The sequence below is a fragment of the Sminthopsis crassicaudata genome, chromosome 4 (genome assembly GCF_048593235.1).
Source record: "Sminthopsis crassicaudata isolate SCR6 chromosome 4, ASM4859323v1, whole genome shotgun sequence".
NCBI lineage: Eukaryota > Metazoa > Chordata > Mammalia > Dasyuromorphia > Dasyuridae > Sminthopsis > Sminthopsis crassicaudata.
Genome location: NC_133620.1, coordinates 173,802,305 through 174,068,112, shown reverse-complemented (window position 1 = coordinate 174,068,112; position 265,808 = coordinate 173,802,305). Strand labels below are relative to the sequence as shown.

The window sequence follows — 265,808 nt, the reverse complement described above, 5'->3', positions numbered from 1 at the left end:
AAATTTTTTTCCCCTTCCACCAGGGTTCCTTGAAGATGACTTGCTGCTACCCTGTCCTGTCTTCTAATTGCTCCAGCTTCTTCCATCTGAATTAGAGACTAGAACTACCAGGTCATTGGCAAGAAAGAATGCAAGTTCCTTTTTTTTTTTTTTTTTTTTTTTGGTTCCCTAGCTCCTTGGAAATAGCAACACATAGCACCCTTTTCAATATTCCTAAAACTGGTGGCTACAAAACATATAGGAAAGAAAAGAAAAATGATGTCTTAAGTCTTTGTTTTCAGTACATCAATCTTCTGTTTATACATACCAAGAATTATATATAACTTTCCCTTGGCTCCCTCCTTGGATATCTGACACGGTCTTTTCTTCCTGTCCACTCTCCAGGGTTGGATAACCTATTGTCTGAACAACGTATTATTTCAGTTACTGCTGGTGTTTAGCCAACAGGTTTGGCAAAGCTCTAGATATTTCAGTCCTTCTAGAAATATCTCCCCAACCCTTAACTCTGGATTCAATGTGACAGTGGTCCTATGACAGTGAGGTCTCAAAAAATTCCTTGGAGTATCACATTTTTGTCCCCCTAATGGTTAACATGTATATCCTATATAAAGGGTCTTTGTGACCCTGGGCAAATAACTAATTCTGTTTGCCCCAGTTTTCTCAACTACAAAGTGAGCTGGAAAAGGAAATAGCAAACCACTCCATATCCTTGCAAGAAAAACCCAAAGGGTGAAAATGACAGAACAACAAAAATATGTGATTGTTGACTTGACTTTATATAGCCCTTTGAAGTTTGCAAAGTGCTTTATGAATTTTCTCTCATTTTCTGGCTTGCTACTGCCACCATTTCAGTCCTGTTATATGCATCACCATATAGAGGATATAAAAGAAAATATACTCTTTATTTTCTTCTCTCTTGCATGGTTCTCTGAAAATAAAACCTAAATTTCAAGCATGTTTTTTTTAACAGATTTATTCCCATACATTACAGGGAACTATATGGGGGGTTCATAGAAGGGTTGAAAGAATATTATTAAAAAATAAAAGGGACATTTGCAAGTTTACAACAGTTTTGTGTAATACCTGATATCTTTGCCATAGCATCTAGGAGTAAGGAAATGATCATCTCAATGTACTTTCCCCTGGTCATACTGAATAAAGAGAGTCATATTCAATTCTAGGTGCCACATTGTAGGAAGGACACTGATAAGCTATAGCTTGTCCAGAGAAGGACAGCCAAGGTGATGAAGGGCTTTGAATTCATGTTATATAAGGTTGGCTAAAAGAAATGGGCTTGATTAACTTGATGAAGAGAAAACTCAGGGAGAAAATGATAGCTAAGTGTCTTCAAATATTTGTAAGACTGTCACATGAAAGACAGATTTAACTCAATATGCTTAAGCCCCAAAGAATAGATTTTGGAGCAATGAGTAGAATTCACAGAGGTTAACTTAGATTTAATACCAAGAAATGCTTTCCACTGATGATTTAGGTAGCATCTACATTCATTCAGTAATAATTTCCAGCTATTTAAAGTTAAAAGCTTTTAAAATTCAAAGCTTTAAATTTTGCAAAGCACTTTCTATACATTAATAGGACAACAGTTGCCTTTGAGGTAGGAACCGAGGTATTAGCTGCTCCATTTTATAGACAGAAAAATAGTGGCTGAGAGATTAGTGAATTGTCTGTTGTCATGTAGCTATTCAGTATGAGAGAGAGAGAGAGAGAGAGAGAGAGAGAGAGAGAGAGAAAGAGAGAGAGAGAGAGAGAGGATATAAAGTAAATTTTCCTACATATTAAGTCCAACTTTCATATGCGGGAGGCACTATGAGAAATTTTAGATAAGAAAGTATCCCTGTCTTCATGGAATTTACACTCTAGAAAGTTCTTTATATGAGAAGTATTAGAATTAAGCTCTTCACTCTACTTACTATCCTTGGAGAGGCACTGCCTTTGAACAAAAGTGACCTTATCCTGTCAATCAACTAGTCAAATTCCTACATCAAATGAGACGTAAACCTTTGGTGGAAAATTCCCTTCAGATACTAAATGTGAGATTTTTCAGTTTCATTTAGAGAAAATGAAAGATAGTAGGCAACATCAATAGGATTTAGATTAATGGCCAAGAAAAGCTGTGAGCCAATTTATTTTTGAGACTCATTTCATTTATTTGGCAGGTTATATTTCCTCCTATTATGAGAAGGCTCAGTATCTTGCTAATCCTATTTTTGTTTAGTCTTTTTTCAGTCATATCTAACTCTTTGTGATCCTTTTGGGGGTTTTCTTGGCAAAGATATTGGGGTAGTTTGTCATTATCTTCTCCAGCTGATTTTACAGATGAGGAAACTGAAGCAAATGAGATTAGGTGACTTGCCCAATGTCACACAGCTAGTAAGTATCTGAGGCTGGATTTGATCTTCCTGACTCCAAGCCCACTAGTTCTACTTATATCTAAAGCAAGGATGTCTGCTAACTATAGCTATAGTATCTAGATTGCCTTCCCTTTGAGGAACTTATGTTGTAACTATTTGATTTTCTTCTATACATTTTCATAAAGCATTACAACTTGGGCTTAGTCTTCTACCCATAGTTCGATGTGTTGTTTCTAGGCTTTGTTACATAAAACTTCATTCCCCATCTCCTACGGATCCAGCTAAATAGTCAACTACTGTAACTTGCTTCCATCTTTGGAGTAACTTTAGCTACTTTTCAATTAACATAGTTTCTCCTAGGAGATGATATTCCAACCTTTGTTCTGGACCCTTTTCCTTCACTCCAAAAGCAAAACAGATTGTTTCTTCTCTGAGGTATAATTGGCTGAAGTTGTTCCTAAAAATCCATCATTCACCAAAATTCCACCTCAATTGCTAATCTCTGGCTCCCTGGTGTGTTCTTTAAAGAGGGTTAGAGAAACTAAAGACAGGTATTGCTAATACAGCTGGGGGATGAGACAAGAAAATCTTTCTAAGACATTATAGACAGTTCATCTAGTAACTAATATAAAATAAAATATAATAGAAAATTATGTAAATTAATGTCATGTGATATTCAAAATGTATTATGGCATATGTAAGATATATAATAATAATATTTTAAATTGCTTGTCATATCTATTTATATAAAAAAAAATTCATAACCAAACAAGGAATAGAGAGGGTCACAGAAAATGAAGTGGATATTACTATCTGTCCAATAAGGAAACAATTAATAAATATTTTGCACCAAATATCTCTGATAAAGACCTCATTTCCACACTATATAAGGAATTAATTTAAATGTCTGAGAATAACAGTTATTCTCCATTTCATGAATAGTGTAAGGATATGAATAAGCAATTCTCAAAGGAAGAAAAACAAGTGATCTATAATCATATGGGAAAAAATGCTCTAGATCATTACTAATTAGAGAAATGCAAATAAACAATTCAGATGGGCAACCAAGTGACAAAAAAGGATAATGATAAATGATAGATGTATTATGGGAAAATATGCACGTTGATGAATTGCTGCAAATATGAATGGTTACAACTTCTCTGAAAAGCAATTTGTAGTTATAAAGAAAAAGTTGCTAAACAATGTATGCCCTTTGACCTACTTATATAGTTACTGGGCCTATTTCTACCTCCTTACTTCTAGAAAAGACCAAAGAAATAGAAAAAGGTCATATATAAACAAAAGTGTTGTGGTGACAAAAAAAGATACTCATCAATTGAAAAATGCCTAAATAAATTGAAGTATATGAATGTAATGGAATATTGTACTTTAAAATGAGGAAACAGATAATTTCAAAAAGATATGGAAAAATTTAGATGAATTGATATTATAGCATCAATATTACAAAATTAAACAATTTTAGAAACTTTTATGAGTTGATATAAAATTAAATAGGCAGAACCAGAAGGGAATAAAGGTAGAAGGAAATAAACATTTATATAGTATATATATATATATATATAGCATATTTATATAGTGCCTATTTTGTGACAAGTACTTTACAATTATTATCTTATTTGATCTTCACAAGAATACTGTGGGATAGGTGCAGTTGTTACCACAATTTTACAGAAAAGAAAACTGAGGCAACCAAAGAGGCAATATCTAAATGATGTTTAGAGTCACAGGGCTATTAAGTATCTGAGATCAAATTTGAATTCAGATCTTCTTGACTCCAAGGCTTAGTATTTAATACACTATCTTAAGAGATTAATTATATAATAACAACATTGTAAAGACAAACAACTCTGTAACCATAAAAATTATGATCAATACAATGACCAACAAACTATTTACTTGCTTACTGCAATATTAGTACAGGTCTAGAAGTTTTCTTTCTGTATTGTTTAGGTACAAAATGAAACTTATTTTTGTATTAAATCAATGAGGGAATTTGTTTTGCTTGACTGAATATTTGTTAAAAGAAATTTGTTTTTCTAGGACACTGACAATTGTTGGTGGAACTGTGAATGGATCCAACCATTCTGGAGAGCAATTTGGAACTATGTTCAAAAAGTTATCAAAATGTGCATACCCTTTGATCCAGCAGTGCTACTACTAGGTTTATATCCCAAAGAGATCTTAAAGGAAGGAAAGGGACTCACATGTGCAAAAATGTTTGTGGCAGCCCTTTTTGTAGTGACTACAAACTGGAAACTGAGTGGATTCCCATCAGTTGGAGAATGGATGAATAAATTGTGGTATATGAATGCTATGGGATATTATTGTTCTGTAAGAAACAACCAGCAGGATGATTTCAGAGAGGCTTGGAGAGATCTACATGAACTCATGCTAAGTGAAATGAGCAGAACCAGGAGATCATTGTACATGGGAGCAACAATACTATAAACAATCAATTCTGATGGATGTGGATCTCTTCAATATTGAGATGATTCAAACAAATTCCATTTGTGCGGTGAGTTAGAGAGCCATCTATACCCAGAGAGACAACCCTGGGAACAACGTGTGGAACATAACATAGCATTCTCACTCTCTCTGTTGTTATTTGCTTGCATTGTGTTTTCTTTCTCAGTTTTTCTTTTTCTTCCTTCTTGATCTGACTTTTCTTGTACAACAAGATAATTGTATAAATATGTATACATATATTGGACCTAACATGTATTTCAACATATTTAACATGTATTGAATTATCTGCCAGCTAGAAGAGGGGATGGGGGAAAGGAGGGGAAAATTTGGAACAAAAGGTTATGCAAGAGTCAATGTTGGAAAAATTATGTATGCATGTGTTTTGTAAATAAAAAGCTTCAATTAAAAAAAAAAAGAAATTTGTTTTTCTTTCCAACTTTTTTTCCCCAGGGCTGGGGTGGAGGATGGGAAGGAAAGGAAATAAATTTCTTTTACTATATTTTCTTAAAATGGAAATGTGGAGGACTAAAGATGTTGGATGCTGCCTGCACTTCCAAATGAGGTATTATTCCTTTTGTTTGATTGCTTTACTTTGTTATGAAAGACCTCTAAAAATAAAGCATATAAACAAAAAAATTTAAATATACATATACATACACACACACACATATAAGAAGGACATGAATTAGATTGGGAATTCTCTGAGGGCAGGAAATTTTGTTTTCCTTTTTTTTTTTTTTTTTTTGTATTCCCATTATTTAGTCCAGAACCTAGCAAGTAAACATTTTTAACTTGACTTGAATGTGGTTTTGGTAAGTAGAGAACTCAGACCTAGCTTTTTGAATAAGCCTTTATCTATCTCAAATTCATTTACATTTAAGCCAGAGAGTGTCTTAAGTCTCTGATGAAGGAAGTAAACTTAAATAAGGGACTTATTTGTTGTAGAGAACTCCCAGGAAGCTAGAAATTTCAGTAACTGGAATGTTTTTCTACTCTTTAAGATTAATTAAGGGTGCATTTAAACTTGAAATCATGAGAAAACATAAGGTCCTGACACAATTAACAGTGAATTTAAATAAGATTGAGTCTCTAGAAACTAACATGCTTCAGAGTTAGATCATAGAAAACAAAAATCAGGGTTGGTTACAGAACAATGTTTTTTATAGTAACATTGTTTTAAGATATATAAGTAATAAGATTTCTCTCATTAAATGACAGTGATGAATTAACAGCAATCCCATCTCCTTATTTTCAACTGCTACTAACTAACCCATTTATTGTGCTGGCCACAACATTAGTAACAGAAGGCTTTGATCTGTTGACAAGGCAAAGGAATCAAAACTAGAGTTTCTCAGAAGACTAATGGTTTTCAATTGCTTCTCAAATAAAATGAAAGCTCTTAAGCCAACTTTCAAGCTGCCTCAACACTTAGCTTACCCTTACCGAAGTCCTGATTTCCTCTTACATGAAGCTCTAACAGCCTCACCCAGTTTTCCATGTTTCTGTGTGTGACACGCCCTTCTTCTTGGCACATCAAATTTCCTCTCATTTTAGCAAAGATAGATTGTGTACTATCTTTGCATGTATTTGGAAAAATAAAAACCTATTATTAAAAAGGCATATTGCTACTAAAAAAAAAAAAAAAAAAAAAAAAAAAAAAAAAAAAGATTGTATCTCTAGCCAATCTTCAAAATACTGTTAGATAATCACCTATTCTTGGAAGCATTCCCAGACTAACCCCGAGAGGAGGAAGTGGACTAGAGTGATTTCCAGACCATCAGAATTTGCTCTTATTGTACAAGTAATTTTGTTTCTCACAAGGCCCATCAGAATCAAATCCCAATGATCATTCAGAAGTTTAAGAGAACTTAGAAATTGATTTTCTAGTGCAATTCCCTGGTTTCAGAGATAAGACAAATAAAATTCAGAGAAATTGTGATGTATTCATGTTTACAAGGAAATTGAGCCACAGCTCTTCTAACTTGAAATCCCATTCTCTTTCTTTTACAGCTATTTCTTCCCTCCCATTTCAGGAACTATAAGAATTCAAATCAACTATTTAACTGAGACAAGACCCAGGAACCATTCCAAAAGTTCTCATATTCACTTTTTCAGTTCTAACCTCTCTGTTAACCTCCACTTTTGTTATTTCCAACTGCCTATTAGAGATCTTAAACTCAACATATCCAAAATTGAAGTTATTCTCTTTCCCTCAACTTTCTCCTTTTCACCATTTTCTCAGTGAAACTTAAGTATCATCCTTGTTACCTCATTTTCTTTTCTCTCACCCTGCATTTCCAATCTGTGGCCATGGTCCATCAATTTTGCCTCCTTCTTCTCTTTGACCCTGCAAACACCATGGTGCAAGCCCTCATCATTTCACCTTCTTGAGTCCACCTATTACATGTCTCTGCTCTTTCAGATCATCCTCTAGTGATCCTCAGAGTGATTTTCCTAAAGAGCAAGTCTGACCATGTTACCTCCTAACTCAATAAACTCCAATGGCTCCATATTGCTATGAGGATCAAATATAAAACCCTGTGTTTGACACTCAAAGCCTTTCATAACCTGCATCCCCTCTACCTTTCTGAAAGCAGAATTGAATTAGTTTTAAAAAATGTGAGATGCACGAAGTTAGAGAAATCACCCCAAATGTTCATAGGAACTATTTGTATCTGACCTGTGGCAGAGCATTCTGAGCTTTTATTGGTCTGATCAGCCAGTCAGACACACTGTAACTGGACTCTAACATTGGTCATTTTTTAAGAATGAAGGACAACAACCAAGCAACCAACTAGTAACCATATCATATAGATAGATCAGAGAAAGGAATTCAAAATTTAAGGCCTCTACTCATATGATACTGTAAGATCAATGGATTCAGTCAAGAGAGCCAGATTCTATTCTCAGTCTTCCAGTAATCATTATAACAGGTATTATTAGCCCATTTTACAAATATAGAAACTGGGATTCAGAAAGGTCATTCACAGAGTTGGCAAGTGTCAGAATTTAAACCCAACTTTACTTGACTTCAAGTTCAGTTTACCATCTCCTCTGACAGGATATGTAGTTCATATTTGTTTAACTATCAATTAATTATACAATAGGAAAACATGCGACCTTCAAAAAAGACTGTTTGCGCTAGGATCTTGGACAGACATTGCAGATAGAAAAACGAGTTTGGGCCAGAATTGAATAAGATGAATAAAGAGGACTGGATTGCATTTGGTAAGCTGAATAGAATTTTAAATCACTTTACCCTGATCCTGCTGCAAAATGCCATTTTATAACACCAAGATGTTACTTGATTATAAAACCATGGAACAAAAATTTCATGAGACTCAATGAATATACCACTACTTAAAGGAAAACAACACTGAAAAAATACTAGGATTCTAATCAATGAAGTCAGTAATTTTGGCATTCTTTTAATAGAATCAAGTACAGAAAACTAATGACACAAAATGCTTCCTTCTTTTTAGCTGAGCAATGGTAGATTTTTATGGCAAAATGAGACATTGTTAGATGTGATCAGTGTGTTAGTCTGTTTTACTTAACTATATATTTTTATCTTTTTATTTTTTTCTGAATTTAAGAAGTAAAACAAGCAATTCTACAACAAAAAATATTGCACATGAAACTGCAAATCCATTAAGTACAACTTGTTATTCCTTTTAAATATATATTAAAATTATCGTCTAATTTTTTTCCTTTTTTTCTTCCCTCCACCCCTCAATCCAAAAGTTGGCTACCATTAGACACAAATATCTTTATATAAATATATATGTAAAATCATTCAATACATACTTCTATTTATCAGTTCTTTCTGTGGATGCAGATAGGATTTTCCTTCATAGGTCCTTTGTAGTTAATTTGGGTATTTATAATAAATAAATAATAAATAAATCAACAAAATTACTTAGTTGCTCAAAGTTGTTCTTAAAACAATATTACTGTTATTGTATACAACATTCTCTTGGTTCTGCTCATTTTACTCTTTAATGTTTTGTGCAAGATCATCAAGCCCATCACTTTTCATAGCAGAGTAGTAGTCCAACATGATCATATATCTCAACTTATTTGGTCATTCTCCAATTGATGATAATTTCCACAATTTCCAGTTCTTTGCCACCACAAAGAAAATAGCTATAAATATTTTAGAACATATAGATTCTTTTCCTTTTTCTCTAATTATCTTTGGAAATAGCCAAGTAGTGGTATTTCTGGGTCAAAAGATATGGGCGGTTTATTAACTCTGGGCATAATTCCAGAATGCTCTCCAGAACAGTTAGGTCAGATTACAATTTCATCAACAATGAATAACCAGCTTGAAAAATATGTCTATTAGTATGACAGTAGGACTTATTAGATAGTGATAGTGATACCAAATAAAATATCAATAAAATACCACACACACACATATATACATATAATATGCCAATCAATAAAATATTCACCAATTAATAAAATATACACATATAATAAAATACATAATACATACATGTATATATATATATATATATATATATATATATATATATATATATATATGAACATAAAAACACATTTTAACATTTCACTTGACTTAAAAGTCAATGAAATATTCATGGTTGGTATAAGCAGGTTGTAGCATCTTCCCAAAAATGATTTGCATGAGAAAAGTAGATAGAATGTAAAACTAGGTCTGTAAGGGCCCTTTAAATGGGCGGTGCCACAGTGCAACAGGAGATTTGAGTGGCCCAGAAGTAATCTCTGTGGATATTAGGACTGCCCTGTGGGTGGGATCTTGGCCATATTGAGATAGCTTCGAAATGGGTGATGACTCTCTCGCTGATTGGCTGTGTATGTGACCTCACAGGCCCTTTATAAGCCCACGGCAGACAGCAGTCGCTCTCTTTAACCTGGCTCCCTAACCTGGGATAGCTGAGCCAAGCTGATGGATAGCCATGAGAGGTAAGGAGTTTGGTAGTGAACAGGTAGGTCTTCAGACCAGGTGTTCACTAGGGAACCAACAAGTCAGGGCATCAAGTCAGGGCATTATGTGAGTAGGTATAATAAAGGCTTTCAAGATTACATGTGGCTGTTCTTGAGCATGCTACCGCTTATTAAACTATAGATTCAAGAGATCGTGGCCAGAGACCTTTGAAGGCCTCAGAGGAGGCAAGCCAGGTAGAGTTGACACTGCAAAGGTCAGTGGTTAAAGGTACTCTGTTGGGCCTAGGACAGACTAGTAATTATAACTGCCAGGAGGGCATGTTACATAGGTCCATAGTAGTAATACAGAATCAAAAAATACACAATGATACCTTTATTATTTTGTTGTTGTTCAGTCTTTTTCTATCCCATTTAGGTTTTTCTTGGCAATATATTGGAGTAATTTGCCATTTTCTTCTTCAGACTATTTTACAGATGAGGAAACTTAGGCAAATGGTTAAGTGACTTGCCTAGGATCACACAGCTAATAAGTGTCTAAGGCTAGATTTGAACTGAGAAAGATGAGTCTTCCTGACTCAAGGCCTAGCACTCTATCCACTGGGTCACCTAGTTGCCCATTCCTTTATTATATTGGGTGAATATATATTCACTTCTAGGAAACCAAAGACCTAAAATGAAACTCCTGGGGCCAAGGAAATGCCAGAACTGTAAGAGAAGAGAAAACAAAACAAACAAACAAAAAAAAAAACATTAAGGGTGCCACCCAATTTCAGTCACAGGAAGAGATAGATAATTATAACCACATAGAACAACCCTCCCAGTCACCAAAAGAAGCTGTTACAACAAGGTCTCAGTCATTGAAGAGGCCAATTCTTGGTACCTGGAATATTCTAGTTTCCTGGCCACAGCAAGCAGAAAAAGAAGTGTAAGCCATACTCCTTTTCAAAGGCCATCCTTGGACTTGACTCAACTCTTTTCCAAAACTCTCCATTGTTCCTTCTTGTCATCATGAAGTTCTCTGCATTCGTGTCACTTAACAAATAGTCCAAATAACATGAGTCCTCCTCAGGTCAATCTTATATTTTCAATCTCTAATATCATAGATGGGTGTTCCCTAAGAAGTGATTTGGGAGTAAAATCGGGAAAGAGTTACGAAAGTTTCCAGAAAAGCCAGAAAAAAGGGAGATAGTAGAAAATCTGGTGAGAGTAAGTTAAGTTGATAAATACTAGTGACGAGAAAACATTATGATATACACATTTTTTGGTGACAAGCAATAATATTGATATATTTTCATTTTATGGTAACAGTAGTCATGCAAATTGACATACAATGTCTACATATACATAGCCATGTCATGCATGACTCAGAACATCTGAATTTGATCATATGTCCAAAACTGAACTCATTAAATTTCCCTTAAAACCCTCTTTCTAATTTCTTTATTACTATGAAGAACATCATCATTCTTCTAGCCACATAGACTGGAAACAACCTAGGAGTCATTTTCAATTCCTCTCCCTCATTCTTTCTTACCTTACCTTATTCAGTCAGTTACCAAGATCTTTCATTTCTACCTTCTCATCATCTCTCATATGTTATCTTTCTTTCTGATATTTCCATGATCTTGATGTAAGCCACCATAATTTCATGCCTAGTTTATTTCAATGGCCTACTGGCTAGTCCCTCTGCCACCGATCTCTCCCCACACCAATCCATTTTCCAATCATTTGTTACAGCAATCTTCTTAAAGAAAAGCTCTGATTAAATCACATACTTGGATCCCTCCCTCCAGTTCTCAATATGCTCCAATAAGTCACTAAAATCCAGAATCAAATACAAAATTCTCTATTTCACCTTTTTAGTCTTTTTACTCTATACACTCCTCCCCCCGACCATGTATATTTTTTGATCTAATCTCATTGTTGTTTCTTATTAGAGCCTGGTTTCATTGCTGTTTCTTCAACCAGATACTCCAATTCCAGAATCATGGCATTTTTACTTACCATCTCTTTTGTTCAAACATTTTTAGTCCCTCTTCATCTCCACATCTGAATTTTAAGGGCTTTCTTCAAGTATCATTCCACCTTCTGCAAGAAGTCTTTCTGTTCTCCCTTAAAGTTAGCGCCTTCCTTTTATTGATCACCTTCAATTTACCTTATTTATATCATGTTTGTATTTACTTAGTAATTTTCATTTCCCCTCCCCCATCAGACTGTGAGCTTTTTGAGAACCTGGGATGTCTTTTGCCATTCTTTGTATTCTCAGTTTGTAGCACAGTGTCTAGCATATAGTAAGTGTTTGGTGATCAAAATATGAAGCATAAGTAAACTTCCCCAACTTAAGTTCTCAATCATTTGAATTGTGGGTTTCATATAATTTACGCATAGACACACATATACATATATACACTCACACCTATCCACGCTCACACCCACATATATATATCTCACCTAGGTAAATTTAGGTGAATTCTTCTGATTCAGTGTATTTCTGGCAACTATGTAAGTCACTGCCCTGCTCTGATATCTTGCTTTGCAGATCAGATTCATTCCCATGTAGAAACAAGGGCGTACCACATTCAAAGAAGTGAAAGGCCCTTGTGGTATCAGGAAAAAGTAAACCTACTTCTGTTATAAGGATTTTTCAGTGACTCATTTTTCCCCAACATCAAACCTGAATTAAGATAGTGCTGCCTCTAACAGTTGTATTTATAATTCTGTTCTTTTTAAGAATGAATATTGCCCCAAGAAAATGTACAAAAGTTGTAGCTTTTGAAGAGCACACTTCCATGAAGGTTAGAGATACTATAATGGCTGTTATTTTAAGAAAGCATGGCCTGGCTAAACTGTGGATTCAAACCCACAATGAAAAAGAATTGACATCCTAGAATATGCCTCTGTTCCTATAGATTTCTTTTATTTGCAAACTCCTCTAGGGACCTCTATTTTAAAGTACCTGGTTTCATTCCTAATTCTCTAGATTTCATTTCTTACCTCTTCCTTTTTTCAGTTTGTGTGTGTGTGATCCTCCCCCATTAGAATGTAATCACCTTAAGAGAAGAAATAGTCTTTCTTTTTATTTGCATTTGTATTCCTAGCATCTTAGGATGTAAACAGTAGCAAGCACTTAAATGTTTAATGCCATCAAAGTGCAAAGAAAAGTGTGGTTGAAAATCAGTTCCACTAGAGCAGTAATGAATTGAACCAGCTACACCCAGTGAAAGAACTCTGGGAAATGAGTATGAATCACTATATAGAATTCCTAATTTCTCATTTTTTATTTCCTTTGCAGGTTAATTGTACACTATTTCAAAGTCTGATTCTTTTTGTGCAGCAAAATTATGGACATGTATACATATATTGTATTTAACATGTACTTTAATATATTTAACATGTATTGATCTACCTGCCATGTGGGGGAGGGGGAAGGGAGAAGGAGGGAAAAAATTGGAACAAAAGGTTTTGCAACTGTCCATGCTGAAAAATTATCCATGCATATATCTTGTAAATAAAAAGCTATAATTAAAAAAAAGATCTATCAAAAAAGAAAAAAGAAAAGTGTGGTTGAAAATAATCCTAAGAACTAAATAACTATCATTGCAATATAGCCTAATTAATCATCAGAAAGAAAGCAAAAAAACTTCAGAAGACTGACAGCTGGAAGAATTGGTACTGATTTTCCTACAATGAAGAAGTGAGTTTCTTGAAGTTAGAATATCAGCAAGAAGACCTGTAACTAACTGCTGACCATTAAAGGAAGAAAAGCTGTTTATAGTAATGTTCTGGTTAGCTTTCTGAAGATCTTGCAACCAGCCTTCCTTTCAGCAGATTAATCACCACAAGAATAGCCAGGGATAAAATCCAAAAGTCTTTATTGTCTCCTTCACAATCTGTCTCCTTGTCTGGGGCTCTGCTAGCTTTCTGGAGACCCTCCAGAATGGGTCTTAATTTCAGTGGAGGAATGCAGGAGAGCCACCACAAAGGTCTCTTTTTAGAAGGCTGTCTCTGGCTCAGTTCCTCCCCACTTTATATACTCTATTACAATTACATCATTACAGTATTCTGAGTATAAGCTGATCATTATATCACTAGGGAACCATTATTTGTTGTAAGATTAAATCAATCATACAGAACTAGAGAGCTCACTTGCTAAACTAGATAACCATTGTCTTATCAGTTCCACTGAGTTAACACCTGGTTTAAATCAATCATACTCAGCCTTAAGTATATTTTTCCAAAGTTCCTGCCCTTTACAGTTTATCTTAGGCAAGATAATCCAAAGACTGGAGCACCTAAAATTGGAAAAAAATAATTTTTTACTGAAGAAACTCACAATTTCATTCAAAAATATAGCAAAAAGCTTTGTCAGAAATCCAGGTGAGACTGTAATATCTGAACATCGTCATCAGATTGTAACACACAAATACACACACACACACACACACACACACACACACACACACAAACATACACCCCCCCCCCTACAGACACCATACCAATTTATGGAAGATTTATTTATGGCAGGTCTTTGTTCCCATTGAGAGACTAGTGAACATTACAATAATAATACATTGTAATGCATACATTAATATGTATATGTTACATATTATATATTATATATATCACTCCCATATATATATAATACAATAATATATTGATATACTATGAAGTGTTAGGATTACTAAGTGAGAACTCAGGTTGTCTGGACAGTGACAAGGTGAGAATTCAGGTTTTCTGGACAATTACAAGGTGAGAACTCAGGTTGACTTGATAGAGGGGGCAAGCTCATTGGCTGGAGTGGTTCTTCCCAGAAGCCCTTGCATTATCCCACGCTCATTCTCTGGGAGGATAAAAGAGACAGCACTGGGCCCAGAGATCAGATTGGCCTGGAGAAGGATAAGAGCTGGAGGAGATTCAGAGCCAGGATTCAAGAAGAGGGTCTCTGCATTGTATCAGGCTTGACGGGGCTCCCTGCAGGAAGGGAAGTCACTTCTCTGGACAAGAGTTAACAGCAACTTCCTGGAGACAACGGTTCGTTACAGGAAAAAGAATCTGTCTGAGAGATTTGAGTAGAAGACACAGCAGATCTCTTCCCAGAGAGTGATCCGGCAGCTTCTAGAGACGACAGCTCACTACACTCCAGCTTAGCAGATCTTAGGATGAAATGCTTGTTTTCTTCTGATCAACTACAGTGATCAACTACAGCTTCTAGAGACGACAGCTCACTACAATTGGCGCCCAACGTGGGGCAAGGACTTTTGCTTATCCTGACAAGAGGAGCTAGACCAGACCTTCGCAATGAAGCTAAATTATTCTACAATTACAGAAATTGCCAAATAGAGCTGGAACACTGTAATACAGTTTCGTAACATGGTATATTTCACAACAAGTTAAGAAATGCATTATCAGAATATCAGGAGTCTCCTGTTTTCCAGAGGTAAGGCCCAGCAAGTAATCTGTGCCGTGAGCTTGACAAAATAACAATACTTTGCTCTCACCTTCTGGATGATCTCACCCTCCACAAAATCATAATTATCATATGGTTTTAACTAGCACCTGGTGTTCTCTGAGCTTGGACAAGTTTGGGTCATGAAGTCCTGCTATGAATCAAGCTTGTCACATTGTTACTGTTAACTCTCACTGTCAGGGCTACAGCTCACAGCATAAACATTGGTGTAAGTATTGAGCTCTCCCTAAACTGCTCCAAGTCTCCCTATTAGGGGAGGCTCCCCAGCACATGTCATTGCTTGTAAGCCATTTCCCTCAATTTGAAATTAAACTTCTGTTTGATTCAACAGTTTCCTTTCTCTAACTTGATCTGTTCTGTTCTGGCCATCCACAGGTTTAGAGTCCTTGTTGATATTATCTAACAGATAGAGATAAACATGCATCAGCAGCCTTAGAACTTGCCTGATATAAAATGTCATTGAAAATATATGGGCAAAAATAAAATAAAATAAATACATGGGCCATAAATTAAGGCTTGACTTGGAAAATTGTATAATTCCTCAAAAGCACACTATCTTAATGTGATATGTTTTCATAATGAAGAATTTTAAAAATGTGTTAAAATCTTAACTTAATATCAAATTGTTTTAAACAAGTAATTGCATCAGAAGAACATATTGCACATTAAATGGTTTTTAAGTGTAAAATTGTCGGGTTTATGATATAGGTCAATAAGTGCAATTTTTTTTTTTTTTGTTACCATAAGTTCAATCAAGTCAACATGCATTTAATAAGTGCCAAGCAGGTGGTGCAGTGGAGATTCATCTAAGTTCAAATCCAACCTCAGATATTTACTCTGTTGACACTGGGTAAATCACTTAACAATGTTTTCCTCAGTTTCCTCATCTGTAAAATGATCTGGAGAAAGTAATTGTAAAGCACTACAAAATCTTTGTCTCTATCCCAAAACCAAAATGGAGTCACAGTGAACATGACTAAAAAAATGACTAAATTACAAAAATGCAGGAAGTTCTGTGCTAGGGGCTGGGGAAAAAAAGAGAGACAAAAAATAGCCATTGCATTCAAGGGGCTCGTATTCTACATGAGGCAACACACAAATAACTATGCACATATAAAATATGTAGTATAAATGGGAAATATTCTCTGAGGGAAGAAATGAAGGAAGTTCTTTGGAATTATGGATAGAATATATATGGAGTAGAGAGGGATGGGAATGAAAGCCAGATAACAAGGAAATAAATAAGAAAAGAAGTGAGAAAGTAAAGGTAATGAGTATAAGCTATTCTTTCAAGTACTTTGCTAAAGCTGTAAGTTTGAGAAGATAGTAAAATCCAGGTAAAGTTTTTAAGCACAGCCTTACTAAGGAAAAACATGTAGAATGAATTTTATTTTATTGTTTCTGACTTTTGAATATTAATGCTCCATATGCAATACCTTTGTTGACTTTCTGTTAGTTAGAATTTCATAATATTCTCTTGTTATGCTTGATAATAAGCTTACTATATGATTTTTGCAAATATATATACATATAGACAACAGTGAAAATGGAAAGAATTTATCTCTTTTTACTCCTTGGTTCTTATCTTTTCGTTTCTCATCTTTCACAAGCAATGTGTTCCTTCCCACACTCCCTAGAGTTTCCAAGGAGAGAAGGTGGAAGGGAATCAGAGTGACTTTAGTCTCCTGTAAATATGTGACAAAATAAAAGAAAACAGCTTAAGGATCTGGACACATTCTTTAGAAAAAGGCTGTTTATTGAATTATGATCTCCTTTGTATATTCTTTTTCTAAGTAGAAAAAAAATATATATCTGCTTAGGAAATGAATTCTGTTGCTTCTGAGCCTACTTCACTTTCCTAGTAGTTTGACACTAAAAAAGAAAGACACTGATTTAGCTTGAGAAGAGATAGTATTTGGTTACTTTTCCTTGAGAAAGAGTTTCTGTTAAGGAGCATAAGTTTCACTTTCATTTGGCTGTAGATGTTCTGCTCCTAACTATGAATTTCATTGACGGGAGTTAAACTATGCTTGCCCAGAAAAGACCCCTAATAGCTTAAGGTTTTGCCTCTAGGTCATTCAGAATTAAAGAAGAGACGCTAGGAATCATTCATCTAATTCCTTTCCCTACCGTTTTTGTTTTGTTTTGTTTTGTTTTGTTTTGTTTTGTTTTGTTTTGTTTTGTTTTTCAAACAGATGAGAGAATTGGATGCTCTATATTTCTCCAATGGAGAATTTATACAATTGCCTAAGGGCAGATAAAAACTAATTCAAGTCTGATTACAATCAATGACAATAGAGAAAAGGATGAATTTACCACTTGGACTTATCTTTGAGACTAGTTTTTTCCCATATAGTGAGGGTGTGGGGTGTGGAGAAAGTATTAAATAAAAATAAATAGACCAATTCTTGATTTTCATGCTCTATTTTGCAGTTACTTGTTTCTTTATGTAATCCTAGAAAAATAACTTATTATAAAGACATATCAACAATAACATTTTAGGAACAATATTCCTGTAATAAGAATAAAATGAATCATTCTTCCTTACCCTATCTCTCATAAAATATTTCTTCTTTTATTCCATCAAACACAGTGGAAAAGAATGCTGAATTTGAAGATAGAGAACTTGTATGCAGATTTCACTTTTGTCTTTATTATTCTAACAAGTCACTTAACTTTTCTGGGCCTTATTTTTCAACTTTAAAATAAGAGAATAAGAATAAATGACCTCTAAGATCCCTTCTGAACCAAATATTAATATTATGATCAACAAATGTTTATTGAATGAAACTCCAAGATGTTGTGTTATAAATTCTGGGGAATATAATCTGCTGTAAAATCAATATTACAACTAAGTGGTTTTCTTTGGAAAAGACAGAAATGGTATAGTGGGGTGTATAAACACCTAGGTTAAAGGAAGAAAAATGCTTATTAAGCACTGACAATGTGCCAATAGTTTATGTGAATTATTATTTCATTTGGCTTTTTCAAACCTGGGGAAATAGTAGTTATTTTATTCTGACTTTTCAGATGAAGACAGTGGTTGTAACTTGTTTAGGATCACAAAGATAGTAATTCTCTGAGGCAGAATTTGAACCCTAAAATTCCTGATTCTAGGTCTAGTCCTATATTTAAGGTAATGCATCAAAGAGAGAAGATGTTGCCTAATCTCTAGGAAACTGCACTCAAAATCATGAAGACTTGTATTCCACTTCCTTCTATCCATTAAATGATGTGGGAAAGTCATTTAACCTATTTCTGTCCTTGACAACTCTTAGAAACTATAATTTGCTGATCTACATTGATAAATAGAATTTCCTACATTCATGAAATCATAATCCTGATAATAAAGGAAGTGGAGCAACTTTGTGAAATTTCAATTAGACAATCTAAGATTTACTTTGATCCTTTCCTCAATGCAATTTGAGTAAGATTTATAATCCCAAAGTTTAGTACAACAAAATATGGAGGACATAAAAGGGCAGTCACTAAAACAAGATAGATGGAAATACTCTTCATAAGAAGGGGCAATCAGGAAGGATGGAAACCAAGTTCACTGCTAGTGAAATCTGTAAAATGAATAAAATTTAATGGGTTTTTTATTAGGTTTTAATTTGAGTCAAGCAGAGGCAGGCCTTAAGGAGGAGTGGGGATCCTAGTCCTGGCCACTAGAGCTGATTCATGTTGGGGAATTGGTCAGCCAATAAACATTCATTGTTGTTGTTTTTCATTTCAGTCTTGATGTGTCTGACTTGTGATATCATTTGGAGTTTTCTTGGTAAATATATTGGCAAATATATGCCATTTCCTTCTCCAGCTCATTCTATACATGAGGAAACTGAAGCAGAGTTAAGTGACTTGTCCAGTGTCATATAGCTAGTTAAGTATCTGAGGCTGGATATGAACTGAAGAGGATGAGTCTCCCTAACTCCAGGTCCAACAGTCTACCTACTGTGTCACTTGGTGGCCCAAACATTTATTAAACACCTACTATGTGTCAGGCACTATATGAAGTCCTGGGAACAGTCCCTGCCTTGGGAAAAGAGCACCCACAAAAGGATGCTTTTATAAAAGGTGATGGGTGAGAATGCCTGGGTAATAATTATTGACTAGTTGATATTCAATTAGAAAGAGGATTTCAGGTGTTCCTTTACCACCACAATTGAGATGCTAGAGATTTTAACTCCTCAAGGGTTTCTTTGTTAAATTGGTGAGGACGGAAGGGAGAGAGAGAGTCTCATAAGGTCTTTACACTTTCCATAATCTAAGGTTTTTATTTAGGAGTGATTTGAACTTAGTGTATCCAATTCCAGCCTCCAAAAAAGGGAAATTTCATACCCAGAGAGAGACCTGTGCTTACCATCTTAAAAATGAGTGATGAGTGATAAGAGGGAATAAAGTAAAGATCACAAACTTTTCTTGCCCATCCCAATCCCTTTCAGACTTGCTCCTAAAATGATTTTCACTGAATCAGATTAGTGACTAAGAATGCTGTGGAGACTAAAAGAAATCTCTTCACACTCTTACTTAGGCACTCATTCTTGCTGCCATGATGAATGTTAGAGACCCATGCTAAAAACTAGAGGATAAAGATTGAGTTTAAATAAATTTTCTGATCTGTAGAAAGAATACTAGCTTTGAAGTCAGAGGCTATGCTTTCAAATTCCAACAGCCTTCCCGTGCCCAACTTTCACCATCTGTAATGTCAAGGGGTTGGACTATGACCTTTGAGATTTTCATGATCGGAGGATTAAAAAATCTAGACTTCTACATTCTGACTGGCTAAATATTGCCCATAACTATGGCTTAAATCATAGAAGGGCTGAGATACTATGCTAAAAGGATTAAAAAATGCCTCTCTTATGAAAAATTTAAAGGTCCTGTAGAAATGGCTCAACTGAGGAGACACTAGCAGAGAGCAGTTCATCAAAGACACTAGCACTTAAATAAAAATACCAACAGAAAACAATCCTATAGAAGGGTAACTCAGCAGAGATACTATGGCTTAGCAAAGATGGAATCTCAAAGCACCAGAGTATTGAGGTAACAGAGGTATATCGCAGTGTCTTCTCTGAAAGAATTCTTTATTCAGTCTTCAACATAAGGAAAGGCATTTATTTAGGGGTAATGTGCTCAGCAGGGCCTATTCCTTAGATAGGCACCTCACTGGAGCAAATCATGAAGTTTATGTAGAGCAGAAAATGTTAACAAACATCTTGAGTCTGGTTCAAGATTGCCTGGTAATGGAAGCAAACCGGAGATATTTGTGCAGCTAGCCATAATGCATACAGAAAAGCTGATTCTGGGTGGGTATTAATTCATGATAATGGTATTAAAATAAATCCCTCCATATCAACAGTTCACTTAAAGGACAGTTTTTGGTGTTATTGCACAGCTACTGACTTAGAGAAAATTCCTTCTGTGGCTTCATGGCCAACATCCTACATGGATAATTCATTCATTGGTTAAAATATGTTTATTTAGGGCCAAGTAGATCCTTGTTGTCTAACAATTGTTGCCAACATATTGTTGCTGACACTGCTGCCCCCATCAGGAGGACAGTGTCACCTATATGGAGAAAAACATGTAAGAAGACTTGGAGTTCTAGATTTACTTTTTTTTTTTTTTAACATTTAAATTTATTATTTTTTCTTAACATTTTTTTTTAATTTTGAGTTTCAAATTTTCTTCCTCCTGCACTCATTAAAAAGATAAGCAATATATCATATCTGAAATCATGTATAACCTTTCTATATGATCTATATTTACAAAAAGCAAGAAAAATAAATAAGGAGAAAACGATATCTTATTTTACACTCAAGAGTTCATCAGTATTTTCTCTGTAGAGTTAGATAGCATTTTTTATCATGAATTTTTTGTAACTGAGAATTGAATAGAATAGCGAAGTCTTTCACAATTGATTATCATTAGATCTGCTGTTATGGTGCACAATGACCTTCCAGTTCTTCTTCTTTGTACCAGTTTATCTTGCCATGTTTTTTCTGAAACTACCTGGATCATCATTTCTTATAGTACTCTGTCACAATTGTGTAATACTGGGAGATGGTAATGTAGTAGAACATTGATGAGTAAAGGGCTACTGAGCAGAACCAGTGACTCCCTTTTGTAAAACATGCTCACCCATTGGCAAACTGCTAAATGAAGAGGGAGATTCAAGGAAACAGCAATATGCACGCAGACAAAGAAATGCAAAACAGAATTCACACAATGCTCAATACACATGGAAGCTCCTCTGGTTACACATATAACACAGTTCTTTGTAAGATTACATTTGGTATTTCCTCCTTCATTTCCTTTTTTTCTTCAGGAAAAAGTGTGTATGTACTTCTTTCCCTTGAAGAAGGTGGCATTTTAGCTGACTTTCAAAGGAACACAGGAATTCTAGGGAGGAGAGATGACAAAGGGCTTAAGTAAAGGCAGAGAGATAGTGCCTATTACTTTCCTTTTAAATTTTGTTGTCAGGAATCAGCTACAGCCAGAGAAGGAACACTGGGAAATGAGTATAAACTGTTTGCATTTTTGTTTTTCTTCCCAGGTTATTTTTACCTGCTGAATCCAATTCTCCCTGTGCAACAAGAAATTCAGTTCTGCACACATATAATGTATCTAGGATATACTATAACACATTTAACATGTATAAGACTGCTTGCTATGGTGGGGGGAGGGGAGGGAGGAGAGAGGGAAGGGAAAAGTCAGAAGTGAGTGCAATCGATAATGTTGTAAAAAATTACCCATGCAGATTTTCTGTCAAAAAGTTATAATAAAAAATAAATTTTGTTTGTGATTGTTTTGAATAAATTGTTTTTCTGTAAGTTATTTTCTTAATAAGAAAAAATACTTTCTATAGTTTGATGTTGTAAACATCATGTGTGTACTTTTTAAACTGGTAAGCCTGAGTATCCTCTGACAGAAAAGATTATTATATAGAATATATTATAAACAATTTAATGAGTACTTTATGTAATCAATTATCTGGTAAATAACCAAGGGACACATATCTAGAGCCATAAAAAAGCCATGAGAAGGTCCCAGATATTAGCTAGATTCTGGGATTTATCTGAGACTACCTTTTTACTTCTGCACTTAAAATGGGGGAAGCCTGTGCACAAGGGCACAGCTGATAGACTGAGACTACCTGAGAGGAGGCAGACTTCAGTAAGGGAAGAGAGGAAACATTGTCATATGACCAGTGTGAAAGCTTACCTGAACCACTAAGAATGGGGTATTGCTTGCACCTTTTGACAAATTGTTTGATTTCATGCTTTGAAAATTGCAAGTCTTATTAGTATTTCTGTCACACTAGCTCTCATGTATCATTGGTAAACTGACCTTAATGATATATATGCAAAATCCCACACCTATGCAAACTCATATCCACAAAGGAAAATTTATATTAATGAAATTTTTATTTTTATTATTAAGAATATAAACATTAGAATGCATCTATGTTGAACACACTTTAAGAAACTGGCTGTATCTAAATCCTCCTGACTCCAGTTGCATAAATCAGCATGCAGGCTAAAAAAAGCCTCCACTCCAATTTTTCTGAATTTGAAATAACGTAACTGAGAAGTTTGTTGCACTAAATGCCTGTGATTTAAAAAACAATTAAGGAACAGGGCAGAGACATCCCTCATCTGTGCACTGCGGCCAGGACTAGGGAAGAAAGCAGCTCCATTATTCCTAGCGACTTCATTTCTGGGGCCCTCATCTTCTCAGGACCTTAAGAACCGCGGGTGACCCGCTTTGGAGGCTGGGCGGTCCTAGCAGGGGGCGGCCCTGCTAGCTGCCCATCCCGCCCCTGCTAGATGCCGATCCCGCCCCCTGGCACAGGTAGCGCTCTCTCTGAGGCAGGCAGCCCGGCCAGAAGTGGCGCGCTCACACAGGGGGCAAAGCCACGCGCTCCCAAGGAGGTGGGGCCCGGGAAGGGGCGGGGCTGCGCAGGGGCAGGGCCGAGGCCGCCTCTGCGGCGGCCTCTTCTAGCTTCTGAGAGACGCGGGGCAGCCAGGGCAGCAGCCATGGCCGGGGAGCAGGGGCCTCCTGTCTGCGATCAGCCGCCTTCTCCACCCGCTAAAAGCGGCTCCGGCGTGGAGGAGGGAGCTGCCGCCTGTCCGGCGGGCGATGGCTACGACCCCAAGTGCGTGTTCTGTCGGATCGCTCGGCAGGAGGAGCCCGGCACCCAACTGCTTCCCTGCGAGGTCAGCTAGGGCGGGGAGGGAGGGGCCCCTGCGCCGGCTGGACCCGGGTAGGATCTCCTAGCGCTTACGTTTGTGCACGTGTGTTGTGTATGGGTGCGGGGAGTGGGGGTGGCGTAAGCTCCCAGCCAGCCCCAGAGCTTTGTGCAGAGGGCCTGATTCAGACTGGGATCCCCGGTGCTGTTTGGGAGCGCAGGTAGGACCAGCTTCTGCGTTAGCTTGCGCCTTCTCCCCCCATTGGCGGGGGAGGGGTCCTCATGGTCCAGCTGTTGGAAGGTGCTTTCTAACCGCTGGCTAGCTGTGGTCAGTCTGAGCGGGCGCTTATCGAGTCCTAGCTTACAAAAAGAAGGGTCGCTTTTCCAAAAGGCGTTTGGTGTGTTAAGGACATCGTCCGTCTGTTTACAAAGAGACGAGAATATGTTTCGTATTTAATCTGTTTCACGTGTATACTCTGGAGATGACTGATTTAAAAAAAAAAAAAAAGGCGTATGATGTTAGCAAGGAAGAAAGCTTTGTTACTTCGTAGCCGCTTCCAGTTTTTCCTCTCAAAGGACTGAAATTGCTTAAACGCCCACTAGCTTTGTGGATGGCAGAATGTGGCATATCAATGTCATAATAAAAAAAAAAAATCAATCAACAGACATTTATTAAGCACTCACAATATAAACCCTACAGATACAAAAAAGAGGCAAGAAGTAGAAACTGATTTTTAAAAATGGATCAATATCAATTTAGTAATCTTCAAATAAAATAAAAATGAAATCGTACATCCAATTACAAGTGCCAAACCTTTCAGTTTGTTTTAAATAAATATATATACATATATACGCATGCACATATATAATTTTTTAAAATTTTAAAGCTTTTTATTTTTAAAACATGCAGTTTTCAACATTCACCTTGCAAAACCTTTGTTCCAAATTTTTTTCTCCCTCCCCTAGATAGCAAGTAATCCAGTATATATTAAACAGCACATGTGTATTTTAACAAAAATGTCTCCTTTATTTTTTGTGTCCTGATAAATATTTTTTAAAAAATTGTTTTTATTGTTACTAAGAGGTTGTCTATGTATGTGTTCTAATGCAGTTTTCCTAACTGAAATTGTTTTCCATATTATTTGTTTTGGTAATTTCAAAATTACCAAAATTTTTATTGATTTGTTTTATTGAAACAAGATGAATTTATGCTGCTGTTTCCAGTAACTACCTAGAGGCTGTTTGCAGTTTTGTGAATTTTTTTTTTTTTTTAGTAACTTTCAACTCTTTACATAGTGAGGGCCTTAAAAAAAAATCATTTATCTACTATCACTGGCTAAAAGGGTACTTATCAGTGGTAACCCTTATTCTAGTTTGCCAAGTTACTTTTCATAGATTGCACCAGTTCCTAAGCTCCACCAGCAGCCTAGTAACTGCAGCTATTATGCTCACAATACTGCCAATATATTTAATAATAATTATAGTGATTAAAATAAATTTAAATTATATTTACACTTAATTTTTCAAGCATTCAACCCTCCCCCAGGTTATTTCTAACAATTTACTTCCAGTATTGCTGGTTTAAAATTTTTATTCACATATAAATATGTGGGCGAATTTCTTTTTTTTTTTTTTTTTTAATTTAGAATTTTTTTTAATAACATTATCCCTTGTATTCATTTTTCCAAATTATCCCCCCCTCCCTCCAATCCCTCCCCCCATGACAATCAACCCCATACATTTTACATGTGTTACAATATAACCTAGATACAATATATGTGTGTAAATACCATTTTCTTGTTGCACATTAAGTATTAGATTCCGAAGGTATAAGTAACCTGGGTAGATAGACAGTAGTGCTAACAATTTACATTCACTTCCCAGTGTTCCTTCTCTGGGTGTAGTTGTTTCTGTCCATCATTGATCAACTGGAAGTGAGTTGGATCTTCTTTATGTTGAAGATATCAACTTCCATCAGAATACATCTTCATACAACATTGAAGTGTACAGAGATCTTCTGGTTCTATTCATTTCACTCAGCATCACTTGATGTAAGTCTCTCCAAGCCTCTCTGTATTCCTCCTGCTGGTCATTTCTTATAGAGCAATAATATTCCATAACCTTCATATACCATAATTTACCCAACCATTCTCCAAGTGATGGACATCCATTCATCTTCCAGTTTCTAGCTACAACAAAAAGAGCTGCCACAAACATTTTGGCACATACAGGTCCCTTTCCGCTCTTTAGTATTTCTTTGGGATATAAGCCTAATAGCAGCAATGCTGGGTCAAAGGGTATGCACAGTTTGATAACTTTTTGGGCATAGTTCGTGGGTGAATTTCTTAAAGATTTTTGAAGTAATATTTTTTATCATATGTACATTTACTGCCAAGATCTTTTCTAACATATATAGGGATTTTATTTTAATGTGAAAAGTTTTATTTTTATATAATAAAATCTGTTTTGCCTCCTATTTCTTTCATTTGTCCTTTAGAAAAAAGAAATTTTTTCTTTTCACTACAATTTCAATAACTTTTGTTTTTTCCTGATGTTTTTGATGTCTTTTAGATATTTAAATAATAGATTACTTACCATTATGTTATTAGATAGTACCATAAAAATGGAGAAAATTCTCTACTTATGTACCAATTTTAAAAATTTCTCTTATTCCCTTTCCCTGTGTTTTGTAATCATGGTTTTTCAAACACTTGTTTATTGAATAGCTTTTGTCCTAATTATACACTACCTGTTCTGCTTTTTAGCTTTTTTATTGTTTTGTTAGTGTCAGCTATGATTTTATGGTATAATACAAATCCTGGTTGTGAAAGTTTGGTCTTTTTCCTTCTTCTGTATATAAATTTTGTATTATTTTATTTGCTTGCATGAAGGGGTTATATATGCTATAAAGAAATTTGGAAAGACTGATAAAAGTTTTAGGAGGGGCAGAGCTTTACTTACATACAGGTGTATGGAGACACAAAAATAGAAGGGGAAGTAAAAATGTAATAGGCTTTTTTACCTGCATTTAAAAAATTAATTGTTCGATTGTTTGTTGAAAGTTAAGTGGCAGTGTTTAAAATAAATGCTAGCTTCTCTGAAAAGATACTAGAAAGAGTGCTAGAATACAGACAGGGTTAGAGAACCTGGCTCAGTTGTAACTCCCATTGTAACCTGGGAAACTGACTCAATTCACTCATTTTTTTCCTTGGGTCTCAGTGTTCTCTCTAAGCTGAGGAGTCTCTTGCAGTAGTTCAGTTTTCCCAGATAATCAATGATCCAGCAGTGAAAGGCAGAATTTGCTCCTCTTATTTTTAATCAGGAAAGGCAAAGAAAATATAAACTCCCTTTTAATGTTGTGCAAATTTCTAGAACCAGTGCAATTTATCCTTCTTGACTTAGAATAATAAAATTCCAGAGTTGGTTGTTTACTCATATGTTATATAGTAAATATAATTTAAAACTCATTCTGTATTAATCTAGGCAAAATCACTGGTAGCTAACTTAAAGCAAACTTCGAATTGTTTCTCTTCTATTATTCATGCCATGAGATTTTCCTGTTTCTCCACTTCCTTTTTCATGAGTCTATTTCATAAGCTCTAATTGGGCCAATCAGATATTTGGAAATAGTGAAGCAAAGATCAAAGTTTCTCATATTATCAGTGCCCTGATCTGAGGACAAGGAAGAAATTCAGAAAATCCCTTCTCTTAAAAGTACACAAGATAAATTTATAAAGCATAAAATGAAACTGTGTAAACAGCAAGTTGTACCTGTGAGTAAAGAGGCTATATGGTCCTGAAAAGGCACTTAAATACCATAGTGAGTTCATTAGCCTTTTCTCCCCAATTGTACTAAATTCAACTTGGTTTTGTTGTACACATAATCTGTGCATGACCTATTCCATATACTCTTACTCTTTTGCCTTTCTTAGATTTCATTGACTCAGGAAGATAGTGTGAGGCTCACAGCTTTGTGCCATCTAGCCTCTTTTAATTCCAGTTTACACACAAGTTTAGACTAGAAAACCTTCACGTCTTGATGTTTTTGGTCTTCTTTGAAAACCAAGGAGAAACAACTGGCCTGCAATGGTATGAATTCGCCATTTAAAAGAATGATCCTTTGGGTCCTTTTATAAAGGAAATAAGTATTTTTATATAATATTTTACATTTTTGGGAGTGGTAGGGCTTGAGAGTCAAAGAACCTGCGTTCATATTCTTTCTCCTAAACTTACTACATGTGTGACTTTGAGCAAGTATTTAACTTCTCTTGTACCTTGGTTTTCCTCATCTCTATAATGAGGGGGCTGGACTACTATTAGGTAACCCACTAAATCTCTGATCTTGTTATAATTTAGAAGTCTGAAATTTCACCCATCACTTGATTAATATGAAGTATACTTGCAATTACTAAGGCTGGATGAAAGGACTCTCAGAAGTATTTAGGATAACCAGAATCTTGCAAAATTGATCAAAGATGGAGATGATAAATTTTTCACATCCTGGCTCTGACAATTGTGCCTTTTTAAACCCAGATTGGCCAACATCCCATCATGAGCCTCTCTGCATTTAAAATTATGAAGTTCCTGTATATCATGATCACACTCCATCTTTCAGCATAGATGTAAAGCTTTTTTAGGTGGGTAGAACTTGCCAGACGTTCTGCTGGCATAGTTTTTGAGGATCTAGAACCACATAATACTGTAATGATGCTTAGCAACCTATAGAGAGAAGAGATTTTTCATTGAGGAAATTTTGGATTATTTTAAATACTCTAAAAGATGAAATGCTCAGTAAAAACGAAGCATATTTTTCTACTTGACTATACCTGAATCTAGCTAGGATAGTATTACAGTGCTAAATGCATCCCGGTTATATTGCTATTATCTGCCAACTTTCTCTCAAACACAATTATGTTTGTTTACATATGACTTATTTTAGTGACTTAATTGCATTAGACTTGAAACCAGGAAAAGCATTGCTACTTGTAGGTGTAGGTAAATTACTTTAACACACTTTCTTTTGGGTATATTCACACTGGCGGGTTGGCTTGTTATTGCCTTAAGAATTCTAGGGCCAAACCCCATGAATACTAACCTCTTAATTAGCTCATGAGCCCCCATTGCTATCTATACCCTTCCCAGCCAGTAAATTCATGTCCTTACTGAAGACAATTTATTGATGGTACAGCTTGAACAGTGCTATAGCTTCAGAAGAGAGTACATTGACCCCAAATATAAAAAGAATCTTTAAGTGTAAAAGTGGCCACAAACTTAAATGAAATCTTAACAGAATTCACTGTGAAGTATGGTAATAGTGATAAAGATTTTTTCAGTTGTCCAGCTAGGCTGGGGAGAGGCACTGGCCAGATCAAACAGATCACTTTGGCAGCGGGCTCTACTGCATTGTACAATTGGTGCCATTGCTAGCCAGCTAGGTGCTAATGGGCACCTGCTGGGCTTTTCCCAGGGCATAGAATCTTCTGGGATCCTTGACTAGACTCTCTAGGCTCTCTTCTTGATAGGCAACTGTATTTTTTTCTCCAACCTCAGACGCTTTCTTGGGTGGTTGATATTAAATACTTTTTAGTTAGAGTGCTACTATGCTTTTTCACTGGGCAGTAATGTTTAGCTTAGGTTTGGTGGCCTCTTCCCTTTGATACCTTCAGAGTTTCATCTCTTAGGTTGCTTGAAAGGTCTAGCCTCTTCTGTTGACCTTCTTTTGTGATTTAAAAGCCTCTATCCTCTCTAATACACTAGACCTTATTTTGGGGTGATTTGGCCTAATTCTGTCAGTCCTACTTCTATTACAATCCAAGGCCTTCCCTTTGGGGATTTTATGCAAATTAGTGATTAGAGATTAAGGTATGAATGTGGTTTGTGTTCTTGAGTAAAGTTTTTTGTCTCCTTGGTCTTTTCATATGCAATTGATCTATTTAAGCCACTGACAATTTTAGTATAAGGAACTTTTGTTTTGCATATGAAGGCCTTCCCTTTTATGTTTCTTTGTCTCTGCCTTTCTATGTCTATGAACATTTGCTCTTCTCTGGTCAGAAGTACCCTCTGTGCCTGGTGCCTTCCCCTCTGATTGGGTGGCTCCTCCCTGAACTCAATTTGAGAGCTTTGGGTCAGCCCCATCTCATTTTTCCTCCTATTCCAGACTTTCTATGAGTTCCCTGCTCTGGGGTACCTTTTTCTCTCATTTCTTCCCGCAGCTTTACTCCTTTTTTTCTTTGAAGACAAGGGACTATCTTTCTTTGTACTGGTAATTCCAGTGCTCAGCACAATGCCACACAAAAAGTTAGTAGATTAAAAAATGCTTGTTAAAGGGTTGGTTCAATGTGTGGTAGTGATTTTTTAAGAGTGCCCTGTAAAAATCTTTATGTTGTTTAGATGATTATTAGGCTTGGCAATAGTCTTAAAAAATGTTACACCTTCACCCTATTAACTTTAAATTTTGTTTTTACCATTCTACACTAATGGTTTTCCAACTATATTCTTAGCTGAGAGCTTCCTATAAATTTTGTTAAGGTAATAGGGGAATCTGGTACATTAATTTTGTGGCTCTGTGATCTCATGGATGTATTTACTCCTTCAAATGCCACCTTTAATAGTAATTGCAGCACAGCAGTATAGTGGAAAGAACTGAATCATATTGGACTAGCTGGATTCTAAAGTCTTTTTGATCTTTGGATCTATGCTCATAATATGATCTACCCATAACTGTAACGTGCTCTCCTGGCAGTTACAATTACTAGTCTGTCCTAGACCCACCAGAGTACTTTTGACCACTGTCCTTTGCAGTGTGAACTCTACCCGGCTCTCCTCTTCTGAGGCCTTCTAAGGTCTCTGGCCACAATCTCTTGAATCTATAGCTTAATAACCGGTAGCACACTCAAGAACAGCCACTTGTAATCTTAAAAGCCTTTATTATACCTACTCACATAATGCCCTAACTGATGCCCTGACTTGTTGGTTCCCGAGTGAACACCTGGTCAGAAGACCCACGTGTTCACTACCAAAACCCTTACCTCTTTTGGCTATCCATCTTGGCTTGGCCACCCAGGCTAGGAAGCCAGGGTGAAGAACGCCAGGTTAAAGAGAGCGCCTGCTGCCTGCAGTGGGCTTATATAGGGCCTGTGAGGTCACACACACAGCCAATCAGCGAGAGAGTCACCCATTACGAAGCTATCTCAAAATGGACAGGATCCCACCCAAGGGCAGTCCTAATATCCACAGAAATTACTTCCGGACCACTCAATCTCCCGATTTGCTGTGGCACCCATTTAAAGGCCCCTTACACATAACCTTTCATATATGCTATTTCTGTCATGCTCTCTAATAAATTCTTCAGGGAGAATTACAACAGTGGAATGTCAGATCATTGGTATGTTTTGACATTTTAAGCCATTTCAGATGTAAATTACATCATTTGTATTTCAGCTAGGAAAAAAAAAAAAAGGATGAGAAGTTCTTACATAATAACCACACTTAGTGCTTTAAGATTTAAGAAATGATTTATTTGCTATCCAATGGGTAATCATAGAATTGCAAAGTGGAAGACACCTCTGAATCCATTTAATCCAAACTGGTTTTAAACAGGTCTTCTCAACAACATATCTGACAAATGGTCATTCTGTTTCAAGGGAACCCATTATCTCCCCAGGCAGCTTTTTTTTTTTTTTTTTTTTTTTTTTTTGTATAACTGTATTAGGAAGTTGTTCCCTTAAGTAAAAGCTAAATCTATCCCTTTAATCCTACTCTTTGAAACCAAATAGTACAAGTTTTATTCTTGTAAATGAAAGCTTTCATATTGTAGGTCTCCTTTTAGTCTACTTTTCAGGCTAAAAATCCTTATTCCTTATATGTCATGATGTTTTTTAGTCATCATCCTTATTTTCACTTATGAATATGTTCCATCTTGTCAGTGATTTTTATTTATTTATTTTGGCTGAGGTAACTGGGGTTGTGACTTGCTCAGGCTCACACAACTAGAAAGTATTGAGTGTCTGAGGTCAGATTTGAACTCAGGTATTCCTGATTTCAGAGCTGGTATACTATCCACTGTACCACCTAGCTGCCCCATTATCAATGCTTTTCTTTTATTATTATTATTATTATTTTATTTTAAAAATTATTTTTATAGTTTTTAGTTACCAGATATATGCATGGGTAATTTTACAGCATTGACAATTGCCAAACCTTTTGTTCTAATTTTTCCCCTTCTCCTCTGCCCCCTCAGATGGCAGGTGGACCAATACATGTTAAATATGTTAAAGTATAAATTAAATACAATATATGTATACATGTCCAAACAGTTATTTTGCTGTACAAAAAGAATTGGACTTTGAAATAGTGTACAATTGCAGGAGGACAAAAATAGAGGGATTGGGAATTCTTTGTAGTGGTTCATAGTCATCTCCCAGAGTTCTTTCGATGAGTGTAACTGGTTCAGTTCATTACTGCTCTATGGGAATTAATTTGGTTCATCTCATTGTTGAAGATGGTCACGTCCATCAGAATTGATGATCATATAGTACAGTTGTTGAAGTATATACAACAATCTCCTGGTCCTGCTCATTTCACTTGACAACAGTTCATGCAAGTCTCTCCAGGCCTTTCTGAAATCATCCTGTTGGTCATTTCTTAGAGAACAATAATATTCCATAATATTCACATACCACAATTTACTCAGCCATTCTCCAACTGATGGGCATCCACTCAGTTTCCAGTTTCTGGCCACTACAAAGAGGGCTGCCACAACCCTTTCCCTTTTTTAAGATTTCTTTGGGATATATCAATGTTTTTCTTAAAGTATCTTTGGGAGTAGGGAATGGCACTGGACCTGGGATTTCATTGATTTGAGAAATTTGTAATAAGGCAGTCCCCTTTGCTAATTTGAAAGGACAGTAACTTAAAGCCTTAGAATTACATAGAGGAACCATGAGGTTAATTGACTTTCTCAGGGTCACATAGCCAATATGTGTCAGAATCAGGACTTGAACCTAGGTTTTATAGATTTAAAGAAAAGCAACTTTATATATATATATATATATCTCATCAAAACAGCTTCTCAGCTGCAGATATTCTAAAAGAAAATGACTGCAGCCCTTAACACTCATTTTAACAGTCTTTATTTTCGTTATTTGCAGCAGTCATGAGACAGGAGGGAACATTTAATACTTGAATTTTTACTATCGTCTACTATTTCCATTTTTGTTGCTTACTGGAAGATGGAACAGCAAGACAAAGAGCCCATTCTCTGAAGCACTTTGCAGGATGGGAAGCTTTTTTGGTTTTTTTTTTTCCCCAGTCTTTTTGTGAGACTATGTGGTAACTAAGAGAGGAGTATTTGTGTGGAATATTCAAACTTGCCTCATCATAGTTTTTCCTTTTTCTTTTGTGCTTTCTAATTTTTTAAAACTCTTATTTTTTTCCTCTCATTTTATATTTTATTGAATAAATGAAAAAAAAAAAAAAACCTTTGTAACAAATATACATAGTTGAACCAAATTCCCACATAAGCCATTTCCAAAAATTTTCAATTTGCCACAAGTCCAACTATGTATAGATTGTGGGTTGTATGCATTGTCATTGTATTGGTTGGTCATTGCATTAATCATAGTTCTTATTGCTTCAGAATTGTTTGTCCTTAAAATGTTGTAATCACATAAACTTTTTCTGGCTCTCTTCTGTTTCCTCAGTATCCATTTTATACAAGTCTTTCCATGTTTCTCTGAAATCATGCTTTCATCATTTTTTATATCACAGTAGTATTCCATTAAATTTGTAAGGCATATTTTTTTTCATCCATTATCCCTTAAGGTAAAAGCCTAGTAGTAATATTTCTGGGTCAAAGGGCCCTTGCATTTATCTTGGCTTTCTCATTGAAGTCAAGTTTGCTGGCTGGTGACATTACTTTTCCTTATTCATATTCTGTTTTAAAATTAATGTGACTATGGGAAAAGAATGAAATAGTGTATGAAATAGGTGATTCTAGGAAAATGTTAATTCAGAAAAGGTTACATGCATGTATTTTCATCAGTGCTAAATTAAATTTTATAAATTATATAAAAGGGAAGAGATAAAAGAAGATGATTCCAATTCCTATACTCAGAATTCCATAAACATATTATCTATGCATTTTTTAATGAACAAAAAAACTTATTTTCGATCCCCTTTCACTCGTCAAAAAAAGGAGGAAAAAAAACCCACCCCACCTTTGTAACAAATAGCATAGTCAAAATAAATTTCACTTTGACTCATACCTCCAAAACATATAACTGTCTTTTAAAATTGTACCATGCTTGAGACAAAATAGTCTATTAATGAATGGAGGTCCAAAAACTTCCTCAGAAATGAACAAATGTCCTCTAAGAGCAAAAACATTCTGTTGGCCAGTCAAAGCTAATCTTTTGTGTCTGTGAGGTCTGTTGTGTATGTGCCATATATGTTTCAATGATGTGATTATTGTAAGTTCATTGCTTATTCTGTATCATGAATATATTTACTTTCCTTTAGGATGACCACAAGAGATCCATCCAGTGTGTTGGAGGCTTGAGGGTACATTGTCTTGTATAGTGTCTTCAGTATACATACTATCAGAGTCTGAAGGCTCTCTGTTGGTTATACTTGTATCGCATTAAGTACAAAATCTGGAGGGAGGGCTAGTTTTGATTGAGTGGTATATATTTTTCAGGCGACAAAAACATTTTATTGGCTTGAAGAATGTAAACCAGAAAAATAGTGTTTATAAACTAATCTCTGGGGGGGGTGGGAATTAAACTTTAACACTTGGATTAATAACTGCCACGTAGATTAAATGAAGAGAAAGTAACCAGAACTTTAAAATACATTTTTGAACATTGACACTGGAATCCTTAATAATGAAGTGGCAATGATCCAGCTTATGATTTTTTTTTTTTCTTTTCTTTTCTCATGATTCCTTTTGTGGATTGACTTTAAGGTCAGCCGTCTTGTTCGCTGGGATAGATGAAGGCCCCATGAAGCTGATTTTCCAGTTTTCTTTAGATATTGTCTCTCTAATTCTAAAATCTGCTTTGTATGGCACTTGTGTTATTGAACTTTAATCTAACTAAACATCACTTCCAATAGATAAAAATTTATAGTTTCTGAGTAGTGCTGAGCAGTGAAATAAAATTTTCACTGAAAGATCTCACAGATTATCTCCATGATAAAACCCAAAGCTGCAAATGCCAAGACAAAAAAGTGGTTAAATTTGACAAATTGATTCAGAAACAACTTGTTTCAAGTTTGAAACAAGTTGTTTCTGAATCAAATTGTCAAATTTATAATCTTTAGGTTGTTGCTGCATATTCTGTCTTGGAGTTTTGCATATTTGTCTATATAGTGACATATTTTCTGAGAATGTTATTTTTTTTTGCTTCTCTTCTTCCAGGTTGTTCTTCACTTTTGTGTATATGTATGCCGAGTCTTTTGTTCTTTCTTTTATTAATTTGAGGAGTCTTGCCATTGCAGATTAAATTTTTTATTTTCTGCTGTATAGGATGCAGATCTACTCTCATAATTCTCATTTAAACTATTCGGAAATAGCATGTTGTGGTTCCATGTTCTCAAATTCCACAGGGTCCTCTTGTCACATCAACTGTTGAATCATTTTCTTTTATTTTGAAGTATTTATTATACTTCATTGTCTGAATTTGTTTACAAGATATAGAGACCGTATTTCTTTCTGTTCTTACTGTTTTTCTTGTTGATTTATCAGTTAATTTTCAAAATCTTTTGAGTTATTTTCTTCCTTGAAATCTTTGGTTTGGTACTTTTAGCCTTCTCCTTTTATTTTCTTTATCACTCACTTCCTGACTTCCTCCCCTCTCATAGTGGCTTACTGGAAGACTAGATCCGGATTTAGCCTTCTCCAACACTAGGAAAGTGGTTTCATTGGCCTAGTCCCAACTTGTCCCAACTGACTTCGGGAGTAGTCAGAACTGACTCCCAACGGATGCTGTGCTCTTCCCTGAGGATTGGTAGAATGTTGTTCTCTACTACTTACAATTTAGCTTCCTAGTGATGTGTTCCACTTCTTCTGTTCTTTAGAGTTCTCTGATTCAACACAGCAGTTCAAAGCTTTGCAGTTGAGGTTTTTGCAATGCAGTTCCTAAAAGGCTTTTTCTCCTGAAGGGATATGGCCATGCTGATTCTGGAGCCCAGACTCTTGTAGCCTAGGGCCTGCTGGTCTCCATAATCCTGTAAAGAGAGAAAAGAGAGATTGGAATAGGTTTTGATGTAAGTCTTATGGTCTTTTCTTGGGTCTGCTGGTGCACCTTCATTGCTGTTAGCATTTGGGAGGTTGAGGAGCAGTGCTGAGTGAGCTCAGGGTCAATAAGTATTAGTTCCTTGATTGTGGTGTTTTTGTTTTTGTTTCTATTTGTTATTTACTTTTTAGCCTTGGATTCTGGATGGTTTAGACCATGGAAAAAACAGCTGAATTTATCTTTAGCACATAATTGCTTTTTGGGGGCTTGTGGAAATCAGAGAAAATGTCTAGTTTGCTATTTTGTTGCTCAAGTGCCTCAGAATCAGGAAATGCTTTTAAAAGATTAATTGAATAACAGATGAAACTATATCTTTTATTCCATTAGCCTGAAGACCTGGTTTGCTTCCAAGACATCAGACCTGGGGCTCCACACCATTATCTTGTGGTGCCAAAGAAGCATATTGGAAACTGCAAAACCCTAAAGAAAGAAGATATACCTTTAGGTAAGACTTTAATATGATTTATGGTGATACCAGATCAGATTAGAAATTTTGGAAAAGCAATATTTGATTTTAAAATGTCTTAGTATGACTTAACTCTTCATAATATGCCATCACAAACTGGCCTAAATGAGATAATATTTGCAAAGTACTTAGTTTAGTACTTGAAATATAGTTATGCTTAATAAATGCTCATTTCCTTTTTTCCATAATTCAGATAACTAAAAACATTGGAACTTGTGGAATTTGGGGCCTGGTGATCATCTTTTGCCACTAGTGAAAGACTAAATTTATGTTTATGATGGATTAGCTTTCTTCTTCCATTTTTTCTGCCTTTTTACACCATAACCTTTGGTCCTCAAGTTACTTGGGCTCAAAGTTTGTTGTCATTATTCTTATTTTTGGAGCTGGGATCATTTGGCTAACAATTTTAAAATACCTTGTATGATAGACAAATTGTTATAGATTATAGGAGGTACTTGCATAATTTCTTGAAGAAGTAGTGATTTTCAGAATATCATAGAATCATTGACATAGGTAAAAGGGATCTCATAGGTCACTGAATTATAGGTAAAAGGGATCTCATAGGTCACTGAATTTAGCTCTTATTTGAATAAAGATTGAGGCTGGAGGAAGTTTTAGTAACTTGCTCCAAGTCTCATGTATCAAACCCAGGGCCTATTGTTGCTAGACTAGGTGCTCAATGCCACTATGGTGCCTCCCTTAAAAATGTGCCTAAGGAGAGTAATTTGGAACTATGCCCAAAGAGCTATCAAACTGTGTATACCTATTGATCCAACATTGTCTTTATCATGTCTGTATCCCTAGGAAATTTTAAAGGAGGGAAAAGGGCCCACGTGTGCAAAAAATGTTTGTAACAGCCCTCTTTGTAGTGGCAAGGAACCGGGAACTGAGTGGATGCCCATCAGTTGGAGAATGGCTGAATAAGTTATAGTATATGAATGTTATGGAATATTATTGTTCTATAGAAATAATGAGTAGGCTGATTACAAAAAAATGTCAGCAAGACTTACATGAATCTGATGCTAAGTGAAGTGAGCAGAGCCAAGAGAACATTGTACACAGCAACAAGAAAATTATGTGATGATCAACCTTCATGGATTTGGCTCTTTTCAACAATGAGGTGATTCAAAGCAATTCCAATAGATTTGTGATGGTGAGAGTCATCTGCATTCAGAGAGAGAACTATGGAGACTTAATGTGGATGAAAACAGTATTTTTACCTTTTTTTTTTTTTTTTTTTTTGTTATTTGTTGACTTGTTTTTTTCTTTCTCATTTTGATCTGATTTTTCGTGCAAAAGCATGACAAATGTGGAAATACGTTTAGAATTGCACATGTTTAACTTGTATTGAATTACTTGGTGTCTTGGGGAGAGAGAGGGAGAGAGGAAAAAAATTTGGAACACAAGGTTTTGCAAATGTGGATGTTGAAAACTATCTTTGCATGTGTTTGGAAAAATAAAATACTATTAAAATAATAATAAAAAGTATTTAGAAATCTTAACTAGTAATTTTCTTTCCTACCAAACTCTGGACTCATTTGGACCAGATTTAATGGCTTTTTGTTGTTTACTTGTTTCAATCATGCCTGACTCTATGTGACCCCATTTTTTCTTGGCAAAGATATTGGAGTGGAATGCCCTTTCTTTCTCCAGTATTTAATGCTACAGCTTCTTTTATTTTTATTTAAGAGTTCCAGCTACATGTTTATGGTCATCATCACTAGGTTTAGGTTAGAAATCAGTTTATTGTAAAACTTCATTTGTCTGTAGTGTGGCAGAAGAACAGTAGTGAATAGAGGCATTTTATGTAATCCATTTTAACAACTATTGAAATTGATTTTGTTTTGTTATGTTCCACAAATAGGAAAGATGATCTATTTGTTTAGTCTAAATATTTTTTCTTCATAGGTCAGTTTTCATAATACTGTTTGTATGCTTGTATTGGGGAAGTATGGATTCCTGCTTAATTTAATAATGAAGATGATTACTAATCCCTGAATCATGAATAGTTAGCAACCATTTTCAAAGAGTTATGTTTCAATAAATACTTAAAACTTCATTAAATAAAGGCTAATTTTTGATTCAAAAGGCAGGTTAGGATCTTTCAGTGTATCACTATGTATATATTGCTTCAGATCAAGGTCTTATGTTATTTTATCATTAATGCCTCCTCAGAATAAATAATAGCCAGCATTTATATAGAACTTTAAAGTTTGTAAAGTGCTTTATCTGTATAATCTTATTTGGTTCTTACTGCAATTCTGATGTTGGTGCTATTATTCATATTTTACAGATGAAGAAACTAAGGCTGTGAGGTTAAATAATTTAAGTCTTGCAGCAGAATTATAATATTCTTGAGCCCCACACTTTAGCTACTTAGCCACCTCAATGCCTAAAAATATTTAGGAATAAAAAAAAAAACCCTCGATTATATTGAATCATAGTTATAAAAAAAAAATTCACAGGTCTCAGATTTTCAAAGTATAGGAGATAAGTCTGAATTTAAACTGATCCTATGGCATATCCTGAATTTTTTTTTTTTTTTTTTTTTTTTTTTGGCGCAGTCCCTAAAAGCAGATGGCTTGCTTTTCATTTTTCAATCTCTTATCAAAATAGAGAGCTAAATATGCTTCTCCCTTCCATTTCTTCCCCCCAAATCCTGGTTATTACAACTGTTTGTTTTTTTTTTTTAATTCAGAAGGATAAACATTTAGTATACTTGTATGTTTAATTTTCATTATTATTTCCTATCACTGTACTAGGATGTAATAAATATTCTGGTGAAGCCTAGATTGTCTGTTCTTTTCACCTAAAACAAACTCTATGTGATTATAATGTTGTGGAAACCAAATAAGCAGAATTTCACTTGTTAAGATGCCTTAATTTCCACTTGAAGTGTGTGCTTCATTAGTAGTTCCCCCATACCCTTTAATAGTTGCCATTAATTATTGTCCTTGTTTGGATACAGTTGGAGACTAATTTTTTATGGGATCTGGTTTTCCTTTAGTACTTTATTTTTGGTTTGAAAGCTGGGTGAATATCTCAAACAATGGGACTTTTTTGTCTGGAAGTTGCTTGTGCACTAAAAACTGGCTAGGGTCACTTTATTTTCTCTAGATTTTTTCTTAATTTTCTTAAAAACTTTTGATACAGACCAGAAGAATTAATATGTATTTTGTATGATTGATTGACATCTTAGTGTTTGCTAAGGGTAGTTTCTTTTCCTTTTGTACAGTGGAGAAAATGGTTACTGTTGGAAAAACCGTTCTTCAGCAGAAAAATGTCACTGACCTGAATGACGTGAGGTAAGAGTATACCTGCTTATGACCATATTGGGAATTATTAATTTTATAAAAGATGATTTCTTCTCCTGTAATGAAAGCATTATTTCTGAAATGGAAAATTAATTTGTCTTTTGAGAGCTGAAATTGATATTAAGAATTTGGTACTAATGTGTATACCTTATTCCACATATGGTATTACTAATTTTTCTATTGTGATTGAATTAGAATTAATTACATAATTGCTAAAGGAATGAATGAAAGAATTTATGCAAAATTCGACATTAGTCTTTTTACACAATGTTTTCACTAATCTATGTAGTTTGTTTCAATATCAAAAACATCTGATTGCAAGATATTGGCAAGAAAACCCAATTGAGATGTTTTTTGAAATTTCTGTCCAATTGAAAAAATATTTATTAATTGACCACTATGTGAACTGCACTTTGCTGCCATGGCAGTGGGTGAGGAGTGAGCAAGGAAGAGAGTCTCTGTCTCTGTCTCTTTGTCTCCCTCTCTCTATCCTCCTCTCCCTCTCCTCCCCCCTCTCTCTGTTTCTCTCTCTCACCCTGTTTCATAAGAAAGGTACAAAGAACTATATGAAACCTAATTATGGGATGCAAACTTGAACTTTTAATCATAAGGATCACAAATTTATAGTTCTAAGAGCATGTAGCTCAGTCCCTATTTTTTAATTTTTAGAAACATTATATTGAACTTAGTATTCAAGTGAACATTTTCCTGTATAAGTTATCAACAGGAAAAGAAAAGTACACATGAAATGGTGACTCTTATTATATACTTGTTTTTTTCTTTCATATATATATATATACTTTCAAAAAGCTGTCCTGCTTTATTGTGAAGGAAATTTCTGGCTTCCTTTTGTTCGTTTCTTCCATGTAACTAAGAAAAAAAAGTTAAGCAGGGGCAGCTAGTTGGTGTAGCAGATAGAGCACCAGCCCTGAAGTCAGGAGGACCTGACTTCAAATCTGGTCTCATACATTTAACACTTCTTGACTGTGTGACCCTGGGCAAGTCACTTAATCCCAATTGCCTCAGCAAAAAAAAAAAAAAAAGAAAAAGAAAAAAAAAAGAAAAAAGAAAAAAAAGTTAAGCAGAACTGAGGTATAGACTATGTTTGAAGTATGTGTAACATTTTTATATCTCTGCATCAAAAATATATTTTTCATTCTTGGAGAAACACTATGGAGCTATGGAGCTGGAAGGGACCTTAGTGATGGAATTGCCAGCCTTTATAACTTTATAATTGAGAAAAATTAGGCTTCAGAGGTTGAGAGACTGATCATTATATTAATCTTTAGTATTTTATCTTGTAGAGTCACTTAGGTAAGCTATCTTTGTGTTTCTAGATAAATCAGTTAAATCTCTCAATGTCCACAGGGATCTCCTGAGAATATTAATTACTGGTTTGTTCCTGATCTGTATTAGTGGAAGGGGTTTCCTCCCTTGGGATTCCCTATGAAATTATAGGTCTGGACCAAAAAAATAAAATAAAATAAAGAAAGAAAGAAATAATTGAGGTCATTATAAATGAATTTGATTATTCAAAATAAGCGACCAATCTCTCCTTATCCTCTGACCAAGAAATTCTACTACGGGGATATTTCTCAGAGAGGTCAGACATGTACCCAAATAATTCACAGATGTACTTTTTGTTATAACAAAAATTAAAAATCAAACTGTGAAATTGAATCGGTTTTGAGATGTAAAAGTAATGGATATATGCATCATTAGAAATAATGAATATGAAAATGTAAAAGAAGTTGGTAAGAGATTGGTCACTTATTTTGGAAAATCCAAGTTGTTTTTAAAAATAGTTTGACCAATTTCAGATTTATCAGCAATGTATCAATGCACTTCTTCCTTCCTCCCTCCCTCAGCCTCTCTAGTAGTGGCTACTGATATATAAATATTGTAGTAGTTCTGTGTACCTTGCTCTCTTGTCAATCCTGTAGCCATCGATTGTGATTTTGATCGTTATTATTTGTTGGATAGTTGAATGGTTGTTATGAATATCTATTCCTTTATTCACTATTTATACCCCTTTGAAGTTGTATATAAATAGAATTTTTGTAAACAAAGTATTTTAAACACATTGGAAAACAGTATTTAAAGGAATTCTATGATAAGCTCTTTTTTAAAGCAAAAAAAAAACTAAAACATCTTGTATTTTCCAGGTAAAACCAAATGTTTTGCGGTAGTTGATCTATAGTGTTTCCTTAAAATGTGTTGTTAACTGTCCGGTTTAATGTCTGCTGAAATTGTTCAAACTTGGGTGCTTGTCTTCAACAAAGACAAGAGTGCCCTCTGCTGATTGAATTATATCCGCTCTGGTGTTTATATTTCATTGTTTTCATAGCTCTATATTTTAGATTTAATATAGGAGTGATACTTTAGAGCAGTGTGTCTTAAATTGTACTGCTGCAAGGAATCCTGAAATACCTCAAATCTTTTTTAAAATAAATTTTGATGTAACAATTTTAGAGAATTTTACTATGAGATTCTGCCTTTTTTTTTTCTTTAAACTGAAGTATTCTTTCACTGTGAAAAGCTTGAGAACTATTAATTTGGAAGAATTCCTATATGTAAAAAGAACAAAGATCGAGTCTTTAAAGATATTGTCCCCAGCTATGAACTGCCTTCTGGGAGAATTAATTTTAAATATCAAATTCACTTTAGGACATTACTCTAGGACAATGTTTTTAAGATAGATGGATACTTTAATAGGCTTAAATGATGATCCCAAATTCGTTAGCTTCTGATTCTTTTCTTCTCTGTTTCAGAATGGGTTTTCACTGGCCTCCATTCTGTTCCATAGCTCACTTGCACCTTCATGTCTTGGCACCAGCCAGTCAGCTAGGTTTTTTATCCAGATTGGTTTATAGACTCAACTCATACTGGTTCATCACAGTAAGTATTGTTGACTTGTCAATAGTCAAGAGATAAAGGATTGAACAACCCCTTTCCTGCCCCTCACATCCTATAACTTCCTCTCTTTGGAATAGAATTATTACTCACTGATAGATTTACTCTAAACCATCACAATTGCGTGGGGGGGGGGGGGGAAGAAGGAAGAGAGGGGAGCTAGGGAAATCTTCCCAAAGATAAAAGGGGCTTTTAATAGTAAGATATGGGATAGTTTCTGTGGTTTTAAGTAGCTAGTTGAGGAGAGTCTGTAAGCATTAATGGTCATATCTGACCCAGGGTTGTGTGCTTAAACTAGCAGAGCTTTCCTGAGGCTCAAGAAAAATAAGCCTCGATGTTTTAGTCATGTGATTTTGGCCTTTGGCTTCTCAGGTAAATATAAGAAGTGACTGGAATCTTTAGAGTTACCTGACCAGGCTAAGCTTTTATGCAATCCATGAATGCATGCTTAAGTTATGATTAAGTACATGCTTGTTGTAGTAATAAAAAGTTAAATGGTGCCTAACATCTGGAAACTCATATTTTATAAATAGTGTCGGCTTTTATTTTCTAAATTGTATTCTCCAAATGATTTTATTGAGTTTATTTTAAAACAAATATTTGTAGAGTTCTAAATCACATTCTCTTAAAAACAAGTCTTTGGAGAAAGTGAGTAGAAATAAAAGGGCATTTGTTAATGTGCAGAAGAGAGATTCTGAGAGAAAATAAAGACAATAGTGAATATTCCAAAGCCTCTACCAAGAATTATAGAAGAGGGATAGCTAAATGATGCAGTGAAAGTGCGCCCTGAAGTCAGGAGGATCTGATTTCAAATATGATTTACTTAACATTTACTAGCTGTGTGACTCTGGATAAGTAATTTAATTCTAATTGCATCTCCCTTACTCCCCAAAAAAAGTACTGAAGGGTCCATGTTTTATAAAATAGTTGAGAAAAATTCTAAAAATGAAAAGAAATTTAAAATATTTTAGTTTGCTTTTTAAAAGTTTGGACTTATGCTTTTATTTGCATATATTGATTTCTTTGTGGGGCCATTTGAAAGAAAAATGACACGTTTGAAGTGCTTTAAAATTTACAAACAGCTATAATAGCTTAATGAGTACCTTAAGATGGTACTAAGATTTTGGAACAACCTGTATTATCTCATTTGAGCCTCAAATAACCTTGCAAAGTAGGAATTACAAGTATCATTTTCCATAAATTCTAGCTGAAGAAACTTAGGTACATAGAGGTTATGTGATATGCTCATGTGCCCATGGTCACATTTTTATAAGAGTGAGAAGTAGGAATTGAACCCAAGGCTTCCTGACTCCAAAGTCCAGCATTCTAGCCAATAAAAGTCTGCTTTGTGAAATTGTGAATTTGAAACAATTGATGTTATGTTTGGGATTGTGATTTGTATAGGAATGAAGCAGCATTTCTTAAAATCTTTAATACATGCAAAGCAAACCTTCAGATTACTGGGAGGGGCGGAGCAAAATAGTTTCTACTCTTATTGAACTCAAGTATTATAGGGAAAGATAACATATTTTCTTGCATGTAATTGGCCTTCACTACAGATAATTTGACAGAGCAAATAACATTTTTCTTTTTTTCTTAATGTTTGCAGGCAGATCAACTGATTGCAAGACTACAGGCTAGAAGTGCCACCAGTTGAACATTTGTCTTGATCTTGGCTCACAGTAAATTTAAAACTTTGGTGCTTAGGAATCTCTGCCATTGTATAGCTTGATGTGTTTAGGGACAGGGCATCTGAAACAGTATAGAATCTTCTGCTGTGAAAAGATATCAGAACCTAGGTTTGAATCTTAATGAGTCATGTGATCATAGTTCACATAAACACTTACTTAACTTTGGGAATGATTTAATGGAGAATGTCTACTACATAAAACATTACAGGTAAAATCACATTAAAACTTAAGGAAGAGTTCTGTATACATACACAATAAGTTATTTTTCATTTCTGAATAGATAACTTCTAACTAATGTCTATTTTTACACCCACTTTTATTATTTATTAAGTACTTATAAGTTACTTTTTGCAATAGTAGTAGTGCCTGGTCATGTGCTGTTTTATGACAGGATAGGAAAGGAAAGGAGATGTAAACCAAGTTATTTATTCCCAGTTCTGTTTTCTAATTCAGTAGTAGCTATTTCCTAACCCCTTTAACTTTCATCCCACCTAAATATTATCTTCATACACAGACAGAATATCTCCTAAGGATTCCAGTAACTTGAATTAGAAAGGGTTGCTTTGTGTGTGACACCATTTATCTTTCTACTGGATCAGAGTGCTTCTCACTTTTTAAATTTCAGCTTTTCTCCAGCTAGTTCATCTTCAGCTTCTTAAGGCTATTACCATGATTTCTAGCAATGCACTCATTAATTTTTTAATTAGATATTACATTGTTCATTATAATGTTCATTATAAGGGATGAGATTTTATGTATAATGATATGGATTCGGGAACAAATCCTTATATAAATTGATGATATGAATATATTTAAATTGGTGAACTGTTTTTAATGACAATTTTTTCTTCTACTTGAAGGAAGTTGAATCAAAATGAATAAATTTCTTCTTTCTATGCTGCTATTTCCAACTGCCCTATCATCTCCCCCTCTCTCAATATGCTTAGGATTTATAGAAATAGTAAAGCAAAACATGGGATCTTGTTTGATGCCTTTAAAATTAATGAGAAGCAAAGTGGTGTAATGGGTGGAGGACTGGTCTTAGAAATATACCTGCCTATTAATTTATGTTAGTTGCATGACTATGGATAAATGACTTAAATTCTCCCTTGAGAAGTTCCCTATGCAACTCTCTAAGATGAAATGTAAAGATATATTTCTGATTGCATTGGTAGACTTTCCACCTTAGCAGTTCCCTATACCAATGAAATCATAGGTCTGGCAAAAAATAAATAAAATTCCTATTCTTGATAGTTTATTTCATTGGATACATTGCTGAAAAAAAGAAAGTGCCATTGTCTTGATTCAAGTCAATTTTAGCACAAATCTTTCTAGTTTACATTCAAAATGGTGAGTAAGAATGAATAGTAGTATATTTTTCCAAAGAATTATAATATTATATGATGAATATAAATACATATGTTAGAATTAGGGCCTGTGTATTTAGTCTTCTCTAGATGTTCTATTTGTTACTAAAGAAACATTACTTTTAATTAATGGAATATTCATAATTTGATATTTTATGAAGATAACTTAGTGAAGGATTTAATTCATTTAAGTCATATTTTCCATTATTTTTGTTAGTTCAAGAATGAAATGAGCTTTAGTTACTGGACTTTGAAGACTTGGGAATAGACTCATGGGTTATATACTATAGATTTAGAGAATATTTGAATTTGAAGAAACTTTAGATATTATCTGATTTAACCCCCTCCTTGAAAATTGAGGATCAGGACAGTTTATTGACCTGTCAGTGTCAAATAGCAAGATGTATAATGGCAGGAGAGCTAGAACTGGATCATCCAAGTTCTTCATTCATCCATTAGCTTGAGCTAAAAGCAGCCAATATTTTGACTTGGCTTTCTGGAGACAGCTAATAGTAAATCTTTCTTTTTCCTGGATACACTGTCAGTGTCTTTCTCTTACTAAATCACCTGACAAGAAAAGAGCTTTGTACTTGTGGTTCATCTTTTTGGCACTTTGCCAAAAACATAGTGATTTAATGGATTCCAATGATCTTAACTAGATATACATATTTAACAGACAGTGATGAGGTGCTGTTTTACAGTTTTATAGATTTTTCCAAGTAGTCTAAACTCTTCTAAACAGTCCATTGATGTGTGTACAATAAACTTTCAGATAACAACTTTTTTTTCTCCTCCCAAATGGAAGCCACAAGGAAAATGAGGAAAAACATTTTAATTAAAAACCCATTATGATATTTGCTTCCAGAAGCTAATAATGTTTTTCAGCTTACTAAATTTCCACTTGGCCTTTTCAATAAAGTAGTTTCAGTAAAGAAGCTATCTTCAAGATTTGGCAAACAAAATAATAATACTTTGTAAACTTTTGCAAAAATGTTGTGATAGTATTAAAGACATTATTTATGAAGATTGTGGTACTTTGTAACTACTGAATTGTAAGATATTTAAATTATTAGTAATGAGCCACATAAAATAATGTGAGAGGAAACATAAGTAAAAATTAAAAATACTTTGTGTTGTCATGTTTTTCTAGAATAGTATTTTATTGAACAAAATACAGGCCCCACATTTGATCAGATCTAGATATGGATCAGGTTTAGAGTGAGAGTAAAATTCAATAAACTTATATTCACCATGTACATTACTTTTAGCAGAGGCTCTTTAATTTGAATATTGCAGTTGTTAGTGGTGTTGGCCATGCTGCTATCATAATCTCTGCCACTACTGTTATTATTGCATCTACTCTCCTTACTCAGCAAAGTATTATAACTTTTAGAATGAGATAACTATGTCCAAAGCCCAAGGACTAGTCCCCATGGGTCTTGCTATTTTGTTTTCATCAGGCCTATATTTGAGAGCAGAGATGGGAGAGAAAAATGATGGGATTCCTTAACCTTTGTTCCCAGAAGTGATTTTTAATTATTAAGTATCCCTTGGATCAAGTGACCACTTGTGCTATGATTTTAGATCTAATCTGTATTGCGGATCAAAATAAGATTACAAGATGCGCTGTTCAACACAATTATGCAGATTGTTTCAGCAACCTGGATGAATGTAAAAGTGGTCCTAAATCAAAGTGGCAGAGGAATCGATAGGAAGGGATATTCCTATCAATGTTTAAGGGCCCCAGTGTTTATCAGGGATAGGGATAGGGAACTATCCTTATTTTTAAAGTCAAGTCAATAAGCATTTATTAGGCTTATATGCTAGTCCTATATTAAGTTTTGGAAACACAAAAAAAGGCTGTCCCTATTCTCAAGGAACTTATGATCCAAGGGTAAATTCAGAGCCTTTTTATGGTTATAGCTTTCTCATTGATGAAAGAGTACCAAGAAACTTAGCTTTTAGTGATAGCAGGATGTGCTAATTTTCCAGTTTTTTCTGTCTGCATTATTAAACTTATTTCAGCTGTCTTGGGAATAAAGATTTAGTGATATGTAAAACAAGTGTTGAGCAAAATATGCAGTTCAGTACCATATAAGAGGAGAAGTGAAATAATAATTATAAGTTGAGCATCTGGGTTTTCTTTTTATTATTCCTCATATGAGTCCCAATGTAATGACTATACTGGTAATGTTGTTTTCATGTACAATGTCAATACTTCATCATTTTTTTAAACTGCCCTAGATTGTACTCAGATAATAATTTGCAACTACAATGTGAAGGTAAGAGTATAATTTGCAGATTAAGAGAAATAAAATGGATTCAGTAATAACCTGTCACATAAAAATTCATATAATACCAGAAGCCAAACAAACTTCATTTACAAAATATTATATTAAATTGTAGAGTTCTTGCAGAACAGAATTAAAAATCTTGCTTAGTTAATTCATTCTCCATCCTTTGGGATGTCTTTACCAGAATTTTAGATAATTTTTGAAACCCTAAGAACAGTTATCCTGAAGACCAGAGTCTGAACTGAAAATCCCTCAAATCTAAACTAATCCTGGTGATTTATGACATTTGATTAATATTCATTACTTCGTGCTATGTATGTCACACTTATGGTGGGATATAAGCAAAATTGGTCTCAAAATTTAATGATTCCATATTTACACAGCAATAAAATGTTGACTTTTAAGAAAATAGTCATATATCTTGTGACATTTTATGGCACATGTCATGAAAGTTACATTTGTTATGAAGAACTAGAAGGAAAATGGATGCTCCTTGACTGAGGAATGGCAGAACAATAGGAAAGATGAAATAGAATCATTGGTTCATGAACTTCCTGAAGTTTGCAAACTTCCCAAATGAAGACTCCCAGGATTATGACCAAATTCTAGGTCTTTTGACTTTAAAGAGAAAATATTGCAAGCAGCTTTTATAAAGAATTCATGTACTTAGGAACTCTAGTCAGGATTACACATGATTTAGCAGCTACCATGGTACAGAAGCAGAAAGTTTCGAATACAATGTTCCACAAAACAAAAGATCCAGGCTTAAAGCAAAGGATAAGTTACCCAACCAATAACATAATTGTCCTTGGTTAAAAATAGACATTTAAAATACCAAACATTCCTGATGAAAAGACCAGAGCTATAAAACTTAGAAGTTCAGATCCTGAAAAGTTAGGAGAAACATAAAAAAGGAGATACTAATGAACAGTTATAAGGAAGTAAATAAGAATAAATTACTTAATTCACATATGGGATAATGATAAATTTATCATCATCAGGGATCATGGAGTATTCTAATTAGACAAGATATGAGAATGGTTCTGTTATATGTCATGAGGGAAGAAGCTACTTTTATTATGAAGAATAAGAAGGAGAATAGGTGCAACAGGGCAAGAAGGTGGATGGGAAATTAAGGAAAATTATCTCATATAATCAGGATGTACAACTCAATATCTGTGTAAATAAGAATGAGAGTATAAAGCAGAGTAACTGACACATGAACCTCACTCTCAATGGAACCGGTCAAAATAGGAAAGAATATAAACAGACACACATTCGCACATATACACAGAAATATATTTCATTAGGAGGCAAAGGGATGAGAAATAAAGAATGGGAAAGAAGTCACCTAAAGTGAGGAATAAGTTTTGGTATATAAATGTGATGGAATTATTGTGCTGTAAAAAATAATAAAGGGTATAGTTTCAGAGAAACCTTTAAGATTTGCTGCACAATGAACTAAAAAATTTACACAATGACAATATGATAAAAACAAACAGATTTAATAGAATTAGGAATTCTGTTCAGTATAATGACCAAACCTCCATTTAGGAAGACAAATGATAAACACATTACCCTCCTCCTGATAGAGGAATGAGACACTTTTTTGTAAATTAATAATGCAGAAATTTGTTTTGCTTTGACTATGTTTATAATAGTGGTTTTGTTTTTCTTATGTTCTCAATTGGGAATGGATTTGGAATGGGAGAGAAAAGGTGGGTTTTTGCTGATTAAAATAGTATGTAATTTTAAAGAACAAAATACAGATAGACTTGAGAATCTGAGGAGTGCAGGAATTAATCAAGATTTCAGAAGATTTATGGTAAAGAATGCTCCTATTCTCTCACTAGAGAGACATATAGGTGTGGGATGAAATATGTTTTTAGACATGGCCAGTGTGTTCATTTGATTTGTTTATACTTAATACAAGAGATGCATGAATTGAGGGGGAAAGTCATTGGCTAGTAACAGTAACTTAAAAAGAGCATCAATAAATATTTAAGAAGGGAAAAAAAAAAACTTTCATTACTAAATGATAAGAGTTTTTAAGAAGAAAAATATTTGTTTCATGTATCTTTGAATGTGGATTGAGTGTGAATAAATAATTTGAAAAATAATAAACCACTAATAAATTTTATAATAAATAAAAAGCTACTGATGTCTTTGTTTTTATATTAGCTAGACTTTTAAAAGTATCATTCCTTTCTAAAAGAGAGCCTACCTTCAAAGAAGAGAAGGAGGGAAAAGGAGTTCAGCTAATGTAGTCCATACAATAAAAAAATAAATTTGACATATGCCTTAATTTTTGTATAGAAGTTTTTCAATTTCATGAAATCCAAATCTGTTTTTATCACAACAGTAATATGAGGTAGTTATAATTTCTTATATGTTTTGTTTGGATAAGCATTCATCTATAGCTATGAAAGGAACATGATCAACTTGTTTTCTAAATTTAGATCATATATATTTGAATTTATGATGGATGTGTATAATGTTCGGGCTAGTTTTCTGGAGACCCTTTGGAAGGACTTTTGGTCTCAGCAGGACACCACAAGAATGGTCAGGAATAGAGTCTAATTCTTTATCCTGGTACAATTTTCATCTTAATGCAGGAGGCAGGAGAGCCACCATGAGGCTGATCAAAGATGGAATGTCTCTCTTCTAGTCCTTGTTAGCCTTTATATACTTTACTGTAATTACATCATTACAGCATACTGATTATGTGTGAACTTAAGACAACCATTACATCAACCATGCTAAGTACTAAGTATATGTATACTAAAGAACTATCATCTCATCAATTCCACTGAGTTAACACCTTGTTTCAAGTATACTTCAAAATTCCGGCTCTCTACAAATGTGGTATAAAGTGTTGATCTAATCCTTATTTATGCCAGATAGCTTTTCACTTTTTCCTATAGGTATTATCAAATAAGGGATTCTTTTCTATTCAAATTCAAGTTTATTGAACACTGGATTTTAAAATTTCAAATATTTCTCACAATTTCTTGTCCAAATATGTTCCATATGCTTTTCCTATCTTTGGAAAACATGATTGTGCTTGTTTGTCCTGGGCAGTAGGGTATACAGCTTCAATGGACAGTCAAAGGGACTGGAAATAATGAAAGAGGAAAAAAAAAGAATGCTTTATTCTTACCTAGAGTAGAATCCCCTACCTAAATCATGTAATATTGTTGCTTTTTCCTTTTTTTTCCTACTAATTTTTTTAATTGATGGATTTCTCCTTTTCATTTAAAAAGAAAACAAAACCTTTATAATAAACTCTTGCATTGGCCATGTCCAAAAAAAAAAAAAAAAAGGCAATTTGCATAGGCCTCTATAAGTATATACAGTTCTAATTTTAAAATCTTTAAAATGCCTCAACACAAAAACTAACATTGATAATTCTTCATATGTTTGCTGAACTAGGCCCAAAAATAGGATGGAAGAATTCTCAGATGTCTCTGTGTACTATGTCTATGTGTATGTGTGTGTGTGAGAGACATTATTTGGTCTAGAAAGATGCTATTCTGAGATTTTATATTACAATAATAATTGACATTTAAATGGCTATAAGGGAACACCTTATTAGCAGAACACCTAATTAGCAGAAGTGACATCTGCTTGAGTTGATGTGGAACACTTATTTCCCTCCTCTGAGGTACTTCATCTCTTCCTGACATCAGAGCCACCTGGGGTTGAAAGATCAGTTTGATTTTTTCAGAACTTTTGTAATCAAATGTACTAGTTGCCACTCCCTCTTGTTTTCTCCAGCAGATTTTGTCCTTTTTATCAATCCCTCTTTGACGATTTCTATTCTTCAGTCACTCCTTATATACTGTGTAATGACTTTTGTCCTCCCCCACACACTCTGGAAATAGCCAATGCAACTATAGAAATTTTTCCTTAATACTTTAAAATAAAAATACTTAAAAAAAAAAAAAAAAAAAGTCTTCCCTAATTAGCTCATCTGGACTCCTCTCCCCTCTTACACCACCAATCAGTGGTGCCTCCTCCGTCCCATTCTCCCCCCTTTAGCAGATCCAATGGGGACAGGATATATACTGGGTTCCTTACCTGCTATTCAGAAACATGTCTCTGCTTCCCCCTATCCCTTTTTTTTCAGGTAAGCTTCTTGGGAAAACAGACAAAAAACCCTACCTACTCTCCTCTTCCTTTTTTTTTTTTTTTTTTGTCTGTCTCTGTCTTATATAAACTCTTTGCAGTCTGGCTTTTGACCTTATTACTCAATAGAGCTGGTTCTTATTACCAGATCTAGCGATCTTTTCTCAATCCTTATTGTTCTTGACTCTAGATACTCTGTCTCCTGGGTTTTCATGACACTCCTCTGTATAACTTTTCTCCTAACTATCTGAGTGCTCCTTCCCAGTCTCCTTTGATAGCTCTTTATTGATATTTCTACTAACGATATATCCCAAGTTTCTATTTTGGATCTCCTCATTTTCTCTCTATGTTCATGTGTTGACTTTATTAGTTCCCAGGAGTTCAATTATCATTTCTGTGTAGATGGCTTCCAGCTCTAGATCTAGATATCCAACTCTAGTCTCTCTCCTGAGTTCCATTCCCCTGTCATCAACTGCCTATTGGAATTTTGAACTCAGGTCCTCCTAATTTCACACTTAGCTGCCCCCATTGGACATTTTGAACTGGATGTGTCATAGGCAACTCAAACTCAGAATATCCAAAATAACACTTCTGCTTTGTACTCTCAACCCCGTTCTGAATATCCTTATTTCTCTTAAGGGTGCAGCCATGTGTGTAGTCATTCAGGTTCACAGTTTTGATGTAATTTGGACTTCTTACTCACTCCATATAGGCAATCATTTACCAAGTCTTTATCATTTATGAAAAAAAAAATTTTTTTTTCTTTACAACATTTCAATAAGTTCCCTTCTTGGAAGGAATTTGTGACCAAAGAAGAACTAGAGTACATTATGGGATGCAAAATAAATAATTTTGATAATATTAAGTTTTAAAGTTTTTGTACAAACAAAACCAATGCAGACATAATTAGAAGGGAAGCAATAAACTGGGAAAAAATTATATCCAAGGATTTTAATAAAGGTCTCATTTCTAAAATATGTAGAGAATTGACTCAAATTTATAAGAATACAAGCCATTCTCCATTTGATAAATGGTCAAAGGATATAGACAATTTTCAGATGAAGAAATTAAAACCATTTCTAGTCATATGAAAAAATGCTCTCACTATTGATCAGAGAAATGCAAGTTAAAACAACTCTGAGGTACCATTGCATACCTCTCAGATTGGCTAAGATGACAGGAAAAGATAATGATGAATTTTGGAGGGGATGTGAGAAAACTGGGACATAATACTTTGTTGGTAAAATTGTGAAATGATTCAACCAATAAGGTTGAGCAATAAGGAGCTATTCCCAAAGTGCTGTCAAACTGTACATACCCTTTAATTCAACAGTGTCTCTACTGGGCTTGTATTCCTAAGAAATCATGAAACAGAGAAAAAGACCCATATGTGCAAAAATGTTTATAGCAGCTCTTTTCTTAGTTTTAAGGAACTGGAAACTGAGTGGATGCCCATCAGTTGGGGGAATGGCTGAATAAGTTATGGTGTGTGAATATTATGGAATATTATTGTTCTATAACAAATGATCAGCAGGATGATTTCAGAGAGCCCTGAAGAGACTTGTATAAACTGAGGCTGAGTGAAGTGAATAGAACCAATAGAATATTATGCACAGCAACAGCAAGATTATATGATGATGAATTCTGATGAACTTAGCTCTTTTCAACAATGAGATGATTCAGGGTAGTTCCAATGGTCTTGTGATAGAAAGAGCCATCTGTACCCAGAGAGAGAACTATGAGGACTGAATGTGATTCACAATATAGCATTTTCATTTTTTTTTTTTTGTTATTATTTGCTTGCATTTCATTTTCTTTCTCATTTTTGATCTGATTTTTCTTGTGCAGCATAATTGTGGACATATTTATAGAAGAAATTCCCATTTGCCTTCTTTTACTTACTGGCACAGGAAATCTTGGGGATGGAGAAGGAGGGATTGGATTTGTTTTTCATTGCTTTATGAGCACTTAATAGCAATTTTTTGCTTGATTCTTCCTTTTATTTTTGAAGGATTATAGTGTTGGATTTAGAGTCAAGAAAAGTAGGGTTCAAATCCTGTCTCAGGTATTTTCAATATGTCCAAGGGTGAGTCATTTCTCTGAATTTCTAAATTTTTCTCATCTATAACATGAATACATTAATAGTACCACAGGGTTATTTGAGGATCAAATGTGATAATATGTAGAAAGTACTTTTCATATTGTAAATATATTGCATAAATATGAACTATTACTAAATTCTTTATTATTTGGCTGCCAATCATTTGTTTCATCCCTACATGGAGTCTTCAGTGAATATTTGTCTTTCACCTCATTGAACCTGCCTATAAAGATATCACTCCCAGGGCAGAATGGGGAAATTTTTAGTAAAGAAGTAATTAGCTAGACAATTCAAGCAAAAGAATTAGATAACAATCAAATCAAACATTTATAGTTGATTAAGAATTAACTATAATCTTGTCTAAAGTCAAGGGAATATATTCAATGGATTACTTAAGGTTCATTTGCTTCCATTTCAAGTATACTGGGGACCATCCTATGGAGCATGTTGTTATTATTCAGTCATTTTAATTGTCTGACTTTTCATACTCCCATTTTATTTTCTTGGCAAAGATACTGGAGTGTTTATCATTTCCTACTCAAGGTCATTCTACAAATACGGAAACTGAGGTAAACTGGGCACCCATCAGTGTCATTAAATACCACATCTAAAATTGGATTTGAATTCCAATCTTCCTGACTTTGTGTCTGGCACTATCTTCATTATATCATATAGCTACCTTCCTAAGTAGCACACTTGGGGTTACCTTCTTGCTACTAGTTTGTCACTTGAGAGCTTTAGGACCTTTATCCAATTCTGGGAGTCTTAACCATATTGGTATGGAGGGAGCCCTAAGTGGTTCCCTTTCCATGAAATTGGTTGGGGTATAACATGCTGCATCAATTAGAAAAAAAAAATTCAACTTTGGCTTCTTGTTTTAACTCTCCCATGTGACCAGGAAGTGCACTCTTTTCCTAGATTTCCATGAAAGGGGTGAGTGGTTGAGCTGCAATCTTGCTCTCTCCATTACTATGTCACATGAATATGAACTCAGGTAAGCTAACTTGTGTTTGGGAACATGGCTACTTTTTCAAATTTGTTTCCTGAGTAGATGATCAAACTCAGGTATCCTCAGATTATATTTACATATATCTGGAGTTAGAATCAACCTTGTGAGTTTGGGAAGTTCAAATCCCATCTAGTTGGAATTAACTACCATTCTAGTGTTTATAAAGAGGTAGATCCCATGAAAAAAGGATTACACTAAGCCTGAGACTATTTTACCAGAAGCTATGTTGTGCACAGCCAAGGTAAAATGTAAAGTTCTTAATTGGCAATCTTGCAAATAATTTTTTTTAAATGTTCTCATGAGATTTAAGTATTAGCCTCTTTGCAAATCATAATGGTAGTCATAAATTAAGTAAATAAGTCACAATAACTCTTTCTATTAATGTACCCTGTGAGACTTAACATGTTTAGCATTTGTCATGTGTAGGTACAAATTATTTGTATATTATATATATTCATATTGTACATTGAGTATTTTAGTGTTCTTTTGTTTTATTGTGAGGAAATCCTAAAACCATAACCCATGATATATGTTAAAATTCCCTCAAATCTCCAGGATGAAGATTTAATAAGCCAAAAGACTAGGAAAACAGGATACAAGGTATCAGAACTGAATGTCACAGTACCTCAGTCCCTGTGGGCTCAGTAGTGGTTTCTTATTGTTAGAGAAAGAAAAGCACATAAAAGCTTTGCTTTAAGCAACTAATATGAACTAATATTTTTCCACAAAAAGAATCATTGTTAAGTTTTGTTGATTGTTCCCTCTCTATTTTACTAAAAGAGGGAATATTTCCTCAAGGAAAAGAACTAATTATATATTCCCATTTAAATAGTTTTGGATAGAGACATTTCCTTTATCCTCCTGCTGGGGATTTATCTTATAAAGTTGTAGTATGAAACACTTCTTTTTCTTACTTCTAAGTCCAGTTTTGATAATTCACTCATTTCTATTCAATAATCATTTATGAAGAATTTCAGAGTGGGAGGAGACCTTAGAGAGTATATACTTCAATCTGTATCCAAACAAGAATTTAATTGCCAACAAAACCCCAAAATGTTCCTTTGCTTGACATTCTTGTGTGGCTGTTCATTCTAAATTGTTAGAAAGTTTTTTTCTTTATCAAACTATGACTTCCACTCATTGCTTTTAATTCTTCCTTCCAGGGCCAAACTGGAAAAACAAACAAACAAAAACCCAATCCCTTTTCCACATGATAGACCTCCAGATAATTGAAGATAGTGTTCCTGTTCTCCCTAAGCCTTTTCTTCTCTGGGTTAAACATCTTTGATTCATTATACTAACCTGTGTATGGGATCTTGAATTCCTTCAGTCTCTTGATCCCTTTCCAATTTATCAATGTCCTTCCTAAAATTCAGATTCCCAGAATTAAATATAATTCTTCAAATGTAGCTGCTTATTTCCTTCCTCCATTTCTCCCTTTCAGATCTCTTCTACTTCCACATCTCTTATCTTTCCCATTTCTGATTTTAATCTCTTCTACCTCTTGTCCTTTCAGTGATCTCAAGATGTACCTTAGCTATTCAAAGTATACCACCCCAATGAAGCCTATTCAATTATTTTAAAATTCCCTCCCTCTCTTCTCCTGATCTTGATTGCAATTCCTGTTATCTTTCTGAGTGCTACTAAGTAAGTCACTTCTTGAGTTAAGATATCTGTTAGTTTAGAAGTCTACAAAACTTAGCTTGTCTCACATCAGTTCAATCAATCCAATTCAATCCTGTTTAATTCCATCAGACTTTTCCTGTTTTATCTAGTGTCATTATATCTAATACCTATCCTTGATCTTAGGAAAGAAAGACAAAAAAGAGACAAAACCATGGAAGAATAGACATGTATATGCACCTCCATCTCCTCCTTTCCTCTTTTTATTTTTACTGTAGTAGAATTTAATATTATTGATATTTTCCTATCCATGGAAAATTATCCAATGTATATTTAGTTACATACTAATCGACACAAATTTCATCTACAGGGGTCTTTCATATGTGAAAAAAAGCCTTTTGACTGCTATATGAAAGGTTTTATGCCCTCTGTAAATATTGAGTAGAGAATATAATTTGGTTAACAAAATGAAAAATCCAGAGTAGTAAGATAAAGTTGAAGATTAATGATTGAAGATTCTTACCTCTATTAAACTCTTTAAAAAGTAAATTCGGGGGATGGCTAGGAGGAACAGTGGATAGAGCATCAGCCCTGAAGTCAGGAGGACCTGAGTTCAAATCTGGTCTCAGACACTTAACACTTCCCAACTGTGTGACCCCGAAAAAGTCATCTAACCCCAATTGCCTCAGAAAAAAAAAAACTGAAAACGTTGATTCATTTATATAATTTCTAGCAGTTACTTTTGAAATCACAACATATTTATGGTTAACACCATTGGTATATTGTTCACTATGCCTTTGGTATGGTGTTAGGTACTATGGGAGATGCAAAAGAAAGAAGAATTTCTTTGTACGATATTTTCACAATTGGCAGTAACTTCATTCATAAACGTCATTAATACACCATGTGACTGAAAGTAATGTTTCCATATTTATAAAATTGGGACAATAATATTATTTTGTAAAGCAGTTTGGTATAGTGGCTCCTTCTATTGATAAAAATCAAGGTTCAGACAAAAATATACATAGCTACTTCACCAAGTGAGGAATAAGATTAATAAATCATAAGGTGTTATATAAATGTGAATTATAATAAAATCCTTGGAGAAACATCTTTGTAATGTTTCTAATCATGTTTGGTTCCCTACTTGTTTTCAGGGAACTTCTCTGTTCTCTAAATTGTGGAGCAAGTCTGTACAATAAGAAAATGGTAGGTAAATGTGGGCTTCCAGAGAAGACAGAAAAAGAGGTAGGAAGAAAAAGAAGAAGGAAGTCTACAGATAAATACTGTATAAAATCTCCTTTTTTCCTCTCTTTTATTTTCCCTTCTTATTGTTTCCTTTTCAATTTTTCTTTTCTCTATTCCTTTTTTTAAGCTTTCACAATTGGAAATCTAGCCAGCTAGGAATAGATTTCTGATTTATTAAATTTTTATTATGGAGAGATATGTTGTTTGCATTTTTGTTAACTTTAGTTCAATTCAGCAATCATTTATAACATAGTACAAAACACCAGGTTGCATACTGTGGATATAAAGATGAAATAAGAAAATGGAAATAAAGTAGAATAATTTGTCTATCTCACTTTCTAAAGGGAGGATTTTTTTTTTTTTTAACCTATTAAAAGGGAGAGATTAGGGCAGCTAGATCGCTCAGTGGAAAAAGCACTGGTCCTGAAGCCAGGAGGATGTAAGTTCAAATCCAACCTCAGACACTTAACACTTAGTAGCTGTGTGACCCTGGGCAAGTCACATAACCCCAGTTGCTTCTCCCCTCCCCCCAAAACCATAAAAATAAATCACACAAAAAACCATCACCATCACCACCACAACAAAAACCCAAACAAACAAAGGTTTGAGAGATTAAAACCAAACAAAACTGCACAATAATACTAAAATCAAAATTAAAAAGAATAACAGAATGGAACAAAATATTTGAATCAATGAATGAAAAACTATTTATTAAGTGCCTGTTAAATGCTAGACACTGTCCTAAGTGCTAAGGGTACAAATTCAAAAGATAATACCCTTAAGGAGCTTGCCTGCTGATGTGGGATAACAACACCATAGAGCAGGTGTGGCCACTAAAGGAAATTTTTGTTTGGGAAGTCACCAGAATGGTGAAGAGTCATATGACAGTCAATCACAATTTCCTTTTCAGGTGTGATAGAAATATGATGGAAAGAATTGTTCAAAATTATATATAAAGACCCCTGTTAGTCAGCTGTGAATTAGATGGTCAAAGGAGAAGAACAATTTAAAAAGAGTAAGCACAAACTAATAATCATTGAAAAATGTTCCCTCTATCAAATAGATGCAAATTAAAACAACTTTGAGGTACCACTTCATACTCTACAAATTGACTAAAGTAATAAAAAGTAAGAAAACTCAATTCTAATAAGATTACGAAGAAATGGGTACGTTTAATGATTTCTGGTGAAACTGGAAATCAGTGGATTCTATTTGGAAAGTGACCTAGTAGTATATAGCAAAAATTAGGAAGTGAATGAGCATGAGAAATTTTAAGAACATAATGCAAGAACATCCTAGTCAGGAAAATAATTTCTCCACATTCTCTTCTTTATAACCACTAAATAAGATTTAATTATTTTTAATTTTAGAAAAAAAGGATATTTAAAAATTTCCAGATTCTTGATGGGGCATTTCATAATAGCCATTGTTCTACATTTTGTGGTACCACGATTCTCCTGTAGTTTAGTGTCTTAGCTTTAGTGATGAAAAATCTTTTGACAATTTGCAAAGGAATTTTTTTTTTACCCTGTGTTAAACAAGAAGTAAAGAGAATGATTCATAAACATAACTTATATTTGCATGAGTATTATGCAAATTTCACATATATTAGATTATTTGATTTTCAAAATAACTCAATGATAGGTGAGATAGATAGGTATCTTCTGTGACATTAAAATTAATAATCAGATGCTCACCTCTTTGATTTCATTGATATGGATATTCACTTTAGTGATGCAAATAGCAACCCATCCATACTTGTCCATTCTATGCTACTTAGGAGTTACAGGGCCTAGATTTAAATCCTGTCTTTAACCTTTACTTATATGACTTTAGACAAATCATTGACTTTTTCTGGGCTCCAATTTTCTCATCTGTAATATGACAGAATTGAAATAAGTGGCCTTTGAAGTCCCTTCCATCTCTGGAATATTATGGTAAGTTTAGCACAGGGAGTTCAGCCAAATGCTCACAACTTTCTGGACTTTCTTCTAAAATAAAGTGAACATGCATGTTTTCTACTTGCCATCCTTCATTCATCTTTAAGTGACTGGCACATCTGAGTCCATCATTGAGATTTTATTGGTTTTGGACTTTCATTGTTATAGGGAGGGAACTTCCAGTGATGAAACTCTCTTTACCAATGCAGACTGCCACTTGCTCTGTAATTTAAAATCTTTGATTTGCTGAGGACATTCAGAAACTAAGTGACTTGTTTGGGGTCACACAGAAAATATTTTTCACATGTGGGAATTGAATGCAAGTCTTCCTGATTCAGAGGCTCACAGAAGTGTGAAACTCAAGGTCCATTGGTCCTATTTGCCAGCAAAACTTTGAGCCCAAAACCAGATTAAAATGTAATTGGGAAATATTTGACAAAATAAATGGAAATACAATAAAACATAGTTTTAACTTATTGTTTCTATGTTAATATGCAGGTTTCAGGGATCTAATTCTATTTGAGTTTGATTTGAGTTTGACACTATTGAATTAAACTAAACTATCTCTTATCACCAATATTAGCTAAGCAGAATTTGATATTTTCATTATAAATTAGACCTTGGGAATTCCATGATAATTCCTAAAATATGTCCAAAAATATTTAAGAGAAATGTATGATTTCTGATTATAATACCTCCAAATTTGACAAGCTTGAACATTACATTTTCTGAATTTACAAGAGAACAAACTATTGTGAGGTAAATATTTACAAAAAACTCAAACAAAAAACCCAACTCAGACCTAAGAACCTCAGTTTCTTTTTGTATGTTTCACTTGCCAACTAAGTGTCTGTATTTCTTTCATATGTGTGTGATTGGTCCTTCGAACTTCTCAAAAGAGAAATAGCTACTGGGTCACATTAAAGAGAGGCAATCTGGACATCTGCTTGTTTTATTGCTTTGAGACCACATTCATCCCTAGGAGCATGCAGCATATTCATTCCTCCAAGGTGGGAGTTTGGAAAGGAGTTGAAGGAAATTTGTGAAGGATATGGCTGTGGGGAGAGGCTTCTCTACTTCATGTATTACAGACTGTAGACACTAAGGTTTCTCTCCTCTGTCCTGTGAGGCTGGACTTTAGTTGTTTGGTAGTCATTGAAGGCAGAAATAGTTTCAGTTCAGACCGTGGTGGCTGCAGATTCTTAAAGATTTGGTTCCTCTGGTGATATGTTGCAGTAAGGCAACATGAAGGGAAAGCATCTTCTACAGTCACCCAAGGGGCTGTCCTCTGAAGGGAGTTCCAAGCTGAGAGCAGCAGCAAAAAAGGCAGGAATCTAGGCACTGACTCGACTTGAAACCTTCTATTCTAAGGAAGATAGTTAAGTTTGGACCATTGGAGATAAGAAAAACTTTTTTTCTTTTAAAAATTCATTTTCCTGACTTTATCCTGTATTTAAAAGCAAAGTTCCTTTTTACCATGTGATAGCATGTGATTTGTAGTAGCTGATTAGGGAGGAAGTTCAAATTGAAACAAATCGAGAAGCTATGAATGTTAGAGCAGTTCTAGACACCTGAGTGTAACAAGGGGCTTGTGGTTATTGTTCAGTCTTTAAGTCAACTCTTTATAACTCTGTGGACCCTAGCACACCAATATTGTTCATTGAATTTTCTTGTCAGATTGGAGTAATCCAACATTTTCTTCTCCAGTGAATTAAGGCAAACCAAATTTAAATGATTTACGCAGAGTCACACAGCTAATATGTATCTGAGGCTGGGTTTGAAATCAGTATTTTATCCACTGAACCACTTATCTTTGTCCAACAAGAAGTTATTATTCACAATTTATTTTATCTGAGTAATGTTATAATTACATCATCATCTTGTCCTTGCCAAAGCATTTCTCCTTCAAAATGAACCATTCCATGCTTTCTGGCTCTTAGAAGAAGTCCCACAACTTTATTGGAAATGGTTGCATACCTTTCAAAGAGCTGTTTGAATGTCATTCTGCTGCTTCCATCTTCTCCTTTTTCTCCATTATTTCTCAAGATCCAGCAGAGTTCTTCCAGCTCCTTCTCTACATGGACATGGGCATCTTTTCCTCTTTGCTCCGTTTTAGAACCTTTAGGAGGTCTCCCATAAGTGGGATCTCTTTTATTGACAACAATGGCTGGGGCATCATGACTGAATGGATTAGATTTCTGATAATCAATATGATTTTCGATCCAGCCCTGCCAGTTTTTCCTGAGGTCATCCACAGCATTCGGTGAGGTTGCAGCAGAGTGGACTCCACACTCTTTGTTTTTCTCCATTTCTTGAAAGGATCCAGATGACCATATGACAACTTTTTGATGTGAAACTTGACCAAAAAAAAAAAACAAAAAAAAAAAAGTAAAACAACTGGGGGGGGGGGGGAGAAACTGTAATAAAATTCAAATAGTCTTGTGAGACAGATACCCAAACTATTAGAATCTACTTTTTAATGCCATGTTAAAAAGTGGCAGTCAACTAGTCAGAGGTAAAGGACCAAGGGAAGAGCTACTACCAGGGTAACAGAGATCCTGGGCATTAGCATGAAACTGGCATGAAATGCATTCTTGAAGGAGGCCTCTAAGAGGGGGTAGTACTCAAGTGATTAAAAAAAAACAAAAACAAAAACAAAAACACTAACTCCAGCTGAAACTTGGGAGCTTTGTATTTCAATTTATTATTCTTCCTAACTAGATGCTGATCTTTACCATTTTTAGCTGGTGAAAGATTGCAAATGCAGTCTTACTAGTGGTCTTGCCATAGCAATTAAGAAGTCTTGATCAGCCTTGAGGAAGAAGTTGAAGTAGAATCTCTCAATTCCCTCTAATTGGGCTAATTTCCCCAGTGCCTTTCACTGTAGCTGCCATGTCTGTAGCCATGCTGTTTCAGAAAATTCAATCTTCACCTTTCCAAGATAGGGGGAGGGGCAGAAACTGTTTCCCTGGCTATTTCATTGAAAATAATAATTTTCCTTTTTATGTTGTATCTACTGCTAATATATTTGTTGGATCCTAAAAGTCTTGGTTCTCTTTTTCTGTTAAAACAATAGTTGAAAGCCATCAGAAACAAAAGTTAAGTATACTTTCATTTATATATGGTCTTTCTAAGTATACTTTCATTTATATACATTCTTCTTTCTCTGGGAAATCAGGCAAGACATAAATATAAGCATTCTGATGTGCTCTTTCCTTCCTCATTCCATGCTTTTATGTTGTTCTATGCTTCCCTTCCCTTCTCCCTCCTACCTCTCCAAATTTTGCCCATCCTTTAAAGTTTTGCTCTACTCCCACCTTTTCCATGAAGCCTTCTCTGGCTATTATAATTCTCATTGATCATTGATCTCCCTTGCCTCAGTACTCTCTTTCATCTTGCCTGCTCAATTTCATCATAAGCTTCGTGAGAAAAGATAGCATGTCTTGTAATTCTAGAACACTATTCAGAACATAGCAGGTCTCAATAGATACATGTTGACTGACTGATTGTGAAGACTGAAGAACTCAAAAAGACACATTATGATATGATGGTGTGCTGAGGTTGGGAGCAGAACCAAGGTTCAGTTTTAGAAAGTTGACTCCAAAATTTGAAGTGCCCTCCCTCTGCCACATTGCAGGGAATAATAAATAGAGGGAAATAAGTACTGCATGTTTCCATTCTTTCACTGCATCTGTCCTGTCTATAGCCACTCGGTTTCAGAAAATTCAATCTTTGCTTTTTTTAGATGGGGGAGGAACAGAAAATGTCTTCATAGCTATTTCACTAAAAGTTATAATGTTCCTTTTTATGTTGTATCTATTGCTAAAATATTTGTTGTATCCTAAAAGTCTTGGCTCTCTTTTTCTGCTAGATAGTTGAAAGCCATCAGAACCAAAAGTTAAGTATACTTTCATTTATATATGTTCTTCTTTCTCTGGGGAATCAAGCAAAATATAAATATAATCATAAAAAGAAAACCTTAGAAAATATTTCTAGATCTTTTTCCCTTTAAAAAATATTTTGGATTATATAGTATATTCATTCCTTTGCACATACGTTGCATCAGCCTTTTATAATAAACAGTGAGAAAGAAAAAATTCTTTACAGTTTTAGAACTCTCTTGATAGACATTCTAGCTAACAACATTATACTAGGAAAGCCATAAATAGTGTGATAAAAGATTGTGTCTGTTACCAAGAGTTGTTTTGTTGTTTGTTTGTTTGTTTGTTTTTTTAAAATATACATTCCTTATTCCCCAACTTCTAAATAAGGTAATCATAACAAATTACACAGGAACCTATTACATTGGATGTTTTTAGAAAATCACTTACCTTGGAATATCTTCAGTTAAGCCATATTCTTTTATTTGTTCATTTCAGCAGCAGGGATTAGTCTGTAATCTTTCTTCATCCTGGCACCTCTTCTCAATGCAGTAGATCTCATTTTAGATGGACAGTGGAACTGACCAATCTCTATAGAGCAACATATCTGTGATTAAAATAAGGTGGGATTTCTATATCCTTCTGCATTTTTAAGGTGGCTGAAGTTCAACATAGTTCAGAAGACTTGAATAGAAAACATTATTTACAGAGGACACTGTTTCCTGGTGTTTGTAAGTTTAGACTGTAACAAATAGTTTAAAAGATACATGAGAGAGAAACTGTGAGAGGATAATACAGAATTTGAGAGGGGGATATAGAATTTGAGAAGGGAAGATTCATGAGCAAAAACAGCTTCTTTTACCTTGAATATTTTTGTTATATTGTAGTATCATAGGATTTCAGAGCTAGAAGGAATCTTAGAGGTCCTCTTTTAGCCTAAGCCCAGTATTTTATAGAAGAGAAACTTTGTTCTAGTAAAATTCAAGGTCATAGAGCTGATGTTGGAAATAGAACTCAGCTGGAACATCCAATCAACAAATATTTATTATTAATGGTTTTGTCATTTCTTTCCAGATGATAGCCAAAATATATACATAATATACATGCAAATGTGAATATATATATATATGTACATATACAGTTCCTATTTCTCCTCTTAGCTGAAGTTCCATATTACTAATTGCTAATTGTATACTTTTTAAAATATACTATTTAAATTTTGATATCCCAAAGACATCTTAAACTAAGCATGTCCAATGGAGAGGTCATTATTTATCTCCCCTTCACCTTTTAAAAAAATTTCTCTATTTCTATAAAAAATGTGACCTTTTCCCCCAGTGGCTCTGGTTCATAATCCCAAGGTTAGTCTTGACTCCTGACTCTCCTTCACCTTACATTCCAAGAAGATTTTAAATCTTATTATTTTTACCTCTCTAACATCTCTCACATCTAATTCTTCACATTATAGCCTAGGACTTCCTAATCTATATTATTGCAATAGCCTCCTAATTGCTTTCTGCCTCAACAGTTTCAAGCTATCCTCTATATAGCTGCCAATTTTCCTCAAGTGCCAAATTGACCATGTAATTAATTCCTCCTACTAAATAAGGTTTTGCTATAGCCTCTAAGATAACATGTAGTTCTTTATTTAGCTTGTCCCAGTCTATCTTTCCAGCCTCATTGTATCTTATTATCTCTCCTTAATTTAGGGATGCAAACAAACTGTCCAGTTTTTCTCCTCATTCTCCACTTTATCTCTTAACTTGATTACTTCTCTTTAGCCATCCCTTGTTCCTGGTATATATTTTTTTCTCTTTGTTTCACAGAATCTCAAGCACCCACTCCCTTTCTCAACTTCTGGTGTCTTCCCTCTCAAACTACCTTGAATTTAACTACTTTGTATTTACTTTTATTTATTAATCTTTATATTTATCCTACTTGCCCTTATAAATAAACTTATCTCACTTGTTAGAAATTAAATTCCTTGAGAGTAGGAATTGTTTCATTTTATTTGGATCTTCAGTTTCTGGTACAATGCCTGACACTTAATAAAGAGGAACACATATCATTACAACACTCTATCCTCCTCCACAATATTTTTAAAATAGGAAAATAGTGTGATGTTCATGCATATTACAGTAGTTATTAATATTTATTCCTAGAGCAAAATTCCAGTCTGTCAGCCTTTGTCCCAAGGCTCCTGAGAAGAGGTTTCCTGAGAGAGGTTGGAACGGGGAGTAGGAAAGGGTGACTTTCTTTCTCTCCACCCCAGCAGCTTGTCATCTGCAAGGTCAGGGCAGCTAAAGTAGAAACTTGACTGGGAGGGATAAGCTCCCGGACTATCTTTTCTGCTTGATTTCTTTCCTGAGCATTGTATCATAGCAATGATTCTCAGATGGTGTTTGCAATCTTGGAAGCATCATCATGTTTAGGAAGCTGGAACTTCTGGATTCCTCTGTTAGAACTTAATGGCTGCAGTAGGTGTTCTAATATTGTATAGGATGACCACCAATAAGAGGAGTTACAGATGAGGCCTAAATTATTAGATCACATGGACTTGGAGGGGAATTATCTGGACCATGCAGAGCCAAGATGAAATACTTAAGCAGGACAACCTCCTCCCCGCCCCCCCCCAACTGCTTCATGAGTATAGGATCTTTTCAGAATAATAGTTGTTTTTTTTTTTTTTTTTTAATGAAGGAAATGCTAATTTTCAGTTAGAGGTTAGTAAAAATAAAGATGTACAATAATTTTTGTCTCTAGCCAAATTCATGGACCCTCCAAAATCTATCCAGGTTAAGAATTACTGTCTTAGACCAATAAAGTAAATTATTAGATTTGATTTTTTTGGAGATGTATGTAACATTGGCAGGATGGGATGGGGGGATTACATTTTTGTAGACAATGAAAGTCCTTCAGGTCAAGGACTTGCATTTAATATATTATAATGTCAGTTTTTACTGATATGTATCAAAATTATAGATGTGAAATTAAGATTAACTGTACAATAAACAAATACAGAAGATGGGAGTGAATTGTTACTGTCTGGTCTTTATTAGGTTAAACTTGTTTCTTGCTCATTGATTACTCGATCAACGAATATTTATTTTTTAAAAAATTTCTAATTTCCAGATAATGAGAATACACATTTTCATCCTCATATTTCTGTTAATTAGGAAGTTCTTTATTAATTCATTTAATAATCTGGTACATATTTTGCAGACTCCTTTGTTTTTTTTCTGTACCCCTGCAAAAAAATTTAGTTCTTTGGTTACAGTTAATCACTACAGAGTAGACAGTGTCCTCTGTAAAGAGAGAGAGCAGATTCTCTATTAGGTCTTCCAGTTCTAACATTCTATAATTCTATATCTTTTCAAGGAACAAGAACTGCAAAAGCGTGAGAATATACACGGCAGATTATGTTCTGCTTGCTTGGTAAATTACAGATTGATTTTGCTTAGTTCTTTTGAATTCATTTTAAATCCCTGATTATTTTGTCTCAGTCTTGCTAGTTTACCCAAGATGCTGGAATGTCTGTAATGTTTGCAAGAAGGGGGGCCTTAGAATACGGGATACTGCACAAAAATCCAAATTCACTGGCTTAGCTTTAAAAAATATATATATATATATATTTATTCATTATTTGGGATGGCTTTTTGCGAGATGAGAGGGATCCTGGAGAAATCTAGGAGACACGAAAACAAAAGAGCACTAAAAATCTCTTAGACATAAATGTTGGTTAAAGGGCGAAGTAGTGGGTAGTGGATGCTACGGGAATATATTCTAGGATCAGACTCTCTTCTAACGTTAGCAAATCTCCCCAACATAAGGCGTGGCCTCTGATTCCCCTGACCACGCCCAGGCACCGTCCCCGCACATGCGCAAGAGGTGGCCTGAGGGGGTGGTTGTGGCGGCGGCGGCGGCGGCGGAACATGGCGCTTCCCAGCACGCTGAACCGATACTTGCTGCTTTTGGCGCAGGAGCACCTGGAGTTCCGGCTGCCGGTCAGTGCCGCGCTTCCTCCTCGGGTAGTTTGAGAGTGGGAGGTTGGAGAGGAGGGGCGGTGCGTGCAGCTTCGTCGCGCAGGGCGGGGGTGGTCGCGGGGGCGGGGCTCCTGGGGTGGGGGACGGGGGAGATGGGGAGCAAAAGGAACGCGCGTGCGCGTGCCGGGCTGAGTGTGCCCCCCCTGCTTCCTACTGCTTAATTTTAGGCTCGCGACCCTGTACCCTCGTGTCTCTTCAGCCAAACTTGAGAGGCCCTTTAATTCCTCCGCCGGGCCAGGTTCCGGGGCTTTCAGGGAAATAAATCCACACTAGGGATAGTTCCAAGTTCTACCGTTCTCCGGACTTTCGCGTCGTCCATCTAGCATTTTAGTGGGGTACGGTGCTCGGTCGGTATCGAGTCGGCGGGGCACAAGTGGAAAGAACGCTGGATTTGTAGTTCATTTCCCAGCCCTGATATTCATTTCGAATGTAGCTGACCAAGCGCTTCACCTCGTTTGCTCATTTATAAAATGTTTGCTGCCAGGTGTGCGGTACGATGTCCGTCAGGAAAAATGTGACTTCAAATCCTGACAGGCGCCCCAGCGTGTCACTTACAGTCGCATTTTAAGCACGTTTTTTCCCATGTACCTCTCTACATTGTTGAGAGGATCAAACACTTACAGCATGTAATATGTTACTACATCGAATCGGCGGTCGTGGTTTGTTTTTTTTTTTTTTTTTGGAAAGGATATAATGATTTATCTTTTCCTTCCGCTGCTCGTTTTATAAGTGAGTAAACTGAGGCTGGCAGGGTTAAGTGACTCGCCTAGGGTCACTTAGCTGTAAGCGTCCCAGTTTGGATTGGTTCCCATCTTCCTGATGTCCCTGGGGGCTAGCCAATGAGAATTGAAGGGGAGGAGATTAATGCCAGACACTTTGAAGGTAGAATCCTAAAATAGTATCTGAAGGGATGTTCAAAGCTTTGAAGGAGGAGCAGCCAGAGAACCCGAGAGAGGAGAAGCTGATCAGCTGCTGCAGGCCAGAAAGGATGAGTTAGTAAAAGACCAGTGCAATGGACAATGCAGAAGTTGCTGATAATTTTGATAAGCTTAAATGCCATTTTCTGGAGGCTTTTTCTGAGTCACTTAGCTACACTAGCTAAGGTTATCGTGTTTCTGCTATGTGTTTTGAATATACTTCTATATAAGTATCTTTTGGCAGAATTATAAGCTTAGAGCCCAGAGTGTAGGCTATTTTCAAAGAATTTAAGTGAGAAAGAAAGGATAGCTATAGTAGGACATAGCGATGGGTGAAAGAATAATCTAGTGACAGTCTTTAATGTTGGTGAATCCTTGGGCAACAGAAGGAAGCACTAGAGCAGATTAAAGGTTAGGGAGAGGGGGATGGAGGGGAGTTTACTAGAGAAGGTAAGAGGGAATGGGATCAAGGAATTATGTAAAAGAGATGCCCCTGCAGAAAAGAAGGGCTGTAATTCAAAGACTTACATAAAAGAGGGGATCATCAAAATGACCTTAAGGGCAATAGAATGGTATCTTCAGAGAGATCAAAGGAAATATTATCTTTGAGAGTTATAGATGAATTTTACTCATAGTAACTATTCATATAGTTGGTTGTTTACTTTTATATCCTTCCTTCTTTTTTCCCCCTGATAATCATTGCCCTTTACCTTAAAGACATGACAACACCATTCCTTCCTCTAAATTATCTGACATGACAACACCATTCCTTCCTCTAAATTATCTAGTTTCCAATCCCAACCAATCTGAGATTTCATTTAAAAAAGCTACAATCTGGTCTTTTTAAAGTGGTATTCTCACTTTGAGACATAGCTAGGCATAATGGAAAAAAAAAAAGTTAAATATGGACTCAGAAAACACTTAGGTTTAATCTCACCTGTTATATCTATACGTTTTTGACCATGGCAAATCTGTTTTTCTCTTCAAAGTTTCAGGCAACTTATTTAGACAGTTGCCTAAGACTATAAATTGTGGTTGGATTTTTATGTCGGTTAGTGGAGGAAATTTTCACATTTGAAGATCCTGTTTTAATGACATCATGGGTGTTTGACTTATTGATGGGTATTAATAGAAGTGACTAGTTGGTCTACTCAGTGGTCCTTAAGCTTTTTAAATAGGGGGCCAGTTCATTGTCCCCCAGACTGTTGGAGGGCCGGACTATAATAAAACAAAAACTCACACTCTGTCTCCGCCCCTCAGCCCATTTGCCATAACCCGGCAGCCGCATAAATGTCCTTTGGCCCAAGGGCTATAGTTTGAGAACCCCTGGTCTACATGGTAAATCTCTTAAGGACTGGTTGTAAATTATGTCTCAGATACATAATCCAGGAAGACAACATACCTTCTAATTATCCAAGTCAGGTCTACAAGCCTTCTGGCTTCTTGAATGGGGGGACTAGTAAATGACCACAAGGTGTAGAGAAAATGATATTGATGCTGTTTGAGTAGTCTAGATTCCTGGTGGTCTAGAGGTTAGTGGCTATAAGAGAGTTGTTGAGAGTCCCCTCTAAATTGGCCACAGGTTTTAGGAGTGAAAGAATTGACTCATTCCCGAAATAATTTGTTGCAAAATGAAAGTTTATTGTTAGATAGTGTTATGGGCCAGAACTTGAAATAAGGTGCTAATTAAGTGGAATTGAAGAGATAGTGGTTAAATCTAGTTTAGCATTGATTTAATCCTACAACAAATAATGGTTTCCTAGTGATGTAATGATTGGTGTATACTCAGTGTGGAACATATAAGGAGAGAGCTGTCAGGGCCAGAAAGAACAGGCGCACTAGAAGCTCTTGGAGGCCGAGACCTTTGTGCTGGCTGAAGGCTGAAGTACAAACCTTTGAATTCAGAGACAGTTGAGGAGATTCAGAAGCCAAAGAAGGCAGTGGAGCAGAACTAAGGAAGACAGAGAAGTGGTGGCAGGCTGTCCTGTGGAGAACACTGAAAGCAAGATCCTGAAGGCTCCAGAAAACTAGCCGAGCCCCAAGTGAAGGAGACAAGACTTTGAAGGAGACAGTAAAGGATTTGGACTTAAACTCCTGGCTGCATTTGGGGTGATTACACTGAACTGAAATGAAGGCTGCCTCTAGAAGCCCCCCCAAGAAACCTGCTCCCAGAGAACATTACATTTTAGAGAAGAATATTACAAGATAGAAATCAGTTTACCCAGAGACTGATTTCTATAGTGGAAGATCTATAGAAAATAAAGTTTTGCACTGAGAATGCAGTTCTCAGTGGACAGAAAGTCCTAGCAGCAAAGGGAGCTGCCAAGGTCCATCTGCAAAGGACTTTAGTTGATGGAAGCTATTATAGTGAGTGTCTTGGTGGGGGCTGGGACAGCCCAGATCTCCTATTGTAATTAACAACACTTCAAAGGGATGCTTTTGACCAGGATTTGTAATTGAATAGAGGCTCTGGCATCCTGGAAAAATAACTTATCTAGGGAAGATATGCCTCAGCCAGGAGGAGCTGAGAATCTGAAAGGGATCACAGATCAATAGGAAATACAGTTTCTTAAAGGGATCAAAACCTGCTTAGGTATTACTTTTGGTATTAGAGGATCTGAGTTTTAATCCCAGCTTTTTTTTTTCTTCATGGAAAAATTAACTTTCAATTGGCTTTTAATAGATGGTCAGGAATTCTGTGAGTGAGCTGGGCAGAGGGAGAGCATTCTAGGCTTAGGGAATCAAAGGTATCAAAGTATAATGTATGTATTTAGATACTCATTTTTGCAAGAATGTGTGGAAGGTTGAGGATTAGAAAGATAGGGTGAATTAGATTGTAGAAGGTCTTGAATGCCAGGCAAAAGTATTGACTGTGGGGATTGAGGGAAGTCATAGAGTCAAGGATGATCCTGAGATTTTGAATGCTGATGATTAGAATGGATGGTTCATAGGAGGGCCAGATTTGGGAGAGAAAAGTTCTTTATTTCTTGTCAGTTGTCTTCAACACAATATAAAATTTATTTCAATGAATATTTGTTTTTTTTTTTTTTTTTTTTAATATGCAAGGGTCATTTCTTTCTCTCAGTTTATAGAAGATATATATTCAGCCTTTATATCCCATAAGTTGACTGATCTTTTTTTTTTTTTTTTTTTTTACTTTTCACAATCTCATCAATTATTATTATTATTATTATATTTTTTAAAATTTTAACTAATTGAGCTAATGCCCTAATTCAATTTCTGATTATCCCTTGTCTGGATTATTATAATAGCTTTCTAATCAGTTCCTAGGCTTCTAATCTCTCTGTTCTCTAGTCAGTCTTCTACATATGTACTACAATTATCTTTTTTTTTAGATATAAATCTGATCACTTCCCATCTTAAAAAATCTTTAATGAGTCCTAGGATTGTCTCTAGGATAAAATGCAGGTCTATCACTATGGCATTTAAAGTAGGTCACATTCTGATTTTAAGAGGAAGTACATTCTCAGAAACTATTAGATGCAACTGAATTCCAACAAAAGCAAAGAGTCAATTGAAATGGATGAATATTTGCAAAAATCTGCTAAATTCCTATTTAAAAAACAAACAAAAAAGAATCCAAACAATCCAATCCCAGAAATTGAAGAAGCAACAAATGGAGTGAATTTTAATGAACACATATGTGTGTGTGTGTATATGTATATATATTTATTTACTTGATCCCTAAAATCAAGTCAATAAGCACTATTAATTAGTGAGAAGCATTGCCCTGTACAATCAGAAAGACAGTCCCTGCTCTCAGGACCTTATATTCTTAAAAAAAAAAAAAAAAAGAAGAAGACAAAGTGCTTCTTGGAGAGCCCTAGGCCTTATTAAAATAGAGATTCTATAGGAGCCAGCCATTGAGAGGGGGGAGGATATTAGAACAAAGAGTATTTCCAATGTGATATATCCAAGGATATACTGAAATTTCCAAGGTAAAGAAAGTGCTTTGTTTAGAAAATAGGGAAGAAAGATATCTTTTATTTGATTTCTTTGTAAATCCAGTATTATTCTAAAGAGAAAAAATAGAGACCAATAATACTAGTTAATATTGATACAGCATTTTCAATTAAATATTGGCAAAATGGCTATAGCATAGATAAGCATTACAGATTTTTCATTGTGACAGGGATGGAATCATACCAGAAATAAATATATGAATGAATGAAAATGTACAAATTAAGTGCTCATCATGTGGCAGCCTGCTTATTAAGAGTTGGAGAATCTAATAAAAATAGTCTGGATAGTCCATACCTTTGAGATACATTTTGAGAGAGGAAGAGGAGTGGTGTACCAGGAAGACTAGAAGAGTATTTTGGACTTAGAAATAAGTGAGAATATGATTCAGTCCTTATTGTAAATCCTGTTTTGGTTAGTAGTGTAATTTCATTCCTGTTCTTAGAGCTAGAGATGAAAGGAAGGGAAGAAGGAGCATGAGAGCAGCTCTGCTTGGGTATGACTAAAACATGGCAACATAGGTCTTGGTCTCAGTAAAGTAAGGAGAATGTTCAGTAATCACAAACCTAGAGTCCCCATGTGGGCATTTGAGTTCCCAGTTTGAAATGTAAGGATGCTTCAATTTAGGAAAGTGATTTGTATAACTAATAATAATAAAAATCACTATTTGGCTTAATCAGACTTGTCATATTACTCTCCTCCATGCAGTTTGTTCTCCAGCTAAAGTAGCCTAATTGCAATTTCATGGATAAAGCATCCAGTCTTTTACCTTGTGTGTGCCATGTTTATCATTATTCTTTTCTCACCTTTGCTGCCTATGATTCTTAGCTTTCTTCAAACCCAGCACCATTTAGTTTTCTACAGAAAATCTTGCCTGATCTCACTTCCTCCTCCCAATCCCTGTGGTTAGGAATTCTTTCTCCTTTTTCAGATTACCTTCAATCTATTTATTTGTATATATTTATATCTATCTCTATATTGTATTCTCTTGTAGGATTTAAGCCTGGGAATGTTGCCTTTTTTGTTTTGTTTGGTTTTTGTTTTTATATCCCTAATACCTGATATAATGTTTTGCACAAAATAGCTTTTTAAAAAAAATTTAAAGGTGAAAATACAATACTTTTATCCACATTCAGTCCCCATAGTTCTCACTCTGGATGTGTATGGCTTTCTCCATCAAAAGTCTATTGGAATTACCTTGAATCAACTCATTGTTGGAAAAAAAGCAAGTCCATTACAGTTGATCATCACATAATCTTGTTATTACTGTGTACAATGTTCTTTTGGTTTTGCTCGTTTTACTTAGCATCAGTTCATTTAAGTCTCTCCAGAATTTCTGAAATCAGCGTGTTCATCATTTCTTATAGAACAATAATATTCCATTATGTTCATATACCATATCTTATTCAGTTATTCCCTCAACTGATGGACATCCACTTAGTTTCTAGTTCTTTGCCACTACAAAAAGAGCTGCTACAAACATTTTTGTACATGTGGGTCCTTTTCCCTTTTTTATGACCCTTTTGGGATAAAGACCCAGTAATGACACTGCTGGATCAAAAAGCACGCACAGTTTGATAGCCCTTTGGGCATAGTTCCAAATTATTCTCCAAAATGGTAAAATTATTTCACAGTTCCACCAACAATGTATTAGTGTCTCAGTTTTCCCATATGCCCTCCAACATTTATCATTATCTTTTCCTGTCATCTTAGCCAATTTGAAAGGTGTGAAGTGTAAGAGGGCCTTCCAACATCCCCTCCCCCCCAGCCTTGGACATCCCACAAGGTACAGCTCAGGTAATCTGAGGGTAGTCTTGTAAGGGTGAACAAGATGGCGCTGGGAGGAAGGGGATCCCAACCAAAGGAGCAACATGGCAGTTCCCAGGAGAGGCGTGCGGGACCTTAGAGGACAGTACCTTGAATATATTAATTAGGAAAGGAATACACACATCATATCTACTTGTAGCTTCCTGTAGAGAATCATGTATCTACTAAAGGCTAGAATGTGATTACATATGAAGTAGTAACTAGAAATAAGCACTAAGATGATAAAAAGACCTGCAGTCTTTGTAATAAATAGAGTCTTACACCACCCTGGCTCTTGCCCCCTCATTACTCACAGTCTTTGCCATTCAGGTGGACAGGCAGTGCTGGTCACATAAGGCCTGTTCCACTCAGGAGTTGGGGCTGTGACCCCTAACAGTGACCCCTAATAGTCAAGTGGTACTTTAGAGTTGCTTCAATTTGTGTTTCTCTAATCAGTAGTGATTTAGAGCATTTTTTCATATGACTAGAAATGGCTTACATTTCTTCATCTGAAAATTGCCTTTTTATAACCTTTGCTCATTTATCAATTGGGGAATGAGGTCTTTATCAGAAATATGGTTGTAAAATCTCCCCCCTCCCATTTGTTGCTTCTCTTCTAATTTTGTCTGCATTGGTCTTGTTTGTACAAAACCTTTTTAATTTAATGTAATCAAAATTATCCATTTTGTACTTCATAATGTTCTTTAGTTCTTTGGCTATAAATCTTTTTTATTATATTAGCTCGGTCTACCCACGAGTACTTGATATTCTTTTAATAGTTCAGTTCTAACTTTATCTGTATTTTTATTTGACTTTTATATGTTTTGTAATTGTGTTCATATAATTTTTGGCTTTGTCTTGGCAGATAGACACCCAAATATTTTATATTATCACTGTTATTTTAAATGGGATTTCTTTTTCTATTTCTTGCTGCTGGATTTTGTTAGTAATATATAGAAATGCCAATGAATTATGTGGGTTTATTTTATATCCTATAACTATTTTACTAAAGTTGTTCATTGTTTCTAGTAGTTTTTTAGTTGGTTCTTTAGGATTCCCTAAGTATGCTGTTATATCATCTTCAAAAGTGATAATTTTGTTTACTCTACTTCCTTCAATTTCTTTTTCTTCTCTTATTGCTAAAGCTAACATTTCTAGTACAATATTTAGTAGTAGTGGTGATAATAGGCAATCCTGTTTCACCTCTGATCATATTGGGAATGTTTTTAATTTATCCATAATAGCTTTTTAAAAAATATATTCTGAATTTAAACACTGAATGTAATGATCATTTCCAGCACAGTAGGAAACATAGTAGAATAGGAAAAGGGGATGAATATCATATGAAATCGTGGGTTTTTATTTTGTATAGCTTTTTAGTTTTTGAAAATTTAAAATAAGTGCAATCTGTAACTTTCAAGGTTGTTCTGCTTGTCAGTGATTCCTTTTGGCCTTCTCTTCTCTTCTGGAATTCTTTTATTAAAAGATTGAATCTTCCTATCTCACCCAAAATTGGATTAGGTTGTGCTCAGGCCTGCTCCAGTCAACTGAGATATTTGTTTTAGATGTGGATGTGTTTGTTCATTCTTATTCCAACTGTTCTACCCTTTCTGCTTCTTCACTTCCCTCATGTTCTCAACATATTAATCTGAATTTGGTGTAGACTTCCATTTGACTTAACATTCATCATTGTTGGTCATATTAGAGCTTTGTAAATTTTTGTTGGGTTGAACTAAAATGATGAAGAATATACTAAATGATTTCCACTTTCCCAAAGAAATATGTCCAGTTATCTGCTGTAAAGGAGAACATTTATAATAGTTACTCTCTGGAATGAGAAGGGGAGTGGATAAGATAGAATCAAGCAAAGATCATCTGAAGTTGAGGAGCCTAAAGAGTTCTCATGGGTGTAGAGGCTGAAACTCCAAAAAGGTATGCTTGAATCAGACAACTGAGCACTTAAGGCTAATTACCTATTCGATGTGAAACAATGCTCTATATACATATTTAGATGAGATGGTGATGTGATGGGTCTCCTCACCATTGGTGCTTGTTTGGTGTTGAGACAGTCATAGGCAAGGATTGCAGGTGGAGGGAGAGAAGTGAGAGGCACTTGGCGGCAAGACAACGAGGAGAGAGGCTGGAGACTCTGGACTCCAGAATCCAGGATACATCTTTTCCAAGCTTCAGGGCAGCTTGCCTGCCTCCTTCACTTCTCCCCCTAAAAACCAAGGACTTTGATTTATCCTGACTTTGGCTAACCCTGAGACCCTCCAGGGAGCTAGCCTATACACTACAATGGATAGAGCTTTGGGTTAGAGGGGAGAAAGACCTGAGCTCTAATCTAGCCTCAGTGTGACTGGGCAAGTCATTAACTTTTGTTTGTTTTAGTTTCCTCATCTATAAAATGGGGAAATAATAGTATCTTCCTCCTAAAGTGGTTGTGAGAATCAAACGAGATAACAATTGTAAAATGCTTAGCATGCTGATAAGCAGCAAGCACTATAAAAATAATAGCTATTATTGTTCCACACACACACACACACACACACACACACACACACACACTTATGGATATATACATACATACACACATATGCACATATGTATAGGTATATAAATGTTGTAAGTGAAATCATCTTGACTGCATTTTTTTTTTCCCCTAATGACATAGCAACCCTGGAATAGGAGTGAAGAAGCTGAGTGGTGGTGATGATTACTTAGGTTAGATTCCCAAATATATTATCCTATTGACAGTTATTTTAAATGGAATTTCTCTTTGTATCTCTTGCTGTTGGATTTTATTAGTGGTGTATTTAAAATGCTGATGATTTATGTGGATTTATTTTGTATTCCACAACTTTGCTAAAGGTGTGGATTATTTCTAATAGCTTTTTAGTAGAATATCTGGGGTTCTCTAAGTATACCATCATATCATCTGCAAAGAGTGAAAATTTGATTTCCTCATTACCTATTCTAATTCCTTTCATCTCTTTCTCTTCTCTTATTGCTGAACCTAATATTTCTAATATAATATTGAGTAGCATAGGTAATAGTGGGCAACCTTGTTTTACCCCTGATCTTATTGGGAATGTTTTCAGTTTAGTCCCATTACATATAATGCTTACTGATGGTTTTAAATAGTTGCCTCTGACTATTTTCAGGAGAAGTCCATTTATTCCTATTCTTTCTAGTGTTTTGAATGGAATGGGTATTGGATTTTATCAAATGCTTCTTTCTGCATCTATTGAGATAATCATTTTTTTTATTAATTTGGTTATTGATATAGTCAATTATGCTAGTAGTTTTCCTAATATTGAACTAGCCCTGTATTCTTGGTATAAATCCTACTTGGTCATGGTATATTATCCTGGGGATAATTTTCTAGAGTCTTTTTGCTAATATTTTATTTAAGATTTTTGCATCAATATTCATTAGGGAGATTGGTCTATAATTTTCTTTCTCTGTTTTCAACCTACCTGGTTTAGGTATCAGTACTATGTCTGTGTCACAAAAGGAATTTGGTAGGAGTCCTTCATTCCCTATGATGATTACTTAGGTTAAGCAATTTGGCCAATCCTTACATTGTCTTCCATCACTTTTGTTGTCGCTCTAGATATAATTTCATTGTTCTTGGGAACTCTTGGTGTAGAAATTTCTTTTTCTAAATAATCAGCAATATATCTGCAATTTGTAATATTCATAAGCTTCCTGAGTCACTGAGAGATTAAAATCTTGTCCATGGTAATGCAGCCTGTCTGTGTTAGAGGTGGCTTTTGAATCTGGCATTCCTGACTCCATAGGGCAGTTCTATCCACATGCCACATTATCTCTCACTGTGGCAGGTGAAAGAGGAATTGACTGAGGAAACAGTTTTGAGCCTCTAAGCATATCAGTTTATTACGCAGTGTATGCCAAATGTTAACAAATTGGGACTGTCCCTTCATCAGGATGGCATTGGTCTCTGTATATAGGAGGAGACAGATTTTATGCATTTAAAAATAATAATAAGCAAGATACAAAACAAGATGTATTAATCTGATAAAAATCTGATTTCTAATTGGAAGAAATATTAGGGGCTTTTTAATTGGGGACAGGGGCAGGGGCAGATTAAATAGGTACAATTTCCTGAAATAAGAAAAAGTGGGATCCCATTCCCTCCAAGTGTTAGTTAGAGAACATGAAAACAGTAACTAATAGACTCCTCCAGAATCACTTTTCAGATGAGACATATGGATCGCTTGAGATGTGCAATTGTGAATAAAAACTCCTCACATCAATGTCTGGATCTGAATGTATTTTGGTTAGCTTAACTTTTGTCTAAGCAGCAGATAGAGACGGTCCAACTTCCCAACCACACAGAGCTAGGTCTAATAATATAATAAAGTTTTTTTTTTTTGTTTTTTTTTTTCCACAATTCTCACAATTAGGGACAGCTGGGTGGCGCAGTGGAGCACCAGCCTTGAATTCAGGAGAACCCGAGTTCAAATCTGGTCTTAGACACTTAACACTTCCTAGCTGTGTGACCCTGGGCAAGTCACTTAACCCAGTCTCAGGGGAAAAAAAAATTCTCACAATTGAATTAAGTTTTCTCATAAGACAGAAATTGAACTAGAACCATAACTGAAGAGAAAGTCAACTGACCTATATCCAGAATTGAGTGACAAGATAGAGTCAATATAGTTTGCTCAGTTCCCACAATTCCTTTATCACTCTGTTATACGATATATATGTATATGTATACGTATATACACATATACATATTTGTAGTGTCCAGGCTAGCTTTCTGGAAGATCTCTGGATGGAACTTGGTCTTTAGGTGGAGAAGTGGAGAGCCACCACAAGGCTGGCCAAAGATGGAGAGTCTTCTCTTGTGTCTGTGTCCGGGACTCTGAGTTTTTCTCTGTTTCTGAGACTCTTTGTCTGAGACTCTTGTTCCCAGTCCTCTCAGCCCTTAAATGCCTCAGTAGGATTACATTATTACAGCAACTGAGCATGTGCCAACTGTAGAAATTACATTACCGTATTACACTAAGTATATGTCAACTAGAGTGATTACATCATTATATCACCTTAAATATATGTTTGCCTAGAGAACTATTGTCTTATCAATCATTAAGTAGGTGCTTAACTATAAGCATCCTGTTGTCCTTGATTTAATTATACTTTTCCAGAGTTCTGGCCCTTTACATCTCCCAATTTCTTTTATTTTAAAACACAGCTGGTCAGGCCTTTCAGGGAGGTGAGAACCCCCAAAAGGAAGTTATCACAACCTTCCTGACTTCTCAGGAAGGGAGGTGAAAACACCAAAGGGAAATGGGGAGTCAAACCAGATCTTGTTATCAGGTTTCCTCTGGACTGAAGGATCTTACTTGAAACAGACATACATAAATCCATCAATATGGGAGGTATTACACAAGCACATAGTAATATAACATAGGCTAGTAGTGTTGTAACAAACAACATGAATCAACATGAGGAATTATGTATGTCCATATGTCCTAGAAGGAGGGTATATAAATAACCATCACACATACACATCTTTCAGCAGCCAAAGAGATAGTCCAAAACCAATCTATTGTTCATTACTTCATGTAATCATGAATCCAATGATTCCTACAGATTTTGAAGTTCTGGAACATCTTATATTTCAGGGATTCCAGTGATTCCTGAGGGTTTTGAAGTCCTGCATCAGTCTCACAATTTTTGATGTTCATGAGTTAATCTCCATAACTGCCATGTTCTTTCAGTGGTGGGCACAGTCAGTGCTGTAATTACCAGGTTTCTTGGGTTTTAACCTTTGTTTCAAGGGTCTGCTTCATCTCTCTCCAATGGATAAGGCAAATACAGCTTGTTGGCACCCATCTGACTCCTCCATTGTAGAGATACAAGCAAATCTTCTCCCCCAAGCAGTTAACCTATCTGGTCCCTTCCATTCCACTTTCTGGATCTTTCCACATCACCTGGTGATTATCTAAAGATAATGGAGCTGCTAACACTGGACACTGCCCTTCTGGCAGGTTATAAAACCTGTCTGCTGGAGCCAGTGCATTTTTATTAAAAAATTAATAGTATAAAAAGCTAAATTTAAAAGTTCTCTAGGGATACCTGTGGCTCCCCTTTTCTTTTGTTTTTGGAAGAGCTTCTTGATGTCTCTGTTTCTCCTCTCTACTATTGCCTGTCCTTGAGGATTAAAAGGTATGCTAGTGGTGTGTAAAATCTTACACTGTTCACAAAAGTATGCAAAATGTTTAAAAGTATATACAGGTCCATTATCTGTTTTTATTGCTTGTGGCACACCCATAATTGCAAATGCTTATATAAGGAATTCAGTGATCACTCGGGGCAGTCTCTTTTGCTGCTGGTATTGCAATAGTAAGTCTTGAAAAGGTATCTACCACAACATGGATAAAAGACAGACAACTGAAAGATTTATAATGGGTCACATCCATTTGCCAAATTTCATTCGGTCTCAAACTACAAGGGTTTTTCCCTGGAGGGAGTGAAAGAGCATGGAAAGGAAGGCAAACTATACAGCCTTTTATTATGCTAGCTTCCTGTGTTGTTATCCCAAATTGCAAATATAAAGCTAGAGCAGCCTGATGATATTTAGAATGAGATTCTTGAGCTGCCTGAAATAAAAGAGAATTGGCTAATATGGGTAGAAGGCTATCTGCCTTTGAATTTCCATAAAAAAATAGGACCTGGAAGTCCACTATGAGAGTGGAATGCAAGATATAAATCCTACCTGAATGAGAGCTAATATATATTAGAAGCTACAAATTTTACTTGGACTGTGGCAATTCTTTGTACCACAGTTACTGAATAGGCCAAATCAGAATAATTGCATACAATTTATTCTGCTGAGTTGTCTACTCTCTTTATAGTTAAGTCATGAGAGTATATAGCACAAATATTATATTTGGATACATCTGTAAAGATAGTTGGTTCTTTAAGATAAACTTTAGAAACCTTTTCTTCAAAAATCCATTGCCAATTATGTAATAGCTGGGTTATCTTTGATGGAGACCTGTGTGTAAAATTTGGAGCCGTGGCCAATAAAATTTGCCACTCTGGGATGGTTTCACAGCATACATTAATTTGTGCATTGGTATAAAAGATGTACTTATCAGGTCTTATCCCAGATAATTGTACTGCTCCCTCAATGGCCTTTAATAAAATTCTAGCCATAAGCACTGTATAAGGAGTAAGGCTTTGTTCTGGTTGTGCTAGAAGGTTCACACTGTCTCCTTGATGAAGGACTGCTGTGGGTGCCTCTTTTATACCAAACCTGATATTTCCAAGGATGTAACTCTTTCAGCCACATTGGATAAAGCCAGTTCAACTTCTCTCAAAGCCTCTGGAGCTTCTTTTGTGAGCTAGCGTGGTGAGTTTAAAGCAGTGTCTCCGCTTAAAATGTCATATAATGATTGTAATTGATAGGTAGTTAAGCCTAACATTGGACGCATCCATTGGATATCTCCTATTAATTTTTGAAAGTTATTTAAAGTGTTCAACTTCTCTGTTCTTAAAGTTTTTAAAGTTTTAGGATATACTTCATAACCTAAATATTGAAAAGGAGCATGCTTTTGAATTTTTTCTGAACTTATATGGAATTTGTAATTCCTTAGTGTTTCTGTGGTCTTTTGTACACAAGCTTCTAACATTTGCTCTTCAATCACAGGGTGTACGTCTATTCTCAAATCAGATGTATCCTGCCCTTCCTCTTTAGCTTAAACTAGTGCCTTTTGTAATTGTATCATAGAGGGTGGACAAAGCTGCTGCATGAGTGGTGCTGATGGTGTCACTGCCCTTTCCATTCCTCTTCCTCCCTCCATCCAGGAAGGCGAAATTGAGGGAGGTCAGTCAGGAGATGGGGAATACCCTAAGAGCTCCTACTGAGAAGCACCATACCCCTTAAGTTCATCAAACTTTCTTTAACTCCTTTCTTGTCCAATTCTCCATGCTTTTCAGCTGCTTTGTCAGTGCCATCTCCTTCCTGCTCTTTCTCCTCACACTTCCTTGTCTGGCTGTCCACCTTAAAACTTTTTTTTTTTTTTTTTAACTTGTGGGATTCTTTAAGGTCAATTGTATTATATTGTACATAAGGAATGTTTCCTCAGGAATTGAATCAGGACCCATAGTTTCATAATATTGAATTAATTGCTCTCCCACTATTGACCATATATCTGGCTCTAATTTTTCTTCCTAAGAAAGCCAAGGAGGGATGTAGCTAATATATTTAAGATCCCAGTGATCTGCCTCTGAGTTACCAACAAACCTTGCTTCTCTATTAACCTAACTGTGCATTTTACATACTCCCCTGGGGTGGGGGAGTCTCCTTTCTTGGTATTTGCCCCATTTCAGCTGAAAAAATGATAGTGACTAGTTTAGCATATATCAAAGTTTCCTGCTTGTCTATTTTTATACTCACCCTATTTCCAGGTCACAGGGACTTCTCCACTGAGCTTACGATCACATCAGTCAAACTACTGAGTGTAGATTCTTGAGTCCAGAGCCTCAAAATGTAGTGTGCTTCTTTCAGTGCCCCACATTTAGGGCACCAAAATGTCCTGTTTGGGCTAGCTCTCTGGAGGATTTCTGGATGAGCCTTTGTATTTAGGTGGAGAAGTGATGAAGGCAGGAGAGCCACCATGAGGCTGGTCAAAGATGGAGAGACTTCTCTTGTGTCTGTGTCTGGGACTCTGATTTCTTCTCTGTGTCTGTGTCTGAGACTATAGCTGAAACTCTGAGCCCTTAACTATCTCAAATCGGTTATATCACTACAGCACTTGAGCATGTGCCAACTGTAGAACATTACCTCACCATATTATACTAAGTATATGCCAACTAGAGTGATTACATCATTACATCACATTAAATATATGTTTAACTGGAGAAGTATTATCCCTTTAATCACATTGAATAGATGCTTAACTATAAGCAAGCACCCTGCTGTCCTTGATTCAAGTATACCTTTCCTGAGTTTCCTTTACACAAATTTATGTATGTGTGTACAAATATGCATGTAAACATGTATATGTTACTGAATATTTGTATATATTTTCATGTGTATTACAAAGTTTTGTTTGTATTTTTAGAGGGAAAACTCATAATCTATAGAAGTAGTAATTGAAATTGTAACAAGTTTAATGTTAATAATATGTTGAATTTTCCCTATGATTTTCACAACAGGAAATAAAGTCTTTACTTTCACTTTTGGGAGGTCGATTCAGTAACCATCAGGAAATTCATGGAAAAGTAAGTTTATAGTTTATTTTCTTCTCAAGATTATGTATAACATATGTTAATGCTAGTTTTTTTACTGGAAGAAACTATATTTTCTTAGGAACACTTTATATTTCTGAGAGTATTTTTTTAATTAAAATTTTTTAAAAAATTATTATTGCTTTTTATTTACAAACCAATATGCATGGGTAATTTCCCAACATTGACCTTTGCATAACATTTTGTTCCAAATTTTCCCCTCCTTCCCCCTACTCCCTCCCCTAGATGACAGGTAGTCTAATACATGTTAAATATGTTAAAATATATGTTAAGTCCAATATATCTATACATATTTATACATAATGCACAAGAAAAATCAGATCTAGAAAGAAAGAAAAAAAAAACCTGAAAAGGAAAACAAAAATGCAAGCAAACAATAACAGAAAGAGTGGAAATGCTGTGTTGTGGTCTACACTCATTTCCTATAGTCCTCTCTCTGGATGTAGATGACTCTCTTCATTAATGAATAATTGGAACTGGTTTGAATCATCTCTGAGCATATTTTTAAATTTTAGGTATCTTTGGATGATATAAAGCATCTTATTTTGAAATTTTGAAAACCTGAGTACAGAATAAGGATTCTTAAAAGTTTTTTATGTCCTGGACCCCTTTGGCATTCTAATGAAACCTATGGAGCCCTTCTGAGAATATTATTTTTATGTAAATTCATAAATTATATAGGATTACCAATGAAGCTAATTATACTGAAATGTTGTTATCAAAATATTATGGGGAAAAAAACTAACAACACAAGATCACGAATTCCATGTTGAGTTCTTGGTAAAGACCTGTTTTTTTTTTTTTTTTTTTTTTTGTAAATACCTTCTCTCTTAACTTTTGGATTTATTTTCACTGAATTTTCCATTTCTTATAGAAGACATTAGTCCTTACACAGTGAGATTCTATAGAAGATAATTCTATGTTCTATTGACTTACTATGATTTTAAAGAACTAGAATAAATATTAACTACTGGATTGCAAACTTCTTTTTGCAATTTATTTTTAAATTTAATTTATGCCATTATCTTAAAAAAAAAAAAAAAGGAAAGTAATACACACAATACCTATGTGTTCTTGGGCAAGTCATTTTAATCTTGTCTATCTCAGTTTCCTCATCTATAAAATGAGCTAGAGAAGGAAATAACAAATTATTTTAGTATTTCTGCCAAGAAAACCTCAAATAGGATCATGAAAAGGTGGACATAATAAATATTTAATGACTTAGAACTTTATTGCAACATTTCTTGGATTTATAATTTGTAGGGATTTCTTTACCATTGCACACATTAAATATTTTCCAAACATTTGTTACTAGTGTATGAGATGCTGTGGTAGAAGTCAGTTTCTCTGAACTTGACTAAAATAATCCTTCAGTGACAGAAATAAATTCTGTCAATAGTTTCATTCTCTAGGCTTTTTCAAGTTGCTAGATTTTGTATTCTATTGACATATTCTTTTAGAAGGGTGAGCTCCATGTCCCATTGCAGTTTGGGATGTTATTGGAGGATAAGTGCTATAAGGGAAATTAAATATAACAAAGTCTAAAATAAACTATTTAGATATTTTATTGAAAGATAGCATAGTACAATGAATGAAATGCTGCATTTGAAGTCAGGGAAACCTGTTTTTCAAATTCTGCCTCAAAATTTTGTTGAGTTACTAAAGACTTTAGTCTCTATGTGTCAGATTACTTATCTGTAAAATGGGAGTAATACCTGCTATGAGGCTTAAAGGATTTAACATTTTAAGTGCTTTGAAAAATCTTAATAATAAGGACCACTTATTTTCATTACAATTTAGAATGACTCAAGAGTTAATTGATATCCCAGTGCATGATTTACAATGTAATCTTTAAGAAACAGCTGTTTTTGTATAAAAGGTGAATGAGAATAAATCTCAATGAAATGATCTTTAACATCATTTGGGTAGGTTTTCCCATGCTGCCCTATTATATTCAGCTGGTCATCATAGAAAGGTCAAAATTGGGGCTTTTGTGTTTTACTCATAAAAGTGGCAAATAAAAATTTCTCTTCATCTTCTTAAAGTACCAAAACTTAGGGCATGTATAACCAAATTATCTTACTATTTTTATTGTTTTTGTTTCAGTCTCCATTTTGGATTCTTAGCATTCCCTCAGAAGATATTGCCAGAAATTTAATGAAACGGACAGTATGTGCAAAGTAAGAGCAACTCTGAAAAGGTGTAATTTTCTTTCATTTGTGTACCCACCTATGATATTCTCTGGGTAATTACAGGCAATCCCTGCTTTTTTTTTGCTACAGCACTTTCCTAGAAACCAATTTGAAAGCAGGAGGAAGAAATAGATATCATTTTTATTCCATAGGCTATTTGAGTAGCAGTTACTTGCTGTCATAACTAGATGGTGCTTCTGCATAAGAAAGGCAAGTTTACATGGGGATGGGAAGGGAATAGTCTCTAGAAATTGAAGAGTCAGATCTTGAAGCTGATAAATGAATGATGAAGTTGGCAAAAAAAAAAAAAAAAAAAAGGAAATACTGTTAAATAAATATATTAGAAAAGTGCAAGGCAGAAAAAAAGTGGGGACTGCCTAAACATATTTGTTCTGCCAACTTTATTTGTTAGTGAAATAATTCCTAAATGAAAGCTAATTCTTTGTTTATAGAAATTTTTAGGAGTAAAATACTCAGCAAGCCAAATTGCATTGTTTTGCTCTTAACTAACAGTATAGTGGTATAATTGCTTCTTCAACTAATCTAAATGTCATTATATTTTATTGATATAGATTATTTTTCTAAAGGAATAATTTTATTTTGAAAATGTTAACAGTGTTAATAGGCATAATTATAGTAATAACATATATAATAGAATGGATGGTTAGGTGACACAGTGGATAGAGTTCCACACCTTGAATCAGAAAGACTCATCTTCAAACCTGACTTCAGATACTTTTCTAGCTGTATGACCCTAGAAAAGGCACTTAACACTGTTTGCCACAGTCCCACATCTGTAAAATGAGCTGGAGAAGGAAATGATATCTCTGTTAAGAAAATTCCAAATGAGGTCACAAAGAGTTGGACATGACAAAAAAATGGCTGCACAACAGCAAAAATGTTTAATAAACTACATTTTCTTAAGTCAGAATATCAAATAACCTTTTGAAATTTGGACATTTTGGGATATTCTTGAGGTTTTGGGGGAGAATATTTTAGCAAATTGCTCAAAGATTTCTCTTTTGGTCTAGGAATATACTATTTAGCATTGCAGTATGAATGTCTTTACAGACTATATTTAATTTTAACTTTGATGAATTTCTGATAAATGTGACATGAGATACATTTACTTTGTGAGCCTTACATGTCATATTTATTATTTTTCTTATTGTGTGTAAATGCGATGATATTAAATACATAGTGCTGAAACTTCCAAAGCTAATTGTTTTGACATGTTTTTGTTAGAAAACTCTCTTTCCCTAACTTAGTCCTTTTCATTTAATAGGACATGTTATTATGAACATATTTCTCTGATAAACTTACTTTTGTAAGTTGTCATTTTTTAAAAAAATAAACTGGCCTAAAAAACCTATGATTTGTTAGGTATGATTTCTTTCCCCTCCTTCCTCCCCCTCCCATTTTGGAGTTGAGAATTCTTAGACATAAAAGCTCTTAATTTGTGGTGCATACTTAGAAATTGGATGAGTGAACAGTATGACAGAATGCATCTTTAGTTGCAGATTTGCTATCTAATATTTTTCTGTGGTGAATTTGGGATGAATGTACTGCTACTACCAATTACATGTTTTAGATCTGTTTTATTTTTTACATTATAACTATGTGAAGTAATACTTTGTTATTTGATAACTTTGGGGAACAAAGTGTTTTATGTAAGTGATATTTTCTTTTTTTTTTTATTTTTTTGATATTTTCTTATTTAAGATAAATGTGATGTTATCATCTAGCCCCTTCCTCAATAAGTTGAACAAAAAAGGGAAGTATTAACTGTAAAATGAATTTTTGGATATATAAGCCATTTTTCCCTTTGGTATCCAGATATTTTTATTGGAACTTTTTTTAAAACAATGGCAAGTTTTTGAAAACATGTGATATGCTTTTTTGTGTTTGTAAAGAGCTTATCTAATATAGTTTGCCCTTTGCTGATTCAGGATCATGATGATCCTTTTTGTGTTAAATGCTGTGAATTTGGGGTTATAAAACTATATAAGACTATTTTAAAAATAGTCTTACACTGAATAACCTCAAAATCTCCTCAAGTTTCTTTAATTCTTTTGTCAGCTGTTTATACTTTTTTCTCTGAAAAAAAAATGCTATTTTTGCTATCAAATATCACTTTTTCCCGTGTTGCTTTCCTATACTATATTTAGTTATTACCTCACCTTGAGTCTTTTAATTTGTGGTAGTGTTGAAAACCAGATAAGCAAACTTCTTAGAAGTATACAGAGCTTAAAATGAAAAACAAACTCTTCCTCTCTGTCTTTTGTCCCTATCTCTTTCTGTCATCTTTCCTTCCTTCCTATTTCTCTTTCTTTCTATCTTCTAAATGGTGGCTCAGAAGTTCTTCTATAAGTAGAGTAAATAAACTTTAGTTCATGGACTTAGTAATATCTGTCTTTTTTCTAATTATTTTTACATCTTAGAGGAAGACTGGACCTTAGAGATTATCTTGTCTAACCCTTTTGTTTTAAAAATGAAGAGTGAGATCTGATGGCATTGAGCACTTTGCCTAAAAACTGATAAAAGATGTTTTTTACTTACTTAATAGTTCTCAACAAAGTTCTAGATACTTGAAGTAAACATATAGGTGAGGAATTATTGTCTGTCTCCTTCTGCAATAAATTCAGTAGAAGAACAAGCACTTTTATTAAAAATGTTTCGCTGCATATATATGTAAATAGCTTTGAAAAGTTACTGAATAATAACTTTTGGCCCATGTTCAATTCTGTTTTGTAATCACTCCTAAATTTTTTTTGAATTTGGGAATCTTTTCTAGGATGTCAAAATATTTTTCAAACTTCCCATATAGTTGTACTTTTAGTATTTGCTGACCAGAAAAAAAAAAAAAAAGTGAAAAATGGTGTACACAAAGATTAGCAACTAATTGTTTTAGACTTTTTATAGAATTATTTAGACGTTCTAATTTATTCAGGAGTTAGGACCTTTTGAAACTATAGACAATGAAACACTGCCCTGAAACTGTTTTTTCTTTTTCAGAGTTAATTCAGGTTTCAGTTACTGTTCAGAAAATTGAACTCAGTAATCAAATGACAATGACAAACCTTTTAGTTGATTACCTTTTGCTTTGTGAAATTGAAATGCTTTTTTCCATCTCGAACTAGATTAATAGGTGCTTTCTGAATGACTGATCCTTTATTAATATAGTTTTAAAAATGTGATTATTAATTTTAAAATTCTATTAATTTTGTTTGTTCAAATGATTGGAAGTTCTATCTATGCCATTTAATAGATATTAAGTTAATACTCAATTATAGTAATTTTAAGGCTCATTTGTGAAAAATCACCTTGAATGAGGAAATGGCTCTTTTAGAGTAGCCTATATATTTCATGTTGTTGAATTCTTACTGATTTTGATTAGAAGGGCACGGTACAAATGTAAGAGAGAATTATTATTAAAGAAGGAGCTCAGTGTAGTAGAAAAGGGAGGGCACTTTGAGTTAAAGGACCTGAATTTGGGTCTACTTGTTGTATGACCATGGTCATGTTGGTTAACCTATTTTGGCCCTAAATTTTCTCATTTGTAAAATATTGATAGTAATACTTTATTTGCCAATTTCATAGGATTGTTGTAGAACTTACAATCAAAGATTTAAAACTATCCGGGACTTTAGAAGCCCTTATTATAGATGAGAAAGTTCTGCCCCTATAAAGGTTAAATGTCTTGCCCAAAGGCAATTTAAGAGGTGGGGTTTGAAATCAAGTCTTTTGACTCCAAAGTTACCATCTTTTTACTGTATCACATATGAAAAGATTTGGCAAACAAAGTGTTTCACAAATATTGTATTGTAAAATAGGAGTTAAATAATCCCAAAAGGACATTTGGGCTATTCAAGACAAGAAATTTTTAAAGTTGCTTTTTTTTTTTTTTTTGCATTAAAAAAAGACTATATAAAAGACTATATATATATATATATATATATATATATAGTCTTTGGGTTGAACCTGTGATTGGAATTCCTCTGCAAGTGTAGTTTGCTAGCTGCTCTGCATCTTGAGTCTTAGAGAATTGTCTGGGAAATTATGGAACTGAGTGACATGCTTAGGATCACATAGCAATTTAATTTATAGCTGAGACTTTTAGAGAAAAAACAATGAAATTCTTCATAATCTGAAGTAGTGCTAATTGAAGTTATAATAAGTTTAATATGAAGAATAAACTAAATTTACCTTATAATTTTCACAAGAAATAAAAAGATTAGATATTTGAACCTGTTTCACTGATACTAAGATTATTTACGTTGATATAAATGCCTTGATACAAATATTATTATTAATAATTAGTAACTCAGTTTTACATAATTCTTTAAGATTTGTAAAACATCTTTCTCACAACTTTCAAGATAGTTATATTGTTGTTATATTTAAATATGTACATATATATATCTATACACACATATATATGTATAGAGTTTGACTTCATAGGGTCATATAACTATAATCATAATTATAACATGATTATGTTTGTGTTAATGATATCACGATATGTGATTATAATTATATATAATTATACTAGGTGACATTCATGGGTTGTTTTTGGATTTATAAAGCACTTTACATTTTTCATCTGTATAACAACTCTGTAAGCTAAGTGCTCCTATTATCCCCATTTTAAGTAAGAAGCAGAAGGTAGAGAGTCTTGAAGGCAAGGAGACCTGGGTTTGAATACTGCTTTAGACTTATGCTGACTGCGTGATTCTGGATGAATTTCTGAATTTCTATTTACTTTTGGCAACTCTATAAGACTATATTTTGCCTAGCATTAGTTTCTTTATCTATGACTTCCCTGAATCAATAAAATTGCAGGTCTACTCCCTAAGGCTTTATAGATTAGAAAATTTTGACCCCCAAAGGCTAAGTGATATATGATGAGCCCATGGTCACATAGCTCATAAGTATTTGAGGTTAGATTTAAAAGAGGTCTTTTTGACTTTAAGTTTTGCATTCTTGCTATTCTTTATTCTTAAGATAGTGCCTTATTCTTTAGATAATGGGGAAAAAGGATAGATAAATGTATTCTGTAATATTCTTAGTATTTTGCCTATCTGTAAAAATAAAGGATAAAGAATAAAATGTTGCTACTTTGAATACCAGTTTTACAAAAAAAATTTTTTTAAAGTCCAGAAATTTTAAGAATTAAGAAATTCAGATCATTTGAATACCCTTTTTGGTTGATTGTAATTTGATTTAGATTATGTATAGATTTTTGTTGTATATCTAAATTCCACCAATTCTGAATTTTTGACAAGATTATAATTTTGAATCTAACACAAGGTATCATGTAGATTTATAAGCTTGTCATAGAAAATTTGCATTACTAAGAAGAATACTTTATATATGTATTACATACTCACACACTAATTTTTCCCATTAGCCTGTGAACCTCCTTAAGGGCAGGGATTATTTTTACTTTTTGTTTGTATCTCTAGATCTTAGTACTATGCCTGTCACACAGTAAGTGCTTAAAAAGATACTAGTGTGATTTGAGAAAAGTTTTTCCTTCCTTTTAAGTAAATATTCAAATAAATTCCCTATCTAAGCTGATTACTATTCAGTCTCCAAATCTGGATGTTGGAGAAGCAGAATTATATATAGCTTTAGGACTCTTTATTTAGGTTTCTTATTTAAATGTGCAGAATTGAAAGACAAGGAAACACTTGCTTAATTAAAATGGGCAAAATCAATGTTGTGTTTTTGGTGGAAATTTTTTCAAGCTGAAAATAACTTTGTGAAATTTTCAGATCTATATTTGAACTATGGGGTCATGGAAAATCTCCAGAAGAATTATACAATTCTCTAAAAAGTTATCCCGTGGAAAAGATGGTATGTATTATCTGATGTCTTGCATAAGAATGCATATGGTTGAAGTAAAATTGCGAGACATTAAAGAAAAATATCTCTTTTATTTTAGGCTCCATTTCTACATTCAGACACAACATATAAAATAAAGATTCACACATTTAATAAAACATTAACACAAGAAGAAAAAATTAAACGAATAGATGTAAGTGAACTTAAAAATTATATACCCATTTTAACTCAGTATAACAATTATTGAAATATGTAAATAATTTTAAAAAGTTTGCTTAGAATTTTTTTCCTTTTAGGCACTTGAATTTCTGCCATTTGAAGGAAAGGTCAATTTAAAAGATCCACAGCATATATTTTCTATTTTGGAAGATTATGGCTTGGATCCAAATCATATCCCAGAGAAACCACTTAATATTTATTTTGGTAGATGGGTAAGTAGCATTACTTTTTTATATTTGTTTTATCTTTAGGACAAAAAACTAGCAATCCAGTTTGAATCCTTCTTATTAAAAGCTTAAGGGAACTAAGCTATTACACCTAAAAAATTGAATGATGTAATATTAACTTGTCCAGTAAGGGGAGACTTAAAAGTAGTAAATAGGAGAAAATATTGTTCCCCCAAATATTTCCTTTTCCTTATTTTTTTTCTTATTACCAAGCTAGAAGTACAGCAGCTACTTTTGAGTCCCATCCCAATATTTATTGGCATGGAAGCTGGCTGATTCACTCTTCTTTAGCAGTCTTGTGGTTCTCTAGTTTCTAAGGCTTACTGAATTGATGTGGGAGTTAATACAGACAATTGATTACTTTTGCTTTTCTGTATCAGGCTCTACATCAGCCTTAACTTCCCCAGCTGCAAAGACTATAGATATGTCCTTTCACACTTTTGTTTTTAAAAAAAAAAAAAAAAAGATTATTCTGGAATGGGAACAGTGGTCTAGAGGCTCAATAATAGACCTCTTTGATAAAAGACTATCCATGGGATGAATCTGGACCCTATGAATCTGGAGCTGAAAATGAAAAAGGGAATTCTCCCTTTAACTTGGAGTGAAGTGATATCTGGAATTTAATTCAAGTTCTAAGTGATCAATCAATATGAAACACCTGTGTTGATCAGACAAGCCACCTTACTTCAGTTACTGTGGGTAAGCTCCTGAATCCAAAACCCTGAACAATGAATATTGGCTTTTCTCTAAATTGCCCTATTCCTTTGAGGCCCAAGGTGCAGAAGAGCCAAGAATTTTTACTTAAGTGAAGACAGAATTTTAATTAAGTCTAAGCCTTTGATAAAGATTCAGGTATATATAAGACAAAGTCAAGAGAAGTGCTCCATTCCATGATTTGGAAAAGAAACAGTAATCTAATGGATAGAGGGCAATTAGCTGGTATATAAATAGAATTAGAACTGGCTGATATTAGAATTTCATTGTCTGTGTTCTATTCCCAACTATACACTGTATCTCAGCAACAATTAAGACATCAAGAATAATGCTATCATACTTCATTTCTATAGAAGTGACACAAAGGAGAGTTCTTGTGTGTCATTTTAGGCAAAAATCTAAATTATGGAGATTTCTTTTACTGTTTTTTTGTAATAATGGTTTAGAGTTATAAAACACTTTATAATTTACAAAGTTTTTTCCTCATATAAAGGGTGTAAAGTAGATAGTGCAAATAGCATTGTCCCTATTTTGTAGATGAGAAACCTGAGGTCAGTAAAGGTAGAATGACTTGCTCAGGGTTGCATAGCTATTAAGCCAATTATTATTAAAGAAAGACTTATTCTAAAATCACTAATGAATGAGAAGGATTATATAGCAAGTGTTAATTGAATAACTTTATTGTTGAAGAGTATGGATATAGAAAAAAAGTAATTTTTTTCCATTGAAGATTATGTGGTTTTGGTATTAATGCTGATTCTATTCGAAACTCAAATCAAAACAAATCAAATTTGTTTGGGGAATAATAAAAGGAATGTAAAAATGTCATGCAATAAGGTAAGGAACTTGTCCATAACCACCTCTGTTATCTTTACTAAAAGGAAAGACTAAAACAGTGTGAATAGCAGAGAATCTGAGTCATGGAATCACAGAGTTAGAAGAGATCTTAGGGTACATCTTATTTAACATATACCAGAAAGGAATTTACAGGTTACCATATTTGACAGGTGGTCAGCCAGTCCAGTTAGAGACACTGGCACAGCCCACTCTATTTTTGAGCAACTTTTATTGTTTAATAGTATTTTATTTTTTCCAATTACATGTAAAGATAATTTTCAACATTTATATTTTGAAATATTTTGAGTTCCAAATTTTTCTTCCTTCTTTCCTCCTCCCTTCCCCAAGATGGCAGGCAACTCTCCTCCCCCCTCTTCAAGACAGCAATCAGTCTGATATGGGATATATTTTTACAGTCATGTAAAACATTTCCTCATTAGTTATATTGTGAAAGAAAAAATAGGACAAAAGAAAAAAAAAAGGGAAAAACTCCCCCAAATGAAAATATGCTTCACTCTGCATTTAGACCATTTAGACTCCATCAATTCTTTCTCTGGATGTGGATAACATTTTCCATCATGAGTCTTTTAGAATTGTCTTGGATCATGATATTACTGAGAAAAGCTAAGTCAATTACAATTTATCATGACACATTTGTTATTACTGTGTTCTGCTTATTTTATTCAGCATCAATTCATGTTAGTCTTTCCAGGCCTTTTTTTAAAAATCTGCCTGCACATCATTTCTTATAGCACAATAGTATTCTTTTTTTTTTTCCCCCCCCTGAGGCTGGGGTTAAGTGACTTGCCTAGGGTCACACAGCTAGGAAGTGTCAAGTGTCTGAGAGCAGATTTGAACTTGGGTCCTCCTGAATTCAAGGCTGGTGCTCTATCCACTGCGCCACCTATCTGCCCCCAGCACAATAGTATTCAATTACATTCAATACTACAACTTGTTCAATCATTTTCCAGTTGATGGGTATACCCTCAATTTCCAATTCTTTGCTATCACAGAAATAGTGAACAGCTTTTATTGTTAAGACATTCTTCCTAACATCAAACCAAAATTTGCTTCTTTACAATATCTGTCCACTGCTCCTATCTTTGGTCTCTGGGTCCATATAACAAACCTAATCACTTTTCTATAGGCCAGCCCTTCAAGTATTTGAAAATTGCCATTATATCCTACTGATTCTTTTCTTCTTGTGGCTAAACATTGCCAGTTTCTTTAATTGACCTTATATGACATGCTTCAAGGCCTCTTAACCATCCTCTCAAGCTAATACTCCAGATGTGATCTGACCAGGGCACATTACAGAAGTACTAAAACTTCTTTATTCAGGGAAGCTATTCTTCTTTTAATGTAGCCCAAGACTGTATTTTCTGTCTGCCAATTAAAATGTTAACTCATATGGAGCTAGCCATCCATTATAACCCCCAGATCTTTTTTAGTAAATGACTATTTAACTATATCTTTCCCATCTTGTATTTGGGAAATTAATTTTTTTTATTACTAGTCAAAATGTTTTTCAGAAGATTTTACCAGGGTTGTCTTATCTTAAGCAGTCCTTTACTGGTCTTCTTATTAATTAAAAATTTTTTTGACACAGATTGCAGATGGACAGAGGGAGCTTATTGAATCATATAGTGTAAAAAAGAGACATTTTATTGGAAACACAAGCATGGACGCTGGCTTATCATTCATCATGGCTAATCATGGGAAAGTGAAAGAAAATGACATTGTCTTTGATCCATTTGTTGGAACAGGTATTTTTATTATTTTAGAAAACATTATCAAAGATGTTCTTTTAGATGAGACAAAGTTAAAAATTTTTAAAAAGTTGAACTCTTACAGATTTTCATTTGCCATCTAAATGGAAACATGTGAAAAATGAAAACCACAAAAAAAATAAATTGAAATCCAATATTTAAAAATAATAATTTCTTAAAAAGGAAAGATAGACGTATGTTTTCATCTTTTTTTTAATCCATTGTAATGCTGGTTAAACCAGTAGGGGGAGCTTTTAGCTCATAAATTGTAATGCTAAAATTAAATTTGAAAGACTAGAATGAAGTGAAACATGATAATCTTCAGGACTTCAAGAACTCTATTTCAGAAAGAAAGATTTGCATGCTCTGCTCAAACACTAATTATGATTATTTCAAAAAGAGATAATCAACTGATTAGTTTAAATAATAGCTATGGTTTACTTTTTAGTTAGCAGAAAAGTAAACTATAAAGATGGAGAATACTGGAATATAATTTGAAAAAAAGACTGTGAACACAATGCCATATACCATTTATTATGGAATTGGGATCCCCTGATCATTTTCAGAATGGCTAAAAATTTCATCATCATGAGTTCTTTAACGATTGTAGTAATAAGAAAAAGATACCAGGATGCTACTAAGGAAAATTCCATATATCAATTTTTCTTTATTACAGCCCTTTCAGAGTTCTTTGAAATGAAATTTCTGGTCATTCTAATGGCGCTGCTGTCATTTAAATAGTATATGTCAGAATTACAACTTAAATCCAGGGTTCTGTACTTTTAGTAAGCTAAAGCTTTTTAGATAAGCTGCTATTTGTTATATTGAATAAAATGATATAAAGAACTAGCAATATATAATTATTTTATGTGTTTGTATTAATGAATTAACTTATTAATTCATATACTTCTCGCTCAATTAACTAACACCTCCATCTCATTTATTCCTTATACAGGTACTATATTTCTACCTAGTGCTTATACATTTTTTTCTTACCTTCATGACCCCATATCTTTCCTTCCTCATGAATATTTAGTCTCTGCCTTGGGAATTTTACGATGCTTTGTTGAGTGGGAGGAATTCTTGGAGAGCTCAGATACATAGAGTCATTATTTTTTTTCAAGTCTTCTTAGCCTAGTTTTATATTAAACCAGACATAGGGAAAAGCCTAATTCTTCCAGGTATTATTGTAAAAAGTCCTTTCTTTTGGCTCTACAGGTTAAACAGATGAACAAGAAATTAGTTTCTCTAGCAACAGAGAAATTACTTGCTCACAAACTTTTACTATTGTGGATTAGAGTTGACTTGGGTATTGAAATTATTTTGAGGGATGAAGACAGATAGAAAAAAACCTCTTGGCTATTTTATCAAGTCATTCTCCAGACTTAATAGAAGAAGGTGAGAGGAACAGTTAAACCAGTGGTTGATGCATAGATTAATTTTACATAATAGGCTAAGCTTTAGAATTTTAATTTATTTCAATTCAGTGATAATTGAGTTTGTTTCATTTTTCTGTGGAAATAATTCTTAAGCATAACCTATTTGTTACTGAGTTTATTGCCTTCTTAAAAATGGCAGTAGGGACTGGAAAAATGAAATAGTCCTGTTTCTGAAGTCACATTTTCCTCAAAGTTAGATTATAGATTTGGCATTATTCCTTCCTGCCCTCACTGCTCTACCTCCTCTAGTTGTGGCTCTTTTTTTCTTTGACATTTATTTTGTTTCCAACATCTATATTAAAAAAGCTTATTTATAGAAAAGCAGACTTGAAATGAATTTAGTTTTCTAAAGGTCTAGCATCTTGCTTTACTCATAGGCTATGTTTTTCTCAAGGTTATGTAGAGTAATAGGTTAAAAAGCATCTAGGAAACTGAAAGGGAGAGAGATTTAATCTTTTTCATTTGAATAACTTGCCTTGTTCTTTTAGACAATCTGCTACTGTTTTCTAGAATGATATTATGAGCTGTGTAGAAAAACACTTTTCCTCTGCATTTCAGTAACCATAATTTTCAGGATTTAAAAATCATTCATATTACTAAAGAATGAATTATTCTATTAACTATTATAATAACTATTAACAGGAAGTATGATTGTTCTAATATCCCAAGCATAAAACAAACTTTATTGAAAGATTAATCAGTCACTAAAGTATTTTTTAATACCTGCTATGTGCTTAGTAAGAGTAAATTTTTATACAAATATTTTCTTGATTTTTTTTTAATTGTTTGTGAATTGTTATAAGTGTAGATTTGAAAATGATTTACAGCACTTTCAGTGACTAATATCAATCATATTATTCATATTTTAATCCTTTTTATTAAATTATTAAATAGACATTAACTTAAATATAAAAACTAATTTAAGTGTAATAAAATAAATATTTATTAATTAAATCAAATAATATTTGCTTTGAGTCAATGTTAGTCAAGATCTTCTAAGTAAATAGAGTATACTTGATAAAGTGCTGAGCCTGAAGTCACAAAGACTTGAGTTCAAATTTGATCTCAGGAACTTAAATAGCTGTATGTTCCTAAGAAGTTTCCTTACATGTTAAGTGGAGATAATAATAGCACTTTTCTCACTAGGATTGTTGTGAGGAAAAAACTGAAATAATATTAATAAAGTGCTTAACAAATCTTGAGCTTTCATTATTATTATTACTGGTAATAGATGCCACATGCAATATAAGGCTATAACGAGCAAATTTATTATTCATCCAATTTCCATTGAAGTACAATTGAACATTTCTATGGTTAATTCCCAGAAGTTTGTATGGGATTGTTTAGAATTATAGTGATTCTTCCTTTACTAAAATGCAATAGAAGGTAAAGTAAAGAAATAAAGATTTCAGTTTAGAAAACCCTCAAATTCTCTATTTGCAACTAGAGTTACATTGCAGAGGTCACATGCCAAAGTTATTTTAACAGGGATCACTGTTGTAAAACCATGATAGTTTAACTGTCAGTTGTTCCTTTTTGAAAAAAATGTATTTTTTTAGGTTGGGCAATGACTGCTAAACCAGATTTTCTTGGTTCTTTCCTCTCTATTTAGGATAAGATACATAGCACGCAGAGGGGTAAAATTTTATTTTAAATTCTTGTAAACTTGACATTTTCACTTGATCTTGTCCTATTACCTAGTTGCTGTAAAATGGAATTGGAATTAAAATTCCAAGTTGGCAAAATTCCAAATTTGTTATCATTCTAACTGGCCTGCCTAGATTATAAACTCTATGAAGAAAGGATGACTTTTCACTAAAAGATTGAACAATGTTAGATATTTATTGAGGTCTAACTGGTCCAGTTGGGTAGTCCAATTTGTTATGATTGATATATCTAAATCTTCAGAAATGGAAAACTTTTATTATCAATTGTAACCAGTCTATACTTGGGTAAAGCACATTCAGTAGTGTTTTGTTAATTAAAATTCTCCATACAAGATGTTACCTTTGTCTGAAAATGTTAACTGTCAAATAATGTGAAGCTAAAACATTCCAGGCTCTGCAAGGAGAGCAAAAAGCAGATGAGTCTTGTCATGTCTTCCTGACATTGAAACCTTCAGTTCTGGAGTACCTCAATATACTGCAACCTCAGTGGCCTACTACCAGTGATTGTTCAATGACTACATCAGTAAGATTAGTTCTTTTTGTAAAGAAGTCTAAAATATAGAAAGAAACAACCAAACTGATTATTCATCTCCTTTTGGCAATATATTGTATGTCTGTAAAGTATATCTGGTCTTCTCAAAACTCCTTGTACCCAAGTGGATGAGATTGTATTTAAGGAAGCACAGGAAAGTATTTCTTTTTCCCTTGACAACATAGTTATTCTATGTCCTTGGGCAGAATTATAGTAATTCAAGTCATAATGGGAATATTGTAAGTCATTCAGCATGGCACATTTTATACTCACATTTCATAAAGATTACTATGACTGTTTTTTTATTATGACTAACTTAGGGCTTTGTCTCCTTATCTTCACTTAAATCCTTTCTGTCCCCCCCTTTAATACATATATATATATATATATATATATATATATATATATATATATATATATATATATATATATATATACATACACACATACATACATACATACATACATATATATATAAATAAACACATAATACAGGTGAAAAGTTTTTGACTCTGGAGAGTAATTGACTCTTTAAAAGTACTATCCATTTTATTTTGAGAGATCACATTTGGAAGGCTCTGGAGCTAAAGATTCATACCTTTTCTTTTCGAAGTCAGTGTATATTTTATACCTTAAATCATAAGTTATGTCTGTCAAATTGTAGATAGGTCAGGCAAATGTGTAGTTTGACAGATTGTCCTTCTTTGTTCTATGACATAAATAAGGTTGCAGATTATTTATTGTGTTTATTTTTTTAAATTTTTATGCTGATATTTAACTTTTAAAAATGGAGTTATTTTAAAATTTGAAGGAAAATGACATAATGATCTACTTGAGAAGCTATAACTTGTGCTAACATGTTTCCTTTTGTTTTGGTAGGGCCTGGCACGTGAGTGGCATAAATTCTGCCCTCTGATATTTATTTATAGTTTTGTGACTTCATTCCAAATGTCAGAAGTTAGTCCTTTTGTATGTGGAGGAAGGATGCCAACTGTGGTTGTGTAGCAAACCCTATGAGCTAATTTTTCAGAAATGAGCAGGATATGTCTGTAGGGGCCCCTTTGAATAGAATGGAAATACTAAAAAAAATGTTGAAGAAGTAATTGCATATCAGTAATACTTTTCAGTAGTGATAAGAACACACTAATTTATGCCCTATTTTCTGATGAACTTAATTTAGTAGCAAGGATGAATTAATCCAGGATACCTTTCATGCAGCTATATTTTAAGACTCTCTGGAACTTATTAAGTGAAGAGGAGGAAGGGGAGGAATAAGCAGCGTTCTTCTTAATTGGTCATGCGCTGTTATGATCTCTTTAATTTTCAGGCGGCCTCTTGATACCCTCTGCTCATTTTGGGGCCTATGTATGTGGAACAGACATAGATTACAATACAATTCATGGATTGGGTAAGTTACAGTTCCAAATAGTTTAATACACATTGCTATTACCTTAAGATTTTGCTTTTATGGATAATAAAATTTTAAAGAAATTTCTTGGTATTATTTTGTGATATTTAGATTACTGATGTCAAAGTAGGTGACAGGTACTCCAAGACAAAACAAAACAACACAGTTTTTTATTCCTCTTCCCTTCTCTTTCCCAGACTCCCAGATTTTTTCTTTCAAATACACATGAAAAGGATGACATATATGAATAAATATGATAACAATAACTCATTTTTCTTCAATGACCTTCATAGAATTCCTTTACTTAAAAAATTGGAGGTTTATTATAAATCTTGCTATGTCATATTTAGTACTAATTAGTCAAAATTGGCAGCTATAATTAAAGCATTTTGTATGGTGAAACCAAACTTGCTCTATGAAGGTACTAAGTGTAGAAGTAGCCTTAAGGAATTGTTCATTACGGTAAACTTGACAGAATGAATTGTACCACTAGTTTATCTTTTGGTTTGTTTTATATTCCCAATAATTTGTAAGGTAAAGCAAGTTATTCCATGAACTGCTTCCTAGGAAGGAGGTATTCTTTGTGATTCATTTTATTACATGAAAAAATAGGAGCATTATAGAGAATAATAGCTAGTTAGCCTAATGCATAATGTATGGTGTGAGATACTCTCATGCTACATTTTTTTTTCTTGTTAGAGCAAGCCAGAGCTAAATGTCTCTACTGGATAACTTGTCTTTTTTCTTTATTAAATAGAAGAGATTTTTGTAACATTTGCAATGAACAAATGAAGCCTCTTATGTTATTTTCAAATTTGTTTATATATATATATTTGTTTATAATGTTTATAAGTTACTTATATAAAATATTTAATCATAAGAAAAATTTAGGATTAAGTATCACTGAATATAAACTTGGTTAAAGACAGTATATCTATTGTCTGAAGATCAATCTTATTAAGTTTAGAGAGACTTATTACCAGGTTATTCTTATAATTATGAGTTTTTTGGTTATAGCAAAGCATTTTAATTTTAATTTTATTTTTTCAATCTATAATAATAAGTGTTAGTTTCCTCTTCTTCCTCACTTTCTCCTCTTATACTGGAAAAAAAAAGGAAAAAAAATCCTTTAAATATGCATAATTAAGCAAATGGATTCCTGCGCTGGTCATTTCATGAAATAGATATTTATTGGACATCTTAAATTCTTCAGATTTTTGTCATGAGATGGTAGTGATGTTCATTAGTCATCCTTTGGAATTATGATTGGTCATTCCATTGATCAGAGGTATTAAGTTTTTCAAATTGTTGTAATAATATTATTATTGTTCTGCTGGTTCTGTTCACCTCATTCTGCATCAGTTCATATAAGTCCTTTCAAGTTTCTTTGATATATCTTTCATTTTTCCTAATGGCACAATAGTATTCCATTATCTTTATATACTATAATTTGTTCAATTTTTCCTGAGTTGATAGGTATCTCCTTGGTTTTCACTTCTTTGCTATTACAAAAAGAACCCACAGAAACTCTTAAAGACTGGCTAGCCTATGTCACAGTAGTCATTATTGGTGGAGAGGTTATCCATGCTAATGAAAGTATAGATTCTAAAAGTACTGAAATAAAATACTCAAGTGAATTATCTTCTGATTCTTTTCATATAGTAGGCAGATTTCCTTTAGGGACACTATCCCAAAATTTTTTTTTTGTTAAAAAATTATATTATGTCTTTGTTTTATAATGTATTGTGTTAAAGGTTAGAATTCATTTTAAAGGTTGGTCTGTTTGATTCTTTATCTGAGGTAATTTTGTTTTTGATCTGAAAAGCATCAAGGAAAGCAGTTTTGCATGAAAATAGATCCTGTATATTATTGCTTAAAGATATAATCATTGTTAGAGCCCAGTGTACAATAGTTTCATAATATATTGAATGACAATAACTGTTTATATGTATTTACCATGTTTAACATATATTGGATTACTTGCCATTTAGGAGAGAGCATGGGGGAAAAGTGGGGAAAAATTGAAACACAAGATTTTGCAAGGGTTAATGTTGAAAAATTATCCATGCACATGTTTTGAAAATTTAAAAAGCTTTAATCAAAAAAACAAACAAAAAAAACAAAACCCAAAAACCCAAAGTATCTTTACTTGGATAAATAAAATGAAAATGAAATTATCATTAGCTTTTTTTTTTTCTTTTTGAGGAACAGAGAATTAAAACTGCTATTATATGAAACACATGATTAGAAATAAGAATGATTTGGCTAATATTAATAAGTTATACATGATATTCTCTCTCTCCCATTCTCTTTACCCATTAGGAAAGGCTAGTAGGAAAAATCAGAAATGGAGAGGTCCAGATGAAAATATTAAGGCAAATCTTCGTCAGTATGGCTTAGAGAAATATTACCTTGATGTCCTCATTGCAGATGCATCTAAGCCTTCCTGGAGGAAGGGATTGTTTTTTGATGCAATTATCACTGATCGTAAGTATAGTAGGTATGAGAATTCTAAGAATAGCTTTATGTAATAGGGAAAAAATTTGCCAGGGTACACAACTTATCAGTGATATTTCTTTCACCAAGCTTTTTCATTTAGTAGAAAAGGAGAAAAATATGGAAGTAGCACAAGTAGTTGATTGGAAAAGATTGCAGAATTTAACAGTATGATTCATGGTTAAGTTTCTAATTTCTTAATTTCCTTTAGCCTAATTTCTTTTTGGCTCGAGATAAGTACATATGCACTTATTTTCATGGTTAGGATAATTCAACTATCTTCAGAAAAAAGTAGTGGCAAGATGTTTAGTTCATTTACAATTATAATTTGAGATTTTTATTAAGACAACGTGCAAATATTTCATGTTTGTTAATAGTTTCTGTAGCACTTATTAATACCTGAAGAAAGATTATGGGATATCTTGTGCTATATACAGTTAGAGGAAAATTGAATTCCCATAAATCTGGAATAATTTAGTAATACTACTGTTGGTAATAATAATAATCCTAGGCAGAAGGAGAAGGATACAGGGGGAAATATAGATTTTTGTGAAAACAAATATAGCAATAAAAATATTATTTTAAGAACAAGAAAAGAAATAAATGAGAAAAAATCCCCTAAAGGGAATGAATAAATATCTGCAAGATTTAAAAAAAAATACTTATTTTATCTGATATTTAACTGTTTTGAGGAACTTTTGCTGGTCCGTTTTGTTGTTCATGTTTTCCTACTGCTTAAATCACTTGTATTTACTTACTATTTATATGTAGTAACCCCCATTTGTATACAGGTTTCTTGAAGGTGAAGAATTTTTTTGATTTGTTTTGTTTTTGTCTTTATTATCAGTACATAGCAGAGTGCTAAGAATATAGACGAACATAATGCTTATTGTTGTTATAAAGCAGTTTACCTCTTTTTACCACTTTGTTCTTCACAATAATCCTGTGAAGTTGTTTTGGCTTATGTTATTAGCTATTTTATAGATGAGGAAAAAGTGACTCAGTGAATTTAGGTGACTTTCCCAAGAATAATCTAATAAACAGCAGAATCAGGAAAAGAACCCACCTCTTCTAATTCCAAATTCAGTTTCTTTACATTATACCATAGATGCTGATGCATGTTTTTCCTTTCAACCCTTGCTTTGCTTAGTCTTTTTCCTAAATTTTATTCCTCCATCAGCCACTGCTTAGTGTGGACACTGCCTAACTGAACTGCCTAACCTATAAATATTATAAATAATAACTAGCATTTATATAATAGCCAACATTTATGTGGTTTGAGTTTGCAAAGTTTGTTTGTTAAAAAATGTTATCTCATTTGGTCTTCACCACAATCCTTTGATATAGGAGGGAAAAAATTAGCATTTATTAAATATTTGCTGTGTGCCAGGCCCTACATTAGGCATTTTAAAGTTATTTCATTTGATTCTCAAAACAACATTTGGAAATAGGTGCTATTATTCCTATTTTACTGGAATGAATTATTACTGCTAACAAGAGTGCAAAAAAATTGCCCAAGCATTATTTCAATGTAGGTATATTTTTTAAAGTTATAAGGATGAATTTTGGTAGTCAATGTTACCTGTGTTTTCTGCTTAGCTCCCTATGGTATCAGAGAATCTACTAGAAAAACGGGTTCACAGAAAGAAATACCAAAAGGGATAGAAAAGTGGTAAGTAAACTTTAAGTAACTATGTACTTGTTAAAATTTAAGTTTTTCCAATTTTGGGATGATTGTTGCTTTTCTTTATTAAACTTTATTTTAAAAAAAAATTTCACAGTGTTTCACTAAGCATATTCTTGTGGCATTTTTTGTTTAGCCCAGAAAGCCACATTCCTGTTTCCTTCAACTATCATCTGAGCGATATGTTTGTAGATCTTCTAAATTTTGCTGCAGAAACTCTTGTTCTTGGTGGAAGATTAGTCTATTGGCTTCCAGTGTATACACCAGAGTATGTATCCTTTGGAGAATTTTATCTTTTTATTCCCTTTGTAATATATCTGTGTTCCCAGTATAACTTGTATTATTGATTTTTTTTTTCTTTCTTAATTTTAGTTGTGTCTGGAATAGGAGTCTTGGTATTTCAACTGGAGTGAAAGTCTTTAGTTTCTATACACAGCACAATCTTGTTTATTTGGCCCTTGTCTCTCTAGCTCTTTGGTTTATTTAGACTTGATAAATATTTGTTGAATGAATGCTTTGTTATACAAAGCTTAGCAGCATGTGAACACATTATAGCTACTTTTTAAATTTTTGGTTTCTCAGACTTTTATTTTTGGATCCTGCATATCTAATCAATTTGTGCAACTGTACAGTTGTATAAATTGTACAATCATTGTTCTGACTAGAGACTATATCCCAAAAAAGGTCTTTTTGAAAAGAAAAAAAAAATCGAAAAGTAATTACACAAACATAAGAATTGATGTGATCACCAAATCAGATATTATAGAGAGCAAAGAGAAGAGAGTCTAGAGCTTTAAGAGATGCATACAGAATTGCCTTATTAATTGCTTATTAGGATAAAGTTTGTTATTTTTTCTAAAAAGATTCTGGAGCATAAAACAAAGTACTATGGCAATGTAAAGGTATAAAGCAGGGGAATTTAGGTTGCCAGACAAATGTGAGCTGTTAGGCTGAACGTTGTTGGGGGAGGTCACATTGCTCTGTCCTTGTAACCCATAGCCTATACTCTTAACATTTTTTTTCTTAGCATTCCTGTTATCATGTAATATTCCATCATATTTAGGAAACTTTAAAAGTTATGACTATATATTTCTTTATACTTTCCTTCTGACATTTGTCAAATTTTAATTTCTACACGAGGCTCAAATTTGGTATTTGAAAGCAGTCATTTTAATAAGTTAAGTAATCAACAAGAATTTATAGAACTTCAGAAAGTGAAAAATCTCAGAATACTTCAACTTAGTATTTGAAAGCAGTCATTTTAAGTATTCAAAAAGCATTTATAAGGCCAGCATTGTATGCTAGATACTGTGTTATGTGTTGAGGATACAAAGATGGAAGTGAAATCTGCCCTCTGATAGTTCACATTCTAGGGGAGACAATATGTACATTGATAGACATATACAAGATAGATGCAGTGTAGATAATTTATAAGAGGAGCACTAGAGGGTCCTGAAATGGCCTTCTACAAAAAGTGGAGCTTGAACTGAGTTCTGAAGGCAGTCAGGGAGGGAGGCAGTAATGTATAGGAGAACTAGAAAGATAAAAGGAACCAGATTGTGAAGAGCTTTAAATGCCAAACAGGAGTTTGTATTTGATTCTTCAGGTAACAAAGAGCCAATGGAGTTTCTTGAGTAGGGGACATGGTCAGACCTGGACTTTAGAAAAAATCACTTTGGCAGCTGTGTGTTGGATGGATTGGAGTGGGGAGACACTTGGAAAGGTAGGCCAATATGGAGGCTGTCGTTTTATTCAATCCAAAAGTGATGAGGACATGAGCTGGAGTAGTAGTAGTAGTCTGAGTGGAGAGAAGTAAAGTATGTGAGAAATGTGGAGATAGGGGTGACAAGATTGGGCACCTCTTTATATGCGGAGTAAATGATAGTGAAAAGTCAAGGATGACTGAAATGCAGACCTGGTGACTAGAAAGATGGTGCATTAACAATAATGCATGCACCAGCCCTGAGGTCTGGAGGACTTGAGTTCAGATCTGGCATCAGACACTTAACACTTCCTGGCTCTGTGACCCCGGGCAAGTCACTTAACTCTAATTGCCTCAGCAAAACAACAACAACAACAAACAATAAAACGAAAATTTTAAGAGGTGATAAGCTGATGAAATCCTTAAGTCAGAGGCTATTGAGAGCAAAGAGAAGTCTCAGGACAGAGTGTGTTCTCCAGGAGGATAGGATAGTCCACAGTGTCAGGTGTTGCAGAGACATAAAAAGAATGAGGGTTGAGAATAGAACATTAGATTTGACAATCAAAATATCATCAGTAACTTGAGAAAGAAAAGTTTCAGTTGAGTGCTGAGGTCAGATGCCAGATTAAAGAGGATTTAGAAGAGTGTGAGAGAAGAGGAAGTCAAGATACATTATAGATGGCTTTTTGTAAGATTTTCGTTAAAAAAGGAAAAATGAGTAATAGAGACAATAGAAACTAAGTCATATTTATAGGCATCAGGAAAGAAAATAATATATAGGGCAAGAATAAAGATTAAAGGGAAACAGGATTGTGATGGGGGCAATCTCCTGGAGAAGATAGGAGAGGATCAGATCAAGGATACCTGTAGATGGTCTTAGAGAAAAGGGGGGGGCTACTCTTTATCAGAGACTGGAATAAAGGAGACAGAGGGGCAAGTAAAAATATAATGCTGCTTTGCAGAGTGGGTGACAGCTAGAAAGTATTAGTCTAAAATAATAAAAATTTTGAAAGGGATTTGATAAATTTCTAGATGATGAAACCATTATAAGTTAAAGGATGCTAGGGATGTTTGGATAACTTTATATTCTTTGGAAGTGATATCACAAAAGATAACCCACATTCTTTCTGCCTCCATCAGAGAAAATATCAGAGTGGATAGATAACTGCTTTGACCCAGTATAGGATTTCTTAGGTCAATATATATCACCCTAAATATTTTAGTTAAAAGAAAACTCATCTTAGTACATACTATACAGCATAACCTTAGTTTGTCAAGAGAGCCCAGAACTTTCCAAATTATGATCTTTTTAATTGTACATACTTGGGTTCACAATTTATATTTGTGTATGTTTGCTCAGAAGGAAAATAGATATTGTATTTATTTCTCAGGGATTTGTTTGTTGAAGAAATCACTAATAGTACAATATATTGTTATTTATCTGAAACTCTCAGAGAGGGAATTATTCTTGATGCCTTAGTTTAATTAGCTGAGTAATTTTAGGATGAATTATAATGTATAAGTCTCAAAATATACCTCATGTAATTCAGCTTTTTCTTGAAGGCTTCAAATCAACATTGTTATTTTATTTTGTTATAACTAGATACATCTATAAATGGTAGGGGATAGAACAAATGACTTAATATGTCATTATATTGTTTATACAGTTATATTCATACCTCTAGTTGCTGAATTATATACCATTTAGTGTTCCTTTTTATTGTTTTAGGGGGTGATAAGGTACAAGAAACCATTTGCTCTGGTATTACCTTCCCTGATCCCCAGATACACATAAAATAAGGATTTTCTTGGCCTTTAAAGTTATAGTTTTGAGGTATTTATTGATTTCATTTGCAAAGTACAGAGCGATTGTAGCTTCTGGGTCTTAGAAGGTTCCTTCTCTCTGTTCAGAGTATCTGCCTCTGAATTTCTACCACTGTTTACACTACTGATTTAGGCTTCTCTCTTATTTTAAAAATTTTTCTTGTCTTTGTTCTTGACTCGAGTCTTTCCTGCTTTTAGAATCTGCTGTTTGCTGATAATGTTGCTGATTTTAATTGCTTTCTTCTATTTTCTTTGGCTCTACTTCTCTCTTTTCCCCTTTTCCCTTTCTTCCTTTCATTCTCTCTTTCTTTTCTCTAACACTTGCTTCTTTCCCCTATCCTTCTGTGACAATTCTTAATTTTTAATCAATTATTTTGTAGACTTTTGTAAAATGAGGAAGAATCAAATGAATGGAAACAGGAGAACAATAAATACAATAGCAATAATATCACAAAAACAAATATTTTTGAAAGCTCTAAGAACTATGGTCAGTACAATTATCGTCCATGATTTCAGATGGTAGAAAATGCTATCTCTTATAGAAAAAAAAATAACTGATTGAAGGAGATAATTAGATTGTGTGTATGCAATTGTGTATATCTGTATACACATACATATACACACAATTTATATATAAATATAATATATATATTTTACAGTAATTGAGGGTTCTTGTTCTTTAAGGATGCATATTAGGAATTCTTTTTTTTCCCCTCCTGATAGGATGAGAGGATGAAATGGAGAGAAAATAAATTTCATTTAATTTTTTAAAAAGAGAGATGAGGGGAGTGCTACAGATATGAAATGCTGCATGTACTTTCAGATGAAGTCATCACATTACTTTTACTTAACTTTTTTACCTTGCTACATGAAATCTCTTGTGAAGTGGGAGTAATCTGTAAATATTTATAATGCAAAAACAAAATGCATCAATTCCGAAGTAATTTCACATGAAAAGTGTAGACATGCTTTTCTATTCAGCTCCACACACATTTGAGTGACTATGGTGTACAAGATGCTGTTGTAGCTTTAGTGAATCCAAAAACAACAAAAACAAAATTTCCTCATTATCAAGGAGCTAACATGCAGAGATCAGAAATATTTGATGCTTCTTTGCTACTGCTGGTATTCTTTACTTCCCGCTCTTTTGGGTTACTTTCTTTCCCTTGGAAAAGTTTCTGGGTAGCCACTGAAGACTAATTAAAACACTGAATCTTGGGCATTTTTCATTTTATTTTGTATTAGATATAATTTCTTATTTAACCAAAGCCTTCTTGTCAATTATTGTACAAAGATATCAATCAGAAATGCTCTGGTTGAGTTCTTCAGTTGATATTCTCAGTGTGGTTGGTCATTGTTTTGAGTGCATTATATCTTTTTGAAGAAAAAAAAAAAGGTAAAGGGGCAGCTAGGTGGCTCAGTGGATAGATAGAGCACCAGCCCTGAAGTCAATAAGACCTGAGTTCAAATCTGTTCTCAAACACAACGTTTCCTAACTATGTGACTCTGGGCAAGTCACTTAATCCCAATTGCTTCAGGGAAAAAAAAAAAAAAAAGGTAAAACTGAGAAAGGAGTTTTATTTGTGAAAGTTTAATGAAGTACGTTGTCACTGGCACAGGTTTAGTTATACTCAGGTGGATTTGTCATCTTGCTAATATGTGTTTTCCCTCTAACAATCTGAACTACAACACATTAGTACCTTTTTATCCTGTTCAACTTTTGTCCATTTTCTTTCATGATTTTTGTGCCTGGAGTTCTCCCAGTGTTGTAGGGGTTTTCCTTGTTTTTATAAATAATCATAATTTGTAGAATCATATGTATGTTAATGATTAAAGGTAATAAATATTTGAATAAGTAATGATGATCATCTTTCATCATTATTCACAAGCACCAAAGAAGTTTATTTTTTTCAAATTGAACTAGAAATAATTGTTATTTTAGAATTCTTATTATTCTTTTGCTGAGTTTGTATATGATAATAATGATCTACATTTATATGATGCTATAGTATTTTTAAAGTGCCTTTCTCACAATAATCCATTTCGAGGAAGGTACAAAAATATTATTTTCTGTTTTACACATATAGAGACATTTAGGCTCTGAAAGGATAAACTCATTTGCCTGTAGTTATGCAGCTAGTGAGAGTGTAGCAGAAGAAATAGAAGGGAATGAACCTTAGCCCTTTTGACCCCATGTCCATTGTCCATCTTTCAATGCCACCTATAATCATATAATCATGATCATAAACAAGGTTTTAAAGAGCAGTGGCATGGAGTCTACTTTGCTTGGAATAGTAGGGAAGCCCATTACATATTAGAAGCAACATGCATTGAAATTAATTAATTTTTTAGAGTGGATTAGGTTATTGAAAGTTACTTTTGCCAACTTCTGATATAATGGTTAACAAGACTATAGATTTCCTTGTCCAGAGTGATCTTATTATTCTGAGTATGTATGTGGGTAGCTAATAGGCAACATAAAAGCAGTCAAGACAAAAATCTTTTTTGGGGGTCTGCTGATGCCTGAAATGACAGGTGGGTTTGTACATATGCCATCTGTCAGAGAAGGAGTTTATAGGCACATATGTATATGGAAGTATTTTCCTTCTGGCACAGGCAAACTGAGTTTTAAAAGGGAATTTTTTTTCTATAGTTTCTAATCCCTATAGCCTTTTTTTTCTATAGGGATAAATTTTAGCAGTAACTATATGAACCTGCATTTCTCCAATTTTCTAGCATTTAATTATGATTGAAATTCTGTCTTTAGAATTATTATACTAGCTTTAATTGTATTAATTACTTATAGTATTTCTAAAATGATAAAGGATGTATATTGGATATTTTTGTTTGCAGGCTTCTTAGTTTAATAATTTTTGATAAGGTATATACCTTATCAAATAGTTATGTATAACCAAAGACCCACTTCTTCATTGTCTTCTTTTCCCTCCCTCTTTTTATATTCACTTGGTATTTTCAGTGATCCTTTTAGCTTTATTACCTTTCTACAAATATACAATTCTTTTGTCTTCACTTCTACCTTTTTCCTAGAGCTTCAGTCTGTCATGACCTATTCTTGAGGAAACCATGCTGAACTTTTGTATCACAGTTTTTTGAGATGTCTGCTAACTAATTTTTTTCCTAAAGGTTTAGAATTTTGCTAAAAAGTAAGGCCAAGCTCAGTGGCCTCTAATCGGTAGAATCAACAATGTTTTTCTTTTTTGAAAATAGGAACAAATGCCCTTCTCTGACCAGAGTGCTTCTCCCATTCTAAGATCTTTCAGAGATCACAGACAAGATCATAATTTAAGTGATTTGCCAGTTGGGCCTTAAAAGAATAGATAAATTTTCAGTCATTTTTCTGAGGAAGGATTTAAATATGAGACAGTATGAGAAGTGAGAACAGACAATAGTCTATTTTGGCTAAAAATATATTAATTCAATGGTTCAAAAACAAGTATTTATTAAGCTCCTATGTGAAAGCAGTGTGCTAAATACTATTATTATGAGGGAAAAACCAAAACCACACACAAATAGGTAAATAAGTGTGTTTCTCTGTGTAAATTTTTGTGTATCTGTATATAAACACGTATGCATACATACAAATGTGTATGTATATGTATTTATGTGTATATATGTGTATTCCCATGTTGATAGGCATCTACTTTGCTTCTTTTTCTTTGTTACTACAAAAATATTGCTATAAATTTTTTTAAAACCTAAATTTTATTGTAGTTTTTTTATTGTGACTTTAACAGTCATGAACAATCACAAACATTTTGATTCTTGAAATGGAAGAGAGGAAAGAAGATACATGAAACTGTGAACTTCTACCATATTTCTTTCTTTTTTAAAATAGATGTTTAATCAGGTAGTAACAAATTGGTCTACTTCTGACCCAACTGTACTTATCCTTTCCACCCTCTTTGCAACTTTAAAGCTATTTTATTGAAACTCTTTTCCCTCATAGCTATCATTGTCCCCTCCCCCCCAACCTACCACTTTATTTCCCACTTAATGAAAATCTACCTTATGACAAATATGTATAGCAATGTAACACAAATCAAGATAGTGGCTGTATCTGAGGTATAGAATCTTAATTAATACTATATCTCCAGTCCTTTATGTAAATCACTTATTTATTGAAAGGTAAAAATTTAATAATTTTTGAAAGATGCATTAGCTTTCCTGTAAACATTATCTAAAGGTTACTAATTTGGAATTAGGTATTCTGTGTTATCTCTAAAGGTCATTTAACGGGAAGAAATAGATTTTAGGGAAGTTTAGAATAATTAATTTTGGAAATTTAAGTAGTTTAAATTTTATACATAAGCACAATTTAATTAAAATACCTGGGAACATTCTTTTTTATTTAGATGAACATGATGTCTTAGTATTATTCTTTGTATATATTATATTGTTGAGTCCTGATTTAAAGTTTTAAAGTTTTAAAATAAGAATGTATAGGGTGACTTAACATACTGTGAAGCCAAGGGTTCATATAGGAAAGTATTAGAGAATGTTAGAACTGGAAAGAATTTTAACCATTATTGACATTAATTTGCCCTTATTTTATGGAGAGATCTTTTAAGCAAATTATTCAAGTTTTTCCCTGTTAGTGTAACAATGGGGTCAAAACATTGATCTTCTGTCTCATAAGCTAGTTTTTTTTTTTTTTTTTAAAGAACTGACTGAATATTATTACTAAGAGGCTAATTATACTTTGCTCATTAGCTCAACTAAAAAAAAATTGAAGACATTTTTCTATTTTTGGTAAATTGTAATGACAAAGCTACTACTTATAAATTATTTAATGAATGTCTTTGGTACCTACAATAAAAAAGCTATTTTCTTTATGTATCTCAAATAAGTTTTTTATTTGTTTATATTTTGTATTATTATTAATAATTGTTGTTTTAAATAATGTATATTCTTTTGTCATGAATTTTTAGAGCAATTAGCACATGCTATTTTAGGGAAGTAAGGTAGTATAGACTAAGGTGGAAGTGTGTAAAATTAAGTAAAGTTGAATAATCCCCATTTATCAGTTTGGGACACACATATTCCTAAGTTTATTTCAGTGGGTTTATTCTTTCCAGATACATGGAAGAGATAGTACCACGACACCCATGCCTGAAACTCATTAGCAACTGTGAGCAGAGACTTTCCAGTCATACAGCAAGGCGTTTGATAACTATGGAAAAGGTGAAAGACTTTGAGGTAAATTGATCTAGTCTTTTTTTAAAAGAAATATAGTTGTTTTTAAAAATCTTATTGTTAACTTTTTTTTTTCTCAGATCAGAGTCATCTTTTTAAAAATACACTCTTCCCAAAACAAAGACATTTAAGAAAAATCTGCTGATATTAGCCATTGTTTCTGATAGTGCATAATAAATTCCATGCCTCTAGTCTCTGACCTCTAATGAAAGGAGGAAAGAGTGTTTCATTAGACCCCCAGGTGTAAGAGTGGCCATTACAATTAATTTGAATCCAGTGTTGTTTTTATTTTATTTTGTTTATTATTTTAGTCAGTGTGAGTATTGTTCTCTTGTTTCTGCTTACTTTGTTCTCTATGAGTTTGTATAAACTCTGAATTCCTCATATTAGTCATTTTGTGTTGCAGTCATATTCCATTACATTCCTATTTCACCATTTATTCAGCTGTTTTCTAATGGATAGGTAATTTTATAGTTTCTGGTTTTTTGCTACAACCAAAAATGCTGCTATAATTATTTTGGTGTATATGACACCTTTTTCTTCAGTTTTGGTTTCCTTAAAGATTTCAGTAGTAGAACCATTGCATGAGAAAAGTATTAATAGTTTAGTTACTTTTCTTACCTATTTATAAATTGTTTTTCTGAAAGGTTGAAGCCTTATTAGCAAGAATATTGACTTGTTTACCTCTTCATAGCCCCTTTCAACATTGATTTGTTATTGATTAGTCATTTTTAGTCATATTGGACTCTTTGTAACTCCTTTTGGAATTTGGCAGAGATGGTAGTGTGGTTTGCCATTTCCATCTCAAGCTCATTTTATAGATGAAGAAGCTATGACAATCAGGCTTAAGTGACTTTCCCAGGGACGCTAGATTTGAACTCAGGAAGAGAAGTCTTTCTGACTCTAGGGATCTATTAGCTATGCTTCCTAACTACCTATTCATCATTAACTATTTTTGTTTTTTTGAGGGCTGTGAGATGAAACTTAAGAATTCTTTTAATGTCTCTTACTAATTATTTGGAACATCCTTTCTTATGATTTTTGATCATTTTAATTATTCTTTTTGGAAACTTCATATATTTTGATTACTTAGCTATCATATTTCTTTAAAAGTATATACTTTAATTTTCCCCTTAAGACTATGACGTATGGATGTGTGTGTGTGTGTGTGTGTGTGTGTGTGTGAAAGCATGTGTTTTCTGGGGCATATTTAAAAGGAGAAAAAGAATTATAAATTTAAAAATAACAGAATAAAGATAAAGTAATATCTATATGTGTAAATATGCCAAGTGCCAGGTCTAGTAGAGCATAATTTTTTTTTTAAAAAACTACTTATTTTAATTCTGAATTTAACAAACAGTAAATATATTTCCATCTACAAAGTATGATAGTTAATAAGGATTGTAAATGAAACTGTGAATCTATGCTGTTTAAGACTTGTTTATCTTTTAAATATATATAATATATTCAGCATGTAACTTTCAAAGTTGTCCTGATTATCACTGTTTCTTTCTGGCCTTTCTTCTGGGTTTTTTTTTTTTTTTTTAATTCATTTGAAAAATACTTCATTGATTATCTTTTCATTCTTTTCTTTTTGGAGGGGTTCTATATCCTCAGATTCTTTCTCCTTCTCAACTTTTTATCCTCATGGTTGGGGTGGGGGAGAACTCCTTATAACAAATATATATATATATATATATATATATATATATATATATATATATATATATATATATATATATATATATATATATATATATATATATATATCTTTAAGCAAAACAAATTCTCACATTGGCTATTTCAATGAGTATTTACAGAGCCCTATCAAGTGTCTTAAAACATGTCTTATTCTACATCTTGAGTCTATCACCTCTATGATAGCTAGTTTTATTATTATTTCTCTAATAGTCATTGCATTGATCGGAGACTTTATATATTTCAAAGGTTTTTTTTTTCTCTTTGCAGTATTATTTTCTATAAATTACTTTCCTTGTTTTACTGACTGCTTTGCATTAGTTCATAGACATCCTTCCAGGTTTCTCTGAAACTGTCCCTTTAAAATTTTATTACAATGCAATAGCATTCTATTTCCTTCATATTCCTAACCTTTGGGCCTTTAAAATCTAGTTTTCCCAAAAGTACATTCAGCTTAATGGTTTCCCTTCTTTCTTAAATCAATGCTTATTTCTTGCAGTTAATTTTGCTTATACTTATTTGATCCCAGTGTTAACCTATGGACTTATTTCCCTGCCTTTTTTTTTTCCCTTTCCTATCCCAAGTTGAGTCTGCATGAATTATTATTAATTTTCTTTCTGTCTGCCCATCTATCTACCTATCTTCTAGTTCATATTATGAAGTTATCTGAATTTTTTTTCTCCTACTTACCCTTGAGTCATTCTCTCTTAATCTGAATAACACTAATTTGTGGTATCCTTTCTCAAGAACTGTTAATTTACTTTTGCTTCCTCCTTAATTCTTTAACTCTTTTAGGTTATCATGAAATCTATTTTTTCATTAATTACACACACATATATGTTTTGTTCATTCTATTTAATTCATTCAAGGAAGGGCTTTTTAATAAGGTTGTTTTCTAATGTATCAGTTGTCTCTTAATGATCATGGATCAGTCTACTCTTCCTTTCTCTATCTTTTTTGTTGGTTTAGTTGATTTTTGAAGGGGTCTTTTTTGATGAACCCTACCTCTTTAAAATTTTAATTGATGAAAGGAACTCTGTAATGTAGTGGGAGATGTTCTGTTTCCTGAGTTTAGATCCTCACCCCACTCTATGACTGTGTTCAATGGTTGCCCATCTTACCAGATGACTTTCAAAGTCATTTTTTGAGACTTGGAAAAGAAGTCTCACATTTACTGATTTCATTATTTTTTCTGACTCACTTTTTTTTTTTTTTTTTTTTTTTTTTTTGCCTCTCAAAATATTGTTTGGTTTGAACTCTCATCTTGTTAGCTGTATTTGGCTTCAAATGACTTTTAATTTTAAAAGTTAATATTTGCTTTTATTGAGTATATTCAGAAGGATGTAATGCTGTCTCTGAAGGCAATTCCAATCCAGTAATTCCTCCCAGAGTATTTTGAGCAATGGTAGCATCATTGTAATAAGCAAATAGTCTTTTATGGCTATTATGTTGAATTATGTTACATTGATTTAGATGCATAAATTTGAAATGTTTGATTATTTTTTTAACTATATAATTTGTATAAATGACATATAGTGCTTCAGGGAGAAGCAGAGGTGTAATCTTACCATCAGGACTGTGCTGGAAGTAAAACAAATCAAATGAAAATTTTTTGTTGTTGTTATTTGAACAATATAAATTGTCCCTTAACTCTGGACGATGATGGCTATTTGAAACATGTTCCAAAGAAATAGAAAATGAAACATAATTTATTGGACTTTTTCAAATTTAGTTGTTCAGCACAATAAGCCCATAATTTCTATTTTTATGACAGAAATAAGATCTGTGGTGGACCTTTTACCTTTTTTCCCCTTCTGGAACTTAATTTATTTCCAGTGTATTTCATCCTTTTTCTAAAGGAATCTCCCTCTAGGCAAATTCATTTGGGACTAGAAAGAAAAGGTAGGGATAAAGCTGAGGTAGCTTTTAAATTATTATTTTAAACCACATACTAAAAATGGAAAGGGAAACTTTCCAGGATACTTTGTAGGCATTAATGTTAATGTTAATAATTGGCTAGCTGCCTCAAGCTATTTTATCAAGGAGCATCCTATAGCTGTCCCCCTGTAACATGATTTTTGCTTTCTAAGAAGTGAATTTCCCATTTTCATTATTGCCTCATTTGGAGTTGTCTACAATTAATTATGAACATTCTTTAGTTTGTTATGTTAAGTAATGGTGTTTAGTTGGAAATAAATTGCTTTATTTTTACCTTCACGTTATAAAGAGGAATGTATGTAACTGTTATTAAGGTCCTAGTCCTTTATAATGCAAGAGATGACATAAAACTGTCAAACAGTTCTCATTTCTCTAACAAATTGCCTTTGTGCTTGTCCAGCACTATTGACTTTGGCTCCAGAATATCATTAATTATAAATTTTTATACTTTTGTGTATTTTCTCTCCATTTCTGGGTTGTAATATGTTAGACACGTTTAACATCAATATTTGTTATGTTGATATAAATTGTTCTTTTTACCCTTTTGGAATTTCTGTTTTTAAATCTGAAAAGACTAGCATTGAAATGGATGCTTGGTGAAAATGTGGATTACAAAAACTGTTTTTGTGGTAAGTTATTGGATAGACTATTTAAACTTGACCACTGGGTCTCAGTAGTAAAAAGTATTTTCTTGATAACCCAGATGAACTCAATAAAGGTTCATTACAAAGCCAAAAACATCAAGCAGTTTGTTCATTGTCAGTAATGTGTGTCTTAATTAATTAATAATGTGTTATCTTTTCATATCTTCTCCCCCTAAAGAGCTCCAAAGATAGTAACTACCAGATTATTCTTGTAAGTGCCTTTGGGAATTATTGATCTAATTTCTGATTTTATTCTTTTCTTATATACTCATATAATTTTTTTAAAATGACATTAAATTTTTTCTAATCAGCAAGAATCTTTCTTCTCACCCTTCTACCTGAATCCTCCTCTCCACAACTGAGAACAAAAGAAAAGCAAAACAACTATTATAAACATATGTAGTTCAGCAAAAGTATGTTTCATCATTAGTCTTTTCAAATCCTAATTAGACATTATGCTGAAGAGAGTTCCTAGTTCTTTCAGAGTAATTGTTTTACTATTTTCTTGTTATTGTATATACTTGTATTCTAAATTATATTTTTTCCAGTATAATTACCTTACTCCTCTATAGATTATGAACTGTTTATATAGGCAAGAACCAATAGCAGTTGAAGTTGAAATTAAGTTGTATTATTATGATTAAATCACTTAGTCCTTGAACCTTGGGTTCTTTATTTAGAAAATAAGAACAATACTTTGACATGGAGAAAATGTTTTTAAAACATAAAACTTAAGATGCTATATAAGTATCTTTGTCTTAGGGACAGTATGAAATTCATAGTTAACTCTTAATGGATACTAAGGAATTTTATTCTCTTTATATATTCTCTTTATATAGTCTCAGGTTATTTATGTTTTTTCTTTTGTTTTTGAATAATCATTGTCCTTATTGCATTTTGTGATGATTATCAATTAGTATTTTACTTTCTTTATGTAAAATAGTCTTCACCAGGTACAATAAAATGAGAAAAATGGTAAAATCCCACAAGTTTTGTGTAGCATAAATCAAAATACTAATCTCAGTTTTATTTCTAGTAAATTTTTAAAAGTTTCTAGGATGTAAACCACTATTCTGTGTAGTGTGCTAATTCTTATTTTGAAATGTTCTGTTCATGAAAAGCATAATTAAGCAGGGATCTATATCTTTAAAATTATTTAAATATTTGTACTTGTTATAAATCTTTAATTGTAATCCAGAAAAACCTATATGTATTGTACAAGATGTGATTATTCTCATAGATTAATATGCTAATTCAAAGGCCCTAATGAAGAAAATACTGTGGACATAGGGACAAGGCAAAAATTGTTAGTTTCTCTGTTTTGGATTTATTGGGAAGAAGACTCTTCTAAATGGAAAGTGTGATGAGAAGATTGTAATAAATCAGAGTGGAATGTGGCCAAAGATGAGGGATTTTGCTGTTGAGAAAGGGATCCTATTTTAAAACGATGGAGAAAGAACTGTCCAGATTGTAACAATTATTTAGACATGGGAGAAAAGAGAGGAATCAAGGATGACCTTGAGGTCAGTTGTTTGCAAGATGGTGGTATCCCTAGAGACAGAGATGGCTTAAGAATATCCTGGAGGGAAATAAATTAAACCTTATGATGATGAGTTTAGATATTAAGTATTACATATAAGAGGGATGTACAATTTCCTTGAGAAATATTTGCCTAGGAGAAATATATTTGTGTGCATATATGTGATATATGTCATACAAAGAGATATAGATGAATATAGTTTATATTCCTTTACATTGGGTTATAAACTCTGATTCCTGTTCAACCCAAGGACAAGTATGACAACTATTTTTATTTTCCTATTGGTCAGTTTGTTTTTTCTTTAAGTTACTGTTACTTAGATACTGGTATGTTTGGCATAATTTGGTTATTATTCAATGTTATTTACAGTATCATTCGTTTCTCTGAAGGGAAATAAAAGGGTCAATCATTATGAATAATTTTTTCTTCCACTTAGAGTCTTTAGAAAATTCTTCATGTATCAGTGATGGTAGAATCTTAGGTATAAATCTGTCTCACAGTATGATAAAATAGAAATGGAAGTGAGTTTTGAAAAAGAAAAATGGAAGAACTATAAATAGTATCATGATTGTACATATTCAGGTGAGTTTCAGTTCTATTTAATAACCAGAACTCTTTACATTGTATAATTACTTGAATAATGTTTTCTTCATGTTATAGCATTTTCTCTTGTTCTTTATTCAATATTTAATGTAGAATAGTCTTCCTAGCATTTTTCTAATTCATTTTTTTTCCCCCTGAGTCTGGGGTTAAGTGACTTGCCCAGGGTCACACAGCTAGGAAGTGTTAAGTGTTTAAGCCCAAATTTGAACTCGGGTCCTCCTGAATTCAGAGCTGGTGCTCCATCCACTGCGCCACCTAGTTGCCCCCCTAGCATTTTTCTTAGATCAAATATGGATTATCATTCTATTCTCATACAAAATTCTCAACAATTAAAATCCATTATAATTCTAATTTTTATTCCTAAAGCTTTGTTTCTCTTGGTATGTGTAGGCATTTTCTAAAATTCACATGGGTATCAATATTTCCAATTTTAAAAAATCTGTTAGTATATCTGGCCTAAAATATAAATACTGTGGTTTTTTTTTTTAATTGTTGGTTTGAACTAAAGATAAACAACTTGGTTTTCTTGGATTATAATTAAACTTTAGTCATAGTAAGTATATTAAATTGGCAATAAACTCTTGCCTGGTGCTCTTTTAGGCTTCAAGTTTAATAATAAAGCTATAGATGTTTGAGTAGGGTGCCCCTGTGGTACACTGAGGACTGCAGAACCTTTTGTTAGAAATCTATTGCCTTATTCTGAACTTCTTCAGAGAGGCATCCTAGTGTAATGAAAAGGGTGGAGAGGTCCAGGTTTGAATCCTGCTCCTAATACTTACTAGTTTTATATAAGTCCCAGAATTCTATATAGTCTCAATTTCTTGATCAATAAAATTGAGATAATACCTGAAGCACCTGAAGTTCATTGTGAATGAACCTTAAACTATAGAACTCTGAGCTATTATTGTTACAATTGATTCTTATACTTGATGCTGAGTTCTGGGTATTAAAAATTTTAATATGTTATAGGAATTATTGCTTATGGTTTAGAATTCTAGAACTGAGAATGTTAAAAAAAAATTCCTTAAAAGTTATAGGTAAAGGTGAGAATAATTAAAAAATGAACTTTTGAAAAGAATAAATTTGTAAATATATAAACATTAGACTTACTGAATAAAGATTTCCAACCTCACCTTGTGACATTCAGGTTCTCATTAAGATTAATGTTGGGAGTTTTCTATTTACCAGTATTGGGTGCCAGACTTTTGACCTGCTTGTCCTTGGTTTGGAAATTGCTTAGTGCTGTTTATAGTTGTATAACTTCAGCACAAGTGGTTTCTATAGCTACTGTCCAGTACCAGATGTCGAACAGTGGGAAGCTTTGATAAGGGTAGCAGGATTTTTAAACAAAAGCCGGACATGGGTAATTACCCTGAAGCTGAACTGAGGCCCACCAAATTCAGCAACATCATTTATGTTTCATTTCTATATTAATTTAAAAACAAAAAAATTACCTGCTGCTTTTCTCAACTCTTCTTTCTCATCTTTTGCCTCTTGTTGCTTTCATTTTAATATTTCTTTAAGAATATATCACATACCTCTAGTCTCCACTGTAATTAAGGAGTCTTAATGATAGTTGATAAAAATAGATAAGTATTACATTAGGTGGTTTTCACTTTGCTCTCAGCATCACTGGATTTTACTTAGAAGATGCTTCCTAAGCCATTTGCATTTAGAAGTTTTCAGTGAAAGCTGCTATTTTATATAAACTGCTGTCACTTAGGAAAATATAAATGATCTGAAGTTAATGCCAGTGATATGGAAGAAATCATTATCTCATTATCAAGAAGTGACATGAGTAAAGGAACAACTTTAACCTGACCTATAAATAAAATAAAAGTCATTTGGCTTGCTCCAGTATCATAGATTTATTTAGATTAGCATCATTGAATCTTTGTCCATTTCCCAAATAATGCCTTTTTGGGACAAATCACCTGTTCTTTACAAATAGTCATCTTATAGTTTGAAAAGTAGCTTTAGGAATTGCCACTGATGTTATGATTATGTGGCAAAATTAACAAATATCCTTGTTTTTTGTTTTTGTAGTAGAGAACTTACCAGAAAGATGGGATTTTAACTTCAGTGAGGATCATGTTGGACGAATAGCTAATTACATAAAGCAAACTAAATAGGTGCAAGTCACCTGCCATCTGGGAATTTTCATTATTTAACAACTGAATGTTGAGTAAGTATATTTCATTCTCAGATCATGAGTTGATTCTTAAAATAGAGACAGTTCCTTCATGGAATTTATAGTTTGATAAAAGAGTAATTCTCAAAGCAGTTTATACATTGGCTAAATTAGATGATATTGTTAAAGAAATTGCAACCTTAACCAACAATCACTTATCAAGTGCCTATGTTATATTGTGCTAGACACAGAAATACAATAATGAAACAATATATAGTTTTACTTCCAGGTATTTATTATCTAGTAGAAATGTACTAAGACAAATATAAAGGTGATTGTCATGTTGAATAAGTATTTAAGAAATGTATGAGAGGTCTGAATAGAATGGATTTATAAGAAATTTGAGGTGAGGGAGATTACTTATAGATAGGTTGAATTAAAGAAGTCACTGTGGAGGAGGAATCACCTGGGCTGAGTTTGAAAGAAGTGGTGTGTGTGTGTGTGTGTGTGTGTGTGTGTGTGTGTGTGTGTGTGTGTTTTAAAGTTATTGAGATAAAAATTTCTGAATGGGATTGAAGAATAATGAATATTTTGGCTAGAATATGGAATTTGTGACTAGAATCAATCTATAATAAGGTACAGATAAATTGTAGCCCAACTGGAGTAGCTTAAATGGCAGGACAAATCAGTAAACAATGAATATCCATTAAAATTATTATTATTTTTTTTAGGTATGGGAATGATATGGTTAAATGTATTACAAATATTACTCTGGTGGTGGTTAGAAAAAATTGAATGAAGAGAGGAAGGGCCAGTGTTTGCACTGGAAAGCTGACCCAGTAGTTCAGTTTATAAATAATATGTACTTTAACTCTGACTGCCTAAAAGAGGCATTATTACTCTCTTAGTTACCTAGATTCACAAATAGATATTGTTCTTGACACCTTATTTTCTGTTCTGCTCTCTGTGAAATCAGTGGTTATTGACATAATTTTTTTCTTACTAAAAATATGTATATAACAAGCTCCTCCCACTCCTTCTTGTACCTACTTTCTCACTTCACTTGCTCTCTTTTTACTGCTAAGTATAACTTCTACTTATGCCCTGACACCTTTTTCCTTACCCCACCCCCAGTCCCCTCTAGGACCTTGCTTCATTAATCATCCCCTATCTCAACCATTTTGGCTTCTCTGTCCCTGATTACAGAAATATTCAGCTCACTTCATCTCACAAGAACACTTTCTTTGACCTGGTGACATTTAAAACTATAGCTTTTCTTCTCCATTGGCTAAACTTTTTGAATGTGATGTGGAATCAATAAAAGACAAATAAAAGGATTCAGTATGGTATTGTGACTTATTATGGAAACACATGGTATTTGAGAATAGGCATGGAAAAGCTCTTAGCTAAACATAACATTTATGGGTTTATAATATCACACTGTTGAAATGGTCTATTTTCAATTTAAGACTTGGTAGGTAGGGAAGTAATTTGAATTAGGCCCTAGATAGCTTGTTTATCAAATTTGCAGATTTCATAAAGCTAGAAAGAATAGCTAGAATGTTAAATGACAAAATCAGGATCCAAAAAAACTATTAATAAGGCAGAGCAATGGGCCAAATCAGGGAAGGTGGGATTTAATAGAGATAGATGCAAAGTGTTATATTTGAGTTCAAAAAATTAACTCTACAAGTATAAGGGTGAGGGGGCGGCTAGGTGGCGCAGTGGATAGAGCACCAGCCTTGAATTCAGGAGGACCCAAGTTCAAATCTGGTCTCAGACACTTAACACTTCCTAGCTGTGTGACCTTGGGCAAGTCACTTAACCCTAGCCTCAACCAAAAAAAAAAAAAAAGTATAAGGGTGAGAAGTATAAATAGATAATGATTCCTGTAAAAAGAAATTAGGGGAAGAAGAAGACTAATTAACTATAGCTGTAATATATGAGTTAACAGAGATATATGGCAGTGCCCAAAGTGAAATAAGGCGTCTTTGAGAGGCATAGTGTATAGGAAAAGGAACGGAATTATTCCACTATGATGAAACTACACCTGGAATATTATCAGGTACCACATGTTAGAAAGGACAGAAGCTTGATTGTGATTAAGATGGTAAGAGTACTGGAATCCATACCATAGCATAGAGACCTGGGATCTGGGACCTTTTTTTTTTTTTTTTTTTTTTTTTTTTCAAAGTATTTTGATAATTGGTTTATTTTGTGATCCCAAGTATTTTATATATTTAAAAACATTATTCTGAGTAGTCCTTAGACTTCACCAGACTTCCAAAAGGGTCCATTATATAAAATAGGAAAAGAATTGCTGTAAGAAGATTGGTTGAAGGAAATGGGGGTCTCTAGCTTTGGAGAAAAGGACAGGATAACAGTCTGAAAGTATTTAAGGACTGTCATATGGAACAGGGATTGTTTTTTGGCCCTAGATTACAAAAGTAGAAGCAAGGGATTGAAGCTGTTATGGCAGATTTTAGGCTTGTTATAGGGGAGAAATTTCCTAGCAGTGATTGCTATCTATAATGGAATTTATTACCTCAGTAGTCAGTGCATTTTCTGCCATTGGAATTCTACAGGCAGAGGCTGCTGTATTGTCTGTGATGAGGCATAAGGAATTCAGTCAAGTGTAGGTTGGACCAGAGGATTTCTCAGTTATCTTCTAAGTTTTAGCTTCTTGATGCCAAAATATTGGTAGTAGCCTGAGAAAACAGAGAGGAATTAAGAGATACTGGTCATGAACTGATGCTTAGTGAAATGAGTAGGACCAGGAGATCATTGTATACTTAAACAACAATACTATATGATGATCATTTCTGATGGATGTGGCCATTTTCAACAATGAGATGAACTAGATCCGTTCCAATAGACCAGTAATGAACTGAACCAGCTACACCGAGCAGGAGAACTCTGGGAGATGACTATGAACCATCCAATCCCTCTAATTTTGTCCACCTGCATTTTGTATTTCCTTCACAGGATAATTGTATCCTATTTCAAAGTCCAATTCTTTTTGTACAACAAAACAACTGTTTGGATATGTATACATATATTATATTTAGTTAACATATTTAACTTGTATTGGTCAACCTACCATCTGGGGGAGGGGGGAAGAAAGGGAAAAAATTAGAACAAAAGGTTTGGCTATTGTCAATGTTGTGAAATTATCCATGCATATATCTGGTAAATAAAAACTATTAAAAAAAAGAGAGAGATACTGGTCATGTTAAGAATAATGAGATGGCTTAGAAATGATGATGTAGGAGAAGTAGAAAGAGAAGAGATTATAGTTTTAGAGGAAATTTTTGGAATTGAAGTTCTTAAAGGTAAAACTTTTCCAACTAATGGTGACTTATAAAGCATGACCACTCAATTAAATGTGTGGCTGAAATAAAAATTGTATGGGCTTCCCAAGAGAAGAATTACTGATCGATGTTGTGGCAGGACAAAAATCCAAAATAGCAGTAGAGAATCAGGAGGGTTGCTGACCCCACTGTAAGATCCTCAGCAAAAAGTCAGGTTTAATTTATTTCAGAGAGGTTACAGAGTGAAGAGAGGAGTCTATATTTGACTGGAACTTCTAAGGAACCCAGTAAAAGTAAAGTCAAAAGGAAACAAGTACTAGGAAAAGTTGGGGCTGAGTTAAATAGGAATGAGTTTATGTGGGACTAAGATTTATAAAACTATTGTATATTCTTCACAGTACCTAGGGTCTTTCACATAGTATATACTCGCTTGCTGTTTGATTAATTAAATAATGCCATTTATTTATAAAGAAGGGTATAACGAGAGTAGGGGGTGAAAATATGTCCCTCTCCTTTCTCCTTCATCCTTCCTCTCTCCTCCCATCTCCCTTTTCTTCTCCTCCTCCTCTTTTTCCTTTTCCATCTCTTCCTTTTTCTCCTCCTCCTCCATTTAAGGGCCTTGTCTAGGATCACATAGCTAGAAATTTTATTTATGTATTTGAGGCCAGATTTGAGCTCATGTCCTCCCTGATTCCAGGAGTACTCTATCCACTACAACCTAGCTGCCCTGAGGTTTCTTTTAATTTGACATTTATGAACTTTAATATCAACGTTTATTATGTCAGGCAATGGCTTTGGGAATTGAGATCAGTTATTTTTTAATGCTTTTTATCCTTTATTTTGGACATCCCATTTTATTCTCCGATGTATTGTTAGGCATATAAACAGTTAAGGGTTTATTTGTATATAAGGTCCATTCTTTGCTCTTGTTTTAAAGTAAAGTTTTTAGTTCTTGGTTGGTCACAGATGGAGATTAGTAGAATGTGAAATCTCTTCCAACTAACTATTTGTATATATCTATGTTTAAGAAATAAGTTGGTAAGAATAAATACCTTTCCAGTGGGGAAAAGATTGTTTGGATCATCTTTATGATGGATAAACTATTCAACAGTGAGATCCAAGAGCTCCTGACCTTTAGCACTTAGGTCCCAGGATATGTGGTCAATTCTGGTTTAAACTGTGTAACCTGTTGAATAAGGAAACTTCAAGAAGAATTTTCTAATCTTAGTCAGCAGAGGGCAGTGGTACACAGAAAAGTATTGGAAGTCCATTTCTGCTTTAGGGATCATGCTTCACTTCTCTATATGGATTATGTTTAGAATTAGCAGTATTGATGGTACAGGAAATTGACTTTGTGGTGACATTGTGTTAACACGATCCTGTCTAAAAGTTTAGGATTGAGATTTTTTTACTATTTAGTAGATTTTAAATCTTATTTTGTTTTGAAAGTCCCATCAGCCTTTTGTTTAGAAAAAGTATCAATATGCTCATAGGCTTTAGAGTTAGGTACTTTAGAGATTATTTTATAGTCCAGCACTGTTACTTTACAGATGAACAAACTGAGACCCAGACGATTTACCTAAGGTCACATGGGTCAGACTCAAAGTCTAATGCTCTTTATAGGACTCCATTTTGTATAAATTGGAATTGAATATTATTCAGTTTTATAGACTCTAAATTTGCTGATTTCCTATGATATGTAAAATTGCAATTTTCAAGGTTAAGATATTTTTATGATCATTACAGAGAAATTATGGTGAGCATTTTTCTTTTAGAAGCATTTATCTTAGCTATAATTTGTCTGATTTGCTACTTTTGTTCATAACTTTGGGATTATATGAATTTTTCCCTTTCTCTTACCCATACCCAGTCAGATACCAACTCTTGCTGATTTATCTATAACACATTAATCCCCTTCTCTCTATTCCCACTGTTCTATCCTAGTATAAAAATTACCCACATGTTCTGACAATCTCACTTGGTCTCAACTCATTTTCTTACCCCTCCTGCTCTCTCTCCTTCCCTCTTCCCAGTCTTTCTTATGAAAATTTTCTTTTGCCAGAAACTTTCGTATTCAATATTTCATTATGTCATGGTTCCATTCAAAAATCTTCAGGGGCTTTGTCTTCCAATGAGCAGTTTCCTTTTTTTTTGACCTGGCATTATAATCCCTCTACAATCAGAACCAGTCTACCTTTACAAATTTGGTCCATATTGCTTCCCTCCAGGTATATTCTTGCCAAACTTCATTACTCTTTGTCCCATGAATATACCCTATATTTTACTGCTTCCTTGCATTTCATCATGCTATTTCCTATGCCTGGAGGGCTTTCACTATCTCTCTCTCTACCTGTTGAATTCGTACTCATACTTTGAAGTTTAATTCAAATGTTGGCTCCTATAAGAATGACTTAGTGAAACCCCCTTACCAATCATATAGCATTTTATCTTATGCTTCTCTAATGCATTTATTATGTAATATATATAATAGTTATCTATTTGTGTCATCTCTCTTCCTTCCCCCCGTCAGCTTTTTTTTTTTTTTTTTTCCAGGGCATGGTGTGATTAATTTCAGGAATTAACAATTTGGAAACTCTTTCCACCAAAACAAGTTAACATTTAGTCTGCAATTATGGGTATATAGAATATTCAGGACATGAATCCAACTCTTTTTGAATTCATCCATTATGCCATGTTGCTTGTCTTTTCTGAGACCAGAGCTTAGTTCAAGAAATTGTTTTAGCTTCCTCTATTCATCTACAACTTACAGGATACAGGTGTGAAGCCATAAACCAGGGCAGATGTAATCTTTTCTCATATCCCTTCCTTTCTTAGTCGTCTTTGGTTTTCTGGGTATCTTTATTTTTCTTCCACTTTTTTTTTTCCCGCTAAAAATTGGTGACCTGAAAGAAAAAGAAGCAGCTACTTTGAATGAAGACTTTTTAATATTGAGTTAGTCTCATAGTTTCATGAATATTAAAGAAGTCAGAGAAGCAAGATACTGAGTCCCAGCAAAAAGCAATCCTGAGTCTAGGAGAAAGAAATAGGATGAAGGTCCTCCTCTTTAAGGAAACACTTTTGTCTTTGAGATGTTTAATTGATGAGAGTTGAAACAGAATCAGGAAGAACAGGGAATGTGAATAGAGAAGAGTCATTGCAAGTGTTGAAAGATATGTAGAGTTGAATATCAACATCTTAAGTGTTTACTCTGGCATTAACAAAAGATAAGAGCAGATAGAGAGGAGCAGAAGATTGAGAATTGAATTTATCTGAAGTGAGGCACTATAAATTCTTACAGTCATAAATAGTTCACTGTGTGTGTGTGTGTGTGTGTGTGTGTGTGTGTGTGTGTGTGTGTGTGTAGAGAGCCACACCCAAAGTCTGGAGATTCGAATTAACTTTGACAAACATTAGTTTTCTGATGTGGAGAATGGTTTGCTCCCCTTGCAGGATTGTTGTTAGAAGAAAGATCACTGTAAACCTTAAAGCATCATGTAAATGTTAGAGTTTATAAGTTATTCACGTAGGCTGGCATATAAATATATGTATATACACACATACAAGTGACATACTGTTTTTTTTTTTTTTTTATCTTTATCGTGTCCACCCTTCTCCATCCTTTCAGTATAAAACATATTATGTTGTAGTGTGTACATTTTAAAACAGTGTAAGGAGAATTTGGGCTACAAACTGTACATAGGAAGCAAATTATAGCATGTAATTTTATGTTCCTTTATTTGACACAAGTCCAAAATGTTACTTTTGTGTTTTCAGGGGCTTCCCTGTTTCATCTTTAGTCACTGGTTCCTCTCATAGACATGACCCATGACATCTTAACCTTTCTTTACATTCACATTATTTTAATGACATTATTTCTTTTAGTCCCTTTTTAGCCTTGAAGAATTTTGTTATTAAAACCCCCGTCCCTTAGATTTAGGTAGAAATTATTCAATTTATATTCAGTCAGTTTATTATGGTGATCTTGATTTAATAGAAATTCCTTCACTAGACTTTTCTTTGTTTTTTATTCATATATACTAAATAAGATAAGCCTTTAACACTTTCTTATTCATTAATTGCGTTTTAATATAGTTATCAATAGTCATATCTGAAATGAAACATTCTCAAAGAACAAGACTACTCTCCGTGAAGTTGGCTTGAGTGCAATGGAGCTGGGAAAATTTTCCATTTCTTTAAGTACTGGGTCACTGACTGTAGTGGATAGAAAAATTGGATCAGTAACTCTTTCATTCATATTAGATCCTGGGGCTAGTCATTTGAGAGGGATATATTTCTTGGATTACTTCTTTCTCTAATGGTCTTTGTAAAGTTGTAGCCTACCTGATAGATAAGAGAAGAAGCAAGACTTAGAGAGAACAGGAATTATTTTTTACTTTTCTTTGCAGCTTTCCAACACTTAACCACACAATAGATGCTTAAAAATATGTGTTAGAAATATGCATTGATTGTCAGCTGAAATATGGCATCTTAGAGGACCATTATATAGGAGGTAGTTTGGCATACTAAGTGGATAGTGTAACCAAGAAGATCTGGAGAAATTTAGCTGTATGATTCTAAGTAAGTCATTTAATTTTTCTCATGAGCAAAATGGGAATAATATTTCCTAGGTCATAGGGTTCCTATGAAGATCAAATGAGATCATGTATCTAACACTCTTTGCAAAATATAAAATACTAAATAAATGTTAATTGTTATTAATAATATCTTAGTGCCTATCTCCACATTTTTATGTCTGACAAATATTTACAACCACAGAGTATATGGTTGGCATGCTTACTTTTATACATACTAGTTTTGTTACCCTGAAGAAGTCATTTAACTTCTCACTGTTTTAGGCAGCTTTCTAAGACTATAAATTTCAGAAAAGGCACCAATCTTCATTGACAGGGGCAATGTTCTTACCAAGGAGTTTCTAAAACCAGTGAAATCAGAGGTCCACAGATTCTTGTCCATATTATTGAATTTATGATCCAATTCTCCTTTCTACCTTTGAGGTGACCATGCAGGTCCCTTTGTCATACTTCTTATCCAGTCCCCTTCCCTCACCTCTGAGGCTTTCTGCCTCAATTGTTCCTATTTATTTTGACAAGAAGAGAAAAATAAGACAAAATATTTATAAATTGAGTGTCCACCAACTAGCTAGTTATAAACTCACCTTTCTTGGATTGTATGTTCTCAGAAGTTGTTGACTCTGCTATTTTCATTATGCTTTTGCGTTATTGACTAAATTGTTCACTGGTATACTTTAGAAAATTTGATAAACTTCTAGAACACATGTACACGGTTACCTTGAAATTCAAGTACTTGCCTGTTTGCGCTTAATGCAGTAGTATAGTTAAACATATCTATGAAATATTTATTGTACAATTTGGATTACTTAGTTGTGACTAATGTAGTTCTTAGAAAACAATATAACAAATGAAATTTCATATTCGCTAAAGCTTCTGGGTATTTATAAACTAACAATGAAGCAGGACAAAGATGATAATTTCTCATGAAATAAGCAGAGATATGAAAACATTCTGACAGCTGATATATTCCAGATGCATTTGTAGCTACCATTTTAATATAAAAATTTAAGGATTGGGAGGTTAGGTTTTTCTTTTGTTGTTATTTTATCCATATGAAAAATACATAAATTCATTAGTAAATAGATTTTATTTAAGAATAAATCTAGTTGAGATATAGTTGAATTACTAACATTGTTCACTGTCAAGCATATCTTATTCTGAGCAGATAGGTGGCGCAATGGATAGATCTGGGGCCTGGAGTCATAAATACTCATTTTCCTGAGTTCAAATATTACTTCAGATACTAACTCTGTGTTCTGGGACAAACATTGCTTGCCTCAATTTCCTCATCTGTAAAATAAGTTGGAGAAAGAAGTAGCAGACCATACCAGTATTTCTACACAGAAAAGCCCAAATGGGGTCATGAAGGGTCAGACACAACTGAACAGTTAAACCACTACATATTTCATCCTGGCAAACCATTTCTCAGAAGTCTAGCCTACTTAACTATTTTAAAATGGCATTTACTGCAATGTATACCATCCGTTTTTGTATCTGAATAAACCAAAAGTTTCATTCACTTGTTTGGATATTGTATAAATGTAGCTCTTTGTGATCATACTTCTCTGGTTTCAACTTTTACTTTGCATCCTTAGTACCTGGCACATAATAGATACATAAAACTTGTCAATTGACTGATTTGTGCAGAGGCATTCTCAAGTCACTGTTCTTTTACTCATATTCATGTTCTGAAAATACATTCTGTAATGAGAGAATAACAAAAAGACAATGAATTTGCTTAATAGTGTTTTTGCTGTGTCATATATAAACAGTTTAATGAATAATTTTTTTTTATCTCTCTTTATCCACCAGGACCAGGATCAGTATTCTCACCTATTGGATAATCAGTTTCCACCATACAAAGGTCTTAATTCGTTTCGTGAAAAGTATTTCAGTGGGGTAACAAAAAGAATTGCCAAGGAAGAAAAATCCAGCCAGGAGTGAGAAATAAGTTTACAACAGATAAACTAAGAATGAAAATTTGGGATTTGAAGAGAAAAGACATCTGGATATTCATGGATGATCCAGAGAACATGTACTGTTTTAAAGTTTTTTAAAAGAGAAAAACAAAATAAATACTACAAAGTAAATTGAGCAATTCTTTTGAAAGTGGGTTTGTTTATAGAAGATTTTTTGTATGTGTCTTTTGCAAACCTTATTTAATTTATATTTGTATTTTCAAGTATTAATGAAGATTGACTTTATATTTTTTTACCATTAACTTGCAAAAAGAAATAATACTATAGGTATTTTAGCATTTGATATCTGGGGTCTTCTGTATATTTTAAAACCTATTGGAAGTAATCAAGAATTATTTCTTTAGTAGATTTGTCAAGCTGTTTAATTTTTATTTGTAACAAATATGCATTGCAACCAATAAAACTAAGGCAGCTTCTTAAAAATTATGTCTCATATTCAGTGTTTTTGTTATTTTCTTGGTGAATTTTTAAAATTTTCATATTATCACTTGGTAGTAATAATAAAAGCCCTAGGACCTGTTAAATGAAAAAAAAAAAAACTTCTCAAACTGTCTGAAGCCTGTTCACATCTGAAGCTCATCTGTACCTTGGATTTGCTCTCAAATTCCTAAACCTTGACTTTTGGTAAAGACAACTGCCCACAATTTTTGGTTCAGCAACTGATAGTTAAAGCACAGTAACAACAACAACAACAAAAAATGCCATAATAGTCCCTTAATGGTATTAAGTCTAATCAGTGCTCTTTGAAATCGAAGCTTTATTTTTCTTGAAGAAGAAACTTTGCTGAATCCACATTGTGTCATGAAAATATCTCGTTGGGAAACCACTAACCCCATTAATTCAGGATGTTAATGGTTTTCCTTGCCTTTGGTGGTCAACTGTAACTCAGCAGGGTGGTGGTAAAGTGGAGTCTCTTATATCATCCAGAGGCTGCTGGATTTAAAAGGGTTTTTTTTTGTTGTTGTTTGTTTGTTTAATGTTACCTTTGGTAATTGTGGTCACACATTAATGGGTGGGTGATCCTTTACCTTCTAAAGACCAGTATGGCTTATGCAGAATACTCCCTGCTTCACTGGAGTCTTTCTTCCTCTTTTGCTATGGTACTGAATCTCAGCAGGAAGGTCTCAGAAATTTCAGTGATTGTTTTGTTTGGGTTTCTGAATGTGATTTGTGGTACACTAGAGGAAAATCTGAAAGTATCCAATAGTGATTTATTTTCAGAATTTCTGTTATAAACTGCTGTATTTTATTTTTTTAAAATTGGAACTTGTTTAGGAGTAAATTTGAATTTTTATAGATAGCAAATTTGGAATGAGAAATTTCTGCCTGGATGATTTTTTTCCCCATTGTAAACAAAAATTAGGCTTAGTTTAAAATTTTGTAGTCTTTTAAAATAAATCTTAATGTGAACACCATTTAAAGAATATCAGAATAAAAACTATATATCTTGTAAATGGACTTCAGATTCCAAATTATCCTTATAATTGAACTAATTATTAAAATCAGTAATTTAAAAATCTGTTAATCTTTCAAGTCTGCAGAAACTCTATAGAATTTATTTAGAGTTTTTGTCAGCAGGATCACCCTTAAAATTCCTAATGTGTTACCAGCTTGGGAACCAATCTTTGGAATACATAATTTATGTTAACATACATTTTGTAATAGTTTGTAGCAATTATAATAGATCACTTCAAAGAGAGTTGTTTCAACTTTATGTTCATTTCTTTATATATTTAACATCATGAATATCACCTAGCCAGTTAACTAAACACTAATCCACTTAACAGCCCTAGAGCTCTGTGATTCAAAATATGGTCTGTAAGGGTTCCCCAGGTGGTCTCTGGACCAATCTCTTTAATGTTTATAATATGACAAAAAGTCTGTAGTTTTGTTTCTGGTATACATTTATTTAACATATAATAAAAACCAGACCACCTGAGTGATGCTTCATCAAAGGTAATAACACCCTTGTTAATTCTGGTGAGCATTTTTTTGTGTCTGGTGGCAAGCAGGAGGTAATAAGTAGAGTAGGTGGTCTTGAGAATCTTTTGCCCTAGTAACCAGCAGACACAAAAAGTTTAAGAACTCTTTGCTGCTATGTTTTCTTAGAAGCTTCCTGCTCTGGGTGTGACTTAGCATTAGGCCTAGTATTATCCATAACAAACCCTTCAATGACAGCAATTGAATAATAAGACATTTTCAAAGTGTTTGCAAGCTTTGGAAGGTAAAGCGATCTTATCATAGTTTCCTTGTTAAGGAAATGTGTTAAGGAAATGTGTACTCATAAAATTGGCCATTCTCTATACTCTTGAGAGGAGTGGATATTACAACTGTAAAGAATCTTATTCCCAGCTTTCTGCTTGGAGGGAAATACAGCCCAAGGTAGCATAATTGGATTCATTAAAGTGAACGTGTTTATATTATTGGGTGAAAAATATGCTTTAAAAGTCTCTAAGCACAGGCTTTATGGAGACATGGAAACAGCTTTTGACTCATGTGTTTTTATACTCTTATTAAAATGTAAATGAAAGAAGCAAGGATGTTATTTTTAAAATCCAGGAAATAAGACTTTAAGATGAAGTGATCTGGTTGCCAGTATGAGCAATCAACTAAGAAAATTGAAGAGAACTGCTAGCTGTTTCAGAACTCAGCAACCTATCTATTGCCTGCTCAGCTGCAGTAAGCTGTCCTTTGTACTGGAAATACACTTCCTCTTAAATTCTCTCTCTCATAATCTTTAAGACTCAGCCTTATCTCCTTATCTCTAGAAATTTTCTCCATGATGAAGATTGGCAACATATTTGTAATTTAGGGTTTTAGAGAGTCATCTGTATATAATACTGAGAGATTAGATCACTTTCCTAGGGTAATATGAGTATCTGAAGTGAGACTTAAATTAAGGTTTTTCTCACTCCAATATCAGGGCCTCTAGAGCAGGATTTCTTAAACTTTTTCCACTTGTGACCCCTTTTTGCTCAAGAAATTTTTACATGACCCCTGATATACCCAAAGTACATAAAATAGGTATACAAATTAAACATTTACTGATAATCATATTTCCATGACCCCTATATTCAGTTACCAGACCTCCTATGGAGTCGCAAACCACAGTTTTAAGAAACTGGACTCTAGATTACTCCATTCTGTTTCTGTCTTAGTGAATTGCGGCAGTCAAAGAAATTCAACACTTTTAGGTCTGTTTTTTTTGTTGTTGATAAGGCTTTTTCAAAGTTAACTAATATAGTCCTCATATAATAGACATGAAACTTTCCTATTTGGTAAGATTCACACTGCATTCTAAGGTGAGGCTTGGAAGAGTTTTTCACATAGTGATTTACTTAGTTAACTTAATTTTTTTCTAAATTAAAGATTACTAGGCATTGGCAATCTCTTTGCATCTGCTTCTTATCCCTTAACTGATATTGGATAGATGCTAGGGAGAGCTAGGGACTTGATTTCCTTTATTATTGGTGTCAGGATAAGTACCTTGGGCTATCAGGGAAGATAAGAGTAGAGTAATACACTAATAAAGTAATAAGGAGAGCAAATTACTGATGCAGAGAGAATTATTTCCTTTGGGTCATAGAATGATAGATTTAGGGATCTCTCCAACCATGTTATCCAAATTTTACAGATGAGGAAACTAAGGCACAAGTAGTTAATTGACGTGTTCAACATCATGAAGTATTAAGTATTAGGGGATAGATTTGGGCCCAGATCTCCTCCCTTCCCCTCAAGGAGAATTCTTCACTTAAAACTTTTCCACTGCTATTTTACTCTCTCATTTGTCAAATGAAATGATAGTTTTCTTTCCAATCCTTGCTCCAACCCTACTTCCCCCAAACCACAACTCAATCCTTTAATCCACGATGTGTATATATATGGACACAATAAACTTAAGCTAAGGGTGTTTGCACTTCATTAAAACATTTTAGATCTTCTTTAATACCAGAGTGGTCTGGGAACAGAAGGTCTAGTGTCATGTATTCCAGTAGAAGGATAAACACATTTCTAACCACAGAATAACCGATGTGGCGCATTCCTGTCCACACTAGGGTGAAATCACGCACTAAGGACCCTGACCCTATTCTCTATGCAAGGGTCATCATGAAGATGTTCATCTGTTTCACCAAGCTGGGTGAGCCAATTGACATTTTATGGTAACCAAGGCCAATCTGCTATTTAGCTCTCATCCCCATCAGTAAGTATGGGTAACAAGGCCTTACGGGGTCAATGTTATACTGTCCCAGCAATCTCTTAGGTAAGCTGGGCCCCAGATCAAAATTGGGCTTTACTAGATGAATTTCAAGATAAGCCAGCTGCCCTTATGCAACTCCGGGCCCTTAGCTCTACTTCACAGAGTATCAGGATGTCCTCAGTGCATTTTCCTTCTGGCGTCTGAATGTTCTTACAAAGACAGTCATATTGCAATCGTGCCAGACTTTAAATTGCCAAAAAAGGACTCTGCTTTGAGCTCAATCATTTAGAAATTTCTTCTTCAAATATTCTCTCACTCTCCTGGGTAATTATTAAGAAAGGAACTTTGTATTGGCAGAATACCAGTAGTGCAGTTTAGCATGGAATCATCCCAATAGTTAGGTTTAAAAGAAAGCAGGCTATGTGAAAAAATAGTATTGTAAAGACTCAGGGTAGCAAGTGACAAAACCACTGCAAAATAGTGTCCACAACAGGCTTCTCCATAACATCAATGAGAGTAGAGGGTTAAAGAGATTGTGATTTGCTCATGGTTTCACAGGTGGTGTATGATTGAGAACCGGACCTCAGGTTATTATTTAAATGCTACACTCAGTTCTAGAACATGTTATCTCTAAGTTTTGCAAATGATACCTTATTTATTCATTCATTAGTTTTTAAAAAGAAACTACTATGTGTAAGATACTGCATTTGGTGCTGGAGGTGCAAAGACAAAAAGAAATTAAATAGTCTCAATTCTCGACGAGCTTATAATTTATTTAGAGTAGTGGGGGAAAGGAGGAGCAATACAATGAAAAATATAAGATATTTTCAGGGTGAGAATATAGAGTAATAACATCTGGGGAGGGGATTAGGAAAGGCCTAATGTATAAGGTAGCTTTGGAGCTTGGAAATTCCAAGAGGCAGATGTGGGGAAGGGAAAGCATTCCAGATATGTGGCTAAAGAGCCTCTTCAAAGAAAGGTGGGAGAAATAATTTCATTAAGTGTGCATAAGGACCATAAAGTGGGCAAGTTTGACTAGAATATAGGACATATGTAAAGGAATAATGTGAAATTAAGTCTGGAAGAAGGATGTAAATTGATTGTGAAAGACTTAAATGCCAAACAGAGAAGATGGTTTTTAATTCTATAGGTCCTAAGGAGCCATTAAAGCTTCCTGAGCAGGGGAGTTTTTAGAAAAAATGAGACTGGCAGTTTTGTGGAGGATGGGTTGGAAGAGAGAAGCTGAAAGCAGAGAGAACTATTGCAATATCACAGAACAAAAGTGGTAAGAGCTTGAATTTGGGTGGTGGTTATATGAGGGGAAAGGGATGCACATGAGAAATATTGCAGAAATATGAAAAATAATACTTAGCAATGGATTGGATGGGGTGGATGACTGAAGCTGTAAATCTGGGTGAAGGATGTGGGGCCCTAGAAAGAGTGGAAAGTTAGGAAGAGGTTGGGTTAAGGCAGAAAGAAAATGTACTCACATCTGGAAACAGGAAGTTTACAATGCCTGTGGGAAATTCAAGTGGAGATACTGAGTAGGCAGTTGAAGATAAGAAACTACAGCTCAGGAGGGAGCAGAGAGAAGATAACCTTAGGATTTATTATTTCTATAAAGATGATAATTGAACTCATAAAGTCATTGTGAGAGTGTATGGAAAGGAAAAGAAAAAAGTGCTCGAGACAGAGCTCAAATTTATACTAAAATTATGGATGAAGATCCAACAAAGGAGCCTGAAGGGTGGTGGTCAGGCAGGAGGATCATCAGAAGTCCCAGAAAAAAGTCCCAGTAAACCCAGGGAGGAGGGGATGTCTTAAAACAGAGTGTATCAAAAATCAGTGTCAATCAAATATCAATGTCAAATAATTCAGAGAAATCAAGAAGGATGAGAATAAAAGCCTTTGGATTTAGTAACTAAAAGATCATTGGCAGTTTTAGAGAGAGGCATTTCAGTCAAGTGGTAGGGTCAGAAACCAAGCTCAAAGTGAAGGGTTTTTTTTTTTTTTGTTTTGTTTTTTTGTTTATTTTTTAAGGATGAGAGAGATAGGGAAATACTGTTAGTCAATAGTGACAGATCTGAGAGAGACAGAAACAGAGAGAAGAGAGAGACAGAGACAGAGAAGAGACACAGACAAGACAGAGAGACAGAGAAACAGAAACAGTAATTGTATTTTTTAAGCTCCCTTGGGAGATAGAGGGGATGGGATCTTTGGGCACAAGCAGCATAGTTGACCTTGGCAAGGAAAGGGCCATCTCTTACCGACCTGGAACATCTGAGAAGAGAATGGAGAAGGATGATATTGATGGGATTTGAGATATAACATTTTATTGGGAGAAATAGGAGCTCATAATAAATTTTTCTTAAAAGTATGCAGAGATTGAAGATGAAATAGATTGTATTGAGGGTTTGAGAGGATTTAAAATAGGATTGGTCTGATAGAATTAATTAAAGAAGAGTAAAAGGATTTATATATAGCAACAAGAAACTAATTGATATAAAATGGCATAAATTTACAGGGTACTGGTCAACATAATTATGCATACTTATTGACTTGACTTATGTGACTTCCTCCAGCAGTATTTAGCAGCATGCAAGTAGCAGTCAAAGATGAAGGTGACTCAGAATAGAGTTTAGAAAAGGAAGAATAGCAGTATGATAAGGAGAAAAGGGATGCAAAGGAAAAACATGGCATAAAAATAAGCTAATTAACTAGGGAGCCAAAGTTGTGAAGGTAGGAAAATGAAAGCTGCAGCTAAGAGGATGGACTGGGAAAGCAAGTAATAGTGGAATGATTGCCCAGTGTAGATAAAAAATAGGTCTCCCTAATTTTGGGGATCTTTCACAAAATCGTTTCCATATTAATGCTACTTCTTTGTCCTTGTTCAGAGTAAGAAATATGTACTGGTCACATTTCTGGTTACTATTATTTAATCTTGACTCCTAGTGCTTTATATGTCAACATTTCTGCCTCAAGAAGGGAGGAGGTGAAAGAAGAGGTTCCTTGTCTCTCCTCCATTTTTGAACTATCATAGCTGAAGCTGAAATATATGTGAAAAAATGTGTGATACATATATATATGTATATACAGATATAGACATATACATGTACATATATACATATGCAACATATAAATTTATATATTTATTATTTCTTTCACTAGCTTTTTGTAAAACATATAGGACTGTGTATTCTTTGTTTTCCTTTCCCCCTCCCTTCTTCCTATTCCTATATTGGATACAATGAACACAGGTATTCTGTTTGCTGTTAGAGAAGGTAGTGAGGAGAAAGGGCCATTTTTTTCTTTTTCCTATTGGCACATCACTCAGAGCACCCAAAAGATAAAGTCACAACACTTCAAAAGCATTTTGGTCACCAAATGACTAAAAGTCATCTCTTTATGTGACACAGACCACCTCTTAAATTGTATAAAATTCTCTAAAATTGCATGTGAAAATTGTGTAATTAAAAATTACTTAATTGCATAAAAATCTACTTAACTGGCTTTCTACAAGAAGATAACACATAAGAAAACAAGTGAATTTAGCATTCTTTTATCACCTGGAAAGTCTGTAGTTGTTCTCCCTAGACGAACAGATGAATGCTCTGATTACAATCCTCAGAACCACTTGTTCTTCCATAAAATTAGCTTCAACCACTCTATCAGAAAAATGCCTACTAAGTATAATATATTGTGTAGGTGAAAGGAAGCAAAAGTATAGCAAGTTTCTATTTTAAAGATAATTGGGCCCTATTTATCTCATCTGCCATCCACCTTATATAGAGAAATAGGAACTAGATCTGTGATTCCATTAGTATAAGGAACTCCCACATAAGGAAACATCTTTTACCAATGCAAGTGAGCATCTTTGCAGAAACTTACACTTTTAGAGTGTTTCTTTCAGTACCCAAAAGTTAGATTATTTACCTAACGGATTTAACATGTCACAGAAGCAGGACTCAAAGCCCAGGCTTTCCTAATTAAGGGACTAATGCTTTATCTACTACTCCATACTCTTTACACATAGTGGATATTTTACAAATGTTTATAGACTGAACAAAGGTTAGTGGGTATGTTGCATTAGTATGGCTATGTCTCTCCCCCCTAAGTGATAAGCCTTGCTGACAGGATACAAAACACTCATACCTAGGGAGGGATGAAGTGAACTTCTTGTCAGCTGGGGAAACATGAGAGTCAGATAAAGAGAGGGGGGAGTAAAGTTAATAGCAACAAAGCACCTATTATGTGTCAAGCACTATGGAGAAAAAAGTTCTTCTTGCCCTCAGTGAATTCACAATTCCCAGAGAAGCGGTTAGGGTAAGGGGACAAAAAGACAGAGAAATAAAATGGTAATTGACATGGAATTCATCCTAAACTATTGTGATTTCCTCTTAATTGGTCTCCTTTTGTCTCTCCCCTCTCCAATGCCTTCTCTAAAAAACTGTCAAATTAATATTCCTAAGGCACAGAACTGAATATGTCACTCCTATCAGTAAGTATTTGTAGTGGCTTCCTAATACTTTTAGTCTCAAGTACAAACTTTTTTTTGTTTGGCTTCTAAAATCCTTCAAAGCTTGAATATCATCTCTCTTCCTGACTTATTATACTTCACTCCCCAACATGTACTCTATGTTCCAGCCAAATTACATTTTTTTTGTTCCTCATCCACCACATTCCACTTTTCATTTGCACGCTTTTACAGAGTTTGTCTCCCAAATATGCCTTCCTTATCTCTATCTCTGAGAATCTTTAGTTTCTTTAAAAAAATTCCTTAGATTGCCACCTTTTACACAGGACTTTTGCTGATCCTACCAACTTTTAATACTTCCACACTTCCATAACATTTTCTTTACTTTATGCGTATATTGTATATACTTTTAAGTAAAAGTGTTGCTTCCCCTTATAGAATGGAAGCATCTTGAGGGTAAGAATTTTTTCATTTTTGTTTTTGTATCTTTATATAAAAATGAGATATTTGTAAATCTCTTAGCCTAGTTAGTGCCTAGCATGCAGTAGGTGCTATATAAATGTTTATTCCCTTATCTTTTCTTTGTATTTTTTCTGCCTTGGACAGTGATTGGTACATAGTGGGCACTTAATAAACTCTTGTTGATTGATTAGTTGATTTACTCAGATGATTTTAATAAGAAAACAGACAAAAACAGGTACCAGCCAGACCTAGGGGCAAGCAGAGAATATCTGGCATATAAAAGTCAAGTGAGAAGGGAAAGGTGTAGCCAACATATAGTAATCAATAGCTAGCGAAGAAGAAGAAGAAGAAGAAGAAGAAGAAGAAGAAGAAGAAGAAGAAGAAGAAGAAGAAGAAGAAGAAGAAGAAGAAGAAGAAGAAGAAGAAGAAGAAGAAGAGGAAGAGGAAGAGGAAGAGGAAGAGGAAGAGGAAGAGGAAGAAGAAGAAGAAGAAGAAGAAGAAGAAGAAGAAGAAGAAGAAGAAGGAGGAAGAGGAGGAGGAGGAGGAGGAGGAGGAGGAGGAGGAGGAGGAGGAGGAGGAGGAGGAGGAGGAGGAGGAGGAGGAGGAGAGGAGGGGAAGAGGGAGAAGGAGAGGAGGAGGGGGAGGGGGAAGAAGGGGAGGAGGAGGAGGAGGATTAAACCAAATAGGAAGTAAATTAGGAAGAGCAAAAGCCCAACAGGATAAATCCAGGAACAATAGAATCTAATTTTGTCTTGAAACTTTAAGAAGGTAATAATGACTTTGCAAAGGTAGCAGTGGGAAGGAGAGATCAGAATTTAACCACCTTAATGGTCTTGTGCTTTTGGTTTTTGACCTGCCTGTACCTGGTAAAAAAAGACTTTGTGGGCTTTTTGTTGGTTGCTTGAATATTTCCATTTCCTAATATAACAATAAAGTCTGCTGCAGAGCACAAGAGGCAGAGTCGTTTTCCCCATCCTTTCCCCAAGGGGACCCTCTGCTCTGGACCCAAGCAGCCACCCAACTTGGTTCAGTTCTTGAGGAGCCTGGCCTTTGATGACAGGATTGGGCTCTCTTCCTACACTGCTCAGCTCACACACTCCTTAATTCAGTACTCAGAGAACATTTTGGCCCATGTCTAGGTCTTTCCAAAGAGGAAAATTAAAAAAATTCTCAATGTACAATTTAAATGAGGTATGGGTCAAGTATATATTTCACACATAAAAGAGAAATGCATGTATAAAAGAGAAAAGATTCTCAGAAAGCAAATGTTGATATAGCTATTTAAAGTAAGATTTAATAACTTAATAGTATCATTACAATTTGCTGGGAAGTGATGCTTGGAACTTCATCAAGATGTAAGGTATTTTGCAGGATTGTCAATTAGGCATTTTACATTTTACATTTTACCTCTGCTTTATACTCCAAAAAACTCCATGTTTACTGGTAAACTGAAATGAGGGCTTGTTCCTTTTTCAGTGGTCATCCTGTCTGATGAAGAAACTTCCCTTTCCTACAGGCAGTCTCACTTAATGGATCCAAGATTTCTGGACCTTTGGAACTCACAAGGTGACCTCCTAGCCTGGAAATGTCTACTTCAAGCTTGACGATTGATTACATACTCAGAAAAAGAAACACACAATAGAAAAGATAACCAGGGATCAAGTTACAAGCTCACCTAGTGGAGTGATCTTACTCTAATTTATATAAAAATTATCCCCATAATATCAAAGTGATAAAGGGTCAGCTCATCTTCCATCATTCACTGTAAGTCTCAGCTGTTACATGATGCTACCTGAAGGATCAAAGGAAGAGAGCTATACAAAAGCTAATTTCTTTTTAATTAATAAGGAATTTTGTCCTATTCCCTCCTCCTTCCTTATTCCTGTCATCTGTAGGATGTAGGAAGGGAACCATTTACAGTTTTCTGTATCAAACAGACTGTCAAATTCTTTTAAGTTCTGGATTATTATATGTCTAGGAACAGGAAGAAAGTTCATCCCCCAAAACCAAAGTACTGACTCACCATGTACCTGGAAGTATTTGCTCATTCCCTGAGATGACTCCTATAGAACAATTGAAATGATAGTACAATTAATATACCTTTAATCATTTAAATCCTTTGGGGGGAGGGGAGAAAAAAGAAATTCACATAACTTTTTTATATGTTTAAAGGGAATAACAAGTTGTATATAACAGAGTTGCAGTTGCAGTTTCATATATAATTATCTTTTAAAAAAATAATAATGTGTTATAGGAATGCTTATTTTTATTCCACAAACTAAATAGAAATAAAAAATTAAAAAGAAATGGCAATAGTATTAGTAGATACTATTATTAGAAATAGTAATATTATTAAAATATTATATATATATTACATTTTTATATATATCAATTAAAATGCACCAGAGATAGGTGGAATAGGAAGTTTTCTTGGTATAGGAATAGGGGCTGAGTTAAGAATCTGACTAAATAATTCACACCATATTCTTAAACTACTAAGATAAATGTTGCCACTCACAAAGGAATGGAGCAGGGGAAGAAGGCCACTCACAGTCAACTCCTTGAGAACCAGGAAAAGCTTAATCTTACCTTAGAGTCCCTTTTGGAGTTGAGTTGTGCATTCAACTGCTGGAGTTGAGTTATTTTAACAACACTTAGTCCCTTTTAACTGAATAGGATTAAGCAATTGCTCAGCAGTTATCTTTGATGCTTAAAGAAATATATGACAAAGTCACTGCCCTTAAGGAATTTATAATTTAATTGAGGAGGCAAGACATATGCACCAAAAGATGACAAACAATATATGGTAGTGTATGGATGCCAAATGAGTGGTACAGACAATAAGTAGAATGGTCTTTTTTTTTTTTCCTCCTTTGGAATTTTATTTTTTATTTTTAAAAAAGCTTTTTATTTTCAAAACATATGCATAGATAGTTTTCAACATTCACCCTTGCAAAACCTTGTATTCCAAATTTTCTTTCTCCCTCCCTTCCCCCATCCCCTTCCTTAGATGGTAAGTAATCCAATATATGTTAAACATGTGTACCTCTTCTATACATATTTCCACATTTATCATGCTGCGCAAGAAAAATCAGATCCAAAAGAAAACAAAAATGAGAAAGAAAACAAAATGCAAGCAAACAACCACCAAAAAGTGAAAATATTATGTTTTGATTCACATTCAGTCCCCACAGTCCTCTCTCTGGGTGTAGATGGCTCTCGCCATCACAACACCATTGAAACTGGTCTGAATCATCTCATTGTTGAAAAGAGCCATGCCCATCAGAGTGATCATTGTATAATGTTGTTGCCACGTACACTGTTGGCTCTACTCACTTTACTTAGCATCAGTTCACATAGAGCCTTTTTGAAATCATCCTCATCCTCATTTCTTATAGAACAATAATATTCCAAAACATCCATATATTATTATTCAGCCATTCTCCAACTGATGGGCATCCACTCAGTTTCCAGTTCCTTTCCATTACACAAAGGGCTGCTACAAACATTTTTGCTCAGGTGGGTGCTTTTTCCCTTTTTTATGATCTCTTTGGAATACAGGCCCAGTAGAGACACTGCTGGATCAAAGAATATGCAGAGTTTGATAGCCCTTTGGGCATAGTACAAATTGTTCTCCAGAATGGTTGGATCAGTTCATAACTCCACCAACAATGTATTAGTGTCCTAGTTTTCCCACATCCCCTCCAACATTCATTATTATCTTCTTTCTATTATCATCATTCATTTGGTCATTAGCCAACCTGAGAAGCTGTAGTGGTACCTCAGAGTTGTCTTAATTTGCATTGCTCTGATCAATATGATTTAGAGCATTTTTTTTCATATGATTAGAAATGGTTTTAATTCCTTCATCTAAAAATTGTCTGTTTATATCCTTTGACCATTTATCAAATGGGGAATGTCTTGAATTCTTATAAATTTGAGTCAATTCTCTCTCTCTCTGTATATATATATATATATATATATATTTATATATAAAGAAATGAGGTCTTTATCAGAACCTTGGATGTAAAATTTTTTCCCAGTTTATTGCTTCCCTTCTAATCTCATCTGCTTTGGTTTTATTTGTACAAAACTTTTAAAACTTAACATAATAAGAAACATCCCTTTTGCATTCCATAATGTTCTTTAGTTCCTATTTGGCCACAAATTCAAAATGATCTTTGTAAAGAAGAAAATTGAGTTGAATCATTGATTCCAAGTGTAGAGACCTGAAAAAAAATGCAGGTACAAAAATGTAGAGGTGTGTTAATGTTATAGGAATTATTGAATATAAAAGAGTCATGATAACTGAGATAAAAAAGATAGGTTAGGGTCAGACTGTGGAGGGTTTTGAATGCCAGTTCCAGACGTTAGATTATTTTTTTAATCCTGTAGGTAGTGGGGAAGTATCTAAGGTTTATGAATGTGGAAATAGGATGGGAAGAACACCAGATTTGGAATTAAAGGACCTGGCTTGGCTCTTCTACTTACTCTTCATGGGCCTCACCAAGTTGGGGAGTTGGACACAATGGGTTTTTATATTAAAATTTTTTATTTTTCAAAGCATATGTGTGGACAATATTTTAGCATTAGTCCTTGCAAACCCTGTGTTCCAATTTTCCCCCTTCCTTCACCCCCTCCCCTAGATGGCAAGTAGTCCAATATATGTTAAACATGGTAGAAATATAACATGATAATTGTATAAATATGTATGCATATAAAAATTCAATATATGTATACATATTTATACAACTATTGTGCCACACAAGAAAAAAAAAGAAGCAAAAGAAAATACAAGCAAAGAACAACAAAAAGAGTGAAAATGCTGTGTTGTGAACCACATTCAGCTCCCATGGTTCTCTCTCTGGGTGTAGATGGGTCTCTTCATCACTGAACAATTAGAACTGGTTTGAATCATCTCACTGTTGAAGAGAGCCATGTCCAACAGAATTGATCATCATATAATATTGTTGTTGCCAGGACACAATGATTTTTAAGGTCCATTCCAGGTTTAAACCCATGATCCTGTGTTTTTAAGGTTCTAAATTACTGTGGATTACAGGGTCATATATTTAGAGCTGATGGGAGTTAAGATGCCATCTCCTCTAACCCCTGATTTTACAGAGGGGCAAACAGATCTAGAGACATATTTGTCTTCGGTCACATAGGTAATAAGTGACAGAGTTGGATTTTAACCCTAGTCCTCTTACTCCAAATCCCTTGTTCTTTCCATTGTACCTTGGGAGCTTTAGGAATAGAAAGGAGGGTAGAGACATTCTAAAGCTAAAATTGATGATCATTTGAAAATGGAAGAAGATAGAGAGCTCAGGCTGTAGGGCAGATATATGCAGATTTGAAATGTACTGTCATGCTCCAAGATTGATTTTGCAATATTGTTTCCTTTTCACAATTCACAAGAATCTTTGGCAATGAAGTTTGGCATGATACAATCCTCATGAGGTTCAGTTAGATAATTTCAAGTTAATTGAAAGCAATTTACAGCATTGAAGTATTACTTAAGATGAAAGGAGCCAGTTGTACTGCTTAGAATTATTGAGAACGACATAGTCCTATCTTTCTGAATTGGATGAGTGGTTGGCTTCTCAGTGTTCCTTATTTTTGTCTGCTGCTGAAAGACCAGCTGTGTTCTGCTGAATCATGTGCAGAAGAGCTGATAAATTAGTTTTACTAGCTGTAGGGTTTAGCCTGCCCCACCCCTACCTCCAGCCACCCAAAATACATATTACATGTTGCCTTTGTTGATCCTGAGGTCAAGAACAAAAAAAAAAAAAATTCAAAATCTTATTTCCCTCCCTTTCCCATTTCTCTAAAATTAAAAAAATATTTCCCCATTATTTCTGTTGTTTAATAAGCACTTAACTTTGGGGAGTTACATAAAAAATTGTGGGGTAGGCCAGAAATATTTTAATTAAATCTGAGGTTTCATTTGCTTTTTTAAAAAATTATTCTAAAAAGAACAAAATCTGCTTCCCTCAATTTTTATTCACTTTTCCCCTCCTCCTTTTTTTCCCCCCTGTATATCCTTATGCACTTGGCAGAGTTTGTGACAAAACACTTTCCAGCTGTGGATCAGCCAAAAGTCTTTTCTGAAGCTCCTACTAATTTGGATTAAGCTAGCCAGTAGAAAATCTCATGCAGCAACTCCTGCCAGTAGATATACTGAGGTCCCTTGGCATTTAGTTCTTCAAACTGTTCTTATCTTTGGAGGCAAAATAAATTAGGAAAATATAATTTCTTAATCCTCTATTTGTTAGCTTCTTTCTTTGACTTTAGGGAATACAAGAACAGTTCCGGGCTCAAAACAACTGGTCTTTTGAAAAGATATTTTTCTTTTTACCTCCAAGGATCATTACTATTTAGTGTCCCATAGTAGGAGAAAAAAGCAGTGTGGTACAATGGGAAGAGCAGTGCCTTTGTGCAAAGGATCTGTGTTCAAATCCCACTTTTGATCCTTTCAACCTGTGGAAACATGGGCAAAATGCTCTCCACTTCTAAAGATTTCAATCCCTTCGTTTCTACAATAAGGAAGTTGAAGTTGATGGCTCAAGATCCCTTCTAGAGCAAGGATCATGACTCCAGTGAGTTCATTCTATGAAAAGAAAAGGCAGTTTTGCTGAACTGTGAGTAGAACATGTGATGAAAGCTTCCAATTAGATTTTTGCTGCCATTTTCACAGGGGAAACAATATAGTTCAATGAAAGAAGCCCTGATTTTGGAGTTGGAAAACTTGGCTTCAAATCCTATCTCTAATGATTATCAGCTGTGTGACCTTCGATAAATCACTTAAATTTCTCATGGTTTAATTTCCCACCTGTCTGGGCATAAGTCTAACATGGAAATGTTAGAGGATGACCTTTGAGGTTCTTTCCAACTCTATTCTCTAATACTATGAAAAGTATTCAGTCTACAAAGTCATGTAATAAATAAAAAGTTCCATCCCATAGTATTCAAGCAAGTAGTTACCCTATTATTCCTCATATTTCCATTTCACAATTTACCCTGATTCCTTGGTGAGAGAGGTGTACATCTAGCAATGGTGCCTCTCATTTCCAACAATGCTTATCACTTATCCTTGCCTGTTTTTTCCTTACTCCTGTCCATGTCTTCTGGGAAATCGTCATGGAATGCCCACTTAAGTACTAGGGTCTTTGTTTTAGATCTTAGGCATTTCACTGGTTCCTTCTTTTTTATTCCCCTTTTCTCCTGGAAAGCAAGCTGTATTAAAGAAAAGCTGAATTATAGAATATTCAAACTGGAAACAACCTTAAGGATTAAACTTAGGATTCAGACCTCTCATTTTAAAAACGATGGCACTGAGGTCTAGAAATGTGAAATCATTTGCCCAGAAACATATAGGAAGTTAATGGTATGCCAGTGTTTGACTGGCAATCTACTTGATTCTCAAGTTGGCACTTTTTAAAAATAAGCATATTTTTTTTAAAAAATTAATTTTATATTTATAATTTTTTGACAGTACATATGCATGAGTAATTTTTTTATAACATTATCCCTTATATTCATTTTTCCAAAATTTCCCCTCCCTCCCTCTACTCCCTCCCCTAGATGACAGGCAATCCTATACATATTAAATGTGTTACAATATAACGTAGATAACAATATATGTGTGTAAATCCAATTTTCTTGTTGCACGTTAAGAATTGGATTCCGAAGGTATAAGTAACCTGGGTAGATAGACAGTAGTGCTAACAGTTTACATTCAATTCCCAGTGTTCTTTCTCTGGGTGTAGCTGTTTCTGTCCATCATTGATCAACTGGAAGTGAGTTGGATCTTCTTTATGTTGAATATGTCCACTTCCATCAGAATACATCTTCATACAGTATTGTTGTTGAAGTGTATAGTGGTCTTCTGGTTCTGCTCTAAATAAGCATATCTTTTTATTTTTCAAAATACATGCAAAGATAGTTTTCAATATTCTTCTTTACTAAACCTTATGTTCCAAAATTTTCTCCCTTCTCCCCATTCCTGGACAACAAGCAATCCAATATAGGTTGAACATGTGCAATCCTTCTAAAGATATTTCCATGTTTATCATGTTTCACGAGAAAAAGCAGATCAAAAGGGAAAATGATGAGAAAGAAAAAAAAAAGCAACAAAAATGGTGACAATACTATTCTGTGATCTATATTCAGTCTTCATAGTTTTCTCCTATATGCTTTCCATCACAAGTCTATTAGAATTGTAGTTCTTTTTTTCTACTCCAAGTTAGGAACAGCTAGGAACTCAAGAGCTGGAATTCCTTTCTAAACACACTGTGTTCTTTGAAGAGAAGTCTTGTAAATCTTCATTTCTTCTGTATTTCCTAGATTTCTTAGTTCTATCCCTGGCATTCTAAGTCTATGAAAACTCTTGAGAGATGTTGGAAAAAAACATAAAAAATTTAGACATAGATTTGATATGTCCTTATCCTTAAAAACCTTTCTGCAATACTTAGCTTGTCCTGTGATTTCTTGAAAATGAGTATTCTTTCCAACAATGCTTATCACTCATCCTTGCCTGTTTTTCCTTACTCCTGTCCATGTCTTCTGGTAAATCTGTTATGGGATGCCCACTTAAGTGCTAGGGTCCTTGTTTTAGATCTCCTGATATTTTGTAATACCAAATGGAATTCATGAGCTCTTTTTTCTTTGCTTTATTATTGAATAGTGTTTTATTTTTCCAGTTACAAGTAAAGATAGTTTTCAACATTCATTTTTGTAAGATTTTGAATTCCAAATTTTTTTCTCCCTCTCTCCCTTACATTTTCCCATCCTAAGGAGCAAATTTTTTTTTTCTTTTTTCTTTTTTGAGGCTGGGGTTAAGTGATTTGCCCAGGGTCACACAGCTAGGAAGTGTTAAGTAAGTGTCTGAGATCAGATTTGAACTCGGGTCCTCCTGAATTCAAGGCTGGTGCTCTATCCACTGAGCCACCTAGCTGCCCCTAAGAGCAAACAATCTGATATAGGTTGCACATGTACAATAATTTTAAACATATTTTAATATTAATCATGTTATGAAGGAAAAATCAGAACAAAAGGAAAAGCCATGAAAAAGAAAAAAATGAAGAAAGATGAAAATAGTATGCTTTGATCCAAATTTGACCTCCATTGTTCTCTCTCTGGATGTAGATGGAATTCTTCATCCCAAGTCTATTGGAATTGTCTTGGATCAATGTATTGCTGAGAAAAACTAAGTCTATCATAGTTAATCATCTTATAATCTTGCTGTTACTGTTTACAGTGTTCTCCTGGTTCTAATGAACTCTTTTATTAATCATCTTTTTTTTTTTACTTTTATTGTACAACTAGTCCAAATTTTCCCCCAGTTATGTATCTCTTTAATACATCCCACATAGTTCCACATTTGCAATGTGTTTCAGCCTTTTCATGCCCATCTTCCTAAGTTGACTGTGTAAACTACAAAAATATAGAACTTCTATTCTATTACTATGAATCTGGACTAATTATTGCTTTTCTGTTGCCTTGTCTGTGAAGTCTAAGTTGTTACTCATTCTACCTAATGTACTTTAAAATTTTTATAGAAATCTCTGAGATCCTCCCATCAGTGTGCTTGGAGCAGGCCAGGCAGGAACTAAAAAGTTATTCTTTCATTTCACTACCTATGCAAAATTGATGCTTAGATTTAGGGGAGAGTAGGCTGGTAAAAATAAAAATATAAGCAAAGATATTTTTCTCCTTTTTATTAAGGGCACCATGAGTACTAAGTGTAATCAGAAACCAGTTAAAAATTTCCTGTGAAAGCATCACAATTTTGAACTACAAAATTTTTTCAGAAAATGAAATTTTATTGATAACACCATGAAATATATATATTTGGTAACAGAAGGTGAACAAGGGAACCCCCTAATCTGGTGATTGGTCCAGAGGATCTTCTATGAACCTGGACTATTCCTGGTTAATTCATTAATCTTCTTTGGCACAGTTTCCAATCAATGACACATAAGGACTAATCAGGAGCCAGAGGCTAGAGTTGTGTGCCCCACTCTATGAAAGTTCTCAGGGGCAATTGTCTAGACTGATCACAGTACCCAATAATGTACTGGAGAAAACTGGTAACCTTGTCATATTATGAATGTTTCATGTTTTAATTGCAAATTCAGGGCAGTATTATCAGTCTAGATAGTTGCTCTCATCATTCTTAAAGTATGCTATACTCTGATAGATAAGCAGGGAAGAACACATCTTGATTGTTCACTGGGGGTGAACAAGCACCTCCATCACTCAATCAATCAGATGCTTTCGATTATGTGGGAAAAATCCTAAATTAATTTAGAGTTTTGAAAGCTGTTGGATGAGCTGCAGTGATATTGCACCAGAAGTATCTTTGAATTGGTTGAGAGAACTTGGATCATTTACAGATTATTGAGCCAGTTTAGTAGCTTACTTCCAGCCAAGCATTTAAAAAAAATTCATAGAGTAGGAAAGGGGAATAAAAGGCTTCACTCTAAGTCTCATCCTCTGTTTCCTCTTCCCCTTTGGCCAGAGGAAGACCTTGGAAACTTCAGAGAACAGAAAGATTTGAATTTTTTAATTGGCATCTTAGCAGTTTCTTGAAGTCAGGGTTAACTAGCAGAAGTATATATATATATATATATATATATATATATATATATATATATATATATATCAGGAATAGAGGGTAAACTGAAAGTGATGGGGAAAGGTAGATCATGGTTCTATAAGGAGCCCAGCAAAAAGGATATAGTATGTATATCCTAAAGAAAACATCTTGAGGACTCAAACCAAAAGGATATCTAGGAGCTGTGTCACATATACTCCAAGCTGGAGCCCATTTCCTCTTAGACTCTCTATTTATTTAGAACAATTGGTTGCTGGTAAGTTTCAAAGATTCATCATTATCACCACTCACAATGTTGGCTTTACTGTATCCACAACTATTTACAATCTCTTGTATCTTTTAACTTTTCTCACTTTGGCGAGAACGAGTTTGAAGATCACTGTTAGATATTCATCTAGGCTAATTCATTCAGGAACTTTGTAAGAGTTCCTCACTAATCTGTGTAGCTGCAGACAGAAGAGGCAAGGAGAGTTATTCTATTAACCATACCACTACATTAACACTCATTTGAAAACAAATGGAAGTATGACTGGGTAATTGATATCAATTGATATTTATGGGGGGGGGCTCATGGACAATATCAGGTCAAATTATGATTTTACATTTATTAAGCACCTATTAATGCGTGTATCAAGAATTGTGCTAAACGCTGGGGATACAAAAAAAGGCAAAGAACCAATTCCTGATTGTAGGGAGCTCACATTTTAATGGGAGAAAAGAACATACAAACAGTTATATATAAATAAAATATAAATGTAGATAGATAAATAGATAGATTCAGGGGAGAGAGACACATATAAGAAGAGAAAAAGACAAAGGGAGAGGGACAGAGAGACAGACAGAAAGAATCAGAGAGATAGAGAAGGACACAGACACACAAAGAGATAAAAAATTAGAGTAGTCTCAGAAGAAAGTCACTAAGATTAAAGAAGACTAGGAAAAATTTCTTGTAGAAGGTGGGGCTTTAGGAGAGACTTGAAGGAAGTCAAGGAATTTAAAAGTTAGAGATGAGGGGAAAGAAAGGAAATAAGCATTTTTAAAAATGCTTACTTTGTGCCAAGCAGTGTGTTAAGTACTAAGTACAAAAAAAAGACAAAAACCAACAACAAAAACCAGTCCCTGTTTGCAAGGAGTTCATTGTCAAATGGGGGATACAACATACAAAAAGCTATGTATAAATAAGATATGTGCTTATACACATTCACATATTTATGTATACATGTATATGCACATATGTGTATATACATACATATACACATATAATATATAGGGCAGCTAGGAGGAAAGGATGAGGAAAAAGAACATTTCATGAATGGGGCCAGTGAAAACTTTGAGTCAAGAAATAGAGTATTATGTTGGAGGAACAGCATTAGAAAACTACCTTTTTCCAAATATTTAGAGATACCTTTCTGAACGTTTCAGCAGAGAATGCAATACACATTGAAAATTATCCTTGAGATCCAAGCAACTATAATTTCAAATACATACAATGCAAAGTTGGCAAAAATAAATAGAAAGACAGGTTTAAAGTCAGAGCATTGAGGTTTGAATCCAAGCTACAAAACTTATTGATTTCAAATCACTGAAAATTAAAATGCCAATGATAGAGTCATTGGCTATTGATTACAATCTCTTTATTTTACAGATGAAGATACTAAGGCAGGGGTGGTTAAGTGATGTGTCCAGAGAAATATGCAAATATGTTTAGAAGAATTGCCCATGTTTAATCTCTAGTGGGTTGCTTACTATATAGAGGAGGGAGGAGAGGGGGAGAAAGGGAGAAAAACAAGAAGTTGCAAAGGTGAATGTTGAAAACTATTTTTGTATTTATTTGGGAAAAAAGCTATTAAAAAAAAGAAAATGAAGGACAAAAATAAAAAAAAAGTGATTTGTCCAGTCATGCATTGAGTAAAAAAAAAAAAAAAAAAGAATGAGGTAAGATCTGAACAAAGACCTCTTTCCCTCCAAGTTCCCTGTTCTCTCCATTACATCTAACTGGCAACTTTTGCAGTCTGTTTTGTTGAAAATCAAATCCATTCCCCTTTACTATCATAGTTGCTCTGAGTTTTGTAAGAATTTTTTAAATTCAGTGCCATGTACTTGAGAGGACTCAAAAATGATGGAATCATGACCACGACACCAGCATGATATTATAAAGATGCATGCGGCTGAGCCTTAGAAACATTAGTCTTGATTTTCTCAGTGACTCACTGTATGTCTTTAGCAGGAAAGTGTGAACTTGGGCCTACTTTATTAGCCATAAAATGGAAATCATAGATATCTGCCCTACCTTTTAAGTGAGCTAGAAAGATCTCCTGAGAAAATATTAAGTATATATTTAAGAGCATAAAGCATCACACAGATATAAAGTTTTACTATGAAGCAACTAAATGGTTAAATGGTTAAAACACTATGCTGACATACAGAAGAGTTCAAATTTGACCACATGTGCTTATTAGCAGTATGTCCCCATACAAGTCACTTCACCTTGTTGGTCTCAGTTTCAACTACTTCAGTATTTTGCCAAGAAAATCTCAAATGAGGTCACAAAGAGTCAGACCAACGGAGCTACAACAATAAAAAGTATTATAAAAGATTAGAAAATTATACTACAAAGTATATAACAAAAAATCTCTCAGAGATTAAGACCTTACTGGTTATATTTATGGTGAGGAGGAATTGAATTAGTTAGAATGCATTTTCCTTAGGTACTTTTTCACGTATTTCAAAGTTCCTAGCATATAGACTTAGGGGGTTAGGACAGGACAAAAGGTGGAATTACTTCCTGTCAGTTTTCAAATCCTCTCCATAATTCTCCCATCTTCTAGCTGGAAGTGCTCAGATCTTTGAGGTGCAGACCTTAGAAAAGAATGTTGCTCATTTTCTATGTGGTTAATCTGTCACCTTTGGGGTTAACAGCAGCCTCTCCTATTATTTCCTGGGGGTACTTCATTCCCTCTTGATTTGTCTAAGAGGGGGTGTCCTTTACACTCACTCACACACACACACACATACACACACACAAAACAGAAATGGTATTTTAAACCTTGGTTTGGAGAAAAAGATAGAGAGTACTAACAAAACCCTTTTTATAGGTCTGGTCTTGTCATCCTTCCTGAGGCAAAATGGCCTTGCACTTCAGAAGAAATTTTGCTTTAGGAAGGAATGCAGAATCAGACATAGAATTATGTGGGCATGTGGTGAAGAGGTGCTAGACTGATAGCTCAGGAGACCGAGGTCCTCACTGTATCCACAGAAGATAGGAAGCAAGGAGCAGAGATAATTTTGACTGCCACATGTGTGTGACTGAGCGTTGTGTTGGAAAAACAGCTTTCAAATGAGATAGTGGCTCCCATTCCTTGCCCATTTACCCCTTGAAACACTGCAGGTAGTGTTTTGTGTCCTAGTACCTGACTTAACTATGGACAGGAGTTTAATACCTTTTAAAAATAATGGATTCTAGTCCTTTGTCTTGTGATATAGTATGTTAGTTACCTGTCTTGGCAGCACTGGATTTGTAAGTCGAAGAATTGGATTTAAATCCCCATATTGCAACTTGCTTGATGTTAGGCAAGTTTCCTCATTTCTATAAATTTCAATTTCCTCTTCTGTAATATAGCTCAGGTATAGCTCAGGTGTGATTCAGCCTGGTCTGATACTTCAGGCTTCAAATAGGAATGACATGAGGCACTCATAGATTATCTGCATTTTACAGAAAGGTTTATTTACCTATTGCATTGAAAAGGATACTGGGCAATCACTGGTAGAGGGGCAGTGGGAGATGTGCCAGGTTTAAAAAGTACTGATTACTTGTAGTCTGATCTCTTTTGTGCCCTTAGGTGATCAGGAAAACAATTCAGTAGCTGGAGTTTTAGCTCAACTAGGACAATCAAATTTCAGGAATTAGCCTTTCCCTAGTAGAACAGTGGTCAAAGAATATAAACAAACACTTCTCAAAAGAAGAATTGAAAAATATTCCCAACAACATGAAAGATGGCTCCAAATCACTATTATTAAAAAATGCAAATCAAGCAACTCTGAGATTTTGTCTCACACCCTGCCAATTGGAAAAGTTGGCAAAAGATGTCAATATTGGAGAGATTGTGAGGAGATTTGATTGAGCACAAGTAATTAGTACTCTTCAAACCTGGCACATCTCCCACTGCCCATCTTCCAGTGATTACTCAGTATCCTTTTCAATGCAATAAGTAAATAAACCTTTCTGTAAAATGTAGACACTGCTACATTGCTGGGAGAATTATGAATTGGTAAATTTTGTAAATTTTGTAAAACAGTTTGAAATAAAGTGACTAAAAAGACCATTCCCTTTGATACACATATCCTATACTTGGCCTTGTAAAAGACTAGGAAAACAAACTGATATAGCTAGTACTTAATAAATATTTATTGATTGATTCCATTCAATTCAACAAGCATTAAGTGTCAGATATAAGGCCAGATACTGAAGATATAAAGATAAAGAAGACATTGGTATGAAGAAAATTCCCACATACAGCAAAATATATTAGGAGTACTTTTTGTAAGAGAAAAGAATTGAAAACAAAATTTCCCTCCATTCAGTTAGGGGAATAGTCAAACAAATTGTGGTGCATAAATGTAATATAATTTTAAGAAATGATGAGTGTGATGAGTACAGAGAATCATAGAAAGATTTACATTTACTGATGCAGAATGAAGTAAGCAGAACCAAGAAAACAATAGGCACAATGACTACAACAATGTAAATGGAAAGAACAACTGCATGTACATAATCAAAAATGAATGTTGCAGAATTCTAAAAAACAAGCAGTACTTAAAATTATATATATATACATATATATATATATATATATATCCTTCATAGAGGTGCTACAAATGCTCTCTCTCTTTCTCTGTCTTTGTTTCTCTGTCTCTATCTCTCTCCTATCTGTCTGTCTCTTTGTCTCCCTTCTCTTTTTCTCCCTCCTGCTCTCTATATTTAAAAATACTGACTCTCTGGGGGGGGGATGACTCTCTTGGAGGAAAAGAATGAATGACACTGGAGAAAAACTATGATGTTGTAAAAAACCACACATAAATAAAAACATTAAAAAAAATCTCAGCCACTCTTTAGATTTTTAGGGGAAAAAATGAGCTTAGTCTTCATGATAGAGTTTCCTGGAAGCTATTGCTCTTTCAACAAGGGACTTGGCTTAGATGACCTCAAGACCTTCCTGAAACTCATCTATGATTCTTTTAGATTGTAAATTCCACAAAGATAGGGACTGTACTTTATTTAAACTTTGAAACCTGCTCTGAATCTAGCATTGTGATTTGCTTAATAATGAATAATCACATTTATTATATATAACGCACATACAAATGTTCATTACATGCATTTTTCTTTTTGGTAATGGCTAGAAAACCTGTTTGGAAGGGATTTAATCAATAAGCTATTTTCCTACTTTTCCAAAGCAGTCCAGTCAAACTGTTCTGATGCCAGACTACTTACAAGTATGAGGAAATATCCCTGAACTGGGAGTCAGGAAGATTTGAGTTCAAGTCCCAGCTCTTCCATTTAATTGTTTTGTGACCTTGAACAAATCACTTAATTTCATTGAAACTTAATTTCTTCATCTGTAAAATAGGAATATTAATGCCCTACTTCAAAGGACGATATAATAAGCAATTGCAGGCTAGTTACTTTTTAAACTTTAAATGGCTACTTATATATAACCTATTATTGTAAAGATTTTGCAGGAATGGCAGTCTGTTATTCTTTCTTTTCCTGTGTAAAATGTAAAAGCTCCTGGTTAGTTCTAAGGCCACAAGGATTTTCTCTAATGTCTTCTAGGGTGATCCAGATCTTTTATTTCTAGAGATTCCATATTCCATAGGAACTCCATTGGAATTCCACAATATTCCATAGGAGAAAATAAGTTGTATTCTGAGGATATGTTTTGTTGGATTCCACTGGGTTGTCTTCCTCAGAGACTCTGTTTTTTGTTTTTTTAGCTTCAGGCTTTGATGAAGTCAGTAGTGTCCCATTACTAGAGAGGGATTGATGATGCTCTTTGTGTCAGTATTAGCCATGAAACAAGACTCCAAACACTCTTGTCATTTCAGAGGAATGCGCATTGATCCATACCTGAAATGGCTTCAATACCTCCTTGTGGTGTTGAACAGGGCTAGCTTGGGTCCTAGACACCAGAGCAACTTTCTAATGGCCCATAAATGGATTTGGTAACAATTAAAATAGTTAAAATATTTCTGTCCAGGAAGCAATTGCTGTTTCTAGTTAAACACAGAAAAATGTGTCATCCACTCATCCACATCATTGCTTCCTGTCAGTCAAACCAATCCTCTGCATGTAGGGTGTTTTTACCTTTTCTGTGTAGAATAGAATTGCAAGCAAACAGGCTGAAGCTTGGGAGACTAAAAGATTATTTTTGCCTTGTCATGGTAGTCTTCAAAGCTTGTCTAATAGAAAATCTTCACAAAAGAGCAAGGAAAAATAGCTCCATGATTATATTACAAAAAGATTCATGTTGGTTAGGTGAATTAACCCCAATGGACTCTTGCTACCTCAGACAGATTTTAGGACATTAATGGTTCTTTATATTCTGCCTTTCTGGGGCTCCATGGATTATGTTTGATGAATGGAGAGGATGGAGTCACCTTCTTGATGTTTGGCTTTACTTGTACACCTGTTAGTTTGGGGGCAAGAGATAAAATGGACTTAGTGTCATTTCATTGATTTCCCAGCTTGCTCAATATTCTCCCTCTTATCTCCATGTCTCTGTTTATTTCCTATGTCTGAATTGCACCACCTCTTAGAATTCTACTTCTCTTCAAAGCTCAGCTAAAGTGCCATCTCATTCTATATGAGACCTTCCTTGATTCCTTTAGTTGTTAGTGTTTTCCATATGAAAAATTACTTTTCAATTATTTTATATATATATATATACATATACATATATATATATATGCTTTATATTAATCTGTATGCATTTCATCCCTGACCCCTATTGGAATATAAGCTTGTAAACTCTTGCAGGTTAGGAAGGGACTGTCTCCTTTCTATCTTTGCATCCAATATCTAGCTTTGTATCTGGCACTTGATACTTGTTGAATTGGATAGAATCAATAATAACTATTTATTAAATACTAGCTATGTGCAGGCATGGAGGATGCAAAGAAAAAAGAAAAAAGTGCCTCTCCTCTAGGAGTTTACATTCTAATGATTTTATATATTATGTATATATATTATATATGCATGTATGTATACAAATACACATACATATATATATATAAAATCCACAAAAATTCAATTTATTAAGAAAGCTTCGCTTTGTTCATATATATATATATATATATATATATATATATTAATGCATGTTGAGAATTCAGAAACTAGGTTTTAGCTTCACATGGATTTGGGCTTAATATTTTGAAATGAATAGGTTCAGTTCTGAATAATCAGACCTACCCTAATAATCTCAATCAGGATTCAGAAGGAAAAATAAAGAAAGAATGTAGACAGTAGATCAATTTTAAATCCCTGGTAGCTTGGATTTGACTATTTGAGACACACTATACAGGATAATAATAGCTAGCATTTCCATACTATTTTAGGGACAGTTGAGTAGTAATAGTAGATAGAGTACCAAGCCTGGAGTCAAAAAGACTCATCTTCTTCAATTCAAATTCTACCTCAGATCCTTATAGTTGTATGACTCTGAATTTTACCCTGTTTGCCTCAGTTTCTCATCTGTAAATAGGCTGGAAAAGGAAATAACATTCTAATATATTTGCCAAGAAAATCCCCCAAAAGGGCCATGAAAAATTGGACATGATTAAAACAACTTAAACAACAAATCATCATCTTTTTATTTTATACATTTTATACATATCAAGTCATATGATACAACTATCTCATATCTCTCTTTGTTTGAATCCTCCTTGTTCTTTATAATTCTGTTCTACTCATTTTTTTTGGTGTGTCATTGTTCTTTTTGTTAACATTTGTTATCATGGGATAATTATATTTTTAGTCCTCAGCTTTAGAAAGATTTTTCTCTTCCCAGAGATGCTCTGTCTGCCAATCCAAATTTCAGTGTTTTGGGGTATTTCACCCAGAATCATAGAATTTAGATCTAGGTGGAAGTTTAGAGAGTGTTAACCTACCTCTTTCTTCCCACTTTTATGGGTGACAAAATTAAGGTTCAATGACTTGCCTAAGTCATCCAGGGAGTACACAGGAGAACCAGGATTTCTGACTCCACATCCAGTACTCTTGTTCCCCATCACTTGGTAGTGAGATAGGCATATGACCGGTATGAATACATAGTTGTTGACTGACAATACTCATCATAGGGGTAGCTTTGAATAGTCATTTAATAAATGCTTTTTGATTATTAAGCAAAGAAGAATCTTTTGATTGGATAAAACTTTAATTGCTCTTTAAATATCTATTTATTAATGTCATAGGGAAAATATCTTAGATGTCAAGATTTTGCTAAGTAATTGAATAAATAAAATGAACAAAAGACTGAATGGTAATGATTTTCAGGTGCCCCAAAAAGAAATATGTAAGCTCCTTCATTTATCAATTCAATTTTTATTTATGCTTTTACATTTCAAAACCACAATACTTAGGTTTCAATCATTATGCCTCTTGTGGGCTCCTCTTCAGCCCTGGCCAAGTTGGCACAGCTAAGTATATAATGGAAGGAGTGCTTCACCTGAAGTCAGAAAGATCTGAATGTAAGTCCTGCCTAAGACACTTCTTAGCTATAGGACAATTGGCAAATAACTTCCCCTCAGTTTCCTTGTCTGTAAAATGAAAATGACAATAATAGCATCTATTTTCAGGGTTCTTGTGAGATTCAAATGAAATAATTGAAAATACTTTGCAAAATTAAAAGTGCCATATAGCTAGTAGCTATTGCTATTATTTACACTTCTTAGAATCACCTGTATCCTTCAAAGTACAGTACATGTGCCACCTGCTACACATGACCTTTCCTGTTTCCTGTTCTCCAGTTTTTTCTATTTCTGTATCCCTTCTTCTGTCTCTCCTTCCCTCCCTCTATCTATCTCTCTGTTTTGTATTTTCATACATATATACATATTGTATTCTGTCTCCCCTTAGCCCTTGATTGTCTATAAGCTTCTTTAGGGGAGCAGCGACCTTTGCTTTTTGTCATTATATTCATACACTTAGCATAGTGCCTTGCACGGATGGACACATAAATGTTTAGTGAATTTAACTGAATTCTGATATTAAGATGGGGGGGAGGAATTAAATGTGGGAAGAGTTGGGAAAATACCTAAATTTTCCTCTCCTTAGAGGTTAGGGTACTTTAAAATCCACTTGCTCTAAAAATAATGTCTTCCCTTAGACTAGTCTAACATTTACTTTTTGCTTTTATCTTATCGGTGCTGCTTGGGGTCAAGCTTCAGGCTTCCAGAGCTCAAATGCCAAGCAAGACTTGCATCTTCTTTCCATCTCCCCTTTAGGCAACTTTGTCCAAATCTGCAATCGAGAGTCTTGTTGAAACTGAGTCTCTGCAGAGAGAATAGGCCATTCACAAGTGGTGCCATCACTCAGCAGAATTGTGACAGGGTGAAGATAAAAGAAGTCACAACATCTTAGAGGATGTCTCTCTCTCCGGTGGCTCTGTTTTCTGGATGTAGCTGCTTAGTACTGGAAGAGAAGACAAGACACAGGCTCCTTTTAGCATTCACACATGAGATTCTTTTGAAGGTCTTCTTTTTGGGGGGGGAAGGGGAATGTCTCAAAATGAATCCTCCTATTATAATAACAGATTATCTCCCCCTTTAAAAGTAAGGAGTAAACCAATATATGAGGCTTTGACTCTCACAGCATTTGGTTTATATAAAGTCAGTTTGTCACCAGATGTCCATCTTTTGTTCACATTACAAATTTTTCATTTATTTTTTAAAGGAAAAGGGAACAATGTAGGCAACTGGGCAGCTAGGTGGCAAAGTGTCAGGCCTGTAGTCAGGAAGACTCATCTTTCTGAATTTAAATCTGGCCTTAAACACTAGCTGTGATTCCAGGCAAGTCATTTAATTCTGTTTGCATCAGTTTCCTCATCTATAAAATGAATTGGAGAAAGAAATGGCAACCCACTCCAGTATCTTTGCCCAGAGAACCTCAAACATTATGAAGAATTGGAAGTGACTGAAATGACTGAATAAACATATAAGTGAATGTATAAAACCCATTTAAACTATTACTTTCTACTTCCTTTCTTATCAGACATTTGAAAGTATTTCTAATTGGGGCAGGTTAGAGCACTGACTGGCCCTGGAATTTAGAAGAAACTGAGTTAAAATTGACCTCAGACTATAGATTGACCTGTATAAGTCACTTTACTTCATTGCCTCAAAACAAAACAAACTAAAAAACCCGAGTGTTTCTAATTGGTGACCTTATCCTTTGTTAGAAATAATAATGAAAATTGAAATGGACAGGTAGAAAGAACACTGGCAAACCGGCTTCAGAATCAGCAAGATTTCACTAATATGTGAATAGATTATCGCCCCTAAGGTATATTTGTCAACAGGAAAGAATGGTTAGTCAAGTCATTAGGGAACTGTTTAAAATTTATTTATTATGGCTAATAATTTGTTTATTTTAGCTAAAATGTTAAGATGCCTTCAGTACAACAAGTAATGCCTCTCAGTAGACACTTTAAAATGTTTATTCAGTGGATTAACGATCATAGAATCCTGGAACATTTGAACTGGGATAGGACTTTAGCTATCCTCTAGTACTAACTCCTTATTTTATAATAGCAATATAAATAGAGACTGGACCTGTGATTTCACAGTGAGGAAGAAACTTCCCCTACTAGTGCCCAGCAGAGTTACTGATACTTTGGGAGGATTCATTGATTTGCCTAGGATCATGTAGCTCTGTGTACGTGTGTGTGTGATGGATCTTGAACTCTGAAATCAGGTCTTCTGATCTCAAGATCACTCTTTGTTTTATAAATATTGCATTGGATCTCACAAGTGTATTTATATTTTATTCACTCTACATTTTACAAAACATACTTAGTAGCATAACACCATACTTTCATATCTTGTAATTATAACTGTTGCAGAGTCCCTCTTAAATTCATATACAAGTCTCATCCACAGTGGGAATTGGGCCATGCAGCTCTGTTGTAAAAGATCATTGGCTAGTCCCAATGCTGCAAATGCTTCACAGATTTGTGATTTCACCTCTGGGGATATTACTGCAGGGACATATCATATAATTTGTCTTTAAAATCTGTGATTATTGAAATATTTATTACTCTAGGTGCAACCATATGATGAGTGACTCTAAAGATAGCCTAGTTGTTCTTTAGTCAATAGACTGTCTGTTATGGGGTTTCTACCTGAAGTTTTTCCAGCTTGGCCTAGGGCTGGCCCAAGCATGTGTGTATTTGTGTCAAAGTAGAACATCTAATGGATAAATATATATAGATATATATGTATAATAATTTGCATAAATATAGACATACTCATACATATCTATGCAGTAGAATAAATGCAGATGACCTTGCTATATAGTAGTTTCCTGCCAGTGGAAGTTTTCACGAGGAAGTGTCATTTGTAAGGACTGTTGCAGACAGGATTAAAGGTAGAGGTAGAGATTGAATTAGGTGGCCATTAAGGGACTTTCTAACTGATTTTTGTAATAAAGACACACATTCTTTCCCAATGTAAATCAGATTTATTTGTGATCTCCTAGTAGAAATATATTTGATACATAAAACTATATTAAAATTTCCCTACATTGATATATTATATAGAAATGTATTCTATTTTTAGACCTACTTTCATAGAAATATATTATGCTATTTTCCATTTAAATATCTATTATTTTTATATAAGAACACATATATGCAGATAATAAACATTTATTAAATGCCCACTATATACTAGATATTGTGATAAAGTTTAAAAGGTATCACACTGGAGAAATCTAAATCTAGTTTCCAATTTTTTTAGTAGGTCAGAATCAAATTTGGATTGGGAGAGAGTGACTAGGTATCTGGGATAGCTAGAGGGGCACCGTGAATGCCGGGCTTCAAGTTAGGAAGATGAGTTCAAATTCAACTAAGGACACGTATTAGCTGTGCAACTCTGGGCAAATCATGTAATATTGTTTACCTCAGTTTTCTCATATGTAAAATGAGCTGGAGAAGGAAATGATAAAGCACTCTAGTATCTTTGCCCTAAATGGGATCATGAAGACTAAGGCATGACTGAAATGACTGAACAATAACAATGCAACAAAGTGTAGGTATCTGTATCACAAAAGCATGAAATCTTAGAGTTAGAAGGGACCTCAGAAGTCATATAATTCAAATTTTATCTATAGGTTACCCTTAACTTGTGGTCAAGAACAGGAAACTTAGTATTTATTAAAGGCTCTCTGTTGTATTCCAATGGGACACTGGCAGCTCTAATTCTAGAAAGTTGTTTATATTGAACTAAAAATCTGTTTTTGTAAAACTTTTATCCATTGGTACTAATTTTGCCCTTTGGGCTTAAGATAAATAAATTAAATAATTCTTTCCCCTGACAATATTCTTCATACTTGAAGAGAACTATATTTTCTCTTCCATGAACCAAATATTCTGAGATTCTTCAAGTGATCCTCAGACCACATGATTTTTAAATCTCTGCATTGGCTTGAAGGCAGAGGCAATTAATTTCATTTTTGTTTTTATAGCCTCAGTGCTTAGCACAGTGCTAAGAAGGTTTGCCATAAATGCTTGATAGTTGATTAACTGGTAGCTATTCTCTTCATGAACTTTAGATTACCAGTACCCCTTCTACAATGTGATATCTAGAATTGCAAACATTATTCCAATGTGCTATTTTGGTATAGAATACAGGAGGGTCTGTCAACCCACTCCCATTTTATTCAGAATGTTAGATTTCTATTAATGACGTCTGAGACCATAGGTGACACGTTACCTAAGCAGAATGGATAGATGGCTGAATGTGGAATCAGGCAGAATTGCATCTAAATCAGACCTTGGACACATATTGGCTGTGTGATCCTAGGTAAGTGCCCCAGACAACTTAAAGACTAGATATTGTGGAATAGTTACTAATATGGTAGAAGGAAATTTCTTATCACTAGTAAGCTATACTAATGAAATCACAGATCCAAACCACAAAGAAAAAAAAATTGCATCTTTTTTTTTTGGTGGGGGGAGGGAGGCACTGCTCATCATATTCTCTATTAACTTATATGGTACTTCCACAGCCCTAAATCTCTCTCCTTTCCAATTTTACCCCATTCTCCATTTTTGCATGAATTGTACAGTTATAGCTGTCCCCTACCATTCTATACTCCTAAATATGACTTTCTAATCTAATCTGCATGCAATAATTTACATCTATCGCTATTAAAATTTTATCTTTGATTCAAAACTTTCTCTTATTAGAGATATTAGATGGGGAGTAGGTCTAAAATTGGGAAGACCTGATTTCAGATTCTGCTTTTGATAATGTGTCAGAATGTCTGGTGGTTTAGCTATATGCCTTTGGACAAGTGATTTAATTTTGTTCACTGTCAGTTTTCTCATTAGTAAAATAGAAATAACAATAGCACCTATTTCTCAGGGTTGTTTTGAGGATAAAATGAGATAACATTTGTAAAATGCTTTGCAAATCTTTTTTTTTTTTTTTCCCCCCTGAGGCTGGGGTTAAGTGACTTGCCCAGGGTCACACAGCTAGGAAGTGTTAAGTGTCTGAGACCAGATTTGAACTTGGGTCCTCCTGAATTCAAGGCTAGTGCTCTATCCACTGCGCCACCTAGCTGCCCCCTGCCTTGCAAATTTTAAATCTCTAAATAAATGCTATTATTCAAACCATTGTTTTAATCTCTTACAATAATTTTGAATTCTCATTCTGTCTTGCAATTTAGTGACTCTCCCAGTTTCAGGTTATTCATATGCTTTGTATTATCTTTTACTGATTAGATTGCATATTCTAGCCAAGTGTAAATGATTTTTTACAAAAATTATCTATTATTTATTATTATTCATAACTTTCCCATCTCCATTCCAGCAGATAATAGAGAACTGATAGTACATATGCAAAGCACTCAGTTAATAGGCTCTATCTGGGTTGGCATTTCTGGTTTTTAGCTGCTTTAAAAAAAATTCTGGCTATTGTCTTCAGAGACACTTAGCACATCAAAAATGAATTAAAAAATTAGCTTCAGGTACAAAACAGTAAACCAAATCCAATTTTTTTTTTTCAGTCTGCTAGGCTTAACTCGCTAAGTCTTAATAAGGATAGTCATCAATTAAGAAAACAAACTATTTGGTTGAGAACAGAAAGAGTTGCCATCAGTATACTCCTCCAGTAGGCAAAGGAAAGGAAATTAGATCCCCAGATCTAAGTTAGTGGGGCCTAGTTTACATAGGATTCCAGCTGCCTGGAAACTAGCATTATTAAGGGCCTGCTGTCTCAGAAGCAGACATTAGGGAAAAGACAAATCTGTTTTCCTTACTGTTCTTTATTTGTGAACATATGAAACAGGATTTAATGCACATTAATCAAATGAATAAATAATGTTGCATTATAAATAATCAATTGAATAATGGATATAAGATGACTAAATAGCTACCTTCTATTTTTAAATGTATTTGGAGAAAATGGGAACTGGTTCCTGATGAATCATCAGTTGATATAATTTCCAAAATAAATAATCAGTTAGAGACTCACTATGTTTTATGTAGAAATTAATCCAAAGGGATGTGTTGTTAAAGAGTAACCTAGCTGACACTATGTGCAGGAAAATTATGTAAATTGTAAATTTGTCCAAGAATCTGGAAAAAAGACAGTCTTATTAGTTTATTTTTTCCTTATATTTATTTTATATTAATGGGATTCTTGCTATCCTGAATCGAGAAAGTATTTCTGGGACAGTTCAGTTTGGTTTTTTGGTAGAGAAACTATTCAGCTGGGGACAAAAGAAAAATGATGAACTAAGTTTGTAGCAACACTAGAAGCCATTCCAAAGTCTGAAGGCAGAAAAGTTTTCACTCTTAATGACCTTGGAAAGCCCTCAGGGCCCAGGAAACATAAACAATCAGGAGAACATAAAAGCTTTCACACCCCAAACACAGTCAGCTCAGTAGCTCAACTAGGCATTAACTAGGGCCAAAACCCTGGATCCTCTGAAGGACCTGATCCAACATGCTTCAGGCCTAGATCTTGTATCTAGTAAGAATCTATGCTCTGAGATCTAGTAGATAATTTAAGTTGGTGGATCTAGAGAAGGATCTATAGAAGAATGGTCAAAGGGAAAGCCTGAATGCAATATTAAAATAATATTAATAGCTGTTATTTATGTGTGGTGTATTAAGGATTTTATATGCATTTTTTTCAATCTTGTAGGGCAAGCCAGACAAGGATTTTAGTTCCTATTTCTCAGATGAGTAAATTGAAACAGGGTGGAATGGGGTTTTAAACAAGTTTCATAAGGTCACACAAGTCAAGGCTGAGCTAGTCAAGTCTTTGACCTAAATTTCTTCCACCATAAAATGAGGATAATATTATATTATGACATTATAATAAGCTATAATATAATGGAACACTTACATCTTAGGGCTGTTGTGAGTATCAAATGAGATAATATTCATAAAGTGCTTACCACAATTTCTGGTACATAGTAGATACTTAACAAATACTTGCTATTCCTTTATAAAAAATTGATATCCCTTTCACTAATTAATTTTCCTCAGTATGGCAATCCTTATCACAAGATTGTATGTTTAGAATTGAAAGGAATCTTAAAAGCCATGTAGATCACACCTCATTTGTAGAGATGAGAAAATTGAGACCCAGAAAGGTTAAATTGTATTATGTCCTCTTTATATCTACCTTACCTCTTATAGTTCTCCTAGATCTGTTTTTTTTTTTCTTTTTTTGGTACTTTAGTAGTTGGAGTTGGAGAACTTAGGTACAAATCTCTGTTCTCCCAGTTATTACTTATGAGACTTTTAGGTAAGTCACTTTATTATTTACTAGAACTTCTCTTTAAGGAATACATTTTTTTTGGCTAGGAATTCAAATATTATTTTCATTTGAAAACATTTTTCTCATATATACTCTAATTTTTTAAAGTCCAGATAAGAGGGAAGCCTGAAATAGTGGATTGAGCATCTTGAATAAAGCCTTAATTTAAATTTCAGCTCTGTTTTTTGTTACCTGTGTGACTTTGCATAAATCTGGCCCCAAGTTTCTTCATCTGTAAAATGAGGGGGTTGGATTGTATGAAATAGATCCCTTCCACTTACATGATCTTATCACTTAGAAGGATCAAGTGAAATAATTATTGTAAAGTACTTAGCATCGTGTGTAGTGCATAGTAAACACTGTATGGATTTTAGCTATAGTGATACTTTAGATATAGTATATTCCTTCCTTATTTTAGCTTCTTAGACCTTTTTGTATGCTTCAAAGTTTAGCTTAAATGCATCTTCCCAAATAATCATAAATCAGGTCTTAACTGATCCTGCCCTTTTCCCTCCTTTGCCAAAAATTCTTTGTGTGTATGTGTGTGTGTGGGTGTGTGGGTGTGTCTTATCTGTTCTAATAGAATGTAGAAGTTTTGAAAGCCTGTTTTATTTTTGTCCCAATATCTCAAAGATACTAAGAAAAACCAGGCATGGGTGTGCCAGGCAATAATTGTTGTTGAACTGTTTTTCACTTGTGGTCAACTCTTCCTGATCCCATTTGGGATTTTCTTGGTAGAGATGCTGAGTAGTTCTCCAGCTCATTTTACATATGAGAAAATTGAGGCAAATAATATTAAATGGCTTGCCTATGGTCACATAAATAGTAAATGTCTGAAGTCAAATTTGAACTTGAGAAGATGAGTCTTCCTAATGCCAGGTCTAGATCTCTATCCACATGGCACCTTAAAGACTTTTGTAAATGCTCATTGGTTGTTTGAAGATAAATTTTGAAATGATCACATATATCATGGGGCACTAAAAAGAATCAAAATATTTGGAATCAAATCTCAGTTTTTCCCCTCATTAGTTGTGTAATCATAGGCAACTCTCGGAATCTCTATAGTCCTAATTAATAAAACAGGACTATTTGGCTCACAGAGTACTTATAAAAACTAAGTGACTTAATGTGAAAGAATTTGAGGTTCCCTCAGTGTAGATAGCACTCAAATAAGTCAGAGTTACTTATCTTAGAAGAAGCCTTTATCCTTATGATGATTATTGTTGTTTTCATCTCATTTTTCTCATCTTTTTGCATAAGGTTCTAATAGAAATGTCTTGGGACAAGTTGTGAATCTGCTACTATTCTTTTACATTTAATATTCTATTAACTTTTGCACCGGTAGATAAAATAATTGTTCTGTATATTTTAATAAAAGCATAAATATATAAGCTTATAGTTTGTAGGCACATTGCAAGACTTCTCAGGACAACTTTAGTAGCCAATAGAAGGATATGTAACTTATACCATTCCCAAATTTATTCCCTTGATAGATCCCTACATGTCATTTGCTGATTATGAGTATTTGAAATGATTGCATTTATTAAAAACGTCTTAATTTTTTATGTTATGTACGTCTGGGCCATTATGGACAACAGTTTGGTCCAGAGGAATGGACTATTCAAAAATATTTTATTTGTTGAATAGTCCAGGATATTTTTAGGTCTGTATTGGTGGTTTGAGGATGCCATCTGGCAGTCAATGAAAAATAATGAATATAACTTCTAGCTATGAGGTTCTGCTTGCTAAGTGTCCAGTAGCAATGCCACTTTTTGCAGTGTATCTTTTTCCCCCTGAGGCATTTGAGGTTAAGTGACTTGCCCGGGGTCATAAAGCTAGGAAGTATTAAGTGTCTGAAATTAGATTTGAACTCAGGTCTTCCAGACTTCACGACGGTGCTCTATCCATTGCACCAACTAGTTGCCCCTTTTTGCAGTATATCTTAAGGGTCACTATTTGCCAAATTAATTGGTAATTCTAGATACTTTAAAGATAGCCTGTCTGATATCTTTTATGACAATGAATTGGTCTTGAACCTCCATTAATAACCTATTTATTTTCACAAACTATTATGACAGCCATTTGTTTGAAGTTTCTTTGTCATCATTTGTTGGCTAAGTTCATATGTTTTTTTTTTTTCTCATTTCCCTTTTGATTGCACTTAAAGTTCTTAGTTATTTCATAGGCTCAGTCTAGAGATAAACTACTTTAGTCTTAGTTGATAAATCCAATATCAAAACTTGTACTTCTTAGCGACTTTTACTATTCCTTAGTAGATGATGTTTATTTATTTTAAAAGTATTAAAAATTAGGCTTATGACCTGTTTGTCATCATTCTTTTAGTATGAGTTAGGACAAGTATATCTTTTCCTTTTTTTTATTTTTTAAAGTATCCTCAGCACTTAGTACAATGCTTGGCATATATTGGGCACTTAATAAATGTTTATTGATTGATTTGGATACTTTAATCTTTCTATAGTGATGTCAGGATTTTATGCTCTATGTTTTATTAATATTATGCATTTTATCTAAAGTCCATTTTACTTTTCCAAAGATATATGGAACACATTAAGGCTTGTATTATGTAGGTGTTAATCGTTTTAAGTGTAGTCTTCCCATTTAACTTTGCTTTCACAATGCTATTAAATCTCTAAGTGTGTTTAGTCATAGCCTCCTATTTGATGTTGTTATGCTCAATGTATCTTGCTGAGAGGAGATCAGGGCACACACACATTTCTATCTATATCTAGATATATTTATAGACTGATGTGTATGTGTAGATATATCTAGATATAGATTTCACTTTCATCCTTTGGTTGTTTTTGTTTTTATAAATTTAAGGGTGGAGTAGGTTGATTTCTTTCCACAAGTCATATACAGCCAACTATTTAATTTTTGTTAGTAAAGATTATTTTTTATATTCTAAGCATCCCTTCCCCCTCCATTTCTTAAAGAATACTTCCCAAATAAAACCTAGCACTGAACCACAGAGGTCCAATGTCAGGTGTCCATTTCAGCTTTCTGTTAGTTTTCAATTCCTGTCTGAATCCTGCAACTAGAGACATTCATCCAGCTGTGAAGTTGCATGTTATCATAACCTCCATTGGTTAACAGCTCCATACTGGCAGCCATCCATATGTAGCTACTGCCAAGAGGACTTTTCTTTATTCAGGAAGGGACAATTTGCAAGTTGTCAGTCTACCCCAAGTGTGCATGTGCACTTGTGGGAGTTCAGTTGTACATTCTTCCTTGTTTGTATGTAATCTATATACTGGAGGTCACCAAGATTTTTTTTTTTTTTTTTTTTTTTTTTTTTTTTTTTTTTGTAGGAGGTGGTGTCACAGGAACATTTTTGAGAGAGAGAATTGGGACAAGAGAGAGGGTAGGACAATTGTTATCAAGATATGCAGAGATCACTAGTCCATAAATTAGGGCTTGTTACCAAAAAAGTCCTATTGAAAATAAAAAGTATAGGCACACTTTATTTTATCATACTTTACAGATAATGTTTTTTTTTTTTTTTTAAACAAAATGAAGGTTTGTAGCAAACCTCAAAAACTAAATTTTTTTTTCCATAGCATGTGCTCACATCATGCCTCTTTGTGTCACATTTTGGTAATTCTTGTAATATTTTAAACCTTTTCATTATTATTTTGGTGGTCTGTGATCAGCAATCTTTGATATTAGTATTGTAATTGTTTTGAATAAGATGGCAAATTTAATTGATAAATGTTGTGTGTGTTCTGACTGCTCCTGGTACTGGGTGTTTCTTGTCTCTCTCTCCCTCTTTTTGGGCCCATGTGTTCCCTGACATACAACAATATTGATTGTTGGGCCAATTCACCACCCTACAATGGCCGCCTCTAAATGTTTAAGTAAAAGGAAAAGTCAATCATTGCTGCAAACTTCATTATTTTGCACACAATGCAACTACCACAGCTATCCCAACCTTCAGGAACCATCATCCTGATTAGTCAGTAGCCATTAACAAGGAGTCAGGATCTTTCACCAGCAAAAAGATTTTTTAGCAATACATTATTTTTTTAGACATAATATTATTGCACACTTGAATAATTAATAGTTAATAGACTATAGCATTTGTAAACAACTTATATATACTAGGAAACAAAAAAAATTTGTGTGGTTTCCTTTTTTGCTATATTCACTTTATTGTGGTAGCCTGAAACTGAACCCACACATCTAAAAATTTTAGTGCCCTTTCAAGTTTAGTAATTCATTCTCTTTATTCTTGAACTAGTGATCTAAGAATGAAGTCATTTATTATATAATTGCCTACCATAGAAAATAGACAAATGGCCAGGAGAAACATAGTAAGTATCAGTAGGCCACAGTAGGGCTACAATAAATGGCTTGAAAAAAAAACAAACAAACCTAGGATTTTAACTAAATTCAAAGTTTTATGAGTAGAAATAGAGTTTACTTTCTCATAATTGCTAATATTCACATAGGACTCTACATGCATTCCTTATTTGAGTTTTCACAAAAAATTTTGGGAAGAAAGTCATCCGGGTATTATTATATTAGAGACAAAGGATTTGGACCCCAATCTCCTGACTCTGAATTTAGGAATCCCCTTATACCACAGTTACCTCTCCAAAAACTTTCATTATTACCTGGCTTTATACGAATTTATCTGGGTCAGCCTTCTGAAAATTGTGAGGTAGATTTTACAACTTTCACTATCCTCATTTTATAGGTGAGAAAACTGAGGATCAGAGAGATTAAATAATTTGCATAAAGTCAATGGATTAGTAACCATCCTTCTCCTTATTTTAGAATCCTTAGCTCCACTCAAGGATTAGCTCAGATATCATTTCCTTCAGGTGGCCTAGCCCAATTCCTTTAGTTATAAATGTTTTCTTCTGAATTCCCTTTCTTTCACTTATCTATTCACAGGTTGTATCCCAGAAGGAAAAAATAAACTCCGTTTTTGTCCTTCTAACTCTAGCTCCTAGGCAATGCTGGGCCTACCTACAGTCAGGAAGACTCATCTTTGTAAATTCAAAGCTGTCCTCAGGCACTTACTAGCAGTGTGACCACAAGTGAGTTATTTCACCCTGCTTGCCTCAGTATGCTCATCTGTAAATGAACTGGAGAAGAACATGGCAAGCCACTTCAATATCTTTGTCAAGGAAAACCCCAAATAGGATCACAAAGAGTTGGACATAACTGCACAACATATTTTAGCTCCTAGTTGTGCCAAATGTTTAATAAATGTTTGTTTAAGCACTAACCAGCATAGTGCCTGACATATAGCAAGCACTTAATAAATAAATGCTTTCCGACTTGACCAGTAGTCACAGGACAACAATTGGAACCATGGTGTCTGACATAAAATCCAATGCTCTTCAATTGTTTTGAAAGGGAAAATTTATTAACACACCATATAATAATCAGAACATTCTTCTATTGCTTTTTTCTGGGCACTTTAGAAGATGGTATCTTAATGTCTTGCAAACCTACCTTGCATTATAGAAGGAGGATGAGTTGATTCTTCATAAGATTGTAAAGTAAGTGTTACCTTAATAATCTTGTGGAAAAAGAATTCTTGGCACTCCCATTAAAAGGGAGTGGAGTCAGTCTCTAGATCAGTAATCACCCCCCACTGGACACCAAGGCTCCAAATGACTCATTTTTCTAGAGTAAATCTAAGTAAGATCAGAGTTCAAGTTTTAATGGTTTGCTTGAGAGAATTATAGGATCATTCATAAACTAACTGGGAATCTCTAGTACTCAGGAGAAGTCTTTTTCTCTACCTCCTTTCTGGCCTTACACCCATCAACCAAGACAGAACAGTAAGGTTCTAGCAGTTTGTGAAATAAAAATCTCTTGAGCCTATCATCTCATGCATTATTCTGATCTCACAGAATAAGATTCCCCAAGAACAAATTTTTATAAAAAGACAACTATGATTAAAAATGCTTATTCTGTAAACAATGGGAGAAAGGAAAATAGTACTTTTTTTAAAGCTCCATTTAAATTGTCTGTGATTAGAGACAGGGGGAGAAAAAGATGCTATTTTAAAAATTAGGCACTTATTGTTTACTATGTGCCAAACTGTACTAAACCCTGAGATTACAAATATTAGCAAAAGGAAAGACAGTCCCTAATCTCAAGGAATTTACATTTAAATGGGAAAAAACACATGAAAGGGGCATTGAAAAAATGTGTGTGTGTGTGTGTGTGTGTGTGTGTGTGAAATGAGAATACAGCATCTTGGTTTTTGAAGTCCAGAGAAAGTTAGGAACAGGATTAGCAGGGTGGCCTGGGCCAGTCCACCACATGGAAGCTCCTGGAGGGACTTTACTGTTAGGAGGTGGACAGTAGACCTAGTGAACCAATATACCAAGATGAATAATCTGGGTGGTAGTAGGTTGTTTCAGGTTAAAGATGTCCCAGGTGATATAATAGCAAGTGCTATCATGAGCCAATAGAAGCTGAGAGAATTTCAGGAACAGAGTCTAGAGCAGAAAGCTATGAGAGTCAGTTCTAACTGGCTTGTCAAAGGTGATTGCAAATTCCTCTGTAAGCATTTCTTTCAGAAATCTGTAGTAGTTGACAAACAAAGCCTTGATTTATTGTTTTCTTGATTTCTAAATTTAAGAAAGTGTTAATAAGGTAAATTTATAGTATATGCATATTTTGTTTTAGTCCATTTAAGCATTTCCCAGCACACCCTTCTATTGCTCTATAAACTTTGCTCAGAGAAGGCTCAGAGAATGAATTCATCATTAGATTGGAAGACTAGTGACTGTAAGCTAATAATAACACTAATAACAATGATAGTTCTTTAAATAAATTATATATATGTATATTTATAGTTCTTTAAAGTTTGCAAAGTGTTTTTATATCCATTATCTCATTTAAGTCTCAATAACCCTAATAGAGAGGGGAACACTAGTCAGGTACTGGGCCTTATAGTTAAAGAGATGGGAATCTACTTCCTTGCTATAATCAGTCTCATCTTCCTACCATAGGCTAATGATGCACTGAAGTTTCTGCCCTATTTCCTTGTATCTTCAGTTTTGACTCCCACTTCTTTCCCAGCTATGCTCTTGGCCCCAAGTCTTTTGTTAGCTCCAGCTTCTGTGTATTGATAATCTTGACACCAGTTCCCCCTCCTAATCCCAAATTCTGTGGGATGCTTCTTCTATTTTCTTCTGAACCAAAGGAATGGAGATGATTATGGTGAAGGTATTTGCAATTCCATATGCTTGTCTGTCATTCAAAACATTTGACTCTGACCTGGTGGATTTCACTGTCCTCTTCTAGGTATTTTCCCTCCAGGTATATTGGGGCTTCCTCTTCTCTTCATCAAAAGATATTTTTAGATCTTCTATTCATTTGAAGGATTATTACCAAGAATCCTTTTTCCAATATATTTAAGTAAAAATAATATTTTATTTTTATAATGCCTAAATCTCTCCCTCTTTTCTTTCCCTTCCCCTCTTCCACAGATCTATTGCTCTAAAATTTTTTAAATTTTACAATAAAAGCTTTTTATTTTCAAAATATATGCGAAAGTAGTTTTCACTTGTACCCTTGCAATACCTTGTGTTCCAAAGTTTTCTCCTTCTCTTCTACCTACTAAATATGTGCAATTCTTCTATATGTATTGTCACATTTATCATGCTACACAAGAAAAAAGATCAAAAAGGAAAAAAAATGAGAAAGAAAACAAAAAGCAAGCAAACAACAACAAAAAAGGTAGAAATAAATGTTGTGATCCACACTCAGTCCCCGCAGTCCTCTCCCTGGGTGCAGATGGCTCTCTCTATCACAAGTTTATTGGAACTGGCCTGAATCTCCTTATTGTTGAAAAGTGCCATGTCTATCACAGTTGATCATCACATAATCTTGTTGTTTCTGTGTTTAATATTCTCTTGGTTCTATTCACTTCACTTAGTATCAGTCCATGTAGGTTCTCTTCATGTCTTTCTTTCTTTTTTTTTTTTTTCAAATTTTAAAAATATTTTATTTTTTTTATTCATTTTCCCAAATTATCCCCTCCCTCCCTCCACTCCCTCCCCCCGATGGCAGGTAATCCCATACATTTTACATGTGTTACAATATAACCTAGATACAATATATGTGTGTAAATACCATTTTCTTGTTGCACATTAATTATTAGCTTCCGAAGGTATAAGTAACCTGGGTAGATAGACAGTAGTGCTAACAATTTACATTCACTTCCCAGTGTTCCTTCTCTGGGTATAGTTATTTCTGTCCATCATTGATCAACTGGAATTGAGTTGGATCTTCTTTATGTTGAAGATTTCCACTTCCATCAGAATACATCCTCATACAGTATTGTTGCTGAAGTGTATAGTGATCTTCTGGTTCTGCTCATTTCACTCAGCATCAGTTGATTTAAGTCTCTCCAGGCCTCTCTGTATTTCTCCTGCTGGTCATTTCTTACAGAGCAATAATATTCCATAACCTTCATATACCACAATTTACCCAACCATTCTCCAATTGATGGACATCCATTCATCTTCCAGTTTCTAGCTACAACAAAAAGAGCTGCCACAAACATTTTGGCACTCTTCATGTCTTTCTGAAAGCATCTTGCTGACCATTTGTTATAGAACAATAATATTTCATAACATTAATATGCCATAACTTAGTTGGCCATATATATATATATATATATATGTGTGTGTGTGTGTGTGTGTGTGTGTGTGTGTGTGTATGTAATTATGCAAAATGTATTTCCATATTAGTCACAATTGTTAAAGGAGAAAGAGATCAAAAGGGAAAAAAATAAAATATGCTTTGATATGCATTCAAAGTCTATCTATTCTTTATCTGAATGTGAATATCCATCATGTCTCACTTGGTGTTGCTGAGAAGAGCTGAGTCATAAATAGTTAATCATCATACAAATGTATAAAAAAATATATTGGTATTATATATAATATTTTCCTGGTTCTACTCATTTCACTTTGCTTCAATTAGTACAAGACTTCCTATGTTTTTCTAAAATCTGCCTGCTCCTCATTTCTTTCTTTCTTTCTCTTAATAGTATTTTATTTTTCCAGATACTATGTGTAAAGATAGTTTTTGTGTTCCATATTTTTCTCCCACCTTTCTCTCCTTTGCCTCTCTGAAAGACAGCAAACAATATGATATAAGTTTAAACATGTACACTGCTTTTAAACATATTTTCATATTTGTTATGTTATTCAAGAACAATAAGACTAAAAGAGAAAAAACACAAGAAATAAAATGCAAACAAAAAAGGTGAAAATGCTGTGTTTTGATACACATTCAATCTCCATAGTTCTCTCTCTGGATTCTGATAGCACTTTCCATCCCAAGTTTATTGGAATTGTTTTGGATCACCACATTGCTGAGAAGAGTTAGGTTTATCATAGTTGATCATCACATAATCTTGCTGTTACTATGTTAATGTTCTCCTGGTTCTGCTTACTTCACTTACTATCAGTTCATGAAAATCTTTCCAAGCTTTTCTGAAATCAGTCTATTCATCATTTATTATAGAACAATAATATTCCATTACATTTATATACTATAACTTATTCAACCATTTCCCAAATGATGAGCATCAACTCAATTTCCAATATTTTGTCACCATGAAAAGGGATGCTATAAATATTTTTGCCAGGTCTTTCCCCCTTTTTAAAGGACACAGATGTAGTAGTGGTACTATTGGATTAAAGGGAATAGACAGTTTGATCGCTCTTTGGGTATAGCTCCAAATTGTTTTCTAGAATAGTTGGATCAGTGTATAACTCTTCCAACAATGCATTAGTGGCCCAATTTCCCCACATCCTCTCCAACATTTATCATTTTCCTTTTTTTTTTTTTTTTTTTTTTTTTTTTTTTTTGCCATATAAACAATCTGATAAGTGTGTGGTGGTACCTCAGAAATGTTTTGATTTGCATTTCTCTAATCAAAAGTGATTCAGAGCACTTCTCCATATGCCAATGGATACTTTGATTTCTTCATCTGAAAACTGCCTGTTCATATTTTTGACCATTTATTAACTGTGGAATAACTTATAATCTTATAAATTTGCCTTGGTTCTTTATATATTTGAGAAATGAAGCCTTTGTCAGAGGCACTTATAAAGATTATTTCCCAGTTCTCTGCCTTTCTTCTAATCTTGGTTGCATTGGTTTTGTTTCTGGAAAAAAATTTTAATTTAATATAATCAAAATTATCTATTTTACATTTTGTAATGTTCTCTGTCTCTTGTTTGGTCATGAATTCTTCCCATCTCCATAGATCTGATTTTCACATTTCTCTAACTTGCTTTATATCTAAATCATGTGTACATTTTGATTTCATATTGGTATATGGTGTGAAATGCTGATCTATACAAACTACCTAGTTTGTGACCTATTTTTTCCAGTTATCCCAAAAGTTTTTGTCAAATAGTGAGTTTTTATCCCAAAAGCTTGCATCTTTGGATGCCACTACTTTAAAAAATATGCAACAATTGATATATTTCCCCTCATCTTTTCTGTATTCATCATATTTATCATTGTTACATCATAGTATTCCATTATATTTATGTATCACAATTTCCTTATCTGTTTCCCAAATGATAGGCATCTATTTTATTTCTAGTTCTTTGCTACTGCAAATGTTTAGTTGAATATAATATATTTCCATTTTAAGTTATTAAAGCCTGAACCTAAAGTCCAGAAGATAGATTTTATAGTGTATTTCAGTAGTCAGTTGTAATAATTTGGAAACATTGAAAAAGTATAATGCTTCTCCTCAAAAGTCCAGCCAAGGACAATTAGCACTCAAGAAAAACAATAGGCAATATAGGATGGAAAATAATTGTATTCTCTATTTTATTGTACAGACCATAACTGCTATAGAAATTCAGAGGAAAAATGATTTCTTTCCTGTAGATTTAGATAGCTTTATAGAGGGTGAGTCCTTATTATGGGCTAGAACTCTGAAGTTGAAACAAGGTATTAAGTCAGTGGAATTGATGAGACAATAATCATCTAGTTTAGCATGGTTCAGTATGATTGATTTAATCTTACAACAAATAATGGTTTCCTAGAGATATAATGATTAGTTTATACTCAGTGTAGAGCATATAAACTGGGATTCAGAAAGCCCTCAGAGGCAGAGACAGAGAAAGAAAAGGACTGGAGGCAGGAGCTTAAGCTCTTAGAACCAAGGGGAGAAATTCAATTCCATCTTTGATCTTTCTGATGGCTGGCCTGACCTCCTGCACTCCCCCCACTAAGACCAAGGCTGGTCTGAAAGGCTCTCCAGAAAGCTGCCCAGCATCAGGGAAGGAGATAATAAGGGATTTGGACTTTAACACCTGGTTGTTCTTGTGGTGATCACTTAGCTGAAAGGAAGGCTGCTTTCAGAGACCCCCGGGAAAACTGAACCAGAGAACATTACAAGTCCTAAACTGGGATTTGGAGTAAAGAGGAAATTGATTATGGAAGATTCTCCCTGGTTAATTTGATGAGATCCCTGAAAAATCTGATGAGCCTATAGGTTGTTGACTTTTATCTGGAATCAGTCAAAAGTAGGGAATAGAACACTCTGGCATCTTGTTCAAAGAACAATGAATTATTTCCATTGGGTTTCAGGGACTGGAGTTGCTCCAGAGCTGAGCATCCTGGCTGGGACTCTAGAAAGCTTAGACTCTTATTGGAAGGACTGCTCTTCTATGTTAACACATAAAAGAGAGCAATGGAGTATTTTCAACATTTTCACCTTTTTTCTGTCATTTTCTAACTTCTTCCCCAAAGAACCATGGGGATAGAGATACTTTCTTTCCCTTTCTTCCCCTTCCATTAGGAGAAGTTGATGATATTTTGCTGCAGAAACACAGGGAAAGGGAAGGGTGTACAGATCCTCTAAGGCTCTGGGCCTTTGGGTTTACCTTTCTCTCAAGCCTGTTGCCCCTACCCAAGGTTTACTATAGAAAAATCTTCAAATTCTATAATTTGTATGTAATTTTTCACAAATATAGGTAAAAGGGGTCCCCAGCTCCCATATAAGTATCCCAAAGTAACTAATTCAAGTTACATAAGGGATAATTTTTATTTTGCTTTACAGAAAATGAAAACGATTCAGAGGATTCATGGCAATTCATAAAAATATTGGAAAAATACATAAAGTATTCATAGTGGCTCTCTTCAGAAGGAATTGAATTTAGATTATGATATTTGAATGAATCACTTGTTCTCTTTCATAAAGTTCTGCATGGAGTTCTCTGTGTGCTTCCCTTTGGAAGCAAATATACTTTGGGGCTGCTGAGCAAACAATTTCCTTCCCATGGGACTCACAACTATCTAAACAATTTACTATAATAGAGTAACAAGGTGAAACTCTTTTACTGCCTTCCTCTTTCTCACCCCCATCTCCTTGCTCTATATCTATAACAGCCTCATGGATTATCTATTGAAGAGGGAATGATGCTCAGGAAATCCTCTCTTGACTCTAGAAGATTTAATCCCTGACCTCTCAAAATTGAGAGGTTTTAAATTGAGAATCATCCTTAAGATTATATGTATCTTTGGCACAGATCAGGAAATCACCCTTACTTCTCCTGTATTCTAGAATCATGCTGACTAGAAAATTGAAAGAAATTCACCTTTTCTACAAAAGTAATTAGAGTTCAAGAACATTATAGATGTACTACTTTTTAGACTTTTTCCAGGCATTTTTTGGTGGCAGGAAATCTGTCATTTCCCCTCTTTGATATTATCTCTTGGTCAGGGAAAGTCCACTATCAGGAACTCTTTTCAGGTTGCTTAGACATGCAAATATATGTGAATTTTTGTTATATGTTTCTTCTCCTTAGGGTAAGTGGGATGATGGTGTGATAGTGGGACTGGTAAAAAAAAAAAATTCTTTACTCCATGTTCTTTTGGTAGAAAAAATCAAGAGAAAAAGTGAAAAAAGGTAGAAGTAAGGGTTTGCTTTTATAAGCTGACACAAAGGCATAGTGCTTCCAACAAGTCTATTCTCTCTGCACAGAGGACATTAGGGGGAGTTAGTTCATGAAGGCCAATCAAGAATATTTCTTGTCCTCCTAAGAAGGAGGCAATGGATATGTCCATGTTCTCTAATCCTAAACTCATCTTATCAACCAAATAATTTATTAGAGTGACAGTGATCAGAAAAGGGGAAATGAATGGGAGTGTATCTTTGGGGGAGGGAGATTTAGAAAACTCCCCTATTCTTGATCAGCTCTTCGACAGAAGTGTCCGCTTCTCTTTTCTTACTTGGGCCTTTGCAGCCCAGTAGTTTTCCACTCCAAGTGGAAACTGGTTATCATTAATCACTGCGTGCAGCCCTGCTTCCTCTGGGGGGTTTCTTCTGGATGCCAATAAATCTTACTAATTAGCTGTAAAAATCATGAAAAGTAGACGTCATGTTTTAATCATAAGCCACTCGGGCCATTGACGTTGGTGCCATTGCTTGAATTTTTATTTTTGTTTACTAAACTGCTTTGGGTTCCTAACACTTTTTAGTAGTTCATCTGTCAGCCTCCAAAGCCCAGGATTGCAAAAGCTATGAATTGTTTTCAGTAACTAAATCACAGAAAATCAAGGGGGAAAAAAAGACATCGACACATTGTCAGTGGTTTCTTTTCCCATGTGTTAGTGGAATATTTAAGATCTTTACAGATAATTCAATGCAGACCTGGTTCTAAGAATAAAAGTTGGCAAACTGATCAGTGAAAAAAAAAGAGGGGAGGGAACTCCAGTAAGTTCCTAAAACAGTTGCAAAGGAAGACTGGAACTGTCTGTAAATTCTGTTCAATAATTAGCCTCTAGATTTGATATTCTAGGAAGGATGGATACTTAAAGGCAGGGACTGTTTCATTTTTTATCTTTATATCTTTAGCACAGTGCTTGGCACAAAGTGGGCTCTTAATATTAAAAGAATGAATTTCTGGGCATCCCTAGAAAAGAAATTGTCCCTACCATCATTAATAGATATCAGATATTTGCAAAAGGCTCTGATTTATAACTTACTATTCATTCAATTCTATCAATTCACTTTATCAAGTATTTGTTAAATCAAATCTTACCCTAACCTTAACTCTAACCCTAATCTTAAATGCAGATTTATCAAATACTTATTACACAACAACTATGTGTAAGACATAGAGCTAAATCATAAGGACATCAACAATTGATATGGCTCAAGGCTAATGCTTAAGGAGTTTATAATCTAAGAGGAAGAAGAAAAAAGATGTACATGCATAATTATGATATAAGAGAAAAATGCCAAGGAAAAGTTGAAGTCTTAAAGGCCAAATTTCTTTCATGTGGTATGTTCATATGTGTGTGTGTGAAAGAGAGAACGACAGAGAGAGAGAGAGAGAGAAAGAGAGAGAGAGAGAGAGAGAGAGAGAGAGAGAGAGAGAGAGAGAGAGAGAGAGAAAGAGAGAGAGAGGGAGAGAGAGAGAGAAAGAGAGAGAGAGAGAAAGAGAGAGAGAGAGAGAGAGAGAGAGAGAGAGAGAGAGAGAGAGAGAGAGAGAGAGGAGAGAGAGAGAGAGGAAGGAAGGAGGGAGGAGAGAGAAGAAAGGAGAGAGAGAAGGAAGGAGGGAGGAGAGAGAGAAGAAAGGAGAGAAAGGAGGAAGGAGGGGAGAAAGGAAGAGAGAAGAGAGAGAGAGAGAGAGAGAGAGAGAGAGAGAGAGAGAGAGAGAGAGAGAGAGAGAGAGAGAGAGAGTTCAGTGTTGAGCATTTAAGGTCAGGTCAATTTTACTTGAGTTGGGAATAGTTCTTAGTTTTAAAGAACATGGAAGAAGAAAAAATTAAGAACAAATTTGAGTGATGTTTCTGAGCCAAACCCTCACTGTTAATGTGGAAAAAGAAATACTTAATACTACTTCACTGTCAAGGGAAGGGAAATGAAAAATGACATTTATTCTGATCATTATTTTCATCACTTAAAAAAAAGCATTTTAGGAAGTCCTATAAGGAGCTTATTTAAAAATTAGATAAAAAAATTACTGAATAGGCAGTCATTATCTAGTCCCTAGAATAGCACTTTGCAGTAACAATAGGTACTTAATATATATTGGTTAATTGAGATGAGAAGTTACAGAATGTGCAAAAAATTCTAATTTTAGGAATTGAATCTATGTATAATGTTGTTAAAGTATATTTCATTTTTAAGAAAACCTAGATGATCTAGGTTCAGATACCAGCTTCCTTCTTTACTAACTAAATAACCTTCAGTAAGTAACTTAACTTCCCTAGAACTCAATTTTGTCATCTATAAACAGAAAGATTGGACTAAATGACTTTTAGGGTCTTGTCCACCTCTATATCTTAGTTCCAATGATCTCATGTTCTTGAATTTATGATTGGGATAATATAGATAGTTCTGGGATGTTGTTTGGTCTGTAAGACAAAACTTCAGATTGAGACTTGGAAAGTAGAGATGATTTTGGTAAAATGGATAATCTTATGCTTATGTGGTTAGAGTTAATGAAGATGATTATCTTCTTTATTGAAGGTAAGAAAGGAAGAGAAAAAGAAAAGAAAAAAGGAAAGAGGGAAGAATGAAAAGAATGAAGGAAAGAAACAAAGAAGAAAGGAGTTTCCCATCTGACCAGTTAGATTCCCAGTGGGGCAGTTCTTGTCACAGAGGTTGTTGCTTGTTCTTTGTTCTTGAAGAGGACCAAGACATAAGGGGAGTGATGCCATGACATGCAAGTGGATTGGATTTAAGTGAGGGAGAACTGTGCAAGATCACCTGTCTCACTTTTCCCTTAAAGCCATCTTAGTCTAGTGGTTAGATATAGATCAGGTTGACTGGACATGATCCTAGATACAGTGGAAAACTCTGATGTCATGGTCCTTTTTGAGAATACAAGACAAACAACAACAAAAACACAAAAAGGAACTGAGCTGAGGTTTTTTGCAGAGCTAGGCCAGGATGATAAAATATCCTCAGAGGCCATCTGCCTAGAATTTTCTGTGGCTTTTTTTCTGGTTCCAAGTTTTCCTCTGCACATCCAAAGAGAGTTTAGGCTCCCTTCTACTGATACATAAGATAACAAAAAAAAAAAAAAAAAAAAAAAGGAGAATTAGGTGACACTGGATTCAGTCCAGTGTGATGATAGTATCAATATAGCTTTGTGTAAACCGTCATAGAGTTGGAAGGAAAGATTACTCTATGTTTTCTGGGCATGTTTCCTTATGTTTTCCTTTTTGTATTAGAGCCTAGAAAAGGTATTTGGATTTTTCAAGCAATGTCAAGTAATTAATTAACTATATACAATTTCCCCAGTAGAATGCTAACTCCTTGAGAGCAGGAAATATTTCTTTTTCATTTTTTGTATCTTCCCAGGGCCTAGTATACTTCCCTTTTACAAAGTAGGCATCTAATAAATGCTTTATAACTGATTGGCTGATCAAAATATGTAGCACTTACTTTCTTCGCTCTAAAATGACCTTCTATTTACTCTAAATAGTGTTTATAAATGAATTTTGTTATTATATTATTGAATTCTATAAAACATCTCCTCAGCTATTTGATTAGTATGACATAAATTCATTTTAGTTGTATTGTCATTTTTATTATATTATGCTATTATACATAATATAATTATAACATATAAGGCATTTAGGTGCAGTGAATAGAGTTCTGGCTCTGAAGGCAGGAAGACTTTCATTTTTGTGAGTTCAAATCTGACCTCAGACATTTGCTAGCTGTGTGACCTTTTAAGTTTCCTCATCTGTAAAATGAGCTGAAGAAAGAAACAGCAAACCACTTCAGTATCTTTTCCAGGAAAATCCCAAATGTGGTCACAAAGAATTACACACAATTGAAAAATGACTGACAAGAAACTATTATATTTACTAAAATATATCATATTTCTTAGATATATGGCCTTGCTATGAGCACTGAATATTCCTCTAGCTACTTATATAGTTCTTTCTTTAATGAATACCTTGCTATTGGATCTATACATTGTATGTTTGCTTTGAATATTCTGTATGTATAGTAAATAGTTGTTTTCATGCTGTCTACCCAATTAATCAATTTGATTACCCCTCCCCCCCTTTTTTGTTATTCCTCAGTGGTTAGTATTGTGTCTGGAGTGTGTAATCCCTTAATAAGATTTGTTGATTTGCCTTGATTTTTATTATTTTTCCTTCTCTAAACTTTGAGGCATCTTAGAGAAGATTTGAAAAATGGGGACAAAGGATGAAGAGGTTCCCTTAGAAGAAAGATGATCTGATTTCCACAGTTTTTAAGTTTTGTTTACTTAAAACCAAACTCTGAGGAAGGTTGTTTACTCTTTGTAGAAAAGAGCAATGAAGGCAGAATTTTTTCTTAGCCATCTGGGAAAGGAGAATTCAGGAGAAGATGAGAGGTAGGAGCCACTCCAAATCTGAAAAGGAGCAGCAGATGGCTATACTCATCCCTTTTTGGTGGTGGGGGGAACACACACACACACACACACACATACACACACACTCGAAAACATAAGATGGGGTACTATCCTCAGCACCACAAGCTGGTCCAAATTCTGTACAAAAGATCCTTCAACTATCATATTTAGTGCTGAAAGGGATTACTTAGTTTACTTCCTCCTTTACAGATGAGGAAACAGGTATAATTCTATAATGGCTAATTATAGGGGAAATGCACTTCAGTTACCTACTCTACAAGACATACAATGAACATATGGTTTATATAGTTCTAAATCATATCAGAAAGTGGTTCTGGAAATAACCATATACTTATTTAGGAAAAATAATGACCTATGTCACTCAAATAGGCAGTGTTGGTGATTTCATTCCTTTTATAACTAGTAGGACTTGAAGGGAAAAGGCTGACAGGGCAAGTTAATTTTTCATACCTTTTCACAAGGGTGTTATGATAGATTCTTTTAAAAACTGCATTTGGTAACTTGATGTGAGTAAAGGAAAAATAGTGGTTAATGACAGACACTAAACATTTCAAATAAAGTAATAAAAAGTAATTATTTTAAAAGACCTTGTCTGGTACCTTTTTCCCAGTTGGGATATTTAATTTCTTCTTACTAGTGTTAAATGTTTTTCCCTGCTTTTTTTTTTGACAATTCGTTTTTAGATCCATAAGGCCTTTCTCTATGAGATTGTTGAAGTGGTCAAGACTGGGGTGGTGGTGGAATATGCCTTACCTTTTTTTCCTTGATTAATTGGAGCCTAACTAACTACAAAGCTGTTACTTGGAAATTTTTCCTGCTATCTGCTTTTTAGGAAAAAGAGCTAAATGATAAAAGCTCATATCAGAGATTTATTAAAACAAAATAAAACAATTATTTCAGGAAATGTGCTAAGGTCAGCAATGTCTCATATTTTATTATATATTTAGAGCTGAACAAGACCTTTAGGGTCATCTAAACCAAGCTCTTTTTACCAAAGAGGAAATGGGGTCTCACAGAGAGGTTAAGTGACTTTTCTATGGTCACACAGCTATTAAATATCAGTTAGAGGACTGAAAATCATGTCTTCTTAACTCCAAATTTAGCTCTCATGACTCCGGATCTCTCTGACTCCCTAATGATACATTCAACCTAATTACCTAAATAATGATCAGAATAGTGACCCTCAATGAAGCCTTCAAAACAAAAAATTAAATTACATTCAGGAAATTATACTATGTCTGGTCAAACAAATTCTTTTCTTCATTTCAGCAAATATTTATTGCTTCTGCTTTATTCAAAGAATTATGCTAAATAATGGAGAAGCAAAGGTAGACATGCTACAGATCCTGTTCTCAAGGATTTAGAGTATAATATGTTTGTATATGTGAAAAAAAGTATATGTAAGATGTGTACAAATAATTTTGATACAAGAAAAAATGTAATATATAAAAAGAAAAGATCTGGTCAAAAGGATCTGAGGAGTTTGAGAAAGGAGAAATCACTTTTTACTAGGGGAAGCTGGAAGAAGTCATCAGACTAAGTGTCCTAGAGGAGGTAATATTTGATGTGAATCATCAATTAGTCAATCAATCAATCATTCAGCAGGACAGAGATTTAAGTTATGGTGGGGGAAATAGCAAAGGAAATGTCATAAACAAAGGTATATATAGAGAAGTCAGAAGTGATTAAAGTACTAATTTAGTATTCTTTGGCTGTAATATTGACCATATGAAAAGAAATAGCATTGGATAAGGCTGAAAAAAATCTGTTAGGCCAGAATTTTGATGGTTTTGGATGCTGGAATTTATACTTCATCTAAGAGAGCAACTGAAGACTTTGAATGGAGAACTGAAATAAACAAGGAGCCACATAAGAAAGATTATTCAAGCAGTTGTGTAGAGTATTGCTTAGGCAGGGAACAAATGAGGCAGAAAGTCTTGTTAGGATGCCTATAAAATAGTTTCAGACCTAAACCAATGTGGAAAGGAAGGGTTGTTGGGAATTTACAGACCCTGGCAAATGACTAGTTGTGTAAGGTGAAAGAGAGGGAAGAGTCAAAGATGAACATGATTGAAAATGTGGGTGACTGAAGGATGGTAGACCTGTCGATAGAAATTGAGAAATTTGAGGGAGGGGCAGATTTTTAGGGAGAAATGAGTTCAGTTTTGGACTGATGAGTTTGAGATATCAGTACGCCAAATGAAGATGTCCACCAGGCATTTGGAAATATAGGATTGGAACCCTTGGAAGATGTTGGAGATGGAGAAATAAATTTGGAAGTGCTCTGGATAGAGCTGATAATGGAAGTCATGGGAGTAGATGAAATAAATAAGAGAGTGAATATAAATGGGAATATGTTCAATCCTCTGCTTTATCAGCCTTTGAATAAGTAGATTTTATATTTAAAACTCATAAGATCATAGATTTAGAGTTGAAAAGAATCTTAAAGGCCATAGAGGTCATTCCCTTTATTGTACAAATGAGGAAACAGGCTCAGCTAGTGTCTGCTGGCAGCATGTATTTAGACTTAAATTGGGACAGGACGTAAATCTCAATGTTTGACATTGTTACTTCATAAACATTCAATTTATTGATGACTATAAGATAAAAAAAAAATCAATTCCCCAACTTGGCCCTCTTAAAAAAATTAAGTGATCAATCACTCAATTTTCAGTCTATTTCATTAAAAGCTACATCTATAAAAGATGAGTGAAGTATTTGTTTGTGTGATCATAGTGGGAGATGGGATTGGATAACTGTCCTTTAGCCTGTCAATTCTCTAGTCCCTGGCTCATTAGCAGTCACTAATAGAAGATATTGCTTTTGTACTAAAATAGGCAATGACTTTTGCATTGCAGTGAGAATTATTGAATTGTGAGACATTATTAAATAAGTGAACATGTGTTTGGGCATAAGAAAGGCAGAAAACTTTAGTGGCAATCATACCACTAATGAATATAGTGATTTGAGTTTCAATAATTATGAGGTTTAGAAGGATAGTGTCTCATAGTCACTGAAGAATCAGAATCAAGTGCTTCATGTCTGGGGTCATTATGAAAAAAAAAGTATGCCAAGGGACATGAGATAACATTCTGGTGTCTCAAACTATCATCACCCATTCTGTGAACCATATGACATATGTTTACCCTCTTTTCAGGAGACTGATTGATTATTTCTTTTTATTTAATGTTCTAAGCTCAGTGCCAAAAGAAATGGGGCCAGCTGGGGCCAATTTAAAAAATTTAAACTAACAATATTCTATTGTCAGAAGTTGAACTGAACAGTGACATTTCTCTTTAAAATTGTCATCACCAATTCCTCCAATGTGCTACATTCCAGATATGTAACATCTGGCCTTTACAAAGTGTGACTATGATATTGACCAAGACACACAACAACCAAAATGAGATAAGGAGGCTGGAATTGATGATCTCCTTATTTATGCATTTATGTTTCTACTAAGTCAGCCAAAATTCACTGAAATTTTTTCCCTTGAAAGCAAAGCAGACATTCCTTTTCTTCACATGCAGGAAAATGAATTCACAGAAGGTACATGACAGAAGACCATACCTGAACATAGGATTACTCTGAAAACATAAAATAAGCAAACACAAAGTCTGACTCTGTCTTTCCTCCAGGACATTCACAATTAGTATTATAAATTTAATCAGTGTTCTTTTTACTTGTTGAATATTATAGGTGCCACAATTAGCAGTGTACTGGATTTGGAATCAAGAAGATCTGACTTCAAATCCATCTTTAGATTCTTACTAGCTGTAATGAATACATTGGAATCATCTTTTTCAATACAATATAGTATTGTTACTGCCCAGGATTTTTTAAAATTAATTTTATAATTATAATTTTTTTGACAGTATATATGCATGGGTAATTTTTTTTTTTTTTACCACATCATCCCTTGTATTCATTTTTCCAAATTTTCCCCTTCCTCCCTTTACTCCCTCCCCTAGATGACAGGCAATCCCATACATATTAAATGTGTTACAGTATAAGATACAATATATGTGTGTAAAACCAAATTTCTTGTTGCACAGTAAGAATTGGATTCCGAAGGTATAAGTAACCTGGGTAGAAAGACAATAGTGCAAACATTTTACACTCAATTTCCAGTGTTCCTTCTCTAGATGTAGCTGTTTCTGTCCATCATTGATCAAGTGGAACTGAATTAGATCTTCTTTATGTTGAAGATAGCCACTTCAATCAGAAGTGTATCTTCATACAGTATCGTTGTTGAAGTGTATAGTGGTCTCCTGGTTCTGCTCATTTCACTCAGCATCAGTTGATGTAAGTCTCTCCAAGCCTCTCTGTATTCATCCTGCTGGTCATTTCTTACAGAGCAATAATATTCCATAACATTCATGTACCATAATTTATCCAACCATTCTCCAATTGATGGGCATCCATTCATTTTCCAGTTTCTAGCCACTAAAAAAGAGCTGCCACAAACATTTTGACTGCCAGGACTTTTTGCAACTTAAATGTATTGAAACTTAAAAAAAAACTAACATGAATTCATGAAGGTCCTGAAGTTTCCTATTCAATACACTGTGTTCTAAATTTAAAAATAATTATTGATATCTTGTTCCTTGCTCCCCTCCTAAGCGAGTCATCACTTGAATGAAGAATAAAAAGGAAAAAAAAACAGCTCTGCAAAAATACCAACATATTAACCAATATATCAATAGTATGTATATTTGATCCCCCATTCCCACAGGCCTCCACTTCTCCAAAGAAAGATGTTATATAAAAAATTGATATATATTTGTTTCCATTTCTTTATTACTGCAAAAAGTGTTGCAATGGATTTTTTAGTGTATATGGAAACTTTCTATTTTTGACCTCCTTAGGATATAGATTTAGCAGATGGATCTCTGGGTCAAAGGATATGGATTTTTAAAATCACTTTCTCAGCATAATTCTGAATTTCTTTGTATAATAGATTAATCAATTTACAACTCTGCTAAGAGTATATGGGTGTACATTGTTAGAGGAATTGTACTTCTTTCCCCACATTACTTCCAATATTGCTTTTTCTCATTTTTGCCAATATACTAAGCATGAAAGTAAACCTCAGAATTGTTTTCATTTATATTTCTTTTATTAATGTTTTGAAAAAATCTTTCTTGTGGTTGTTAATAATTTGTAATTCTTTATTTGAGAATTGCTTGTTTATATCTTTTGACCACTGACTATTGGATAATGGTACTGGTCATTTATGTTTGTCTCCAGTTATTTTTACCTATACCTTGCCATTGGATTCAGATAGTTCTGGATGAAAAAGTGAGGCTGTTAATTTTGCACAGACCTCTTTGAATTAAATCCAATTCACTTGCATGTCATGGTATCACCTTCTTGATGTCATAACCAAGGACAAACAACAACAGCTGTGTGACCCCAAGCCAAGTTACTTAACTTGTTTCCTCCTCTGTAAAGTGGATGTAATATTATCTCCTATCTCCCAGGGTTGTGGTGAGGAAAAGTGAGATGATATTTGTTAATTTCTTTGCAAACCTGAAAGTGCTTTACAAATCCAATCCTATTATTATATCTATGTACATATTTGTTTTCCCCAACAAGATTGTAAACTCCATGAGGGCAGGGACTATGTTTTTATGTTTTTTTTTTTTTTTTAATCTTTCTATTCTCTCTTGCAAATAATTCAGGCTTAATAAATGTTTTTCTTTTTAATTGACTAACAATAAATTTTTATTAGACAAAGTAGATGTAGAGTGATAAGTGACACAAATACTATCTACAAATATAGTTTATTTCTTTTCTTTCCTGGTCCTCCAATACATATAAACAAAGTTTATTTATTTATTTATTTATTTATTTATTTATTTTTTTTTTACTCACCTCAATGTAAAGATTTCATAACTCAGTTGAAAGTTTTAAAATAAAGGGAGAAATAATGCCAGCACACTTAGCTAGGAAAAGATAAAGACTTCATCTAAGGAGGCAGCATGAAGAAGAGAATGACTATATGTCTATTCGTTACTTTCAGTATGAACCCATCCTATAGGGGTAATCATGCTCACTTTCCATGTAAAACATCCCTAGGTGAAAACTGATGCTGAGTGAAGTGAGCAGAATTAGGAGAGCATTGTATATAATATCAGCAACATTGTGTGATGATGAATTATGATAGACTTAGTTCTTCTCAGAAATACAATATTTTAAGACAATTTCAAAAGACTCCTGATGGAAAAAGCTATTCATATTCAGAGAAAGAATTATGAAGTCTGAATGTAGATCAAAGCATATTATTTTCATTTTTAAAAATTTTTGTTTTTCATGGTTTCCCCTTTTGTTCTGTTTCTTCTTTCACAACATGACTAATGTGGAACTATGTTTAATATGATTGCATAAATATAACCTATATCAGATTGCTTATCATTAGAGGAGGGGAATAAAGGAGAGTGATGGGGAGAAAACTTTGAAATTCAAAACACTATAAACATGAATATTAAAAATTATTATTGGAAAAATAATTAATTAAAAGTCCTTAACACCTCTTGCTTATATTCCTATAATAATCACTGAATTGATTTCTCTGCTCTAGTTATTCCCACCTACAATCTATCTTCCATCACATTGACCAAACTGACTTTCTAACACACAGATCAGATCTTGCTTTAAAATTTCCATTAATTCTCCATTGCTTAGAGAGTGTTACTAAACTTAAAATCACGTGTCATTAACAATTTTAAAAGAATTAACCCCATATATACATTTGCTTATTTATATGCTATTTACACATACTACTATATTAATAATTATGTTATAAAACATGAAGAAAAATATTTTTTTAAAAAAGTGAGATAAAGAAAAAACATTTGATTTTGGAGATAAGTCATAGAAAACTAATCGAGTTCGTTAAGTACTGGAATAACAGAGTTAGACTTATACTTTGAGGAAATAAATAACTGGCTATTTTTGTGAAGAATGGATTGGGGTTGAGAGAAGCTTGAAACAGGGGAACCAAATAAGAATCTATAGAAAAATTCTATATGAGAAGAGCCTGATTTGGGGTGGTTGCTGTTTGAGCAGAAAGAGAGAGACAGAAAGAAGGATATCAGAGAGTTAAAAATTACAAGATTTGGCAATTGATTGGATTGTGGGATGAGTTAGAGTTTCTTGCCAGTAAGAGCGATGGATTTTTGGGGAAAAAGTAGTGAATTTTGTTTCAGATTGCAACCAATTTATTCCTACTTATCCTGTATGACTCTCTTTGTCCCATTGAAAATGAAAAGGGAGACTTTTAATCTCTAGTCACAACCCAAAGTAAAAAACCATCTAAGAAACACAGAGTGTAAATATCCATCATTGGGACTGGGAAAACAATGCAGAGTTCATAGCACACCAAGGACATCTTTTTTTGTGTGTGTGTATACAAAGCATAAACAATATTATTAATTATTCTCCTATATCCTTTTTTAATTCCAGATTTAGTGACCTCTATGATTAAAAGAAGGTTGCCTTATAAGGAGGAGAAACTGAGAAAAGGGTAGCTGGGGGGGAAGAAGACAATATCTTCAACCATGCATCAGTACAATTTTGGTAACAAGATAGCAACTATTTATACATTTTTTCCCTCCTAGAAAACAATAATGTAAACTGGAATAATTCAATAGAAAACACTTGCCATTTCTTGTCCATAATTATCAGTTATCTTTAGCTGCATCTGGTTTGAATTTTTTATTAGAAACTTTGTTTGAGCTGGATCTGAATCTTCCTCCTACCCCCTTCTCTTTTCCTGATTTCATTTTGCTAATTTTTTTTAACATTCCATCCCTAATTTCCATGATGTGAGGGGTTTTCATAAGACACAATAAATCAAGTAGCTATTCTGTTGTAATGTCAGAGTTGCCATGTATTTGTCACAGGCCCTGTAGATTATGATGAGGGTTTACTTAAGGTTAGAAGCTCAAGAAGCTCCAAGAACAAATATAGCCACTGTAATGGGTATGCACGTAGCCCTTGCTGAAGGTATGAAACTTCAATAAACTTGAATTGGTACAGCTGTTGTCAACAAAGTGACCCTCGAACTTTTGGAATTTGACTTCCGTTGCCCTGATTCTTGGGACAATGCATGAGTATGAAGTGATTTCTACATAAGCTTCCTCCCTTTTTCCTCTCTCCTTTCTCCCTTCCCCCCACCCTCCCATTGCATGATATCCTTGATTTTTTAATGTAGAATTTGGGTATTTCAGTCTTCAGTCTCTATCACATCTCTTGCCCTGGGTAAATGAGAAATGAAGGAACTGAAATGGCATAGTAGTCAAGGACAGGGTGAGATAAATGTGGACATGTATAAAAGGGAAACAAGCATAATGGCAGCCCTGTTCCTTTGTAGAGCTACCAGAGAAACCACCAACCAATTTTAAGTTCCAGCTCACACACTGGATCCTCTAATGTGTTGTTATTCAATCTTTTCAGTTGTATCTGATGTGATTCCATTTGGGGTTTTCTTGGCGAAGATACTGGAGTGGTTTGCCATTTCCTCTACTGTGACTAAACCTCAGTTCTGATTCCTGAGTTCCTGTGTCTGAGCCAGTCATATGAAGAGTATGAGGTGAGCATCTTGAAGGATTATGGTGACATTCCTTTACCTGCTCAAGGGAGAACTCAAATTGCCTAATCTAAGTACTGCTAAAACTGGATAGATCTTATATGTGTTGATATATTGAGAGGACTTAGAATGATGAGCAATACAGCCAATTGGCTTGTTTGACCACAAGCATTTATATTTATGTTACTTTTACTCTATAAATACATAACATATATAGTTATTTATTTTATACTTTGTTATGTATCATGTTATAATAATTATTTTCTTATAGATTTCATCCTAAGAGTGCAACATTCTAACATGTATATCTTCACTGAAAAAAGTTGATTAGTTTTCTTGGAGGATTAATCTTTTTCATATGATATTACCCAAATTATTTTGTCTTCAATCTAATTTCTATTAAGTTCAAACCAGACTATTGTTGTTATATCTTATATTCCCCACTCTTGTCTCTATTAATTTCTGTAAGCCATTCTACCATATTTGAAACATGATTTCTCTCTGTCTTGAAGACTCATTTCTGATTTGATCTACTAAGAAGTCTTACCTGATCTCTTCAATTCCTGTCCCCAATCCCATTAAAAGTAATCTCTCCCTCTTCAAATTTCTTACTTCATTTTTTGGGGGGATCTCTTCTTTGCTCTCACACATTAAATCTTATTTGTAACTTGAGTGCTGAGCCCAGGGTCAGGAAGAACTGAGTTAAAATCCTGTCTCAGATACTTAATTTGCTGTGTGGGAAAGTCACTTAATCTCTGCCTGACTCTGTTTCTTAATTTGTAAAAATAGGCTAATAAAAGCATCTCTCTTCTAGTGTTGTCATAAAGGGAAAGCTAAATAAAATCAATAAAATTCCTTGCCAGCTTTAAGATGTTACATAAATGCTAGACATTGTTATTGTTTTTATTATTTCCTGCCTCTGTCATTTTTCATCTTTTAAAAAATCCTGGTTCCTATCATGTAATTTCCTATGTTAGTAGAAACTGAATCATGATGCCAGTCTAATAAAAGAATTGGAAACTAAGAAAAGAATTGGAAGACTAAATTAAATAAATTATTTCCTCCAAGGCTATCAAGAAATATACCATATTAAATCCATATTTGATTTCTGAGAAGAAGATAGGCAACAAGTTAAAAGGAAGATTAGACTAATTTCCTCATTTTTCTTTGAATAAAGCTGACCTAATTCTACTATATTTTAACTCATCAAATTTATAAAGAATTCTGTATGTTTAAATTTCCAACATCATTCATAATTCATTTGCTGTTCAAATTTCAATATCATATTTTGACACTGTTAGGATTATCTTTATTTTTAAAATGATTCTGGATAACTTCAGGAATTAGAACTCTTTTCCAATGCTGTCATCTTAAGGAGAGATTTGTGTAGAACCTGTATCTTTGAAAGGTTCTGAATTCCCCCAAATTCCTGCTTTCAGGAAATGGTATTGAACAGATCTGAAATGAGAAAATCAATGGAAAAATTCCCTAAAGTTTGAAAGTATGTTGCAAATTCAAATTGTTATTTTTATCATGTTGTTATTATAGTAATGCAACTTTATACAATAAAAAAGTAACAATTGTATCAACAACTTACAAATGCCTTTGAGCAATCTTCCCTTAATTTAGTTTCCCCCATTTCTATGAAACGTTTGTTCTTTAAAAATAAAGGTCTATATTTTAAAATATTGTATTTTTACATTTAGACCAAATTAAAATACAGTCTAGTTCTAATACGTAATCAGAGGCTCAACACCTATTAAAAAAGTTAAAGAATCTTCTTTGAAATACCATAGAACTGGAGAGATAAAGGGGGGGGGTCCCATAATTTGGGGAAGGGAAGAAAAAAACAACAGTTGTGGTTTATGAATATGTTGGATTGTTACTGTTATGTGAGTTGACAAATATAAGAAATTCAAATAGATGTGAAAAGATTGAATGAACTGATACAGAACAAAATAAGTAGAACCAATAGAATAATAAACACAATGAGTGAGTATAACACAAATGACAAAAACATTAAAAGGAGGTAGAAATCAGAGAATTGTAAATAATCAACCATGGGTCTAGAGAACAGATAATGCAACATATCTCTTCTCTCATGATAGAGAGGTGAATGCTAGAAGGCCAGAATATTAAAAACACTACCAAATATTTCTGTCAAATTATTTTTTCTAATTTAATTTTCTTTGTCACAAGAGAAGGTTCAGTCTTTAAGAGGCTTCAGAAATAATTGCAAAACAAATAACATGTTTGCTATATAAAGATAATAAACATACATTTATTAAAGATAAATAATATGTATACATGCAAAATAAGGATAAACAAGAATTTATTAAAAATAAATAACATGTATACAAAAGAAAAATAAACAACCTTAAAATGCATTTTAAAATAAAGGATTTTTTCCCCCCTTAGGCATCCTGGGCCACTACTAGTCATCTTGACTTTTATCTTGTCCCTGGGCTCAACTCTGGAGAAGAGTAATGCTGATAACTTTTTCTTTTTAAAGTCAGATCTTTTTTTTTTTTTTAAGTGATGACTTTAAAATATGAACTTTGCTTCACTTAAATCTAATTCATGTGCAAGTCAAGACATCACCTTCATGATGTCATTTGTCTTCTTCAAGAAGGAAGGAGAAACAATAACAGCAAAATTTTTCTCTTTCAAATACAAGCCACTGAACCTCTATAGCTGAAGGAGTAAAAACTATATGATTGAACATTACATTTTGCTATTCAGAGTTTCTATCTGAGGATATTTTTTTTCACTCAACAAAGATGAAATGACACGGAAAATAAGAATTTATTAGTTATATTATTAGTTATATCATCTAAGAAAAATGAATATATTTTGTGGTACAATTTATAGTAAAACTTCATTAATTTAGATTTGGTTAGTTGAGATGTCTCTCAGCTAACCCAAAATTTTCCTTTTATAATTTCAGGAAGGATATAGAGTTCATCTAAATATGGAGAAAGGAGTTGCTATTTAAATCTAAGGTAAACAATTTATTATTTAATCTACTTAAAATAAGTTGTTTTAATAATATAACTGTTATTTTCATTATTAACAATGACCAAATGCATTTAGATAGTACTAAAAATAAATTATTTCTATTTTTTAACTTAGGCTCAATTTAAAAATCAAAGTACTTAGTTTTGCCATGACAATTAAATAACACCTCCCCACACCTCCCATCTCTAGTCCCTTTCCTTTAAAAAAAGGCATAACTACTAATTACAGTGATTGTTAGTTTTCCTAGAGGGGATAACTGTTAAGGATCCAAGTTAGAATGTGGTACTAAAATTGCACCTTGTTCTGGTGACCCTTCTTTCTCTTTTTCCCTTTCCCTCTTTTCCCTTCCACTCCCAGTTAGTATAAGGAGCCAGTATAAAATAGCAATAGCAGGAAGTACGATTGCAAATAGAAACCTAGAAATCATAGGCAAACTGTCCTAAAGATCAAAGGGACATCATTTACAAATTTATTATATATTCAGTACAAATCCTATCTTGGTAATGTGTGCTGAAGTAGGGGAAGCCATCTAGGCTGTGCTGTCAAGGTTTTTTGGATCTATAATATGCAAATCTCAGACAAGTTCTAGATATTAGCACTAAAGCCAACAGAACATCAAATGGTACAAATAATTTTGAGATGAGACAGACATTTAGTGACAACCTTGAGATTATTTGGATATTAATAAACTTACTCCAAGGTGCTATAGAACAGTTTATTCTCTCCAAAACCCTACAAAAATGAGACCTCAAACTCCTTACCCTCATTCTTCCATCTTTATCAGATCATACTACTGAGTACTCCTAACTTTAATCCATGATTCCTTGAGTGATTTTCTCTCTGATTCTTTCTCTTCATATTTTCTTCTTCATTCTCTTCAGCATTGCTTGCCTTCCATCAACATATTATCCCCTCTCTTTATTCTATCTTTGTACATTTTTGCACTACACCTTCTATGCCTTATAGAAATGTGATCATAGCATTGTTCCCCATTGCCATCCCAGTCTTTCCTAGAGAGTACCCCAAAATTGTGATTCTAACCCATTTTCAAAATTTCATAAATTATCAATTCACCCAAGTCTTCTAATTATAACTCCATTGCTCTCTTCATTATATTAAATGGGCCTCTCTGATGTGATTAAGATGGTCTTCAAAAGACAGACTTTTAGTCCATTGTGGGATCTGTAATTGAACTCTTCCTGGCTTGGTAAGATATTTTAACTCCCATTCCATCTCTTGCCCAAGATTCTTCCCACAGAATCTATGCCTACCTGCAATGGTTTATCATTGACTATATGTGAGTATCACCCACCTGGTGTCCTCTGATCATTGCAAATCCTGTCTCATCCTTGATCAGTTCCTCTTAGTCCTAACTGGATTGTTTGGAAAAAAAATCACTAACTGGTTATTATATTCGGGTTTCCCCTTTTAGGTGAAGCTTTGCTTCTCCACCAATTGTCAGATTTTATGTTAATCCATTTCAATCAATCAATTACCAAGTCTTTAACTAATTGCATACTATGATCCCAGACACAAGGGGAGCAAAAGTTAAAAATGAAACAATACAATCTTATATGAAATATATACAAAATAAAATCAGCTGACTCTAGGGGCCATAAGCCCTCTTTGCCTTGATGGCAGCTGCTGTCATTGTTGTTAGCTCCCTTTTGTTCAGGGCTATTGCATTCTTCAGAGCCACAGAAAGCTCTATGTATTCTCCCTGTAAGAATTTTCAGCAGAGACTAGGTTTTTCTTCCTTTTCAAATCCTGGAGTGGCAGTTGTCTCCTGCTGTACTTCCCAGTTAATTCCTGTTTCTGGGCCATCAAGCTTTTAGTTTATAGATGGAACTAAGATGCTCATAGGTCCTGAACTCACTGAATAGGAAAGTTTAGGAAACCAGTTCCATCGATTTCCCACAAACTCCCTTGGATAACATCTTTCAGCTGCCTTTCCCCCATCTGTCCCCTCCTCCTAGGTTTTCCAGAACCCCATTCATTACTGGTTTATAATAAGAAACTACTTTGTAATCCAGTAATTAATAACAGATAATCCTTACCACCAGGATGAGAAGGGTCATTTTCCCACATCATTGAAAAGCATTTTTCTGTATGTGGCATTCAAAAGCATTTATCTGAGTGAGCTAAATAGCTACAGTTCAGATGGAGGAATGGGTATTTTAGAGTATCATAGAAACTTGTTTTGTCATGATTCCTCACTCTTGTACCCCAGGATGTTGATCCTGAATGCTTTTTCATATTGTTTCATTTTCCGCAGGAAGGAGATATTTCTTTTGGAGTGGAAAAGAATGAAGTAGAATGGAGAGGTAAATCATGATTCACTTATTGTATGTATCATCCATTTGATGTGATCAAATACTATCTTGTATCATTACTTAACTGGGTATGCATGTTTCATTCCTCCAATTAGATTCTAAACTCCTAGGAAACAAAGGATTCCTTCTTCTGTATCATTCTCAATATTTAGCTCAGGGTTTTATAGTAATAATTCACACACACACATATAAAACACTTTAAGAATTACAAAGTGTTTTTATATATATAAAATCTCATTTGAATCTCATAATAACCTAAGATGATTGGTACTATTATTGCCCCTATTTTACATCCAGGAAAGTGAGAATCAAAGAAATTAAATGACCTTCCCAGGATCATACAACTAGTAAGTTTCTTTGGGATTTGGACACAGATCTCTTCTTGCCAAATCCTAGGCTCTATGCATTATGGCTCAATAAATATTAGCTCAATAAATAATATGCTCAATAAATATTAACAGCTTATATGAATCAATATAGTGTCTGCTATCAGAAATTTTACAATCTGAAATTTGAATTTAAAAAATAATTTTCATAATGTAAATAATAAAAAGCAGAGGTCTTGGAGTTCCTTAAAGTCTTTGATAGCTTCCAAACCCAGGCAAGTTAGTTGTTAACCAATTATAAACCATCTTAGGCTCCATGCAAGAACTCCCTTTTGTTCAGACTAAATGTAGTGCTCTTCAAAGTCACAAATAACATTAAATGTTTTGTAAAGGATCCCACTGGAGTGCAAGAAGTAATATTATATTGGAAAACATTAAATAACCTGTAACAAAAAGCAGACTCTGTTTCCCAACCACAAATTAGAAATGAAAAAATATAAACTCTAAACCAATAGTAAAAGAAGAAAAGTCCTGCCAACATTGCATAGTGAGAACAAAGCCAAATCAAAGGAACAAGACTGCACAATGAAGACAAATAGCAAAGCAGAAGGCATTGGCCAAGAAAATAAAATGTTAAGGAAACCCATTTTCATGAGAAAAAATGAAACAGATTAAAGTTCTTATGTGATCTGCTTTCCTTGTTTCCATAGGATTATCCCTGTGATCTTTCCTCTTTCATCAATTTTTGAAGACTTTCCCTTAAAATCACTAGCATTAAGAATATCTATTGGCCTCAGATATAAAGAATAATGGATGAACTTAAAAAAATAAACTATTAACTGTTATTAACAGACTGTTATTTGTTAGCAAGGAGCAGCTAGGTGGCACAATTGAAGGAGTGCCTGGTCTAGAGTTAGGAAGACTTTTAAGTACAAATCTGGCCTCAAATGCTTAATAGCTATAAGACCCACAGGCAAATCACTTGACCCTATTTGCGAAGGAATAGCAAGCCACTCCAGTGTTTTTGCTAAGAAAATTCCAAATGCTGCCATTTGTTAATAAATTTGATGTGTTCATTCAGGTCTTATTGGCCTATTTAAATGAGTGTGGTGAATCCTTTGATTGGGGTCTCCATGAAATTTTCTGTAAAACAGAGATTCTTAATCTTTTTTTCTGATATGTTATGCACTCTTTTGGGAGGCTGGTGAAGTCTATGAAGTCTTTCACAGAATGATACTTTTAAATGCATGAAATAAATACATAGGATTGTGAAGAAAAATACTTTTATTGAAATACTTGAACAAAAATTAAAAAAAACTAGATTTGCAGACCCCTGCTTAAAAATTATTGCAAAAATACATAAGACTTAGTATGGGAAGTGGAGCAATATAATATAACAGACTCTGAACAAAAAAATTAGGAGAACTGGATTCTAGTCTGCTCCTAATTCAATTGAATCTGAGACAAGTCACCTTCCCTATCTGGTCCTCAATTTTTTCAAGTGTAAAATGACAGGATAAGATTAGGTGATCTCTAAGCATTCTTTCAACTTTGTCAATATACTTATATACAGATTTGAAATTAAAGATTTTTCAGACTATTTTTCCAATGAGATTCTACAATTCTTTCCTCTTTCCTGCTTACTTACACAAAGCCTATTAATCCTATAAACTCTACCTCAATTCTGCTTCTTTATGGAAGCCCTCTGTGAATACTCCAACAAACACTAATAGTCCATACTGTTTAAATAAGATGTTAACATTGAAAAAATGGCAAATAAGAAGACTGAGACTGATAAGGACCATTTCTTAGTGAAGTTTTGTTAATAAAAAATGGCCACTATAAGTAGGAAACCAAAAAAGTCTAAAAAATCTTTCAACCAAAACACAATCTCTTTGCCAAGGGATACAACATGGCAGCTAAAAATAATAGTATAAGGTTTAAGTTTATTTTGCAAAATAAAACTGAAGTAGCTATGACATAGGAGAAAAATGCTGGATTTGGGGTCAGAAGACCTAGCTAATGCTCTACTATTTTCTATCTTATGACCTTGAGAAATCTCCTCATATATAAAATGATTGGGTGATCTCTTTCAACTCTAAATAACAGTATCTATGAATAGTTTGAAGGAGATAACAGTAAAAAGCAGCTGAGAGCTTGAGTCTACAAAGAGACTGATGTGAAATACTGAAAAGTCAAAGAATCTCCAAAACATTTATAGATGAAAATAGATTAGGATTGCAAATATATTTTGAATGGTATAGGCCTATGATAATTTCTATAGCAATTTACTTCTATCAGTAATAATAGTGGAACTACTTGGACTCCATTCTTTTGGTACCCTATGCAGTATGTAAGAAATGGCAATGTCACTAAATAAGATTAAATGAAAAGAAACAGCTGAACTTGACCAAATACATGCATCAAAAATTTCTGTCATAGAAAATACAATTTTACTTTTTAAAATTCATTTTCCTCAGTTATATGTAAAACAATTTATTTACATTTGTTTTTTAAAATTTGAGTTCCTGGTTTTCCCACTTATTAGTTCACCCTCATTCCCTCATTGAGAAGGCCTATGTGAAGGTCTGCAAAACATTTCTATAAAAGTTATTTTGCAAAAGAAAACCTAGATCTTCCCCCACCAAAGAAAACCTTTAAGGAAAAAAAAGTTTTAAAAGTATGCTTCAGTATGTATTCAGACACAATCTGTTTTTTCTCTGGGTATGGATAACATTTTTGATTATAAGTCTTTCAGAGTAGTCTTACACCATTGTATTGCTAAGAATAGCAAAGTCATTCACAGCTGATCATCCTACAACTTTGCTTTTATTATGTAGACGTAACATTTAATTTTGTTTTGAGCTCATAGAAGACTTTCCAGGTTATTCTGATAGCATCCTGCTTATCATTTCTAATGAAATAATACTTTCCCTTTATAATCCTCTACCACTATTAATTCAGCCATTCCCCAATTAATGCTCATCTTCTCAAAGAAAACATAATTTTAAAGGCACTCAGGGATAGATTTTCAAGATAGTTAAGGAGGGGAACATTCTAAAAGATTGGGAAACAGAGATAGTCCTTTTACCAAACAAGGCATCAACAACTTCTAACTCATAGGTGGTGCACTTTTTTATCCCTATAAATCTTTATGTGAATGTTTTATGCATGTGTTGACAGCATCCTTGATGAAAATATGAATAGGGAACAGGCAGGTTTGCACAGATGATTTTTCTGTAATGGTTCATATCTGTGAATGAGACACAGGAAAATGTGAGATCCTGCTATCTCTCTTTGTTGATTTCAGAAGGACAAATCTGTTTCAAGTGTTTCAAGTGATACTTGAATTTTATTTGATAATGGTTTACTATTTTTCATTGTATTGGTATAAAATACTCAATGTTGATTGAGTATCTAGTGTATACAGGTCATTACTTGCACCCTAAGTATATATATCCCTAGTTATAACATGTTTTAAAGTATTCTTTTCATGTCTTGGTTTCTAAACCTTTGCTTCTTTGAAGTAAAGACATAGTAACACCAGTGAGCTTTTTCATAATCAACTCTTAAAAATTTTTTTACATTTTTTTTTTGCAATGCAGTTGGGGTTAAGTGACCTGCCTAGGGTTAGTAAACATTAAATATTTAAGGCCAGGTTTGAACTCAAGTCCTCTTGACTTCAGGGCCAGTGGTCTATCCATTGTGTCATTTATCAACTCTTTAAAAAATCTTTCGACCTGAGCTTGTGTGATAATGTACAAAAAGTACATCCTTTGGATTTAGAGGACTAAAGATTGACTTCTAGGTCTGTTGCTTACTACTTGTGTGACCTTGGCCATTCCTGCTCTAGGCTTCAGTTTCCTGGGGAGAGGGAGGATTTGGATCATATCAGTGGTTCTTAAATATTTCTTGCTCAGAGCCAAGATTATTCTTAATTGTGGCATCCTATGGGAGATATACACATATGTAAGTGCATATGGTTACAAGTTTAAATTTCATGCAATTTGCCAAAACTTAGACATATCCTCTGAGAACCATTGGACAAGATGATCTCTAAATTTCCTTTTAATTCTGTCTGGATCCTATGAAACTGTGAAAGTTGAGTACTGAAACTGAAGCTGTATCTATATGTCCATAGAGAATGATTGTAATTAGCAAATTAATTCAAGCCTTGTATACATTTGTTTCAATTATTTGAACATCTTGAATGAATTGATTTTACACCTCAATTTTTTCAAGCAAATGTCAATTTCTCACTTCTTTTTGCATGTATACAGTTTTAAAGACAATGAAATGGCTTTACCACCTGCTATTGCTGAATACAGAACTGAATGGAATTCTTAACCCTGAAATCAAGGGTGATGGAAAACAAATTAACTGTAATAATTTCTCCCTTCCTTTAAGTTCAACTGCAAGCCTTTTATGAATGTTTGTTTGCAGTAATTGTTTTTTGTATCTTTCCACTAGTATGGGTTTTGGATGAACTTGCTAAATTTGAAAGAGAATTGATGGGGTTTTTCCAGTGTTCAAGCATGGGGAAATGTGGCAATATATCTTTAAAGCTGGGTTAGTTTACTAAGAAATTATAGAATGCATAAATCTGACAGTTCTTTGGTGAACAGTTATGGCCAAATGACTTATTAAAACCCAAATAGGATGTTAGATAAGCTGGCATTTATTTGTCTTATATGTATCCAAAAAGAGTGGAGTTGGCTCCGGCAGAAACTTTGAGACATATACATAGAGGTGGAAAAGAAGGTTAGGCTGTCAGTGTGTGTGTGTGTGTGTGTGTGTGTGTGTGTGTGTGTGTGTGTGTGTGCGCGTGTGTGGGCATGCATGTTTGCATGTATTTGGGTGTGTATATATGTGTGTATGTGATATTAAAATTAAGAAATAAGAGGCCAGAGGTGTTTTGTGGTTAGTAGGGTTTGGGAAGAAATTTGGTTAGGTAAATTAGAGGTCACATCTGGGAGATGTGTGTGGAGAAATGACATGGTTCATTTTCTGGTGAATGATGATATAAGCCAAGTCCTCTTGAGGAGATGAGCCAAGTGAGAACCAGAGGAGCAGATAAATAGATACATGGCCAGCAAGCTGGGTCCCATCAGATTGCTGGAGCTATGGCTAAGCATAGGCAGGATTAAGGTTGAAGCAATGACTGGGAGTTTGCTGAGGAGGACAAATAGTACTGACAAAGTCTTCACGTGATTCAGGGTCTCATAAGCAATCCCAACACAGTCAGGACAATCTGTCTCCTCTTTAAACAGAGACCTGATCTCTTAAAGGGTTTCTGGCTCTCTTAATAAGCAACATTCCCCATCATGACCGTAAAAATCCATTACATTTGAAGACAGGAGTTTGTGAGTATTGCACCAGCCCTGAAAAATAGGATCTTAAGATCCCAGATTGAGAGTTGGAAGGAACCTTGGAGGTCATAGACTTGGAACCAGAAAGGACTTTAGACACCATTATGTCTAATATCCTCATTTCATAGAACCTGTGGCACAGTACCTTATCTAAAGTTACACTGTCAGAAGTATCAGAGATAGTATTGCATCTGGGTTTTCAGGTTTTCCCGACTCCAACTCTGGGTCTCCATTTACTATAGCAGTAAACTGCTTCTCAATAAATATCTTGGAAATAGGGAATTCTTAATTCTGATTAGATAAACTCTATATAAGAGGTGTTGAACCATATTAAAATATAATTAGGAAATAACGGCTAATAATTAATTATCATTTATATAATGTTTATTATGTGCCAGACACTGTACACTTTGCAATTATTTTATTTGATTTTCACAACTATAGGAAGAAGGTGCTATTATTATCTGCATTTTACAGGTAAAGCAGTTGAGGCAAAATGAGGAAACTGAGGTTGTGACTGGTCCAAAATCACATAGCTAGTGTCTGAATCCAATAGGTATTACTAATATTTAATTATTTATTATGTTTTCTATGTGGCAATCAGTGACTCATTTCTATTTGAGTTTGGCATTATTGCTCTACAGTATATGAGGACCAAATAATCTAGAACTTAAGAACTGGTAAGAAGGAATCATAGATTCCTAGGGAAAAGACAGAAATTCAAAATCAAATCAGAATGAAGACTTCTGCTATATAATTTTTGTTATGACATCTTTAGCAATGATTATAGATGCATGCTCATGGTTAGAGATAAAGCTTTTATTAAACACTTTTTTTTTGGCCAGGAACTGTGCTAAGAGTTGGTGTCACAAATGTAAGCAAATGAGAAAGAAGCCCCTGTGCAGACAGAGTTGGGAGTTTGCATCATATGGATAAAATAACACATAGTGAGAACCTGGAAAATAGGAGGCAAAGGGTATCTTTAGGAAGGAAATGCCATAAAAAGAGGAACATGAGTTGAATGAGTGAGTTCAGGTGGGAGTGAAGTAAAACATGACTGGAGTCCTTCCTAAAATGAAGATCCTAGGAAGATGAGAAACTTTTTACTATCGTACCTTTTACTAGGCCTTTTGATCCCTGGTCTTATTCTTCACTTATCAATGACTTTCATTCCTTCTATTCCTTTCCCCCTTTCCCCCAGGCCATTGAACTAACTATACTCTCTTTCCTTCCCTATTGCAACTTTAACTTAAAGAACCAAATAAGTTCTACACCATTTGCCCCTTTGACTTATCACCAATATTGTTGTTCAATCATTTAAAACCATGCCTGACTTTTTGTGATCCCAATTGAAGTTTTCTTGGCAAAGACACTGGAGTGGCTTGTCATTTCCTTCTCTGGCTCATTTTATAAATAAGAAAATGAAGGCAAATAAGGTTAAATGACTTGTTCAGGATCACACAGATAGCAAATGTCTGAGGCCAAATTTGAATTCACAAAGATGATTTTTTCTGATTTCAGGCCCAGCACTCTATGGTATTATTAGCTGCCTAGTTATACTTTATCATATTCTGACCATGGATTACTTTTATCTCCCTCACTCTTTTTTAAGTGGTGCTGAAAAAAATGTTTTTATGTGCTAGAAAAAGTCATGAAACTATATGAGCTGGATCTTATAAAAATTTAGGTTATATAATTTAAACTGAATCCTCAATGATGCAGGGCAGCTATTCTTTCCCCCCACTTCATTTCATAATATTAATCCCAAAACTAGCTGTTTTAAATCTTCCCATCTATTTTTAAGCTTCTCATGACCCTCCTTATATTCTCACCCGAGGATTTCATTTTATATGCCTTACTGAAAAAAGATGTTTACTGAGAGCTCTCCCATTTTCTTTCATACCTTTATATGAGACATCACCTTCTCCATTACCCTCTCCTCTTTCAGCCCTGTCTCTCATGACGAGGCTTTTCTCATCACAATATAGCTGCTAATATAAATTTCCAAAGCAGCTATAGTGTAGGAGTAGAAGTTAAGTGACTTGCCTAGGGACATACAGCTACGAAGTGCTAAATGTTTGAGGTTGAATTTGAATTCAAGTGCTCCTGCCTCCAAGGCTGGTGCTCTATCCACTACATTATCTAGCGGCTCCTCCAACAAATATTAATCACCTCATAAAATCACAGCATTGTAGAGTTAGATCTAGAAGTCATCTTAATCTAATAATCTAATCCAATCTCTTTGTTTTAAACATGAAAAAGTAAGCTCAGAGAAATCAAATGATTTGCCCAAGCTCATACAAATTATTGACAAAGCTGGGATTTGAATCCAGGTTTCTCAACCCCTCCCCTCCACAATAGTGCATGTTGTGATATTGAAAAAGGACAATTTACTTCATCTAGAAAAAAATAGGGTGTATTGCAGGAAAATACAATGACACTTTTCATCTTTTCATTCCAGATCAAATATCTCTAAAAGTCCAGATCTACTTTGCTGTTAAAGGCCAGGATCCACTGAAAGGAAATAGGTAAGGGTAGGAAACTTTCCCTTGAACATTCATAAAACATGTTTTATCCCATAGTCACTGTTATTCACTGTCATAGCAAAGGTTAGTCTTTAAGAGTCTCCTATCTTTGTTCTTGGCCCAGAAGAATGCAGTTATGTCAGTTTGGTAGGTTGGAGATCTTTCACTAATGAATATTTTTTTCTATTCTCAAAGCATTGTGGAAACATGGCAGGGAGGCTCCCACACAGGCCAAAGCAATATAATATAGCTTGCAATCATGTATCACATATGGGTTTAGCAGTTTTATTTTGAACATGGTTGTTTGCATATGTTAGATTCTATTTTTCTCTTGGTCATTTAGGTACTAAGGCAACAGATTTGATGATAAATGGAATATTCTTCAAAATATTTTCTTAAATGACCTAAAAAAATCACTAAATTACTAGGGTCTTTGTTAATTTGGTCTTGTTTTGGCTTCTTGATATTTAGCCTTCATTCCATGGATTTAGATAATGAATCTTGATAATAATTTATTTTGGAAAAAAGTATTTTTTAAAGCTTTCATCAGCCCCTTTAGTAAGTAAATGTCTAGCATGATTTATAAAATAGCTAACACAAATATCACAGCTTCTATATGTAGGCAGGGAAAAATGAAGAGTTGAGGTAATAATCCAAATAATCTGGACAAAAACACAGACCAAAAAAGAAGCCCTTAAAATATCTTTCTTTTTAGCAAAAAAAGTTTTTCATTTTTTTGGAATGATTTAGATTATACACATTGATTGAATTTCATGTTATTTGTTTGAACTTTATGTGTTGTCTCTGAAGACTTAATTTTAAGAGAGATAGGATAGAACTATTTTTTGTCAGAAAAAAAAATCGGATCCATTTTGGAGTCTTTAGTTTTCTTCACTGATTTATCTCTTTCAGCAGTGACTACAATTTCCCATATAGAGCTAGTAATTTCTATGAAATGTTAGACTTTTTATTAACCAAGTAGTTTCATTTCTGTTGGCTACTGTCTCATTAAAAAGGCACTGAATTCCTCACATATAAGTGAATGTCTCATAGGCTATTGCTTATTTATGGAAGTTTTTTCCACATTGCTCACTCAACTGATATAGAAGGAGTGGGGGCTCTTTTACTGGTAGTAAGTTATTTCATTTGACTTGTAAGTTGAAGCACAATTTTGAGTCTTTGTTAACTATAGTATCACCACATTTAGTCATAAATCTGAGGGATGTCTATTGGATAAAGCATACACAACAGCTTAATGAATTCTCTTATCAGATTCATTCTACAGATTTTGAATCACAGAAACCAGAAGTGTAGGAGTAGGAGAATAAACAATTTTAATTAGTACAAGACTTCCTCCCTCACAGCACACTCTTTAGTATCTACCATATTTGGGGTTTTAAGATGACTTGACTGAAAAGGCACAAGATGATTTCATCTTTGTCTGGTGAAAAATACTTCAGACTGGATGCACATAACTAAGTTCTTTGCTCTCAGATATTTGTAATGGTATCACTCAAAAATTGTTAAATCAGTATGAATTTATTAGCACTGTTAGTCCTAAGCATTGTTCTGAGGACTGATGATATAAAGAGAAGAAATGCTGACTAATGAAATACCTATAATCTGTTTTTCATCATTTTTTCCTTTGGGTCCTTCAATTTTCAGAGCTTTAAATTCACATAATAGCAGAGATCATAGGATCATAATTTTAGAACTAGCAGGGTCATCAGAGGCCATTGTAGTCCAATTCTTACATCTTATTAATGAGTAAACTGAGGCCAGAGAGGTTAGTCATTTTCTCATAATTACACTTCTGGTAAATATTAGAAGTAGAATATGATTCCAGATCATTTGAATCCAAATGCTCTCTGTATTAGATTTCTTAGATCACCAGATTAGGCAGGAAGGGACTTTAAGGAACATCTAAAGACTCCTTGTTCTCCAACCACCTCTTCTTGTTCATCATTCACTTCAGACCATGTCAGATATTATGCTCTGGAAGAACTGGATTGTAAGGACTCCTCATTCTTGTAATTGGTGACTACCTCTTCTGGAACATTGTTTTCCCCAAAGCTACTTACTATGCTACTCCTCAATTCCTTCTCTGTAAAGTCCCTTCTACATAGTTTTCTTGGCAAGTACATCCCTTCTGCCTGTGTACCTTTACTACTTTTGTCTAACTTCAGTTCTAGAACCATGAGTCATGATCACAAGTCGGCCACTGTTCCTGGCAGGAGTATGACAATCTACTGTGTATGGCAATTTGGTGCAGTGGATAGAGTGTTGAACCTGGAGTCAGGAAGACTTGATTTCAAATCTGGCTTCAGACAATTATGACTTGGGAAAACCACTTAACTTCTGTTCTGCCTCAGTTTCTCAACTATAAAATGGAAATAATAATAAGAGGATCACATGGAATAATATTTGTATAGTACCTAACATAGTGCCTGGAACATAATATAAGATACACACACACATACACACACACACACACACACACACACACACACACACACTCCCTTCTACATTTCCCCAAAAGTGCCATTAAAATTTCCAAATTATTATTTGTCTTTGGGATGAGTGTAGATATACTCATTGGGACTTCCAACTTTCTGAAAAAGACTGAATGATTTTCATTGGAGGGATTCATTAAGAGATAAATATTTCCAAGGAGAATGGTTTTATTTTTCATGAAAACTCAGTGGAAGAAGGTTACCTATTTGGAAGAAATAGAAATTAGATACTCCCAAAAGCTGGATAAAGAGAACATGGTCAATATCTTATATACCATAAGAAGTTCTGAATTGGTATACTGTTTGGTTGGTTGACTGTTAATAGTCACATATTACAGAAATAGGAGAAAAACAGATCACAGGTATGACTAGGGAGCAAATTCTTAACCAAGTAAGGTATAGAAGTTATCAAAGAGAGAAAAGATACTTTCTTTTTTCTTAAATAATAGCTTTTTTATTTTCAAATACATGCAAAGATAATTTTAAACATTTATCTTGCAGAACTTGTGTTCCAAATTTTTCTCCCTCCCTCTCTTCCTCTCCCCTCCCCTAGACAGCAAATAATCCAATATAGGCTAAACATGTGTAATTTTTCTAAACATATTTCCACATTTATCATGTTGCACACACACACAAAATCAGATCAAAAAGGGAAAAAAGAGAAAGAAGAAAAAGCAAGCAAATACAAAAAGGTGAAAATACTATGCTGTGATCCCCATTCAGTCCCCATAGTTCTCTTTCTGGATGCATATGGCTCTCTCCATCACAAGCCTATTGGAACTGGCCTGAATCACTTCATTACTGAAAAGAGCCAAGTCTACCACAGTTAGTCATCATATAATCTCATTGTTTCTGTGTATAATGTTCTCTTGGTTCTGCTCACTTCACTTAACATCAGTTCATGTAAGTCTCTCCAGCCTGAAAAGATATTTTCAGTCACATTAAACTGAAAATTGTTTGTCCTAATAACACAAACACAATTAAGAGAATCAGTTGATTGGAAAACATAATTTATTATATCTGATAAGGGTCTGTTAAAAAATAGGGAATGAAAACAATTGCAAGAAACATTACACAAAGAAGTGTTTAAAAAACATGAACAATCTCAAAATAATGTAAACCAATAATTGTTCCAAATCACTTATTATTATAAAAAAATGAAAGTCAAAATCATTCTGAGTTTTCTCCTCACACCCAGAAAATATGTAAAGATAACAAAAAACATGAAAAGTTACTGTTGAAGTAGTTTTTAAAAAGATAAATTGTTGGTGGAGTTATGGCCTGCTCCAACTATTCTGAAAAATAATTTGAAATTATACTAAAGAAATAAATAAAATGTCCATGCCCTTTAAACCAGAGATCTCATTGCTAGATATATGTAACAAGGAGATCAGTGACAAAAATAAAGGTAGCAAAGAACTGAAAACAATGCAGATGTCTATTAATTGGGGAAGGATGAAATTATAGTATTGGAAATGCATTTGAATGATTAATATAAAGAATACAAAGAACCATGTGAAAACAAAGTGAACTGATACAAAATGAAGTAAGCAGAATCAGGAAAACTGTATGCACATTGGCTATAATAAGGTATGTGGAAAGTATAATAACAAAACAGTTGGAATTGAATGTTTTGGAATTACAATGATTAAGCTTGACCCTAAAGAAGAAATAAGGGAATATATTTGTAGGACACTACATGTAATGTCAAACTTTTTTTTTTTTTTTTCAGTTTTGTTGAACTGCTTTTTCCCCAATCTTTTTTTCTTTTAAATGGAATGGCTCCATTGGATATGGTTTCAAGATGGCTTGTAATGGGTTACTTAGCAACCATCTTTTTTTAAAATAGCCTGATGTTTACTGCAAAAATGCAACAAATACATAGCTTTTGAAGTACAATTACAAGGTAACAAAAAAGAATAAAGAAGGTAGTCTAGTGTAGTGTTCGTAATGTAAATAAGAGTATGTATATGCATCTGACCATCATTGGGAATTGGTTTGTACTTATATGACAAACACTTGTGTCAAGTTGGAAACAATTTAATCAGGTTGAACACAAGAGCACATCGTGCTTAATTAGAAGTGGTTAGAGTTTGATATAATCCCTGTATGAACATCAAAATCATTGTATACATGATCATGATGTCTTTAGATTGCTGAGGAACAAGCCTGTATTGCTTCAAACATGCACACATTTGCTGTCATGGAAGAAAAATATATATGCAACATTGGGCAATTACTTACTCTTTAATATGCCATTAAAGAATTGTTAGCATGAATCCTTTGGGCTGTTATTTCTAACTTCCAAGGAGTTGGTGAACTAAGAAACTACTAGAGTAATGGATATATTGCAAATCTCAGAGTCAAGAAGATCTGAAGAAAAGTCCTCTCTCTCTCACACCCTGACTCTATAATTTTGACCAAGTCACTTAAGTGCCCCAGGCATTTATTTGTGGCTACTAATTTGTGGGTAGCTAAGTGCCACAGTAGATTAAGAACTGGGCCTGAGGCTAGGAAGTCTCATCTTCCTGAATTCAAATTCAGCCTCAGAAACTAATTAGTTGTTTAATCATGGGCAAGTCATTTAACTTTTTTTTTTTGCCTCAGTTTCCCCATTTATAAAATGAGCTAGGGAAGGAAATGGCAACTCTCTTGTATTTCTTATAAGAAAACCCCAAATGGTATCATGAAGAGTTGGACAAGATTGAAATGACTAAACAATAAAAACATACTAATCTATATTGATAGAGAAAAATTTCTCACTTGAGGATTCCTATACCAATGTAATGACAATTGCAGTTAAAAAGAAAATCCTCGCAACTCTGTGAGTTTTGTAGAAGGAAGGGATATAGTATATTTGATTGAGAACCAGAGTACCTGTGTCTTAGTTCTAGTTCTGTCACTAATAGTTATATGAGGTTAAGCAAGTCATCCAAGCTCTGTCTTTTAGATAAGTGCCCTATAAGGCTCTAAGATTAGCTCTAGAGCTCTATGATTGTTATTCTTATTTTACAGAGAGAATAAGTGATGAGCTGAGAAGAGAAGTGAGTTGCTTAATATCAGATAATGGGACAGAATGACAGCCAGAATCAAATCTCTTGGTTCCCAGTCTGAGGCTTACTTCTTTCTTGATTCCACACTGCTTACTACGTCAAACGTTACCTATAGATTTAGTTTAAGTCTATTCCTCATCAGTGTCACTTAAAACAATTATTATGCAAGAAAAGGCTGTTTGGATAATAACTTCTGTCATTGCCTTTAGGAACATGTTATTCTTTGCCGTTTTTATCTCTGTCACACTAATGCATCAAAATCAGAGCTTAGTACTATATCTGTCACATACTAGGCCCTTAATATATGTTTATTATATTTGGGTTAAAGGCATTTGGCATCTCTAGATACAAATATATTTTGTCTTTTAATGATGTTAATAATAATAATCTTAACTAACACTTAGATAGTACTTCAAGGTTTTCAAATGACCTACAAATATCACCTAATTTTATCCTTACAATGACCTGGGAAGTAGCTGAGACAGAGACTAAGTGATTTGTTTAGACTCATGCAACTTGTAAGTATTGAGGATGAATTTGAACTTGGATTTTTCTGATTCTACATTTAGCACTCTATCCATGGTGCTACCTAACAGTTGCCTTTTTAATGCAAAGTTTTTTCTACTTGTATAGCCAAGCTTTCATGAAGAATTTCCATTGCTCTTAGGATAGTAAGCTGTAACATTAGTCGAGACTTAAGGTGAAACTAAGGCCAAGGCTAGATCAATGGGTTAATTATAGGATGAAGGAAATACACTAAAACACAATGAGGTATTGATGTAAATAAAAGCTTTTCTAATTAGTTTGCCACCTTAGTTAAAGGCCTGTATCATTTGTAATTGTAAGGTTTAATTCTTGTACTCTTCATGTTATGTAATAGAGCAAAAGTAAGTTTGTCTTGAATACTATAACTTTGTAACAATTGAGTGTATAAAGAGGCAGGGATCGAGTTTTGTATTACCAGAATTTGAAATTTGCAGGTTAAAACCCGTGAAATAGAGGGATGTTATCTAGGGGAAGATCTTTGGGGTACTTAAGTTGTAATTAGTTTAAGCAATGATTTTATCTCTTGGTTACCTTTCTGCTCACTTGGTGGTAAGGAATTATAATAAATAATGCTTACTTCATAATACCCAAAATATTTAGAGAAAGAGTATGGTAATAAATATTAATTATTTTTAATATTGCTTAAAGGAGAGCAGAATCCAGGAGGTTGCTATTCCAATGTGCCAAGTTGATGAATAAAAATGGAATTTTACATCTTTGGTATTTCTTTTCTTCATAAGGCAAAAGTTTATTGCAGTTATTCTTTGAGAAATTAATTTTTTATTCTTCCAGTATATTGTGTATAAAACTTTTTCTATGTTTCTGAAGCATGATTCTGTAATTCTTTGTTGTCTGGATGTCCATGGGGTATTTTTTTTTTAAAAGCTCTGGAGCTTTAATATTGATTTCTTCACACTCTCTTCCCATCATTTCCCTTTTGAGGCTAAGTTGGTTTATGGAAGTCAGAGATTGTTTGAGACCTTTCTTGGAAAATTTTCCATCCTTTAGGTTTCTATATGTGTGTGTTCTTGGAGGAAAAAAAGAATCTCTTTGAAAAATGCCTCTTTTGGTTAAAATAACAACAGGCAAAAAATACTCAATTGTTTATTTTTATGGTGAGTGGTTCTATAACATTCTGTAGAGTATTCCAAAATTCTTTGCTGCCTTTCATGAAATGCTGAGGGTTTTAATGGTTACAAGGGTTGCTTTAAAGTCCTTCTCAAACACTAAGTAGAAAGCAGTTTGATTCAATGCAATCTTTTCATTTTGAGAGCACAGGGACTTAATTAGGACAGAGTGACTATGGCTTAGTCCTTGGACATTGAAATTTCAAGGGTGTTTATAGTGTAGCTCTTCAGTGATCAAGAATAATTGAGCTTAGCACCTGATTAGTAATAATGCCTTATTAAAATAGAAAGCTATCAGATCATATTTCTTCCTCTGACAATCATTCCTTCTAAGCCTTTCCCTGCCTTGCCATCTGCTCACCTAAAGGTATCTCTCTAATTATGCTTTCATGACATTTTGAGAATATTGCTGTCCCCCATATTTTCTTAGGTGAATGAAAGAGAAAACATTTATTAACTATGTTGCTACCAGGCACTATACAGAATGTTGGGGATATAAATATAAGCAAGCAAAGCTTACATTCTAATAGAAGATGTACATATATGAGAGTAGTCAACAGGGAGGAGTGTTTTGTGCAGGAAAGTTGTGAGGATGATGACTGAAGAGAAAGGGTCATTTATTGGCAGCTCTTTTTTTGGAAGTTAAGTGTTGATTTGATTACTGTTCTCAGAGTTTATGGGGGGATTATGTCCTCATTAGCATGGTATAAAAATGGCCTAGGAGTAGCGTGGTGGGTCTGGATTGGGTTTAGATATTTGTGAATGTCTACTTATCAGAAACTCAAGGTCCCAAGAAGGATCTGGATTACCAATCAACAGTAGATGCTATAATGTATTAGAATGGTGGCACGTCAATGATTGGGAAGTAGTTTGAAATGCTCACTATATATAGGTATCTGATTTGAATCGTCATGCTATTCTATCTGGCCTACGTGCAAAAAGTGGTTATTATTTTTCGGGGATGGGTGGGTGACATATCTGTGAACTTGTCATAATACATTGTAAAAAAGGGTTCCTTTTCCTTGCTTATGTCAAGTATCCCACCAGCCCAACTGTAGACAAATAGATATAAACATATGCATATGCACATGTGTGAATATGTGTTTATATGTGCATATATACACATACACATAAATGTATATACACACATATCATATTTATGATGCATGTGCAAATACACACACATTTGCATGAAGTCACAAAAAGCCTTTAAGCTGCTCTGGTTCTTCACTTCTGGTTTAGGGAATAAAGATCTATTCTAGGTTCTATTCTTGAATATCCATAACTTAAGACTGGGACCTTATACAAGGTCCTTCATCTCTTGGTGGTTTAGTTTTCCTCTCTATAAAACTGACCTACTTGTTCAGGGACTTATTTCACTTTTCTAGTCTATGAGCACCTTAGGAAATTGGTGGTGATATGTACACAAAAACATGGGCCTACATGACTTAGTATGTTATATGAAGGAAAATGTAGGGTTCAGCAATAGCTTAGGCAATTGAACATTTATATGACCAGACTTTACCATTTATAACAGAATTCCCTCATTTTTGGAAGCCTATCTAAAGTGCCTTACTACATTAACTAAATAAAAGAAATTAGTTGAAAAATTTCCCTTGATTTCACAGGTATGATTAAATTGGTTTGTTTTTCATATTAACTTTGTTTAATATTTTATTTGAACATGAAAGAAAGGTCAAAATATGCATTTGAGTAGAAACATAATAATAATGGATCTACATAGCACTTTAAAATTTATGGAACAATTTCCTACTATACATAAGCAGAAAGTGATGACCTTAAAAATTAGCATGATTTATTTAATATTTCCAGAGAGGGTGGATAGTTTTATTGTTCTTCATTTACCTTTAATTTTGATCATTATTACATACTGAAACTTTCCAAGTAAGAATAATTCCATTTGACCAGAAAAGATTACTTTTTGGGGAAAACTCATTACTTTAAGAGCAACCTGTGGAAGTTCATTTTGCAAAGCAATTTTGGTGATTTATTGGTCTTGCCAAGTGTATTGGAAGAGAGATAGCTACTAAGAGTATCATACTAAGAGTATGATAAAACTATTCTAACTGGTGTGCATTTTGAGGAGGAGTAGGAGAAAAGTGATGGATTATGGAGATAAAGATCCTTGTCCTCCTTTTGAAAGGGTTGAATACTGAAAACAAAAATAGAGAATCTTGACAAAAGATGTTAAAATCATTCATCTTTGTCCCCTTTCATCTCATTCCAAAGCACTTCAATTTCTGAGGTACAGGTGGAAACTGAGTCTGGTGATCCACTGGCTATAAAAGGAGACTTTCGTTCACGTTCCAAGGAAAGCTTTAGTATAAATTTTCCTCTATGTTGACAACATATACACCAGGGCCAAAGATGATGAATAAACAAAGTTTCTGCCTTGAGGTTGTAATAACATCAGGCATATGTGTAGGACTATGGTTCATCTTCAAATTTGACTTTTTTTTTTTTTTTTATCAAAGGGAAGAGTAAGGTTTCCCTTCCAACTCCACAAGGAAGTGATAATGAGAATAGAAATGTTGACTTTTTAAAGAGAGTCAGCAAGGTATAAGAAAAAGAGTTTCCCAGATCCAGAGTTAAGAAATAGGGGTTCAAATCACAACTTCCATATTTATTTGCGGTATGACTCTGAAGAAGTCACTTAACTCTGCTTACCTTAGTTTCTTCCCATGTAAAATGTGCTGGAAAAGGAAATAGTAAACTATTCTAGTATCTTTTTTCCCCCTTGAGGCAATTAGAGTTAAGTGACTTACCCAGGGTCATACAGCTATGAAGTGTTATACTTTTTCTATTCTTGACTGGATCTAAAAGAAGATATGGAACAAGATACAAATTTGGGAGGGGAAAGAAGGAAGGAAACAAGTGTTTATTAAGTGCCTGCTAATGTGTCGCTATGCTATGAATTTTACAAATATTTCATTCTCATATTAATGGTATTTTATTATTCCATTTTTACATTTGAGAGAAGTGAGGCAAACAGAATTTAAGTGACTTGTCCAGGATCACATAGCTCCTGAAACAAATTTGAACTCATCTCCTTATTACAGATTCAGTTCTCCATTTTCTGTTACCTAAATGCCAGGAATGGTCGTCAGGAACAGCTAGCACATTGATCAACAAAAAAAAATCATAAAGGATCTTGACAGGCAATAGCATTGGGATGAATTGAATAAGAAAATACTCAATAGAAATAAATGAAAAAATTTTGCATTTGATTATAAAAAAATCAATTCCAGAAAAATAAAATGATGGTAGTATGCATAGGCAATAACATGAAAAAGATCTGGGACTGCAAGCTCAGCATGAGTTAGCAGTGTGATGGAGCTGGACTGCATGAGCACAGAAACAACTTCTAAGATGGATGTAGAGATAATCTACTATTCTCTGCCATTGTCTAAACTCTTCTGGAATCCTGTGTTCAATTCAGGACAGTGATAAACTTTAGAGGTTCAAGAAGAGAGCTACCAAGAAACTGAAAATCCTTGAGTTTGTGACATATGAGGATCATTGGAATGATCTGGGCAGATTTAGTCTGAAGAAAAGATTCAGGAGGAGGCATGCTAGCTGTGTTCAAGTACTTGAAGTGCTGTCATGTGGAGGACAGGACCAGGAACTATGTTTAGAAGTTACAAGAGTTACAAGAGACCAGTTTAAGTTTCATGCTAAAAAAAAGTTAACAGTAAGAGCTGTCCAAAAGTGGATTCGATGCCTCAAGAGGTGGTGGATTTCCAGACCTTCAGTGGCTTTAACCAGAGTCTAGAATGAACACTTTCTGGGTGGTTATAATAGGTAATTTTTGTGTATAGGTTGGATAAAATGGCCTCATAGACCGCTTCCAATTCTCAAGTTTAGGTACTCTGGAGTCTTACTGAGCTCACTCAAGCAAGTCAATGAAAAATGCTATTCAGGATATCCCAAAAGATTTAGTGCAAGCTTAAGCTTCAATAACTTCATAACAAATATTCTACAAACTTACAAAAATACAAATATTTATTATTTAATTGTTTATTACTTCATGTCAATTTGGACCATAAGCATGCACTAGTATACCTGTTGCACAATGCTGTGCAGGCTTACAGTTAAATCTTTCTTTATTCTTTCTTTCTTTCTTTCTTTCTTTCTTTCTTTCTTTCTTTCTTTCTTTCTTTCTTTCTTTCTTTCTTTCTTTCTTTCTTTCCTTCCTTCCTTTCCTTCCTTCCTTCCTTCCCTCCCTCCCTCCCTCCTTCCTTCCTTCCTTTCCTTCCTTCCTTCCTTCCCTCCCTCCCTCCCTCCCTCCCTCCCTCCCTCCCTCCCTCCCTCCCTCCCTCCCCTCCTTCCTTCCTTCCTTCCTTCCTTCCTTCCTTCCTTCCTTCCTTCCTTCCTTCCTTCCTTCCTTCCTTCCTTCCTTCCTTCCTTCCTTCCTTCCTTCCTTCCTTCCTTCCTTCCTTCCTTCCTTCCTTCCTTCCTCCTTTCTTTTTTTTCCCCAGCTGTGTTCTGTTAAGATGAGTTACATGTCTGTCTGGTTCTCTTTCCCATTATGGCTTCCCCTTTTTGTGTCCTGCAGCTACTTTTCTTCTCTTTGTTTTTCTCCTATTATCCCTCTTTTTCTTCTTGCTACTTTATTAGATTTCTACCTTCACCAGTCTTTTTATTCTCTCTCACTTTCTTTTCTACCCTCTTTATTCTCCTCTCTTCTTTTCTGTATCTTTGTTTCCTCTTTTTCCTCCTCTAAAATTTTCCTCCAACTCTTAATTAGCAATTTGACTATTGGATGAATTGTACTTGTCAGGAAACAACTTAACCCTATTAGCTGTCTTACTCCTTGGCTTCTTAGGTTTAAGAGTGGAGATAGGGAATCAAGATTGTATTAGAAATCCAACTAGCAGGGATTGTAGAAGAATGGGCTTTGAAATTAGATAACTAGTTTCTAATTTCATCTCTAGGATCTTGGGATCTTGGGAAAGTCATCTAGTTTTTCTGAGTAGCAGTTTATTCACCTGAAAAATGATGGTGTCCCTTAGCATTCTTCCTACATCTTAATTTTTGATCCTTTTTTTTTAATGAAAAAGTTAACTATATACTTACCCTATGGAGTTAACTTCAATTCCCAAATATTGTTATGGAAGTATTCTGAGAGCACATTCTATTTATCTGAGACAGTTAACTTTGTGGATTTCTTTTTAAGAATAATTTTTAAAGATTGGACAGCTAGTCATCTCAAAGATCTTTAACAGTATTTCAATGCAAAATTTCATTTTAGAGGGGAGGAAAGATATATTCTCACTCCTCTTTTTCTTCTTTACATTTCTATTTTATTCCATTAATTTCTAGCACTCAAACCAGATGCCATTGTCTGTGAGAACACACTGCATCTCAAGTACACAAAGATGCCAAATAGATGTGTAATATATGGCCATATGTGATTATTCTAGTAAACTCCTGGGGACGTATGTTCCAGTGTCAGCACTGAACAACAGGAAGGCTGTAAATTCCATCAGCTAACCAGAAGACTCACATATGCCTCATATTTATTTAATATCCATCTAAATGTAATATATCCTGAATATGACTTCCTAGGGAAGGGAGGTGTTGCATGCCCTCTTTAGGGAGGCAATGACAGCTGGCAAGAATGCAAATTGATGAGACCTGGTTAGATTTCTGTTGTTATTGCATATTCTAGCAAGTAGTTATGACTGAGAGGCTTGGAAATCAAGAGGCATTATGGAAAGTAGCTTTCTATCTCTGGACCCCCCCCATCCCTCCCCAAAATGGTAGTAGACAGGGACAGATGTATTTTAGATGTGAGAGGAAGGTTGAACTATCTCTACTAAGAGGAATGACTTATTTTCATGATTTCTGGAAGTTGAAGTAACTTGAAATTCTAGGTTGACAGAACAAAATTTTACAATAATGAATGAACTCCCTATGGTCTATCACCCCCAGAAGCACTGTCACCATGTGTCTAACTCTTTCTTTTTCATATTCTTTCCTGGACTGCTAACATGCTAACTATGTCAGTGAGTGAATAGAATTATGGAATTGGAGCCAGGAAGATCTGAGTTCTAATTCTGCTTCAGACATATTTGTTGTATGAACCTGGGAAAATCAATCTGTCTCAATCTCAATTTCCTCATCAATAAAATTGGCCTAATCCATAAGGTTATTGGAAATATCAAATGTGTATGGGGAGTGTTTTGTAAACTTTAAAGCTCTTTATGGATAAATGCAGCTATTATACTATTATTGCTATTATCTTTAAATATTTATGGAATGCTTAGTACATCACATGAAATAGATGAAGGGCTAAAATATGATCCCTTTCTGGAAAATGCTTATAATTTAATTAGAAAAATAAAATGTCTTATGTATGGAAGGATAATTAACAAAGTAAAATAGAAAATATTAAGTGTCAATTGAAAGGTTGACACTCATTAGGTCAAGTGTTCATATAAGGGAGAAATCATTGTGGCCTGGTGATGCATAGAGTTCCTGGGACAAAGGTCATTGCTGTTTCTTTTCCATAGGTGGATATGGATAGGCTGAATAGTGTATCATTGGACTGAATTACGACCTAGATGCGACCACAGCTGGGATATTTATAATATTTCACTTTTTCCCCCTTTAAAATTTTTAAAATTAAATTTTATTTTCAATTTTGAGTTTTCTTCTTTCTTCCTCTCCTTCACCAAACAAGAAGGCAAGAAAAATACAGCTCATTTCAAATAAAAATGGTTATCCAAAAGTAGCCATTTTCTACTTCTTCCCCTTCCCCCCAAAAGAAAGGAAGCAAGAAAAAATGTTTTTCTCTCTCACTCTCTCTGGAGGTGCAAAGTGTTTTTCATCATGAATCCTTTGGAACTATGTTTGATTATTGAATTGTTTAGAATTCTTAAGTCTAAGTTGATTATATTTACAATATTGTTATTATTGTATAAATTGTTTTCCTGATTTTACTCACCTTTTTATCATTTCATACAAAACTTGATTTTTCTGAAATCATCCTTTCATCATTTCTTACAGTATAATAGTATTCCATCACCTTCATAATTTCTGATAACATGACTTCACAATACTTTAGGAAAAATATATCTTTCATCATAAGGGTCTAATACGGTGTTTTATATATAACTGGACTGGAATGATAATTTTCTTGAGATTCTGCTTGGTGAAGTTATTCTACCAAAGATAGAATTAGTAGGTCAAAACATTGGCTTACAATATTAGAGAGTTATCTAATAATAAATAACAACCAGCTTTTATACAGCACATTTATGTATACTGGATTAGGTGCTTTAAAAATAAATTTCACTTAATCCCCACAACAATCCTGGGAAGTAGGTGCTATAATTATCCAATTCTACTAGGTGAAGAAAGTGAGGAAAAAAGTGACTTGCCCAGGATCACACAGCCAGTAAGTATCTGATGTTGGATTTGAATTCAGATCTTTCTGATTTACCAAGAGGTTTAATGACTTGCCTAGAGCCACACAACCAGTAATTGTCAGAGGCAGGACCAAAACTCAGGTTATTGTGATTCTCATGTTAGTACCCTATCTCCTATATTCCTTTGCTTCTAGGTAGAAAATAAAGTTGACACGTTTGGGACTTGACCAAAGTAAGATAACAAATCAGTAGTGAGAACAAGAGTAAAATCCTCAAGAATATTTAGATTAAATCTATAGCTAGCCAAGAAACACTTGGATTACTTTTTTGTCTCAAGAAAAAGTGGTTATTCACCTTCACCAAGATTATAATGATCATTCTCTCCACCCCCTTTTAAAGCTTTTTATAGGAATTGTTTTTCATTAAAGTCTAAAAACAGAGATCTAATCCTATCAACAGAACAAATTGGACGAGATATCCTTTCTACTTGTATGGTCTAATTATTTTCCTTTTTCATAGGCTTTAAAAAAATAACACATGAGCTTTATGGGGGTCTTTTCCCTGTGACTCATTTTTGGAACTGACTCATGAAGGAGTTGTTCTCCAGACATGGCAGCTTTGGCTCTTGGCTCTTGTTCTAAAATCTATTTCTCATTTATCTTTTTTTAAAAAGATATTTCATTCACAGAATCCCTGCTGAGCTTTTTATTGTGGAAAATTAGGACTTATAAATCATCCTCCTCAGAAAGCTATAAATTTTGTACAATTGAAACATTCCAGGGATAAAGCTTGGCACTTTGATGGAATCATTCCTTTCCCTTACAAGATTTATGAGAAGCAGTATCCCTCTCCCTCGATCTTCCTTCCCTCCTCCAATCATCTTTACCCTCTAGTAAGAGTGAGGGAAAGATAATGCCTGTAAAATGTTCACTGGGGTTTATCAACCATAATTTGTAAGCAAATTTATATGAGCCAAAAATAATGCATCTTATCCACAATTAGGAGTAATAAAATTGATGGGGATTTATTTTTCATTTTCTTCTGGCCAGAAAAGGAGATGTGAATTTATCAAGCTAGAGATGAGGATTTCTCTTAGTATTATATAGCTATAATTTACTTCTTTTCAAGAGAGATGTGTGTGTGTGTGTGTGTGTGTGTGTGTGTGTGTGTGTGTGTGATATAAACCAAAATGATGCACCCCAAAGAAAGAACAATAATATTCTAGGGAAAGGAAGGTGGTGCTAATCAACAACTAGTTAAGGTGTCTATAATGCTTTAAAGTGCTTTATGCAATTTTTTTTTTCTTTGAAACTAACAACAACCTGGTATGCTTTGTTGCATTGTTTTATCTATTTTATAGATGATAAAATTGAGGTTCAGAGAGATCCATAGTCATAGAGATAAGTTCATCAACAAAGTTGATGGGAGAGAAAAGAGGTGACAGTAAAGGCACAAACACATAAATAACTGGTGATCTTTGGCAGTCATTACATGTTTGTAGCACATATCACTACAGGGCATAGAACTGCCAATGAATCCCCAGGAACCAAGATTTCCTTAGACTCATTGAATAAGAGGGTAAAGGAGGAAAGCACCTTCTCTGCCATTGTAGAGATTTTCCTGAGTTCTTTTGATTCATGAAGCGTCTGTATTTTTATGCTGCACTATTTCCCATGACTTGCATATATGCACTTTTTATTGGGGGGCTTATCCCTATTAGATGATTTTCTAAGTAAGTGCCACAGTTTTGGATGTACTTTTGTAGGGCAAATCGTAAGATATTTTGCAGAGCTTTGCATATAGCAAGAATTGAGTAAATATTTGATGAATGGAAAGAATGCCTTTTACTGAAGAAATAAGGATGGATACAGTTATTAGAAAATAGAAAGTAGTTTCAGGTAAATGAATAGCACTAGAACACGAGATGTGGCAATGTAACTCTGGGAAAAGAGGGAAGGGAATATATAGTTTATGCTGTGTTCCAGGAACTCTGCTAAGAGTTTCTCCAAGTATTATCTCACTTGCTCATCTGAAACATTTCTTTAGTTTGTGAACATGTGTTTGCTCTGAAATCCTCATATGAAAAGATGACAGCACAATAGTCAATATTGAAGGAATTTTAGGTGCTCTCCGGAATAAGGAAAACTGAGTTGCTCTAAATGTGTTTTCTGTGATCCTGGTTTTGAAGCCAGGCATGAGAAAGAATGTAATGCTAGGAAATAAGTTATGTGTGGCTTCTATTCTTTCAAAGGATGGAAAACTTCAGGCATGAGAATTGTCTCTAGAATAACTTTTCCCATGTGTGATGATAATACTACATTGTACTTTGGAGTAAAGAACCCTGGGGTCAGAATACCAAATAGCCCCTACTGCATAGAATTAAAGATAGGCTCTTCTTCCAAACAGTTGCTGAGTAGGCCCACAGAATGTTATGGTAGAACTGCCTGCCTGGATGTCAGATTTCCTAGCTAGCTTGGCTGCAGTTTTTGCTCTAAATATGTAAGGTGTTAAAACAGGCTTTGGGGCTTTAGAGTATCAGGGGAGCCTAAGGCATAGATGGCCACCTAGCCCTGGAGAATGAAATATGGCTTGCTTAATGACGTTTCAGCCCTAAATCACTTCCCGGCAGGCGGTTTAACACCTAGGCTGTTGCACATAAACGCTTCCCCTCAGGGCTGCTTAAAGGGCTGAATAAGCAAAGGCTCCAGTGTGACAACCCTCAGATAACCAATGGGACTGTTCCAGTTAGGCACATTACTGCCTGTGGCTTCTGTCCCAATAACCTTTTCCTCATAGAGCTAGTTGCCCTTAGCCCTCCACCCCTACTCAAAGCAGACTCCCCACCCCCACATACACACATATTTACACACATACACACTCACACAGTTACATACAAAGAGGAAACAAAGCTCTTTCCAAATTAGGGAACTTTATCGTATTTATCTCTCAGTGTCAGATCAGCATGTAGAAAACAAATGGAGTCCACAGCATGATTTAAATTAGAGGCCGAACAATTTACAGTCTCCACTGGCTTCTCATAAACCTTATTAGTGTTTGGCACGGAGTGCCAAGAAGCTATAAATAATGTTCCAAAAGAACATTTATATCTGCTTAGTCTCTTATTATATGTCCTCATTGCAGATTAAATAATGGCAGTAATACCCCCATCCTGAGCAGGAAATGAAAAAGTTACACATGTTTTTGTCTTATAATCAAATATTCTTTCCCAACTCTCCTCCTCTTCCCCGCCCTCCCCCTCCTCTTAGAGCCAAAAGGCTGTTTTCAGATTTCTTTAGTTCCCCCCTTAATTCCTAGACGTTTGCTTGTACTGTCTACTTTGAGATTTGTCACATGATCTTAAAATGTGAAACAACTCTCTGACCCTTTTTCCTGACTACCTTCTATCATTCTTGGGTTGGAGCATTTCTGAATCTAGCCATGGTTTCAGAACTGCAGTAAAACATATTCCCCTTTGAATTTGAGTCCTGAGCTTCTTAACCGCCCCCCTCACCTCAGTCAATTGACCTCAGTTTCACACTCCTCGTTGGGTGGGCCTTCATCCCACATCCTCTGGTTTCCTTGATGCATGTTCTCAGCTCCACCTCAACGGGTTGGATGGATAAAGGGTTGGCTGGCAAGAGATCAGTGAAACTAACTACAATGGCTCTGTCAGGTTGGCTCCTGCCTGTGGGCGAGAGGTTATGGACTCTTGGACCAGAATAAATCAATGCAAGGATAAGAAAAGATTATCTTCATGTACTCTTGAAAATTTCCCATCAGTTCAAAGTCAATTAACTTGCACATTCTGTTCCCACCTGTCACCTAAAGGTGGGATCTCAGAACACTGTTTCAAGCAAGTTTGTTAGCAGATACTTATCTCAGATTGCCCACTAGCCAGTGCCTCAATTATCAAGAAACTATTTCACTAATAATTATAATAATGCAAGGCAAGCAATAAGCATTTATTAAGTAATTACTATGTGCCTGGAGCTAGGCTAAGTGCTGGTGTTGGGGTAGTATAAATATAAGCAAAGACAAAGACAGTTCCTTCCCTCAAGGAGCTTGCATTCTAATGAGATAGAACCACACACAAAAAGAAAAGAAAAATTAATAATGATAATGATAGTGCTAATAATAACAACATCTATAGACTGATTTAAAATGTGCAAAGAAATTTACTTATAATATCTAATTTGATACAATACATTTGTGAAATTAGTGAGATTATTGTTCCCATTTTATAGATAAATTGAGCCTATCACAAATTTGAGAACTGTCTATAGGAGGACTTTATTTTTCAAGGAACCTATATACCAGCTAACTCTACCCTAAGTTAGTAAGCATAGACTTTAACCCAGATTGGAAGCCTAGAACTCCAAAATAAAGGGAAAAAAAGAACAGTTCATGAATACTTGTAAAAGTGGCATTTTTTCAGATCTTTACTCTTGACAGGCAATCATGTTGGAGGCAATCCCAACTAGGCTTGGATTTTGGATGATCTTAGTGAACTGAGGCAAACAGATATGAGGAACTAACTCAGTTTTAGTTATGCAGTATCTGACATCAATTAGATGTTATGTGGAGCTATTCTTCCAGAAATTGTACTTCTGTTATGGGCAGAAGAGTAGATTGTTTTTGCTCCAAGGACTCAGGTGATCATCACCATCACCTCCCAGTTTTGCCAGTATTGTCACCAACAGTGTCTCACACAATCCTCAAATAAAAGTTGTCAGTATCCCAGTGATGCAGGGGTGTTGCCCATGTAATTTTAGATGTTGCAGTAGATAGAATATTGAGACTATCGTGAGGAAAACCTTAGTTCAAATCTGACCTCAGGCAATCACTAGCTCTGCACTCTGGGCAGGCCACTTAACATTTTCTGCCTAAATATTCTAATTTGTAAAATGGTGATAATAATAATACTTACTTCCCAGGGAAATTAAGGGGTCAAATGAAGTAAACTAGATTAGACATTCTCCTCCAAACAAGTTCTTGTTTATCCAATTCTCTATATTTGATATTTCTTTCCCCATTCTTTTTGACTCTGGGGTCAAATAGACTTTCTACCCATTTTTCTTTTTTTAAATTTTTTTTTCCAAATACATGCAAAGAGAGTTTTCAACATTCGGCTTTGGGAAACTTTGTGTTCCAATTTTTTCCCCCTTTCCTCTCCCTTCCAGCCTCCCCAAGATAGCAAGCAATTCTATATAGATTAAACATTTGAAATTCTTCTAAACATATTTCCACATTTGTCATGCTACACAAAAAATCAGATCAAAAAGGAAAAAATATCATGAGAAATGAAAAAAAAATAAAATCCAAGCAAATAAACACCAACAAGAAAAAGTGAAAATACTATGCTTTGATCCAAATTCAGTCCCCATGGATGGGGATAGATAGATCTCTGAATTCAGATGGCATTTTCTATCACAAATCCATTGGAATTGCCTTGAATCAAGTTCATCACAGTTGATCAGCACATAATTTTGTTGTTACTGTGCACAATGTTCTCTTGGTTCTGCTCACTTCACTGAGCACCAGTTCATGTCTTTCCAGACTTTTCTGGAATCAGTCTGCTCATCATTTCTTATAGAACAATAATATTCCATTACTTATTCCATACCATAACTTATTTAGCCATTTCCTTCAACTGATGGGCATTCCCTCAATTTCCAGTTCTTTGCCACTACAAAAGTCTACCCTTCTTTCAAGGCCTAAAGTAATTCAAATATCATCTTTTGCATGAAGGCTTCCCTGATTAACCTGTCTGGAAATGCTTTCTTCCTAATAAGATTTCATAGCACTTCTCTGATACTTCTCTGATACATTAAGCACATGCCAATTTGTGTCATCGGTATTTATCAATGTAACTGTACAAGACAGCTTATTATATTAAGTTCTTGAGGAGTATATGGCATTTATCTTTATATTTTCTCTACTTCTTAGCAAAAACACAGTCACATGTTTGTTGAGTAAATGGATCTAATAGTTGAAGATCAGGTCTATGATTTCTCAGTTGACAAAAGAGGAAGATTCAAAGAGAGAAGAACTCAGTTGCTCTTTATAAACCTTAAAGCAGTATACAAACACCAGCTACTATTATCATTACAGGAGCAGTTACCTCTCCCCTGTACATCTTTTTAGGTGTGATAAGATTTATATGTAAGCGAAGGTAAAGTAAGGATTATCCCTAAATTGTTTCGAAGAATCATAATTAGAAGATTTGAAGAATACTATAAAGTATCATATATTCCCAAATACCTTCCTTTCTGGCCTATATTGATTTTATCCCTTTAAATCTTAGGTTGGAGATAAAAAGCTGAATTCTGTAGTAGTAATTTATTACATTTCTGCAGTACATTAGGGTCTGGAGTCAGGAAGAGTTCAAGTCTTATACTAACTCATTAACTCTATAGCCATTGACAAGTCACTTAATATCTAATGTCTAGGTGATTTGCTAAAACTATAAATTATTGATGAATTGAAAATATGCATTGGGGTTCCGAGATTTCACAATGGGACTTCCCTATGCGATTGAAATCATATATTTATGTAACATACATAAACATAACACTCTACTGTGATATTAGAGATGAGAAGAAGAGCCTTAATTAGGTACATAGCCCTTCTCATGAACTCAAATTTAGTTGAATAAGCTATCTAGTCCCCATCTGGGATATTAGAGAAGAGAAAGAAAGAAGATGATGCAACACAGGAAGATAAAAATAATTAGCATTTATGTAATGTTTTAAGTTTTGCAGAGCACTTTACTAATATTTTCCTATTTGATCCTCACAACACCCAAGGGAGGTAGGTACTATTGTTATCCCCATTTTGCAGATGAGGAAACTGAAGCCAACGATGGTTAAGTGACTTACCCCAGGAGACACAGCTAGTTTCTCAAAGAGGATTTGAACTTGGATCTTCTTGCATCCAGATTCATCCATCTACTGACTGTAGGATCTAGATGCTTCTAGGACTTTATCATAAGAGAAATAAAAGGCAAGAATGGTCAGTGGAACATGGAAATTCTCTAAAAAAGTTGTCACATTTAAGAGTAGTAGGTTAAGTGCTTCTCTATGACAGAGGGACCCTTGGAGAGTTTTGAAGCAAAATGGAAATGGTGGCATTGAAGTCCAATTATGAACTTACCCAGTGCCCCAAGTCCCCTTCTCATTGGTATGCCTTACAAAGTTGAGTAGACCCTCAAAATTATTACTTGTGTTCACTACAGGGATGGATAACTTTGGGGCTGAGTGAATACTTTGTCTTCTCTGAATCTTTAGGCTTGGCTGGAGCTGGAAGGGGAGAATCAATGAAGCTAATTTGAAAATCTATTATTTAAATACAAAGTTATCGGCAAAAATTTTTGTAAAAAATAATTACTTTTTTTAAAATTTGGCAAGATCTGCTTTATTTTTTTTTGAGGAGGGTTATATTTTGTTGTAATAAAAACAATTTATCAAAAACACAAATAGCTTCTTTTCCACAAAGTAATTACTCTTGTTTTCTATTCTTAAATCAATATTAAAATGACTATAAATATACAATCTAATATTTATATTTACATATTGACAAATAAAAGTAATAATACATAAAAAGGCATATATAACTTTTTAAAATGTTTTCACTATGATTACTACTATAGTTAATTGCCTCAAGCCTTCAATATATCACCAGTTGACTTTTTTTCACTTGTGAAAACTCAATCTTATTCATTCCAATTCTCTTCACAATTATTGACTTAAATCTCTCTTCAAAATTTTCTAATAAGTTTAAGAGAAAACTTGGCAAATGAATTATCTCAATCTCCTTTCTCTCTTTTTTTTAATAATTACTTTTTAAAAATATTTCTAACTAAATGCAGCTGATATCTCAAAGTGGCAGTATTTCTTTTATTCCCCATATCTATTGCCAAACTGTACTTCCTAATTTTATTAATTTATTGTTTTGCTTAATTCAGTTCAATTCAGCCTTTGTTAAGTGCCTATTAAGTGCAGAGCACTGTGCTAAAACACTCCTTTCCTCTATCTCCAACCCTCTGAGGTATTTTCTTTTATTTTACTTCTTTCCCTATGACATCTTCTATTCATTTAATTCTGCAAAGTGCCTGGAGACCATAACAATGAGGTGTTGTATAAATATACAATGGAAAGGAATGAAATCTTAAATCCTATGGCAACAGGAACTACAGAAACTGAGGGGGATTGTGGGGCCTAACAGTTGTGGGGCCAAAATATTACAGAGCAAAAGGAATCAGCAAAATGAGGTGTTTCTATGTGATCACAACCCCATTTTGTGCATACTGTTATTGTTAACATGATTTATCATTTATTGCATTTCTGCAATATATTAGACAAACCACAGAACTAGATGTCATTGTGTCTCCTTAGTAGATTCGTTATTGGAGCTCAGCAATGAAGTTACAAAATGAAGAGAACTAGAAATGTTTTATTTAAAAGTAGAAAGATTGGGGGTAGGAGGTAATGCATTCTCAGAAAATGTAGACCAAAAAAAAAAAAAAAAAAAAAAAGGAAATTATTTTATCCCAAACAGTTAGGACTAAAGAGAACATGGGAGTATTTTTAGATGTTTTCCAATGTGGAAAGATGACTGGGTTTAAAGTGAAATTCAAATTCTGGTCCTGCCATTTAGGATCTGTGTGACACTAGACTAGTCATTTAATCTCTTTGGGCCTCAGTTTCCCATTCTGCAAAACAGGGATAGTACAATAGATGAGTCAGCTTCATTCCAACTCAAACCCTAATTCTATTATTCAATGACTGGACAATGAAAGGATTGAGGAAGGCAACAAATTCCAATATTTTAATCTTTCACAATAGTGGCTTAGGTCCCATGGAGCTAGAATCCTGTTGAAGAGAGAATCTCTGCATAGATAATAATTACAACATGTTCTCTTGGGGGGATGGATTTCAGGTGGAATTCTTGCATAGTCACTTACAGACTCCGACGAATAATAATATGCTATTCAAGCTACAGGGAAAAAATTCAAGGTGTTCTTTTATTAAAAAAAAAAAAAAAGAAAGGAGTACTTTTTGAGAAATAAAAAAATCTGTTTCTTGAATATAATTACTTTTTATTGAGCTGTGCCCTTCTATGTTATTAAATATTAAATGTCTGTAATCAGAAAAGTACAGTCTACAATATTTATGGAAACTAAACAGTAAAGACTGTATAAATTTCTTTGGAAAAGTTACAAATTATACGGTCATTCACTTTTCCAGTACCAAATCAGCCCCCAACTGTTTCTAACTGCTATGACCGCCATGTGTTTTAAGGGCGAGACAGAAGAAATAAACTACAGATTTCCATCTTGAGGGACATAGCATGATACTATTTTTGTAGCTAAATGGAGAATTTTCTATTTGATTTTTCCCTTCTGGATCTACGGGGGAGCAGAGAATCACTTTGACATGGTTTGCAGTCTATCTGAACACTGATTGCAACCTCGATTTTAAAAAAAATAAGGCATATAAATGCCAGAACACAGAATTTGAGAGTTGAAAGGGACCTCAGTGGCCATGTAGTCCAATTTATGTACTAAAAGAATGGGCAGTATAACACCTGACTAGCGGTAGTCTAGCTTCTATATGAAGAGATTCCAGGAAGGAGAATCTATTATTTCTCAAGGCAAGCCATTCCAATTTTGAATAGATTGAATTTGAAAGTTTTTCTTTATATCCAGATTAAACTGGCCTCTTTTCAACTTCCATCCATTCTCCAGGTTTTGCCTTTATAAGTCAAAACCCTCCTCCATATGACAATTTTTCAATATGGCTATCAAATTACTGTTTTTTTAAAAATATAAACTAAACATGTCTAATTCCCTCAAATGATCCTCCCAAGTTATGGTCTCAAGGTCCTTTACTGTTGTGTTTGCCTTTTTGCAGAAATTAAAAAAAATATCCCCCATTATGTGGAAAGCCAATTTTATAAGATTTTGAGTTCCCAATTCCCCTCTTCTCTTCTCAAAATGGTAAGCAGTTTGATATAGGTTTTATATGTGCAGTTTTGAAAGAAAAAACAGATCAAAAGGAAAAAAAAACATACAAAAAAGTAAGTGAAAATAACATGCTTTCATTTGCATTCAGAGCCCATCATTTCTTTACCTGGATGTGGATACATTTTCTATCATGAATACTTATAATTGTTTTGGTTCATTGTATTGCTGGAGAAGAGCTATTATTCAAAGTCGATCATCAATTATCCCACAGTGTTGTTGTTATTGTGTACAATGTTTTCCTAGTTCTGTTCATTCCATTTTGCATTAGTTTTCTAGACACTCTTGAGCTTTAAACCTGCGGTACCCAAACTGAATGTGGTACTTTATATAGGTTGGCAGAAAATAAAGTACAGTAGGATTATCATCTACCTATTTCTGCAAGCTATGCCTCTCAATTCAGACTAATTTTGTATTAGTTTTTTTGGTTACTACATAATAATGCTACAGCATATTGCATTTATAATCCTCTAAAACCCTCTAATTTTTTTCAGAATAACAACTTTTTCTAATAATGAATTCTTTATCTTATACTTGTGAAATCTTCTGGATCTAAGAGGAAGCAGATAATTACTTTGACATGGTTTGCAATCTACCTGAACACTGATTGCAACCTCTATTAAAAAAAAATAAGACAACTACAGTTTTTTTTTCTTGGTACCTAAGTACAGTTTATGTCTATTGAATTTTATCTTATTACATTTAGCTTAATACTCTATTAAGTCAATATCCTTTTGAATTTCAACTTTTTCTCCCAGTATATTTGCAATCCCCACCTGTCTTTATGTCTTTTGTAAATCTGATAGATAATCTATCTATGTCTTTATCTAAGTAAATGAAAAAAATCAACCTATGTTGACAACTGTTCTTTGTTTCTGACTATCCAACTAGTTATGAATTCACCAAATTTTACTCAATGGAAAAAAATATAATTTCCACATTCATGAGGTACTATTCTGGGGGAAAGATGAATAATTCAGTTTTGGATTGCTAAATTTGTGGTGCTACTGAAACAACGTATGCAAAAAGAAAAGCAGGACTAAAATTTGAGGATCAGGTTGGAGAGGGGCAGAATAAAAATTGATAAAGCCCTATAAAGAGATGAGATCATTTGATTGAATCACTTAGCTAGCATTTATCAAGAGCCTGTTCCATAGGCCAGGAAAGAGTTGTCCCTGAAATCTGTTTCTTCATTTGAAAGAATTCCTGTGATCTTATAAGTTACTTGCATGCTTAGGGTCTGGTATTCCCTTTACTTCTTTTTTATGGGTCTTTCTGCTTAAATGATGTTTCACCTTGAGGAGTCATTTTAATTTGACACATTCTAGATGTTTAGCTATTATTTACTGACATAAGTTTGTCTGTATCAAGTAATTGTAGTCCCTCTGAATGTTTTGGACTTAGGTCATATTGCTAATAACTTGGCTTTCTTACATGTGATTGTGAATTTGTATAAACAATAGATAATATTACTTTTTCTATCATTGGATGTCTAGAAATGTGAAATGTATTATCCCATACTTCTGTTTGGCTGACTTGGAGTCATAACTTGGACATTATATCCTTCTGGCTTTTGGTAATCTTTCATCAGTCATTTTTATTATAGATGCCTTTCTAGTACCCTTGGATTTTGGGTCCAAGGCTGTTCATACTGTTTTCTTATTGTCATCATTTCAAGATGATATTCTTCCAGATTTAATTTCGTTTTTTCACATAACTAGCCTTGGTGATCTGAATCACCAGAAAGGGGAAATTCTTCCTATAGTTTCAGCTCCTATGTGTCTTTTGTAGCTTGAATAAGTTACCACATAGAAGTAGATTGTATATTAATGTAAATTGCTATCTTGAAGTATGATGATGACTTAGCAGTGTTCTGAGGCAAACTCCCATCATTTCAAGTACTGTTACTTCATATATCAAAGATCAAGGGAAGAAATAGGTTTCATTTGGAGGCAGTTATATTTCTGAAACATTTCCTGTAGCGTTCTGTTGTCTCCAGAAGCTGCCGGATCGCTCTCTGGGAAGAGATCTGCTGTATCTATTCAAATCTCTCAGACAGATTATTCTTCCTGTAGAGAACCGTTGTCTCCAGGCAGTTGCTGTTAACTCTTGTCCAGAGAAGTGACTTCCCTTCCTGCAGAGAGCTCCGTCAGGCCTGATGTAATGCAGAGACTTCCTCTTTTTGAAATGAAGGTGATAAGGGCAAGTTGGAGCCAAATTTGGGACATCTTAAATATGAGCCAAAGAAGTTTGTCTTTTGTGCAATAGGGAACCACTAAAGGCTCTTGAGCTAGAGAAATGATGCAAAAACCTATGCAATAAAAGATGTGATATTAATATCTTAGTATGACCTAGATTATTTTACTTTTGTAGAAAGTTATAGGAGGCTAAATATGTGCAATAAAGGAATGGAAATCTTGTTAGGAAAAGAAGAAAGGACAGAAAGAGAATTTTAGATCAGCTGCCTTCTCCCCCTATCCCCTTTTACCATCATTGGTGAATTCTTTTTCTCCATCATCGGGAAGATCCCAACCATTTTTCATTCTCTGAACTTTACCACCTGTAGCGAGCTGTCGTCTCCAGAAGCTGCCGGATCGCTCTCTGGGAAGAGATCTGCTGTGTCTACTCAAATCTCTCAGACATATTCTTCTTCCTGTAGAGAACCGTTGTCTCCAGGCAGTTGCTGTTAACTCTTGTCCAGAGAAGTGACTTCCCTTCTTGCAGAGAGCCCCGTCAGGCCTGATGTAATGCAGAAACTTCTCTTCCTGGAGTGTTGTCCTCCAGCCCTTGTCCTTCCCCAGTCCAGACTGCTTTCCAAGCTCAATGTTGCCTCTTTTTATCCTCCCAGAGAATGGGCGTGGGATAATGCAAGTGCTTCTGGGAAGAACCACTTCAACCAATGAGCTTGCTCCTTCTAGGATTCCTAAGGTGTAAACTCCCTTTACAGGTCTGAGCCAGAGAACTGTCAAGTCAACCTGAGTTCTCACCTTGTAATTGTCCAGACAACCTGAGTTCTCACCTAGTAATCCTAACAATTTCCTAAAACCTTGACATCATGAAGATACATTATGAGACATCAAGAAAATAGATTTCTTAGAAACTGTAAACTGAGTGGATGCCCATCAGTTGGAGAATGTTTGAATAAGTTATGGCATATTAATGTTATGGAACATTATTATTCTATAAGAAATGACTAGCAGGATAATTTTAGAGAGACCTGGAGAGAGTTACATGAACTGATGCTAAGTGAAATGAAAAGAACCAGGATTTTATTGTACATGGCAAATGGCAAGATTATATGATGATCAATTCTGATGGACATGGCTCTTCTCAACAATAAGATGATTCAAGCCAGTTCCAATAATCTTGTGATGATGAGAGTCATCTATATCCAGAGAGAGGACTGTGGGGACTGAATGTGGTTCACAACATAGTATTTTCACTTCTTTTGTTGTTTTTTGCTTGAATTTTATTTTCTTTCTCATTTTCTTCCTTTTTTATCTGATTCATCTTGTGCAGCAAGATAATTGTATAAATACGTATGCCCAGATTGAATTTACATATATTTTTTACCATGTTTAACATATATTGGATCACTTGCCATCTAGGAGAGGGGGGTAGGGGAAAAGAGGGGAAATTGGAACATAAGGTTTTGCAAGGGTCAGTGGTGAAAAATTATCCTTACATATGTTTTGAAAATAAAAAAAGCTTTAATTAAAAAATAAAAAATAAATTTCTTTAATATAGGTGTTTGGGATCTAGTCCCTCACATTAACTAGATATAAAACTTGGATATTGCTAAATGACATTATTATATACAGGTTTACAATCCTCCCCCTTCCCAAGTCAAAAGTGCTGCAATAAGATTTCTTTTCTAATGTGAAGGTAAAGGAGCACATTCTGGACATAGAGCAGTTGAGTTTTAATTTCTCATCTGCCAGAAGGACATGAGTACAGATTAGGAGAACCTTGGAAGAGCTATTGTTTGGAGTCATACTGTGAGTTAGCAAGTATGGTGGAAAAAGAACTATGCCAGAGGTAATAGGACCTGGGGTCAAATCCTAGATTTATAATTTGCTAATGATCTATCATCGGTTAAGTCTCTGAATCTAGTTAGGACTTCTTCCTCCTTCATATGTAAAAAGGGAGGGCTGGACTGGATGACCTCTGATGTTCTTTCCATTTTCTAGCTGTTAATTTTATCTTCAAGCACTTTCAGAAATAACCCGGATTTGAATTCTTTTTTCTAGTTCTCTAGACTTTGGGGTTGGTCTGGAAATATTGATAGTTGATATCTTGAGGTTACAGATTTCCTATATTAAAAAAAATTTAGAACTCAGGAATCAGCATAGATTCATGATACAGAGGGGGAGGAAGAGCACCTTGCAACCCTTATGCCTATTTTAATATCCTATAAGATTATGAAGGGACCATAATATCAAATTCTAGGCAAATATTAACTGGTAATTTGCTAGGCTCTAATATATCCACCACTAGGCATATGATTGCAGAATAATGATGCTGAAAAAAAGAATCCTTTCTTATATAGAATATAAATTTCTGGAGGACTGGGACCATGCCATTTGAAATTTTTATTCCAAATACCTAGCACAATGCTTTATACATAGTAAGTGCCTTATAGGTGCTCATTGAATTTTTCCAATAAAGTCTCTTTTAGAATAATTTTTTTCCTTTTTAGCTGTTACAGTATTTTGTGAAAATACAAATATATTGGACCCAATGGACTTGATAATTAGCTTGTAGAGGAAAATTCTTGATGAGTTTAAATTGAATCATTAATGGATAGAGATCACAGAGGAGATTTAGCTTTGTTGTAAATAAAAGCTTCATAACAATTAGAGGTAGCCCAAAATAGAATGAGCTACCTCAAAAATTCACAGGGCTCCCCTCATTAAAGGTTTTAAATAGAGAAAAAACAAAACCCAACTGGATTATTAGGAGCTTTAGATATAAGGTCAAATAGGCTTATTACATTTAGGAAAAAAACACACATGAAAGTAAAAGGTTTATCACCCTAAAGATACAAATTAAGGTTGTTTTTCTTACTTTGGTGAAAACTCTTGGACAGATGGCCCAAGTCCTCACCAAATCAGATACTGGATAGGCAAACAGATAGTTAAAGACAGAACACTAAGGTATTCCCATCAATCAAAGAAAACAACAGAACCCATAGTTCTACTTGCTTGCCCTTCCTCTGAAATAGCTTTATAATTTATAAATAATGGCTTATAAACTAATTATAATTCATAAATACAAATGTAAATTTAAATGTAACAACTGTAAATGCACAAAGTACATATTCAATAATTTGTTTGCAATATTGTAAAGGGAATTCTCATTCAAGTAGGAGTTGGATCACATGGCATTTGAGATCCTTTCTAACTCAAAGATTCTGTTTCTCTGAATTAGCCTGCTTTTCTGTGATATGGTATAGTTAGAGTCAGGGATTCCCTTTCTTTCTTATAATATTCCTTCCTATAACTTCCCAAGTCATTGTCTACTTCATTTACATTTCCTCTAGTGATTCCTAGATTAAGAAAATATTCTTAAACAATCATATTTTGGGACAGTACAAAGATACTATACATTTTGGGAGCACAGATACTATACCTTGGGACACAGAGTAAGGAATAATTTTATCACAATGGATTAAGAATGTATACTCTAAACTCATAGTAGTAAACACACACACACACATACACACACACACACACACACATACACACACACATATATATAATGTCTACTATGCCAGGCATTGTGTTAAGCACTTTACAAATATGTTATTATTAATTCCTTACAAAACCCTGTAAGGAGCTACTTACTTATTCACATTTTATAGCTGAGGAAACTGAGATAGAAGTTAAATGTCTTGCCTAGGGTCATTCAGCTAGGAAGTGTCAGAGGCCAGATCTGAACTCAAATTTTCCTGATCCCAGGCCCAGCTCCCTATTTACTATGTCACTGTACTGCTCTAATAACAAGAAATATCATTTCATGAGGTACTTGGGGACATATCACACTTTAATAAATTCCAGTAGCTCCTTATTAAACTGATTAAATATATATTTCTATTTTTGACATTAAAGTTCTTTACAACATAGTCTTCTTATTTTTCAAAATTTCTTATATATTACTTTCTCTTATATATTTTTGTAGTCCAATAGTATCATCCACTTGCTTACACATGATGCTCCATTTCCTGCTCTTTACTTTTGCACTGACTGTCCCTCATGCTTTTTATCACAAAAATCTAACCCATATATATATATATATATATATATATATATATATATATATATATATATATATATATATATATATATATATATGAAGGAATCCCTGGCATACCCGAATATACCTGACAAATGATCTTTTTAAGCCTCTGCTTAAATAAAGCAGAGTGAATCTACCACCATTTGAGGCATCCTAATCCACTTTTGGGACACAACACATTATTAGCAAGTTGTTTTTTTCCCCCCAACATCAAACCTAAATGGCCTCTCCTCAACTTCCTCTCATTGCTCTGATTTCAGACTTCTGGGACCAAGTTTATTGTTCTTCTGTCATGTGTGATTCTTCAGGACTCCATTTGAGGTTTTCATGGCAGAGATACTGGAGGGGTTTGCCATTTGCTTCTCTAGCTCTATACATGAGAAAACTGAGGCAAACAGGGTTAAGTAACTTATCCAGGGTCTCACACATCTAGTATGTTTGAGGCCAGATTTGAACTTATGAAGATGAGTTTTTCTTACTTCAAGTCCAATGCTTTATCCACTGAGCCACCTAGTTATCCCTGGGATCAAACAGAACAATTCGAATACTTCTTTTACTTCTTCAAATACTTAAACATAGTCCTCAATCCCTCCCTTTATTATTATTATTATCATCCTCATATATCATAGACTCAAGGTACTTCAGCACCCAAGTTATTCTCCTCTGGATACCCTTAAATTTATCAGTGCCCAGAACTGAACACAATAACCCATGAGATTTAACTAAAGCATAATGTATTTGTTTCCTCTTTGCCCCTGCCTCTTTTTAGTTCAAGACAGTTCAAATAATACCTTCCATATGAAACCTTTCCTAATATTCCACACTTCTACCCACTACTCCCTTATCTACTAAACCACTAATACTCTCCTTTACCAAACTGTCTCATATTAATATCAAACAGAGAGAGAGAGAGAGAGAGAGAGAGAGAGAGAGAGAGAGAGAGAGAGAGAGAGAAAGAGAGACAGAGACAGAGACAGAGACAGAGAGAGAGAGACAGAGAGAGAGAGAGAGACAGAGAGAGACAGAGAGACAGAAAGATATATTCTTTGATTCCTTAAAGGCAGGAGCTTATTCACTTTTGTTTGTATCTCCAGTGCTTAGCTCAATGACTGGTACCTATTAAGTGCTTACTAAATGTTTATTGATTGACATGTTGACTGAGTCTAATGCTTATATAGGAAAAATATCAAACAAGAGGATATAGAATGACTATTGTCCAGATCATATTATGTATATTCTATGGAAAACCCATAAAGTTAGTCCATCAGTACTTAGTACTAATCGCAACAGTGCTATTATGGTCTTATATAGACTTTGCTGATGAACAATGAACTGGGTCTAGATTTGAATAGTTGGAAGTGAGTGAGATGAATTGGGACTAGGAAACTGTAGTATTTTTAATGACACACATTTCTTCCCTGACATAAAACCCAGCTTAAAAAAACCCAATCAATATTATTCTTTGCATTTCATAGTTTCTGAAAAATTAGAGTTGCAAGTTATCTAAAAGACAAGAAAGACACATAGTAGGTGTGAATAGACTATAGTATATTATTAATGAAGAAATGAGCAAAAGAAGAAGCATAAAAGATGTTAATTGATAAATATGTGACCAAGAAAGGAGGTGTGTTAGTGACATGGAGGCACTGAAGGATCACAGATATGCAGCTTGGGTACTCCATAACTCAAAAGAATGAAAAGGGCATTCTTATCACTCTCAGGATTGTCCCTTGATCTCATCATATGAAGTCTTCACAGAACTTCATATGAAGTCTGTCTGTGATTCAGGCTGTACTTTTCTACTGTCAGGGGACTGAGTTTGGTGAATTAATTGAGGTGAGATGCCTAGGGTCACACTAGTAAGTATCAAGTCCCTGAGGTCAGATTTGAATTCAAGTCCTCCTGACTCCAACCTTAAAAACTTCTTTTAGTTGTCTCTGGGTCTCTAGACTGCTCTCAATCTGCCCAAATCTGAGAAAATACCATTGCTTTCATGGCAGAAATCATTTTCGCCATCAAAGAGGTTTTCCTCTTTAAAATATTCTACTATCCATGCTAGCTTCATGAAAGGAGCTTTATTTCAGAGGGTTTATTAATCAAGCCAATATTGCATTTACTCTTATTTTTGCTGTTGGGTTTCCTGTTACTTTTCCCTTGAAGAATTTCAGGCCCATGTTATGTTCATCCCAAATAAAAATAGAATACAAATAAGCAGCTGTAGATGCAAGCTGCTTAAACTTCTTTAGATAACATTGTACAATTAAGTGTTTGCTATTGTGTAGACAGTGCCCACAAAAGCCGCAGCAGGCCACTCTTAGAGAATGATAACACTATAAGTGTATATCAGTCCTTAGTCTTTTTTTAACTACTTAGAGGTTATTATATCATCTAAGAGTTCTTGAAAAACAAAAACAAAAACAAAAACAAACTCACAGAAGAGGGGAAGGAAATAGAAGAGAAAAATATTCCCTTAAAAAATGACAAAACAGTTACAACTTAAAAAAACAACAACCTATTCAACTACTTGGAAAAGATGGTAACCTCTAATATTCTAATGTCTATCTGTCAGGTTTTGAGTAAGAAACATATAGAAATATTTCTCTATGAAAATTAAACATAGGGTCATAGAAAAGTAAAAGGATTTAGTTGCTTTTTTCCAAGCAGATAAATGGAGTGGTTTTTCAAATGTATTATTCAAGAATCAAATGTATCCTTATTTTTTTCCCATTCTATACTTTTTTTCCCTCATTCTTTAAGGGAAAATTTGAAGAACAAATTATTCCCTTCATCCAGCCTCCTTCCCTAAAAGGGGGGGGGTAGAATTCATGTGATTAAGGAAAGATCAAATAGAAAAGAATGAAATTACTAATAAGGGAAAAAAAGATGAGTTCATTGCTATTTCCCAAAAATTATTCTCTAGAATTTTTGGCTTTTCCAAAAGTCAAATGAGGTGTATCTCTATTATCCACAAATATAATGACAACCATTTAGGCTATATATCTATATCTATCTATCTATCTATCTATCTATCTATCTATCTATAAATCTATCTATATATATAGATCTATATATAAATCTATGTCTCTATATATCTATATGTAGACATATGAGATAGCTGTATCTTTATAAAGATTTATATGTATGTATACACACATACATATACACATATGATTATATATGTATACACAGATATCTATCTATCTATCTGTGTATACATACATACACACACACACACACACACACACACACACACACTAAACCCCATACATATTGGCAAACATTTCATTAAGTGGATGAAGTTTTGAATTTTTTCTATAGGTGCAAGTCTGCTTTGATTGGCTTATTTTTGAAAATGATGAACTGTAGGTCTTATGCCCTGGACCAAGCTACATATTACACAGCAACTTCTTTTTGGCTATTATATAGTGTCTCTGAAATATGGAGACATGAATAAATCTATCTGGAATAGTTTTGGTATTCTAGTAGTGCAGATTCTAATCCATAGGGTAAGAAATATATTTTGTTGATTATCAGAGTTTGGCATATAGTAGTGGCTTAATAGATACTTGTTAAATTTTATGGTATAATTTTATTATATTGCATTGTATATGCCATAAGTGCCTTAAAATAGACACATTATTTCAATCTGGGCTATTATTATTATTATTATTATTATTATTATCATCACTATTAGGTATATTTACTTATGCTTTCTGACTCTCTGCACCAGAGGGGACCTCTACTCTCTAAATATCTCACTCACTGATTGTTGTTGTTCAGTCTTGAGCTCTTTGTGACTGCATTTGGGGTTTTAATGGCAAAGATAATGGATTATGGTTTTCCATTTCCTTCTTCAGTTCATTTTACAGATAAAGAAACTGAATCTAACCGGGTTAAGTGACTTGCCCAGGATCACACAGCTAATGTGTCTAAAATCACATTTTAATTTGAATTCACAGACATTAGTCTTTCAACAACTAGAACCAGACCTTTATCCATTGTGCCACTTAGCTGACCACTTGCTGATTACTAAAATATTGCTAATAATGAATTATTCCTTTAGGTGTTGGATCCATAACCTTGAGCCCCATAAAATCATTATTTTTGATAGCTTTATTTTAATATAATTGGTTTCTTTCATAATTCTATGTATTTTCATTTATGTTTTTAAAACATTATTCTAAACAGGGTTCTATTGGCTACACCAGATTGACCAAGGTCTTACTATATTCAAAAGGTTAAGAGTTCCTGCTTTAGGTTAAATAAAACATTGCCCATTCTCTTTCAGAATTTGAATGACTTAGAGGACGGGGAAAAATTTTTGAAGATACAAAGTTTCCTCTATAAAGGAGGATCAAAAGTAGAAACACATGCTAAGAAATTTAGAGCTAAAAGGGACCTCAGATGCCACATATTCATCCCCTCATTTTACAGATAGGTAAACTGAACTACAGGGAGTTTAACTGATTTGCTTCAAGGTCACACAAAGAATAAAAATCAAAGATAGTATTTGAATCCAAATCCTCTGATCAGAAAGTTAATGTTCTTTTCCAATACTACATTGTCTTAAATAGTATCTTCTTAATAAGGAAAAATACTTAAAGGAAATCTCATTTTCTCACAACTATTCTTTTTGGAATCACTTTTTATTCTTTTATTATCCATGTAATATTTTAAAGGAATTTGCAAGAACACTTTCCTCCCTTTGGGAGATATGGTGCAGAATGGGAGCAATAGAAGATTGGCCAAGGGAGAGAGAAATGTTTCCCCAGGGGGAGTGGGAAGGAGGTGAAAGATGGTGGGTGGAGAAGGGTTTGCAGAAAGAGAAAACAATTTTAAAGCTGTGCCTAGAACTGAACTGAACTAAGTACAATGGCATTTTTCACTTTTTTTTTTAAATGAAGGAATTGAAAAATGATCATTCTCAGGTTTCAATCTCCACTTTTCAACATCCCTCACCCACACTCTCCTTTCTAACTAATTCCCTGTGTTCTCAGAGGGCAAGGACATAAGGACAGGGTTCTCTGGCTCACAGTGTGTGTTCAGTTACTGTTGCTGAATTATTGACTGACATACAAGGTGTCCATTGTGAATGAGGGAGATAAGAGGGAAAATCAGAATCAGTTCCCAGAATCTACATGCACTGTTGGCAGCAGAGCTGTCCCAATGTGTACTCAAAGACCCTTATCCAAGAAGAGCTACATACCCTCTCTGGGTTCTTGTCTGAAAAGGGGTAGGATCAGACAGCTTCTAATGTCCCTTCTAGACAAATCCTTTTAACACTACATTAATGCTATTATTATATAATACCTTCACACTAACAAGATTTGCCCCTTCTTTTCTTAATACTTTCTTCTCAGCAATCTTAGGAGGTGAGTATACAATCTTCTTTTCTGGATCATTTATAATCTCTTGCCCATTACATGTAGCTATTACTCAAGGCTCTCTTTATATTTCATTGAAAATCTCATCAGCTTCCACTGTTTTAATTATTAATTCTATACACATGATTCACAAACCTATATGCTCTTGAACTTCAAGCCTTCTGGACACCACCATTTGGATGGATTTCATTAGTATTTCAAACTCAACATGTTAAAAATGAATCTTTGATTCCATTCCAAACCCATTTCTTCCCCAACTTCTTTATATCTTTTTTATAGTATTTTATTTTCCCCAATTACATGTAAAAACAATTTTAAACATTCATTATTTTTAAATTTTGAGTTCCAAATTGTATCCATCTTTTCTTCCTTTCCTTTCTCTGAGATGGTAAACAATCTGATATGGATTACACACATGCAATCTTGTAAAGTGTTTTCATTTTATTAAATTCCTTATTTCTTTTTAAAAAAATCTCGATTTATTTATTTATTTTTTTGGTGAACAAAATTTTATTTTTTTCTCTCTCTCATCACTCTCGACTTCCCCCCATGGAGAGGAAAAGTAAAACAAAACCCTTATAAAAACACCCATACTTAAGTAAAACAGATTCCTATATTGGCCAAATCTAAAAAAAGTCTCAGTCTACTTCCTGAATCTTGCATTCTCTATCCATTGGTGGATACTGTGCTTCATCATGAATCCTCTAGAATTTTGGATGATCATTGCAATGAACAAAGTTCTTAAGTTTTTGTCTTTACAATCTAACTTTCTTATTTCTGTCTTCCAGTTATCCAGATTTGTAAATCTGGAGTGATCTTTGGCCTTTTCTTCTTACTTTCTTTCCATTTCCAACTAGTTGCCAAGCCATATTAATTCTACTTTCACAAATTCTCTCAAATTTGTTCTTAAATTCATATTTTTTTGATCTAGATTATTACAAAACTAGTCCCCTAATTGACCCTCTTGCTTCTAGTATGCTCCCTTTCCAAATCATTTTTCTATGTACTTGCTAAATTAGTATATCTTTGAAATATATATGATCTTATCACTTACTTTCTCAATGTCTTATACCTCTAGGAAAAAATGAACTTCTCTTTGCAGCATTTAAAGCTCGTCACAATATCAATCCCACATATCTAATAAGAAACAGCATAGCAGACATTTCACGGTATTCTACTCATGAATTCTCCTTTGTTGTCAAAATGACCTATGAGCATTTCCCTGAACTCAACCTCCAATCTCTCCCATCTCTGTGCCTATATGAAGGCTGTTATCTCCACACACAGGGAATGCATGCTATCTTCATTTCTGCCTCTCAGCATTGCTCTCCTTCAAGATTAGTTCAAGCTTCACCTCAGACTCTAAGTCATTCTTTACTCTCTCAGCTGTCCTCCCTGAGGCAAGCAGGGAAGAGCACCGGAGGGGATCAATTCAACCTTATAATTCTATCCTGTGCAGAGGATGTGGGTAGCCCCACCTTGCTGTTTCTAGTCAGAAATCCAAGTTCTCTCAAACTTCTGAAACTAAAATTTCCCTATACATCTGCCTGTGGTCCATCCCATCTTTGCTGAATCTCTTTTGGGGTTAGCCCACCATGGTTGCCTCATTGTATCTTTCCTCTTCCCCCCCACAATGCCTCATATTGTCTTTCTCCTTCTTGTAGCTAACTGTTTTAGGATATTAAACTCCTCCATGGATTTAGCCTGACAGTCAATGGCATACTCACATCTCATGGTGTATTCCTTTTCTCCTGGTTAATTGTGAGTTTTATTAAAGAATCTGTCTTTTCCACTTTTAATTGTTATATGCTCTTCTACATCTATTTCATATTTATCTCTTCTGGTGTTTATTGTATCTCTTCATTTTGTCTTCTCCTAAATAAATCTACTTTTTGCCAAAGAAATGGTCATTGTGAATTCTTCACATGACCAAACTTCAATATTTGGTACCTTCATCAATCTCATCATTTGGTTCTGTTCTTTGATCACAACACTCCCCCTGCCTCCACCTCAGTGGGATGTAAACTTCTTGAGAACATGGATTACACACACATACACACACACACACACACACACACACACACACACACACAAAAAAAATCTCTAGTGACTAAGGCAGTGTAGCCTAATGAATAGGGAGCAGGCCTTAGAGTCAGAAAGACTTGAATTCAAACTATCTAGTTATGTCAGAGACAAGGCATGAACAAGTTATTTAACCTTTTGATGCCTGAACAATTCTCTGAGCCTGTAAGTTATAAGTAAGTTATAAGTTGCTGGTTCCACATGTTAATCAGTCAATAAATATTTATTAAGTGCCTACAGTGTGCTGAATACTGTAGTAGGTACTGGGGATACAGAGAGAGAGAGAGAGAGAGAGAGAGAGAGAGAGAGAGAGAGAGAGAGAGAGAGAGAGAGAGAAGGCAGTCACTGACTTCAAGTAAAAACAATAATAACCACATATAGGATTAACAGAAAAATAATTAACAAAAAGAGGGTACAAGAATTAAAAGAAGTTGAGAAATGTTTCCTGTAAAAGGTGACATTTTTGTTGGCATTTGAGGGAAGCCAGAAGGTGGAGATAAAAAGGGAGAGCAATCCAGGCATGAAGGACCATCAGAGAAAATGCCATGAAAAGAGAGGAATGTTTTATTTATGGAATTCAAGAGTTTTCTACTGATAAAATTATAGATATGGATTCCCTAGGGCATTGCTCCCAAAAAAGGGGAAATTTCCCAGTGTCTTTTACATAGTAGGCACTTAATAAATGCTTATGGAACTAAATTATCTCAATTTTCAGGTAAGGAAACAAAGTCAGAAAAATTAAATAATTTGGAATGAAATAGCTAGTAAATGACAAGTCTAGGATTAAATCTGATTAAAATTTTATAATGCTTTTATAGTTTGTAAATTTTCTATTCATGATCTCATTTGACCTGAAAAACTATCTTTGGAGTATGATTGAATCTTCCTTTTAGAAATGTGGAAACTGACAGAATTTAAATCCATGCCTTTTTGTCTGTGAACTCTTTCTCTTCACACCGTCTTGCTAAGAAAACTAACTTATATACCACTTTTCAAAGCAATATATTGTGTATGTATATATATATGCATATATTATACACAAAGTCAATCTTCCTTGTCCAACCTTTCCTAGAAACTGTGATACATTCTGGCAGCAGTGAAATCCTGGCACTCAGCTTGGCTAAGTGGGGTGGAAAGAAGTGCCTTAAGGGAACATTACTACTATTGTTAAAGATTGAAAGGGAGAGGAGAGGTCATAATTTTTTTTAAAGGCTCTGTTTTAAAAATTCCATTAAAATGTGACTTTCCATCAATGACAAATAATAATTAGAGGAAGAATTTTTATGATGTAAGATATAAGAAAATGGGTCAGAGGGAAGGAACTTCCAAGGTGATCTGACCTAATTCCCTTTCTTTATTGATAAGCACCCAATCTTCCACAGTAAATTGAAGAACTGGATTTCAAATTCAGGTCTTGACTCAAATACCACTACCTAACTAGTTATAAAAGTCTCTTGGGCTCACACACCTCCTCTTTTGACAGCACTATTATTGTTAACAAGTATCCAGAAAATGATTTTTTTTGGTACTAAGGACCTAAGCCTATAGCAAACATTTGTGCCAAAGTTATAATTCTGAAAGTATGGGTATACATTGAGAAGGTTGAGCACTCCTGTAGTTATAGAGCTGTTATTGCTTACATAATTAGATGCTTGGCAGAGCTTTTCTTATGTATAGTGCCTTTATGTTGAAAGATTGGAACTCCAGCATAAGGGTGTCCAAAGAATGGAAAAGCAATTGAATTTAACTTTAGATATGACACATGTATGAATGTGTGTATGTGTGTGTGTATGGATGACTGTGTACACATGTGTATTGCTATCAAATTTGAGTGAGCAAAAAGTTGGAAAGATTTAGATTGGAAGGAATTTTCCAACTTTATCCTTGGAATTGGATAGGCAGAAAAATCTATAGCAAGTAGGAGAAACTAATGGAGATTGTGACTTCAATCTCAGTCCTGGAAATGTGCATCAATACCATTTGTTTATTAATAGGAAATTTAGGAAAGATATATGACATGAGATGGATCCAAATTATTTACTCAAATTATTTGGTTTATATTATTTGTTGTACTCTCATCAAAGGAATTTGCTGCAAGTTTGATAGCTGGGGAACCTGAATTCCTCTTCATACAATTTTTGATGCTTTTTGCTGTTTTATCTGCTCATTGGCTCTCGACAAATAACCTTTGTGAAAGTGACAAAGGAGGCTTCAAAAAATTCATCAGTCAAATTGGATATCTATTTGCTTTTACAGGATGCTAAAAGGTTAGGCATTTAAGATCTTTGTGCTCCTAGGAAGCAGTTTGTACAGTGGAAGAACATTGACTCAGGTATCAGAGGATCTGGTTTCAAATTCTATCTCTGATGTTTACTAGCTGTAGAAATTTGGGAAGTCACTGAATCTCTCTGGGTTCACTGTCCCCATCTGTAAAATTAAAGGGTTTTATTAGATGGTTTTCCAGCTGTACATCTATAGTACTATGATCTGTTCATGAAGCCTTTTCTGATACCCCTTGAAATGATTAAATTGACAATTTTTTTTCTAGATAAATAGCTCCTTGGGCTCAAAAGATGAAAACTGTCTTTTTCCTACTTAGCAGTACATAATATGTAGGTAACCATATAGATTTTATATATACATACATATGTATGTATGTATACACACTCAAATTTGGCATATATGTGCATTTATGTTATACATATGTATAATATAAAGAAGTAATACATTTAATTAGATATATGTATGTTTGAATTAAAGGACTATGACATCAAGTTGGACTATGACATCATAATAACTGAATGATATATACTATACAAATAATCCTTAAAGGCCCAGAGCTGCATTGTTGAGGTGTATAACTCTGTACACTTGTACTCTATACAATAGTTTGGATTTGTTAACAGACCTAGTCAAGAAACACTAGTGTGCTGACAAAGTTGCCAGACCCTGAATGAGATAAGGAGTGTTACATGAGTAACTGCAGACTGGAACACTCCCAGAAAATACGCATTCAAGGGGACTAATGACTCTGTGCTTAAGGGATCTTGTCCTTAAACCTTGACCCTACAATAGTTTCTTTCAGACATCACAGACTGCTTAAACAAACTTTAGTGCTTCCTGGAAATAGATTTTCCACTGCAACCTTCTGTCCTGCAAACACATACTAAGCCAAACCTCATATTACAAAGAAATAAAAGTGTATAGTTTGGAGAATAGCTAAAATAAGCACATTAATATCAAAATTAAAGAAAAGGAGAGGATTCTGGGAAGATGTCAGAATAGGTCAGAAAACCTTTAGCTCTTCAAATTTCCTCTGCAGAAAAAGACAGAACATTATCATAGAAGGAAGGTAAAGCAGAAGAAATAAGCTAAAGTTAGGGTAAAGTAGTTGTTCTCAGGGATAGTCTACCTCTCATATCTGTCGAAAAAAAAGGAATCTATGGCCAAAGAAGAACTAGAGAACATTATGAAATGTAAAATGGATAATTTTGATTACATTAAATTGCAAAGGTTTTGTACAAGCAAAATCAATGCAGCAAGATTAGAAGGAAAGCAGAAAACTGGGGGAAATTTTTTTTTTTTACATTCAAGGGTTCTCATAAAGGCTTCATTTCTAAAATATATAGAGAATTGATTCAAATTTATAGGAATATAAGCTATTCTCCAATTGATAAATGGCCAAAGAATATGAACAGATAATTTTAAAACAAAGAAATTAAAGCCATTTCTAATCATGTGAAAAAATGCTTTAAATCACTATTGATTATAGAAATGCAAATTAAAACAACTTTGAGGTACCACTACATACTTCTTACATTGGCTAAAGTGACAGCAAAAAATAATACTAAGTTTTGGAGGAGATGTGGGAAAACTGGGACACCTCTACATTGCTGGTGAAATTGTGAACTTATCCAACCATTCTGGAGAGCAATTTAGAACTACAGCCAAAGGGCTATCAAATTGTGCATATTCTTTGATCCAGCAGTGTCTCTAAAGGGCCTGTATCCTTAAGAGATCATAAAAAAGGGAAAAGGAAAAATGCTTGTAGCAGCCCTTTTTGTAATGGCAAGAAACTGGAAACTGAGTGTATGTCCACCAGTTGGGGAATGGCTGAATAAGTTATGGTACATGAATGTAATGAAATATTGTTCTATAAGAAACAATCAACAGGATGATTTCAGAAAGGCCTGGAAAGGCTTACATGAATTGATGCTAAGTGAAGTGAGTAGAACAAAGAGAACATTGTACACAGCAACAATGAGATTATGTGATGATTAACTGTTTAACATGTTTAACCTATATTGTATTACTTGCTGATTAGGGGTGGGAGAAGGTGGAGAGGGAGGGAGAAAAATTTGGAACACAAGGTTTTGCAAAGGTGAATGTTGAAAACTATATATACATTTCAAAAATAAATAGCAATTATTAATTTAAAATACAAAACACTTGTTCTTCTAAGACAATCTACATGGACCCCAGTAAAGACCTAACCTCTTGGGGCACAGTTTCAGTTTGAATGAAGTGGCAACAACTCCAAGCCAATTCTGGAATCAACAAACAACAAACCCTGGGGACAGCTAGGATTAGGAGGAAGTCTTGGCTTTAGGAATATTCATATTATGAGAGTGTGGGGTTTTGACAGCTGAGAAGAAGACTGAAGGACCTTCCAGTACCAAGGAATTACAAGCACAGAAGTGCTGACCAGGTACATCAAGGCCTCTGCTAGGAGAGGGAGCTAGGATACACCTGGGGAGTTAGTAGTGAGAGGCAGAGACTCTGTAGGTTGTGGTACTTGCATAAGAGCCCAGTCCTTGCTCTCAGTTTCAAGACATAGATGGCACCTGTAGGTTGCAGTCACTGTAGGGACTACAGAGAGCAAAATTATTTGCATGGAAAGTATCATCATTTCTGGGGACAGTGTGATGGTGTTGGAGAGGTGCTCTATCCATGGCTTAAGAGTAGAGAGGAGATCCTAAAGTTGAGCCCCAGGATAGATCTCAGAAAATTGTAGGAAAAAGAACTTGAGACTTAGAGCATTATTCCTCATACCTCAGGACTAAAATTTGATCACATTGCTAAAAATAAAACAAAAACAAGCATAAAAATGAGTAGGTAAAAAAAGAAAGAACCTAACCCTTGATAGCTACTATGGGGATAGAGAAGATCTAGGTTCATATTCAGAGGACTAAAATGGAACTAAAAAAGCCACTCCTTTTTCAATGAGAAATATCAAATGGTCTCAAGCTCAAAAAGATTTTTTGCAAGAGCTTAGAAAAGATTTTTAAAAATCAAATGAGATGGATTGAGGAAAAATTACCAAAAAAAAGCACTATCCAGAATAATCATGAAAATTATGAAAAAGAATGTCAAACAATTTGAAACAAAGAAACAAAAATTTAAGGAAGAAAATAATTCTTTGAAAACCAAAATTGGGCAAAGGGAAGTTGGTGGCATTTTAAGACACAAAGAAATAATAAAATGAAATTAAAAAAAAATAGAAGAGAAGGGCAGCTAGGTGGTGCAGTGGATAGAGCATCAGCCCTGAAATTAGGAGCACTTGAGTTTGAATCTAGTCTCTGGAGACCAGATAAAGAAGAAATAATATAAGAATGTTTGGAATACTTGAAAATTATGATAAATAAAAGTATCTTGATACTTTCAAGGCATTATTACAAAAAAATTATCCTGAAGTTTCAGAACAAGAAGGCAAAGTAGAAAAAGGGAAAAAAATCCAAATAATCACCATCTGAAAGAGATCTCAGGGGAAAAACTTACAGTGATATCAGAACAAAGTTTCACAGCTCCCAGGTTAAGGAGGAACTATTGGAAGCAACAAGAAAAAAACAACAATTTTAATATTATGCAGCTACAATAAGTATTACACAAAACCTAGCAACTATTATGTTGAAGGATTGTAGATCTTGGAATGTTTTATTTCATAGAGCAAAAGTGCTAGTGTTATAATCAAGGATAATTTATCCAGCAAAGTTAAGTATAATCCTGGAATTTAAAAAAAAGGACATGAAAGACTTTCAGATATTTGTGACAAAAACAGCAGAATCTGAGGGAAAATTTAATTTATAACATCCAGGATAAATGTAAGGTAAACATTAAGGACCAATTATAAGGGACTCAGGTCAAATTGTTTATATCATATATGAAAATCATATCAATTGTTTTATGATTACAATTTTTATTTAGGTAGTTTGAAAGAAAGGATTGGGCTGAGTTGAATATGATGGGATGATTCTAAAAAACCTGTAGGGAGAGAGGAAAAATAGCAATTATCTTAGACAAATGTGGCAAAAAAAAAAAAAGAAAAAATTGGTACAGAAGAAGCTATTCTCATCAGGAATGGGTTGCAGAGACAACAACATATATCTAAATTCAGAAAGGCATAAGAAGACTAGGGGAAAGAGTAGGAGGAGAAGACAAAGGAAGGGTTCTTGAAGGGATGGGCAGGTTAAGGAAAAGGAGGGCAAGGTAGCAGCTGGAAATAAAGCAGAAGAGTGAGGAGGGATAGGAATAGAGTGAGAAAGACAGTGAGGAAAAATAAAAAGAAGGAAAATATGCAAATCAGTAATTACACATTAGCATGTGAATGGGATGAATTTACCCATAAAAGGGAAACTGTTAGCAGATTAAAAATTTGAATTCAACAATATGTTGTTTTCAGGAAATGCTATGAAAATGAGAGATACACTTAAACATAAGCTTAAGGTCAGGAGTAGAATTATTATATAAAAAGAAAAGCAGAGATTGTAATTATGATCTTAGACAAAGTTAAAACTAAAAAGAGAAAAATAGGGAAACTATACTATGACAGTCATATTATTCAATATTTTGTTAAGCCATTTAAAATAACCTGCTAATACAGACACAACTATGTAAACATAAACATAAAATATTTTTATAAAAATAAAATCAGATATAAATATTTGAAATAATGTTTATTGTTTATGGGTAGGAAAAGCCAATATAATAAAAAAATGAAAATATAACCTAATTAATCTATTTAAGTAATGCCATCCCAATAAAAAATTATCTTACTGAGTTAGAAGAAAACAAAAACATAGTTCATTTGAAAGAACAAAAGATCAGTAACTTCAAAGAAACCAAGGGGGAAAATTTAAAGAAAGCAGTTTCAGTTGTATCAGACTTAAAACTGAATGATAAGGTGAGAACATTATTGAAGTGTAAAATGGGTAATTTTGATTATGTTAATTTAAAATTTTCTTGTATAAATAAAAACCTATGCAGCCAAGAATAGAAGGAAAGCAGAAAATTTTGGGGAAAACTTTTAAAGACTTTTTTCAGATAGATTTTATTTGTAAGAGGATTTTCCTCTACCAAGCAAGTGGTGAGCTGTCTGGTGACTGGGATTGGGATTGGGAGAATTTAGGTGGGTAAAGTCTGTAAAAACCTCCTATTTCCCTTTGCTATTGGGAAAATTCTAGTGGTTCAAGTCCATAAGGATTCATTCATTTTTCTGTGGTAAGATTGAGTGAGTCCTCTGGACAAGATATTGGTAGCTGGCTCTAAACCTATTTAGTGTCCCAGGAAGATAGCTCTTTCAAAAGAATTATGATGAAGTACCAAAATGAATAGGAAAATGTTGTTTTGTATGGTCAGGTGCCCTACTCCTTGAAGAAACTGTCCATTCTCCAAGGGTTGGATGTAAAATTAAAGGAGCCTTCAATATCCAGCCAGCCATGTCCTAGAGTTTCAGCTTCAGAACTCCCCTGCTCACTTCCATTCCAAGGAGGGGGCTGAGAATGGAAGCTTGATTGATTTAGAAAAGCAATTTGCATTTGTGTGTGAGCCTGTGTTTGTCTTCTGTGTTTCTCCCAGTCAGCCCAATTAAACAGAAAAAAAAAAGAAATCTGCCTATTTGGAATTTAAAAAGTGCTTGTTTTGTATGTAATTGGACTTATGCGAATAGCTTTTAGTTATATGTAATTGGAGCATTAACTGTCTCTTTTGTTTTTTTACAATGGGTAATATCCAGTGAAATTTTTTTCTAAAGTTTGTCACTCTCTTTAAAAAAGTTATTTTTCTTAAAATTCCCCAGTCAACCAGTAAGCAGATTTTTAAAAAAATGAATAGATTTATTTATAACAATCACATATCTTTTCCATTATCACTAATGCTCTCCTGAGTTTAAGCTATCATTATTTTTCACTTGGACTATTGTTGTAACCTCTTAACTATTCTCTTTATCTCTAGTCTCTACATCTAGTCTCTAGTCTCTCACAAGTCTGAACAAGTTATTCTATCTCTAGTCTCTCACAAGTCTGAACAAGTCATTCTCTTCCATTAAGAACTTCTGGTGTAGCTTATTGTCAACATCAGTGGTTTCATTTAGAGATTCATGAAGACTTTGGGAGTTTGTAATGATGGCCCAAGAGTGTCATGCTAAAGTTTTTAAAAAAGCAGTAAATAAATATCCAATTAAGTTACAAATATACTTTTCTTCAGTGACAACAATCATGTACATATTTGAAATACTATAAATTTATTTCTTCAGTGGTTTGAAACTCTCAAATTTTGGCAACTCATTATGATTACATCAAACTCTGACCACTTCTGATTAAGCATAACGTTTTCTTGCAGTTTTTCAACCTTGTTTCCAAAAGAATTTGATATTCAAACACAAAATGATTCTCTACAGATGGTCAGATGCACACACACAGCCTCATTTTCATTATGTACTCTGCACCAGAGTAGCTTTCTTGTTCTCTTTTGTTACCCTGCAATTTTACCTCATCAGCTGTAAAAATTGCATTCTTTCAGCGAAAATATCAGACTATTTGAAATCAATAGTTGCTGGGTATAAAAATTACAATATAAGACTATCACAAACAGGAACCAATGTTATATTGTTTCTTAGTTTAGTATTAAGTTTGTGTTTTGACTTTCCTCTGCTTCTGTTACTATTCTTTTGTCTGGTGGATTTTCAAATTAAAGTTATTGGCAAAGCTGTTTAGTCACTGAGTAGAATTTCTTGAGGGTAAATCCAGTTGTAGTAGAGAAGAAAATTACTCTTGAAGAGCTTCCTTCCTTATAAAAGATGGACCACATATAAACATTGTTTGAAAAGAACAATATATGTAATTGAACTTAAAATACATTTATCACTTAATACAACACTTGTTCTTAACCAGTAGAAAAGAAAATATTTTTTTGTTATAACTATTTATCTTTGCTTATTGATTAGGTGACTAAAAGTTAAAAAAAAATGAATTCACATGTCTTAACAAGAGAACTTGTAAAATTCCTATACCCCTTTCCACCACATAATTTTCTGAGCATGCATTTTCACTTTATTTTTGTTTTAATCAAAGCACAGAAATCAATCAGTGGGTAACTAGGTTCAAGACTATATTTGGCTGGTGTTGAGTCAATTTCTAAATGTTCATTTAAGCAAAACAATTCAATATAGAAATTAAGCTTACATATCATTATTATATATTATGTTAAACATCTTCCAAGTTGTAACTTATTTCATAAATATTTCATTTATGTTTAATAACATTTAATATGAAAGAAACAATATGAAGTTTTCCAGATAATAAATATGTGATTTATGACTATATTACTTCTTTTAATTCAAACAAAATGTCCCACTGAAAATATTAATAATTGTTTCATAATTAAAATTTAATACTTTTATATTTAGTATTTTCATAATTACATGTGGAATAAAATTTTATGTTATATAATTACAATTATGTAATATAAATTTTAATTTGGAGTTTTTTTAGAGGGGGCAAAAGTTATCATTGTAGTTACAAATATTTAATGAATACATATAAAAGAATAGTACATTAGTAGTACATTAAATTACTCAGAGGATTCAAAAAACATTTTTGTTATTGTTATGGAAAAGAACTGAAGTGATATAAAGAGGGAAGGAGATTGTCTCTCACATTTTGGAGGCGTTATGCCTTTTGAAGTAAATATTTCTTTGTAAATCTAAATTTTTATATAGTATCTTGATTAGTGCTAATGGAACTGGGATGCAGACAAACATGTTTAGAGACAGAATCATTTACAAATAGTAAGACACAGCCCCCACCCTCCTTCTTAAAGACATCACAGAACTCTGGGGTAGAGTAGAAATGAAACATACTTGGTTTTTAAGAAGGGAGGAGTAGGGACCAGGGTAATATGTTTCTCTCTCTCTCTCTCTCTCTCTCTCTCTCTCTCTCTCTCTCTCTCTCTCTCTCTCTCTCTCACACACACACACACACACACACACACACACACACACACACACACATCCACATACACACATCCACAGCCCTTAATAAATATTTATTAGTTGAATGATTCAACTGGGTCCGGGCCCAATGCTAAGCATGGGGTACAAAAGGCAATTAATAAATAATTGTTAATAAACGCAGTTCCTACCCTTAAGGAGCTCATAATCTGATGGGAAAAGGGGACAATATAAAAAAAAGAGGTAGAAAAGCTGCACCAGGATGTATCTGGCACTTAGGCATCTTGTTTCTTGGAGTAAAAACCAGGCAAAACAGCATCTGAGATAAGTTTCTGCCTTCTCTATAAAGGAAAGATTTGGGAAAAGTTTGATGTTCTACCCTCTAGCCCTCCAGTCAGAAGGAAGAAGAGGCTGAGGGAGGTGGTGTCAGATAAGGCTTGAGTTTATAGCTTTTTGCTGAGATTAGAGAAGATAAACTGGGAAGCCATCTTGTTCTGCAAAGTTGAAACTTGGCAGAGTGGAAGATGCAATCATATAATTTAATTTCAGCTTTGAAATAGCACTAAAACTTTTGGAAGTCAATGTGGTATGGATACACCAAGATAGGGTTCAAGTGCACAGAACAATAAATTTAGAGTCTCAAGTCCTGGGCTAAAATCCTGACTGCCATTTTCTAGCTCTATGAATTTGGAGAAGGCCCTTAATTTCTCTCAATCTTAGATCCCCCTTTGTTAAATTAAGGGATTGAACAAGATTATGTCTAAGGCTCTTTTAAGTCCTAAATTTATGATCTTATGATTTCTAAACCCTTATGTGGTACCCAAATAATGACTCAAGATTAGACAATATTCTTCAGATGGAGAAGCATAAAGAATTATAAGCCATCAGTAAATCTTTTTTTTATTGCTTGCAAACAACCATCCATCCTCACTCCTTTACCATATATCATTTTTCCCCCCCCTGAGGCTGGGTTAAGTGACTTGCCCAGGGTCACACAGCTAGGAAGTGTTAAGTGTCTGAGACCAGATTTGAACTCCGGTCCTCCTGAATTCAAGGTTGGTGTTCTATCCACTGCGTCACCTAGCTGCCTCTTTACCATATATCATAATGAAATGATCTCAGAAGGCCTGGGCTCCAGTTTTGTCTCAATTATTAAACAACTTTATTATTTTTAGAAAGTCATTTAACCTCTCTATTTCAATTTCCTTATCATTTAGGGAAGAATTTAATTAAATGATATCTCTTTTTCCCCCATATGTTTCAGCCCTGAAGGGAGTTCCCAGGGAGGAGACTCCCTCTATCATTGTAAATCAAATAGACAATTATTATGCAACTTCTAGTCTTAGAATTTTGCGTATGGCACTTTTCAAGAGTGGATGAGTGGACATGCTGAGCCAATGACAGATCTAGAAATTAGGTCTTTATGACTGAGGGAAGTTCTCAAGGTCTGTTTGACCTCTTAAAACCTATAATTCTTTTCTAAACCTTTCCCCTCTTTTTTTGTTCTTATTGTCTCATTGACTGTTAGTTGTCTTTGCTTAAAATGAGTTATTGCATCTCAAATTGTTTCTGTTAACATGCCAGTTTTGTTATTTAGCTAATATGTTTTGCAAACACTATATTGTTAGACAACATCATTTGTTGTTGTATTTCCATGTGTCTTGAGAATTTCTGTTGTTAATTCCTTCTTGGTGCCAGTATTTATTTTTTTTTTTTTTAATTTTCCTTAATCACAATTTTGTTAGAATTTTTCAGGCATAATGGTGATCACTCTGAAGGCTACTACCAAAAAATAAAATTGGCTGTATCTTCATAGACAGGAAGTTTTTGGGTGCAGACAAAACACTCAAAGCACTGGGCAGCTAGAGTAAAGGTCAAAGTTAAAATAATGAAAATAAAGGTCAAAGGTAAAATAAAATTTTATGTCATGGATGCCTTTGAAGCCCATGAATTCCTTCTTAGAATGTTTTGAAATGCATAAAGCAAAATGCATAGAATTACAAAGGAAAGCACTTTTATTGGAATGTTATTTTAAAAACCAAACCAAAACTGAAAATTAGATTTATGAATTTATGAAAGGTTTGTCCTTTGTTCTCAAAGATGATCCTGACATAGGGGAGGTCATGTCATGACATTCAAAGGAATTGAATTTAAGTGAGGGAGGGCTGGGCAAGGTCACCTGACTCATTCTCTGGAGTCATCTGGATCTACTGGCAAGATATAGGTCAGAATGACTTATGAAGATATCCCTGAAAGTAGTGGGAGACTTTGGCCTTTTTAAACTATGGTCTTTAATAGGAGTCAGTTTAACTGAGGCAATGACTAATCAGTAATTAAGGCTAGATAAGAAATGAAGCAGAGAATGTCCTCCATATCAAGTCAAAAACAAATCAGTCTGTGGCAGGAGGACCCTCAGGGTTTCTGGCTAAAACAGAAATAATTGCTATCTACATTTATTTTGAACCAATCGGGGCCCAAATAATGACCCAATGGGGCTCAACCTGGGATCTATGTTGGCCAATCAATGAAAAGTAGAGCAATTTGCAATTAAGGCAGGGGCCTAGCCTATAAATCCCAAGATATCTTGAAAAATTTCAAGGATCAAATTTTACATTCCTTTGGGCAGAGCACCTGAAGGTAAGAGTGATATGCCCCATGTAGACAGAAGGAAGAGAAGGGAAAGAAGAGAGAAAAGAAAAGAAAAAGACATAAAAGAAAAGAGTTGCTAGTTGCTTAACTGGTCAGTTTTAGTTGGGTACCCAGTTGGTCAGGTCCTACTGATTGGGTGAGAGTAAAGGATAGCTTTTTGATATTGAAACTTATAGACAACTTGTAAGCTTTCATTGGCAAAATAAATCTGCCAATAAGAATTTATTAAGATCTTACTTTGCCAGGTATTGTGATAATTACTGGTTATACAAGAAATGGAAATAATAAATTGTATTTCTCTACATATTAGTTTCTTAGGATTTTTTTTTTTCTTATGGTTGTTGATAGCTTTCTTTGGTAACTGTCTATTCATATACATACTTTGACCGTTTGCCAATTGGGAAATGGCTCTTATTCTTATACATTTGAAATAATTCTTTATATATCTTGGAAATGAGACCTTTATAGAGAAACTTGCCTCAAAAATATTCTCTACATAAATCTTTCTCTTCTTGTTATTTTGTTATTTGTTTTCTTTTTCTTGTTATCCTGTTTATCCTTTGAGCATGAAGAAACTATCTATAGACATGAAAGGCAATTTCTTCCTTGCTTCTTTAATTTGTTTATGATGGGATCTCTTAAATTGAAGTCATGTAACCATTTGGCACTAATCTTGTTAGATAATGGGCATAATTGATCTAAATCTAGTTTCTGCTAGTATGCTTTAGATTTTTGCCAAAGGTTTGCTGAATCCTTTAAAAAAAAAACTGACTTCAGTAGCTGGGATCTTTCTATTTATTGGATGAGGCTACTAGGATTATTTTTTTCTGTTAGTTGTATACCTAATCTGTCCCACTGATCAACCTCTAATTTTTAATTGGTACTGAATTATTTTGTCTAATATTATTCTTATGGAAAAGATGGAGAGATGTGGACTAGACAATAGATTTGGAACTGGTTGAATAGCTGGATTAAAAGAGTAGTTATTAATGGTTCAATGTAAACTTGGCAGGAGGTTGTTAACATGCCAGCCACTCTAGTGAAATGCCTCAGGGATCTGTGGTTGTAGTATGTTGTTTAACATTTGAATAAATCAATGACTTGGATAAAGTCATGGATGAAATGCTAATCAAATTTGTAGTTGAAACACTTTGGAGAGGGATAGTAATATACTGTATGACATGAATAGTATCCAGAAAGATTTTGACAGGCTAAAACAATGGGTATAATCACCAAAATTTAATAGGGATAAATGTAAATCTTAATCTTCAGTTAAAATAAACCCCAACACTTTCACAAGTAGAAGATGGGAAAGAAAAACATGGTTAGACAGAAATTTGTTTAAAAAAAATCAGGGAATTTTAGTGGACTGTGGGCTCAATATAAGGCATCATTATGGTATGGCAGCCAAAAATCTAATATAATTTTGTTCTGCTTTGAAAGAGGCACTACTTCCTGGAATAAGAAGATGATCACCCCACTGTACTCTGCCCCACTTGAACTACATCTGGACCATTGTGTTCACAATGTAAGAGAAACATTGATGAACTGGAGAGAATCCAGAAAAGGGCAAGAAGGATAATGAACTGCCTTAAGCCCACATCATATGAGAATTTGTTAAAGGAACTAAAGGTATTTAGCCTGGAGAAAAGAAGATTTGGGGTAGGACATGAGAACTGTATTAGAACATTTGATATGCTGTCATGTAGAAGATGGATTAGATTTGTTCTGTTTGTTCCCAAGAGTGGGAAAAATGCAAGAAGTGAGTGAAATTTCAAAGAGGAAAATTAAGATGATGTCAAGAAAAGTTTCTTAACAATGAAAACTATCTAAATGTGGAATGGACCCCCTTGGATATAGTGAGTTTTCTCTCCTGGGAGGTCTTCATGAAGAGGCTACATATCATTTGTTTGGCATATTATAGAGGAGATTTCTTTCCAGATATGAGTCAGAATAGATGACTGCTGATATTTTTTTCCAATTCTAAAATTTTATGATACTATATAATATGTGTTGGCTGAGAAGACTATTAATTTTTTTTAAGCAGTTGTTTTTCAGTAAATTTTTTCAGTTGTGTCTAACTCTTTGTGACTCCATTTAGGGTTTTCTTGGCAAAGATACTGGCATGGTTTGCTATTTCCTTCTCCAGTTTATTTTACATATGAAGAAACTGAGACAAGTTAAATGACTTACCTAAGAGTCACACATCTAGTAAGTGTTGGGGGCCAGATTTGAAGTCAGGAAGAATAATCTTCCTGACTTCAGCCCTAGCATTTTTCACTATGTCATCTGGCTGCCCAGTTATGTCTCATTATGGAAGGCTGTGCTTTATCCCTTCCTTAATGAGTTTTCCCCTTTGACTATTGCTTGTAGTCACCCCTCCTTTGGGTTTGGCTATTTTATCATCTTTTCTCCTTTATATGTCCAAGTTCAGCATCATCAATGTTGCAGACTGATTCTGTATTATTGAACTTCATTTCTGTGGATCTCATTTTTGATATATGGATGTTAGCTTTGGCTAGTAGGAACTAAATGGCATGACATCATGAACTCTATTGAGACCAAACTTAGTTTTCTTTCAACAGACTGATGAACGTCAGTGCATTTATCCTATCTTCTTGAAACTGATCCCAGTAGTACTGTGCTCTTCAATATGGTAATGACACCATGACTATTTTAAATGACTTCAGACATGAGAAGAAAGACTCAGAATGCAGAAAACTTGAGGGGGGGTGGGGTTCTTGGTATATGATCCATATGCCTTATTGCTATGTACGCCTATAGGAAGGATGAGAGAGCTCAGGTATGTTTTGGGTTAGCCAAGTCCCTCAAACTATTTCTTTCAAATGTTTTCTTTCAACCAAATCTGAAACACATTTTGCCAAAACCTTTTTTCTCTTAATTTTTAAAACCATGTGTATTTAAAGGGACATTTAATCCATATGTTTTGGCTCATTTACACTAAACTCATCAAGATATTGTTTTAAAGAGCTATTTGAGCTCCAAGAAACCCATTTTATAAGTCTTTTCTTCCGCAGTACTAGGAAGTTGTGTTTTGCTGGAAACAGAACTTGAACCCACAAAATAATTAAGATCGGATGAAAACTGAAACTGTACAAGATTTTGAGTGCCTCCTAAAGTTAGAAAAAACTTTTCTCTCTCTTCTAATTTTTGGTCCCTATCTTTAAGTAGCAAGATGCTTGGGCTAAGCTAAGCCTTATTTATTTTATTTTAATTGTCTGAGCGCTGATTGCCCAAGCTATCATATGTAGAATTGGAAAGTGTTTAAGGATGGTAGAGGGAACTATACCTCAATGCTGATTTGAAATTGTGAACATGAAAAAAATTCATGTTAACATCAGTGATGAGATATAATTGAATGTATTTCATATGTCTTTTATATAAGTTTCATATACCTAAATATGTATTTTGTATGGATCTATTTGCATAAATATGCTTTCCCTCATTAGAATGTAAGTTCCTTAAGGGCAGAAATTGTTTTTACTTGTGTATTCATAGAATTAAACACAGTTAGTAAGCACTTAATAATTGATTGATTTTTCTCTCTTCAAGGGTCTTCCACACCTGCTCCCCTTCTGTCCTCCCTCTTCCTCTATTTCCTCTTTCTATGTTCAGTGCTTTAGGGAATAATAGCAAACTTCCTGGCCACATATTTCTCCCAAGTCATTCCACTATCCTCAGATACTCTTACTATTTAGTACTACTACTAATGAGAGAGAGAGAGAGAGAAAGAGAGAGAGAGAGAGAGAGAGAGAGAGAGAGAGAGAGAGAGAGAGAGAGAGAGAGAGAGGAGGAGAAGAAGAAGAAGAAGAAGAAGAAGAAGAAGAAGAAGAAGAAGAAGAAGAAGAAGAAGAAGAAGAAGAAGAAGAAGAAGAAGAAGAAGAAGAAGAAGAAGAAGAAGAAGAAGAAGAAGAAGAAGAAGATGCATTTTACTAGTCAGTTTGGCCAACTTCAGGTCTCTATTCAGAAATAAATCAGAAAAGTCTTCATGGAGTGTTTGACTTTATGATCAGAGCCACAATCTCAGCTTTTAGCAGTTTGGAGAGATGTGGAGCACTTAAAAAGAGACAGCAATATGTTGAACTTTAAATCTCATTATTTCTGGGAAGGGTTGAGCTAATGTGACAAGTGAGTCAAGATGAGCGACTTCACCACCAATGACCAATGGAAATAGTTTCTTTGGTTAGTTTTTCCTCAACATATACCCTTCCAGAAACCAGATTCAAACACATGTCCCAGAATTCATGTTGCCAAGTTTGGTAATGAGTCACAGATTTTCGGGAGTGAATAGAATTTTGGATAGTCCTCTTCCTCATCATATTCTGAGAAGAAAACCGGTAGAGATATCCTTCACTTAGATTTGAGAACAAGAAACAACTTGAATCTTTCACAGTAGAGTCATTAGAGTCTAAACTCTTTATTTTACAAATTATGAACCCGTGGCCTGGGGTTTCTTAAAATTAAACGACTCGCTCAAGATCACACAGGTAGTAACATAAATAGGATTATATAACAATGTATTATGACTTGGTCAAATATGAGATGATATAACTAAAAATTCCAAATTTGTTGAAATAGGTAGAATGTTGATTATAATCTGTAATTTAAACAAATACTGATAATAAAGTATGAGGAAATTTCAGTTTTAATTCACACTATATATAGGATAACAAATCTGCTTAAACATTTATCACTGATATTTTAAAGTATTTTTCCCTTTTCAGAATGTATAATGCTTTCTTTCTTCATATATAGATCAAACTTGACACTACAAGAACATACTATAGGCCAAGTTAGTTTAACAATAATGAGACATTGATACTTGAAGAGTTTACTATTTTTTTTAGGCAAATTGTACATTGCAGAATAGATTTTCCTTAATAGGAAGAGGTTCAGACAGCACTGAGAAATATGCAGTAGAACCTGGCTACCAGATGTTTAACATTTCTGAGACATAAAAGGGACATAATTTTTTTTTAGAAAAAACCATCCAAACCCAAACAACTAATTCAATGATTGAGTAATCTGTTCTCCTTCCTCCCAGAAGATAGCATTAAAAACTTGGTTATACTCTTGAAATTTAACCACGTATTTTGCTCATAGAACAATTTCTTTGACCTAAATTTATGATCAGATTAATTACTTATTTTCTTATTATTTAAGGCTACAAAATTGTGATATGTGTGTGCATGTGTACACACACATGCATATATAAATACATACATACATACATATATGTATTATCTATACTTATATATGCAAAGATTTATGTGTACTTGTAAGCACATGCAAATCAATCTCCTTAGTTTAATTGTTTTTTTAATAGTTTAATTTTAATAGTTTAAAATGATATTATTTCTTGAAACCTAAAATTAATTACATAAGTAGAATTTCTTAACTATTAGGCAAAAGGAATGATAAATAAAATAAATTTTAGAGACAGATTAACTTGGAGACTCTGTTATTATTTTTTAATGTTCCTTTGCTTTCCAATATCCTTTTTTCCCCCCTACAAGGATTTAGCTTAATTTGGGAGAAAAAATGGAAGAGTATAAAGATGTGATGAAAAGTAATTAAATCTATTTCTCTATCATAGTAAGTACTGAGTAGCACATTTGTTCTTTTTGCTCATGTTATCACCAGACCTTGCAAGATCTTTCTGTCCATGCTCTCCCTCAAAGACTAGAGAAATAATTTTTTTTTCAGCTGATCGTCTTAGAAGCAGGTATGTTTCTCCTTAATGGATTAAAATAATATAATTGCTTAAAATCTGAGTTAAGCTTTTCTCTTAGAAAAGTGGAATAGTGATTAAAGAAAAAGAATAGCTAGCATTTATATAATACTTTAACATCTGCAAAGTGATTTACCAATGTTATCTCACTTGATCCTCACATTCTATGTATTATCCACATTTTGCAGAACAGAAAACCAAAACTAAGGAGCTTGAAGTAACATATCTATGTATCTAATTTATGACTTGAAATTAGGTCTTTCTGACTCCAAATACAGCGCTCTAGCCTTTGTACAACCTAGATATGCCATAGAACACTGGACTTGTTTAGATCTACAAGATTTCCAATCGAAAATTCCTTGGACAAGTGAAAACTTCTCTGGTGCTCAGTTATCAAAATGAGAATAATGATGCTTGTACTATCTATCATAAATGTTTGTGGCTCAAATAGGATAATGGTTATCATTTATAAATACATAAATATAGCTATAATTATAGGCTACCCTTAATCCACATTGTGGTTCAGTAGTGTTCTTATAATCTGAAGAATTTAGACAAGGTCTAGGGAGCTCTGATGCTCTGGATGTCATGCACAATTCATTTAAACACCCTATGTACATGTCCTCATTTGTAAAGTGCAAAAATAAAAATGGGGTGTGACATCATGAGGAGGTTGTTTTAATAAATAAAATAAACATACTGATTTAGCTTCAAGATGCCTTGCATACAGTAGATGCTTAATAAATGCTTTTAAAAATGAATTGAAAAAGAAATAGGTGTTAAATTGTTTTTCCAATAACAATTATAAGCCTCTCTAATATATGCTATGTTTCCAAGGGGAATCAATTGTAAGAGAGCCATATGTCAATAGATTTTTTTTTTGGTATGATGAAAATTAATATGATATTTCTCACTTTGATAGAAAAATGTAAGCTTCTCAAGGTGACTAATTTTATATTTGTCTTCATATTCTTAGAACCTAGCACAGTATTTTGCTCATAGTGAGTGCTTAATAAATGCTTCTTGACTCAAACTATAACCCTGTTTTGAACAATATGCCAACCCTCTAAAAATGTCAGCTAAATAAAGTTTAATGCTTTTAATTTCTTTATCTCATTAAAAGAGCCAAATGAAGAACAATGTTGCTTTAAAAAAGCCGATTAAGTTGTTTTACTTATTTCTTTCTTGTTTTTATTGTTCTATAATATTTAGAATGGGAAAGACCCTTAGAAATCTCCTAGTCCAAGTTACTTACTTTACAGCTGAGGAAACTGAAATGAACAACAGAGGAATTAAGTAACTTTTTCAAAGAACAGTAGAACAAAAATTCAAGTCTGACTTCTCTTTCTCCAGTTCTTGATCTACCTAGGAAAAAAAAAGCATTTGAATGAATGAATATTAAAAGAATGGTTTGTTTTTCAAACAT

The 265,808-nt window shown here is 34.2% G+C and overlaps 2 protein-coding genes and 1 long non-coding RNA gene across 8 annotated transcripts; 2 read left to right on the top strand and 1 right to left on the bottom strand.

Annotated features, from left to right (window-relative positions):
• Nucleotides 1-23,209: 23,209 nt before the first annotated feature.
• Nucleotides 23,210-46,620, top strand: HINT3 (histidine triad nucleotide binding protein 3). Its single transcript, XM_074309912.1, has 5 exons — nt 23,210-23,480; nt 36,073-36,190; nt 39,447-39,516; nt 42,297-42,423; nt 44,048-46,620. The coding sequence occupies exons 1-5, from the start codon at nt 23,301-23,303 to the stop codon at nt 44,093-44,095; spliced, it is 543 nt and encodes a 180-aa protein (XP_074166013.1). The 5' UTR covers nt 23,210-23,300; the 3' UTR covers nt 44,096-46,620.
• A 12,608-nt stretch (nt 46,621-59,228) lies between these two features.
• LOC141565997 (uncharacterized) lies at nt 59,229-64,261 on the bottom strand. Its single transcript, XR_012489201.1, has 2 exons — nt 64,171-64,261; nt 59,229-62,195 (listed from the first exon to the last, which is right to left on the bottom strand). It is a non-coding gene; the product is annotated as an uncharacterized LOC141565997 (long non-coding RNA).
• A 3,339-nt stretch (nt 64,262-67,600) lies between these two features.
• Nucleotides 67,601-132,385, top strand: TRMT11 (tRNA methyltransferase 11 homolog). Of its 6 annotated transcripts, XR_012489199.1 has the most exons (14): nt 67,602-67,724; nt 83,663-83,728; nt 85,862-85,935; nt 91,725-91,806; nt 91,895-91,987; nt 92,091-92,225; nt 95,401-95,557; nt 100,526-100,606; nt 102,929-103,093; nt 104,702-104,774; nt 104,923-105,054; nt 113,409-113,529; nt 121,996-122,134; nt 131,796-131,922. XR_012489199.1 is itself a non-coding variant. In XM_074309908.1 (13 exons), the coding sequence occupies exons 1-13, from the start codon at nt 67,653-67,655 to the stop codon at nt 131,925-131,927; spliced, it is 1,383 nt and encodes a 460-aa protein (XP_074166009.1). In that variant the 5' UTR covers nt 67,601-67,652; the 3' UTR covers nt 131,928-132,385. The 6 variants fall into 6 exon arrangements, 4 of the variants coding, with proteins under 4 accessions (XP_074166009.1, XP_074166010.1, XP_074166011.1 ...); XM_074309908.1 differs by lacking the exon at nt 121,996-122,134 and having other exon boundaries at nt 67,601-67,724; nt 131,796-132,385; XR_012489200.1 differs by lacking the exons at nt 121,996-122,134; nt 131,796-131,922 and adding an exon at nt 106,393-106,509 and having other exon boundaries at nt 113,409-113,514.
• The last annotated feature ends 133,423 nt before the right edge of the window (nt 132,386-265,808 follow it).

Coding starts and splice junctions, on each gene's coding strand:
- TRMT11 (XM_074309908.1), top strand. CDS start 67,653: ATGGCGCTTCCCAGCACGCTGAACCGATACTTGCTGCTTTTGGCGCAG. Junction 85,936..91,724: donor AAACGGACAGTATGTGCAAA/GTAAGAGCAACT, acceptor TGAAATTTTCAG/ATCTATATTTGAACTATGGG. Junction 100,607..102,928: donor CAATACAATTCATGGATTGG/GTAAGTTACAGT, acceptor TTTACCCATTAG/GAAAGGCTAGTAGGAAAAAT.
- HINT3 (XM_074309912.1), top strand. CDS start 23,301: ATGGCCGGGGAGCAGGGGCCTCCTGTCTGCGATCAGCCGCCTTCTCCA. Junction 23,481..36,072: donor CCCAACTGCTTCCCTGCGAG/GTCAGCTAGGGC, acceptor TTATTCCATTAG/CCTGAAGACCTGGTTTGCTT. Junction 42,424..44,047: donor ACTCATACTGGTTCATCACA/GTAAGTATTGTT, acceptor TAATGTTTGCAG/GCAGATCAACTGATTGCAAG.